At 47.7% G+C, this 286510-nt stretch overlaps 4 protein-coding genes, 1 long non-coding RNA gene and 1 other non-coding gene across 77 annotated transcripts in view; 3 read left to right on the forward strand and 3 right to left on the reverse strand.

The window, feature by feature from the left end:
• Positions 1-13029: 13029 nt before the first annotated feature.
• GXYLT1 (glucoside xylosyltransferase 1) lies at positions 13030-52517 on the reverse strand. Of its 3 annotated transcripts, XM_051850958.3 has the most exons (8): positions 52223-52512; positions 41375-41467; positions 34516-34687; positions 30506-30631; positions 27495-27746; positions 20309-20432; positions 18786-18958; positions 13076-13484 (listed from the first exon to the last, which is right to left on the reverse strand). In XM_051850958.3, exons 1-8 carry the CDS (start codon positions 52432-52434, stop codon positions 13323-13325), a joined length of 1314 nt encoding a protein of 437 aa, XP_051706918.1. In that variant the 5' UTR covers positions 52435-52512; the 3' UTR covers positions 13076-13322. The 3 variants fall into 3 exon arrangements, 2 of the variants coding, with proteins under 2 accessions (XP_051706919.1, XP_051706918.1); XM_051850959.3 differs by lacking the exon at positions 41375-41467 and having other exon boundaries at positions 13030-13484; positions 52223-52511; XR_016213173.1 differs by lacking the exons at positions 13076-13484; positions 18786-18958 and having other exon boundaries at positions 27495-27619; positions 52223-52517.
• Positions 52518-60013: 7496 nt separating this feature from the next.
• Positions 60014-140604, reverse strand: YAF2 (YY1 associated factor 2). 9 transcript variants are annotated; one of them, XM_089304045.1, is made up of 7 exons: positions 140049-140604; positions 139679-139804; positions 108892-108963; positions 108709-108803; positions 67015-67057; positions 62402-62554; positions 60014-61787 (listed from the first exon to the last, which is right to left on the reverse strand). In XM_089304045.1, exons 1-7 carry the CDS (start codon positions 140072-140074, stop codon positions 61553-61555), a joined length of 750 nt encoding a protein of 249 aa, XP_089160171.1. In that variant the 5' UTR covers positions 140075-140604; the 3' UTR covers positions 60014-61552. The 9 variants fall into 9 exon arrangements, 8 of the variants coding, with proteins under 8 accessions (XP_089160171.1, XP_017198758.2, XP_008257616.4 ...); XR_016213174.1 differs by lacking the exon at positions 67015-67057 and having other exon boundaries at positions 140049-140230; XM_089304047.1 differs by lacking the exons at positions 60014-61787; positions 67015-67057 and adding an exon at positions 94463-94525 and having other exon boundaries at positions 62423-62554; positions 140049-140209.
• Positions 140605-140758: 154 nt separating this feature from the next.
• LOC103348945 (uncharacterized) lies at positions 140759-160207 on the forward strand. Of its 4 annotated transcripts, none has more exons than XR_001793678.4 (3): positions 140759-140900; positions 141204-141295; positions 160051-160207. It is a non-coding gene; the product is annotated as an uncharacterized LOC103348945 (long non-coding RNA). The 4 variants fall into 4 exon arrangements; XR_016213176.1 differs by having other exon boundaries at positions 160054-160192; XR_016213175.1 differs by lacking the exon at positions 160051-160207 and adding an exon at positions 143122-143335.
• Positions 159262-159338, forward strand: LOC138843922 (small nucleolar RNA SNORD81). The gene has a single exon (XR_011379134.2). It is a non-coding gene; the product is annotated as a small nucleolar RNA SNORD81 (small nucleolar RNA).
• A 9738-nt stretch (positions 160208-169945) lies between the features above and the next one.
• ZCRB1 (zinc finger CCHC-type and RNA binding motif containing 1) lies at positions 169946-190548 on the reverse strand. 10 transcript variants are annotated; one of them, XM_051850968.3, is made up of 8 exons: positions 190407-190548; positions 189340-189425; positions 185159-185187; positions 178219-178330; positions 177814-177921; positions 173391-173503; positions 173224-173299; positions 169946-172732 (listed from the first exon to the last, which is right to left on the reverse strand). In XM_051850968.3, the coding sequence occupies exons 2-8, from the start codon at positions 189421-189423 to the stop codon at positions 172601-172603; spliced, it is 654 nt and encodes a 217-aa protein (XP_051706928.1). In that variant the 5' UTR covers positions 189424-189425; positions 190407-190548; the 3' UTR covers positions 169946-172600. The 10 variants fall into 10 exon arrangements, with proteins under 10 accessions (XP_051706928.1, XP_069905791.1, XP_089160176.1 ...); XM_070049690.2 differs by having other exon boundaries at positions 178219-178876; XM_089304050.1 differs by having other exon boundaries at positions 185159-185300; positions 190407-190469.
• The window catches only part of PPHLN1 (periphilin 1), a 105022-nt gene continuing 9022 nt past the window's right edge, over positions 190511-286510 (forward strand). Inside the window, exons 1-12 of one of the 50 annotated variants that reach the window (XM_051850942.3) lie at positions 190520-190650; positions 192964-193135; positions 200578-200669; positions 210665-210829; positions 213343-213404; positions 221361-221435; positions 238931-239005; positions 246821-247032; positions 257724-257780; positions 260003-260082; positions 264374-264493; positions 271882-272022. In XM_051850942.3, the coding sequence (XP_051706902.1) occupies positions 193018-193135; positions 200578-200669; positions 210665-210829; positions 213343-213404; positions 221361-221435; positions 238931-239005; positions 246821-247032; positions 257724-257780; positions 260003-260082; positions 264374-264493; positions 271882-272022 (1197 nt within the window). In that variant the 5' untranslated portion in view covers positions 190520-190650; positions 192964-193017. Of the gene's footprint in view, positions 190833-192963; positions 193136-200577; positions 200670-207531; positions 207647-210664; positions 210830-213342; positions 213405-221360; positions 221436-238930; positions 239006-246820; positions 247033-257723; positions 257781-260002; positions 260083-264373; positions 264494-271881; positions 272023-286510 lie in introns of those variants that run through there. The other 49 variants (XM_070049670.2, XM_089304037.1, XM_089304038.1 and 46 more) reach the window with 49 other exon arrangements.

A 286510-nucleotide genomic window follows, 5' to 3' on the forward strand; every position in this document is an offset into this window, starting at 1 on the left:
CGAGCCCCCGGCACAGGCTCCCGTCACCGCCTCCTTACTCAGACAGGAAACGCCTTCATCCCCCGGTGCTGGGCAAGGAAAACTTTCACAGCTTCTGCCGGAACAGCGGCCCCAGAAAATCTCAGAAAATCTGTGCCCCGACATCAGGGTCTATCAGGACGTTCGACTTCGTGAAAACTGTGGGTGCTCGTCACGCTCCTCTGCACTTCAACAATCGCTTCTTTATCAGGCTGGGGATAGTGGCCAGACCACAGGCCACTAAGGCCCATGAGAATCACGGACTGGCCCTGCCGTGGTCACTGCAGGTGAGACTCGAAATTCAGTAAATCTGAGGCCGGGCTGTGGTGCCCCCTGCAGCACCACCATCCCATATGGGACCGGGTCAAGTCCCTGCTGTGAGAATGGGTCTGCCAAGGGGACAGGGACGAGGAGGAGGGGTGGCAGTGTGGTGGGAGGACGGGGATGGTGGGCAGAGTCACTATATTCCTAAAGCTGTACTTAGGAAATCTGTAATCTTTAGGAAATAAATTAAAAAAAAAAAAAGTCCCTGCTGCTCCACCTCCGATTCAGCTCCCTGCTGAGCAGTCCACCCACTGGGCTCAGTCAGGGAGCAGGGCCTGGGGACCTTAGGGTCAGCACTGACGACAGGAGGCCCTCCTCTGGGGGGGAGCTGGAGCACCCAAGCACTCAGTGGGCTCCCAGGACACCCAGAGCCCTGCGTCTCCCATCGTGGCGCCGTCTCACAACACCCACCCCAAGAACCCTGTCTCCTAACTCCATTCTCCCGTGAGCTTTTGAAGTCCTCTCGATGTGTGCACACATGTCTGCATGCATGCATGTATGTATGTGTAAATATGTATTGTGTGAGAATATAGTGTAAACATCTGTATTGTGTGTGCATACATGTATGAATGCATGAGCAGCTATGTGTGCATATGCAGGTGTATATATGGGTACATGTATATATTGCACACATATGTGTGAATAATGTGTATTCAGTGTACAGATGTGCATGTGTATATATTGTATATGTTAACACATGTGTGTGGATGTGTGCTGTGTGCATGTGTGCACATATATGTGTAAGCATGGCTATGTATATATAGATGTATATATGTGCATGTATATGCGTATGTTGTATATACATATATATGTATTGCGGATATGTAGGTATGTGCATATATGTGCATGTATGTGTGTGTACACATACATGTGACTGTAGGTGCATACATGTGCATACATGTGCATATGTATGCATGTGGATGTGTAGATGTGTGTATATGTACATGTAGATGTTTTGCATGTGTACGTGTGTGCATGAGTGTGCATGTGTTCATGCATGTTTTGCATGTGTAAATGTATGCATGTATGTGTATATATATGTGCGCATGTGTGTATGCATGTATGCTTACATATGTGTGTAGTTGTGTGTACATGTGTATATGTTACATTCATACACACATGTGCATATGTATATGCGGGTGCACATATGTGTGTGTATATATGCATACATATGTGTGACACAGCACAGGGAAGAGGCGGGGGTCCTGGGCTGGTAAACTGTGGGAAGACAGCAGTGGGTGATGAGGGACCCTCCTGGCCCGTCCTCTCAGGCCATCAGGACCCCTGGTGACTAACAGCTGTTTTTTGTTTCCTTGTAGGGGACAAAATCCCTCACAAGTGACAATTTCCGTCCTGCTTGTAGCCAGACGAGGGGGGCAGACGCGTTTTCCTGCATCAGCTGCTTTTCGGCTGCCTTCAGCTCGGAACGCCTACACTACAGGAGCAGGCTCTGGCCCCTTCACAGTATATGCAGGGTGTGTGCAGGGATGTCCCGAAGACGCGTGCAGACCTGAGCCCTGGTCGTCTTGGAGCTCAGGCTCATCTCTTCCTTTGTATCTGCATGCATTTCCTAATTTTTGGTGTCTTGACCACAGGTCAGCTAGGTGTAAGCGATGAGAGGGAGGAAAACCTATTTCTGTGACAGCTGAGTCAGGAGTCGTGTGACATGAGTCAGATGTCTGAGGAAGATGACCCTCAGGTCAGCACGGAGCTCAAAGGCAGCCCGAAGTGCCAAGTCCACCCCCTGGGCCAATCGAAGCGCCCTGAGACCCTGCGGGTTGCTCCTGGGAAAGCAAAGATTAGCTGTGTGCAGACTTTTCATCACCTTCTCGCTCTTCCATGGATCCCACTCCCCCATGGGCAAGGCAGATACAAACCTGAATTCTGCAGGACAGACTGACACGCAGGGAAAAGGAGTGTCAGTCACAGAGCTCATCATGAAACGACGCTGTTGCACGGTTCTCCAAAACCATTCTCCAAAAGACTGAGATGTCTGTGAACACGGTGTGCAGCTGGGGCCCAGGGAGCCAGGAAAGAAGAGAGATGTCATCATGTCCTTGGCACACATCTGGCCCCACAGGACCTCCGCTGGTGGCACTGAACAGATGAGGTGGTACCTCCCTGGGAGCCTTGGAGACCTCACTGGGCCTCTCCTCAGTGGCTTTTTCTCACGTCTCATAATCCAGCAATGCACCCATGGCCGTCGACAGGCTACAGGAAAACTAGTGCCAGCCTCCGCCCTGCCCACTGCCTCGGGAGTAGGAAAGGTGTCCAGCCCCTAGGCTTTGGCTGGCATCTGGGTGCCAACAGGACAGAGCCTGGTAAGAGGAAGGAGTTCAGCAACTAGACCACCACCTCCTGGCCCTGGACACCCCTGGCACCATGCTGTGTCCCTGGGATGGCCATTGCGTGCTGGATCCCAGAGGGCTGGGAGTGGGAGTGGCAGGCAACTGTGCGCCATGCATCACGTTCAAGTGCTCAACTGCAGTGGACACCACCAGGTCCAGCTGGGCTGCCACAACCTGCTGGATGACAGACATGGCTCGGGGCATCCACATTAGCCACGGCTCCTCTGCCCAGGGCTGGGCCCAGCCTTGACCTTTGATGGAGCCTGCCCAGATCACAGACTCTGAGACGGGCCTGGGCCTGCCGACCCTTCAGCCCCAGCTGAGGAGTATCTGCCATTCCTCGGGCCAGGGCAAAGTGCACTATGGGGACAGGAACACAGCTGATCCCTGTGTTGGACTGCAGTCCAGTGATATGTGGGCCAGAGACCAGCCTGTGACTGCAGGCTTTCTGCTGGGTTCTGGGCACCGGGAGAGCGATGAAGGCTCCCGCCTGGGGTCCCGGGGCTGCTCGTCTGTGATGGCATGCTTCATGGTGTCACATCACCAGCCCCAGGGCCCCGGGGCATCCCCCAAAGCCCCTTGCTCTTCAGCAAGCGCATGTCCCCAAGAACACAGAATATTCTTGCAAAAAGGTGTTCATGTACATACACAAATTCTATGTGTGCTTGGTCCATTCTGGGCAAGGAGACTGTTTTCAGAAGGTTTATTATTATTGTTTTTATTATTTGAAAGTCAGAGTTACACAGAGAGAGGAGAGGCAGGGAGGGAGGGAGGGAGGGAGAGAGAGAGAGAGAGAGAGCCGCAACGGCTGGAGCTGTGCTGATCTGAAGCCAGGAGCCAGGAGCTTCTTCCAGGTCTGCCACGTGGGTGCAGGGGCCCAAGGACTTGGGCCATCCTCCACTGTTTCCCAGGCCATAGCAGAGAGCTGGATCAGAAGTGGAGCAGCCGGGTCTTGAACCGGCATCCACATGGGATGCCAGCGCTTCAGGCCAGGGCATTAACCTGCTGCGCCACAGCGCTGGCCCCTTCAGAAGTTTTTAACGTGCTATTATTACTGAAAGTCCGGTCCTTGTCAACGGTGCCAAATCCGAATAACAAGGATAAGTTTTGAGGTAAAGGGAAAGCGTAAGCTCATGACAGCTTAGGAAGCAGCAGACTGACTCTCAAGAACTGCTGTCGTGGAGGGAAGATGGGTCAGGGCGGTTACGTTCAGAAGGAGAGCTGTGCTTGGGAGGACTCGGGAGTCAGAGGCAGCGGCCACAACCGAAACTGGGCGGTAGGCCCTACAAGAGCAGGCTTCTCTGTTTTGTTTTAACGCACCTCAAGCATCCGTGCACTTTCTAGAGAAACTTGAAGAGAACGGGTGGCTTGATCTTAACTTGGGTGGGTCACGACAGCTCGTCCTGCAAGGGAGTGTAGCTGCGGAGCATGATTCGGCTGGACTCGGAGGCACAGACTGCGGGAGGAGATTCTAGCACTTCCTGGAGCACAATGAGGCGTACTCGCCCTGAAATTTGTGACTGGCCAGGCTTACTGTGCCTTAGGTCACCTGTACCCCTTTACACCCTGTTACATACAGGCTGGGTGGGTTTTTCTGTAGGCAAACTGGGCGCATATTTGTTGGGGATAAGGATGCCCGGCACCTGGGGAACAGTGCTCCTGGCTGTGCCAGGAGGGGCTTCCAGGAAGAGACGAGTGCCCGCATCACCAGCCTGGGACGGTGACTCCTGACCCGCTGAGGACCCAAAGGCAGAGGAAGCCGTCCTGGGCACTTGCGGAGTGCACCAGCAGAGAGCGCTCTCCCTGCCTCCCACATCGCTCACGTCACACACAGCTGACTGCCCAACTAAGATGAGGACAAGCAACTAGAGGGTGGCATCAGTCACTGGTGACCTTGATATGAGAATCGCGTACAAAAAATATAGACAGCTCTTGCAAAAAATTCTGCTAGGAAAGATCCAATGAAATGAAGAAAAACTTGGGAAGAGAAACAGGGAAGGGGTGATGTGGCAGTGCTCCCGAGCACACAGAGGCGCCTGGTCTGCAGCAAAACACATGGGCTGTGGACAGCAGTGCAGCAGCAACGTGTGGCCCCCAGGCCTGGTCCCCGTCACCAGTGCTGAGTCAGCACAAGGCAGGTCTGACAACAGTGGGAGCCACTGGCAGCCGACGGGGCAGCCGAGTGGCACCTCGAGGAAACGCCGTCCGTCCGAGTGAAGACGGGTCAGGGTTTGGAGTTCAGAAGGGGGAGCTCGGGAGGACCAGCCTGAGGACACGTCAGGACTCGGGAGCAGGGCTCAGGAGCCAAGGGCCACGCACACAAAGCAGCGGTGGCTCCGACAACTGGAGGTTTGTCAGCAACCGCAGACGTCAGTGCAGCCGCTTGAGAAACGGCCAGGCCGGCGCCGCGGCTCACTAGGCTAATCCTCCACCTTCGGTGCCGGCACCCCGGGTTCTAGTCCCGGTCAGGGCGCCGGATTCTGTCCCGGTTGCCCCTCTTCCAGGCCAGCTCTCTGCTGTGGCCCGGGAGGGCAGTGGAGGATAGCCCAAGTGCTTGGGCCCTGCACCCCATGGGAGACCAGGAGAAGCACCTGGCTCCTGCCATCGGATCAGCGCGGTGCGCCGGCTGCAGTGGCCATTGGAGGATGAACCAACGGCAAAGGAAGACCTTTCTCGCTATCTCTCTCTCTCACTGTCCACTCTGCCTGTCAAAAAAAAAAAAAAAGAAAAGAAAAAGAAAAAGAGACGGGCCACAGGAGAGCTGATGGCTTCCTTCCTCAGCAAGGCATGTGACTTCTGCACAATGGCGCATGCGCACATACCTGGTGCCAGGCACGGCACCGACAGTGGGATCTTAACATGGGTGGGACACAACAGCTCGTTTTGGCTGGAAATTAGAGATTGCCGCGTTTCGTGAACAACGCGATTAGTAAAGTTTACGGTCTCTTCGGCTGCCTGCATGCACTGCACCGTTACATGTGGGGACGACACAACCTGCAGGAGGGGCTGTGGAACACTGACACTGGTACTGACAGACCTCACCCAACTGGCGAGGGAAAAGTCCCCTTCTCCTGGCGACAGGCTGAGTGTGTGGAGGGAGGAAGAGGCCCTGCAGCGCTGGACACACGTGCAGCAAGGGGCAAGGGGACACACCCAGTGACACCCAGTATTCCTCAGCTGTGGGCTCAAAGGAAGGCCTTTTCACTTCATATTCGTTTCATCCTTTTGTATTTTGAAGGCTGTTTCAATGAGGACATTTTGTAATTTACAAAGTTCTGGGAAGCCAATGTCACCTCGACAATCTTTTAAAGCCCTTTATGCTGTGGCTGACATCACTAACCCCATCTACTGCACAATAGAAAAATAAGTATGCCAGGGCTAGCGCTGTGGCATGCGGGCTAACACCCTGGCTTGAAGCGCCGGCATCCCATATGGGTGCTGGTTCTAGTCCCGGCTGCTCCACTTCCAATGCAGCTCTCTGCTATGGCCTGGGAAAGTAGTGGAGGATGGCCCAAGTCCTTGGGCCCCTGCACCCATGTGGGAGACCTGGAAGAAGCTCCTGGCTTTGGAACAGCGCAACTCCAGCCGTTGTGGCCATCTGGGAAGTGAACCAACAGATGGAAGACCTCTCTCTGTCTCTACCTCTCTATGTAACTCTTTCAAATAAATAAATCTTAAAAAAAAAATGCCAAACTGAGAAACTGTTGCAACCCAACACTTCAGAGCCTGTTTTTTAAAAAAAGATTTATTTATTTGAAATGCAGTTATAGAGGCAGAGGCAGAGACGGAGAGAGAGAGAGGTCTTCCATCCACTAGTTCACTCCCCAAATGGCCATGAGAGCTGGAGCTGGGCCAGTCAGAAGCCAGAGCCTGGAGCTTCCCCCAGGTCTCCCATGTGAGTGCAGGGGCCCAGGGACTTTGGGCCATCCTCAACTGCCTTCCCAGGCCACTGCAGAGAGCTGGACTGGAAGTGGAGCAGCCAGGACACCAACCAGCCAATGGGATGCTAGCACTGCAGGCAGGGCTTTACCCACCACACCACAGCCCCAACCCATTTCAGAGTTTTTACTTATTTTTTTGACAGGCAGAGTTAGAGCGAGAGACAAAGAGAAAGGTCTTCCTTTTCTATTGGTTCACCCCTCAAGTGGCTGCTATGGCCAGTGCGCTGCACTGATCCGAAGTCAGGAGCCAGGTGCTTCTCCTGGCCTCCCATGTGGGTGCAGGTCCCAAGCACTTGGGCCATCCTCCACTGCACTCCCAGGCCACAGCAGAGAGCTGGACTGGAAGAGGGGCAACCGGGACAGAATCTGGCACCCCTCAGAGTCTTTTTAAATCAAAGTTCATCCCTGGCCTGTAAAGTGTACTCTTTGCCACAACCAGAGTTTGGGCTCCCTGGGGCGGTGCCAGTAAAGACGTGGGTGTGGCCAGCCTAGCTGTGTTCTCCCCAGCCCCTGTGCGGAGCCCACAGCTCCCTGATGGAGCTGAGCAGCCAGTTCCTGCTTTGGGAGGGATTTTCCCAGCATGAAGCCACCGCGAGGGCTCTGCTCCCTTCACTGAAGAACAGTCAGGGGTGGGCACTGCTGCAGGCAGGGCCAGAGTCTTCCTCTTAGGACAGAGACGTCTTTCAGCCTCTGTGCACCTGCTGTCACCCTGGGCCATGAGGGGCCACACTCGCGGGCTGAGGGTGGCAACGGGCAGAATGCTGGCTCCCGAGGACCGCGCTCGGCTGCTGGCCAGCTGGCTAGGCAGCCCCCTCCATCTGAACTGCTGGTCAACAAGCATCCAAGTCTGGACTCTAAACCGCCAAAATAATTCAGACATACCACGTAAGGAAACTAAACATTTATTGAGTACATGTTTACTTAGTAATAACACAATTTCTCAAAAAAATACAAAAAAATAAAAAGGAACGGAACTCTTCCAAACACAAAGAAGCAGTTTGCATTGTTCTCGGATTAGACTTGAATCTGACAGCTCACTCTCCCCCGTGGTAACTGCTGCCACTGGAGGAGGCTGTTCACATTCTGAAACGGAACAGTGAGAAGCAGTCTAAGCGCAGGGGTGGCTACACACAGCACACTCCCTGCTTTGCCTGAGCTTGGAACGCGGCCGCTCCCAACAGCAGCCAGACTTCAGCACAGGCACAGACAACCACCTCCTTCCCAGATGTGCTGTGTGGCACGGGTCAAATGCCCAGGTGCGGCTTCCACACACATGTGACAGATGGCACATATGCTCTCTTGCACCTCTGAATGGAAGCATGTTCTACTGCAATACCACAAGCCCTGGGTTTTCTCTCACAACAACAACAAAAAGCATATTCCAGTATTTCCTGAAAAATTTTATAGCAAGGTTGAAAAGAGCCCTTGTCCACCACTGCCAGAACCGACTTGTCCAGGTGGAGTGCACATGGTGGCGTCTGTCTTCACAAGGAGCTGCTGAGGGAGCTGTGAGTGTCCACACCACAGTGTCATCTCGGCGGTTCCCGGGGGTGACTTCAAACCGCCCCGTCACAGCCCTTCTCGGCGGTACTGTTTTACTAATGACAGATACTTTCGTTTCTGTTTTTTCCATCTTTTCAAAGGCTCCCTTTTGTTTGAAAACTGAATTTACAGAAAATGCTAAGGAAGCCATCTCATTAGACACCAGGTAGGGAGGCAGTGAGGACAATCACTTTCCATTTAACAGCAAGACTGAGGCTGACTTACAGGCAATGCCAAACCGCTCAGTGTAAGGCGTTATTCTGTTCTTCTCACGGATTGCTAGAAATCGGAGTAATATCGTAATTCACTTTTTAAAATTCTTAAACTACTTTTTAGACTTCTGTCTTAACTTTACATCACTTAGCTTTTAAAATCTAATTTCATTTTCAATGAACTAAGGAACAACAAACATTTCAGAAAAGTTTAGCCAGACTTTAACAGGGAAAAAAGTTGCTTTGGTGATATGTAAAAGGATGACTGTTAGGGTATAAATCAATTAAACTACTTTTTATTAAATATCAAAATGCAATAAGGCAATTATTAAGTCAACTGAAAAAATTGCATTTAATAACTGTATAACTGGCCCGACATCTGAGATATTATACTCCTACTTTTCTTCTCTACTTAAAAGAATCAAAACATTAAAAAAAAAAAAAACTGGTCAGGGAGGGTGCTTTTCCTGCGGCGGTTAACTGCCCACATTCCGCATCAGAGCGCCTCCGTGATTCTCGGCTCCAGCTCCCGACTCCAGCTTCTTACTAATGCAGACCCTGGGAGGCAGCAGTGATGGCTCAAGTCACTGGGCTCCGGCCACCCACCTGGGAGACCCTGTTCCCGGCTGCTGGCTCTGCCTACGCCGGGCTGTTCCAGGTGTACCGGGAGCCAACCAGCAAACGGGAGCTCTCCTTCTCTTTCTGTGCCTCTCAAAACTTTTTCTTGAATCCTTAAAAAACACAGATCAAGGGACTAAGAAGATCTCAAAGAGGTTTAACCAATACTGGGGTACTAGTTAATGTGTATCTGCCATCTCCTGTTCTCTTGAATCTTCTCAAACTGCAACCGGAAGTGCCCCTAGAGGGAGTGAACAGATGTGACTTCCAGCTTAAGCTCCAGTCAAGGCTGGGCAGTGACCACCCCACCCCAACCTGGCTTCGAATCAGTACTCCCTGGGAAAACCACAACAGAGGCTTTAGCCTTCTGCCCCAGCTAGGCGGTGCGCCATCACCCAGCACCTGGCATGGCCACAGGGCAAGGTGAAGGAGGATACCTGTGTTGCCACAAACTGGGATCCAGCACAAAGACAGAACGCCGAATCCTTAGCACTAAGTGATCGGTGAGTAAGGTGACCAGGAAACAACTCTGGTTTATAAAGATAGAAAGCTAAAGCCGGGCCTATTTCTCTCTCTCAGGGCAGCCAGCACCTCTGCCCTCCTGCAGGGCCCAGGCGAGCGGCCAGTGACTCGGTCCCGGCTGCAGCTCCCAGGTGAGCAGCCCACCCGCCTCCTCCCCTGCTTCTCGGTCTCCGCCCTCGGTCCATTCTTCCTCTTCCCTCGCCTCTCACCAGACTCTCACTCAATTCCTTTCCTTTCCTTCCTCTCCCCGTTTCTCACTTCCTCTGCTTTCTTCTCTGACTACTCACGTGCATCACCCTTTTTCCTAACTTTCTCCTTCCTTACATAATACAAGCAAAATTCCCCTACCAGAGACCGTTCAGCCCCAGGACATGGGACCACCTGCACAGGGCGGGCCCGCAGGGGGATGCTGCTGCAGCCTCACCAGGGGGTATTCTGGAGCCCACAAAAGGTATGGGACGTCAGAGCCAAGCACACACTCTAACAAGGCTTCATCGCATGAAACTCCTGGTCCCATTTACCTACAAACTGCTTTGTGAGAAAAAGCCGGGCAGAACACTTTCCACCGCACCCCGAGCCTCTGCCTCTGATGACACCTGTAGGGCGTTCTGCCTGCGTAAAGGTCCAAGGCGCAGACAGTCCCAGGCACAGGGTCCAGATCTCCTTCCCACCTGGTTTTCCCTTCCTCGCACCAGGGACACAGGCTTGAGCGGGAGCAGAGAGCCAGTACCAGCATGCAATCACTCTGGAGCCAAAGGAACTCGGTGACCTTACGCATTTGCACTACTCTTTATAAAAAAAAAAAAAATGCATTTTCTTCAAACGTGAACCAAAGTATTTTCTAAAGGTTTTCCAAGTTCTTCTGGAGTGGTCACTTGCTACAAATGAAGGCTGACCACCCAGGAGACTCCTTCAGCTTTGGTAACACTGGGCCAGACACCTGTGAGGTCAGCGTTGTTGATACACACAGACTCCAAGCACAGAGCACACAACTCACACAGACTGCATAGATAACACAGCGCTTTAGGGAAGACTACACACATTCTCCAACTTGTCCATCTATCATTTAACCTCACTGAGAACAGCATTTCCTGAGAACACTCAAGGGAAAAGTTACCTTGTCCAGAGATAAACTCCGAGAATTCATTTCAACCTTGTCACAGGAGTTCCAGGACACCCACGAGTCAGGTAAGAAGAGTCCTGGTGGATGTGTGTCACCCCAACTCCGTTCATGACGAAAGCTCAGGCAGGCTGGGGCCTAAAGAGCAGGTGGCCCACAGCACCAGCACAGTCTGCAGTCCCACCCCGAGGGATGAAGCTGAGACCACACCCTACATAACCCCATCCAGTCAGGCCCTCTGCTCGCTGAGAAAGTGAACTCTTGAGGAATTTACTAAAGAAAATTGGTATCTTGCTAAAAGCCCCAAGTGTTTCCTCTAATACAGTATCTCAAAACCACATTACCAACCACCAGCCGTGCCATGAGTTGGGACACAAATTCCAACCTTCAAGCTGGCAAGGTCATCTCCAGTCGTCTCTAACTAGGGAACGTCAGGATCACCTGAGACGTCTGCTGACAAAGAACCTTCATGTGACTTAGTTTTGTACCCCAACAAACCCAAACCAAAAGACGGCAAATTTAAGACAATGGGGAAAATGTGCTTAAGGAACAGATCTCAGGTGTTGTTGTTGGCCACGATGTCGCTGCTCAGTGGGGACCAACAGAACGTCTGGGACTTTCTTTAATATGCTTCAGCAACAAAGGGGGGGTGGGGTGAAAGAAACAGGAAGGTGCTGCTAAGCTCTGAGCTGGGCTGTGGAGTACCACTGCACACGCTCCCACTTGCTCATCATTTTCAAAATCTCATCGTTAACATTTACTTGTGGATTCCACCCAGGACCCAGCACCCCAGGACCACCGCTGGGTGCTGCTCATGAACCTGAATGAACCCCCTCACCCCCACCCCAGAGGCCTCCCAGCCAGGCAGGCCGTGGTACCCCTGGGGCCCCAGGATACACCCTCCCAATCGCTCAACTCCGGGTTCTCCTGTTCTACTCAGCGAGCTCATGTCAACCTGTCTCACGGGTTCTGTTACCACAGCATTCTACAGCTCAGGCACACAAAGTCCACCTGTTCAAGGTGTCCGCCTGCCCTAGGGTGTTGGACTACGGGGGAACGACTCCCACTGTGCCCTCCTCCCTCCACCTGTCCCTCACGGGCTGTGGGACGCCACCGCTCTGCAGCCCATGGCTCTGCAGCCCATGTCGCCACAGAGGGCTGCGGGTGCAGGATTTCCATGCGGCACTGCCTTCACGGGCTTCCCTCTACCTGAGAGCCAGGTGGCACCTGGTGAGATGAGATGCGCGCCCTCAGAGGCGCTGGTCCCCGAGAGCGCCAAGCGATGTGGCGTTCTTACGTTCAAGGCTTTAAAACATCAGCTGGTACAAAGTCAAGGCCTGTGAGCCACCCTGCTCTTTGTACGGTCAGATGTAACAGTCTTCTTACTCCGGATCCCCTCACAACCTCCCCAGAGGAAGGCTCCATCCGCCAGCTTCTCCAGAAACACCTTGAAAAGCCATTTTGAGGTAGAAGCAAAGTGTAACTAGACCGCTCCTTCCTACTTCACGGTCTCTCAAATTTCTCCTCACAGGAAGTGCGCGGCTTACGCATTTTGGTCCGCTGAAGTTTCCACCATCTTAATATCCTACTAAGGTTTTCTCTTTACTGTCAGCATAATATATTTTGCTTCCAGAATGCCCAGTAAAGCTGAAAGTTTTCATTCAAAGTGACTAAAAAAAAAAATACTTCCCTAATATCTACTTAACAATCTTCGATCTGAGTTTTGGCAAGACAGTTGAACAGGGACAGGACGCAAACACCCCACTTCTCTCTCTCTCTCTCTGTCACACACACACACACACACACACAACCCCAAAGTGCTCACGGTTCCTCCCTTCGGATACAGCTCGGGGTTTAACGTGCAGGTACGGAGACTGAACAAACACGATTGTCACCACATCTGAGGGCAGAGATGAAATGCGTAAAGGCACACGGAGATTGTCGACGGGGGACGCCGTTCACATCACATTTCTCGAGGAGAGCAGGGCCTTCCTGCTCCTGTAAACAGGCCCCGTGGGGGACGGCTGCGGGAGCCCGGGAGGCCGGCCGTGGTGTGCAGCTGCGGGAGCCCGGGAGGCCGGCCGTGGTGTGCAGCTGCGGGAGCCCGGGAGGCCGGCCGTGGTGTGCAGCTGCGGGAGCCCGGGAGGCCGGCCGTGGTGCGCGGCTGCGGGAGCCCGGGAGGCCGGCCGTGGTGCGCGGCTGCGGGAGCCCGGGGTGCGCGGCTGCGGGAGCCCGGGAGGCCGGCCGTGGTGTGCAGCTGCGGGAGCCCGGGGTGTGCAGCTGCGGGAGCCCGGGAGGCCGGCCGTGGTGCGCGGCTGCGGGAGCCCGGGAGGCCGGCCGTGGTGCGCGGCTGCGGGAGCCCGCGGAGGGCGGCCGTGGTGCGCGGCTGCGGGAGCCCGGGAGGCCGGCCGTGGTGCGCGGCTGCGGGAGCCCGGGAGGCCGGCCGTGGTGCGCGGCTGCAGGAGCCCGCGGAGGGCGGCCGGCAGTGGTGCGCAGGCTCCCAGGGCAGGAGCGCCTCCTCAGCGCCGAGACGACGGACGGACGGACAGACGGACAGACGGACGGACGGAGGACGGCGGTGACCTCACAGCGAGCCCGAGGGCGCGGCTCAGCCCGTTTCACAGTTGCGGGAGTGGGCGCGGGCTCCGGCCCAGGCACGTGGCGCACGGCGGCCGAGTCACGTGGCTCGCGGCGCCCTGGCCACGCGCTCGCGGACGCTGCGGGCCAGCTGCTTGATGAAGAGGCCGTAGCTGCGGCCGCAGTAGGTGTGCGCCGTCCCGCGCAGCGCCAGCTCCAGCGGCGGCAGCAGCGCGCGCACGCTGTCGTCCTCGAAGGAGCACTGCGGAGAGAAGCAGAGGCTGAGGGGGTGTCGCGAGTGACCCCTCGGCCCCGCAGGCCAAGGGACCCGGACACGCGGCTGCGCTCCGGGCAGGGGCTCCGCCTCGCGTGGCGGGAACGCGACCCGGCCACCCCGGCACAGAGGCCACTCTGCCCCGCGCTGCGGGCCACCGGCTCCAGAGTGCATTTCGGGTCCGCGTCCTTTATCCACGCTAACACGCGAACACCCTGAGGAAGAGCGGCCCCCCACGCGGAGTGACAGCTCAGGCTCCCACGCTGACTTCCCGAGCAGAGCTCGCCCCGTGCGCCCGGCCCGCCCCAGACCTCGCTGCGCCCCTGGCCGCCCCCTCCTCCCGAGCACCCAGCCCCGCAGGGCCGCGCGGAGCTTCGGGCTGCCAGGCGAGGGCAGGGAGCAGAGCGGAGGCTCTCCGGGCCGCAGGCACGCGGCGTGGGGCACCTCCCAAGCACAGAACCTGGGAGAGGGGCAGTGCGCCCCAGCACACCCTGGGTTCTGGCCGCATCCGCCGGGGCCTGCCCGCAGAGCCAGGGGTGGGTCCACCCGGGCTAGCAGGGACACCAAGCGGCACGGGGACTCGGACGCACAGCAAGCACTGCACAGACCCCAGAACGTTCTCCCCTGTGAGCCCGCAGTGTTCACACTTAGCATTTCTGTTCACGCAAAAGCTAACGTTTAACAAACGCGTGGCCTGTAACGGCCGAAGATCCGGCCCACGCAGCCGGGTCCAGATCCCGCCCGGCCCTGACCCTGACCCTGACCCTGACCCGTCACAATGTCCGCCGAGGTCTCGGCTCCGTGAGAGCCGCTCGCTGCAGCTCGCACAGGCAACCCCCGGCGGGATGCGCTTCTTGAAAACACTGCGCTTCTCACTGAATTATAGATAAGGAAAGAGAGAAACACAACGCAAGAGCACCATAAGAGACTGATTAACTTCATTACGTTGAAAAATGGGCAGAAAGAAGCTGTAGTTAACACAGGCCCAAAACAATCATTAATTCAGTATTTGAAGTCATTTTAAAAATAACATTTCAAAAAGAAATCAAAGGTAATCAACTTAAAACTATTACCTGAGTTTTTAAAGGTATATTTTTATAAACCAAAGAAAAGATCATATAAAATTAGCGAGGCTTAATTCTCTAATATATTTTTTAGATGTTCAAGGGAAACAAAGGAATTACATTTTTATAGGAATGCATTTCTTTCCTATCCTGCAAAATCCTGGGACCCCAAAAGCACTTTTCTTCATTTTTATCACCTTCTGACAACACACAGTAAAGCATTAATAAAATACGGTATTAATTTCTGAAGGCATACAAGGCCTGCTACATTAAAACCAACATCAACACTAAATTTTGTAATTCTTCAGTGAGTACAGTCATATCATGATAAACTGATTATTTAGGAACCGTATCTGTCAAGTTTATTGGATGAGAAACTTAGCAAGTAGTACACAGAAACAGAAGCCCACATGTGGCTGTCAACACCTCGCCTAAGCCAGGACAACGGGCACCTGCCACAGGATCCCCTTGCCACAGGGCGGCCGCGTACCCACCACATTCCCGCTGCTGCCAGCCTTCTGCCATCCCTCCTGCAGACCGTCTTGCACCACGCCAGCCCCTCCACGACCCCGCCTGGGCCTCTTCCTCAGTGGCCCCAGCTGGGACTGCCCGCCCCCAGCCCCCTGTGGATTTCGGCTCTTCCGGGAGGTCCACCCCAGCCCTGCAAAGCAAGGCTGCAGCACCGTCTCAGCTCTCACCTGTGCCTCAGTGGTCACAGCTCAGTGCCTTTATTCTCACTGGGGTCAACCTGGCAGAGACCAGAGGTCTCAGGAACCAGCACCAGCAAATGAGAAGCTGGCAAACGGGGCTCATGACCACAGGAGAGCGCTGAGCCCTCTGCCTTCTCCCCAGGGAGAAGGCTGCAGCTCATTAAGTCCCAGCAGGAATCCCAACCTCCTCTGGATCTGTTCCAGCCCTGGTCCCTGACAGTCCACCGTAATTACCGGAAAGGGGACTCAGAACGAGACAGCAGACATCTGGGCAAGGAGCAAACTCATTTTCTCCCAAGCTCATAAAAAAGCAAACGCTTGATAAAGAAAACCCCACTTACAAAAGCAGTAAGAAAATAAAACACGGAGGCATACACGTTCAGGCCCGCTGGGAAACTACGTAGGGAGGGAACCGTAAAGCATTCCTGGAAGACAAGCGGGAAGACAGCCCCTGTGCTCGGGCAGGGGCCTCAGCTACCATGAAACACCCGAATTCATGAAGGCCAGAGGTTTGCCGAGCTCACAGCTCTGGAAGGCCAAGGGCCTGGCACCCCACCCATAGCTCCTGGAGGGAAGTAGAAAGAACGAGCAGCCATGTGCTCAGGACAGGCACCAGGCCTGCTCAGTGACAGCCACCCTGGAATAAGGGAGCCACTCTCCCGGAAACCACGTTAATCCCTCCTTTGGGGGCTGCTTACAAGTCCCACACGACCTAAGACTACCACATCAGCCAAGAAATCTCAACTTGAGTTTTGGTGGAGACAAACCATGTCTGAGCTCTCACCACCAAAAAAAAAGCCAGCAGTCACTGGGTCACCCCACTCCCTGACAGACTCAAGCAAGACACTCCTGGGGACACAAAGGCCCAGTGGCCAGGCAGTAGGAACCGCATGCACGGTGCACAGATAGACAGGAATGTCCAGAGATGCCAAGTGGACTCCCAGAGCACGGCCAAGTCAGAGCTCAGGCCTTTCAGTTCAAGGCTGATTCTGAAACGAACAGTGTGGAGACAAGAGGCCAACCATCTGGAGGAGAGCAAATGACACCACGCCTCCTTCAACACAGGAGACTGCAAATTCCCAAGGAACTGACACGGATCTGGTTTTAGAAAGTGAAAGGGGTATGGCTAAATCCCCTTGTAACTGGTTCTACAGCCTGAGCACAGAAGGACTCCCAACTGCGACTTTAAAATAAAGGCTGCTAACTTTAAACATAAAAAAGTTTCAACAAAATCTGCGCAGTATAAAATGCCACAAAGTTAAATTGGGAGAAAAAATTACAATATGTATCACAGATAAAAAATGAAAACATCCTCAATATATAAAGAACTTTTAATAGATAAAGGGGGGTGGGCAGAAGACCCTCCAGTATCTGCTATACAGTACCATAAACATCTAAAGCCAGACAGTGATGTACCCGAAACAGGCACACTCCATGGTACGTAAATTACGTCTCAACAGAATTTTTGTAGGACCTAACGAACAGATGACAGACTTAAAAGAAAATTCAAGGGTTGGCACTGTGGTGCAGCAGGTTAATACCGCTGCCTGCGGCACCTGAATCCCACATGGATGCCAGTTCAAGTCCCCACTGCTCCACTTCCAATACAGCTCCCTAATAATGTACCTGGAAAGGCCACAGAAAATGGTCCAAGTTCTTGGGCCTTGCATTCACATGGGAGATGTGGATGAAGCTCCTGGCTTTGGCCTGGCCAAGCCCTGGCCACTGTGGCCATATGGGGAGTAAACCAGCAAATCGAAGATATCTCTCTCTCTCCCCCTTACAAGTAAATAAATAGATATTTTTAAAAAAAAAATGAAGAAGAAGAAGAAGAAGAAAACTGCAACACACAGCCATACACTGCGGCTGGTCTTCCAGACAGACAGCAAGCACAGAACAGAGAATGAGACAGTTGGCACCATGGTGGGCAGGAGGCAAGGGACAGGAAGGGGCCACAGATTCTGGGTAACCTTTATCTGGTTTGGACTTCTCCATGGTTATTAATACTGCACCAAAAATAATTATATCAACAAGGATGATGGAAAAAAAAAACTAAAAAGAAAGAAAACTGAAGCAAATGGACCTGACTGTATGTCAACTGAATAAAATAGCCACCCACAAGGGGTGGGGGAATGGAGCCATGGAACTACTGAACAAAGCACTGGGTGGTCCCTAACCTGGGGGCACGGGGCAGGAGCGGGACTAGGAAGAAGGCCTGAACGCCTCTGAGCCGGGTGTTCTGGGGAGGACGGGAGTGAAGCTGGTGGTGTAAAGCTGGTGGTGTGAACACGGCGTTTCTGGAATTATTTTAAATGCACTGCAGGACAAAGCCGCTGAGGCAATAAACGTTTTTGTTGGGATTCAGGGTGTTGAACTGCAGAAGAAAGGTAAAATACTGCAGAGAAAGAGGCAAGGCAGAGCTCAGAGGGTGAGCCCGTGAGTGTGTGCGTACGTGCACGTGTGTGTGTTCCAGTTCCCAAGCTTTGCTGCCAACAGGGTTAGAAGCAAATCACTCTGTAAAGTACCTGCCCACGCCTGACATCCAGAGTCCACTGAGGGAACAAGGACCCAAGACTGATGGCTAGTCTCCGAGCAAGGGCAAGGACAGTGTAAGACAAACAGAATACTCTGTTGGGACAAAAAGGGGTACTAAAAAAAAAAAAAAAAAAAAGGAAAGAGGGGGACCTGGCCAGAGGGGCTCCCAGAGGTCCTATCTGGAGCAAGCTCCCCATGAGTGCAAGTAGGAGGGGATATGCACTGGAAATCACTGGGGGAATGAGCACCAGAGAGCTCCCCCGATCATATCCTCAACACACAGGCGAAAACTGAAGGCTGCTCCTTAGAGAACGAGGGCCGTGTCCTCTGTGGTCCGGCAACCATCAGTGTGTGATGACCACGGTGGAGACTGGTTTGGGCAAGAATCAAACAAGGGTGCCAAATACTGCCAGGCAATTCTGACGAGAAACGAGTAATCGCATGACTCTGAAGACTGTACCCACAGAAGGTTACAAGAGGAAAAATGAACACCACTTTGGTCAAAGTAAGAGGCAGAGGCAAAGGTGACCAAGATGCCCATAGGGCATCACGTGACGTATGACAGGGTGGGGGTAGGGGTGCACCCCGGTGTGACCCCAAGGAGACACCAGCCACGCCAAAACCAACCGCAGTCTGGTCCAGGAAGGCACAGGGTCTCTGTTCTCCAAAACCAAGAAAAAGACAGAGACAGATCAGGTCCAAAAGAGAAGAAGCACACGGACGACAGCCGAGTGCCACGGGATTCTGCTGTGCATCCATGCTGCGGATTAACCAGAGAACGTCCGCTCTGGGTAAGACGTAGGGCAGTTCAGAGCTTGAGGGACGCGGCTCACGGGCAAAGGGCCTGCAAAACCGGCGACAGAGTGACCAGCACAACGCTCGTGGGGCACACGCCTGAGGAAGGGGCCCAGGGGCCCAGCGACACACCGCGCACTGCTCTCACAACCCCACCGTGCTTGCGAGGAACCAGCCCCGCTTACGTTTCTCAGGGCTTCGTACACCGCTCTGAACGCCGGCTGCTTGTCGTCATGGTAAACGCCCCTGTTCCCGTGAAGCACGGAGATGCCTTCCTCCTCAGCCTCCCGGCAGTTGCTTCCATAGATGCAGTGATCTGGGCGGTAATTCCACTGGCACGGGAAAACAAAGAGGCTTTCTACAAAAGACAAGACCAGACAGTGACGCAAAGGCCCCAGATTCCAGAGAATTAACACCCTGCACCGTTCTTACTCTAAAAATACAGCTCTTGCCCCAGCCGCTGAGGCCGTCGGGAGACTGAATCAGCAGGTAAAAAGTCTCTCTCACGCTCTATGAAACTGCCTTTCAAATAAGTAAAATCCATCTGTGGAGCAGTGGTTAAGCCACAGCTGTGGCACCAGCACCCATATCAGAGTGCCTATTCAAATCCTGGCTGCAACTCATGCAATCCAGAGTACCACTAGGATAGGGAGCAGAGAGACCCAACTGCTCGGGTGCCTGCCATTCACGTGGCATATCCAGATGGAGTTTCCGGCTCCTGGTTTCCACTGTACCAGCCCTGCCTGCTGTAGCCATTTGGAGAGTGAACTAGTGGATGAGAGTCTCTGTCTTTTCCCCTCTCTCTCTCTCTTTGACCCTGCCTTTCAAATACATAGACAAATCTTATTTATTTATTTTATTTATTTATTTCAAAGTCAGAGTTACACAGAGAGGAGAGACAGAGAGAAAGAGAGAGGGGTCTTCCATCTGATGGTTCTCTCCCTAGTTGGCCGCAATGGCTGGAGCTGTGCCGATCTGAAGCCAGCGGCCAGGAGCTTCTTCTGCGTCTCCCACACGAGTGCAGGGGCCCAAGGACTTGGGGCATCTTCTACTGCTTTCCCGGGCCATAGCAGAGAGCTGCATAGGAAGTGGAGCAGCTGGGACTCAAACTGGTACCCATATGGGATGCCAGCACTTCAGGCCAGGGCGTTAACCTGCTATGCCACAGTGCCGGCTCCTATTTATTTATTTATTTGAAAGGCAGAGTTACAGTGAGGGAGAAGCTAGGATAGGGACCGGAGAGACTATCTTCTATCCAAACGGTTGCTGCAAAGGAGCCAGGTGTTTCTTCCAGGTGGGTAAAGGGGCCCAAGCACTTGGGTCATCTTCCACTGCTTTCCCAAGTGCATTAGCATGGAGCTGGATAAGAAGTGGAGCAGCCAGGCCTCCAACTGGCACTCATATGGGATGCTGGCACTGCAGGTAGAGGTTTTACCTGCTACGCCACAGCACCGGCCCCAATAAAAAAATCTTTAATAAAATAAAGGTCTTCCAGGAGAAGACCTAAATTGGTGAACAGTATGTTTGATATTTGATTCTTTTAACTAAACTAGTATTTCAGAAAAGTTTTATCCTGCCTTAAACTTAAATACTGCCAACTATTAATACTCACATTAGCCAAAATCAAATAAACTAATTTCTCCCTTTTTTAAAGTAATTTTTGTGATTTTTTTTAACAAATACAAAAAATAAAAATGCAAATGCTTACCTGGATTATGAAAAAACATGATATTCAACAGGTCCTGATCGCCCCATGTGATGTTCAGTTTGTATTTTTTAAGCAATGGCACAAGGATATCTCCCCATCGAAGTCGTGCAGTTGTCATATCATTCTGCCGATAAAAACACCAAAAAGATTCTCGAGCTTTCAGGTTGAAGACGCTTGCAGGACCACCCTTGCCCGTCCTTCCCTGAGCAGCCACTACAAAGCCCACAGAGAAATGCAGACTCCCTCTGTAACAGGGCTCGAGCCGGTGCCCATACGGGATGCTGACACTGCCGGCCAGGGCTTTAACCCACTGTACCGCAGTGCTGGCCCCTACTCTAATTTTTACACCTGCTATTTCTTTCACTTGTCTAACACGGGGGCTTGTTATTCCTCCATGCTGAAAGCTACTAACACAATATCATTCAGCAGTTATGGCAACAGTTACCTCCGTCCTGATTTTAAATGAAAAGCTTCCACTGTTCTCCCTCATTAAACACAGAACTGCTGTCTGAACTGAGACAAATGCACTAAATTATCAGCCATCAATTTATATTTTGTCTTTTCCACAATCAGAAACACCGAACCTCAGCCAGTGCCTTTTGGCCTGGAGGTGGTCACACAGGCTGAGCGTCTCCTTCCCCAAAGGTCTGGGACCAGACACATTGCAAGTAAGGGTTTCCTCGATTTGGGGGTCTTTGCATGGATCACCCAACTGAGCGTCCCTAATTCAGAATCCAGAATTCAATCTGAAACTCTGAGTGCCATTCAAAACTGGATTTAAAAGCCAGCTCATCCTGCAGCTCGCTGTTTAAAAACACAAAGCCGAAAGCCCTGGAAGCAAGCAATAGGGCTGAGAGGGGCTTCGCGGCACTGGAGCTGGGTGGGACCCGAGTCTCCTGCAGCACCCAGAGCACTGCACGTGCTCCCCGGGGAGTGGCTCCGGGCGCTTCAGCGGGTCAATTTCACGTGTCCGCACTGGGACAGAGGGCGGAAGTTAAGAGACTGGGACACTTCTACAGCTGTTCACAAATCACTTTATGCCTGGTCGTCTATTCATATTCTACTTTACGCAAGCATGGGCTCAGGACATACAGGAAATTTAAAGACACTCACTGTTCCTCATACAGTTGGACAAGCATTCTTGTAAGCTCTCCTGCAGTGTTTATAATGAGCACAACAAGGGACAAGTCAAGTGTCCCATGAGTGGGTACAAAATTCACAGTGTTCCTTGACACCAGAAGCCGGGGACCCAGCAGCTCCCACGGGTGAGTTACCCACTCTAAAGCCCTACCCTTCCAGTACCACATTCATGGCTTTCTCCCTCATCTCACAAAGGTCCTTCTCACCCACATCTTCCCTCATCCAAGGGATCGCTCTGAAGTGCTTCCAACAGTTCACTTGTGGCCCAGCTCCTAAAGCGCTCACGAGACTGTCCTTGGCTGCCCATTATCTGCTGAAGGGCTACTTCATGGCAGACATCGTGAGCATGCTCTCAGCACAGTACTGCACAGAATACACACGTGCCCTCCGCAGACAGGCGCGGGAACAGGCAGAAACACTGACACAGTGACAGCCTGCAGGACATGAGACGGGCAGAGGAACAGGCAGAAACGCTGACACAGTGACAGCGGCAGGACATGAGACAGGCGCAGGAACAGGCAGAAACGCTGACACAGTGACAGCCTGCAGGACATGAGACGGGCAGAGGAACAGGCAGAAATGCTGACACAGTGACAGCCTGCAGGACACGAGATGGGCGCAGGAACAGGCAGAAACGCTGACACAGTGACAGTGGCAGGACACGAGACGGGCAGAGGAACAGGCAGAAACGCTGACACAGTGACAGCGGCAGGACACGAGACGGGCAGAGGAACAGGCAGAAACGCTGACACAGTGACAGCCTGCAGGATATGAGATGGGCAGAACAACAGGCAGAAATGCTGACACAGTGACAGCCTGCAGGACATGAGACGGGTACAAAACAGGTAGAACGCTTACACATTGACAGCCGGCAGGACACAAGACAAGCACAGGAAGCCATCATAGACACCCACACAGTGACAGTCACAAACATTCACAAAGTGACAGCCGGCAGCACATGAGATGGGAACAGGAAATCAGCACAAATGCTCACACAGCGACAGTCGCAGCACAGGCGACGGGCACAAATGCTCGCACAGTGACAGCAGGGCACGAGATGGGCACAGAAAACCTACAAGGAAGAATTTCCATGACTGCCTAATACACATTCTTTGAAAAAGATTAAGAAATACTTTAGTGATTTTTAAATTTTTATGTATTTGAAAGGCAGTGAGACAGGTGACCACAATAAACATAGAAAAATCTTCCATCTGCAAGTTCATATCCCAAAGCCAAGAGCTAGGAACTCAATCTGGGTCTCCCACGTGGGTGGCAGAAACCCTGACACTTGAGCCACTACCTCTCGTTTCCCAGGTGTGCAGTAGCTGGAAGCCAGACCAGAAGCAGAGCCAGGAGCAAGAGCCGGAGCCCAAGCACTCCACTAGGGGGTGCAGGTGTCCCAACAGGCATCTTAACCACCAAATGTCAACCCTATGTTAACCTGTTAATAAATGTAACCACAGTACAGCAGGTTGGAACTGAACAGCCATGAACAGTGCGAAACAAGCAGCACACACAGTAAAGCAAATTCAGAACACGGTGGCCTTTCTCCTACATGGGAAATCTTGGGGGCTTCTCTGGTGGTAAAAACCAGTGGGCAAAAAAGAACCACCGGGCAGCAAAGAGGGATCCACTGGAAGCAGCTGGGAGAGTGATTACAAGTAACTCGGCTTCACAGCTAAAGATCTAAAGTTCTGATCTTCCCCCAGAAGCTGCTGAATTGGCAGAAAAACCAAGGCAATGACTGCTATGGATACGGACAGGAAAACAGTCAAAACAAAGATTCACGAGAAAATAAACTAAAAACCAGGATGTGTTTCAACATCATCCCAGCAATCGTTAACGATGGTATCTGAGAATGGGGAGAACAGGACGCTGCTGGTCCCCGGGGACCAGAACAGGGCTGGGGGTGCGGAGCCAGCGTGCGGCCAGCCCGCGCAGCACTCTTTCCCTCGAGTCATGCATGCATGCCAAGGAAGGTGGCTGGAAAATTCAGACTTGCCAACTGGCTTAGGACACGCCACAGACAGAACAGGGGAGGGGAGGGATGCCTGAAATATCCAAGAGCGGTATTACTTGAGCAGGACGGAAGTAAAAAAGGAATAATGGATTTGAACTACATGACTACACTGTAAATTTCAAAAAACAGAAAACACCAAAGGGTGTTGTACCGAATGACGCCTACAGTTCTGTGCAGCACGAAACAGCTGATTCTCAGATGATAATCCTACAGCACCACCTCCTGGTGTAAGATCACTGTGCAGAGTTCAACGGCCAGAAGTAATCATCAAATGTTGATCAGCCAGTAAAACTCAAGGCCTCACAAACTCAAAATACAGGCCCAGCAATGTAGCGTGATGGGTAAAGCCGCTGCCTGCAACACTGGCATCCCACGTGGGCGCCACTTCGTGTCCCGGCTGCTCCACTTCCAATCCAGCTCTCTGCTAGCAGCCTTGGAAAAGGAGTGGAAGACGGCTGGTGTGCCTGTGGCCCTGACACCCACAGGGAAGACCCAGATGCAGCTCCCGGCTCCTGGCTTCACCCTGGCTCAGTCCTGGCTGCTGGGGCTGCTTGGGGAGCGAACCAGCAGTTGGAAGATCTCTCTCTCTCTGTGTGTCTCTTCCTCTAACACTGCCTTTCAAATAAATGAATGAATCCTTAAAAAAAATATTCAAAATAGAATACTAGAGCCACCATGGTACCACAGCAGGTCAGGCAGTTGCTTATGATGCTGGCATTCCTTATCAGGCACCAGTTCAAGTCCTGGCTGCTCTGCTTCCTATGCGGCCCCAAAAGGCAGCAGAAGATGGCCCAAGTGCCTGGCCCCTGCCAACCACTTGGGAGTTACGGCTCCTGGCATCAGCCTGGCCAAGCCCAAGTCGTTGCAGCCACTTAGGGAGTGAACCAGTGGACAGAAGATCTCTTTCTCTCTCTGCCTTCCAAATAAATAAAATAAAAACCAATATTATTGAATATTACTGAAGAATAAAATAAAATACCAAAGTGGGTCAGTGTTAAGAGATTCTCTGTTAAGCAAGAGCAGAGACACAGCACAGTCTCACTCATGCATCCAATTGTGGAGACAACACTGACATGCTATCACGATTCTGGAAGGGTTCAGCGAACATCAGGCACACATCACAAGTTTACCAGGGGGTACCAACAGTCAGACCCACACAGGTGAAACGCTGGCATGCCATGGCAACAGCCGCAGCAGGAGGCTGCCCGTTCCCAAGGAAGAGGACACAGCTCCAGGTGACCACAGTTAACCCGTGCACGTGGAAGCAGATCAGTAACGAGACACTGTCCACCAGAAGCCCAAAGGAAAACACGTGACAAACACAGACACACACACACACACACACACACACACACTCAGGTCATACAGACCCAACAGCCCCTCACACATACACATGTCCTAACCAGTCAGAGATGAGAACGGACAGTCCACACCCCTGGGGGCAAAGCCCCCGTGCCCACTGCTCAGCCACTGTGTTCTCCTCATTCAGCTGCTTCTGCGTGCCAGCACCTGGGCTAAGCAGCTTACCTTTTTTTCTAAGATTTACTTTATTTTATTTATTTGGAAGGTAAAATCGCTCAGAGACAGAGAGAGATCTCCCATCTATGGGGTCATTCCCCAAATGCCAGGAACAGCAGGGGCTGGGACAACACAGAGCCAGGAGCCAGCGACTCCATCCTGGTCTCCCCTGTCCCAGGCACTTGAGCCCTCCCCTGCCGCTTCCCAGGTACACATCAGCAGGAAGCTGCGTGTGAAACACAGGAGCAGGGGCTCACCCCAGGCACCCTGTACCCCAGCACCTGCTCCCACGCTAAACTCTTTAAAAGGATTTCTTTGAAAACAACCGAGCTAAGTCTGCTGACCGTTGCTGTATTTCAGGGGAACAACCTGGTACCAGCAAACCAACTTGCAGTAGCCAAGTGGCATGCAGGTGGCAAAGCTGCACAACTTAGCAAGTGACCACAGGATTCAGACTGCACCATCGGAGGACCTCAACAGTCCTGACTCTTCCACTGACCCCAGAGTGCCAGGTGAGAAACACGCAGGGATCCGGGCTCTACGCCAACTTCCAACAGCGCCAGGACTGCCAGCATTTAGCACGTGTGAGCAGCTGCTCCCAATCACGGAACCCTGACACCCTGCCGTCATCCCTGCCACTCCACAGTGAAGACCGAAGCCCAGAGACGTCTCAGCAGTGGTCCCTGAGCAGGCGCGGTGTGGGGTCCCCCCAGCCCAACAGGCTGCAGAGCCTGCCATGGGCCCCGGGACTGTGTGGCCCTGGGCTGGACCGCACCACTCTGCTGCCACAGATTCCAGGTCAGCACCCGGGGGGACCGGCCCCATTCACAGCCAGGGGGACTGGTACTCCACCCACTCGGTGCCGCCCGGCCTGACCCAGTGGGATGCTCCTCAACCGGAACACTGGACTCCACTTCCCCACGGGCTTCTAGACAAAAAGAACTCCGAGAGCTCAGTACAGTTTTCAAATAAAAGAAAACTGAACTGGAAAACAAACCACTTAGAGGGGCAGGAAAAATGGCCAACACACACCTGCATCAGTCCCCACATCCGACACACACCTGCTCACCTCCCACACTCACCTGCGTCACTGCTCACCTCCCACACACACCTGGGTCAGTGCTCACCTCCCACACACACCTGTGTCAGCACTCACCTCCCACACACACCTGTGTCAGTGCCACCTCCCACACACACCTGTGTCAGCACTCACCTCCCTCACACACCTGTGTCAGTGCTCATATCCCACACACCTGTGTCAGTGCCACCTCCCACACATACCTGTGTCAGCGCTCACCTCCCACACACACACCTGTGTCAGTGCCACCTCCCCCACACCTCTGTGTCAGCGCTCACCTCCCACAACCCTGTGTCAGTGCCACCTCCCTCACACACCTGCACAGTGCTCACCTCCCACACACACCTGTGTTAGCACTCACCTCCCACACACACCTGTGTCAGTGCCACCTCCCACACACACACCTCAGTGCCACCTCCCTCACACACACCTGTGTCAGTGCCACCTCCCTCACACACACCTGTGTCAGTGCCACCTCCCTCACACACACCTGTGTCAACACTCACCTCCCACACATACCTTTATCAGCGCTCACCTCACACACCTGTGTCACTGCTCACCTCCCACACACACCTGTGTCAGTGCCACCTCCCACACACCTGTGTCAGTGCTCACCTCCCACACATACCTGTGTCAGCACCCACCTCCCTCACACAGCTGTGTCAGCACCCACCTCCCTCACACACCTGTGTCAGTGCCACCTCCCACACACACCTGTGTCAGCACTCACCTCCCACACATACCTGTGTCAGCGCTCACCTCCCACACACACCTGTGTCAGTGCCACCTCCCTCACACACCTGTGTCAGTGCTCATATCCCACACACCTGTGTCAGCACTCACCTCCCACACATACCTGTGTCAGCGCTCACCTCCCACACACACCTGTGTCAGTGCCACCTCCCACACATACCTGTGTCAGTGCCACCTCCCACACACACCTGTGTCAGCACTCACCTCCCACACACACACCTGTGTCAGTGCCACCTCCCACACACACCTGTGTCAGTGCCACCTCCCACAACCCTGTGTCAGTGCCACCTCCCACACTCACCTGTGTCAGTGCCACCTCCTCACACACGTCAGTGCCACCTCCCACACACACCTGTGTCAGTTCTCACCTCCCACACACACCTGTGTCAGCGCTCACCTCCCACACACCTGGGTCAGTGCCACCTCCCACACACCTGTGTCAACACTCACCTCCCTCACACACGTGTGTCACACACTCACCTCCCACACACCTGTGTCAGTGCCACCTCCCACACACACCTGTGTCAGTGCCACCTCCCACACACACCTGCACAGTGCTCACCTCCCACACACACCTGTGTCAGTGCTCATATCCCACACACACCTGTGTCACTGCCACCTCCCACACACCTCTGTGTCACTGCCCACCTCCCACACATGCCTGCATCAGCGCTCACCTTGAAGTATTTGCGGCGCATCCGGGTCATGTTCATCAGCATCACCCCGGAGTTCACCCCGGTCTCCCCGTAGTACGGGTGTCTGGCGAAGCGGTTGTACCATCCGATTCGAGGTTCCTCGTGTTCTGGGGCCATCGCAGCAATTTGTGTGGAATTAAATTTCTTTAGTAAAGACCAGATATCATCAACAGGCCGTAAAAAAAGGATATCAGTGTCGACATACAATAGTGAGTCAACTTCCTTCAGGATTAACTATGAGGAAAGACATTGGAATGATTAACAATAATAAGCCTAGGAATTTAACAAAAGACAACAAAAGAGGTTTTACTTGTAAAAGAATTACCTAAGACATTAAGCTAACTTAAATAAACTTCCAAAAAATACACTGTCCTACACCTGTCACTTTGACAGCATACACGAGGAAACGGTGCTGATGTGCACACAGGCTGAGCACCCCCTGACCTGCAAACCAAGACCGTCTGAGCCCCGACAGGAACGCCCAGGGAGCTGTGGACTTGGGGCACTGCAGACTTGCGGATCAAGGCCACCCAACCTGAGTTTCAAAATCCAGAACACTCCAAAATCTAAAGGGAAGCGAGGGAAACAAACCGGAATGAAAACCTGCAACCACAACGGGGACGCAGAAAGTGACAAGCGAGGAAATGTTCCAGTAACAGAAAACGTCGACCTGGGGGGAGCTGCGTCCCAGACCCGGGCTCCGCAGACAGACGTAGGAACCAGCGCACGCTGCCGGGGGCTCCTGTGCTAGCATGGGTACCGCTGACCCCCGGCCCCTCCCTCCGTGCACACAGTCCCCTACGAATCACAGCGTCTCAGGGAGGTGGCAGGGCTGCGCTTCCCCGGAGCGGCTCAGTCTCCAGCGCGTGCCTTCCAGGGGGCCTCACAGGGCTCTCTGCCCTCTGCCTCACCCACGTCCCTCAGGTCTAGCACCCTGCCACCCTGCGCGCACGGTGTGTCCTAGTCTGTTAGTGACATTCGGTGGAGAGGCCAGCCTGAAGCTTCCCAGTTAGGAACACGACGAGAACAGGGGCCTGACCCTCACTGTGATGCAACGGAAGTGTAGCCAGCACGTCCCCGGCGGCCACGAGGCCGACGTCACCGTGGCTCTGGAGTTCACGGCGGGCTGACGCAATGGCTGAGGAAAAGATGGGATCTCGCAGGGCTTCAGAGTTAGGATGCTCAACCCCCGAGCTGCGGGGCCTCCCTCTGCTCCTGTCTCTCTCTCGGCCTTCCAGATACATACAAAAACTGTACGGGCTTGGAGAAGTGTGTGGCTGGCTGTTCCTGCCACGGACACCCTGCTCCTGCGCTGGACACACGCTGACCCAGCCAGTGTGTCGGCGGGAAGTGCCACGCTCAGGATCGGAGCTGCAGGGCTGAGGAGCTACCTGCTCTGGGGACGAGGGACTGGCACGGTTTGCGTCCCTTCTCTTCGCCCATCTCCAAGGAAGGGACACTCAGCCAACAAGCTCATCACCAGGAAAAGCAGAGCACCGGTTTGTGCGACTATGACCGAAAAGCAGCAGAAGCGACAGCAGAGGGTGAGGACAGTCCCACAGGTTTCAAGTATTCTATCGCAGAACTTAGAATCCCACATAGGAATTTAACTGGACGAGCCCCGGCGCTTTCCTTCGGTCACTCGTGGTTTTCGGGTCCCAACTCTGGTGATTTCTGGTCCGAGCCCTGACTGCAGGTTGGACACGGGCAGCCTGCCTGTCCTGCTCAGTGCTGCCCAGCCAGCAAGCCGGCACAGAAGGTGGGCACGACACAAGCCGGCGTCACCAGTCATGCAGATGTGACACTGCAGCAAGTGAACACGCAATTCAATATGAAAACACAGAAACCTACTTCAGAGAGTGTCTGAAATTTCTTATGCTTGTTAACTGATCTTCACCCCTTATTTGCAAGCTTTTCATGGTGGATGGGGAGACGGGAAGACCCTGCCCCCACCTGTTTTTAGGTGCAGCAGCAGACACTGGCTAGGCTGACACGGGTATCAGAGTTCTAACTTGAGGGGCCGGCGTCGGTGACATAGCAGACAGAGCTACTACCTGTAACACCGGCATCTCACATGGGAGCAGGTTCGAATCCTGGCTGCTCCACTTCCAACCCAGCTCCCTGTTAATGGCCTGGGAAAAGCAGCAGAGGGTGGCCCAAGTGCTTGGGCCCTGCCACACCCATAGAAGACCCAGATAAAGCTCCTGGCTCGTGGCTTTGGCCTAATTCCTGGTCATTATGGCCATCTATGGGATGAACCAGCAAGTCAAAGACCTCTCTAACTCTTCCTTTCAAAATAAAAAAGATCAATCTCTTAGGAAAAAAACCTAGCTTGAATTTAAAGCTCACTGACACCCAGGTTTCTTAATCCCTAAGGATTACTTTAATCTATTTAGCAATAGCAAGCAACTCAAAATTCTCCCCCATAACTCATACTTTCCAGAAATGTGTATACTTCTTAACTCAGTTTTTCCATCATCATAAATATTTTTAATCCTTTTAAACACAAAAAAATTTAAAATTAGTCTGAACAACGTCTGTAAATTCTAGAACTGTGCATGAAATCAACTCAAAAAGGAACAGATAATCTTGTTTCAAAATATTCTTAGTTTAAAAACAAAAAGCCCTCAGGGCTTCTCAGGGGAGACCACCCCCAAAGAACAGCCCTGCTGAACGCATGGCTCCCACTTTCCCTCTGAGCTCACAGAGGTGAACCGGAGCTGACAGAATCGGGCAGCACGAGGTCATGGCCCTCGCTTCCCGAGCCAGGCGGGGACCCTGCACGGGGGCCAGTGACACCCCGGACACCCTGCAGACGAAGTGTCCACAGCCACTGGGCATCCCCACAGAAGCTCCCCGAAGCGCCTGCGTGCGCTCGGGGCGGGGTTTCCTCTCCAGCCCTGCCCGGGCCTGCGGGGACTGAACGAGACTGTGCCCGTGCGCACTGCGCGGACAGCCGCGTGCAAGGGGTGCACGAGGGAAGGCGGACTCACAGGCAGGAAGAGTCTCTGCGAGGCGCAGGGCTTGAAGAGCTTCTTCCACTCGGCCGCGTTCTCCCGCGGGAAGGTGATGGGGTACAGCGTGTAGTTGAAGGTCTGCAGGAACAACCAGCTGTCAAGCTGAAACGGAAACGGAAAGCCGAGGCCTCAACTCCAACGTCCCGCTGGGCACGCCACAAGGCTCTCACCGTGAGACCCGAGGCGCCGGGGAAGCTACCAGGATGTGAGTCAGAAACTCAGGGCCTGGAGGAGCCCTGCAGGTGCACACCCTCCTTGGGGATGAACCCTCTGAATCCCTCGACAAACCGCCATCAGCAGGACTGCGACCAGCTGTACTGCCCCAGAGCTATGGTGGGCGACGTCCACTTTCAGGGTCAGACCAACAGAAAACTGCTTCAAAACTATTTGTCCACCCACGCAGTTTCTGGTTTTTTTTTCGTTTTTTTAATTGTGAAAGGCAGGCAGGCAGGCAGGCAGAGCTCCCACCTGCTCACACAGGCCCAGAACAAAGCCAGGAACAAGAGAACTCAGGCCAGGTCTCCCACATGAGCCGCACGGGAGCAACTACCGAGCCGTGACCTGCTGCCTCCCACAGGTCTGCCTGAGCAGGAAGCGGAGACCGGCAGCTGGAACCGGGAGGTGAACCCAGGCCCAGACACTCGGAGTGGGACGCAAGCAGCGCATCAGCACTTTGGCCACTAGGCCCGACACCACCCGGCCATGCAGCGTTCCCATGCATTCGTATCTCTAACGAAATATTATGAGATAAACCCAATGCCAGCTTAAAAAAAAAACACACCCCAAGAAGCAAAGCACGTCTGAAGGCACACTACCTCGGCAGCATCCTGAGTCACGTCCCGACAACGAACCATCTCAGGTCCACCTCAAGCCCCCGGAGCAGACACGGAGAGGGAAGAGGCCGCGACCACCTCTTCTTAGGCTGCGCCAGTGCGCTCCAGGGTAGTTTCAGGCAAGGTTTTTACTTCCAACACTGGTGCTTGAATTCACTTAAAGTTCTTCGTGTTTTTTTTTTTTTAATATATATTTTATTTATTTGAAAGGCACAGTTACAGAGAAGGAAGAGGGAAGGGGCGGGGGGGAGACAAAGAGACAGACAGAGACAGAGATCCTCCATCCGCTGGCTCACTCCCCAAATGGCTGCGACAAGCCAGGGCTGGGCCAGGCTAAAGCCAGGAGCCAGGAAGTTCTTCCGGGTCTCCCAAGTGGGCACAGGAGTCTGAGCACTTGAGCCACCTTCCACTGCTTTCCCAGGCACATCAGCAGGCGGCTGGATCGGAAGTGGAGTGGATGGGACTCCAACCCATGGCAAAATGGAATGCCAGCATTTCAGGCAGCGGCGTAACCCTCTATGCCACAATGCCAGGCACCTTGAAGACCTTTTTATACCATCTTCAAAATAAAAAATCTTAATCATTTTTCATTTAACGTTATACACAATACCTAATCACCTTCTGTTTCTGTACCACAGGCACCGTCCACTCTAAATGTCTGCTATCCTTTCAGCAAAAAAAAAGAGCAAATATTCTCAGTGCTGGTGACTCCAGTGACAGAAAAACTAAGAAACACAAGTCACATGGCAGAGGCTCTGCCGACAGGGCAGGCTTGGACCCCTGCACTCGGAGCTGGGCAAGGATAGGGCAGGGCTGGGACTCATGGCATTGAGGGGAGAGGGTGGGGCTGGGACTCACTGCACTGCGGGGGGTGGGGCTGGGACTCACTGCACTGCGGGGGTGGGGCAGGGACTCACTGCACTGGGAGAGGGTGAGGCTGGGACTCACTGCACTGCAGGGGGTGAGGCTGGGACTCACTGCACTGCAGGGGGTGGGGCTGGGACTCACTGCACTGCAGGGGGTGGGGCTGGGACTCACTGCACTGGGAGGGGGTGGGGCTGGGACTCACTGCACTGCAGGGGGTGGGGCTGGGACTCACTGCACTGGGGAGGGGTGGGGCTGGGACTCACTGCACTGGGAGGGGGTGGGGCTGGACTCACTGCACTGGAAGGGGGTGGGGCTGGGACTCACTGCACTGGGGAGGGGTGGGGCTGGACTCACTGCACTGCAGGGGGTGGGGCTGGGACTCACTGCACTGCAGGGGGTGGAGCTGGGACTCACTGCACTGGGGAGGAGGTGGACCTGGGACACACCACACTGCATGGTCTGGGGCTGGGCTAGGCCACACTGCACTAAGGGAGGGACCAGGCAGGATGGGGCAGGGCTCAGTGCACTGCACTGTCTTGCTATGTTTGCTGGGGTTTCCAGGTGGCAATGGTCTCTCACCACTCTTTTAACTGCTGGAGAAGATTAATTCCTCAGTATTTTAGGAAACAATCCAGATGAAGAGACCGAGACAATGAAGATTAAATATATAAAAAATACAGAAAGAGTTTTAAACTGTACACAAACCTTCATACCTCTTGGAATCAAAGACTTAACTGCAACACCAAACACCTGAGATCACTCAATACCCAAAAATCAATTAATTTAACATGGAAAAAAAATTTTTTTAAGTTAACAGATGGGGCCAGTGCTGTGGCGCAGCAGGTTAACACCCTGGCCTGAAGCGCCGGCATCCCATATGAGTACCGGTTCTAGCCCCGGCTGCTCCATTCCAATCCAGCTCTCTGCTATGGCCTGGGAAAGCGGTGGAATATGAACCAAGTCCTTGGGCCCCTGCACCCACGTGGGAGACTCGGAAGAAGCTCCTGGCTCCTGGCTTCGAATCGGCACAGCTCTGGCTGTTGCAGCCATTTGGGGAGTGAACCATCGGATGGAAGAGCTCTCTCTCTCTCTGCTTCTCCTCTTTCTGTGTAACTCTTTCAGATAAATAAATAAATCTTTAAAAAAATGAACAGAATTAACCAAGCATGACAGTTCTAATCAGTCTGAAACTGAATCAGTGGAGGGGCAGGGACGAGAGCGGCTCCGCTCCTTGTTCTCGTCCACCCACTGGCATCTCGCAGCGTCCTTGTCCCTCTCCCTGTGGCTGCTCCTCTCCTGTACAGCCATAGCTCCTGGGCAGCAGGACTTTTATTCTGTAATAGTTGGGATCCATTTGGCTGTGGTCACACCCACCCATGCAGTCCTTCTTCACCCCTTCCTCTCCTCAGCTTGCAGAGAGCACAAGTCCAATGGCTGGAGCCCGAGTGACCATCTTGGACCAGAGGATGCAAGTCCCATGCTGAAAACGGCTCAGCCACAGTCTGAAGTGCCCAGATCCCTGACCGGGGAGAGATGCCACAGGACCCACACTGTCTACACTGCCATGGTCAAGCCACTGTTACCTTAGGTGTTCTGCCAACACAGCCAAACTGATCACAACTATTACAAAATAAAAGCATCTCACTCGTCAGAGCAGGGACCCACTTCCCTCCACATAGTGGATCAGGAACTCCTTCCACTCAAAACAGAAGTAAAGTCTTTATTTGGGGGTGGCACTGCGACACAGCAGGTAAAGCTGCTGCCTACAGCTCCAGCGTCCCACACAGGCACTGTTTGGTGTCCCGGCTGCTCCACTTCCCATCCAGATCCCTGGTGTGGCCTGGGAAAGCAGCAGAAGGTAGTTCAAGTGCTTGGGCCCCTGCACCCACATAGGAGACCCAGAAGAAGCTCCTGGCTTCTGACTGGCCCAGCTCTGGTTGTTGTGGCCACTGGGGGAGTGAACCAGGAGATGAAGGTTCTCTCTCTCTTTCTCTAACTCTGCCTTTCAAATAAAATAAATCCTTAAAATAAATTTAAACAAACAGAAAACCACATACTGCACCTACAATCAGCACAAGGACACCTGGACATATAGGACAAGGACATAAAGTGGCCAGTCCTGAGTCAAACAGAGCCTCCTCCTGGCCCTAGGACTGCAGCCTGGGGGGCGGGGAGTGGGCCGGGGCAGCCCCCACTCCAGGAGGGCACAGGCACAGCCTTGGCATCTCTGTTCAGTGCGCCACCACCCATTCACCTCCACCACCTGCACCGCGCCTCTGTACGTACTCTGCTTTTGAAGCTGGCGTGCAGCTGATCTTCAGCAAAAATGTGAAACTGCAGGGGTTTGATACTGAAGATGATGGCCGACTTCAGCATGGTCAGGGTCTCCTCCAGTCTCTCGCCACAGGCCACCACGGCCAGGTGCATTCTCTCCACAGGCTGGGTCTTCAGAACAAATCTGGTGGGAAAGAGAGCACCGCCCAGAGTTTCAGACACGCTCACCACGTTTCCAAACCCGGGCTCAAACACTCTGGTTGGAAAGCAGAGAAAGAAGAAATAACAAAACATCACGAGGTCGAACCAATCTCTGGGTCTGTGGTCTCAACAGGCCTTCCTCAACCACGGCCCCTCTAGGAACTACGGGGCACAGATAAGGGCGCTTTCTCCAGTCTCCAGGGAGCCCATCACGAGCATGACTCCGGGTGCGCAGGAGAGAAGAGATTCACGCACCAGGGCTGGATTCTCAAGGAACCCGTGAGGGCAGGGGTTCGATGCCTCGACGTGAAGGACTTGTATCCAGTTTTCAAAATCTTACAGAAACACAGACCCCTGAGCTCACTCTTACTCACCTACAAGGCCCGCCCCGGTTCCCTCTGCCACACGGGTTAGCGTGACGTGAACCCAGCCATAATCTCACCCACAAATGTGTCAGCATTATCATATCCAATCTTAAACCATGCTGATCACAAGAAAAAATTCCTTTCACATAACTTTTTTCAGTGATACACAGTCAGGCTCATTTACTCCAAATTCCAGGAAGAGATAAAATTATTTCTACAATGGTCCAAAAATACTGGTCAAACTCTAGTCAAGTCCTTTAGGTTTGAGGAAAGACTTCTTGAATTCAAGTTATCAGCCTAGGCTGTGTTAGAATCCACTCCTGGCACCAAGCACGAGAGCCCAACACCAGGTTTGCATAACTTTTAAAATCTCTGGCAGGGGCTGGCACTATGGTGTAGCAGGTAAAGCCGCCACCTGCAGTGCTGGCATCCCATATGGGTGCTGGTTCGAGTCCCAGCTACTTTACTTCCGATCCAGCTCTCTGCTGTGGCCTGAGAAAGCAGTGGAAGATGGCCTAAGTCCTTGGGCCCCTGCACCTGTGTGGGAGACCTGGAAGAAAATCCTAGCTCCTGGCTTTGGATTAGCCCAGCTCCAGCCATTGCGGCCGTTTGCGGAGTCAACCAGCAGATGGAGGACTTCTCTCTCTCTCTGCCTCTGCCACTCACTCTGCCTTTCAAATAAATAAATAAATAAATAAATCTTTTTTTTTTTTTTAAAAGCCTCTGGTTACTGCCATGCCACCTTCACCACACAACTAGTTACAGTATGAGCTTGGGTCTTTTTCTTTTAATTATTCATTTGTTTGGAAGGCAGAGAGACAAACCCATGGAGACACACACACAGCACTGCCGGATCCACTGGGGTTCCCTCCCCAGATGCCTACGATGGCAGGGGCTCAGCAAGCCAAACCAGGAACCTGGAAGCTCACGTTGGTCTCTCACGTGAGTGGCAGGGACTCAGGTGCTTGGGCCATCATCTGCAGCCTCCCAGGAACTTGAGCACGGAGCTGGATCAGAGCAGAGTACTGGACACTCCGACAGGGGATCCAGCCATTCTTGCGGGCAGCTGCCCTGCCGTGCCCTGACGGCGGTCCCACGCGCGCGTTGTTAATGCAGGCGCTCTACACAGTAGACCGCACACCACGCGCACCTTGTTAATACAGGCACTCTACACAGTAGACCACACACCTGCACCAACAAAGGAACTGCCCACCCGTTGCCCAGCCCTGGACCCCGACCACAGGAAAGGCAACGACAAAGGCAGAAACCCAAGGCGGCTCTGCGTGGACAGAACCGATGGATGAACTCAGAGCGGGCACGGGGAGGGAGCCGCTCAGGATCCTGGCTCCTGACGAACGGCGGACCTCGGCACTCTGTGTGGATCACAGTACGGAAAAGCCCTGCGGAGGGGAAGACATGCCATCCCAAAGGACACGTCTGACCCCTGCCTGCGCCTCTGTGGCAGCAGCAACAGAAGAAACGCCGCACAGCACTCAACGGTAGCAGCACAGCGCCCCCTGGCGGCACACGGCCCGGCCTGAGCAGAAGTGTGACAGCAACGAGTGACAGCGGGGCAGCAGACGGCCAAGGCTCAACTGTGCAGGCTGAGAAAGGCAAACTCCAAAACTGCCGCAGAGTCTGTCTCTCTCCCTTCGCTGCCTTACCCAAGACTTCCAGCAGGAGACAAAAAAGGGCTAACTGGGGACACTGCGGGGGGAAATGTACCACGTGACACCCTTTCACACAGAAGCTGCACATGGTAGCGGCCAGGGGACCCCCACAGCCGCACCAAGGCCTCGCACACCCGGGGCCTCGAGTCTCAGCTGCGGGCTGAGCTTGGATGCCCGGCCGGCTCCTTCACCTTAACAGGCGCACTTGGCTTCCCTCCACGGGACCTCTGCTGTTACACCTACCATCTGCCTGAGCTTCACTCACCTGCCGTCTGGCCCTCACCTTCCTACCCTCTGCTCCCACAGAGTAACAGGTCAGATTCCAAAACGAAGCCAGGAGTCAAAAACGAGATTGAATAAAATGGTAAAGGGTGAGCACTCTCCTTTACTTTTTTAAACTTAATTATTTGGAAGACGTAAGCAGAGGGAGAAACAGAGCGAGTGAAACTTTCTCTCTACTGGTTCCATCGCCGCACGCCTACGACGACGAGGGCGAGAATCCAAGTACGTGGGCCATCGTCTCCTACATCCCAGGCGCACCAGCAGGAAGCTGGACGGGAAGCGGGGGCTGGTGCCAGGCTCTGATACGCGACGCTGGCATCCCAAGAGACACTTTAACCCACTGCACCACAGTGCAGCCCAACCCTGCTTTTACACAATGAACACCAGGGGCCGGCACTGCGGTGTCGCGGGCAAAACCACCACCTGCAATGCTGGGGTCCCACGTGGGGGCCGGCTCATGTCTCAGCTGTTCCACTTCAGATCCAGCTCTGCTGTGTGCTGGGAAACCGGTGAAACATGGCCCAGGCGCCCGGCACCCTGAACTCATGTGGGAGACCTGGAGGAAGCTCCTGGCTGCTGGCCTCAGCCTGGCCCAGGCCCAGCCACTGTGGCCATCTGGGGAGTGAACCATAGGACAGAAAATATCTTTTTCTGTCTTTCCCTCCATTTCTTTAACTCTTTCATGTAAACAAAATCAATATTAAAAAGAAAAAAAAAGGATGAACAGCCAGTAAATGCAGAAGGCAGGCAGAATCACAATCAGCCATGTAACAGGTTTCAGGACAAAAACAATCCACGAGGGGCCAGTGCTGCAGTGCCGTGGGATAAGCCTCCGTCTGCAGTGTCTGCATCCCACGTGGGCACCAGTTCAAGCCCTCACTGTTCCACTTCTGCTCCAGCTCCCTGCTAACAGCCTAGGAAAGCAGCAGAGGATGGACCAAGTGCTTGGGAGACCTGGGAGAAGCTCCTGGCTTCCCATCAGTTTAGCTCCAGCTATTGTGGCCATGTGAGGAGTGAACCAGGGGATGGAAGATCTGTGTGTGTGTGTGTGTGTGTGTGTGTGTAACTAACTCTGCTTCTGAAATAAAATAAACCTTAAAAAAAAAAAAAAGAACCCTTAACCCTTGCAGGGCGAGCACGGAGGCGCAGCAGGTTGTGCCGCCGCCTGGGACTCCCACACCCCATGTCACCGTGTGGCCTACTGGCTCCCAACCCAGACCCCTGCTAAGGTCCTCTGAGGCAGCACACGGTGCCCAAGTGCTGGGGAGCACCACCCACGCGGGAGAGCGGGACTGCGTTCTGGCTGCTGCTGCAGGCACCTGGAGAGCAAAGGGGCAGATGGGAGATTGTGTGTGTGTGTGTGTGTGTGTTTATATATCTGTATCTCTTTGCTCCTTTGCCTTTCAAACAAAGAAATCTTTAGGAAGCCAAGGAGGGTGCAGAGGAGGCCTCCAAAGATTCTCCAGGAGCCAGGTAAGCTCCTGGGAGGGTGAGGACCGGGGCTGTGTGTGTTTGAACAGGCGGTGAAATGTGAGGTGAGGATCGGCTGTACATCTCTGAGCTGTCACCTAAGGGACGATGCGTCTACCTAACCACGTCGTGATGCGTGCAGCGAGACCCGGACACATCTAGCAGGGAGTCCAGCTTTCAGAATCTCGAGCTGGGGAAAGCTACAGGCACGGGGCAGGCAGCACTGCAAAGCCATCCTCACACACCAGAATCCTCTCCCTGCAGAAGCGGAAACGACGGAGGGGAAGCAGGGCGGCGGCCCCAGGTCAGCTCCCTGGCAGCTCCTCGGCCAAGGAGCGGGGGAGGTGATTACCGCTCTTGCACAAGGTCAAGACGCACAGATTTTGAGTTGAGAAGCTGCAGGCCACAGGTGAAGCCCTGCTTGCCAAAAATCTACTCACTCGCATGCAAATTCCCTAAGAAACAAGATCTGGGCTCTAATTCTTTAAACAAACCACAGGGCAGGACTGCCTTTAAAAGCCAGCGTTCGCAAGGCGGAGGAAGCTGACCTGGACTGGCCCATATTAAAATTCCAAGCACCCAATCGCCTCGTAGCAATGAGAGGTAAGGAGAATAATCTGATTTCAGATTATTACTGCAGAACTGCCAGCAGTTCCTGGGACGTCTAAGATACTGGGGATGCGAGAACCTAACGACACATGCGACTAACAGATATCAGGAACACAGTCCCCATGCAGGGTTCCTCGTGGCGGGGGGCTCAGGGGAGGTGGGGGAGATGCTGGCCAGAGGGAGCAAAGACGCAGGGGGATGGGAGGAGTGTTTCGTCCAGTTCCACTGGGCGGCCACACTTCACCTCACTGTGCATTCAAAACCCACAAGAGAAAAGATTCTAAACGTTCGCACTACAAGTACATCTACATATATGTTGTATGTCTGTATGTGTGTATATACATGTATACACACACACGTGTGATGGATCTGTTAGTCAGCTTAATATGTAAGAATTCCAGGATGTATGCATACATCAAAACCTCACACTGTACCCAATAAATGCACATGATTATTAGTCCACTGAAAATAAAAGCTGAAATAAATGGATGTTTAAATGCAGGTCTCCCTGCTCAACCTCCTGTCCCGGAGCCTGGCTGACGGATGGTCTCATTAGCTGCTCCCTCCGGGAAGCCTTCCGTGATGCACCAGGAAGACTCCCACGGCAGCCTCAGGCTAACAGGTGGGAAAGCAAGTTCCGGAGGAGGGAGCCACAGTAACCTCACAGTCAGGTTCCCGGCACCAGCTCGGCACCGGGCACCGCAGGGAGCAGAACAAGTGCCAGTGGATCGCAGGGACACAGGACAGGCACAGCGAGGGCATCACAAGCCACGGCCCCCGCTCCCCACCCCCAGGACCTGTTCCTCCCAGTGAGGAGGAGACGGAGAGGGGTTCCACACCTTCGCCATCTAGGGACGGGGGCACAGCCGAGCTACCCAGCCCCTCGCACGGCCACACAATCGGCTGCTTCGTCAGGAGCAGGCCATCAGCCTCCGGGTCCCCGGGGCCCAGGCTCCGCCCAGAACCAGTGGAATCGCTCCTTCCCGTCCCCAGCCACCCACAGTTTTTTTTTTTTTTTGGAACCAACTTCAAATGTCATACACACACACATATACACGCACGTGCACACATATATATACACACACATACATACATATATACAGACATGCACATACATGCATATACATGTGTATATATGCGCGCACACATCCACGCACCTATGCATACACATGCACACGCATATACAGACATGCACACACATGAATATACACACACACATATATGGGCACACATATACATGCACACATATAAACATATACATATACACACACATGTATATGCACACATACACGTATATATGCACACACATATACACATGCACACATATACAAACACATGCACATATATACATACACATATATACACATATACATGCACATGCACATAATATAGACATGCACACACATGAATATACACATACACGTATATGTGCACACATCTATACACATGCACACATATACAAACACACGCACATATATACATACACACATATACACATATACATGCACATATGCACATACACATGCGCACACACATGCACACGTGCACATATACATACACATGCACATATATACACATATGCATACACATGCACACAATATACAGACATGCACACACATGAATATACACATACACGTATATATGCACACATACACACATACATGCACACGTGTATGCACACATATAACATGTGCATATACACAGACGCACACATGTATACACACACATACATGTATATATGCACACATCTATACACATGCTCACATATATACACATATACACGCACATATGCACATGCACATGCGCACACACATATATACACATATAAAAACACATGCACATATATACATACATACATACACATATACATGCACATGTGCACACACATACACATATATAAACACATACACACATCTTACGATGCATGTTTACAACATTTATGTATTATGATTTATAAATATATACGTAAACACATGGACACCCACATCCGTGAATGTCGGCCACAGCCGCTCTTCACCACTTTTTCTCAACAGTATCCCTGCTACTTCAAGTCAGGTCAGAAAGAGCCCTCAAAACAACGGCTGACCTCATGCACACCTACAACAAGCTTCCAGGACATTCCCATGGACTAGAAACGGGACGGCAACCACGCCGCGGGGAAGAGAACGCCTGATCAGGAAAGGAGTTATCCCCTCGTGTGACGGTCTGCAAAGACAAGAATCGCGCTGGCAGGCCGGGACGGGCTACCTCGTCTTACCTACGGCTGGTGCCTACCTAAAAGACGCTTCCCAAAAGCAGTTCATTCCACAAACACCAGAGGGCAGCATCCAATAGGGATTCCAGTAACACACAGGGACGTCGGCACACCTGACGGAGCAAGACAGAGAGGAGAGTCCCGCGTGAGAACTGTGGTTTGGAACTCCGCGACCAATAACCCTCCTGGTCTACCTCACAGCCACCGAAACTGCAAACCGAGGTTGCTATGGCAACCTGAGGTTTTTGTTGAAAACGGGTTTCTCCCTTTCACACAGCACCAGTGTACTTTAAAACTCAGGTGCAACAGATGACAGTCCGGAAGCGAGTTTTCCCTTGGGGAAGGCTCCTGATCGGTTCACATCCCCTCCTCCCACAGCAGACAAGCTCTGTCTCCTATGTCGCTCTTCAAAGACTGCATATTCCCTGCAAACAAAATCCACCCTGGCCCGAGAAAACACCTGCTCTTCCTGAAATGAAATGAAAGGGGCGCCGGAGCCGGCAGAAGGGAGCCATGCTCAAAAGGCGTTCAGGTTGATCCTAAGTCTGAGCTGCTGCCGCGGGGCTGCACAGGAGAGACGGGACAGAGATGACGCGGGACCACAGGGGGACCAGGCCTGCAGCTCCTGCCGTGGGGCTGCACGGGAGAGATGGGTCAGGGATGACGCGGGGACCACAGGGGGACAGACCCTGCCACTCCCGCCGTGGGGCTGCACGGGAGAGACGGGACAGAGATGACGCGGGGACCACAGGGGGACCAGGCCTGCAGCTCCTGCCGTGGGGCTGCACGGGAGAGACGGGGACAGGGATGACGCGGGGACCACAGGGGGACAGACCCTGCCACTCCTGCTGTGGGGCTGCACGGGAGAGACGGGACAGAGATGACGCGGGGACCACAGGGGGACCAGGCCTGCAGCTCCTGCCGTGGGGCTGCACGGGAGAGATGGGTCAGGGATGACACGGGGACCACAGGGGGACCAGGTCTGCAGCTCCTGCTGTGGGGCTGCACAGGAGAGACGGGGACAGGGATGACGCGGGGACCACAGGGGGACCAGGCCTGCAGCTCCTGCCGTGGGGCTGCACGGGAGAGACGGGACAGAGATGACGCGGGGACCACAGGGGGACAGACCCTGCCACTCCTGCCGTGGGGCTGCACAGGAGAGATGGGGACAGGGATGACACGGGGACCACAGGGGGACCAGGCCTGCAGCTCCTGCTGTGGGGCTGCACGGGAGAGACGGGGACAGGGATGACGCGGGGACCACAGGGGGACCAGGCCTGCAACTCCCGCCGTGGGGCTGCACAGGAGAGATGGGTCAGGGATGACACGGGGACCACAGGGGGACCAGGCCTGCAGCTCCTGCTGTGGGGCTGCACGGGAGAGACGGGGACAGGGATGACGCGGGGACCACAGGGGGACCAGGCCTGCAACTCCCGCCGTGGGGCTGCACAGGAGAGACGGGGACAGGGATGACGCGGGGACCACAGGGGGACCAGGCCTGCCACTCCCGCCGTGGGGCTGCACAGGAGAGACGGGGACAGGGATGACGCGGGGACCACAGGGGGACCAGGCCTGCAGCTCCTGCCGTGGGGCTGCACGGGAGAGACGGGACAGAGATGACGCGGGGACCACAGGGGGACCAACCCTGCCACTCCCGCCGTGGGGCTGCACGGGAGAGACGGGACAGAGATGACGCGGGGACCACAGGGGGACCGTCCCTGCCACTCCTGCCGTGGGGCTGCACAGGAGAGATGGGTCAGGGATGACACGGGGACCACAGGGGGACCAGGCCTGCAGCTCCTGCCGTGGGGCTGCACGGGAGAGACGGGGACAGGGATGACGCGGGGACCACAGGGGGACCAGGCCTGCAGCTCCTGCCGTGGGGCTGCACGGGAGAGACGGGACAGAGATGACGCGGGGACCACAGGGGGACCAACCCTGCCACTCCCGCCGTGGGGCTGCACAGGAGAGATGGGTCAGGGATGACACGGGGACCACAGGGGGACCGACCCTGCCGCTCCTGCCGTGGGGCTGCACAGGAGAGACGGGACAGGGACCAGCGACAGCGAGAGGCCAGTCTGGGTTCCTCGGGTTGTACCAGCTAAAGGGGAGGATCAAGTGTGGCCTCTTCTCAGACTGTAGGTCGGTGCTGACACCTCATGTTGCAACAACTATTTCTCTCTTGAAGGTTCCTTTTCAAAACAAGAGTCTAAGGTTCCCTGTGCCAGCACAGGCCTGGCTGAGACAGAGGAAGCGGAACGCCCAGCCAGGCCACCCCGGCCCTCATTCTCTCCATGAGGCCTAACTCACTGCTCTTTCATCAAAAGGTTAAAACCAACAGGAGGCCGGTGCTACGGCTTACTTGGCTAATCCTCCGCCTGTGGCGCCGGCACTCCGGGTTCTAGTCCCGGTTGGGGCACCAGTTCTGTCCCAGTTGCCCCTCTTCCAGGCCAGCTCTCTGCTGTGGCCTGGGAGTGCAGTGGAGGATGGCCCAAGTGCTTGGGCCCTGCACCCCATGGGAGACCAGGAGGAAGCACCTGGTTCCTGACTTCGGATCGGCGCAGCGCGCTGGCCGTAGCGGCCATTTGCGGGGTGAACCAACGGAAGGAAGACCTTTCTCTCTCTCACTAACTCTGCCTGTCAAAAAAAAAAAAAAAAAAAACCAGGAAAAAAGTTCCATGGCGTTGACTGGACAGCATGTTCAAGCACAGGACTGGAAAACCCGCGAAGTCACTGAACCCACAACTGCTTGAGAGAGCTCATGCCTGCACCCTGCTGGCCAACGTGGCACAGGCCTCAGGTCCTAACCCCACACCAGGGAGGGGACTGGGGCCCGCAGCAGCCAACATCGTCCTGCTCACTCACAGGCACGTGCCTCCGCTCCATGACAGCCAGCACAGAGCACTGTGCTAGGAGGAGAACCCCCGCCACTCCTCTGGTCACAAATGTCAGATCTCAAAGAAAACTCCCCAGAACGGCTGCTTCAAGTTACATGCCTGTAAGGACACCACTTCCTGCCTCGATCTGCACTTTGCTCGGCTCACCTGTTGACAATGCGGACGCAGGACCCTAGCCAAGCCCCAGCCCAGGCTCCTCCGAGGCCCTCCACCTGACCAGAGCCCCAGCAAGGCTGCACATCTGACCTGATAACAGAGCTGTGGGGCAGCGAGGGGAGATTCGGAATTTGCTTAACTCAAGGCATTGCTGCTTCTCTTAAACACAATCCTATTTACTTATTACAAAACATGTGTGGGATGTAGCAGGTAAAATCACCACCTGTGACACCAGCATCCCATAATGGCGCTGGTTCAAGTCCCAGCTGCTCCACTTCCGATCCAGCTCTCTGCTGTGGCCTGGGAGAGCAGTGGAAGATGGCCCAAGTGCTTGGGTCCCGGCACCCACGTGGGAGAACTGGAAGAAGCTCCTGGCTCCTGGCTTTGGCCTGACCCAGCCCCGGTCATTATGGCCACTTGGGGAGTGAACCAGCGAATGGAACACCTCTTTCTATCCCTCTCTCAACTCCTAACTTTCAAATAAATATATCTTTAAAAAGTTTCAGGGTTAAACTCTGTAGTTTTTACAAATACCCCACTTGATACATGTTTATCAGAACATTTTCAACAGCCTAGGAAACAAATCATGCACCACCTGCAACATCGTGACACATACTGAAACCAAGGGACCTCAGCCGGAGCTGAGAGGCAGGCCGGGAACTGCACCCAGGAAGCAGTGCAGTAGGCACTCCTGCCTGCGCGTGCGGAGCAGATACAGAACTGCACCGCTCCTGCAGATACAGAACTGCACCGCTCCTGCGGCCCACAGTGCAGTCACGCGTCTGAATCTGGAGCAACCCTGAACACACCGAAAGCCCTGCAGTCCTGCTAGGCTCAAACGGGGGAGGGGGGAGGAGTAGAGGAGATTCCCTCCCACTTGCCCAGCCAGGAACAGGCATGGAGCCCCTCACCCAGAAGCTAGGAGGGCAGGTGGCCCTGCACAGCGCATTTCCAGGCCCTGACTTGGAGGTACAGCAGCTTCTACCTCCCTGATGCTCAGAACCCTTGAGCCCAGCGTCCACGCTGTAAGACGCCCACAGTGTATGAAGAAGCCAGCTGGGGGGCAGCAGGCCAACAGCCCCAGCCCAGAGCCAGCACCACCCCCCACCACGTGCACTGCCCAGCTCTGTGCTAACCCACGGGCTCCTCCACCCATCCCCACCGCGAGTCCCCCTCTGCTATCAACTCCCAGGCCCCTCTATGCCTTCAGTCATTCATACGCTGGATGACCACCTACACAGCCAAACACTGGAAACACAACAACTGGCAAAATGGACACGGGGAGCTGACAGCTGCCATCCAATCCTGCAATACAGGAGCCCTGCCAGCAGCAGCCAGGTTCCCTGATCTCCAGTTCCAGTGACTTCCACCTGCCTCTCTCGAGCTCTGGCTAAGTGTCCTGACCACAATTCCCTGTCGGAAAACACAGCAATTGCAGAAGGGATATTTTTTTATTCCTTTACACTCCAGTGAAAACACAAGCTACTACTTACAAAAATCCTAAAACCCAACAGCAGCCAGTGCGGGGTGGCATTCAGTATTGCATAAATAGGAAAATCTGTTTAGGGGCCAGCGCAGTGGCGCAGTAGGTTAATCCTCCACCTGCGGCACCAGCATTCCATATGGGCACCGGTTTTAGTCCCGGCTGCCCCTCTTCCGATCCAGCTCTCTGCTGTGGCCTGGGAAAGCAGTAGAGGATGGCCGACGTCCTTGGGCCCCTGCACCCACGTGGGAGACCAGAAGAGCTCCTGGCTGCTGGCTTCAGATCGGCACAGCTCGGGCCGTTGTGGTCATTTGGGGAGTGAACCAGCGGATGAAAGACCTTTCTCTCTGCCTCTCCCTCCCACTGTCTATAACTCTATCTCTCAGATAAATAAATAAAATCTTTTTTTAAAAAAGGAAATCTGTTTAAAGTTTTTTAACTTATAAATATCCATTGTTCTACTCTCTTTTTGAATTTACTTATTTGAGAGAAAGAGAGACTGAGAGGAGGGAGGGAGGGAGGGAGGGAAGGAGGGAGGGAGGGAGGGAGGGAGGGAGGGAGGGAGGGAGGGAGGGAGGGAGGGAGCGTGGTGGGAGAAGAGACGTAGAGAGAGACTGCCCTACCCCACGTGCTGACTCACTTCCCCAGCATCGGCTGGAGCAGGGCTGGGGCTGCAGACAGGAACCAGGAGCCGATTCCCATCTCTCACTGGCGGCAGGGCCCCGGGACTGCTGCTTTCCAGGGTCTGCATGCGCAGGTGCCAGGGGCCGAAATCAAACCCAGGCACTCTGGGGAGACAGAGTCTCAGCTGCCGGGCCAGCCTGCTCTGCCCATCTCCCACTTCATAGAAAACTGGTTCTGCAGACCAAGAAAGAGCAGAAACTGACCCGGAGAACTCATTACCCACCAGGAAGTGTGCAAGCAAGCAACAAAAGTCAGCAAAAACAACTGATCGGAAGACAGACACCCTCCAGCTTTCCCAGCCAAAGTCAACTTTCAAAGCAGTGAACACAGCCAGGTGGCTCTCCAGGTCCTGGTCATCGGTCACTTAAACTGCTTCCAGTGGCTCCCACCTGTCCGACACCCACATAGGAGGCTTCTCTCAACAACTGTACCAGGAAGGGGAGGGGTCAGGGAGCTGAGTGGGGACCCAGAAGCAGAACTCTGGGAACACGAAGTGCCCCACTGCGGACCAGAGTCGGCAGAGCTGGTCCATGGCTCTTCCCCCAGCATGAGGGGCTCACCCTGGGGGCTGAGACTCGAGGGCCAGGCGGGGAAGCACGGTGCCCACAGCCACAGGCTCCCACACAGCCCATCCCACAACACCGCCAAGCACCAGCACCAAGGACCCCCAGGCCAACAACGAGCAATCGAGTGCCCCGGAAGACTTGTTCTAACATCTCACTCCTAAGTCAGACCTTCACTCCTTTTTCCTAAATGTTCAATATCATGAATACTCAGCGGAAAAAGCAGCGTTTACAGAGAACAGCACTGAAGCACCTACCGCAGCATGAAAGAGCAGGTTTACAGCCACAGCAGGCACATCCCACACACCAGAAAAACCTGGATTACAGATTTAAATGTCAGAGAAGTCTCTGGTGCAAAGTCTGTCTAAACCTCATAAAGGCAAAGGTAACAAAGGAAAAACACACTGGAGGCTTCCTGCAGTGCACACATCACGAACCAAATTTAAGATGACGTGTACGCGGTGGCGGCAGGCGGGACTTCCAGCGAGTGAGCACTGTCTCAACGCGTTAAAACAGGGCTTCTAAATCAAAACTGCCCAAGACTCTTGCACTAGCCCATCTGTGACCCCTCCAAAAGCACAGAAGACTATTATTCTAATTACGTTAATTACAAGCCTTTATTAAATGCTGCTGGTCAGGTTTGCGCCACGCACTTGCTGGCCAGAAGTCTCTCCTCGAAACCCAACCCCTGGTGACGGGGTCGGGAGGTGAGCACTTGGCGTCCTTATCAAGGAGGTCCCCACAGACCCCAGATCTGCTGGGACTTTCACCCTGGACTTCCTAAGACCCCCACACCAGAGAAAAAAGGTTTGTGCTGTGGTGGACCACCCAGAGCAAGACACTCCACTCCAAAAGCCAGCCCCAGCTCCATCTCTGGTATTGTGACAGCACGGAGCACACCTCTAAGACACAGTGTCCTGGACCCCACTGCCAGGCGAGCTGGCTGAGCGAGGTCAGAAGCCGGGATAAGTCCCCCACGATCTACAGCATCAAAAGGAGCCCGTGCTAGCTGCAATGTCAGAGTCCCAGGCACCACCCTGACATCCAGATGGAGGCCTTCACTTCATTCCTGTCTGCTCTCGCCGGGGCCCCGGCAGCCCAGCTGGCAAGAGGCAGGGCTGACCTAGGGCCCACAGCCCCAGCCCGCATTCTTCCAATCCGCACTCCCAGGACCTGGTGAAGATGCTGACTCCGAACCCTCCACAGACCCGAAAGGACAGCGAGGTGCCCTCCCGTGTGGCCACCAGGCACAGTGAGGGCCCAAGTCCAGGAAAGCTGTCACCGAAATGCCTGGTGGACTCCTGGTTTCACCACTACCAACACCACCGTGTGAAACCCTCACCACCAACATTGTCAACACCGCCTGGCTAAGTGCGGGCTGGAATCACCCCAAGGGGCTGAAATGCTCGAAGTCTCAGTAGCATTAACTCCTCTGGCCCAAGTTCCACAACCGCCCCGAGTCTGCCCACATGGAGGAGCCTCCCCAGGTGAGCAGCCACCGCTCCCCAGCACGATACGGAGCCTGCCACAGGGGTGCAGATGGGGCACAGAGCCGGCAAAGGCCACCCTGGTCCCCGGATGCGCAAGGCCGACCAGAGCCTTCCCCGCGGGCTATGAGACAGAAGAAAAAGCGTCAGAACAGGAAGCCTCTGAGAACACAGCCTGCTTGCAGCAGGACCGGACCCAACAGTCCCCAGCACTGCTGCTCTCTGGAGCGGTCCAGGCACCGTGCCCCTCTGGCAGCCCCGAGAGGCTTAGAAGTACCCACTGTGCTGAGGATGGCAGGGCTGGATTCCAATCAACAGCAGGTCAGAATGCTGCTACCAGCTGACTGAGGTCATCTACGTGCAGGACAGTGGCTGGAGATACTGTGTTGCACACTAGAAATCTACAAGAGAAGCTGTGTGCTTGCCATACACACGCACAGTGCACACTAAGAAACCAAGCGAGGTGACAGACACGTCAACCAGTTTGACTGCGGAGGTCTCTCACAACACATGCTTGCATCAGAACCTAAGGCTGTAAACTTCAAGTTCATAAAGTTTCTACTTGTCAGCTATAGCCCAACACAGCTGACAAAAATCAGGTAAGAGATCTATGATCTCCTCTCCAGGTGAGGAAATTAACGCACAGAGTTGGCACCAATTTGGCCACGGCTGCACAGGAGAACACAAGTCTGTCTGGAACCTCCTCATTTTCTGACTACTTAAACAGTAATCAGATACAACACAACGAGCAGTGAGACTTCTCCCTGAAGAGTTCCCATTGTGTTAAAGTGCATACTTTAAGGATCCTTCCAAGTACTCTGTGGCCATGGAATTCTGTGCAAGGAATAATTTAAGAGGTGACCAGCGAAGGCTATTCAGGACACACTGAGAACGAGTACTGAATTTTAAATGAAACAGAGCTACATCAGCTCCAACCTTTCAGGTACGAGGACATCAAAAGAAGTAAGAGGGCAGTGACACCGGAGTTCTCTGCGGGAGGAGGGCGCCGGCTTTCCTCGCAGCCCCGTTCTCCACAGCCTGCACGGAAGAAGCCCTCACCTTGAGAGGTGGACAGTGGACAGCAACCAGGGGGTACTCAGTTCTAATGCTGTTGCCATATACACACACGGTGGCCAAATGATCACACATAGGAAGAGTAGGCCGGCGCCGCGGCTCACTAGGCTAATCCTCCACCTTGCAGCGCCGGCACAACAGGTTCTAGTCCAGGTTGGGGCGCCGGATTCTGTCCCAGTTGCCCCTCTTCCAGGCCAGCTCTCTGCTGTGGCCCGGGAGTGCAGTGGAGGATGGCCCAGGTCCTTGGGCCCTGCACCCCATGGGAGACCAGGAGGAAGCACCTGGCTCCTGCCTTCGGATCGGCACAGCACCGGCTGTAGCAGCCATCTGGGGGGTGAACCAACAGAAAGAAGACCTTTCTCTCTGTCTCTCTCTCTGTCTCTCTAACTCTGCCTGCCAAAAAAAGAAAGAAAGAGAGGCTACCCCCACAGCCCACTGCTGTGATGTGAAGGTTAAGCCGCTGTGGGCATCTCATATGAGAACCAGTTTGAGTCCCAGCTGCTCCACTTCTGATCTGGCTCCCTGCTAAGGGGCCTGGGAAAGCAGCGTTAGGGAAGATGGTGCTTGGGCCTCCCGCTACCCACACAGGAGTCCAGGATGGAGTTCCAAGCTCCTGGCTTCGGCCTGGCACAGCCCTAGCTGTTGTGGCCTTTTGGGGAGTGAACCAGCAGAAGGAAGATCTTTGCCTCTCCCTCCCGTATCTCCAACTTTCAAAGAAATAAAACAAAATCTTAAAAAACAACCAAACCTCCACATCCCACAGCAGCCTAATGAAGTTGTTCTACCTCTGAGTTCTGCACAAAGATGCTAGAAGTCTCTGAAATACAATCATGATGCCCTAGGGACTTGCCTGACCAAATCACACCACAGGTCCAAGGGGACCAGCCAGAGTTTCCGGAGGCCTCTCTGCCCAAACACCGGCTTCTGCGCCAGGGGGACGGAACCTTCTCCAGGGCGGCTTCACACGCTGCCAGCCCCACGCTGGACCTGGACAGAGACCCCATCGAGAGCAGCCTTGCGGCTGACTCAGCTCTGACACATCACACTCCGCGCTCTCCTAAATACCAAGCTACCTCCTAAACACTGCCGGCAAAGTAAATACAAGCTGATAAAAGCCTGCTGCGGGGCCAGGCACGGAACAGGCACGTTCCCGTGGCAGGTGGAATGCTGACCTCACCCTCCACCGCCAGGCTCTCAGGTCTAGGAAGAGGCTGCTCCTTCACAGTCCCATCGAGGCCGAAAATAATGCGCAGCAGCCCCAGAGCACACACAGCTCAGCTTCCACCTGCCCTTTTCTGTGGGCTCCCCGAGGTCAGCCGTCCCTGCCCCTCCCAGGACTGACACCCAGGGTGACAGGCCTGGCCCGGGAGGCAGTCCCGAACTCCTGGAACCTGCCTGACCTGAATCTAATAGCAGGGCTGGCAACAGGATGGACCGGCAACACGATGGGTGGAAGCGACACAGCGCAGTGCCCCGTCTGCACCTGACGGCCGCCCCCGGCCAGCCTGGACCCGCAACAGCAGGGGAGCGGGCCTAAGGAGCTGAGCCCTGTCAGTCACACGGACACCCAGGTGTGCGCTCCCCAGCTCAGCCCTGGCCCTCAGAGGGTGGGGAGGGTAGAGGGGACCTGGGGCTCCCATGCCCACGCTCTCCTCAGCTCTTTAACGCAAACTTTTTAAAAAGCAGGAAAGTGGTGGCTAAAGGCACGGACGTATCCGCCTGTCCTCTTTATCTTGGGAACGCGGGTCTCTGACTCTCAAGACACAGCAAATGACCAGGCAGCTTCTCCTCGCGGCACCTGCACCGGCTTCACCGAGGCGGTGACCAGCAAGGCTCGGAGGCTGCAGGCACGAGCCCGGGGCTCCTCTCGGGCCCCAGAGGTTCCGAGAGGCGCGCACTCAGATGCTCACCTCCAGCCATGGCGAACGCCCAGGCTTCCTTGGCTGTTTTCAGAGTGCGCCGCCGGAGACACCCAGACCTCACACCCACACCAACTCGGGCAGCGACTTCCCCAAGACCACCCAGGCCATCCTGCTGCTTTCTAGCTGTTTCTAGAAAGATCGCTCTACCCCACCCCCGCAGACCAGGGCATGGCTAAGGATCGCCAGTCATTCTTAACTCCCCACCAGCTTCGGCGTACACCGAGTGATCCCAGAAAGAACACGCACAGCGCGGGCGCACGGGCACGTGCAGACTCACGACGCCACCCGCAGCGGTGCCGCCAGCACCAGGGGGACGTCCCCGGGCGCCGGGCAGCTCCGAGTCTCCCAGCGAGAGGCTGGAAACCAACTTCTCCCTGCTCCGAAGAGCGCCACACACACACGGGTCGGAACGGACCCACGGGCGTGGCGCGCCCGGGCGGAGCAGCCGGTTCGCCCGGGCCGGCGGCCGGGACGCGGAGCGGACGCGCGAGCAGCCCCGGCCCGGCAGACCCCGCCCCCCCGCCCCGCGCGCCCCCGCCTCCGCCCGGACCCCGAACCCCGGCGCGCCCCCGGCTCCGCAGTGCCAACGCGGCCGCCCGTACCTGTCCGCCCGGCCGGGACGCGCCGCGGGGCCCGCGCTGCCCGCCCCGCTCACGACGCCGCGCCCGCCGCCCGCGAGCCAGGAGGCCGCCGCGGCCCGCGGCTCCCCGCCCGCGCCGCGCTCGGGGCCCGCGGCGAGCTGGCTGAAGGCGTAGAGCAGCGAGCAGAAGCCGCAGGCCAGGCCCAGCGCCACGACGCGCAGGTAGCGCCGCATCGCGGCCCGCGCCCCGCGCCCGCCGCCGGCCCCGGCGACCCGCCGCGCAGGGAGCGGCTCCGCGCAGCCGCGGGCGCAGCGCGTCCCCGCCCGCGCCGCCCCTTCCCCGCCCACTGCCCGGCGGCCGGCCCGCCCCGCCCGGAAGCCGGACGCACAGCGCGCCCAGGGCCGGCCGCGAGGTCAGGCGTGCGGCGGGGCGGGGCGCGGGGCGCGGGCGGCGACGCCCCCGGGGGCCGCGAGGACGGAGGTGGGGAGAAGCCGAGCGGCCGCGGCGCCCGGCGCCCTGCACTGGAAGGCTAGCTCTCCACGTGCTGGGCACGGGCGGCTCGGCCTGCGGGTCCGCACGGGGCGTGGTCTTGGAGGTGCCCGTGGGGGTCGCCCCCAGACACCCCGATTCGACCCCGGCCGGCCGGTGCCCCTGCAGGCCGCAGAAGGGGCCTGCCTCCCACGTCTTCCGGACCCTGCCCAGCCCAGCGTCCGCGATCCGGAGCGGAATGGGCCCTCTCCCCGCTTCCGCTCTGTCTTCCCCGGGCCTGCTTCCAGTGCGCTCACCGGGGCCGTGCGCGGCGAGGGCGCTCAGAGCCACGGCGGCAGAGCTGCCGAGGGGGTGCGCGGGCCGCCGAGGCAGGGCAGGGGCCGGATCCCGGCGCGCCTGGCTTGGCACGCGAGGGAGGGGTTTGGGCGCAGCCCGCCGGACCCTGGACAGCCACGGGGCGGGCGGTGGGGGTGGTTCGTGTCATGAAGTGACAGGACCGCGTCCGCATTTTAGGACCGATCTCTGTTGGAGGCAGAATTCTGGCAGCCCCGGTGCAGGAAACTGGAGAGTACCCTCAAACCCTCAAAACCTCGCGCCGTGCCCTGGGCAGGTGCACGTGCGGCGGTGCGGAGCCTGCCTTGGAAGCCCCCGGACTCCAGGACCATGGAACGTCTCAAGTTCGCGTCCCACCCCAGCAAGGACTGGATTTCTTGCCTTAACCGGCCAAGAACATGGAAAGCAGTGTGCCGTGAAGATGTGCAGGGTGGAAACGTGGTGATTTGAGTGGCGAACGCTTACTGAATGCGCGCGGCAGGCAGGCTGGGGAAGCAGCTCAGCTACGGAGCATCCCCAAGTAAGAGCGCCGCCGGCAGGAGGACTCGCCATCCCCCCTGCTACCCTGCAGCTCCCAGGGAGCGGAGATGAATCCAGCCAGGGACCCCGAGCTACAAACGCAGAGCGTGAGCGCGGAATCTGAGGATATGCTACCAAGAAACTGCTAAGAGCCAGGACTCGATAAAGAACGGCTAGGGTCGCATAGGCTAGCTGCAGTTACTGTTTCCGTCAAGAAACGAAATGCAGTGAGAATGAAGAGAGATTGCTTGTGCCGCGCAGGCGGTTAAAACACCGGAGTGGCACCAAGAGAGGCCATGTGGCCCCCACACCTGCAGCAGGTTTTTTTGGAAGCAGCATGTCTGGAAGAATAACGGGGTTCGTTTACTTGACATCAGGGTCCCGGGCCAGATCATCCCTTGACAAGCGCTTCAGAGACCTTTCAGGATATGCCTTAGCAGGAAGCTGGATCTGTATGGAACAGCGCAGCCAGGACTCAGAACGGGGCGTGGGCCTGCCAAACACCCACTCCCACTGTACTCATTTTACGTGTTCATTCAGACTAAGAAATGTGGGGACAGAAAAGAAGACAGTCATTCTCTGCATTCTGAGAAAACCGCAGCTATTGGCCACACGGCCAGAAAAAGAGCAGTGGAAACCCAGTGAACGGGAGGCAGTAGGCACCCCGGGTGCCAGAATGCAGCTGGTGTTTCCATCTGCAAGGGACGAGCGTCGAGGGCTGAGCAGGAGGGGACCAAAGGGCACCCTGTGGATGAGCCGTGGTTTCCCCTGCTCAGGGCTCAGGAACCCTCCACTGCCATTAACACAAGAGTGTAATAGATTTTTTAAGATTGATTTATTTGTTTGAAAGACAGAGTCACAGAGAGAGGTAGAGACAGAGAGAGAGGTCTTCCATCTGATGGTTCACTCCCCAATTGCCTGTAACTGCTGGAGCTGTGCCGATCCAAAGCCAGGAGCTAGGAGCCTCTTCTGGGTCTCCCACTCGGGTCCAGAGGCCCAAGGACTTGGGCCATCTTCTACTGCTTTCCCAGGCCATAGCAGAGAACTGGATCAGAAGAGGTGCAGCCGGGTCTTGAACCAGCGCCCATATGGGATGCCAGCGCTTCAGGCCAGGGTGTTAACCTGCTGCGCTAGAGCGCCAGCGCTCGATTATTTTTTAAATTTGTCACTAAAATGAAAGCCAGGTTTGCATGGCCATGGGGAAAATTTAGCCATGGTGGAAGTTTTATACAAAGCAAGCATATATCCTCCAAAATCTGTCAACACCCTAGGATCCTGCCTGCAGTGCTAAGAATTCAAGTTCCTAAAAATCCAGGATTCTGATGCCACCAGGCACCAGAATTCGAGGGCTTAGCTGGAACTGCACCAGGAATCTTTGTAAGCCCATATGCCTGTACATCCCCTGGCAGTCCTGCTATGCGTGACCTGTGGCTGTATTTTTTTAAAAAAACATTTGTTTATTTGAAAGGGAGAGATCTTCCATCCAGTTGTTCATTCCCTAATGCCTGAAACGGCCAAGCATGGACCAGGCTCAAACTGGGAGCCAAGAATTCCATCCACATCTCCCAGGTGGGTGGCAGGGACCCAAGCACGTGGGCCATCAACCACTCCTTCCCAGGCCCATTGGCAGGTGCCTGGACGGAACCCAGTCACAAGCAGTGGCTCAATCCCCTGTTCCACAACACTGGCCCTTCTGTATTTTTAACAAAGTAAAAATTTTTAAAAGATTTATGTATTTATTGGAAAGACAGAGTTAAAAAGAGAGGGAGAGACAGAGAAGTCTTCCATCTGCTGGTTCCCTCCCCAAATGACGGCAGTGGCTGGAGAGTTGCGTTGTGACAGGTTAAGCCTCTTGCCCGTGATGCTGGCATCCCGTATGGGTACCAGCTGGAGTCCTGGCTGCTCCACTTCCCATCCAGCTCTCTGCTATGGCCTGGGAAAGCAACAGCAGATGTCCCAAGTCCTTGGACCCCTGCACCTATGCGGGAGACCTGGATGAAGCTCCTGGCTTCTGGCTCTGCGGCCATTTGGGGAGTGAAACAGTGGATGGCAGCACTCTCTCTCTTCTCCTCCTCCTCTCTCTCTAACTCTCCCTTTCAAATAAATTTTTTTAAAAAAATAAATTTTTAAAAAAGACCAAGAACTACCTCTTCAGCCTGTGGACATTCTGCTGCTTTCTTTGGGGAACCGAGCCCACTGGGCTTTTGTAAGGTGCGCTGCCCACCATTTTGTCCTTTGTAGAGGAGTGATGGCCTGCACTAGTGGTCCAGTCTGTCCCATCCTTGTCGGCTCCGAAAAGTGAACACAGCACCGTTTCACTGCTGATCTTAATTATGATGAATTGAAAGGGTAAGGAACATAACGCACAGGAAGCGAGCCCAGCGTCATCTCGGGCCCAGCTGGACACACATCTGCACACCTCTGGAGCTGCCACTGGGAAGGCCTCTTTCTCTGCACATTTCCCTTGGGATTCTCCCCACACCGTCAAACAAAGCAGTTTCTAAAAAATTGCTATTTCTCCTCATTAACACGAGAGATTTGAGACAGTTCATAAGAATAAGAGAAACAGATATAAATCAGAATGTAGTGGAGAAAACCATCAAGAATCAGAACTTAGAATACGCTTGGCGGTAAAGACACCCAAGTGAGGCATGCAGGTGCCTGGCTTTGAGTCCTGACTCCGGCTCCCGACTCCAGGCTCCTGCTGATGCGTCCCCGGGGAGACAGCGGTGATGGCTCAACTAGTTGGGTCCCTGCCACCCGTGTTGGAGAAGTGAGTTCCCAGCTCTGAGCACAGCGGGCCCAGCCCTGGCTGTTACAGGCAAGTGACCTGGCAAGTAAGAGCCCTGTCTGTCTCTCAGGTAAATGAACCGTTTTTGTTAAAAGCAAAAGTTAGACTACAGGCAGGCAGGCCATCAGGTCGACATCATTAGACTTCTCACTATGGCTAATCTGAGCACCATCGATGACCGGTTTGTCCACAATAAAGGAAAAGGAAGTTGATTACTCAGCTGAAAAAACGTCCGGAAAGACACAAATAAATTTCTCCAGCATTTTCACCAAGAACTACCATGTGGGGTTTTTTAAAGTTTGGGTTTGAGAGTGATAAATGCTCACATGTGACACGGCTCAGTGCGAAACCTCTGCGAACTCCGGCTGCCGTGGGGCGCGGCATCACCAGCCGCAGACTTCTGTGGGAGGCCCCAACTTTTCAGTGTGGTCTTGGTGTGCATATTTACCCTAAATGAATCTTCTAGAAACAAAAGGCTGGCAAGCACTGTCTCTGCTGCTTCGACGACGTGTATTGATGGTTGTGGCAATGACACTGATTATTTACAGATCTCTAAGAGGCGAGCTCACATCCTCTGTGGCCAACCATAGTACACTGCCTGCCACCCAAACCACAGTGGATACACGACAATGACACATGAGGCCTTTGTAAGCAAGCCTCGATCCGGGAACCACTGCGAGGACAACAGCTGCAGCTCGCACAGTCACACACCCACCGGCAGCAGGCAGGGTGTCTCCAGGGCTCGGCTGGACTTCTCCATGGAGATGTCTGATCAGGCCGGGGCATTCCCCAAGCTCCCAGGCAGGAATGTCCGCACCAGCTGGGCACTAGAGGCCTGACAGCGAAACGTGTGGGCTGCCGCGGACGTGGCTTCAGGACAGCAAAGTGCCTATGTGACTCCAGGTGAGACTACCGAGCACCCCAGCACCCGTCCTGCTGCCCTGGCCAACAGCCCACTACACCCACGCTACGCTTTAGGGAACGACCGGGTCACGTGAGTCGTCACAGCGCATCTGGGACGTGTCCTCGGACACTGCAAGCTCTCTGTTCTCTCCCTGGTGACCACTCTGCGGCCAGCTGGCTCCCCCGGGGGCCGTGTCACTGCTGCCGCTCCGTGTGCCGTCTTCCCGTCTCCAACTACTAGCCTTCCTCATCTCGGATTTTTCTGGGGCCACAGAAAGCATTCTTTTCCTTCTGCTTTTGAAAGACGGGTCGCATCCTGTGACCCCCTCCCCGGTCTGTCTACACCCTGCTTGGCCCTTTGTGCCAGTGCTGACTTTTCTGAACCTTTTTCTACATTCCCGGTTGCAGACACCTGAAGGTGCCCGCCGTGAGTGGAGGAGCGAGTGTCTCCCGAGACGGCTGTTCGTACTGGAACCCCCCCCTTGCACACAAAGCCCACAGCAGCAGTGTCTCTCACTACTCATTTCCTCTGTCAGCCCGTCAAGATTCCAGGAGAGGTATAAACTACAGACCCAGACAGTAAAGTGAGCAACTACGTGGACGTGGAAGCTGCTGCTTCTGCAACATTTATCACTAATCTGTGTTATGTGCTGAAACATTTTAGGCAGTAAGGACTTTCATTTCCAAGTTACTATGTTATCAACTTAGAAAAGCTGAGGTTTTTCTTTTTAAATATCTTCACCCTGCGTATTATCACTATTTTAGGAAAGCATTTAATAAAAAACCCAATCTTCATTCTGACAGCGTTGTACTGTTTGATATAAACAGCTTAAGAATATGTATTCTCGGGGGCTGGCGCCTACCAGGACCAGCATCCCGTTTGGGCGCCAGTTCTAGTCCCGGCTGCTCCACTTCCGATCCAGCCCTCTGCTATGGCCTGGGAAAGCAGTAGAAGGTGGCCCAAATCCTTGGGCCCCTGCACCCGCGTGGTAGACCCAGAAGAAGCTCCTGGCTTCCGATCAGCACAGCCCTGGCTGTTGCAGCTGACGGGAGTGAACCAGCCGATGGAAGCCCTCTCTCTCTCTCTGCCTGTGTAACTTTTTCAAATGAATAAATTCTTAAAAAAAGAAAACAATATGTATTGTTGTGTGCCTCAGGGTGTATCTCCACTGTGACTCATGATAAATTCTGAGAAACTCCACATGCTTTCTGAAAGGAATGCGGTCAAAAAGAGCCCAATGCTCAAACTATACTATACATTCACACAGCAGAGCTAAACCTGCGCCCTCGGCCAGGCCCTGAACCTCCATGGGTGCTTTAACATCGGTGGAAGGATCTCCAGAATTGGGGTCCTCCTAGTGTGGAATACTTGGGGGAGGATGACACGGAAGCAAGTGACGGTACCATAAGAGAAGGGAAAAGTCCTCTCAGACACTGCTCCAGCCCCACACTGCAGTAAAATCAGGTTTTTGGTTTCTTTATGGGGCTGGTAGCGTGGCATGGCAGCCTAAACCGCAATATGGGCACCACTTCAAGCCCCTGCTGCTCCACTTCCAGTCCAGCTCCCAGCTGATGCACCTGGGAAAGCAGTGGAAGACGGCCCAAGTGCTGGGGCTCCTGCACCCACATGGGAGACCTGGAAGAAGCTCCTGGCTCCTGGCTTAGGTCTGGCCCAGCCCCAGCCTTTGTGGCCATCTGGAGTGAACCAGTGGATGATCTCTCTTCTCTCTCTCTCCCTTGGCTCTGCCTTTCAAATAAATGAATCTTTAAAGATCAAATTTCCATCCTCTGGTTCTCTCCCCAAATGGTCATAACAGCCAGGGCTGGGCCAGGCTGAGGGCAGGAGCCAGGAGCATCTTCCAGGTCTTCCACGTGGGCACAGGGGCCAAGCACTTGGGCTGCTTTAGCTACTTTCCCAGTTGCATCAGCAGGGAGCTGGCTCAGAAGTGGAGTGAGCAGCGGGAACACGAAGCATCCCATATGGGGTGCCAGTGTCACAGGGGGTGGCTTTACCCTCTGTGCCATAGCAACAGCCCCAAGCTTCTTTACCTGTGAAAGGAGGTCTTTGTGGGAGCAGACACCTGAGGCTGAGTTACGGAAACTGTTCCTATGCCACACTCCTCCTATAGAGCAGTATTTCCTCAGGTCACCCAAGAGGTCATGGAAATAATTTTTGTTACAAAAAAAAAAATCTTTGCAAAGCGGTCCCATCTATAATGAGGGTTCATGTTTACTAACAACTGCTGTGTGTCAGGTCATGAGGAATTTTATGTGAATTAACATTCACTCCCAACACCCTATGAGTGACATCCGATTATCACCCTTGTTTTGCAGATGGGAAATGAGCTTGAATAGTTTCTTGGAGCTCGAATGAGTTTCTACAATGGGGCACCCAGCACGGGACCAGTCAGCACTGTGACCCTCCACGTACTGTGTTCCCGCAGGGACAGGAGAGCGCCTCACCCAGGTCAAAGCCCGCCTTCAGTCAGGAGCTCTCTCGGGCCAGTTGAGACACATCCTGAAAGCCACTGATTACCACCAGATGCAATGCTTTGCAAACAAAGTTTTGATTTAACAATTAGAATATTTTCCCTATTATGATTATTTTTAATTTTTACTATCTCCAGAAATGAATATTTGAAACATATGAAAAACAGAATAAGACAAAAAAATTCATGTTTCAAAAGAACATAACTTAACCAGCTGGTTGGTATTTCACTGAGGAGTGTCTTATAATAAACACAAATTTTAATTTTTCATTTAACAACACTAAAGAATGAGGTATATAAATGTTTTAATCACAGACTTTTACTGTATGCAATTAACTGTATTTCACAACTAGCATCTTACAAAAAAAGACAGTGCCACTGTGCCTGGAAAAAGTACTGTAAGTAACAGAATTACATCGCCACGCGGAACCACTACAGATCACAACTGTCAGGGTGCACAGCCTTTTTTCTTTAAATGTTATCATGATGTATTTTATGTGATATTTCTGTACCAAGTTATATTTTTAATTCGTTCACATTTCAGAAGTCTCCTGTGGGCCAGCACAAATTAAACAAATGGTAAAAAAGAGAGCAGGAGACCCGAGGAAAATTTAAGGAGTACTGTGTGGTTTCTAAGTTGGATTTTCAAATAAAACATAAAACCCTCTATTTGTTGTAAACAAAAAAGCAAAATCTGTAGTCATAAAAATATTTTATTGGTAATTTTACATAATAGTGAGTGGGGCTGTAAATACTGTTTTATTTCAGGATACTGATAAATGCAGAAATTGGCAGCTGTATCTGAAAATCGGGTACTATGGTCTTCCTAAGAACTGTAGTATGTACTGTAAGAGGCCAGTCCGGCTGATTTAACATTAGCTATTTCCAGTTCTGAGCAACAGTCCCCATTCTGTGTTAGATATATACTTCTATGACCCTGGAGAAGCCTGGGACAAGGAAACAGTGATAGAACTATCATCAAGTTAAAGCTTTTCCAAAACTGCAGCTTTTAAAACATGGCAAGATTATTTTATCTTCTGTTTTGCCAAATGCTTATAATTATTTCAATTTTAATGTTTTATATAATACAGAAAATACCAGTGTTCAATGACAACAGCACTAAACCTGAATCACAAAGCTAAACAATCAATGCTTTATTGTTTACTAGTCTGCTAGTAAACATTACAATAAATGAATGTTTTGAAAAATAAGCAAACAAACAAAAAAAAAACATAAAACCAGAAACATAATTCAGGAACAATAATTTAGTAAAACGTGTCAAAAACATTGGCAAAGGTTCATACAAATTCTTTATTTAATAACAATCTTCCTATTTAACCACACCAAGTACCAGCAGGTGTATTTAAGAGGATAACCATTAAGAAAATCCTGTTGCAGCAATAGTTGATTAAGTTGATCTCTGACTTGTATACATATAACTATTTGTTTCACAATTCTCAAATAATACATATTTAGGCAGCTTGCACTATGTTATAAAAAATTTAAATTCATTACATGCCAATAGTAGAGAATTCAAGAATTATGTGTTACAATTCACTAAACTAAAAGTGAGAATAGACTTACCAATAACACTGCATAATGAGTAATTCAACCACATTTTCATGGCACTTAACTGCAGAGACCAAAATGTTAAGTCTCGGAAATGTCTGGTAGGCAAAGACTGCATTAAAATCTGACAAATTCTAACAAGTTTCCATTTTGTGTCAAACTCAAATTATGGACTTGCATGAACGTCTGTGTCATGAAAATGTGGCACTTCTTGGCATACTCTGTGTGTGCATGGCAGGACAGACGTGAAAATGAAGCCTAGTGAGGCTCTCCATTCAGCGAGGAGGCTTCCCCTCGGGGTGAAGACGGCCTGGACACCCCTCTCTCTGTGTTGTCAGAGCTCGAGCTCTGGCTGTGCTGGTCCGCGGAGGCAGCGCTGGACGCGGCCGGCGACTTGGTTTTCTCCTTAAAGTCTGTAATGATGACCGTCAGGTCTCCCACGGTCACTTCCAAATGCTGAGCACTACTCCGATCCACGTTTTTCAATCTTGGCCTAAACACAAAAATGGTCACATTTTAAACCAGCTTTTCTATCTGCCAAATTTCTGGTGAAAGTAAGAAAATGAATACCTCAGTTTAAAGCGATTCACATGGAACCAGCCACAAAAATATTCAATGTTTCAAATCATTAACATTAACCAACCAACCACTCATGAGCCTCAGCATGTTAAAACAAGCAAAACGCAACCCGGGTTGGCCCGGGAGCAGTCTCCTTGCGGCCGCGCCCTGCTGTTGCAGCAGAGGCACGTGGTGAAAGCTCAGACTGAGCCACGCTCAGGGTGGAGCCCCCCGGGGCCCCAGGCTCCAGAGGGGCCGGCTTCCTGCACGGTGGCCTGAGAGCCCCTGCAGATAGCTGTCCGGGGTTCAGAGCACTTCTGCCGCTCAAAGAGCTCTTTCGGTGTGTGAAGAAAAAGAAAAGCAGCATCCTCTCATTTAAGCTCATATTCACGTCCTCTGTGTTTAATTTCCAATACACCTTTCACCATACTTGACAACAACAGAGGAGAGATGCTTAACTCCTATTCTGTGTACAGGAATACAAGTGATGGCAACAGGAGTAAGAAAGCTTCATTTCAATAAATCAAAGACAAGACACTGCAGATTTACCTGGTTTTCTTATGACTGTTCTTTTTGCTAGTTGCTTCCTTTTCACTTTTTTCTTTTTCTACTTTATCTTTTTTCTCTTTCTTTGACTGTGCAGGGGGCACAAACTGCTGTGTGACCTGTTGTGCAACCAGCTGGGAGACGGGCCGGGGCTTCCTGCATGCATGTCAAGAAGAGAGGTTTTACTGCAATGCAGAGTTTATATCCTTCCTGTTAGCAGGACAGATACATGCTAAGATGATTTTCAAGGACAAAATTCCTCAAATATAAGGTAATCCAGACGCGTGATTTAAAAGATATATATTAGTGTCTTTCCTGTCCAACAAAAGTAGAACTACAGTAACAGTTAAAAGTTATAGTCCAAGGTATATGGTAAGAACATTAGAATTTAACAACATAAACCAACATAATAACCTGTTAAAAATATGTATCAAATGCTCATAGGAAGGCACATATAAACAGATTATTAAAAACTAAACTTGAGTTTACACTAATATAGTATTTTGTCTCAGTTTCCTCCTTCCAAGGAAATAACTAATATCTGTGACATGGCTGTTTGATCTTTCCATTAAAAACTTTAATTTAGTCATTTAACAAATACTTACTGAGTGTCAACATCCTTCACTCCTTACCGCCTGAATACTTCAAGTTCCTCCTCGCCACAATCTCATTATGCTTTCTTAACCCTGAAGATCGGCCCAGTCCTTTGGACTTGCCTCCTTACTCACTCCCTCACACAAGACTTGTATTTAGTGGGAATCTACTATAGGAACTGCACACAGATACCAGAAATACTGCCTGGCTTCTCCTTTGGGCCTCTGCCAGTACAACCTATCACCCTACTGGCACCCAAGGTCAAGGGCCCCTCCAGCTTTAGAACACAACTTGGGAAGCTGAGGTCATGATTCCAAACCTATAGTCTCTAGATCTTAAGGAACACAGAGGGAAACAGAGAGAAAGGGAGACAAAGAAAAATATTTAACAGATGATCTACAAACACTGCTAACTTTATTGCCTGGGAAATATTTTGGTTAGTAGAGTTTTTAAAAAAAATCTTGCAAATGAGTGTGTGTTTGTGTGTGTCTTTACAGCAAATCAAAACAGTAAATGAGAAAATACTGCACAACTGAAGATTCAAAGCTTCAAGGCTGCCAATAGGAAATAGTATGCAAAACAGATCTCAGGCTACAGACAGCAAACTTTGCCTAGAGTCTACCTCATCTGATCTACTGGAAGGATATACAGGATAGATGTCCACACAGTTCGAAAGAACAGGACTGAGAGGGAAATCAGAGTTAAAGTCACACAGATAAAAGTGATACTGAGGGCCAGTGCAGTGGCTCACGTGGTTAATCCTCTGCCTGCAGCACCGGCATCCCATATGGGTGCCGGGTTCTAGTCCCGGTTGCTCCTCTTCCACTGCTGTGGCCCGGGAAGGCAGTGGAGGATGGCCCAAGTGCTTGGGCCCTGCACCTGCATGGGAGACCAGGAGGAAGCATCTGGCTCCTGCTTCAGATCAGTGCAGCGCCGGCCACAGAGGTGATTTGGGGAGTGACCCAACAGAAAGAAGACCTTTCTCTCTGTCTCTCACTATCTATGACTCTGTCAAATTAAAAAAAAAAAAAAAAGGGATAGTGAACGTTAAGACTACTGGGGCAAGCATCCGGCGCTGATCAGAGTGCCTTTAAATCCTGGCTGCCCTCCCAGTCCACGTCCCCTGATGTGGACCTGAGAGGCAGCAGGTCACAGCAAAGCAGCTGGGTCTCTGTCATCTCTGTTGTCCACGACAGACCCGGATGGGGTTCCTGGCTCCTGGCTTTGACCTGGCTGTTGCAAGCATGGCTAAAGGAGATCTCTGTCTCTGCCTTTCAAACCAATCAAATAAATTGTGTGTGTGTGTGTGTGTGTGTGTGTGTGAGATTAAAGGCTGAGTTTGTCAACAAAGTCAGTTTTAGAAACAGACTCAGATGGCGCTGTGCAGTCACCGGGAAGGTGTGGTCAGCTTGCTTACCCTGGCCAAGCATCAGATCCAGTAGGCCGTGGCTGCAGCCCATGAATACACACTGATTTCTCTGCTCCAGGACCACCCTTTGAAAAGCAGCTTGAGGACATCTGGGGTCTCAGTACGACTGCAGCATAAATTTAAGATGGAGAGAGTGGAAAAAAGGGAGGCTGGACAGACAGAAAGGAACCCAGCAGTGAAAGCTAAGGAGTCTGATTTACCCAGAAATGAGGGGAGTCGCCAAGGAAATCATGCTGGGACCTCACGAGGACCTGCGGCATCTAAGCAGAAGGTGCAGGGGCAGGGAAGCGTCCACAGCAGCACCGCTGAGGAACAGAATCAAGGCCTCCCTCACTCTCAACCAGCAACTGCTTGAGCAGAACACACAGACATCCTTGCCCTTCTGCAGCGAACACTCTGTGGGGGATGCCTTAGTCTGACTACCTGTGCCTCCCAGAAGTCCTACATGATAGTTAGAGGTGCGCCCTCATGAATTGGATCCGGGTTACAAAAGTGCCACCAGGGAGCCGGTGCTGTGGCATAGCGGGTAAAGCCACTGCCTGCAGTGCCGGCATCCCAAATGGGCACTGGTTCGAGCTCTGGCTGCTCCACTTCCAATCCAGCTCCCTGCTGTGGCCTGGGAAAGCAGCAGAAGATGGCCCAAGTCCTTAGTCCCCTGCACCCATGTGGGAGACCTGGAGGAAGCTCCTAGCTTCAGATTGGCACAGCTCTGGCCATTGCGGCCATATAGGGAGTGAACCAGCAGACTGAGGACCTCTCTCTCTGCCTCCTTTTTTTCTGTGTAACTCTTGCTACAGGGAATAGGGAACACAGGGAGTGCGAGAGTGGGAGCTGCTGTTTCTGCTTCCCTCTCTCGACAGTGTGTGCCACGACACCTAGCACAGTGCTGAACAACCGCAGACACTCAAGGAGCTTTGCTGTAGAACAAATGGCTGAGCACACCCAGGGCCAAGAGGAAGAAAGATGCCTGTTAACCAAAGAGCAGGGTGGCCTCTACGCTCAGGTCACCCTGGGAGGGACACTGATGGGGAGGGGGGGATGACAAAGAGCTGCAGAATTTAGCTTCTCTGCTCACTATGTTGGAGGAAGAGGGAGGAATCAACCTGCAAGCTGTGGCAAGGTTGAGGAAAAGTTTGTGGGGAAAAAAAAAATGGGGCCAGCGCTGTGGTGCAGCGGATTAAAACCCTGGCCTGAAGCGCTGGCATCCCATATGGACACCAGTTCGAGTCCCGGCTGCTCTACTTCTGATCCAGCTCTTTGCTATGGCCTGGGATAGCAGTGGAAGATGGCCCAAGTCCTTGGGCCCTGGCACCCACGTGGGAGACCTAGAAGAAGCTCCTGGCTCCTGGCTTTGGATCGGTGTAGCTCTGGCCATTGTAGCTATCTGGGGAGTGAACTAGCAGATGGAAGACCTCGCTCTCTCTCTATCTCTGTAACTCTGTCTTTCAAATAAATAAAATAAATCTAAAAAAAAAAGAAAGGTTTGTGTAGGCTTGTGGCTGGTGAACAGTGAGTCACTTAACACAAAAAGCCGCTACAAGGCATCGTCATTTTCTCTCATGAGGAATTAGGAGTCTGGGTCTGCCTTCCACAAGCCTGTGACTCTGCCAGCATCACTTATTCCCCTTGGTTCTGTCACTCCTTCTAGCTCAAAATGTAAGGAAACATCAATTTATAAATATTAACTTAAATTACAATAAAATGACATTTAAATGTGTATTATTTTGAACTAGAGTAGAAATCCCTAAGTTTCTTGCAATTGACACATTCAGTTATTTAGTGCCTGTGATTATTGAAGATGTATAAAATGTACTGGTATTTGCTTTCATAAGTACAAAGCAGAACTCCTTTAAAAACAAAATCAAACGTTCTTCCAGGATTTTCTAGATTCACTGAAGACCCCACATGTTCTGGAATGCGATGCTGCTGCTCACACTGGATGTTTTCATCACGTGATTACGCACGCCCCACCCTTCAGCAAGGGCCTCCAAGCTGGGAGCCAGCTATGTGCTGCTTGGCTCAACACCTCAGCCCTACCTTGATGTTTGAAGGCATGATCCCAAGGGCCCACTCCCAACTCCTACAACACAACTGCTACCAAGTCGTTTTCCCATTTCACAGATTCCCTCTCTCCAACATCTTGCTAGCATTCATCACCTCCTCCTCATGGTCCATAAATCTGAAAATGGAAATAGGTGAGCAGTTTGATTTGCTTTACAAAACCATGAGGGGCCAAGTTCAATGAATACTTTATTTTTCAAATGAGTTAGGAATCAGGAATTCTTCTAAGTGGCTTACTCTCCGTGGTGAGAAGAAAGTACTCTGTAAATGTGTGCACAAAGAGAATGGACTGGATCGGTCCAAGGGACTGAACAGGACACCAGCTGCAAGACCGCTCCTCAGACGCAGCAAGCAGGATGCAGCCAGTGTGTGGTCAGCGGAGGAGAGTGAGTATGCAGGAGCTTCTGGTGAAGAACACATGTAACCTGCGGTGGCCTGGGCCAGAGCAGGGCCAAGACGGCACCAAGAGAGGAGCAAGCAGAGAAATGGGGTATCTGGAAGGTGAGTGGTAGGAAGCCAGGAGAGGACTGACCTAAGCAGCAGAGCCAGATGAAGCTGGCACAGACACACTGGATCTGCAGATTTAAAAAAAAAAAAATTTACTTGAGAGGTAGAATTACAGTGAGAGGGAGAGACAGAGACAAAGGTCTTCCATCCACTGGTTCACTCCCCAAATGGCCCCAAGGCCAGAAATGAGCCGATCTGAAGCCAGGAGCTAGGAGCTTCTTTCAGGTCTACCACGCGGTGCAGGGACACAAGGACTTGGGCCATCTTCTACTGCTTTCCCAGGCCATAGCAAAGAGCTGGTTTGGAAGAGGAGCAGCCGGGACTAGAACTAGCACCCATATGAGATGCCAGTGCCACAGGTGAAGGATTAACCTACTGTGCCACAGCGTGGGACCCCAGGTCAGGGAAGCCTTAGCCAGCAAATGGAGACATTGGAACAGCGGTTGGTCTGACGGCAGTCACGTTATCTGCACCTCTTGCTAGTGGCTGCTGGTTTTGTCACCTTTTATTTACCTGTTATCTTGGGTTCCACTCAATGTGTGCTATACAACTATTCCATCCTATTTTTTTTAAAAGATTTATTTTATTTATTTGAAAGACAGAGTTACAGAGAGAGGTAGAGACCGAGAGAGGGAGGTCTTCCATCCACTGGTTCACTCCCCAGATGGCCACCGCGGCCAGAGCTGCACCGATCCGAAGCCAGGAGCCAGGAGTTCATTATTTTGGTCTCTTTTTTATAAGGTTGGGTATAAAAGATTAGTAAAGACGAAGTAATTCCTAGAATAATAAAATAACAAAATATTTCAAGATATAGGAAAACCATTAATTATATATGCTAGATTTATAAAAGTGCCCAAGAGATACATATGGTAATTGTAAAAACTATGGAAATTTTCTGCTTTTCCTTTGAAGACCTCAAGAAAGAACCAACATGAAATACCAATGTTTCTAAGTGGAACTGCTCAAAAAAGGAACTCAAATACTAAAACTGGGACCAATTTTAAAATAATAAATCATTTGTGTGTGTGTAAATTAGAATATACATAACCTATAACTAATTCTTTAACTGCTACTACATTAGAATAATCATCTTTGGTTCTTTACTCAATGTTGATGAATATTTATAAATGGCACAAACCAGAAGTTCTAATTTCCCTTCCTTTCTTTGTATTATTACCTTGTAACTCAGACTGCTCAGTGAGAAAGGTGACAAGTTTCCAGAGCCGCCAAGGGCAGAACCTCGGGTAAGGAGCCATTCCTTTTTCTTAATCTACATCAACAGATTTTAGTTTTCTGTAGCTACAAAACAGTTTTCCTTCTCATTGTAACTCTGAATTTCAACTTTTAAGGCCTCCTCTTTTTTAAGTAAAATTAACCCTCTTTTATACACCTCCTAGTGTGAATTTTCATGAGACAGAACAAGATAGCCAAGTCTCCACAGCTTGAGCTCTGACTGCCTTACGGGATGCACTAGGGTAAACCAGACAAAACGATGAATGTTGAAAACAATTACCACCAGGGGCCGGTGCTATGACAGAGCAGGTAAAGCCAGTGCCTGTAGTGCCGACATCCTATATGGGCAACAGTTTGAGTCCCGGCTGCTCCACCTTTGATCCAGTTCCCTGATAATGTGCCTGGGAAAGCAGCAGAAGATGGTCCAAGTCCTTGGGCCCCTTCACAGATGTGGGAGACCCAGACGAAGCTCCTGGCTGCTGGCTCTGGACTGGCCCAGCTCTGGCAGTTGAGTCCATTCAGGGAGTGAACCAGTGGATGGAAGATCCCTATCTCTCAGTCTCTCCCTCTCTCTGTTACTCTACCTTTCAACTAAGTCAATAAATCTTTAAAAAGAAAAAAGATTACCACCAACTATAAACTACCTCAATTACAGGGTATTTATGCATGATCAGTAATCCAGGTTGATGGCACGATCCTATCTCAGATCTGAGATTCTGTTGGTCTATTTACGCATGATCAGTAATCTAGGTTGACGGCACGATCCTATCTCAGATCTGAGATTCTGTTAGTTTTATCTCACATAAATCCCACAACATTGCTGATACTCATTCCCATGACAGCTGCCTCGGGAAGAGAGGGGCAGAAACCTCACGGAACAGAACACAAGGCGGTGATTTGGTCTGCAGAGGCCTGGCTTCTTCCTAACTCCAGTAGTAATGCAGATTAATACACAATTTCCAAGAAAGATTTTATTTACTTGAAAAGCAGAGTGACAGAGAAAGGAGAAAAGATGGGGGCGGGGGAGAGATGTGAAAGGGTCTGGCTCTGTCCCCAAATGGTCAACAGCCAAGTCTTGGCTAGGCTGAAGCCAGGAGTCAGGAGCTCCATCTGGGTCTCTCACATGTGTGATAGTGGCCCAAGCTCCTCGGTCATCCTCCACTGCCTTCCCAGGTGCATTAGTAGGAAGCTAGATTTGAAGTAGAGCAGCCAGAACTTCAACCAAAACTGACACGTGATGCAAATGTTGCAAACAGCAGCTTGACCCACTGTGCTACAACATGAGCCCTTAGATGCCATGTAATTTTCTGTGAGCCAACATGAGACCTGAATTTTTTAAGCATGGGGCGGGCATTTAGCACAGTGGTTAAGATGCCGCTTAGGATGACTACATCCCATAATGAAGAGCCTGGGTCATGTCCTGCCTTCTCCATGTCTACTCCAGCTTCCTGCTCATGTATATCCTGGGAGTCCGCAGATATGAGCTTAAGTACCTGGGTCCCTGCCACCCAAACTGGAGACCTGGACTGAGTTCACTGAAGCTCCTGGCTTCAGCCCAGCTGAACCCCTATATGTAACAGATATTTGGGGAGTGAGCCAGCAGATGGAAGGTCTCTCCCTGTCTTTCAAATAAAATGAAAACAAATTTTTTTTAAACTACCACAGAGCTACAATCCTCCTAATGGATGACACAGTTAAAAGCGGCTGAAAGGCTGGCGCTGCGGCTCAATAGGCTAATCCTCTGCCTGCAGTGCTGGCACCCCAGGCTCTAGTCCCGGTCAGGGTGCCGGATTCTGTCCCAGTTGCTCCTCTTCCAGGCCATCTCTCTGCTGTGGCCTGGGAGTGCAGTGAAGGATGACCCCATGGGAGACCAGGAGAAGCACCTGGCTCCGGGCTTCGGACCGGCGCAGCGCGCTGGCCGTAGCAGCCACTTGGGGGGTGAACCAATGGAAAAAGGAAGACCTTTCTCTCTGTCTCTCTCTCTCACTGTCTAAATCTGCCTGTCAAAAAAAAAGGAATGAATTACTGACAGGTATTACAACCTGGATGAGCCCTGACAACATCACACAGTCACAACAGACTCCTGCACAAACGTCCTGCACAGGCACACTCACAGAGACAGGCTGGGCACCGAGGAATGGAATGGTGAGCAGCCACTGATGGACTGTGAGGCTGACAGTGCCTACACAGCTCTTAGTAGACTGAAAATCATGAACTGTACATTTCAAATGGCTGAATTCCATGGTATCTGGATTACATCTCGAAAAGCTGCTTTTAAAGATGCATTTGAAGCCACTGCACTAGAAAGACTGGGAGCTTTAACACCACACAGCCTGCAAAGGGTTAACAGTGTGACGCGCTGTCCAGTCCTCTGCATGGATTTCCTAGTTTCCCCTCCTGGGCATCCTGGGGAAGTTCCAACCGGACCTGCAGGTCTCAATCTGACAGACTCAATTCTAGGACTTCGTGATAATCCAAGAGTTATAAACAGCTGCTAAAACGTTTTGTTGTTGGGGATGAAGAACACAACTTGGGAACTAAGAGGGAAAACGCTGGCAGCAGAGCAGGCATCAGCCTGGCGGAGAGGCGCCCGCATCCCATTCTGGAGCACCCAAGGTGGATTCCTGACTCCTGACCCGAGGGGAAAGTGATGGCTCACTGCTTGACCCACAGCCACTTAGATGAGAGACCAGACCATGTTCCTGGCTACTGGCTCTGGCCCCTGCCCAGCCAAGCCACTGCAGGCATTTAGGGAATAACTAGCTCACTCTAGCTTGCTCCGGCTGTTGCGGCCATTAAGTGAACCAGCAGATGGAAGACCTTTTTCTTTGTCTCTCCCTCTCTCTGTCTGTAACTCTACTTCTCAAATAAAGATGCAAAAAAACAAAACAAAACAAAACAAAACAAAACAAAACAAAACAAAACAGCTTTTTTTTTTGGCCAGGACTGTGTCTTCTTTCAGTGTTCCTGAAAAATGCAAAGGATGTGTTACCTTTTTTACAAGATTTATTTACTTGAAAGGCAGAGTGACAGAGAGAGAGGGAGAGACAGAGAGATGTGGTTCATCTGCTGTTCTCCAAATGGCAGCAACAGCTGCAGCTGGGCTGACCTGGAGCCAGGAGCCAGGAGCCAGGAGCTTCTTCTAGGTCTCCCATGTGGGTGCAGGGGCCCAAGCACTTGGACTGTTTTCCAGTGCTTTCCCAGCCATGTGAGCAAGCAGCTGGATCAGACTACAACCTGCAGCCATAGGGGATGCTGGCACTGCAGGTAGTAGCTTACCCAGGTACACCACAGTGATGCCCACTAGCCGCTCCTGCTAGTGTTCCTGCTGCAACAACCTTGCCTAGAGGGTGACTCCCGGCAGCATAAAAGCTCATCATTGTGGTAATTCTTACCTTAAAGAAAAAGAATCTCTTTCCTGTGCCGCTGCCCCATGTCTGCTTGCCTCAGTTGTCTGTACCCCGGGTCTCCGAACCCCATCCTCCCATTCTGTGGGCTCACAGCACCAGCACCCAGCTTCTGCACCACTTCTCCCAAAGCCTTTCTGCCAAGGTCACCAGGAATCCGCTGGCCAGATCCCAGAGCCAGCTGTGGGGCTTGACTCCTCAGCCTTTTCCGATAGCAGTAGCTAAGTTCATCACCCTTCCCTTCCTGGCAAAGTTCCCCACTCAGCTCCAAACACACCCCTCACCTCTCATTTCTCCTGCCTCACCACCAGGTCCAAGCTCAGTTTTCACTCAGCAACTTCTACCACAGGACGCAGCCTTCCGGCAGACCGTGCTACGGCAAGAGTGGGCCTCCATCCCGAGCAGCAGCCCACAGCTGCCACACCCTGGCCAGCTCCCAGGCCAGGCCTCGCCCGTGACGTGGGGCTTGGCAAGCACTGCTCTAAGACCTCACATGGTGCTCGACTTTGTCTTCTCACAACGGTTCTCAACCCTGGCCACATCTGTGATTCACCTGTGATGCTTTAGAAAAATATCCATGGCCAGAAGACAAAAGTTAAAGTTTGCTAAGTTCTCCAGAGTAAGATTTGTAACAACAAAAGCATTCAAGAAAAAAACTTCTGCACTCAAAGTAACAACCAGCATTAATTCTAATAAGAACAGTAGTTTCTGCATCTTTGCCGTGCATAAAGTCATTCCTCAAGGACACGTGACCCCCACCTCCCACTCCCAGGTTTGAAACGTGGATCCACGGGCCTCAGCCACGCACTCAGAGACACACCTGAGAAAAGGGGATATAGTCACAGGACCACCTCAAACTTACACACAAATGTCCACAGCAGCTTGACTGGTCATGACCAAAAACTGCAAACAGGGGACCTCCAAGGTGAGCAGATGAAGGACCTGGGGCCCACCCCTACAGTGGGGTCCACTCAGCAGCACAGAGGGAAAGAACGGGGCTGGGTACAGAAGCTGCACAGAGTCCACACAATGTGATTCTATCTCTGTCTCTTCTAGAACCTGCAAACTACAGCGACACAAAGCAGACAGGTGGGTGCTGAGCAAGCAGACAGGTGGGCAGGGCAGGGGAGGAACTGAAAAGGGGCACAGAGAGCTCTGGAGATGATGGACAGTGATGGATTCACGTGTATTAACACGTCAAAACTAAGCAAATTCCACACTTCAATTGAGCAGCTTATTGTATGTCAATTACACCTCAATAAAATTTGTCTAAAAAAATGTTTAACCTAACCACTAATCAAGTGAAACAGGAACCCTGAGCTCACTTAATGAGAGCCGTACGGCTGGGGCCAGGCTCAGATTCTTGGAGAGTTTCCAAGCAGTTTCAACCATCCATCCATGGATGAGAACAAGTGATCCACATGCTGCTATCACTACCCGAAGGCTTTCCTAAAGCCCAGCCCTGCATAACTGCCTCCCTGACAGGTGCACCGGAAATCAAGCAGCACCTCAGAATGTTCTCAGGTACGCACCCCATCCGCACCCCCACTCTTCCCAACTCGCTGAGGAGCCCTCCACTCTCTCTGCTCAGAGCAAGTGGAAGGAAGCTGGTTCACTGTCCTCTCTCACTCACCCACCCACATCTAACTGCCCCCTGCAGCTCCTTTCCACGCCGCCTTCAATCTCACACCAGTGACACCCCCTGCCCACCTCCACAACGCCCGTGCCCGGCAGGTCCTCCTCCCGGCCTGTGCCTTGTTACAACTGTGCTTGGCAACAGGAGTACAACGGGGCTGAAAATGAGACCTGGAACTCGTGCTCAGCCCACAACTCCCACACGACGTCGCCTGTCTTCCCACCTGGTCTTCCACGCTCCCCTCCGGAACCCACTGTTTTGGTGCTGCCATCCTCCAAGCTGCCCCCAGCAGCAGCAATTTATCTTCTCACAGCTGTGGGGCTGTGAAGTCCAAGACCCGGGTGTGGCAGGCTCAGCTTCTGCAAAGACTGCTCTTCCCGGCATGCAGACGCCACCTTCTCAGTGCGTCCTCACAGAGCTTTCCAGTGCACACACGGACACATCCCTCTCTCCCTCTTCTTTCCCACGGCACACAGAGACCACCCCCGCCCCGTTCTTCCCCACTGCACACTTGGAACCTTCTCTCTCTCCCCCTCTCCCTTCTTTCCCACAGCACACACAGAGACCACCCACTCCATTCTTTCCCACTGCACACATAGAAACCTCTCTCTCCCTCTCTCTTCTTTCCCACTGTACAGACATCCCCCCCCATTCCTTCCCACTGCACACATGGAAACTCCCCCCTCTTCTTTCCCACTACACACACAGAGATGTCTCTCTCTCCCTGTTCTTTCCCACTGCATAGACATCTCTCCCTCCCGCCCGTGTGCGTTCTCTCTCTCTCTCTCTCTCTCTCTCTCTCTCCCCCTGTTCCTTCCAACTACACACATGGAGACATCCCTCTTCCTCTTCTTTCCCACTGCTCACTTGGAGAAATCTCTCCCTGCCCCCTTCTTTCCCACTGCACACACAGAGATGTCTTTCTGTCTCTTTCTCCCTGTTCCTTCCAACTACACACATGGAGACATCCCTTGTTCTGTCTCTTCTTCCCCACTGCTCACACAGAGACCTTTTCTCTCTTCTCATAAGGCCACAATCTATGGGATGAGGACCCCAACCTTATGACTTCATTTAGTCTTAATGACCTCTGAAAAGCCCAATCTCCAGGAATTTTGGAGACACCACTGGGCCCAGAGCTGGCAGCCTTCCTGGCTATAAGTAAATAACATAAATAAATAAATAAACCTCCCAAAATCCTTGTCCCTTGTCTGCCCTCCCCCCACCCCCGGTCTGGACTCTGCATGACCTGGCTGGTTGTGAAGTCTCCCAGCTGATGCTAACGCAACGTCAGAGTGGAGAACCGAAGATCTGAACACATCGACGCTGCATGCTCCGACTTCTCTGAAGACAGGGCCTGGCAGCAGTAACAGACGCTGTTTGGAAAACACTGCTGCATTCCAGTACTGCCGCCATGGTAGGGATGACCAGATGGTACTCACTGGTAAGACCTGCCTGATTTCAACCAGGACAAGTCTTGTCCAGAGAATGATCTTCTCTTTCGCAGTTCAGTTTCCATTGTACCACTTGTTTATGGAGGGCTCACTAGTGCAGCACCTGTGACCGGTCTCTCTCCTCTGTGTCTGTCTTCTGAACAGCCTGCCCAAGGCCTGACTCCTGCTCTGCGCCCTGGGCCAATCCCCTCCCTGGTGGTGGGCTGGGCCTAGGAAGGTGCGTCTAACAAACAGAACACAGCAACACTCACACTGCCATCTCTGCCGCCTTTGGACATCCTATGGAGACCCACAGGCTAAGGAATGAGGGCAGCCTCCTGCAGACAGCAGACACAGGGTCTGTGCCCTGCTTCCAGAGGAAGAGCCTCGAAGGAACCCCTCCTGGACCTTGGCTGCAGCGTGCCAGAGGTCCTGAATCAGCTCCACTGTAGCTGGCTTTTCTTTTTAAAGATTAGTTTGAGGCCGGCGCCACGGCTCACTAGGCTAATCCTCTGCCTAGCGGCGCCGGCACACCGGGTTCTAGTCCCAGTTGGGGCGCCGGATTCTGTCCCGGTTGCCCCTCTTCCAGGCCAGCTCTCTGCTGTGGCCAGGGAGTGCAGTGGAGGATGGCCCAGGTGCTTGGGCCCTGCACCCCATGGGAGACCAGGAGAAGCACCTGGCTCCTGGCTCCTGGCTCCTGCCATTGGATCAGCGCAGTGCACCGGCCGCAGCGCGCCGGCCATTGGAGGGTGAACCAACGGCAAAGGAAGACCTTTCTCTCTGTCTCTCTCTCTCACTGTCCACTCTGCCTGTCAAAAAAAAAAAAAAAAAAGATTTGTTTGAGAGGCAAAGTTACAGACAGAGAGAGGGAGAGGGAGAAAGAGAAGTCTTCCATTCACTGCTTCACTTCCCAAGTGGCTGCAACGGCCGAGCTGAGCCAATCTAAAGCCAGGAGCCAGGAGCTTCTTCTAGGTCTTCCACATGGGTGCAGGGACCCAAGGACTTGAGCCATTTTCCGCTGCTTTCCCAGACCACAGATAGAAAGCCGGATCACAGGTGCAATAGCTGGGACACAAACTGGCGCCCATATGGGATGCCAGCACCTGCAGGCTGATGCTTAACCTTGCAGACCCCTGTACTGGCTTCTTCTTTTTTTTTTTTTTTTTTTTTTTTTTGGACAGGCAGAGTGGACAGTGAGAGAGAGAGACAGACAGAAAGGTTTTCCTTTGCCGTCGGTTCACCCTCCAATGGCCGCCGCGGCCGGTGCGCTGTGGCCGGCGCACCGTGCTGATCCGAAGGCAGGAGCCAGGTGCTTCTCCTGGTCTCCCATGGGGTGCAGGGCCCAAGCACTTGGGCCATCCTCCACTGCACTCCCTGGCCACAGCAGAGAGCTGGCCTGGAAGAGGGGCAACCGGGACAGAATCCGGCGCCCCGACCAGGACTAGAACCCGGTGTGCCGATGCCACAAGGTGGAGGATTAGCCTAGTGAGCCGCGGCGCCGGCTTGTACTGGCTTCTTAACCCACAAACTGTGCGATAGCAAACACCTGTTGCTCAAGCAGCGCCGTTCTAGGGGTAATCTGTATGGCCTCTTTGTGCACCTGGCTCCGGTCGTCTGAATTGTGAAATATCACACAGAAGTTACAGCACTCACTGAACTCACACCACACCTGCACAATTCATCCGTCAGACCACAGCCCCGTCAGCGTGTGACAAGCTGCCCGCTGCCTGGGGTGACTGAAGTTGATCACCACTTGATCTGCCCCTCACTCATTCCAGCAGTGCCAGGTGCTGTCCCCTCCTTTGTGACAGCCCTCTGAGCTCTGCTTCCTCCTAGGCAGAGTTTCTCTGCTCGTGTCCCCACTCCTGCTGCTCTCCCTACTTGTCAGCCTCAGCCAGGGAAGATGCTGGCTGCCAAAGCCCTCAGCAGGTGTGCAGAGCTGCTCCTTCCACGTACCTCTCTGTGGCGTTCATCAGCCAGGCCTGCAGGCGTAACGAGCAGATCTACAGCTCTTTTAACAACTAGTCCCAGGACAGGGTCACGCTGACACTCTCGAAGCAGGATCTCAGTGCCACTAATGGGCTCCACTAGGCTACCAGGTACTCCACAGGCAGCCTGGTGAAATCAAATATGATTCTGACTTTTCAGAGAAATCTTGCTCTTACTGTGTAATGTATAATCAAATTCATAAAAATTGATTTACCTCATAAAAGTAGAGATTAAAATAATGCTTCAAATGCCAAAATTCAAAATACTCATGTGAAAGTAAGCAGGGCCTCAACAAAACACACAAAGTAGACCAGCAGGAACCACAGAGAGCAAAGGTCCAAGTGTGGCATCTGTGTCCAAGAACTGGAAGGAGAGATGCAGGCAGCATGGGCACTGACAAGGATCTGAAAACCACTTAATACCTTTTTGCCTCTACTGACCAGCATTATCCAGAATAACCTTTTGTCAAACAAAGGCAAGCATCAAAACTGCAGAAAAACTTTTTTTTCTCTTTCTTTTCTTTTTTTTTTTTTGACAGGCAGAGTGGACAGTGAGAGAGAGAGACAGAAAGGTCTTCCTTTTCCGTTGGTTCATCCCTCAATGGCCGCTGCGGCCAGCGCACCGTGCTGATCGGAAGCCAGGAGCCAGGTGCTTCTCCTGGTCTCCCATGGGGTGCAGGGCCCAAGCACTTGGGCCATCCTCCACTGCCCTCCCTGGCCACAGCAGAGAGCTGGACTTGAAGAGGGGCAACCAGGACAGAATCCGGTGCCCCGACCGGGACTATAAGCCCGGGGGCCGGCGCCGCAAGGCGGAGGATTAGCCTATTGAGCCGTGGCGCCAGCCTAACTGCAGAAAAACTTTCAAACAAAGTATCCGTCTGGCAAACCAAGTGAAGTTTCACAAAACAAGAGCAATATATGCTTTTCTGCATCCCACTGATGAATTCTGTCATCAAAAACTGAGAAGTCTAAGGTATCTCAGAGCTATACTTTATACTTAGCAGAAGTGTTACTGGGCTGGCACTGTGGCATAGTAGGCCAAGCCTCTGCCTGCAGTGCAGACATCCAATACGGCTGCCAGTTCGAGTCCTGGCTGTTCCACTTCCGATCCAGCTCTCTGCTGTGGCCTGGGAAAGCAGTAGAAGATGACCCAAGTCCTTGGGCCCCTGCAACTGCAGGGGAGACCCAGAAGAAGCTCCTGGCTCCTCGCTTCGGATCAGTACAGCTGTTGCAGCTGACTGGGGAGTGAACCAGCAGATGGAAGGCCCCTCTCTCTCTCTGCCTCTCCTTCTCTCTGTGTAACTCTGACTTTCAAACAAATAAATAAATCTTTTTAAAAAAAGTATTAAGAGAAGCTTTCTGAGACTTTTTAATGTTTATGCTACAAATAAATCTTGAATATATGAAGTGATGGATTGCTAACTATCCTAATGTGATCATTAAAATGTATGCATGTACCAAAATATTACATTGTACCTCATAAATATGTAAATTATTTTGTCTATAAATACCAATAATCTAAAAAAAAAAAAGAAGTGATGCATAAGCCATCAAAAAAATAGAGGGAGAAGCTTTTTTAAAAAAGTTCACAAAGCTGGGACTAGCAGTGCGGCGCAGCAGGTTAAGTCACTGCTTGCGACACTAACACCTCATGTGACAGTGCTGGCTCAAGTCCTGGCTGCTCCACTTCTGATCCAGCTGCCTGGAGATCTGGATGGAGTTCCTGGATCCTGACTTTCAGCCTGGCCCAATTCTGCCTCCTGCAGTCATTTGGGGGATGAAACAGCAGATGCAAGGCCACTCTGTCACACTGCCTTTCAGATAAAGAAATACTATTTAAAAATTCACCAAGTCGGCTGGTGTTGTGGTGCAGCGGGTTGAGCTACCACCTTCCATGCTGGATCCTGTACTGGAGCACTGCTTTGAGCTTCAGCTGCTCTGCTTCCCATTCAGCTCCCTGCTAACATACCTGGGAAGACAGCAGAAGATGAACCAAATGTGCGGGCCCCTGCACCCCCATGGCAGATGCAGGTGGAGTTCCAGGCTCTGGCTTCAGTCTGGCCCAGACTCGGCCATCGTGGTGCTTGGGGAATGACCCAGCAAACAGATCTCCCTCCTCTCTCTCTCCTTCTCTACAAAGCAGACTGACTCCCACTAAGAGTAACCAGGAAGCTGACTGGCATTACATCCGCACTGCTTCAGTTCAATCCCAATATCCAGAATTACCTGGGCAAGCCACCGCTTCCCACAAATCCGTCCGTTAACAGAGGAGCAGGAGGAGTTCAACGAGGGCCCCGCTCACAGTCCAAGCTCATGAGCAGATCCTGGGGAACACCACCCCTTTCACAGATGTGGAGCTCGTGAATGATAACCACTTCGTGTTTTCATTACGCTTGATGTGGCATGATTGTTTTGATTATCAGAATGAATGGAATACTTTATATATCCCCTGTGTTCCAAGGATACAAACAATCGAAGGTATGATGGCACAATGTTTAAGAGCCTGACTCCAAAGTAACGTTGCCTAGAGCTGAACCTCACTCTGATACTTATCTACTCAACAGGTGGGGGCAATCTCTTCTGCAAGGGCTGTTATATATCTGCAACATCATTTGCAGGCCACACAAAGTTATCAACTGAAGAATCAGCCTGCTACAGAATTACTGAATTTCAAGTCCTGTACGCACATGTCTGGGAAGCGCCTACCCAGATGATGTCACAGGCCCTACAGGCCCACAAGCCAGATGCTCCCCCACTCCTCCTTTCTAAAAGGAATTTAAAAATACATATAACATGAAAGCACCTTAACACACTAACTTACAGTAAGTATCCACAGATATGAAGACATAACATTTATTTATTTATATCCCTTGCGGCATTACTAAAAACCAGTATCTTTGTGAGAGTTCAGTAAGTTTCCTATGTTGCATCTTCTAACAAAATAGCAGTGCTACAGGATCAAGTCGGGCTAAGTTGGGAAGACACAGCTGTTTGGCTTCTCCATCCGGCCTGCATGTCAGTGCTCCGCAGCTCCCACTCTCCTGCTCCTGGCAGTGACGCCTTTGTGTGGTCCTCCCACCCTGGACCTCCCTGATGCATCCGCAGAGCAGCACTGCAGAGATGACAGAGCAGGGCTTCTGAGCCCAGGTCCTCAGGACGCTGTGACTCCAGCTTGTTCCTTCCTGAGTCACTCAATCGCGGGGAAGCCAGCTGTGGCGTCATGAGGACGCCCAAACAGCACTTTGGAGAAGGACACACGGTGAGAAGTGAGGCCTCCTCTTGACCACAGCCAATGGACGGGCTGGCAGGACTATGACTGCACCTTGGCTGCCATCCACACTGTGACTTCAGGAAACATCCAGAGCCACGACCACTCAGCTTGCCCACTCCCAAGTGGGTGAAATCTGTTACACCGAAACAGGTGACGAAACGCTTGATTAGAAATCTCTGGGGAGGGGCCAGTACTGTGGCATAGCAGGGTAAACCGCTGCCTGCAGTGTCAGCATCCCATATGGTGCTGTTTCAAGTCCCAGCTGTTCCTCTTCGGAAACAAGCTCTCTGCTATGGCCTGGGAAAGCAGTAGAAGATGGCTCAAGTCCTTGGGCCCCTGCACCCGCATGGGAGACCCGGAAGAAGCTCCTAGTTCCTGGATTTGGATTGGCGCAGCTCCGGCCCTTGCAGCCAGTTGGGGAGTAAACCAGAAGATGGAAGACCCTTCTGTCTCTCTCTGCCTGACCTTCTCTTTCGTGCAACTCTTTCAAATAATAAATCTTTAAACAAACAAACAAAAAAAGAAATCTCTGGGTAGACAGTGGTTTCTCATGTGGGACATGGGAACGCAGAACACAGGAAGAAAGGATGGGGACAGAGCCAAATAAACTGAACAGAGAAATTCAGCATAAACTGTTCAAACATATTTTAGCCTGGGGCAAGCAATGTGGGGCAGGGAGTTAAGACACCACTTAGAAGCCTGCATCTCCTGTCAAAGTGCGGGACTCAGTCCCAGCTACTCTGTACTTCCCATCCGGCTATCTGCTAATATACGTGGCAGGCAGCAGATGATGGCCCATATACTTCAGCTCCTGCTACCCACGTGGCAGGCCCAGAGTTCCTGACTCCTGGGTTTGGCCTGGTCCAACCAAGAGGTGGCCATCCTCCACTGCTTTCCCAGGCTCATTCGCAGGGAGCTGGATCAGAAACGAAGTAGCAGCACTCAAACTGGAGCCCATATGGAATGCCGGCACTGCACACAGCAGCCTAACCCGTAAGACCACAGCGTCACCCCAGCATGTTTCCTAACATCATGGAGCCTTGACAGAACAGAAGACACAGACATGGGGAATCTAGGGCTCACCACACAATGTACTCTTCAGTATTTGTTGAATAAATATGGCAGGTACAAAAGGCCAACAAAGCACACCTACCTGGGAGAGTCCGGGGAAAGCACTGTAGAGACAACCTCCTCAAGAGCTGATTCTTACAGTGAGTTTTGAGTACTCTGTAGAACCTCAACAGATGCAGCTACAAAGCTGGGGCAGGCATTTGGACTGGTGCCTGCCTCCTGACTCCAGCCAGCTTCCTGCTAATGCAGACCCTGGAAAAGCAGCGGTGATGGCCGGCTAGCTGGGTCTCTCCCACTGTGGGAAGCCTGGACTATGTTCCTGGCTCCTGGCTTCAGGCTAGCCCAGTCCTGACTCTTACAGGCATCTGGAGAGTGAATCAGTCAATGAGAGCTCTCTTTTTCTCTCTCGGCCAACTGAAATTGAAAAAATTTAAAATAAACTCCTACAAATGGAACATTTTGCAGTAAGATCACTTAGGAAGTAATAATAATTACAATGTACTGGGTGATCAACCTGTGTCAGGCGATATTGTTGGTTGTAACCCTTCACAACACTCTGGGATAAGAGCTGTATTTTTATTTTACAGGAGCAGCTACTCAGGAAAGACAGATATCTACCAGTGGGTACTGCAGGCTTTGAAACCCCATCTGCTCTACACATGAAGCCTGTGCTCTTCTCACCTTGCTCTCCGGTACTCTAACAGTGAGGCCCGGCGTGTGGAAAGGCTTTCAGAGTGAACATTAAGCAGTCACCATTATTAAATTTATCGCTGTAGCTTAATACTGACACACAGGGGCTGGCAGATGTGCGTAACAGGTTAAGACAGCCCTGCAGCCAGTGCCATGGCTCAATAGGCTAATCCTCCGCCTTGCGGCGCCGGCACACCGGGTTCTAGTCCTGGTCAGGGCACCGGATTCTGTCCCGGTTGCCCCTCTTCCAGGCCAGCTCTCTGCTGTGGCCAGGGAGTGCAGTGGAGGATGGCCCAGGTGCTTGGGCCCTGCACCCCATGGGAGACCAGGAGAAGCACCTGGCTCCTGCCATCGGATCAGCGCGGTGCGCCGGCCGCAGCGCGCTGGCCGCGGCGGCCATTGGAGGGTGAACCAACAGCAAAGGAAAACCTTTCTCTCTGTCTCTCTCACTGTCCACTCTGCCTGTCCAAAAAAAATAAGAAATAAAAAAAAATTTATTTCTTTTTAAGAAATAAAAAAAAATTAAAAAAAAAAAAGACACCCCTGCAGCCGGCGCCACGGCTCACTAGGCTAATCCTCCGCCTTGCGGTGCCAGCACACTGGGTTCTGGTCCTGGTTGGGGCGCCGGATTCTGTCCCGGTTGCCCCTCTTCCAGGCCAGCTCTCTGCTGTGGCCAGGGAGTGCAGTGGAGGATGGCCCAAGTGCTTGGGTCCTGCACCCCATGGGAGACCAGGAGAAGCACCTGGCTCCTGCCTTTGGATCAGCGCGGTGTGCCGGCCACAGTGCACCGGCGGCGGTGGCCATTGGAGGGTGAACCAACGGCAAAGGAAGACCTTTCTCTCTGTCTCTCTCTCTCACTGTCCACTCTGCCTGTAAAAAAGAAAGAAAGAAAGAAAGGAAGGAAGGAAGGAAGGAAGGAAGGAAGGAAGGAAGGAAGGAAGGAAGGAAGGAAGGAAGGAAGGAAGGAAGGAAGGGAAAAGAAAAGAAAAGAAAAGAAAAGAAAAGAAAAAGAAAAAGAAAAAGAAAAAGAAAAAGAAAAAGAAAAAGAAAAAGAAAAAGAAAAAGAAAAAGAGAAAAAAAGAAAGACACCCCTGCAATGCTGGCATCCCATATAGGTGGCTGGCTGCTCCACTCTGATTCAGCTCCCTCCCTCCCAGGTAAAGTCACCTGGGAAAGCAGTGGAAGATGACTCAAGTGCTTGGGTCCTGGTACCCACATAGGAGACCGAGATTCAGCTCCTGGCTCCTGGCTCTGGTCCAGCCCAGCCCAGCCCAGCCCTAGCTATTGTGCCCATTTGGGGACTGAGCCAGCAGATGGAAGGTCTCTCTCTGTCTCTCCCTCTATTTCCATAACTCTGCCTTTCAAATAAAATAAATAAATCTTAAAAAATAAAACAAAACACTGCCAAAGGGGCAGCAAAGGAGAAGCCCAACAGGAGGTCAGCGCAGCTGTTGGCGAAGCCGGCCCAATGACAGTGGAGGTGAAGCCCAAGAAGGCCGCCCGGGAGGATAAGTCATCAGACAAAAGAGTGCAAGCAAAGGGGGAGCGTGGAGCACAGGGAAAGCAGCCGAGGGGCTCCCCAGAGGCTGAAGCAGACCCGCCTGCAGAAAGCGGAGAAGCTAAACGTGAGGAGCGTCCAGCCCGTGGTGCAGCCACGTCTGATTCACATCACATACCACATGTTTCCAGTGGTCCCTGTCTCCCTTCTGGTACAGTCCAGAGGAACTCTTTCATCAACTGTTTTGTAAATGCAAGCTTTATAGTAGCTCTAGAAACATTTTTAAGGAGGAGGGAAGCCCACCTCATCCCATTTTTTAAGTGTAAATGATTTTTTTAAGAGGTGAAGTCATTTGCTGGTTGTTTATTTTTTGGTACAACCAGAAAATAGTGGCATATTGAATTATGGGAGGCTTTGACAGTCTTGGGCGTCAGCTTAACATTCCACAGGTGAGGCGGTTTTTAAATCCTACAATACAATGCATACTATATGGCAATTGGGAATCTCGATTGTGCATTTAATCTGTCTCAAATGTTTTCAGTTATTTCTCCTATGTTGTTTAGTAGAATTGTTTCCTACAGAAAACCATTCCTTGTTCTGTCAGAACCATGTGCACTCTGTAACACCTTTGGTTATGGTAGTCCAGTTTTCCTAATGATTTAGTTAATGTGCTGTGAAAGACTGAGTGTCCTGTATATTATGTTAAATTGTGAATGGGTGGGATTTATGTAACAGCAACATTTGAAGATACTTGTACCTGATAGCCTCTTAAGGAAGAGGCTGGAAAGTCATTGGAATAACTTAAAAAAAAAAAAAAAGAATGACAATTCATGGCTTTTTAGATTTTTGGTACATATGTTAAGAATTGTGTACAAGGGGCTGGCGCTGTGGCGCAGCAGGTAAAGCTGCCGCCTGCAGTGCCAGCATCCCATATGGGCGCCGGTTCAAGTCCCAGCTGTTCCACTTCTGATCCGGCTCTCTGCTATGGCCTGGGAAAGCTGTGGAAGATGGCCCAAGTGCTTGGGCCCCTGCACCCATGTGGGAGACCTGGAAGAAGCTCCTGGATCCCAGCTTCGGATAGGGGCAGCTCCAGCCGTTGCGGCCAAATGGGGAGTGAACCAGTGGATGGAAGACCTGTCTCTCTCTCTCTGCCTCTCCTTCTCTGTGTGTAACTCTTTCAAATAAATAAATAAATCTTAAAAAAAAAAAAAGAATTGTGTACAAATTAAAATGTGTGTGCTGATTCTCAATACCAATAAAATCTCAATTATGGCCAAATTCTTTGGAAAAAAAAAAAAAAACACTGGGCTGGCTCTGTGGCATAATGAGTTAAGCCTCCACCTGCAATGCCAGGATCAGATATGGGTGCCAAATCGAGTCTTGGCTGCTCCACTTCTGACCCAGCTCCCTGCTAACAGGCCTGAGAAAGCATTAGATGTTCAAAGTACTTGGATTTCTTTTCTTTTTTTTTTAAGATTTTATTTATTTATTTGACAGGTAGAGTTACAGGCAGTGAGAGGGAGAGACAGAGAGAAATGTCTTCCAGCCGTTGGTTCACTGCCCAAATGGCCGCAACGGCCGGAGCTGCGCTGACCCGAAGCCAGGAACCAGGAGTTTCTCCGAGTCTCCCACACAGGTGCAGGGGCCCAAGTACTTGAGCCATCTTCTACTGCTTTCCCAGGCCACAGCAGAGAGCTGGACTGGAAGACGAGCAGCCGGGAGTAGAACTGGCGCTCACATGGGATGCTGGCGCTACAGGTGGAGAATCAACCCACCACGCCACAGCACTGGGCCCAGACTTACTTTCAGACACAGAATTTAAAAGGCGTGGCAGATGCTGCCAGATGCATATCCAATATGTCCTTTCCTCTGTTTCATCAATGGAACCATGATCTGTGGTTGGAGGCAGCAGAAGTTGTGTACAACTAAAAAAAAAAATCCACCTCTTGGAAATATTTATGGGACATCTGAAGAAACTAAATAATAATTACATTTTTCTTTAGCTGTGATAAAGACATTGTAGCTAAATTTCACGTTTTCATCTTATAGTACTATATACTGAAATATTTATGGGTGAAATAATATGGTGTTTGAGATTTGCTTCAAGATAATACAGAATTTAAAAGTGGGGAGAAGTTGGGGCCGGTGCTGTGGCATCTCATATGGACATGGGTTTGAGACCTGGCTGCTCCACTTCCGATCCAGCTCTCTGCTATGGCCTGGGAAAGCAGCAGCAGATGGCTGAAGTCCTTGAGCCCCTGCACCTGTGTGGGAGACCCCGGAGACAGCTCCTGGCTCCTGGCATCAGATCAACACAGCTCTGGCTATTGCGGCCAATTGGGGAGTGAACCATCAGATGGAAGACCCCTCTCTCTCTCTCTCTCTCTGCCTCTCCTCTCTCTGCATAACTCTTTCAAATAAAAATATAAAAATCTTTAAAAAAAAGTGGGGAGAAGTCAAGACAAAACGGAACTGCCTGTGAGCTGATAACTGAGGTCAGGTCATAGATACAGCACAGTTAATTACTCTGCCCTTGTATATGTTTGAAAACATAAAAAAGGAAAAGACTGAACATGAATCATGTCTATAAATACTTTTAAATTATTGGGGGGAAAAAAAGTCAACAAAACTCATCTCCCTAAACTCCCCTTGAACCTAGAAGCAGCCACGACACAGTTCTGGCTGAGACAGCACACATAAAAACAACTGGGTATGTCAAGGAGTTTTCCTTTTCTGACAGAGGTGCCTCTACTCCCTGCTTCCCCTCCTGGAGATGAAATCCAGGCAGTAGATTAGCTAGCCTGAGACCATGAAGAGGCCACTTAGAGGATGAAATAGGCAGAGGGAGGTGCCTGGGACATCAAGAACTAGGGGAAATTGGTGCCTCCCCATTGGACTGCCTGAACAGAGCAGACACTTTCTAACACAACTGTTGGGCATAACAACAGCAACACACAGAGAAATGCATCAAAAATGAGACGATGTAAAGGCAAAGGGAGGTGGACAGAACAGGCACGGGTGTTGATGGCCGCAGCCCTAAATTCAGGAAGAACAAACAAGTGCCCTTGCATCTCAGCACTTCTCAAACACAAGGGCACTGCAGCTTCTTCCCCCAAAGACAGAAAGGAACGACCTCCGAGGAGCCTCTGTCCTCTGCCGGCTTCTCATCACCCTCCAGGTCAGCTGAGGAACAGACCAGGCGTGCTTTCAGTGAACTTCCCATCCCCCCTCACAGTTCCCCCTCAGCACCATGCCAGCCAAAAATGACTCTACCACGCAGGGCTACAACACAAATGCATGCTGGAACTGAACCCTTTTAAATACAGCAAGTTTAAGTCACCCAGGTGGTGGAAGGGAGCTTACTAGTCTAGGGGAAACAGGCTAGTGTCTACTCTGGGGGAAGACAGCTTTAAAAAAAATGCAGACAGAGTACAATCTCAGGGAAGAGTTAGGGATTAAACGGCAGAAGAAATTCCACATAAATTAGAGGGACACAGTGGACCTAGGTGGAGGGTGTGGACACACACAACTCGGGACCCCAGCCGCCGAGAGCCTCAGCACCGGCTTTGGAGAGTGAGGTGAGACCAGACTGCAGCAGCCCAAGCCGCTGTGATAAAGCTGCAGGAAGAGCCTGGCATGAGTCCGGCGTGGAGCCCTGTGGGGGACAGTGTGCCTGCCAACCTAGAGGAGAAAGTGGGGCACGTTTCTCTCACACACCACCCTGTACTGGTGTCCTGTAATCAGCCAAGAGCGGGCAGGCACAATTTTGGACATACATAACAGCTGTGCTAGCTCGTGTCCACGCGCCCACCAACCAGTCGAGAGGAAACGTGTTAGTCTGGCTGGGAGAACAGACAGCAGGATGCACGCTCATGACAGAGGGAGCCTTGTCTGCTGGGCTGTGAAAACACACAATAGCACTGGGGGACTTCAATAGTCGACTTCAGCAGTGGACAGATCAACCAGACAGAAAGTCAGCAAGCAAACAGCAGTCAGTCGACCCTACAGACCATGTGGACCTAACAGTTATCTACAGAACTTTTCACCCTACAGCTGCAGACACATATGCTTTTCACCAGTTCAAGGAACTTTCTCCAGGACAGACCACAGCCCAGGCCATAAAGCAAGTCTCAAGAAATTTTAAAAAAATCAAAATCATATCATGCATCTTCTCTGACCACAGTGGGATGAAGCTGGAAATCTACAGCTCAGGAACTTCTAGAACAAATGCAAACACATGGAGACTGAACAACATGCTCCTGAATGAACAGTGGGTCACAGAAGAAATCAAAACAGAAATCCAAAAACTGTTGAAGAACAGTTTTATTTTTTCCATACAACTTGTTGAACTCTTTACTTAGTATAGAGTTAATCCTCTGTGTATAAAGTTAATTGAAAATAGATCTTAGCAAAAAAATAAGAATGGGAATAGGAGAGGGAGGAGGGTGGGTACAGTGAAAGAATCACTATCACTATGTTCCCAAAGTTGTATTTATGAAATGCATGAAGTTTGTATACCTTAAATAAAAGGTTTCTGGGTAAAACAAACAAACAAAAAACCTAGCATAAGCAAAATTGTCAACTTTAAATGAAAAAAAGTCAAAAATGAGGGAAATAAATAAATACAGCAAATTTGAATGACTCCTTCAGATCTGGATTTTATCAAGCACTGTGAAACTAGAGGACACTACCACAGCATTCAAAGTAAATACAGCCAGACTGAACACATGAGACTCAGATACTCTACTGCATATTGATTACAGCTCTGTTAGAAACTAAATGTAGCAGGACTTCATTATAGGTAATGGAGAATGGAGTATTTAGATAAAACTGATTTGCCAGCTGATTAAAACACAAATTTCAAAACATCAAATCTTAAATTTTGGTTCCCAAAATGTACTACATGTTTCATTGCCTTAGTAAAAAGAATACAATGACAGCTAATTTTTCAATTGTTTGTTTATTTTAGAGGTAGAGACAGACAGAAACAGAGAGCTCCAATCTGCTGACTCACTCCCCAGATGCCTGCAACCAGCTCCAGCCAAAGCCAGGAGCCAGGAACCCAAGCAACAACTCGAGCTGCCGCCTGCCAGCAGCTACATTAGCAGGAAGGTGGAACCCAAGTCCTCCAATATGCGGCCCAGCTGTCCCAACTGAGGACTAAACCGCGAGGCCTCACCTAGTCCCCAATTAATTTAATTTCAAATTCCTCTGTACAGGATGAGGAAACCAAGGTCAGTTAGCAGGAAGATGGACTAGAAGCACAGCAGCTGGACTCCAGCTGCCACTGATATGGGATGCTGGCACTGCAAGAGGCAGCTTAACCCACTGTGCCATTATGCTAGTCCCCATTACACACGCCTATGAAATGTATATCGGGCACAAACAACATTTTATTCTAATTAGTTTCCTGAACCACCAGTTTGTCATATCTTTAGACCCTGACTTAGTATTTTGGGGACAGAGTATTTATTTATTTATTTAAAGAATTATTTCTTTGAAAGACAGAGTTACAGAGAGAGGTAGAACCAGAGCTAGAGAGAGGTCTTCCATCTGCTGGTTCACTCCCCAAATGACTGCAATGCCCAGATCTGAGCTGATGCGAAGCCAGGAGCCAGGAGCTTCTTCCCGGTCTCCCACGTGGGTACAGGGACCTAAAGACTTGGGCCATCTTGTACTGCTTTCCCAGGCCATAGCAGAGAGCTGGGTCAGAAGAGGAACAGCGGGGACTCGAACTGGTGCCCATGTGGGATGCCAGCCAGCAGGCTGAGGCTTTAACCCACTGTGCCACAGTGCCGGCCCCTATATTTTTTTATTCTAGTGAGTGTAATTATTGTTCTACCTCTGGGAAGGTTTTGTAGTTTGGTTTCTGGCTTCTGCTTTTATTAGAGTTTCATTCAAGAGCATGTGTTTCATTCATTCATTTCATTTTATTCAAGAGCTGACAATACTGCTACTTTTAAATTTTTTTTTTCAGTGTTCTTTCCAGAACAATCTGCAAGTTATTTCTTAAAAATGTTCACGGGGAACTGAAAAGATGTTTTTCTGAGGGGTAGGGGAGCCTCTGGCTCAGCAGTTAAGAGCAGCTTGGGACACCCAAATCCCATACTGGAGTGCCTAAGATCAAGTTCTCTGCTTCCACTTCCAGCTTCCTGCTGAAGTGTGAACACTGGGAGGCATGGTGATGGTTTAAGTACTGTTTCCCTGCTACCAATATGAGAGACCCAGAAGGAATTCCAGGATCCTGGCTTCAGCCCAGCTCAGCCCAATGACTGCAGCCATTTGGGATGTGAACCAGTAGATGGAAGATAACTCTTTCAAATAAATGAAAATAAATAAAAAACTAAAAAATGTAAGATGTTTTTCTGTCAAGTGAGAGTATACTATACTTTAACAACCTTAATGATTACATTCATGCATTGCTTAGCAATGGGGATCTGTTCAGAGAAATGCATCATTAGGCGATTTCATTGTTTTGTGAACATCACAGAGTATAAACACAACCCTAGACACAAACTGGCAACATGCAACACACTATTTCACTGTAAACATGCTTCAGTAGAATGAACACACTCTAAATAATGACTAGCATAGCAAATACATCAATCAGTAGCCCAGCTGTTCACTACCAAGTGCTATGAACTGCACATACTTGTGTACTCTATCTGTGTGCCATCACTAGTGTAGCAGATGGACCCACATCAGCATCACACAAACAGGAGTCGGGTGTCACACTAGGCTGCCACGTTCACTCCCACCAGGTGATGGGAACTTTCCAGCCCCAACATCTATGCAGTCTGCCGTTGACCAAAACGTTGTTCTAAGTACACGGCTGTGTATGTGCCAGATTCTTCATACGTCACTTTTTATTTCTTTGATGTAGCAAGGACTGGAAGCTACTTCAATGTCCCCACTAGCATTCATACTGAAAGGACTCACGCTGGGCGGCTGTTTCAAATGGGTTCAATCCCTGGCTCTGGGTCTAGACTCCAGCTCCCGCTAATGCGGACTCTGGAAGGCAGGGCTGATGGCTCAAGTGGTTCCTGCCACTCGCATGGAGACAGCTAGGCTTCCAGGTCCTGTGGCCATGGAAGGCACTTGGGGAGTGAACCACTGGACGGAGTGCTCTATTTGCTTCTCTCCCTGTATGCTTCTCAAAGAAAAAAAAATGATAAAAATCTTTTTAAATAAATTAAGTACTCTCATACTGTTTCTCTGTTCCTCCCTAGGTTTTCATTTTGCATATTTTACTGCTTCATCTTTCATAGAAATTTGTGATTCCATTTAAATAAGGAACTATATCATTGATTATCATAAAGTACCTTTCTGTTTTTCCTCATGCTATGGGTATCACCTTTTTTCTTATTTGAGAACTAAAGAGACAGACAGATAGTGAGAGAGCTCCTGGTTTACTGTGATTTACTCTCCAAATGCCCATGATATCCAAGCCACAGCCAGAAACAGGTGCCAGGAACACAATGCAAGTCTCCCAAAGAGTGGCAGAGATTGAAATGCACTGCCTCCAGGATACGTACTGGCGGGAAGCTGCAGTCGGAAGCCTGGCCTGGACCTGAATCCAGGCATTGTGATGCAGCATGCATGCACCTTAATCACTTATATAAGTATCTGGTCCATGTGTGCTGCTTTTAATTCAGCTTTTTCAAACAATACTACAAAACCATTGATAACTCTTCTGTTTATACAGCTGCTTTCCTAGTGTCTTATTTGGGTATCCATTTACTCCCAACAACCTTAGCAATTCTGTTCTACTGTGCAAACTGCAAGTACATATCTGGGTTTTGTATTTCAGGTAATCCGAGTCTTCCTTAGGAGCTGGGCTCATGTCATGAGCACTGAGTATCGTAACAAGCACATCTGGTCTTGCTTTTTGTTTTCTCTTTCTCCCTTCCAGGCTCACTCTTTTGTTACCCAAATTTGCTACACAGTTATTTCACACATTAAATACAAACCATAATGTTCATTTTTCTCTACCCTAGCCCAACACCATGAGAGATTCTAACTGGAATGGGGGTGGATAACAGCCAAAGAACAGTTTTCATAAAATACAACACACTGACATGTAAATTATACAAAGAGGTCTCCTAAGTGAGACAGGCAGAAAGCAGGTACCACATAAACAAAGGAGGCACAGAATTAGGTGCATCCCAGAAACTGAAGGGAAGTCCATGACGTAGCAGCACCATGAATGTGGGCATCCATCGCAGGACAAGAAACCTGCGAGGCTGGCAGGCCAGGCTAGCCGGGGGTTTAGGATTTTATTCCAAGTGCCACAGGCAGCCTTCTCACGTACTCCTGAGAAGGGAACTAACTGCCAACATTTAAAATGCCTTTAAAATGCCATGCATAGAACAAACTGAAACATGCCACTCATGGAACTATGGGGACAAGGTACACTGCTGCAGCAGCCAGACCAGAGATGACGCTGGCCTGCGGCAGCTGGCAAACAATAAACAGAAGTGCACCCAGAGATTTTTTTTTAACAAGGTTGTACTAACCGTCTTCCAGTTTATTTCCAGTTCAATGCAAAGTTACTGCTATATAAGGTCATCTTTATCCACAGACATGTCTATTCTTTCATATTTTTTTTTCATTTGGTGAAATATCAGTAACATATCCATGATTCCCAGGTACCATCTGGACATGAGAACACAGCAAAGAAAATTTCATAGCCTCACAGAGCTACAGGCCATGAAATAAAACTCAGTCCTCCTGAAACACCTGGTTACACCCTAAAAAATACACCAAGTCACAACACCAGACACTCACTCAGAAAACATTTACTAAGTTCCATATGTGCCCCGGGCCCTATGCTAGTGTCAATTCCATACCCTCCCTTCAAGCTGTCTGCTGTGGCTGAAACTATTAGCTTTTCAGGGAAAAAACAGTCCAATGTAACGCTAATTGTCCTGGGTGAAGTCTGCCAACAGTGGGCATGCCTGAATTGCAGGGCTGAGAAGAAACAAATGGTTTCTTGAGATCCTGGTAGAATGGGAGGAAGTCAGACAGGGAGGTCAGATGAGAAAGAGCAGAAATTCAGAACAGGTATGGAAAGTAAATACTAATTACGACAAGAAAACAGGGATCCCAGGAAACCTCAGAACCTGAACACAAACATCTGGAGTCCATTCAATCTCATTTTAATAGAGCAAAGTCTGGCACTGTTTGAAATTAACTACACACGCAGGATTCTTCTGCTGGTGTTGGGACTTATGGATAATCAGCATTAGAGGAGATAAATTCATTTACTATCAATAATTTTCTTCAATGTCCATCATCTTAGAAAAGGTGAAACCAAGATGCTATCCAAATGTTAAGTCACGTGTGCTGTACTTTAGACATTGGCTTTATTTTTGCAATATGCTTACTCTCAAAAAGCATCCACTTCGAAAGAAAGTAGAGAAAAATGAATTCATTTGAAAGCCTCTAAGAAATGAGTATCTAGGCAAAGAGTATCCATCCCCTTAATGGGATGCTGGCTGCCACTTTAAGAAGTCATCCTATTCAGGATCCTTTTGGTTCATAGGAACTCACTTAACCTAAGAATCAGAGATGTGTTCGCTTGGCAGAGGAAGAAGATCCTGCACAGACCTACTTCTCCAGCCCTCACAGGTCTGCATCAGATATTCCGATGGAAAACAGGATTTGGTATTCTGATTAAAAACTTACAAAGGGAAATGTATATAAAGAAACTAGGCAGTCCTAGGTCCCAAGAAACACCACACAAAGACCTCAATGCTCTGCTAAATTCAGGAATGGTCAGCAAACTTCCAGATAACCCATGATGAACAGTAAGGGTGAACCAGAAGCAGTAACTGAAACAAGATACTCAGGGCAGCTCTCCTGGAACTAACAGAAGCAGAGTAAGATTAAGTCAAAAGCTTTTTCAGGGCGCAGTCTGAGCTGTACAATACAGAAACCACCCCTGACCCTGAGCACCTCACAGGTGACCCGTCCACACAGGATGTGCTGCAGGCCTGAAAGAAACGAAAAGAAAGCATCTCCCTATTAACACAAAAGCTATATTAGACAGAGCGTACTTCAAAAAGCTTGTAGGAAAATGGAATTAAAAGATCAGTTTGGTCTGTTGAAATCTTTACTTAATGTATACTAAGCTGATCTTCTGTATATTAAGATAATCGAAAATGAATCTTGATGTGAATGGAAGGGGAGAGGGAGTGGGAAAGGGGAGGGTTGCGGGTGGGAGGGATGGTATGGGGGGAAAGCCATTATAATCCATAAGTCGTACTTTGGAAATTTATATTCAGTAACTAAAAGTTAAAAAAAAAAAAAGATCAGTTTGGTTTAAAATGCTTCTGAAATCTATGCATAATTTACTCATAATACATATTTTCCATGAACTGCTTGGAGACTCATTGCATATTGAGTTAAATACAACATAGTATTAAAAGTAATTTTACTTGTTACATTGTAATTCTGGGGGGCCATGAAAAATTTAAAACTATTCTTATGGCCCCATTTTGTGGCTTACATTATACTGTTATTTCTATTGAGCAGTGCTATTCCAAATGAGTCATGTTTTATCAAAAGCCTTTAATTCATGTGACCATTTTAACATTTTCACTTAATTTAATATCGTTTGTTCCTTTAGTATCAAGCTCCTCTTTTATAAATCTTAGATAAGACTGTTTTAAGGTGAAAAACAGTGAGAGCTTCCCACACTGTCCAATAAAAGAGAATGACCCGAGTCTCTGCCAGAAGGTAGAGCCTTCAGAGTTCCCATATGGTACCCAGACTCTCCATGTCATCTCTGGCAAGAGGGTTACACAGTAAGAGAGCAGCATGGACACACAGAATAGGGTTAGGTCAAAAGTTGAACTAAATCTGTCCAGCATAAAACAACGCTTTATTTTAGGACTTTCTCAATTACAGCCTAAGTGTTATGTATAACGTGAGATACAGGTTGTTCATTTTTATCGGTTCAAGCAAACCAATTCTCAGCAATTCTCGGATATTGACATAACCCCTTTGAGCAGAATCTCACAATGACTCCAGCTTACACAGAGAAAACACATCGCTCTCCCAGCACTCCTTTTCATGAGATGCCATGCCACTGTAAAAATGTTTATTTATTTTCAGCTATTTGAAAGGCAGAGAGAAAGAGACAGACAGACATATCCTTCACTACTGTTCACTCCCCAGATGCCCATAAATAGCTGAAACTGGCCAGGCCACAAACCAAAGCCTGGACCACCACCCACATCACTTACATGAGCCGTCACCTGCTGCTTCCAAAGTTGCATTAGCTGGAAGCTGAATTGGAAACACAGCACCTGGGATTCAGACCAGAACACCAACATAGGACATGAGCATCCCAAGCAGTGGCTTGACTACAGTGCCACAGGCCTGCCCCAACAAATTTTAAAGACACTAGAATTCTCAATTATAAACATTAGAAACAGTCCATGGTTCACCTGGAAACTTGAAGAAACGTGGTTTTAGGCAAATCAGAATTTCACAGATAAAACAGAACATAAACAGTTTTACAAGACAGCACTGACTTAAAAGACAGAATACAGTAACACTAACAGAAAAAAACCAATGGACAATCCCAACATTGTAACACTACTACTTTGGCCGGCGCCGCGGCTCACTAGGCTAATCCTCCGCCTTGCGGCGCCGGCACACAGGGTTCTAGTCCTGGTCGGGGCACCGGATTCTGTCCTGGTTGCCCCTCTTCCAGGCCAGCTCTCTGCTATGGCCCGGGAGTGCAGTGGAGGATGGCCCAAGTGCTTGGGCCCTGCACCCCATGGGACACCAGGAGAAGCACCTGGCTCCTGCCAACGGATCAGGGCGGTGTGCCGACCGCAGCACGCCAGCCGCAGTGGCCATTGGAGGGTGAACCAACGGCAAAAAGAGGACCTTTCTCTCTGTCTCTGTCTCTCACTGTCCACTCTGTCAAAAAAACAACAACGAAAAACACTACTACTTTAAAAAAAAGGTATTAAATTTTTTTATACAAGACTCAGTAATACAGAAATAAAATGGATTTTTTTTTAGGCCAAAATTTCCTACAGAATAAAATATTACTACGTGGGGCCAGGGCAGTGGTGCAGCAGATTAAGCTTCTATATCTGAGTGCTGGTTCAAGTCCTGGCTGCTCTGCTTCCCATTCAGCTCCCTGCTGATGCACCTGAGAAGGCAATGGAAGGTGGCCCAAGTGCTTGGGTCCTCACTGTTAATGCAGGAGACTCTGATGGAGTTCCAGGCTCAGAGCTTTGAGCTGCTACAACCATTTGAAGATCAATGATCTCTCTCTCTCACTCCCTCCCTCTGACAGCTCCTATGTTTTTAAACCCTCCCTATCAGTCTGCTTTTCAAATAAAATAAACCTTTAAAAAAAATAAGCATTACTCAAGGGCTGGGTCATGGTACCATTTAGGATGTCTGAATTCCATATTGGGGGAGGGTTTGTTCTTAGCTGCTCCACTTCTGATGCAGCTTCCTGCTAATACCCCTGGGAGGCAGCAGATGAGCGCTGAAGTTCTTGAGTCCCTGCCACCCAAGACGTGGGAAACCCAGATGGAGTTCCTGGCTCCTGGTGTGAACTGATGGCTGGAATAACTCATCAACACATCATTCTTCCAGTCATACTTATGAGGCTTCTCCACATTCACAGTCAAAGGCAGCAGTGGGTTCTGCAGTCAAGCAGCTGAGCTTTTAAACCCAGCTCTGAAGCTCAGCTCTGCCACTTACCAGAGGTCAGAGTTGGCAGGTTATCAGGCCTCCATGCTGAGAACTGCCATCCGTAAAATGGAGATAATGATAGCCCCTATTTCTGAGTTCTCATGAGGATTAAAATAAAATACAGTACTTAGAATAATACCCAAAACCCAGAAGAATATATAATCAGACACTTAATTCAAACCTTCGTCTTTAATTGAAACAAATAATCACTAAGGATAATAATCTAAGCTCAGGTCATGGCAGTTCTCCACTGCATAACTGCATATCTTACTTATCTATGCCCTCCTGCAGCGGGACATTGAGATTTTTTTTTTTTTTCCAAATGAATATCCATGAGCAATTCTCCTTGGGCAAAGAGGTGCATGTTTTTCTAGATTAAACCACTGGATAGTGGCCGGCGCCATGGCTCACTAGGCTAATCCTCTGCCTCCGGCACCGGCACTCCAGGTTCTAGTCCCAGTTGGGGCGCCAGATTCTGTCCCGGTTGCTCCTCTTCCAGTCCAGCTCACTGCTGTGGCCCAGGAGGGCAGTGGAGGATGGCCCAAGTCCTTGGGCCCTGCACCCACATGGGAGACAGGAGGGGGCACCTGGGTCCTGGCTTTGGATTGGCGCAGTGCACCAGCCATGGCGGCCATTTGGGGAGCGAACCAACAGAAGGAAGATCTTTCTGTCTCTCTCTCTCTGGAAAAAATAAAAAATAAAACACTGACTAGTAGTGAATGCGGGACGCCAGGGTGTGCCCATTTTCCACCATGGAAGGAGCACACCCCAGTCCTGAGCTCGCAGTCTAAGTCTGACAGCTCTCGTGGTTCTAAACCACATTTCCCTGCAGTGAGACTGAGCATCTCCAATTCCCAGCTTCTTCTGCTGCAAGCTGCCTGCATATCCATCCACCACTCGTTTTATTTGTGTCCTCCATCTGTGTTTTTCTTTTTTAACATAGTCTGGTTCTAAATCCACTGGACACTAAAGACAGCACATCTCTCTCCCAGTCATGCCACTTGTCTTTCAGTTGAGTTTACAACCTCTTTCATTAAACCTAAGTTTTTCTTTTTGATGTATTAAATCATTTCTCCTTGATGGCTGGTTCTTCTTTTCTTGATTTGTTAAAGATCTTCCACATCCTAAAGTCACATACTCTATGATTTCCTCTTTTTTAAAACAATATTCTGATGTTTATTGTCTATTTTCAACAGGAATTTACTTTGCTTTTTGTGCGAAGGAGAGCTTTAATTTTTCCCTCAGACAGAAAGCCAATTCAACAGGCCACTTTCTCTTTCCCTATAGATAGGAAAAGCTATCTCCAGCACTGACCAACTTTCCAAGTACGTGTGGATCCACGCTTCAACTCTATTCTACTAGTACTGTCTCTCTTGCACTACTATTATGCCACTTCAAATACCATGCTATCCTGTTACTTTACTGACATATAACTTAAAACACACAGTGAGCCAATGTGATTGAACACTCAACCCCACCCCCAGCGATCCAACCCACACCAAGATACCAACCTCCTCACCCTCTACGAGGCTCCCACACAACCCTTTCCAGTCAGCACCAGGCTTCCAAGATCTCTCTCACCATCCATCAGCACTACTACCACCTTAACTTACTACAAAAGAAGTCTGCAGGTTCCATCTCAGTCGGTGTGCAGCACTTTATTCTTTCTCACTGTCCTGTAGTATTCTACTTTACATATTATAATTTTTATTTTTTAAAAAGGTTCATTTATTTATTTGAAAGGAAGAGTTATAAAGAGGCAGACAGAAGCAGAAAGAGAGGTCTTCCATCCACTGGCTCACCCCCCAAATGGCTCCAACAGCTAGAACTGTGGTGATCTGAAGCCAGGAGCCAGGAGCTTCCTCCAGGTCTTCAACGCTCGAGCAGGGGCCCCAGCACTTGGGCCATCTTGTACTGTGTTCCCAGGCCATGGCAGAGAGCGGGATTGGAAGTGGAGCAGTGGGACTTGAACTGGCACCCATATAGGATGCTGGCACTGCACGCAGTGGCTTTACCTGCTACACCACACTGCCAGCTCCCATATTATAATTTTTAAATTAGTTTCCATATCCATCAGGGCAAGTGCTGCCTTTTTTTTTTTCAAGAACTGTCTTGGCTATTCTTATGCCTCTACTTTTACATATGAAGCTAATTTTCTACAGAGAAAAAAAAAAGCCACTACATTTTTGTCAGAAATTACATAATTTACAAAACAATAACTTTTTGGTATTATTACTAAATATATTTTATTTTTTATTTATACATTTAATTTGGAAATGTTTATAACAGAACTGTGAAACTGAAGTTTAGATACAACAGGTGTCATTATCTTAGACAGACATGAAAATTATTTACATGATAGAAGACTCCAGAACTTCAGTGGGATGCAGTCTCACGTACGCCATTTCAACAGAGATTTCAATCTATGTATCTTCTAAGAATGTCACCATCTCTAGACAGAAAATAATCCTTGCCATCTAGGACTACTTTGTGCCTCCATATTCTGGAAAAACTTTATCTCCAACTCTCACACTCACTCAGTTAATCTCTCCACCTGTTCTTTTAGCCTGGTCCCACAGCTACTGCTGGTGCTTATAATATTTTTCCTTGAGACTTTTCTGGAAGCATGGTAGCTTTTTGGTTACCATTTCTGTGGCACTCCTCTCAACTACTACCCAGTTAAAGAGCATAAGACACTTCCTAAATGCTGGACCTGCAGTGGCCCCAGCACAGCAGCTCCCACTCTGTTCACACACCGCCATGAACAGAGTCCCACAGTCTGACCCTCGGGACTTGTGAAAAGCATTAAATAAACTTTAAATAACCTTTCCACACATAGATACAGTATACCTGCCTTTTACTCCCTCTAACTATATATTCTGAAGTAACATTTGGGGTACATGACAGGACTTCCTATAAAGAAGTTTTTATTTTCTGATAAGCTACAGTCAGTTTGAAAGCTGACCTTATATCCAGTAATGCTGAATTCTTTTATTAATACAAACAACAGGGCCAGCGCCATGGCTCACTTGGTTAATCCTCCACCTGCAGCACCGGCATCCCATATGGGCGCCGGGTTCTAGTCCCAGTTGCTCCTCTTCCTGTTCAGCTCTCTGCTGTGGCCTGGGAGGGTAGTGGAGGATGACCCAAGTGTTTGGGCTCCTGTACCTGCATGGGAGACCAGGAAGAAGCACCTGGCTCCTGGCTTCGGATCAGCGCAGCGCGCCGGCCGAGGTGGCCATTGGAGGGTGAACCAACGGTAAAGGAAGACCTTTCTCTCTGTCTCTCTCACTGTCTATCACTCTGTCAAATAAAAAAAAAAAAAAACAAACAATATGTTCATTTCACTTTAATTTTCTAGAAAGACATCTTGTCTGTCTTCCTTTAGGATTTTAATTTGGTTTTGCCTATATTACTGATAGATACACATCTGTCTTTCTCTTGACTTTAATTCTCTAAGGTTTTACCATAAAGCAGAGGTGGAGAACTTTTTGCTGCCAAGGGCCATTTGGATATTTATAATATTATCTGTGGGCTGTATGAAATTATCAATTGAAAAATTAGCCTGCTCTAGATTTGCTGAATTTCAAGTCCTACCAGCAGTTGCCTTGGCAAGACCAGACCAGTGATTTTGCGGCCTTCCACGGTCCATGGCCAGACACGTCCCACCCCTGCATAAAGCATGACACTCTGTTGTCTATAAGAGTTTGAAAGGCAGCCTTTACTGGAAAAGTTCATTTCACTTTAAGATTTAAGACTTTTGTTGTTTACATTAATAATGAGTTTTATCACATACTTTTGGTAAATCTAATAAACTATGTAGATAAATTTTCAAATATTAAACTATCCTTATATCTCTAGCCCAATTAAAATTTCTGTGTTAAAATAAGCACTTAACCCTTGGATTATATTGCCACCTGGGCCTCCCACATTCCATGTAGGAGTGCCTGTTTAAAGACATGGCCACTCTGCTTCAGCTTTCAATCCAACTTCCTGACTTAATGCACACCCTGGCAAGCAGACAATGGATCAAGTTCTTGGGTCCCTGTTGCCCATGGGAGAAACCCAGGCTGAGTGCCAGGCTCCTGCCTTCAGATTAGCCCAGCCCTGGCTGTTGCAGGCACCTGGGGAGTGAACTCACACACAGGAGATCTCTCTATCTCTCTCTCTCTCTCTCTCTCTCTCTCTCTCTCTCGGCATCTCTAATAAACACATTTTTAAAAATTTTTTTAAATGCATATGTTCGGGGCCGGCGCCATGGCTCACTTGGTTAATCCTCTGCCTGTGGCGCCAGCATCCCATATAGTCACTGGGTTCTGGTCCTGGTGGCTCCTCTTCTGGTCCAGCTCTCTGCTGTGGCCTGGGAAGGCAGTAGAGGATGGCACGGGTGCTTGGGCCCCTGCACCCGCATGGGAGACCAGGAGGAGGCATCTGGCTCCTGGCTTCGGATCTACGCAGTGCGCCAGCCGTGGCAGCCATTTGGAGAGTGAACCAACGGAGGGAAGACCTTTCTCTCTATCTCTCTCACTGTCTAACTCTACCTGTCAAATAAAAAAAATGCATACGTTCATAAATACAATGGAATGTAAAATATCTCCCTTGAATATTTTTAGTCTAGGTTTCAAGACCAAATTTGCCTGTTCTCAGTCTGGTAACTTTCCTTCTTTTTCTATCCTCTCAGCCAATTTATATAACATTGGAATTATCCTACAGTGTAACTGAAATTATGAATGCAAATATCACAGTTAAAACTATTCCTTCAGGGCCAGCCTTCTAGTACAGCAGGCAGAGCCATGGCCTGCAACATCAGCATCCCCTATGGGTTCCATTTCATGGCTGTGGCCTGGCTGCTCAACTTCTAATCCAGCTCCCTGCTACGGGCCTGGGAAAAGCAGCTGAAAATGGCCCAAATACTTGGGCCCCTGACATCCACACGGGAGCCTCAGATGAAACTCCTGGTCCTGGCTTCAGCCTGGCCCAGCCCTGGCTGTTGTAGCCATATGGGAAGTAAACCAGCAAATGGAAGATTTCCCTCTTTCTCTCCTTCCCTCTCTCTGTAACTCTTTCAAATAAAGAAATATTTTAAAAATATAAAACTATTCCTTCTGACACCACTTCTCACAAACAAGGATGGCAATCATCAAAAAGCCAAGAACGAGAAAGTGTTGGTGAGGGCATGGAAGGAAAGGAAATGGTACAGCCACTGAGGGACGTGTCAGGTGGGGCCTCAAAAATAAGCAGCAGCAATAGGGCTCCCAGGATACACTCAAAGAAATGAGAACACACCCACACAGTAACTCACACAAGGCTCCTAGAAGGGAGATTTATAATCGGCATGATGCAAGAAATCGTCCAAATATCCACCAACTGGAGAACAGACAAATAAAGCATGACATATACACATACAACGGTCTACCACTGGCCACAATAAGGCAGAGTGGGGGCTGGTGTTGTGGTGCAGCAGGTTACAGCCCCAGACTGCAGTGCCGGCAGCCCATATGGGAGCCAGTTGGAGTTCCGGCTGCTCCTCTTCCAATCCAGCTCTCTGCTCTGGCCGTTGCAGTCATTTGGGGAGTGAACCAACAGAATGTAAGACACCTCTCCCTCCCTCCCTCCCTCTCTCTCTGTAACTCTGTCTTTCAAATAAATAAAATAATTATTAATAAAAAAAGGCAGAGTGAACAAATATATGCCACAACACGGTTAGACCTTAAGAAGACTATGCGAAGTGAAACAATCACAAAGCCCACCTGCTGTATGGCTCCATCATACAAACTGAGCTGAACAGGCACACAGAAACAAAGCAGATTAATAGATGCTGAAGCCGGAAGCGTTTAGGGAGAGGAAAACATCCTAAAATTGACTGTGGCAATCACTGCACTACTCTGCAAAAAAAGTAAAACCCAATGAGTTTTACATTTCAACAGTAAATGGCATGGCATATGAATTATATCTCAATTAAAGTTTTTAAGTTTTAAAGATTTATTATTTATTAGAGTAACAGAGAGAGAGGAACAGAGATGGAGGGAGGGAAGGAGGGAGGGGGGGAGCGGGAAGGGGGGAGGGATGGAGGGAAGGAGAGAAGGAGGGAGGGGGAGAGAAGGAGGGAGGGAGATATGGATGGATCTTCTATTCACCAGTTCACTCCCCAAACGAGCAAGGGCTACTGTTTAGTCAGGCAGAAGCCAGGAGCCCAGGGCCTTCTTCCAGGTCTCCCATATGGATGCAGGGGCCCAAGCACCTGCGCCATGTTCTGCTGCTTTCCAGAAGGGAACTGTACTGTTCAGAGGAGCAGCTGGGACTGGAGCTGGTGCCCACATGGGATGCCAGCAGCGAGGCACTGGCTTAATTATTATTAATTATTTTAAAAGACCTACCCTTCTTGGGGAAATGTATTACCACTTCAATTTCTTTAATGATTTTAGGCTTCTTCAGATTTTTCTTTTCGTTGTACTATCAATTTCAGGAAGTATTGTTCCTACAAAATGGACCTTTTGGGGTGGACAATTAGCACAGCAGGTGAGACACTGCTCGGATGGTGGCATTCCACATCAGACAGAGGGCTTGAGTCTGAGCCCCAGCTCTGTGTCCAATTCCAGATTCCTGCTAATGCATACCCTGAGAAGCCACAGATGATGGCCAAAGTAACTAGGTCCCTGTCATTCATGGGAAACCCGAATTTCAGCCTTGCCCATCACTGTCTGATACAGGAATTTGGGAAGGACACCAGCAGGTGGAAGGTAACACGTTCACACTCTCTCTCTTTTCCTTTTGGACTTTTCCATAACATTTTTTAAAATTTTATTTATTTAGTTGGAAGGCAGAGAGGCAGAGAGAGAGAGAGAGAGAGAGAGAGAGAGAGAGAATCAATCTTCCATCCACTGGTTCACTCTCCAAATGACTGCAATGGCTAGAGCTGGGCAGATCCAAAGCCAGGAGCCAGGAGCTTCCTCTGGGTCTCCCACATGGGTACAGGGGCCCAAGGACTTGGGCCATCTTCTACTGCTATCCCAAACCATAGCAGAGAGTGAAATTGGAAGTGGGGCAGCCGAGACTTGAACCAGCGCCCAAATGGGATGCTGGCACTGCAGGTGGTGGCTTTACTTGCTACACCACAGTGCCAGCCCCCATCATCTCATTTTTAAAACTTAAAGTTTAGAGGTTCTGTATCACTATTATATTTGTAGTCATGCCCCCTTCTTAAATTTTACTATATGTGTCATGTTTTTCTTGATGAGTATCTCTAAAAATAAATGAAAAGAACTAGCTTTGATTTATCATAATCCTGTTTTTATTGATTATTTTCTAGTCTGCTAAATTATGTTTTCAACATTTCTTCTTTCTTGCTTCTGTCTTCAGTTTTACTGCCTTTAAGTTTTTTGAGTTGAATAACTACTTTCAATTTTTCAAGTTAATACATGCATTTAAGGTTAAAATTTATACCCAAACACCATTTTTCTTGCACCTCTCAAGTTCTGATACAATGTTTTTGTTCTGATTCACTTCTAATTAATTTATAATTTCCACTATGACTTTATACATTCATTTATTTGAAAAGTAGAGAGAGAAAGAGAGACCAGCACATGTGCAGTATCTTCCATCTACTGGTTTACTTCCTAAAGCCAGGAGGCAAGAACTCCATCTAGGGCTCCCACTTGGCTGGCAAGAACTCAAGCACTCGCCCATCACTGCCTTCCAGGGTAAACTCATTAGCAGGAAACTGGAATCAGAAACAGCGCTGGGAATTCAACCTGGGCACTCTGACATGGGATAGACGATCTCAGCGGTCGCTTAACACAGTGTGCCACAACACCTGCCCTCCACTATGGTTCTCACGACTAAAGATCCTTCCTCATTTTTCCTCAGTCTCGGCTCCACCATCCTCGGTATGCTCTTCTGAAACTCCAGCTACACACCATGCCGCAGCCCCTCGGGCCACCTCTGGGGCACCTCAGTTTTTCTCTCCTCTTCTCCCCATCTCCTTGAGCCATTCAGGGAAAGTTCCCTTTTCTATCTTCAAATTAAAAACTTCTCTGTTCAACTATGTCTTATGTATTTTACCACCTTACTGAGAAATTAGTTGGATTTTTCATTTTCTGGATTTCAATTGGTTACCTCTCTGTATACGCTCTTTATTTTAAAAGGGAATAGATATACTTCAAGCTATAACACTTTTAGATGACACGTTCTCTGTGAAGCCTTCCATTGTAAAGCACGTATTTAATGACAAAGTCACTTCCTAAAGAGCTCAGGTGCCTGCTGTTCTGCCAGGTGTTGTCCTGCTGTGCCTGCCTGTGCCAAGGTAGGCCAAGATCAAGTGCTATTATCCCCATTTTGCAATTAGAGAAACTGAAGCACAGTAAAGTGCTTTTTAAAACAGCTTCTCCACAGCTTTTTTTTTTTTTTTTTAATTTCAAAGCCACAGAAATGTTGCAAGCACAATGGATACCCAGGTATTGCTCACCCAGATTCCAGACTGCTGACATCCACCACATTTCCCTGAGGGCTCTGCTCACTCCCGGGCTCTCTCTCTCCCCCCTCCCCCTCTCTCTCTCTCCCCCTCCCTCCCTCCCTCTCTCCCCCTCCCTCCCCCTCCCACCCCCTCCCTCCCCCTCTCTCCCCCTCCCTCTCCCTCTCTCCCCCTCCTTCCCCCTCCCTCCCTCTCTCTCCCCCTCCCTCCCTCCCTCTCTCTCTCTCTCTCTCTCTATATATATATACATGCATACATACATACATACCAGAACCAAACACTCAAACCCTGTTCTTCTGAACCCCTTTCTGAATCCATCATGACCCTTAACTTTTTCTTTTTTAAGATTTATTTATTTATTTGAAAGGCAGAGATACAGAGAGGCAGAGTCATAGAGAGAGGTCTTCCATCCGTTGGTTCGCTCTTCAAATGGCTGCAATGGCCAGAGCTGCGTGAATTCGAAGCCAGCTTCTTCTGGGTCCCCCATTCAGGTGAAGGGGCCCAAGGACTTGGGCCACTCTCCACTGCTTTCCCAGTCATCAGCAGGAAGCTGGATCGGAAGTGGAGCAGCCAGGACTTGAGCTGGCAACCATATGGGATGCTGGCACCACAGGCAGTAGCTTTAACCTGCTATGCCACAGTGCCATCCCTCCTTCACTTATAAATATTTCAGCATGTATCACCAAAGAACAAGGGCATAGTGAAGATCATTGTACCATTCTGACGCCAAAGAAACCATCAGACTTGAACAGATTCACACTGATATGCAATAGCAGATTCAAAAGTATTACTGCAGTCAGAACAGAAGACTTCTCACTCTCTGCCTCTGCTTCTCAGTAATTCTACCTTCCAAATAAATGACCAGATGTTCTCTATCTTGGCTTCTCCAATGACAGAACCTGAACTGGCTCATTCCTTAAAGGTGACATTCAATTCATCAAAGCGCATTTCCTTCCTTTAGAGACCTTAGAGTTCATTTACTGCTTCATTGAACAACTGTTCTTAAAGACAAGCATTTCTGAAAATTAAACGATAAGCTTCTAGGATAATCAAATCTCAAAACTCAAGTATAAAGGCTGGCACTGTGGTGTAGCAGGTAAAGCCACCACCTGCAGTGCCAGCATCCCATATTGGCACCAGTTCAAGTCCTGGATGCTCCACTTCCGATCCAGCTCTCTGTTATGGCCTGGGAAAGCAGTAGAAGATGGCCCAAGTACTTGGACCCCTGTATCCACGTGGGAGTCCTCAAAGAAACTCCTGGCTCCTGGCTTTGGATCAGCCCAGCTCTGGTCCTTGTGGCCTTTTGGGGAGTGAGCTAGCAGATGGAGGACCTCTCTCTCTCTCTTTGCCTTAGCCTCCCTGTCACTCTGCCTTTCAATTAAATAAAAAATATGAAAAAAAATCCTCAATTATGTTGACTTTCCAATTTGCTTTCTAACACTAGAGAACAATCTTAAAAGTGAAACCATTCTAATTAACTCTCAAAATTACACTCTGTGTCACAGAACTTAATATAATACAAAATAACTAGAATTTCACTGTATCCCTTTTAAAAAAATTATTTTATTTTTATGTCATTGCAAGACAGAGTAACAGGGAAAACAGAGAACAAGATTTTCCAACCACAAGTTCACTCCCCGAATCTCAAAAACAGCCAGGACTGGGCAAGGTCAGGGTCTCCCACGTGGGTAGCAGGTGCTCACACACCTGAGCTATATCACCTGCTGCCTTCTAGAACAACATCAGCAGGAGCTGGGATAGGAAGAGCATTAGCAGGGACTCAAACCACACACTCCCATATGGGACACAGGGGACCCAAGCACCACTCAACCAGCTGTACCAGAATATCCAAATTCTACAAGGTTTAAAGGGAAAATGGTGTCTTTACAAAAATAATATAGTAAAACAGGACTGATGAGCCAAATAGACCTGCTTTAAACATGAAAAAACCAGTAAGTATATTCATGAATTTATGTGAAAAATTAAGAGTTTCTGTGAATATAATTTCAGTCACTGATGTTAGGAACAGAGTAAGATTTTTTAAAAGTATAAAATTCTAGGTCTGCTGCTGTGGTATAGTGGGCTAAGCCTCCACCTATGGCACCAAAAATCCCATGTGGGCGCTGGTTTGAGTCTGTTTCACTTCTGATCCAGCTCTCTGCTAGGGCCTGGAAAAGCAGCAGAAGATGGCCCAAGTCCTTGGCCCCTGCACCCAAGTGGGAGACCTGGAAGAAGCTCCTGGCTCCTGGCTTCAGATTGGCTCAGCTCTGGCTGTTGCATCCACTTGCGGGGTGAACCAGCAGACAAAAGACTTCTCACTCTCTGCCTCCGCTTCTCAGTAATTCTACCTTCCAAATAAATGAATAAATCTTTTTTAAAAAATACTATAAAATTCCATCCTTGCTCTCAAAGAACCTACAACCCAACTTGAGAGTTTTATCTATTTATTTATTTATTTATTTGACAGGCAGAGTGGACAGTGAGAGAAAGAGAGAAAGGTCTTCCTTTTTCCGTTAGTTCACCCTCCAAGTGGCCGCTATGGCTGGCATGTTGCGGCCAGCACACTGCGCTGATCCAAAGCCAGGAGCCAGGTGCTTCCTCCTGGTCTCCCATGCGGGTGCAGGGGCCCAAGCACTTGGGCCATCCTCCACTGCACTCCCGAGCCACAGCAGAGAGCTGGACTGGAAGAGGAGCAACCGGGACAGAGTCCGGCGCCCCAACAGGCACTAGAACCCGGGGTGCCGGTGCCGCAGGCAGAGGATTAGCCTAGTGAGCCGCAGCGTCGGCCAAGAGTTTTACATGCATCTTAAAAATAGCAAAACAACCTGGAGGTAATACCTGAGGCTAAACTGTCACACAGATAACTACAGTCAAACACTAGGTAACATGAGCGTCTACACAAAGCACGTTTCAGGAAGTAATGCAATTTCACAGAAACCCCACTCCTCCACTGAGGAAGCTGGGCTGACAAAGATGCTGGCATACATGGAACAAAGAGAGCTGGATGAACAGAGGGTCATATGAAGAAAATGGGAAAAGCAGAAACCAAAGGACAAACAGGACAACTGTTTGTTTGAAACAAACAGTTTTGTTTGAAACAAAAGTTTCAAAGAAGGAAATCAAGGCTGGGTAAATGAGATGGAACTGGACTATGAGAGGCATTGAATACTCGGCAAATAGGCGAGAATTTTTGAAAACAGCTGTAAAAGGGTGCCACTGCAGGCTCCATCGATGAAAATGCCCTTTTAAAAGTAGTAATGGTAGGCACTAGTGCTGTAGCGTAGCAGGTGAAGCCACCACCTGCAGTGCTGGCATCCCATATGGGCACCTGTTTGAATCCCGGCTACTCCACTTCTGATCCAGCTCTCTGCTATGGTCTGGGAAAGCAGTAGAAGATGGTCCAAATCCCTGGGCCCCTGCACCCATGTGGGAGACCTGAAAGAAGCTCCTGGCTCCTGGCTTCGGATCAGCGCAGGTCCAGCCACTGTGGCCATCTGGGGAGTGAACCAACGGATGGAAGACCTTTCTCTCTCTTTCTCTGTCTCTCTGCCTCTGCCTCTCTGCCTTTCAATTAAATAAATAAATCTCTTTAAAAAAAGTAGCAATGGTAATGCTTTAAAAGTAGTAGGGTTGGAGAGAAAAACAAGAAACATTGCAGTTGTAACATTTATAAGGCAACTCAATACATTCATTATCTGAAGTCTGCAGGATCAGAGAGCTCAAACTGAACCAATTCTGCCACACTTCACCACCAATAAGCCCTTGCATTTACAAACAAGGAAGTGCAAATGTAATTGTACCACACCCTAAACTCTCTTTTCAGTATATCTGCAGTCAAGTTAAAAGGTACACTGGAAACCGTATCATTAAAAAGTACTTTAAAACTGTTTTTTCTGTTCAGCACAAGTGTGCCAATAGAATCTCACTAAATTTGGAATGTGTACAAATTCTAAAGCGCTAGGATTCACCTGAATAAAAGCAACACCATAAAAACATTTATGAAAGAATTCAACTACAGCTTCCCCCTACTTTGCTTTATAACTATCATACTGTCTACCTAAAGCTAGTAAACATACATTTTTTTTAGAAAATGTTACTATATAAATAACACACTTTAAAACCACTGCTTTTTACTCACACATCTATTATCATCCATATAATAATTTCCATAATCCTCATCAAACATACAAAAAGAAGCCATGCCAAACAACTTTCATTTTTTACAATTAAACAAACACCTTCTGAAGAGAAGAAACGTGAGAAAACACACCTCAAGTCTGTGAGAACTGGACCACTTACCAGGACCTGGAGTTCTCCTATTGGGTCTTTGCCTCACAGATCCACTCTCGCGCCCTCGGTGCAGCCTGAGACTCTTCTGACGGCGGCCACCGGAACTGAGGGGCATGCAGTACAGACGCACATGTCAGAGAGTTGGGGAGAGACTGGGAGATGCTAGAGACATGCTTCAGCGCACTTGCTTACCTTCCTGAAATTGGAAATTGCAACGGTCCCTCGGTCCTCGAGGCATTCACAATAACTTCAAAGAATGTGGATCTGTGGAGATTACCCAATAGGAGAACTCCAGTTACTGGTAAGTGATCCAGCTTTTGCTTGTCTATCAGAATAAGAAGATTATTTAATTGCATTTGAGATTACTATTACTTGGAGAACTACCGGGGAAAGGGTTGCATATTTACCAGATAACTCTATATATGCATGCACCAAAGGAAATTCGGAACTAATCTGCTAACTATAATGTCATCACAACTTCTGGTACCATCAGAAACAAAAGAAGAAATAACTTGACTTCTCTTTTAAATGTTCACTATAATGGCAACTGCATTCTTACCTACAAAAATACCAGTTTCCAAATTATCCCACTGGATTGAAACATCATGCTTTTTAACACTACTCTGAATAATTTGCTGATCAAAATCTGCCATTTCCCAGCAAGTCATCGTCAACCTTCAGTACAGAAGTCACCATGGTAGGCTAACACTCTGTTAGACTTCAGATTAAAAGCATCAATACAATCGCCATCTATGAACTATGTTTGTTGGGGTGAGCATGCAGTCTAGTGGCTTCAACACAGGATAGGATGTTGGCAACCACAGCAGGCCTTGGTATGGCCACATCCCACATCAGAGTGCCTGGTTCAAGTTCCAGCTACTCCACTTTCAATTCAGTTTCCTGTTAATGTACATAGAAGTAAGCAGATAATGGCTCCTAAGTACTTGGGTCCCTGCCACCTACACAGGAAATCTGGATTGAGATCTAGACTCTTGGCTTTGATCTGGCCCAGCTGTGGCTGCTTTAGGCATGTGGGGAATGAACTCTCTCCATCTGTCTCTTCTTCTTTGCCTTTCAACAACAAAAACAAGTAACTTTTATTTTAAAAGCTGCCTATGTCCCACACTGAAATGCTTGGGTGTGATTTTTGGCTGTGACTTATGGCTCCAGTTTCCTATCAACACAGAACCTGTGAGGCAGCCATGATGGCTCTCCTGCCACCCCTACTAGAGACCTGGATTCAGTTCCTGGCTCCTGACTTCAGTCCTCACCACTGCAGGCATTTAGGGAGTGAACCAGTGGATGGGGATTCTGTCCTTCAAGTAAATTTTTAAAATTAAATAACCATTGGTCACCTATTCACAAACCAACAACATACACAGTATGTTATACATACAATGTATGTCAGCAACTAGTGAGTTACGTAGCATCCCTTATCAGAGTGTGAGTCCTGGCTACTTGTGTACCAGCTTCCTGCTAATGCATCCTGGGAGGCAGCAGATGGAGACTCAAGTACTTTGTCCCCTGACAACCAACTAGCACACCCAAATGGAGTTCCTGGCTCCAAGCTTCAGCCTGGTACAACTCTGGCCACTGTGGGCATTTGGGGCGTGAACCAACAGAAGGAAGATGTCTGTCTCTTCCTCTGTCACTTTACCTTTCAAAAAAACCAAGTAAACCTGTCTTGAAACAAAAGTTCAGAGGGGTCAGTCCTGTAGTATGGCAGGTAAAGTTATCACCTACAATGCCAGCATCCCACATGGGCACCAGATCAAGTCCCAGCTGCTCCAGTTCCGATCCAGCTCCCTGCTAATGCGCCTGGGAAAGCAGAAGAGAACAGTCCAAGTGCTTGGACCCATAAACTGATATGGGAGACCCAGATGAAGTTCCTGGTTTTGGCCTGGCACAACCCAGTGCATTGTGGCCATTTGGAGAGTGAACCAGCGGATGGAAGATTCTCTCTCTCTCTCTGAAACTCTTTTTTCAAAAAAACTCACAGAAAATGTATTTTTAAATATTGATTTCTCTTTGCCTTTATCTTTGTTTATCTTTATATGAATGAGATGTAAATTTTTGATAAAGGTTTTAAATTGCCTAAAAACAGACGTCATTTTTTTTTAATGCTGTCTAGTCAAAAAATAAAACAAAAAAAAATCCTATTCAACAGAATGTCATCTAGAAGTTCACATGAAGATATCTTATTACCTTTAACTCAAGAGACACATCAATACAATCTACTAACCAGGTTCATTTTCACGTGCCACAGCAGTAATAACTTCAAACAGCAGCACCTACACTGCTATCTACAGATATTAGGGCACTTCAAACAATTTCCAGAAAAATGGAATTAAAAGGTAAGTTTATTTTGATGCAAAAAGACAAAGGCTTAAGCTACTATTCCACAGTACTGGCCCTCAGGAGATTCTGACCCCAAAAAAGTTCATGAAAAATTTATGTTATGAAATAATAGGCATTTTTCTCCTGCATCAAAATGAACTTATCTTTTAATTCCATTTTCTACAAACTCTTTTAAGTACCTAGGTATGTTTCAGTATCCTTTATGCTGCTAAATACTCATATCCTACTCTTTAAGAAATGAAGAGTTTTATGACTCTTCATTCCACAGACACAAATTAACAAAAGTTATATAGCTGTTCCTTTAGCAGTATATAGGATACAATGGCTTATAAAATCATTATTCTGTGGCCAGCACTGTGGCATAGTAGGCTAGGCCTCCACCTGCAGTGCCAGCATCCCATGTGGGTGCTGGTTCATGTCCCAGCCATCTCATTTCCAATCCAGCTCTGTGCTGATGGCCTGGGAAAGCAGAGGAGGATGGCCCAAGTCCTTGGGCACCTGCACCCATGTGGGAGACCCAGAAGAAGCTCCTGGCTCCTGGCTTTGGGTTAGCCCAGCTCCAGCTGTTGTAGCCATTAGGTGAATGAACCAGCGGATGGAAAATCTTTCCCTCTGTCTGGCTGTAACTCTGCCTCTCAAATACATAAATAAAATCTTTTAAAAAATCACTATTCCACTAAAACAAACTCAAAAAATAATGTGAAAGAAAATCTTACTTTCAATCTTGTTATGAGGTCTTTTTAGTAAGGGTTGATAGTACATCTAACAAGATTTTTGCTAGTTCTACTTAATTTTAAGATACAAGCTGCCTTGCACATATTATATCCATTTTCCCCATAAATCTGAGTCTTAAACAGCAATAAATTTATTAGTTTTTGTCCACTCTACAGTCCTCCACTCTACCAACTGAGCTATCGAATGGTGCACAAAATTTATTAGTTTTTAAATGAATATTAATTCAAACATAATATACAAACCTCTATTTTCAACTGTAATAAGGAGAAAAAAATCAAAATAGGATCATCTAGTTAACTTTTCTAATTCCTAATTAACTTTTTTTTTTTTTGACAGGCAGAGTGGACAGTGAGAGAGAGAGAGAGAGAGAGAAAGGTCTTCCTTTGCTGTTGGTTCACCCTCCAATGGCCGCTGCGGCCAGTGCACTGCACTGATCTGAAGCCAGGAGCCAGGTGCCTCTCCTGGTCTCCCATGGGGTACAGGGCCCAAGCACTTGGGCCATCCTCCACTGCACTCCCTGGCCACAGCAGAGAGCTGGCCTGGAAGAGGGGCAACCGGGACAGAATCCGGTGCCCCGACCACGACTAGAACCCAGTGTGCCAGCGCCGCAAGGCGGAGGATTAGCCTATTGAGCCGTGGCGCAGGCCCCTAATTAACTTTTAACTAGTGGAGTATAAGTACATGGCAAAAAGATTTTACATACTTAATACTGATAAAATAGACACAGGAGCAAGAATCCAATTATTTTATCTTAATGTCATAAGCTAGTATAAAAAAAAGATATTAAGAAGTAAATGAAGGGCCGGCATTGTGGCATAGTGGGTAAAGTCACTGCCTGCAGTGCAGGCATCCCAAATGGCACTGGTTTGAGTCCCAGCTGTTCCACTTCTGATCTGGCTCTCTGCTGTGGCCTGGGAAAGCAGTAAAAGATGGCCCAAGCACTTGGGTCCCTGCACTCACATGGGAGACCTGGAGGAAGCTCCTAGCTCCTGGCTTCGGATTGGCACAGCTCTGGCAGTTGCGGCCAACTGGGGAGTGAACTAGTGGGTGGAGAACCTCCCTCTCTCTTTCTGCCTCTCCTTCTCTCTCTGTGCAACTTTGCCTTTCAAATAAATAAATAAATCTTTAAAAATTAAGCAAGTTGAACAAATTATTTAAAAAAAAAAAAAAAAGGAGAAGTAAATGAGGGGCCGGCACTGTGGCATAGTAGGTAAAGCCACCGCCTACAGGGCCAGCATCCCATATGGGCACTGGTTCAAGTCCTGGCTGCTCCACTTCTGATCCAGCTCTCTGCTATGGCCTGAAAAAGCAACAGAAGATGGCCCAAGTGCTTGGGCCCCTGCATTCACATGGGAAACCCAGAAGAAGCTCCCGGATCATGGCTTCAGATCGGCACAGCTCCAGCTGTTGCAACTATCTGGGGAGTGAACCAGTAGATAGAAGACTTCTCTCTCCCTCTAACTCTGATTTTCAAATAAATAAATAAATCTCTAAAAAAATCTTGCTAAAAAAAGAAGTAAATGATAATTTTCGGTTTTTATTTACACCAAATGCAGTGTTCACTTAGATTTCAGTTTTTTGAACTTAAAATAGAGTCAAACTCATTTTTCAGATTATTTAAACAAATTAAGGTATCTCTGAGATACTTTAAGGCAACTATAAAAAGTCATAGATCAGCACTAAAAGCTACATTTTACTGTTATAAAATCATAACTCAACTAGGATATAATAAATGTTAACACTATACCTAATCACAGATATTCAGGTGAAATGATTGGGCCACATATAAACACGGCTTGTGTATCTTTATATATTCATACACACACAGGCAGACAGATACACAATTGAGCTGAACCTTGATTAACCAAAATAAGGTCCAAGTGAGATACAAACTCACCTATTTAGTCAAGTTATTTATAGAAACTGTCTTCTTCCAGACTCCTTAAACAGTTCAGCAGGTAGTCTAGGTAAAGTGCAGAGCCCCACATCACCTGATTCTTCATACCAGACCCTTCTCCTCACTATCCTCCAAGGGGGAAAACCCTACAGTGCACAGTAGTCACAAACAGAAATCATGAAATACACTCTGCCCTGCTTTTATGACAAAAATTAAAGAAGCTTCTGGTGCCTTTCCCCCTTATCAGTAAAACACACACTGATTCTCTCCTAAGGGTCCCCAAATTAGATGTACTAGTTCCTTTCCCTCAGTTTTATCTACCCCTACCCTACAACATCCTAAGAAGAATCAAACAAAAGCAGTACTATTTTCTTGCAAGTTAGTCTAAAATCAAGAAACCAAAATCATATTCATCTATAAGACAGAGTAACAAGAGAACTTACTTCCCACGTCAGTTGTAAGTATTAAACAAATTAATGTATATGGAGCATTTAGAAATAGTACCCACAATCTGGCCATCTACCAAGCTGTTCACATAACCCCTAGAAGTGGGATTATTCTCAAATGACTCTGTACATCTTCAGTGATGCATAGCTCAAAGACTGAAGAACCACCAGAGGTCTTCAAAAACTTCACAGAAACGTGTATTATGAAAACACCATGCATGGTTTTCAAAATCTGGGGCACGAAAATAAACTCATTTTGTAATTCTATTTTTCCACAAACTCTCTGAAGTCCCCTCATATAAAGAAATTCTAAAGTTCATTCAGATATACTGTGTATATTAATATTAGTAACATCTTCAAACTATATTCATATTGCAGGATGAAGAAAACAAGTAATTTATGTGAATGACAGTAGGAACTAGTTTTCAGAAGAAAAGAACTATAAGAACACAGTGCTAAAACTGGATTGCAGTACTACTCTTCATGTGTAATATTTTAAAAATACACATGATTCAAAAATAGTTAATGAGGGGCCGACGCTGTGGCGCAGTAGGTTAATCCTCAGCCTGTGGCCCCGGCATCCCATATGGGCGCTGGTTCTAATCCCGGTTGCTTGTCTTCCAGTCCAGCTCTCTGCTGTGGTCTGGGAAAGCAGCAGAAGATGGCCCATGTGCTTGGGCCCCTGCACCCACATGGGAGACCAGGAAGAAGCACCTGGCTCCTGGCTTCAGATCAGCGCAGCTCTGGCTGTTGCAGCCATCTGGGGAGTGAACCAATGGGAGGAAGACCTTTCTTTCTTTCTCTCTCTCTCTCTCTCTCTCTCTCTCTCTCTCTGCCTGTCACTCTGTCAAATAAATAGATCTTAAAAAAAATAAAAACATATTTTAAAAAATAGTTAATGAAACATTCTAGACAGTAGTTACTAAGTAAACCACTACCATTATCATACCAATATATAAATTATACCTGCTATACCTGCTAATTCTATAAAAATAGCCATTATACTAACTTTAGGAAGCCAAGTTTCTCAGACTGTGAAAGATGACAGAAATACTGACACATATCATTTTAATGCTCCAAAGCCTGACTTTTACAGCTCAACCTAAGAACAGCAACTGTTGGCAGATTCTAAAATGACAGCATGAGATCACCAGTGCAGGGGAGAGCCAGAAGAGCTCCCATCTACCTCTTGTACATTGCGGGTTCTCTTTCAAGAAGGAGAGGAGAGTGTGGTGGGCGGCTCCTGGCCGGTGCACAGCACGACCTGCCTCCTGCGGAAGCTGCTCCTCTGAGCTCGAACAGGTCACAGCGACTCACTTCACAGGACAGAGTCTGGCAGAGGAAGTGGAATGAGACTTCCAAAAGGGGGTGATGAGAGGCCTGGAGCTTCCCTTCTGAGTGCTTTCTCTCCATGTGTCTCAGACGCCTGGCTTGGAGACAAGCCCCGTGAAGGAAACTGGGGTCTCTGACCTACCACCCCAGCAGAACATGCAAGCAGGTGTCGAAAGGCCACCGACCACCATGTGAGTGACAGTGGAAGGGACTCTCCCTCAGTGGAGCACAAACAGGGTGGCAGCTCTAGCAGCACTCTGACCACAACTTTGGAGGAGGAGAGAGGAAAGAACACATTTTTTAAAAAAGATTTTATTTATTTATTTGAGAGGCAGAGCTACAGACAGAGAGAGGAAGAGACAGAGAGAAAGGCCTTCCATCCACTGGTTCACTCCCCAAAGAGCCACAACGTCCAGAGCCAGGCCAATCCAAAGCCAGCAGGAACTTCTTGAATATCCCACGTGGGTGCAGGGGCCCAAGCACCTGGGTCATCTTCCACTGCTTTCCTGGGCCACAGGCAAAGATCTGAATCAAAGAGGAGCAGTCAAGGCTTTTAGAACTGAACTGGCGCCCATATGGGATGCCGGCACCACAGGCAGAGGCTCAGCCCACTATGCCACAGCACTGCCCCAAAAAGAACATAATTATAACATAAAACAACCTGACTAGATTCTGAAGTCCTACATTAGTCTTCAAATCAATTCTTACTAGCATCCCTAAGTGTATTTTTCCTGTGAAAACTTATTTATAAAACAGTGGCAAATTTTTCTAACAATAAATTTCAATGTAGCCTCAAGTCAGCAACAGTTACTGTAACAACTGAAGAGTGGCACTGAATGTCTCTTTCTCCTTTCTTTGAAAGGAAGGTTATTTATTTAAATTTTCAATGAATAGATAGATTCTAGAATTATCTATCTATTTATTTATTTGAGAAACAGAGTGTTCCCATCCCTCAGCCTACTCCTCAAATGCCTGCAACAGCTGGGGGTGAGCTGGGGTCAAAGTCAGGAGCCAGGAACTCAATCCAGGTATCCTACTTGGATGGCAGAGACCCAACCATTTGAACTGTCATTGCTGCCTCCAAGTCTCTGCATTGAGTTAGAAGCCAGAACTGGGTACTGAACCTAGATTCTCCCATATGGGACAGAGGCATCTTAATCAGCATGTTAACCTCTAAGCCAAACGCCTGCCCTGAAATAAACAACTTTTAAACAGCAATTCTCTATTACATTTCACTATGTTCATGTTAATCATTCTACTTTAAAATAACTAATTCCACTCTCAGTTTAAAAGTGCTCATAAAACCATGAGGACTGAAATGCCACACTGTTAAAAATCTTCACTGCATGTCCATGAACAACCTTTTCTCATGGAAACACACTTTAAGGCATTAGTAACAGTAATACACAAACTCATTACTTATGAATTAACCTCAAAATATTAAAGCCCTCCTAGAGTTGATGAAACCAAACCAAGAACCTTACTAGCCATTCCAGCGTCACACCTGCCTCCTGTCAACCCATTTCATTCTCTGTACAGCTGCCACACAGTACTTCCAAACTCAAACCCACTTGGTGGTGCCTGGTTACTGCTCTGGGGAAATCTCAGTGTGCTGCCATTCGCACTCAGTTGTGACCTGGTGGTTGTTTCCTCTCCAGCTGTGCCTGTCACTACGCACCCCTGCCGCAGCACGTGCTGGTCTCCACTCTCTCCTGTCCAAAGAGCCTGAAATCTGCTGTTAACCACAACTCTCCTGTGGACACCTCCTCTCATCCTCACATTTTCTGCTTGAAAAACTACCCTCTTCCCAGAAGCCGCCTTGGTCCACCTACTTCAAATAACTCAACTCGTTTTCACAATCTGCAATTATTTTAACTTTATTCAGTTTGCAACCTTAATTCCCAGGGTAAGGATGTATCCTGTTGTCCTCTGACCTGGCACAGCCTCTGCTCCTAGCAGTATTCAAATGTTTCATGACTAACTGAAGAACTTTCAGAATTTGCAAGTTACACACAAATTTTCAGTTGTAGTCTTAGCCACCTTTTTCTTAGACGGCCTGTGTTCTAACTTGTTTGGCACTCATAAAACATGCATCTGTCAGCATGATCAATCACAATAAACCAAATGCAGGTGAGAGGCCACTATCACCTTCCAGAACAGCAAAGCTTTTAAAGGGCTGTGACTTGCTTAGGTGGCTCACCATCGACGAGCCTATGAATCACTCCTCCCCGAAACTGAAGACGGAAGAGCTGCTTCAAGCCACACGGGCACCCTCAGAGTTCACCAGGCAAGGCTCTGAGGGCTTGCAAACTTACCACTTTAAACATCCTTGAAACCAAGGCAGACCTAATTGGGGAGGTTTTTAAAATTAATCATATTAAATTCTGTAGCTACAATCAAGTTACTTTTAGAATAGGCTTTAAGGTAAGTATTACCAAATAATTATAGCACTCTTCCTTGGGAGACAAAGTAAGTTATCAACAAAATGTCACTCATCTCCCCGTGTACAATGGCAGCCTCCTATGTTTACCCTATAGGTATTGTTCAGAACTATCTTAGCTATCATGAAAAGCTAAGGCAAATACTATGCAGCATTATTACTTCACTTCAATTTAAAACATAAATCAAAGTGTCACATTTGTAAAAAAAAAATTATTCAACAGAACTTGAGGGGAAAAACAAGACTGATTCCGTCTGAGAAAGTGAAGGCTGTTTGAGGGGCCACGCACAACTCTTCTTTTGAAAATACCCCCTTTGCTCTGTCTCTGTGGAGTTAACTCTCTTGGGTTTTCTACTCCCTAGTCATTCTTCTCTCCTCTTTTTCTTTCTTCTCTTCCACACTGCTGAGAAGAAACCAGCAACGTGCTCAGGTCTGTCCTGCCCTTGGCTCAGGCTGTGAGGGCTGTCTGCCACAGACCAGTCAGCACACACACATTCTCAGCCCTCTTTTCCTATGTAAGTTCATCCCACATGTCCACCTGCCTCACAGACCTGCTCAATATCCCCCAGGCATCTAAATTTCAACAGTTTCAAAGGTGAACTATTACTACCTCCTCCCAAACCAGCCTTCCATCCTGTGCTCTCACAGAGAAATACAACCACTCACCTAACTGCTTAATTAAGTAAGAATCCTGGAATTTCTGACTGAGTCCTCCCTCTCTACTTCCCATATCACAACCTTATCCAACCAATAACGAAGTCCTGTAAATTTTCTTATTCACATCTAAAACCCACACACTGCTTTCCTGCCACTGGTACCACTCTGGTTCAGGCCACCAATGGCTTCCACTAACTAAATGGTCTCTCTGCCTCTAGTTAGGACTCTGTACACCTGACCTAAATAGAACAAAATGCTACTGGCTGTGGTTTCAATCATGCACTGCACTGATGGTAAAGAAATACATTTTAAAAACTGTTGAAAATTTTGAATATGCAAGTAATTTAGTGGACACAAATTCTTTAAACTAACAACATGGGCAAAATAAAAACATATTCTACTTAACTCTCATGACTGTTTAATGAAAAGTTTCTTTACAATAAAAAAAAAGACATTTATTTGATGTGAAAGGAAGAGTGACAAAGAAAGATGAAGAGACAGAGATCTTCTATCAATGGCTAGAGGGCTAGAGCTGGGCCAGTCAAAATCAGGAGCCCAGAAATCTATCTGGGCCTCCCAAGTAGGAGGCAGGGGGCCAAGTACTTAGCCATCATCCACTGCTTCCCACGTGTATCAGAAGCAGAACAATGGGTTACAAGGACTAGCTTAGTTTGCTGTGCTACAACACAGGTCCCTATAAATGTTTCTTAAAAAAGCAAGAAGTTGGCTGGTGCCACGGTATCCTTGGGCCCTGCACCCCATGGGAGACCAGGAGAAGTACCTGGCTCCTGCCATCGGATCAGTGTGGTGCACCAGCCACAGCGCGGCGGCCATTGGAGGGTGAACCAACGGCAAAGGAAGACCTTTCTCTCTGTCTCTCTCTCTCACTGTCCACTCTGCCTGTCAAAATAAATAAATAAATGAATAAATAAATTAAATAAATAAATAAAACATAAGAAGTTGGGTAGAGGGCATTCGGTCTACAGCTGAAGACCACACCCCATCACAGACTGCCTGGGTTTGACGCTCAGCACTACTCCTGACCCGGCTCCCTGCCAGTGCAGACGCTGGAGGCAGAAGGGATGGCTCTAGGTGGGTCCCTGCCGCCCATGTGGGAGACCTAGACCGCGTTCCCAGTTCCCAGCTTCAGCCCAACCTCGCCTTGGTCTCTGCAGGCATCTGAGGGGCACACCAGCAGATGGGAGCTCTCCCTCTTTCAAGTAAGTATTGTTTTTTTATTTAAAAAACACGAAGTATAAAACAGTTTAAAGCAGCAATAAAATCAGATAAATGACAACGGGCCTCAGTGGTCCAGATAAGCATCGTCAGTACCTACTACACAGGCTACTTTGACAGACACTGTGCATTTTCATGGATAGCACTGTAATCATTGTTATTAACCAGGAACTACACGAAGTACCATGTTTCACAGTCACCAACAAAAGCCATATAGGTATAAATGACAAGGTGATTGAGAAATGCTATTCATCAAACAAAGCCACTGCCCTCAGGAAGCAAACAGCCCAGCGAGGGAGAAGCAAAATCAAAATATGCCCTCCAAACACTGTATGTATAGCCAATCACTTTTAGCAAAGAATGCTTCAAGACTGACTGAACTGCACTGACTCTGGCCAAGGAAAGGCATTGCTTTTCTTTCTTTTTTTTTCTTTAAGGTTTATTTCTTTTACTTCAAAGAGTTACACAGAGAGTGAAAGACAGAAAGAAAAAGATCTTCTATTGACTGGTTCACTCCTCAAATGGCCAAAAAGGCCAGGGCATAGCCAGTCCAAATCCAGGAGCCAGCTTTTTCCGGGTCTCCCACATCGAGCAGGGGCCCAGTTACTTGGGTCATCCTCTGCTGCTTTTCCAAGTGCATTAGCAGGAAGCTGGATGGGAACTGGAGCACCTGGGACTTGAACTGGCACCCACATAGGATGCCAGCATTGAAAGATCACAGCTTAACCTGCTACACCACAATGTCGGCCCCAAGTGGGTTGAGGCAGGAGCAACTATAAAGAACCAAAAATGGAAAAGGCAGGCAGTAATAGGCAGACAACACAGAAAAACACATGGGGAAGAGCAGCCTGAAGATGACCCTGGAGGTGCACCAACGCCCAGCCTTGGAAACATATGGACACTCGGTGGCTGTCAAAAATGCTTAAGTTCACTGGCACTGCGGTACTACCACAGCGCCTCCCCTGGGACAGGCCAAACGCTGACAGTCCACACGTGCATGGAGAGGAAAGACGGGGAGAGAGAACACGGGTGCCAGATGAAAGCAACCCTGAAGGAAGTTGCAGGAAGTGGTGTTTGTTTTGTTTTGAGTATAAACCACTTACTGTTACATTCTCAATTTGTCAGTTACCCCACTAGAACCCACACACAACAGGCACTGTGTGTATCTATTACTGTGTCACCACTCCTGCCTTGAACTGCTTTAGCTGACAGGTTCTGAGAACTTCCACTCCAGGCACAGTGCCAACTATTTAACAAGAATGATCTCATTTACCCTCACAGCAACCCTGAAGGAAGTCATATCATCAACTCCATTTTACAAAGAGAAGAACCCATGCTCAACAAGAGCTGAATGACTTACCCAAGGCTATGCAGCCAGTAAGAGCAGAAACCAGTAACTGACCCCAGACAGTAGAGGCCCACAGTCCAGCCTCTGACCCGCTACAATTCACAACCACAGGGAGCCCGAATATAGACGTTCTTTGCTTTTTTGCTTTACATTATCATACTGGGTATGCATAAAAATTAAAAACAAATATATAGTTGTAAAAATAACCCTAGGTGTTATTTTTTCTTGCACCAAATATAAACGTATAATGAAATCCTATAGCAGTAGAAGACCAAAAGATTACAATTAAAATGCAAATTACCAAGTAGTGTTACAGACTGAAGAGAAATTGGCTTCCCAAAACTCATGCAGATGTTTGAACTCTGCAGTCTTATACCAAGGGTTGATGAGTTAAGCATAGCGACTGGATTGAATTCCAGCCTCTGAGAGGTCCCTGAGGTCTGGATTGGTTATTTCAGTCCCATTCCTCCTGGTTTCTCTCTCTGCTTCCTGGGGCAACATGTGACTGACTGCTCCTCTATACCAGCTCCACCACGGCCAGATAGCCCAAACACCAGACTCAGGGAGCTGCCCCACTTAACTATAACATGCAATAAACCTTGTCCTTCCTAGGAAGCTCCCCTTGGGGATTCTAAACTAACTCAAAGCTGACCAATACGGAATGGTGCAGAAAACGCTAGGGAAGCTCATGGACAGCTGGCAACAAGAGAATACTGACCAGATTCGACAAGCACATTCATAGAGCCAGAGGAATACTCGTATTAAATTTTATCAAAGCACACATCGCATGGCATTGCGATTTAGTCTTTTATCTGTAAATTGTACTGCTCATTACTCATCCTGTAAGTGATTATGGAGCTCTGAGTCATCCCAGCCAAGGTCTTTGAAGATTTATTTATTTATTTGAAAGGTAGAGTTACAGACAGAGGGAGGGAGGGAAGGAGGAGGGAGGGGGAGAGGGGAGAGGGAGAGGGGGAGGGAGAGAGAGAGAGAGAGAGAGAGAGAGGTCTTCCATCCACTGGCTCACTACCCAAAGGGCCGCAACTGGCAGAGCTAGACCAATCTGAACCTGGGCGCCAGGAGCTTCTTCTGGGACTCCCACACAAGGTCAGAGGCCCAGGCACTTGGGCCATCTTCCACTTTCCCAGGCCATAGCAGAGAGCTTGATCAAAAGAGGAGCAGCCGGGACACAAAGCAATGCCTAGATTAGCCTACTACACCACAGTGCCAGCCCCTCTAGCTCAGGTCTTTAAAAAGAACAAAGATGTATGGGAAGCTGAAAGGCACAGGGAAGGAGGGAGAAGAAAAGGCTTTTCTAGAAAGAAAGCATCAAGTCTCTCCCACCAACAAACAGTATCGGCTCCCTTTCCCTGGAAACGTGAAGTTAGGAAGTGAGGTCACAATGGTCACAATTAAACCCAGCCTGAGTGGCAGAAACAGACAATGATTTTCAAAACAGGTTTGCAAAAACAGCTTTAACAATAAAACGGAGATAAATCCTAACATACAGAAGAGCGTGGCTGATTTGGCTGTAGTGGAGTGTGAGAGCACGCAGTGTCGCTTGCTCTAACCAGCAGCTACTAAGAAAACCCCACGAAAGGTTAGGGTCCCAACAACACAGGCAATCCTGCCTGAGAGAAGGCCAGGTCTTTTCCACCCCAACGAACTTGCTACCCAATTCTAAATAGCCACTCAGCTCCACTTTCTTGCAACCTGCTGTCTCACCAGAGGGTTCCCGAAGGTGGCCTTGCACAAGCTGTATGGGGAGGAATGCAGGGCAGGGTAAGAGGGGAAAGGTGTGATGGAGAAAGCACTTCTGGATGTGGGCATTCGTTAGGCTCACAGAGCAGAGTCTGTGGAATGGAGAAAGGCACCAGAGGCAGACGCCCACGCCTCTACGTGCCCGTCAAGGGCACCAGAGGCAGACGCCCACGCCTCTACGTGCCCGTCACGGGCACCAGAGGCAGACGCCCACGCCTCTACGTGCCCGTCACGGGCACCAGAGGCAGATGCCCACGCCTCTACGTGCCCGTCAAGGGCACCAGAGGCAGGGACGCCCACGCCTCTACGTGCCCGTCACGGGCACCAGAGGCAGATGCCCACGCCTCTACGTGCCCGTCAAGGGCACCAGAGGCAGGGACGGCCACGCCTCTACGTGCCCGTCAAGCATGCCCACAACCCTGGTTACACATGCACATCCAAAAAAGGGGGAGGGGAACCCTGCAGAAGAAGCCTTGTGCAAGTGGAATAAACACCTCGGAAGCCTAGCCGCCTGTTATCTCATCCTGAATAGAGTCGAGCAGCGTTTCTCAAACGTTAATGTGCGTACAAGCAACACAAGGATCTGCCAGAATGCAGGATCACTTCAGGAAGCCCCTGGGCCCAGGTGTCGGCATGTCTAACCAGTACGCAGGTGGTGCCAGCACCATCGTGCACAGATCACACTTCAATGGAAGGGCGACGGAACAGCGTCCCTGTGTGTCCTGTTTCACACAGGAAAGAATGCTGGCCGAGGAAGACTGAGAACCGCTCTACTAAAGAAGCCAAAACAGACTGCTTTACTGGAGGCCTTCCTGTAACTTTTCATGTATTACCCTCTGAAAGGACATGATGTGCACTGTTGCCCACATGTTCAGTGTCAGTGATTGAGGGAGGATGACAGTAGCCATGTGAAGGCAGAGAACCCCCTGCCCAAAAAGGCTCCTTCTTCTTCCTCCCATCTTCAAGGAGAGCTATTCCAAGTTACACAACAAGTAGTTCCTACTGGGACAGGCATTTCACACAACACAACACTTGGGACAACCCAGCTGTGCTTCCCATCCTAGCTTTCTACCAACCCACATCCTGGGAGGCAGCACAGAATGGCTCAAAACAGAGGTTACTATACAGCCACAAGTTATCAAGATGGTTAACTAACATCTATCCTTCAAAAACAGTTAACGTAGAAAAAAGGGGCATCTTGCCCTTCATTCACATACTGCTAGCTCAGATTGGGACATCTTCATTCTTACATCATTTACAACCAGTAGGTTTGATGCTCCACTTTATCAAGATACACATACAGCACTAGATCTGGTAGAAGGAAAATGATAGGAGGGAACCCATCAGTAGTTACTCACTAGCAAATTTAAACGTCACCATCACAAGACAATTAGGACAGACTGTACATCCAGAGTAGTCAATCTAACTCTGACCAGCCACGGATTTTGAACAAGTCATAATCTTTCCAGCCTGTCTCCTTAACTAACAACAACAACAAAAAACCAGAACATTGTAGTCATCCATTCCAAATTATAAAAAAGATGGCTAAACATTACTTGTAAATTCTCTAAACAGCACCAGAATCTTCCAACCTCAGCCAAAAATTTCAACAAGAAAATCCTACAAACAGTAAATACTGAGTTTTACCCCAGCATCTCTGTCCCAACAACCTCAAAAGCTTCCCTCTGAAGACTCTTCCATCATCAGCGTTCTAACTCAACACTCTCCAAACTTCTGACAGTTCCTTCTAAGTCTAGAATTCTCAGTCATCTCTAACTGTATATAACAAACAAGATTTTGGATATAGAATGGATATCCAGTTTTTTAAAATAGATTATTACCAAAATCAGTTCACACAATGGAAGGTGTTCTCAGTAACACCTTTTTTAATATAAAAATCAATAAAACACTGTAGGTGTTCAACAAACGTGGATAAATTAACAGTACAGCTTTAAAGTCACTTGTAATGTCACAGAAACTACAACTACAGATAAAATCATTTAAGGAAAATGTTTACTTCAAAAATTTCATTAACTCCTCGGTGAAAACCTAATTTCCCACAGAAAGGTAACTTTCCTCGGAGTACACCGCCCTCCATGGAGCCCTAAAGGAAACAGGTACTTCATCCAACGAGGGCAGTTTCACGAACTTCTCCATCTGAGAAGAAAGGGTGCAAGTGTCAGCAGTAAGTATACAACATGGGTCTCACCCCAGGCTCTGATCCTCATCCTGTGAGTAGGTGACATCTTCCTCACTGCCACATGGGTGGTTTAAGGAGCACGGAGAAGGGTGCACACAGCTAAGAAAGCATCTGGACACAGTAAAGCACAGCGTGAGTGGCGGAGGTGTGGCTTACCGGACTCCTACCCTCAAAAACCACCAACAGTCACGAAAAGTTTGTTCGCGACAAACTACAAGAATAACTTCAAATGTGCTTCTGACCAGTAACACCTGCCATTTATAGGGCACTCACTGACTACATGTCAGCCACTTGGGGAGGACATTTCAGGATGAAAATCATTTAACCTTTTCAACAACAATTTTTAAAAAGAAAAAAGACAAAAAAATCTGAACAGCATACTATAAGCACTGCCAAAAGAACCTATAAGACAACTTAAGAAACAGACACTAAACTTAATAATAAGATCCCATTATAAAATTATTTTTGTTTGCAAAACAGATGGTTTCTAGGACGCTTTTTAAATGTTATCTATAAACGGAACAATCCACATGGAAGCTACACGCTTGTGCTGCACTTCACTGTGTTCCAAGTGCCTCCCACACATCTTCCCCGGCTCATCAGTCCACCCCATGCTGATGAGGACAGAGCCTGGAGAGACTGTCTGACTACTGGTTCATCTTTGCACCTTTTCTTCTTTGCTAAGGGGGTTTATAGAACTGTCCTCGTACGGCAAAAAAAGAAGTCTAAAAATCTCAAACTCTTGAACTTTTACTTCAATTGCATAACAACTGCCACCTTACAAATAGAAGTCTCTTTTAAACATACACACATATATGCATACCCAAAGGGAGCGACAGGCTTTGGTGGCAATGAAGTGGCTGGGAATTCTTAGAGAGAGAAATCTATCACCTGGAAACTGGCCAGCGGTGATAGGCACACTGTCACCAAAACTGCTTTACTGACAATGGCCACAACAATAATGGAACTCAAATTTAATATGAACGTAGATCTTCTCCAAAAACTAGGATTACATTCAAAAAATTCATTTTCAGTTCCTTTTTGTGTTTACTCATCAGCAAATACTAATCTATCTTCTACGTTACAATTCAAACTCTGCAAAAGGACTAGAACTGGATCACATCCACAATCCTGTTGTCCTAGCATAATTCACAGCATGTGATTTTTACCAAAGAAGCATGTGCAGAATTACAGAATTTTGTTTGCCACGATTTCCAACACTCATCTATAAAGAAAGGTTCTTTTCCAAATAATGACAATATATCCTGTATTGAAATTCCTACTTTTCCAATTTGTTAATCTTTATAAAAATCAAGGGGCAACCATTTGGCCTGGTAGTTAAGACACTGGTTAAAACGTCCACAACCCACATCAGAATGCCAGGGTTCAATGACCAGTTCTGGCTCCTGACTCCAGCTCCCTGCTAATGTAGACTCCAGGAGGCAGTAATGACAGCCTAAGTAACTAGGTTCCTAACATTCACATGGGAGACCTGAATTCACTTCCCAGCTCTGACACAACCAAGTCCCAGACTTTGCAGGCATGCAGGGAGTCAATCACTAGATGAGAGCATGTGCTTAGCACCGGCACTGTGGCATAGTGGGTAAAGCTACAGCCTGCAGTGTTGGCATCCCATATGGGCCCCAGTTCAAGTCCCCGCTGCTCCACTTCTGATCCAGCTCTCTGCTATGGCCTGAGAAAGCAGTACACGATGGCCCAAGTGCTTGGGGCCCCTGCACCCACGTGGGAGACCTGGAAGAGGCTCCTGGCTCCTGGCTTCAGATCAGAGCATCTCCCGCCGTTGCGGCCAACTGGGGAGTGAAGCAGATAGAAGACCTCTCTCTCTCTGCCTCTCCTTCTCTTTCTAACTCTTTCAAATAAATAAATATTTTTTAAAAAGAGCATGTACTCTCTCAAATAAATAAATACATAAGAGTTAAGTATTCTTAAAAAAAAAAAGAAAAGAAAAACCCAGTAACTTGGGGCAGGCATTACCACACAATGGCTATGCTGCTGTTTGGGACACCCACATCCCATATTGGAGGGCCTGAGTTCAACTCTCACCTTCACTCCCAATACACTTTCCCTCTTAATGTGAACTCTGGCAGGCAGTAGGGGATGGCTTATGTACTTGGGTTCCTGCTACCCACACAGGAGACCCCTGGCCCAACCCTGGAGACTGAGGGTATCTGGAGAGTGAACCATAGTTGGAAGTCCTCTCTCACTCTATCCTTCAAGGAAATAAATAAATAAAACTTTAAAAAGCCAAATAACTTGCTTTTAAAAAAAAAAGATTTACTTATTTATTTGAAAGGCAGAGTTAGAGAGAGGCAGAAGCAGAGTGAGGGAGGGTCTTCCATCCTCTGGATCACTCCCCATGTGGCCGCAACAGCCAGAGCTGTGCTGATCCAAAGCCAGGAGCCAGGGGCAGCTTCCTGGTCTCCCACATGGGTGCAGGGATCCAAGGACTTGGGCCATCTTCTAAGTGCTTTCCAAGGCCACAGCACAGAGCTGGATCAAAAGTGGAGCAGCCAGGACACAAACCAGCGTCCACAAGGGATGCCGGCACTGCAGGCAGAGGCTTCACCCACTATGCTACAGTGCTGGCCCCTTGCCTTTTCTAAGACAACACCAACATAACTGTTTCAAAAAACCTTTACTAAACCCTATGACTTCCCAGGAAGCACTTGCAAAAAAGACAATGGAAAACTACTAGTTCTTTCAGAAACTCACAATACAGCAAAGAAGAGATTCCCATGTCTCTGAACTACAATCAACTAGATGCTGTAACAAAGGTGAGCATCGACAATGACTCGAGAGTCCAGGAAGACAACAGGAGCACTCTCATCCCATCACGTGGGAGGCAGCCTCTCTCCCTGGTCCTGTCTTCTTAGAGAGAACACTGCACTTCCTGAGAGGGACACTAGTCACCCCCGCATTTTCGAGGAAACGCTGAGACGACACAGACATCACCTCTGCAGTGCCCAACACACACACACAGGCAAGCCCACTGGAGGTAGGCCTAGGAAACGCACAGGGAACACATACGTTAGCTGTGTCTGGAAAAACAAGCAGGAATTCACCAAGTGGGCAAAACCAAAGGCTTTTAGAAAGTTACCAGTGACGAACGATATTAGCCTCATACTGGACAGTGAGAACAGCACCAAAGCAAAGAGGAGGGAAAATCCCACTGTTTTCTTTGAGTCTCCCTAATTTCAAGGGAGCTATCGATAATCTGCATAACTGATTTTTCTTGAAGAGTAACAAAAAAATACTATTTCAACCACAAGAAAAATTCAGTCCTATTTAATTATGTTTAATTAGTCCAATTTCATTTTAAATACTGTACAGTTCAAAACAATGTAAAATCTGAATATTATTTTTCAACTAAACAATCTCACAGATCAGACATCTACGTAATAGCATTTTTTTAAAAAGAAACTTTTTTAAAGATTGATTTTCTTTATTTGGAAGAGTTACAGAGAGATAGAGACAGAGACAGAGAGAGGTCTTCCATCCACTGGTTCACTCCTCAAATGGCTACAACGGCCGGAGCTGAGCTGATCTGAAGCCAGGAGCCAGGAGCTTCTTCCAGTTCTCTCATCGAGGTGTAGGGAACCAAGGACTTGCACCATCCCCTGCTGCCTCCCCAGGCACATTAGCAGGGGGCTACATCAGAAGTGGAGCAGCCAGGACTCCAACCGGCATCCATATAGGATGCTGATGTTGCAAGCAGGGACTTTAACTCGTTGTGCCACAGTACTGGCCCCGGGAATAGCATCTTGAAGTTTCCAGACCTCAATGATAACTATCTTAACTTTAAAAATCACTGAACAGCACCACAGAGCCACAGCACAATGGCTCACTTGGTTGGTCCTCTGCTTGAGGCACCAGCATCCCATTATGGGCGCCGGGTTCTGGTCCTGGTTGCTCCTCTTCCAGTCCAGCTCTCTACTGTGGCCCTGGGCGATGGGGGGGGGGGGGGGGGGGATGGGAGGGGAAGTGGAGGATGGCCCAAGCGCTTGGGCTCCTGCACCCACATGGGATACCAGGAAGAAACACCTGGCTCCTGGCTTTAGATTGGCGTAGCTCTGGCCGTAGCGGCCAATTGGGGGATGAACCAACAGGAGGAAGACCTTTCTCTCTGTCTCTCTCACTGTCTAACTCTATCTGCCAAATAAAAAAAAAACAAAAACACTGAACAGAGAACTCGTAACTTAGCTGAGGACACAACAGATTTCGCAATATACCATACTCTTTTATGACTATTAGTTTAGTCAAAAAATATTTTTAGCTATAGCACATTAAATTTCAATAATCTGAGAAAAATCTAAATAAGTGGTTGCAAATGAGGTCATAAAAATAATAAACACAAAACTTCCTAAACTATATAACAAAAATGCTAAGGTAATCACATACAATATCATTCTTGAAATAACACTGACACAAGTAATATATATACTTACAACTTATGGACAAAATAGCCTGATTACATTGTCACAAATACAGTCTCAAAAAAATGATTGGAACAGCAATGTTACCTGCAAAAAGCAAGTAAAATGTAAAGGAACAGTAAATAAAACAGTTTTTTTTTTTTTTTTTTGACAGGCAGAATAGACAGTGAGAGAGAGAGACAGAGAGAAAGGTCTTCCTTTGCCGTTGGTTCACCCTCCAATGGCCGCCGCGCCTGGCGAGCTGCGGCCGGCGCACCGCGCTGATCCAATGGCAGGAGCCAGGTGCTTCTCCTGGTCTCCCATGGGGTGCAGGGCCCAAGCACTTGGGCCATCCTCCACTGCACTCCCTGGCCACAGCAGAGAGCTGGCCTGGAAGAGGGGCAACCAGGACAGAATCCGGCGCCCTGACTGGGACTAGAACCTGGTGTGCCGGCGCCGCAAGGCGGAGGATTAGCCTAGTGAGCTGAGGCACTGGCCAATAAAACAGTTTTAAGACTGTTTTAACATTTCAAGTCCCTGACTAGCTTCTGAGGACACTAAAGTGAGTACAGCAGTCTCTGCCTTCCAGGATAAACACGTATCTTACAATGTGGTGATTTTTTAGGAATAATTACATCTATACACTGACATACACCACTCAGTATGACAGCATACCAGGCAGTTTCCTTTAGAAGACCACCTGATACAATGCTGACACAGCAGAGGCGTGACAGGGACAAAGTTAGAAATATGGCCCACAGAGATGGTTCAGGGAGAGATGATCACTATCTCAAACAGTGTGCTCAGGGGACTGTCCTGCATGCAGTAGCCACAGGAAGGGACTCACTCTCTCTTCTTGTTAACATACAGGGACCTATCAAACAGGTTTCACAGAAGATAATGAAGATGATGGGGCCAGCACTGTGGCAAAGAGGGTTAAAGCCCTGGCCTGAAGCGCTGGCATCCCATATGGGCGCCTGGCTGCTCCTCTTCCGATTCAGCTCTCTGCTGTGGCCTGGAAAGCAGTAGAAGATGGCCCAAGGCCTTAGGCCCCTGCACCCACGTGGGAGACCCAGAGAAGCTCCTGGCTCCTGGCTTCAGATCAGTGCAGCTCCAGGTGTTGCAGCCATCTGGGGAGTGAACCAGTGGGTGGAAGACCTCTCTGTCTTTACCTCTCTCAGTAACTCTTTCAAATAAATAAAATAAATCTTAAAAAAAAAAAAAAATGAAGATGATGTTAGCAGCATTCTGGAAGCCAGGCTAATTTTTCCAGCATATCCTAAAAGAAACAACATGGATTTCCAAACTACAGCTACAAAAAAAAGGGGGGGGGGGGATCCAGATCTGAGAGTTCAGAGGAAGACTGTACATGAGGATAACAATGAGACAGAATCAAAGCTGAAGCAAGGAACGTTTCCGGCGTAGGTCCCAAACAACAACAAAGAGCTTATGGCACAACAAGGATTACAGAGGCATTGGGTTTGGATGGGCAGCAACTGATTACAGAAACACATACAGAAAACTAAGGAAAGGGAGTGTCAGAAATAAGGAAGAAGAATTTGGGGGCTGCTGTTATGGAGCAGGAGGTAGAGCCGGTGCCTTCAATGTCAGTATCCCATGTGGGAACTGCTTTGAGTCCTTGCTGCTCTACTTCCAATCCGGCTCCCTGCTAATGGCCTAGGAAAAGCAGCAGAAGATGGTCCAAGTGTTTGGGCCCCTACCACCCATGTGGGAGACACAGATGAAGCTCCTGATTCTGGCCTACTCTAGCCCGGGCCACTAGGGACATCTGAGGAGTGAACAAGAAGATGGAAGATCTCTTTCTTTCTCTGTAATCCTGACTTTTAAATAAGTAAACAAAATCGTTAAAAAAATTTTTAAGTGACAAAAAAAAAAGGAAAGAGGACTGCTATTAAAACCAGGGCCACCAACATCAAATACTACACCAAGAAAAGTCTAATATTAGGCCACTGAGCTTAACACTTGGGTCACAACTCAGAGAGACCTTGCACAATAAAGAAAACAGAAGAGAATGCCTACTGAAGTCAACTGTGTATGGAGAAACTCAGTTACAAATGAAACTCAACAAGCACTAGTCTCAGGATCCCTTCACACCCTCAAAAGTTGAAACATCTTTTGTAGGTCTTATCAATTGCTGTTTACTATATTAGAAATACAAACAGAAAAATATTTAAACATATGTTAATTTGTCCATTAAAAATGAACATATTACATTAATCAAATAACATATTTTATGGAAGAATATTTCCCAGGGCCGGCACTGTAGGGTAGTGGGTAAAGCCGCTGCCTACAATGCTGGCATCCCACATGGACACTGGTCCTAATCCTGGCTGCTCCTCTTCCAATCCAGCTCTCTGCTGTGGCCTGGGAAAGCAGTAGAAGATGGCCCAAGTCCTTGGGCCCCTGCACCTGCGTGAGAGACCCGGAGAAGCTCCTGGCTCCTGGCTTCAGATTGGCCCAGCTCTGCCATTTGAGGGCATTTGGGGAGTGAGCCAGCAGATGCAAGATCTGTCTCTCTGCCTCTGCCTCTCTGTAACTCTACCTTTCAAATAAATACATCTTTAAAGAAAAAAAAAAGAATTATATTTCCCAAACAAAGGTAATTCTGTTTGAACAGAGCAACTGCAAAACTGTAGCATCTTGCTTAACAGAAGACATCTGGATGGTCCTCTCCACATCCAATTCACTGTGATACATTGTTTTAGTCCAAGAATATGAAGAAAATCTGGACTTCCCCAAATATATGGTTGGAAAAGATAAATATTTTAATAATCTTTTAAAATAACTGTGGATATTCTTTGTTGACACTATATGAAAACCCAAACAGTTGTTTCTCAACTCTCAGTTCCATGTGAAATCTGAAACTACTACATCAACCAAGTTTTCATGATGTTCCCTTAAAATCCACAGATATTTTATACTTTGAATGGCCTATCCAGGCATGATTTCCTAATATCATACATTAGCTACTGGGAAATACTGAATCATTGAATTACACAAATATTCCAAATGTGACACAGTCCGTGATAAAGTATCAGAAAGTACATTCGCTGATGTAACTACCAATCTTACCAGACTCTTTAAAATACCTGAAAGCCCCAGAGCTCGCTGTTGTCAAGTTTCCAAAAGTTCTACTTTTCATTTGAGTGGTTTTATCATTAATAAATATCATCAGTTGTTTTCCTTGAAGTGACTGACTTATTTTACTGGTTTTCAAGAAAATACCTGTTCAGTGTCCAGGTCTGAATAACCACAGCTGCTTTTTTTTTTTTAGATTTATTTATTTATTTTAAAGGTGGAGTTACAGAAATAGAGAGAGATCCTCCATCCACTGGTTCACTCTCCATAAGGCCACAACAGCCAGAGCTAAGATAGTCCAAAGCCAGGAGCTTATTCTGGGTCTCCCACATGGGTGCAGACACCCCAGCCCGTGGTCCATCCTCAGCTGCCTTCCCAAGCATATGAGCTGGAGCCGGATTGGAAGTGGAGCAGCCAGAATTTGAACTAGTGCCCTTCTGGGTAGCTGGCACAGCAGACGGTGGCTTTACCAGCTATGCCAGAGCCAACCCCAATGAGTTTCTTAGTCCAACTTTGAGCAGAAAGGATATCCTATGGAAGAGCAAGTCACAAAGCTACCCAACAGTGTCCCCTTGAATCAGCCTCTATATTTGGGAATGCAAATATCCTTATTTTGGAGAATATTTAAAACTACATGAGATTTAATAAAAGCAGTAACTTCTACTTCAAACCAGGATACGCTTAAATGAAACTGGCATAATTTTGACTGCCTGTGCATGGTGGTGAAAATTACAGTGAATTTGGTAACTTGGTGCCACTAATTAAGTTCAGGCTAAAATGCTAGCACAGCCCTTGTACAATTGCTGCTGCACTGTCACACAAAGTGAAAATGGCAAATGGCAAATATTACCATGAAAATAGCTCGGACCTCAAAGATGAAATGAATGTTTACTCAGAACACACTTTTAAAAAAAAAGATTTATTTATTTATTTGAAAGTCAGAGTTACACAGAGAGAAGAGAGGCAGAGATAGAGAGAGATCTTCCATCTGATGTTGACTGCAACAGTGGGAGACAGGAGCCAGGAGCTTTTGCTGGGTCTCCCACGCAGGTGCAGGGGTCCAAGGCCTTGGGCCATCTTCTACTGCTTTCCCAGGCCATAGCAGAGAGCTGGATGGGAAGTGGAGCAGCAGGGTCTCAAACCAGCACCCATATGGGATGCCAGCACTTCAGGCCAGGGTGTTAACCCACCGCGCCACAGCGCCAGCCCCTCAGAACACACTTTGAAAACTGTTACCCTGGCTCTTTAAACACCGTTCACTTTCACATGAACCTATGTGACTACTCTAACCCAAGACAGAGGGAGGAGAGAAAACAAGCAAGCCAGAAACCTCCCAGAGGGCCCACCGTGCTGGTACAATGGGGTAAGAGCGGGTTTGAGTCCACACTGGCTCTGTAGCTGTTCTGCTTTGAATCCGGCTCCCTGCCAATGTGCCTGGGAAAGCAACAGAAGAAGGCTCAAGTGCCTGGGCCCCTGCCACCCATGTGAGAGGCCTGCATGGAGTTTGTGGCTCCTGTCTCTGGCCTGGCCCAGCCCCCGTCGTTGCTGCCACTTGGAGAGTGAACCAACAGATGAAGATTTCTCTCTCCCTCTTTCTCTCTTAGTTTGTGTGCATGTTAGATCTTGCTTTTAAATAAATCTGAAAGAAAAAAAAGGGAAGGGAGGAAGGAGAAACAAAATGAAACGTCCTAGGAGTCTGAGCAGCAGCTAAGTGGTTGCTGGAAAGTTCCTTAAGGAGGGAGGGAGGATAGGGGACCACGCCCTCCTGAAAAGCAGACTTACTTAGATGGGGACTCAATTTTCCCTCCCATTGCCACATGACGAGTCTGGGAGAATCAGTATCAAACTCCAAATTATATAAATTATATATATATATGTATATATATATAAAGTAAGCATGACGACAATAATGATACTAAAGATTTCAACAGGTAACAGCTGGTTTCTTTGGACTTTGTTCAATAATTTATTCCCATTTCATAGAAGCTGAAATGATTCATTCTTTATATCAACAGTCAGATTCTAATCATAATACTGTATTCCATTATAAGCAATTCTTTTTCAGGGACAAGTTCGAGAAAAATGGACGAATACCACCTCACATACAGAACTTGATGTAGTTCAAAGGGTTTCTGATTGGACAACAAAATGAGAACTTTTGCAGAAGAAACAGAAACCCAGCTATGTTGCTCAGCACTGTCTGCAGCATCCAGCTCAGCCTATGTGTAACAGAAGATGCTCAGCAGACATGCAGAATGGTGAGGTGCCGAAATCAGATACAAGCCCAGGCTGCCCCGACTACCACGTAAATTCCTTTCCACAGCTCTCTCAAATACCACCGGAGCAAAACCCAGCACAGCTGCACAATAAACTCTGAGAAAACACAACGTGACCTATCACACTTGAAAGTCTGCTGTGGCCAGTACTGCAGCTCACTAGGCTAATCCTCCGCCTGCGCCGTCAGCACACCGGGTTCCAGTCCCGGTTGTTCCTCTTCCAGTCCAGCTCTCTGCTGTGGGCCAGGAAGGCAGTGGAGAATTGGCCCAAGTGCTTGGGCCCTGCACCTGCATGGGAGACCAAAAGGAAGCACCTGGCTCCTGGCTGCGGATCGGTGCAGCGCCAGCCGTAGCGGCCATTTAAGGGGTTAACCAATGGAAGGAAGACCTTTCTCTCTGTCTCTCTAACTCTGCCTGGCCAAAAAAAAAAAAAAAAAAAAAAAAGAGTCTACTGTGGACTGGGTATTACTTTACAGACTCTCATGCAGACCATGCATACCACAGTTCAAAATGAAAACAAGGGGCCAGCGCTGTGGCGCAGCAGGTTAAGCCGCCGTCTGCAGTGCCAGTATCCCATATGGGCACCAGTTCAAGTCTCAGTTCCAGTCCAGCTCCCTACTAATATGCCTGAGAAAGCAGTGGAACACGGTCCAGCTTGGGCCCCTGCACTCACGTAGGAGACCTGGAAGAAGTTCCTGGCTCCTAGCTTCGGCTTGGCCCATAAATGGCTGTTGTGGCCATTTGGGGAGTAAACCAGATGGTAGAAATTTTCTCTTTCTCTCTCTCTCTCTCTGTCCCTCCCTCCTTACCTCTTGTAATTCTGATTTCCAATAAAATAATCTTTTAAAACCACAAGAAACAAATAGCTCTATCATTTTTACTTCTAAATATCTGCTATCTGAATTCAGCAATAATTTTCTGTTCCTAGAAGATGTAACAGTTAGATATCAGTCTCAATCATCACACATCTAATTAGTACCCTCACAGAGACTAGAGAAATATTTCACTTTCTCTGTTGATGGCCAGTGGGTCTTCATTTCTTAAGGTTTCTTACATTTACACTGGGGACACTTATTGCTGGAACAAGAACTTCAAGATATAAAGGAGGAGACTGCCCAGCACCTCTGACAGTTAAATTTTCACTGTAACATTTTATTCTTTAAAAGGCAGAATTAGAGAGAGAGAAAGAAAGAGAGAGATATATTGAGATTGAGATTCCATCCACTGGTTCACTCCCCAGATGGCCACAATGGCTAAACCGGGCCATTCGAAAGCCAGGAACTAGGAGCTTCTTCCAGGTCTCCCATGAGGGTGCAGAGACCGAAGTACTTGGACCATCCTCCACTACTATCCAAGGCAGATTAGCAAGGAGCTAGATCAGAAATGGAGCAGCTGTGACTCAAACCAGCACCCACAGTACCGGCCCCAGCATTTTATTCTTTTTAACATTTTCCATGCAAGTTCGACATTTATCATTACTTCTCACAAAAGTACAATGTAGAAACTTTCACATACTAAATAACCTTACTGTTATTTAGATCCTATAATTTAAAAAAATTAATCAGATTTTATCTAAGGCCAGTGAGTACAAAACTGGAATTTAATCACAGACATGGCATAACTTAAAGACTATAATTTGTTACTTGAGTAAATGAAGCTACATCTATTCCCATTTTCTTCTGACATTCAAGCAATGAATGCAACTTTATTCTGCAGGGAGACATGACCTACCAAAATCTAGCCAAAGGCAACTCTTCTGTTAGGATGAAAAGCATTTTTGGGGCCAGAGCTATAGTGTAGAAAAGCTTCTGCTTGCAGTGCTGTATCCCATATGGACACCAGTTTGAGTCCCGGCTGCTCTACTTCCCAATAAACTCTCTGCTATGGCCTGGGAAAGCAGAAGATGGCCCAAGTACTTGGGCCCCTGCACCTGCATGGGAGACCAGGAAGAAGCTCCTGGTTCTTGTCTTCGGCCTGGCCTAGCCCCTGCCATTGCAGCCATTTGGGGAATAAACCAGAGGATAGAAGACCTCTTTCTCCCTCTTTCCCTCTCCTCTCTGTATATTTCTGCCTTTCAAATAAATAATCTTTTTAAAAAACAAAAACATTTTAACTAGACATTCTTTACAGAAAAAAACGGTATTTTCAGTAAAGACTTCAGGAAGCACATGGAGACAATCTTCTCTAGAGGTTTAAAAAGGAAAAAGCTTCAAACATTTAGGATATCTGAGGCTTGTCCTGGTATTCAGCACCTGAAACACTATCAGTTCAAGGATCGGTATGACCCAAGGGATTCCATTCTGGTCTGTGGGTCACACAAACAAGTCAGCAGCAAGCGGCATGCTGCCCTTGGGCCAAGTCCCTCCTTTGATACCGGTCAAACATGTCCTTGAAATTACTCTACCTGCTACTTAACAGGTCAGCTATGCAGAATTACTTCTTCCAACCGCTGACATGCGTGTTTCTCCAAAGTGTTCCACAGTCTTTCAATCCTGTTTTTCTAGCATTATTAGGAAAACAGCTTGCAGTGCAATGAATATCTGCACTGGACAGTTTTAACACTGTCCTCTCCCATGGTTCTACCCAGCGAGGATTTCAGGAACAGTGGTGGGAAAATAACAGATACCAGAGAAATGAGGGTTCTGAGGGCCAAAACCGAGAGATAGGAGAGGAAGGCAGACACTGAGGGGTCCCTAAAGGGTGGTAGCACTGGACATTTGCTTTCAGGAACACAGTGGCCCTTAAACTGCTGGTGAACTGCCTGCAGCCTATTCAGTTTCAAGCCAAATGACCACACTTCTCTAAGTCCTCCTAAAGTAATGCTTCCACCCCTAAAATCTGGATCTACCAGAGCTAAGGTGTAGTGGCAAAAAACAAACAAACAAAACAACAACAACAACAGAAGTGGCCCTCAGGGCTCTTTTAAAGCAGGCCCACTTATCCGCCCTGGGCCAGCTCCCCCGGGCACTGTGACCCTTCCTCTCCCAGGAGCCAGCTATCCAGCCTGCTGCTTCTCTTCTGAGCCACCACCACCTACACTGTTACCCCAAGACTGGCTGTGGAGTGAACAACAGCCTCCCCACTTCCCTGCTGCCCCTGAAAATAAACACACAGGCTCTGCTTGGTTGTCTACTGGCACAAGAAAAGACTGGGAACCACAGATTGCAACATTACAGCACCAGCAAGTGCAGTAATAATCATCCTCGCCACAGTAAAGTTCCTCCCTCCAAAACACAATTCTCTATATTGTTTCTTGAGCATCTTTACAAGTACAAAGCACTATCATAAATATACAAATATAATCTGAACCAAATCCAACATTACACATGTTCTGCTTTTCAAAATACTAAATCAAGGCCAGCGCCGTGGCTCACTTGGCTAATCCTCCGCCTGCGGCACCGGCACCCCAGGTTCTAGTCCTGGTTGCTCCTCTTCCAGTCCAGCTCTCTGCTGTGGCCCAGGAAGGCAGTGGAGGATAGCCCAAGTGCTTGGGTCGCTGCACCTGCATGGGAGACCAGGAGGAAGCACCCCGCTCCTGGCTTTGGATCGGCAGTGTGCCAGACGTAGCGGCCATTAGGGGAATGAACCAACGGAAGGAAGACCTTTCTGTCTCTCTCTCTCTCACTGTCTCACTAACTCTGCCTGGCAAAAAAAAAAAAAAAAAAAACCTATTAAATCATGGTTCCAAAAATAGGTAATGCAATCATTTTGGAAAAAGCATACTTTTTTTCTTTTACAGACGCTCTCTTATAGTCCCTTAAATTTAGGTGTTTAGAAGTTTTCTCTTAAAGGCTGTATAGTGTTCAGAATATTTTGTCCAATATAAATGAGCGTTACTATGCAGAAGGCATATTGTGACTTAGTAAGGACAGGCATGTCAAAAGCAGCTAGCTCTGCTGAGGAACTAACATCTCACAGGACCGCCCCTACATTATAAACATTTCTGTAAATGCTGTTGAAAACGAGGATCCCTCATGTTTAGAAAGCTAGATTCACAGAACATTCATACATGTCCGTAATACATAGGCCCTCTTTGGTTTTTAAAGCGACAGTCATACACTGGTAGGCTTATTGTGATCGTGTAGTTGCTAACAGACTTTGTAATATCAAAACATGCACGTTACCCAAGTGTTAAGGTACTGCAGGCTTATCACGAATCAACTCCAAGGCTGCCTCCCAGCGCAGGCGAAGGCAGCCCAGGTGCCAGCAGACCAAGCCTGCGCTGACCAGATTTCCTGGGCCGGGCTCTGCAGCCACTCCATTCACCTAAGCGGTTTTTCATAAGACAGAGTCACGGTCCTACGAGCTGACAATAAACTTAGGGCTGAGGCGGGCAGGGATCGCCTCATCTCGCTGGTCTAGCACACTGCCATTTAATCACGGCATTCAGACACTTTCAGGAAAAACGTGTCCCTGAGGCTGGGCTCCCCTCCAACTGTGCCTGAGACAGACAACTGGAACACAAACAACTGAGCAAAACCTTGGGCTGACCCCTCCGGGCGTCCGTACCCAGTAACAAAGAAGTTTAACCTATTGTGCAGTCCACAACCGGGATACTTGGTGGGTTTTTTTTTTTTTTCTTGTCTTTTCTATGCAATGAAACGGAACTGCATCCTCCCTGCTGCCCTGCCCACGCCGCGCACAACAAAGCGGCCGCCGGTGCGCGGCCCGAGCCTGCCGGCCACGCCGCGCGCCCCGCGGGCAGCGGGCAGCGGGCAGCGCGGCCCCGACCCCGGCCCCGGCCCCGGCCCGGGCGCTCACCGCGTGGAGGTGCCCTTGCGCACGTCGCACATCATGCACTTGAAGGCCTCGGCGCCGTTCCGGAAGGTGCAGACGCTGCAGTCCCAGTAGCCCTCGTCCGAGGACGGCTTCGGCTGCCGCTTCGGCCTGCGGGACACAACCCGGACACGACGCGCCGCGGGTCACCGGCAGGCCGCGCCCGCACCGCCCGGGCCGCAGCGTGCGGGGCAGGCGGCCCCGACCCGCCGGGCTCCGGGCGCCGCCGCCGCCGCCGCCATCGCGGCTCCATTGTGGGGCCGCGCCGGCCCTCACGCGGCCACGCTCGTCAGCGGCGCCGCCCCCGCGCCGCCCCGGGCCGCCCGCCGCCCGCCGCCCGGCCGCGCGCCGTTACCTGGTGGGGCTCTTCTTGTCGCCCATGGCTCGGCTCCCGCGCTCGCCGAGACGCCGCCGCGGCCGCGCTGAGTCGCTCGGAGGCTGAGGCGCGGGCGGAAGCGGGCGCGGAGGAGGGCGGGGAGGCCGCGCGGCCGAGTCGCGAGCCGCCGCCGGAGCCCACGCAGCCTCCAGCTGTCGGGGAACTCCTCCGGCCACGTGACCCGCGCGCGCCAACCAGCGGCCGCGCCGGGACTTCAAACGCGGCCGGGCGGCGGGCGCGGGGCGGCTCGCGGGCGGCCGGGGCCGTGCGGGCCCGCTGTCCGCGCGGCCGGGCGGCGGCGGAGGGCGCTGGCCCGGGCCCTGGAGGCCGGCGCGGGAGGCCGGGCCGCGGGCGTGCGCGCGCGGGGCGGGGGCCGGCACCCGTGGCTGCGAGCGCAGGCCGGGTGACTTCCTCAGGGTTACGTAAGGCGAGGGTGACGAGGCCGGCAGTGCGGCCCCGAACGCGCGCGGCCGGCCCCGCGGGGCTCGGCAGTGGCTTCTCCCAAAGGAAACGAATCGTGCGCTCCAGCCCTTAAAAAAATATTTTTAACGCTTTATTTTAAAAAACGGCCTCTGCCGGGCGCGGGCGCTGGCTGCGGACCGAGGCGTGAGCGCCCTGCCCCGGGTCCCGCACGCGGCTGGCCCCGGGCGCACCGCAGCGGCGCCCGCCCGGGATGCGGGGCCGGCGGCCGGAGCCCGGGGCCTGGCGCTGGCCCCCGGGGCACGCTGCAGGTGCCGCGCCGGGCCCCTGGAGGACGCGTCCCGTCCCTGATGGACCTTGGAAATTATGCCTGGTTTCTACAGCGAGACCCGCTGGTTCTGAAAATTGCGTGTGAGTGCAGTGACTGTATGATGAGCGGTAAAATAGCGTTTTTAGCGCTAGGTGCCGGCCGCTCTATCGGTCTCCTGGCCCCTGCTGGCCTCAGGCTGCTATGCAAATGTCCTCCCGCGCTGGCCTATCCCTTCATTTTAAAGACAAGGGACTTAGGGCCCCGGTAAATGGCTTTTCTTTAGTGAGCGGTGGGGGTGTGGGCTCAGGTGTCCTATTCGTCTTTCCCTAAGCTGTGATTTCCCAATAACCAAGTCTCCCCCGGTCGCCGCAGCCCTAACTCACTGTCCTCTCTGCTTTCTGCAGAAGTCGCTTCTGCCCAGCAACATGGAAATGCGATTAAGGAAAACCCACGAGGACATCCGGGGCCTCCTCTTCCATCCTGCCGGGCTGCAATGGTAAACTGAGCCACTTCATTTTTTTTTTTAATCTGTAAAATAAATGAGTTAACGCTGTTACCACTACAAAGGTCTCTTCCAAGTCTAAGGCACCGTAAAGTGTTAAAAAAAAAAAAAAAAACACTTCACTGGAAGGGTCATCCAGGAGACTGATGAATCATTGTGGTTGCAAAAGGCATAGCAACATGTGTTTTTAAAACGAAATAAAGCAAAGCCCATTGTGCTGGAAGCCCCCACCCCCGCCGCGGGGCTGCACATCACCGCCTCTCCAGGGTGTAGCGGCCGGCAGCCCGCGTGCGTCATGAGCTGGTGTGGGCTGGAACTTGCCTTGGCTGTCCTGGTCATCGAGCTCAGTCCCTGCAGCAGTGCGGCCCACTGTGGGCACTCAGGCAACATTCAGAGGGGCTGCTGTTTGGCCTGCGGTTAAGACACCACGTGGGACACCCGCATTCAACCCGGAGTGCCTGGTTCAAGTCCTGGTTCAAGTCCTGGTTCTGCTTCTGATGCACTTTCTTGCTAATGCTCCCTCTGGGAGCTGGCAGTCATGGCTGGGCTACTTGAGTCCCTGTGGGAAACCCAGAGGGAGTTCCTAGTCCCAGCTTTGGCTTGGCCCAGTGTAAGCTGTTGTAGGCTTTTGAGGAGTAAACCAGTGCGTGAGAAATCTCTGCCCGCCCCTCCCCCATCTCTCTCCTACCCTCTCTGTCTCCCTTCCTCACTCCCTCCCCACCTCCCTCTCCTCTATCACAAATAAAAAAATTACAAAATAGTCTGAGAATAAATGCATTCACTGGAGTCAGAATTCTTGAATGAGGTATTTCTGCTATTGGGGTTGCACCTGTTGAGCGTAGTGTATGCAGCAGATGGTCAACAAATGGTGGAATTCACAACAATTCTTCCAACTGGGCTTTGCGGCTCTGGAAGTCCTTACAGAAGAGCCCAGAGCCCAGCTGCTGTGGGGAACAGAGCAGCACATTGTGCTGCCTCAGCTTACTGATGTTGTTCTTAGAAAGGCCCCTGCCTGTACTAGGCTTGCGTGGAGACCGTAATATTCCCACTGCACCACAGGAAGTCACACCTGTTCCTCACGGCGTCCCTGCCGTCTCTGGAGAACAGGAAGAAGAGCCTGGTCACCAGGTGGCCCCGATGCTTACCCGCTTGGGTGTGTTTGCAGCACGTGAACAGAGACCAGAGTGAATAGAAGCGTCAGCCGTAGTTGTGGCGCCTACACAGTGAGGTGCTGGAGCGTTCTGGAGTGCTGATACAACCCTCTCCCTTTGCGTTGTTGTGATGAAGTTCCTGGGGAAGGCGAGACTGGAGAAGCTGCTGACCTGCGCACGTGACTGGTCTGCTGGCCCTGGATGCTAGTGCACAGATTGTGAGCCCCTGACTTGGGGCACAGGCAGACCATGGGGTCCCAGGGACGCTGTTGTCATGAGTCCTGAGTTTAGTAGACAAACACAACACTGTATAGCCATTAGGCAATAAGAGCTGATATCTGAAATTAGAGAGGAATTTGGGGGAAATAAGAAAGAAAGGAGTTGCAAACCTTCCGTAAGAGAAGGAACTCAAGATCAAGTACAAAGTGTGCATTCCTAATCCAAAATCAGAGTTCAGAATGCCCCCAAATCCAAAACTTTTCTGAGTCTGGATGTGATACCGTAAGTAGAAAACCATAAAATTTTGTTCCATGCGCAAAAACATTAGACTCTTTATATAAAAAGTCCTTGGGGCCGGCGCCACAGCACAGTAGGTTAATCCTCTGCCTGCGGCACCGGCATCCCATATGGGCACCGGTTCTAGTCCTGGCTGTTCCTCTTCCAATCCAGCTCTCTGCTGTGGCCTGGGAAAGCAGTAGAACATGGCCCAGGTCCTGGAGCCCCTGCACCCACGTGGGAGACCCAGAAGAAGCTTCTGGCTCCTGGCTTCAGATCAGTGCAGCTCCTGCCTTTGGGGCCATTTGGAGAGTGAACCAACGGACAGAAGACCTTTCTCTCTGTCTCTCCCTCTCACTGTCTCTACTTCTCAAATAAATAAATAAAATCTTTAAAAAAATCTCCAGTATAAACATATATGAAACATAAGTGAATTTTGTGTTTAGACCTAGGTCTCATACCAGAAATACCTTCCTATTTGCATGTATTCCTCGATCTGAAACACTTCTAGTCCCCAAATTTTGGGATAAGGGATATTCACTCAGCCTGTGTAACAACAGTAAGCTACAAATATGGAACCAACCAGATTTTGAAAGGTTGACGTACGGCATTTTTGCTTGGCATCTTGTTTTGGCAAAATAGAAGTGCCTTTATTGATTGTGTTATGAAAGTTATGTAAAACCAGTTACATTTGCCCTTAGGGTGCTTGTAGCACAGTGCTGTGCACTCAATTTGGTTGAGACGGAGGTCTGTTTTTTCACAGTTCTGGAGGCGAGAAGTGTAAGGGCAAGGTGCTAGCAGGGTTGGTTCCTTGGTGGCCTCTCCTGGGCCTGTCCCGATCTCCTCTTAGCAGGACACAGTTATTGGATGAGGGAGTATCCTAATGACCTCATTTTAATTTAATTTACCTCTTTAAAGACCCTCTCTCCATATACAGTCACATTCTGAGGTACGGGGAGTTAGGACCTCAGTGTGAGAACTAGAGTAAGTTAACTGTAGCCTACACATTCTTGGTTTCAAAAGCCTTATGTGAAAACCCTTCACACTGGCTGGGTGTGTGTGGTTAGAAGACATTAAGGCAGTCCAGAACAAATTCTGCATAATTACCTAACGAGTATTTTTTCCTATTGTTTCCTCTTATTTTTTATTTTCTGCAGATACTGCCTTTCCAGTGGATCTGTTACAAGTTCTCATCTCTGTTACTTTTTGTTGGACACATTTTCTTCTCCTTAGGTTTCCTATTCATTCACATCTCCACTTTTAATTTTGTATTTCCTTATTCATTACATTTTATTTCTACTAGTTCTTGTTAGTGCCCTTTTAAGTATTTAACAATGCCCCTTGGATAGATTTTTATATTTATCCTCAAAGAGCTGATAAGATTACAATGAAAAAGATGCCTTGGAAAAAACGTAGTGGATGTGAATATGTACTAGAGTAAGACTGGATTTGTTGTATAGGTCAAAGCTATAAGCTTGATATTCCTAAAAATTAGAGGAGGACTCAAAATGAAAACCTCCAGTTCCCTACAGTGACTGAGTACCCTGCACTGTGCACCTCCATTTCTTGCAGGAGCTCTGGGAGAGCAGCTCTGTGTGCAAACACCCCACAGCAGGGAAGGCAATGCCCTTGTATCCACTGGAAGAACACAGCATCTTTTTTTTCCAAGATTGTATTTATTTATTTACTTGGGTAATAGAGTTACTGAGAGAGGGAGAGACAGAGAGAAAGATCTTCCATCCACTGGTTCACTCCCCAAATGGCCACAATGGCCAGAGCTGAACCCATGAGATGCCAAGAGCCAGGAGCTTCCTTCTGCTCTCCCATGCAGGTGCAAGGGCCCAAGCACTTGAGCCATCTTCCACTGCTTTCCTGGGTCATTAGCAGAGAGCTGGATGGGAAGAGGATCAGCTGGGACACAAACTGCCGCCAGTATGGGATGCCGGCACCATAGGCAGAGGCTTAGCCAGCCCCACAGAACACAGCAGCTTAATAAACTTCATCCTTGATCATATGGTAATTGATTTTATGAGCTTCAAGTAGAAAATGCAAATATTGTAGCTACTGAGAACACGTAGTAAATGCAAACATATTTTAAACATTCTTATATGGATATGTTTGACCCAGAAATGTCTACCATAACATATCTGAAAAATTTATAAGTATCTAACGTCTTTCTGCCAGAAGCACAAACACAGCTCCAGTATGTAATTTCTTTGCAGAAAACATAATATTTTCCTGAGACATAATCTTGAAAAGTGATATTTAAGAAGAAATTTTAATCTCTTGTCATACATGTCTTCTTAAGAAAATGATTGAACTAACATCAGTTTTTGCAGTAACAAAAATAGAACTCCTGGGATTCCAGCAAGGATTTCTTGCAGTAAACATATTGCCATTCAAATAATGTTTCATTAGAATTATACTCTAGAATCAAACACATTTTATCCTGTAAGTACTATAGTTAATTAACATTTTAATGTAAATTTTATAGAGAAACCTAGTCCTATCATTTATTTTTATTTATTTAAGATTTATTTATTTGAAAGAGTTACAGAGAGAGAGGGAAGGAGATATCTTCCATGTATTGGTTCACTCCCCAAATGCCCACAATGCCTGGGACAAAGCCAAGGCCAAAGCCAGGAGCCAGGAACACAATCCAGGTCTCCCATGTGGCTGGCAGGGACCTAATTACTTGTGCCAGGAAACTGGATTCGGGAACTGGAGGCAGGCATCAATCCCAGGCAGAATGATGAGGGATGTAGGTGTCAATCCAGCGTTTTAACAGCTATGTAGATGCCCCTAAAAATTCTAGTATGAATAAATGCTGTGCATTGAATGTGTCTCCCAGGGGTTTGCATGCTTGGCATCTCGGAATCCTTAGTCCCAAGGGTCCGTATGCTGAAATCAAGGGTGTCGAGGTGGTGGAATCTTTGGGAGGTGGGGCTAGTGGGAAGGTAGTCTTGTCGTGGTGGCATCAGCCTTGGAAAAGAGTTTGGTGCTGTGTGGGGAGCAACTCGGATTAGACTAAGTTACTGGAAATAAGACTTATTCTATGCATCTGCTCTCTCACAATATGGCGCTGGGAGAGGAGTAAACAACTTTTACACAGCTGCCTCCAGTTCGACCAATAACCTGCAGGAGCTGATCCTGCTCCTGATTGGAGGAGAGCAGCGTACTCGGCGTGTGGGTAGCAGAGTTGGGATTGGTGGAAGAGGACTATAAAGGAGGAGAGAGACAATATGCACCAGGAACATCTAAGAGGAACATCCGAATAACATCTGAGCAGCCCCCGAGAGAGCCGGCCGGCGGTGTGCCACTCCCCTGCGGAAGTGGGGAAAGTGGCAGGGGGAGCCGCCCTTCCACGGAGGTGGAAGGACCAGCAGCAAACCCGGGAAGGGCCGAGCAGACAAAAGAACAGCGCAGGGTCCTGTGTCGTTCCTCCTCGAAGAGGGGGAGCGACAGTGCTGGCCTTGCAGAATGAATTTGTTCTCCTGAGAGTTAGTTGTTATAAAAACAGCAAGCCTGGCCCCTGAATTTTTGTAATATTTAATTACTCATTTTTTTATTTGAGGTGGAATGACAGAGAGAGAGAATCTTCCAGCTATTGGTTCACTCCCCAAATGCCCACAACAACCAGTCCTGGTCCAGGCCAAAGCCAGGAGGCTGGCACTCGAAATGGGTTTCCCACATGGGTGGCAGGTGCCATTTGCTACTTTTCCCAGGCCATTAGCAGGGAGCTGCATCGCAAGAAGAAACAGTGCCTATGTGGGATGCCAGCGTCACAGTCAATGGCTTTATCCACTATGCCACAGCGCTGTCCCCAGTAAATAAATCCATAAGAATAGATTAACCTGTGGCATAGTGGGTAAAGCCGCTGTCTGCAGCGCTTGCATCCCATGTGGGTGCCAGTTCTAGTCCCGCCTGCTCCACTTCCAATCCAGCTCTCAGCTGTGGCCTGGGAAAGTAGTGAAAGATGGCCCAAGTCCTTGGGCCCCTGCACCCACGTGGGAGACCTGGAAGAGGCTCCTGGTTCCTTGCTTCAGATCGGTGCAGCTCAGGCTGTTGCGGCCAATTGGGGAGTGAACCATCAGATGGAAGATGACTGACTCTCTCTCTCTCTCTCTCTCTCTCTGCCTCTGCCCTTCTGTAACTCCGCCTTTCAAATTAATAAACACATCTTTAAAAAAAAAAAAAGAAATTAACCTGATATTGATTATTGAGTTTCAAGTTCTGCCTGCAGTTGCCTTGGCAGGGCCAGACCAGATGATCTTGCGGGATTTATATGGCCATGGGCTAGACATTTGACACCCTCGTTAAGGGCTACACCATTTAATACATGTAGAAACACAGCCTGGCATCTGTAAGCAATATCTGAGTGACCGCTGTCTTTCTGAAGTAGTATGGCTGGACTCTGCAGCCAGACATTTCCAGCTCCAGCTGTGCCACCTACTCCCTGAATAGCACTGGACAAGTTCAAGTTTCTGTGCCTCAGTTTCCTTGTGCCTGCAGTGGTCATGATAATAGTGCTTGCCTCAGAATGCTTGTGGGTTGGTGTGCACAGAGTACTTGTGACACGTATGTGTACGTTCCTAATGCCTGCACGTGCTCACCTGAGTGCCAGGGGCGACTTGACAGAGGGCGCTGAGTCATGCATCCACAGACAGCTGACGGGATTGTTGAGCAGCCTGTCTCCCCCCAGTCTGTCCACTACTCTCGCAGGTAACCTGGCCAGCTGCCGGGATTCCTTCTACCGGAGTTCCCTGTGCCCCTCCCAGGCCACCGGGAGCTTACAGAGAGAACAGAACAATGATAATTATTCATATTTCAAAGTAAACCAAAGGGAGAGGTACGGATCAGCAGGTCAACAGTGGTTCCAGATGGCTCTGATTCTCCTACTCTACACCTGTCTTTTATCTAAGTAGTTTTTGGATCTAAATATTTTTGAAGGATTTATCACATTCTTGGGAGTCAGAGTTCTCACTTGAACAGTGAAAGGATCGTGTTCAAAAACCTCTTGTGTCTCTTCCAGCCAAGAAATTCTGAAATTTTCATCTCTACCTGCATGAGCAGAATCCTGTTTCTGTTTGAATCAAGGCTGTATTGCAGACACCACTGTAGGTGACAGCTGCCTAGACTGTAGGTCTTAGCAGATCCTATCATTTTGGGTGATTATGGAGGAAAAAGAATACAAATAAATTATAATCCTTATAATGATACATATTTCTATGATTAAATTGCTGTAAAATCCTGAACCAGAGAAAGGAGCTTCTTCTGGATCCCCATGTGGGTGCAGGGGCACAAGAACTCAGGCCATCTTCTGCTTTCCCTGGCCATCAGCAGGGAGCTGAATTGGAAGTGGAGCAGCCGGGGCTCAAACCGGTGCCCATATGGGATGCCAGGACCACAGCCGGCAGTTTTACCCACTCTGCCACAGTGCCTGCCAGCACCTAGATTTTGTGCCTTTTGGAAAGCAAAATGGCATAGCTAATTTGAGGAAAAGTTGGACAGTTTCTTAAAAAGTTAAACATACCATATGAGCCAGCAATATCACTACAAAGTATTTATCCAAGAGAAATGAAGTCTTGGATTCACAAAAACCCCACATGCAAATCTTTACTGCAACTTTTTCCATAATCACCAAAAACTGGAAACAGCCCAGATGCTACACTGGGAAATGGATAAGGAAACAGGGGTGCACATACATACGTATGCACTGGACTAGGACCCAGTGATCAAGGGGCCAGGCGACTGATGCACGCCACAACATGGAGCACTCTTGGATGCATTATCCTATGTGAAGGGCTCTGGGATGCCGCTCATGCAACACTAGGAACAAAGCAACCCTCAGGGTGGAGAACTCACTGGCGGTTGTCAGGGGCCCCGACTGGGGGAAGCATTCACTGAAAATGGGCAGCATTCAGGAAAGTTTGGTTGGTGGAGCTGTTCTGGGTCTTGACTGTGGTGAGCATGCAACTGTGTGCATCACTCTCAATCCACAGAAGAAAGAATTCTGCACTGAACTGACACAAGGGGTCTTCAAAAATTCACAGGGGGGCTGGCATTTGGTCTACTAGCCTCATTTAAATTTTAAAAACTATGCATGAAATTTTAAAAATTTGCATCAAAATAAGCTTATATTTTAATTTAATTTCTATGATCTTTTTTGAAATATGATGTCTTTATTTGAAAGGTAGAGTAATAGGGAAGGAAAGAGAGATTCTTTGTCCACTAGTTCACTCCTCAAACTTCTGCAAGCGCCAGGGCTGGGCCAGCTCAAAGCTAGGAATCAGGAACTCCTAGGTCTTTCCCTTGGGTGAGAGTAACCCAAGTTCTTGGACCACTATCTACGTCTCCCATGTGCATTAGCAGAAAGCTGGGTCAGAGGCACAGAGTAGCCAGGACTCAGACCAGGCACTCCAACAGGGGTTGTGAAAGCCTCGGGAGATGACAACCTGCTGTACCACAATGCCAGGTCCACTACTGTCTCCCTGAAAACAAAAAACAAAAAACAAAAAACATAAAGAAAGAAACATCTCACATCAGACAATACAGAGCACGTGAAGAGGTGCTAAAGTGGTAAATGCTGTGCCAGGCTTGATAATGTGGTTTTGCACCAAAATTTGTCCTTCCAATATGCACTGGTAAATGGATCATTATGCTACTATCAAGGCAGCATTTTAAAGGACGCTGCAGAATTAACCACCACGTGACAGAAAGGAGCCCTAATATCAGATGAGCAAACTTTGCCGACAGATTAGTTGTTCAGCTATCTGATAAAAGTAAAAAGGCAGGAAAAACAAGTCTTGCAATGAAAAACATCACAGACACGTATCCGGGGAAGTGGAAACTCAGTGCCCTGGCAGAGGAGCTGAGAGCCAGCGTGAAAACCATCAGAGTTGAGCTGCTTGTCCTCCTACGGCCTGACTTCATGCACAGGAAATCTGTCTGGACAGCTTGTCAACTGAAAAGGCTTCGATGCTGGCTCCCAGTCGAGGACTTCTCACACACTTGCTTCCCAACCGGAGATTTCCATCTGCACAAATCACTATAAAGCTCTTCTGGGAAAGCCAGACTGATCTGATCAATAATCACATCTTGCAGTTGTAAACATCAGCTGTGTATGACAGTTCCAGTTGTTCCAAATGCTTATCAACATTTGGTATTCTCAGTTTTTATTTTTATTTTTTGAAAATTTTTTATTTGTTTAAGAGGCAGAGTTACAAAGAGAGGGGTTCACTCCCCAGATGGCCACAATGGCCAGGACTGGGCCAGGCGGAAGCCAGGAGCCTGGAACTCTATCCAGGTCTCCCACATGGATGGCAGGGGCCCAAGCACTTGGCCATCTTCTGCTGCTTTCCCAGACACTTTAGCAGGGAACTAGATCAGAAGAAGAAGAGTGAGACGAACTGGTGCCCATATGGGATGCGGATACTGCATCCCATAGCTTTAACCCAATGAGCCACAGTGCCAGCTCCTCATTCTGAACAATTTGTACACTGTTATTCAACATCTTTGCTTCAAAAGACTTATTTGTTTGGATGGCAGAATGACAGAAAGAGAAGGACAGAAAATAGAGATCATCTGTCCCTTGTTTGATGCCTAAATGTCCACAACAGCTAGCGCTGTGCCAAGAGCCAGGAACTCCTTATAGGTCTCCCAGGTGGAAGGCAGGAATCCAATTACTTGCACCATTATCCACTGCCACCTAGGCACATGAGCAGGAAACTGAATCAGAAGTGGAGTTGAAACTCCAATTGGCATTCTAATATAGGATGAGGTCATAGCAAGCAACTTTTTTTTTTTTTGACAGGCAGAGTGGACAGTGAGAGAGAGAGACAGAGAGAAAGGTCTTCCTTTGCCGTTGGTTCACCCTCCAATGGCCGCTGTGGCCGGCGCGCTGCAGCCAGCGCACCGCGCTGATCCGAAGGCAGTAGCCAGGTACTTCTCCTGGTCTCCCATGGGGTGCAGGGCCCAAGGACTTGGGCCATCCTCCACTGTACTCCCTGGCCACAGCAGAGAGCTGGCCTGGAAGAGGGGCAACCGGGACAGAATCCGGCGCCCCGACTGGGACTAGAACCCGGTGTGCTGGCGCCGCAAGGCGGAGGATTAGCCTAGTGAGCCACAGCGCCGGCCCATAGCAAGCAACTTAGCCCACTGTGCCACAGCACCAGCTGCAGTGTTCAACATCTTAACCTTGAAGTTTCCTGATGACTTTCAGCCTTCAGGTTATTCCAAAGGCCACAGGTCATCTCCTCGAGTGAATTGTTTTTGGAAAAAATACCTCTTAGAAATACAGGACATACTTAATTTTATAAAGGTGGTTTTCTTATTCTTATTCTTATTAACCTATTAGAGAGATAGACTGAAAGATACAGAGTGACTCCCATTGGCTGATACACTCCTCAAATGCCCACAATAGCTGTAGCAAGGCAGTGGTGATGCCAGGAGCTGGGAAGTCAGTGCATGTACCCACACGGGTGGCAGAAATCCATCTACTTGACTCATCACTTCTGCCTCCCAGAAGCTGCAGGACAGAAGCAAGCAAATTCAAATCTATGTTTTTTTGTAGCCCAGTCTTGGAAATGGCAGTCTGTTACTTTTGCTGTGTTCTGTTCCATTGAGGGCAATCAGTAGGCCCACCCCATATGCAGTGGGAGCGTGTTGTCCACGGGTGTGAGTACAAGGTGACTAGGATTGCTGGCATGTGTCTTGGAAGCTGCCTGTCATGAAGACCCCTCCTCTCATTCTGCCAATGTCACTCCCTTTTCAACCCTTCAGATTTTGGTTCCCTTCCACCACTTACAGGAGATGCCCTCGTTGTCAGACTCAAGCATCACTTCCCAGTATTCACCTTTCTTTTTAAAGATTCATATATTTATGTGAGAGGTAGAGTTACAGACAGAGTGGGGAGAGACAGTGATCTTCCAATCATTGGTTCGCTCCCCAAATGTCCACAATTGCTGGCGCTGCACCAATCCAAAGCCAGGAGCCAGGAGCTTCCTCTGGGTCTCCCACATGGGTTCAGGGCCCAAGGACCTGGGCCATCTTTTGTTCTCCACATTGGCATGGAGCTGGATTGGAAGTGGAGCAGCTGGACTGGAACTGGCACTGCAGGCTTTACCCACTACGTCACAGCATTGGCCCCACCTGGTCTTTCACTCGGCCTTCACATCACATCCATCTCCTGATTTTATCCCAGTTCCTTGGAACAGATCCTTTCAATGTCCTTCCCTGGGTCCTATAACCCTAAGCATATTATAAATGTAGATATTCTCTCTCTCTCTCTCTCTCTCTCTCTCTCTCTCTCTCTCTCTCTCATAAAGATTTCTTTATTTATTTGAAAGGCAGAATTGCAGAGAGGGAGGGTGAGGCAGTGAAAGAGATCTTCTGTTCATTGGTTTACTCCCCAAATGGCCGCAACAGCTGGGGGTAGGCCAGGCCCAAGTCAGGAGCCTGGAACTCTATCCAGTACTCTCAAGTGAGTAGCAGGAGCAAGCCGCCTGGCCGTCTTCCACTCCTCTCCCAGGCTCATTAGCAGGGAGCTGGAGCAGAGGTGAAGCAGCTGGGACTTGAACCAGGACTCAGGAGGGATGCCGGTGTTGCAGGCGATGACTTCACCCACTGCTCCACAACTCCGTTTTCTTACATTCCTGAACTTCCCCTCCTCCTTCCTCTGTAAATAGCATTCTTGTTTTTGCCTAGAGCTTCCATTATCACTGACACTTGAGAATGCCAGAGGACTCTCTTTGGAACTCCAGAACAGTACTTCTGACTTCTGGCTGTCACATGAACATTTCAAAAGTGAACTTACTCTTTCCAAACTCACATGTATTTTTCCTCTTGCTTTGTTGTTTATTAACAACATCACCACGCACCCAGCTGCCTAGGGGGAAAATCAGGATTCATCGTAGAATCTTGGCTCTGCCATCTTCCACACTCAGGGACACCCTAGTATGCTGCTTTCATCCCTCCTTGAACGTCGTGTGAATTCTGGCCCCACTGGCTGCCTCGATCACCTCTCACTGCAAATTTTTCATGCAAATTCCATGAGGACAGGGAATGTGGCTTGCAGACCTCTAAAGTCCTAGTCCTAGCCCAGGTAGGAGGGTTCTTGCCACTTGAAACTAAAACTTAGTGTTGTCCTGATGCTTAACAGGCACAAGGGACTTCTAATTACTCACCTAAACCCCTTGGTCTTGTGGGAAGTACATCGGTATTCAGGTATATAGATTGACCGTATACTAGATGAGCTTGGATACTAAGGTTTTTATTCACTTATTTGTAAAGATGTATTTATTTATTTTTATTTGTTTTTAAAGATTTAATGATTTATTTGAAGGGCAGAGAGAAAGGGGGGGGGGAGAAAGACAGAGAGAGAGGGAGAGAGAGAATATCTTCTATTCGCTCGTTCACTCCCCAAATGGCCACAACAGCCAGAGCAGAGCCAGGCCAAAGCCAGGAGCCAAGGACCATCTTCCACTGTCTTCGCAGGTGCATTAGCAGGGAGCTGGATTGGTAATGGAGCAACCGAGACTAGAACTGGCACCCGTGTGGGATGCCGGTGCTACCGGCCACAGCTTAACCCCTTGTACCACAGCACCAGCCCCCAACGCTGACATTTTTGAGGCCTTGAGTCTGCTTTTTTCATTTTTCTTGTCACTTCATTGTCCAACACCCCTCTACTCCCTCCATGCTGTCACTCTTGCTGCTCCTGTCTGATCTTCCTTGCTGAGCTATGGTTTCAATCCTGCCATCAGCAGGAAAAGCAGACTAAATAAAAATCCAAAGGGCTGGCTCGTGGACAAAGTGCATTAATAGATGAATAGTACAGCTTCTCATTTGGTTTATCACAGCTTTTCCTCTTGATTTCCTACTGCTTATTTCTATTACAGAGAGGAGAGGTGGTTGGGTGAATATGCTTTAGCAAGGGAGGTGTAATTATATAAAGCAATGAAAAAAGAACATGTGTCTGCTCTGAGTATCATTTCTATATAGGGCAACAAGCCTATTTGCAAATTAATAATCTATGACATAAATCTAAACAAATTGTAAATGGCTTTCTCATTCGCTCCACTTTTTCCACATTTAACTCCAGCCTTTACTTTTTATAGATTTGTTTGCTTGTTTTTTTGAACAGCAGAGCAAAAGAGAGAGAGAGATCTTTTGTCTGCTGGTTCACTCAGTCAACAGCCAGGTGAGGGCCAGGCTGAAGCCACGCGTCAGGAACTCCATCCTGGGCTCTCATGTGGGTGGCAGGGACCCAAGCACTTGGGCCGTCTTCTGTGCCTTCTGAAGTACATTAGCAGGGAGCCAGAATGGAAGCAGAATGATGGGGATTCCAGTAGGTGTTCTGTACAGGCCTGGCAAGCAGCTGCCTCACCTGCTGCAGCACAATGCCAGTGCCAGGTCCCCAGCCATTTTTTACCCTCAGAATCTTAATGATGTGTGGGGAGCAACTTGGACTAGACTAAGTTACTGGAATTAAGACTTATTCTATGCATCTGCTCTCCCACAATATGGCGCTGGGAGAGGAGTAAACAGCTTTTACACAGCTGCCTCCAGTTCGACCAATAACCTGCAGGAGCTGATCCTGCTCCTGATTGGAGGAGAGCAGCATGCTTGGCCTGTGGGTAGCAGAGTTGGGATTGGTGGAAGAGGACTATAAAGGAGGAGAGAGACAACATGCACCAGGAACATCTAAGGGGAACATCAGGATAACATCTGAGCAGCCCCCGAGAGAGCCGGCCGGTGGTGTGCCGCTCCCCGCGGAAGTGGGGAAAGTGGCAGGGGGAGCCGCCCTTCCACGGAGGTGGAAGGATCAGCAGCCAACCCGGGAAGAACGAGCAGCAAACCCGGGGAGGGCCGAGCAGACAAAAGAACAGCGCAGGGTCCTGTGTCGTTCCTCCACGAATGGGGGAGCGACAATGATGGAACGGTAGGGGTGGGACAGGGACAATGAATGTAACCACAGAAGGGGAGTCTAAAAAGTAGATTTACTTTGTGTTTGCTGTATTGTAATTTTTAGGGCAGAGATACCAGCCCTTCCACTGCACCTGAATTGCCTCCTCTACCCCCTACATGAGTTAACCGAGGGGCGAGTATGACTTAGACACCTCACCGATGCGTTTAAAAAGGAGTCTGTCACAAGCTCTTTGACTGCCTAGCAAAAACAAAAACCAAATCCCCTGGACAACCCTGTCTACATTGAGCTTATTACTGCCGGCAAAACAGGGCAAGCTGTGTTTGGAATGCCCTTCAGTAACAATTCTAGGCACTGTCCATCAGCCCAGGTAAGTGTGAAGATTCAGACACGAGAAGAAAGCAAATAAGCCATGAAGAATATCCATTAGAAGTTCCTGACTGGGATTAGCTGAGAGCCTCGTGTGGAAGAATCCAACAGAACCCGTCGCCTCCAGAGCCGAGCTCGTCCTGCTGATCTGATGCCAGAGCCTTGAGTAATCCAAGAGTGAGCCAGTGATCCGAGTTGTCATAAACGTTTTTCTTTTTTTTTTTTTTTTTTTTTTTTTTGACAGGCAGAGTGGACAGAGAGAGAGAGAGACAGAGAGAAAGGTCTTCCTTTGCCGTTGGTTCACCCTCCAATGGCCGCCGCGGCCAGCGCGCTGCAGCCGGCGCAGCGCGCTGATCCGATGGCAGGAGCCAGGAGCCAGGTGCTTTTCCTGGTCTCCCATGGGGTGCAGGGCCCAAGCACCTGGGCCATCCTCCACTGCACTCCCTGGCCACAGCAGAGGGCTGGCCTGGAAGAGGGGCAACCGGGACAGAATCCGGCGCCCCGACCAGGACTAGAACCCGGTGTGCCGGCGCCGCTAGGCGGAGGATTAGCCTAGTGAGCCGCGGCGCCGGCCCATAAACGTTTTTCTTAAAAAGCTGATTAATTTTGAAGGACACAGAGAGATCTTCCATCTGCTAGCTCTCTCCCCAAATGCCCACAGCATCCTGAAGTGGGCCATGCCAGCGCCAGGAGCTGGGAATTCCAGGTCTGTCTCGTGGGTGCTGGCAGGTTCCCAAATACCTGCATCATCGTCTGCTGCCTCCATGGTCCACATTCGCAGGAAGCTGGAATTGGGAGTCCAGACACACACTCCAGTGAGCTGTGTGCTGAGCAGCCCCTTAACCACAATGCAGAATATCCACCCTGGGGATGCGTGTGGTTCTATATTTACATAGAGCCAGGTGACAGAACTGTTGCCAGTGAGCCAATCCCTGCTCTTCCTAACATGATACGAACAGGGTCTTACTCTGAATGCCGGTGGATCATGTGCCCTGAGTTGCTTCTCACTAGCAGATTTACAGCCGTTCTCAAGCTTTCTGGCTCAGTCTTTTGCAGCATGAACACATGTAAGAGACAGAGCATGCCTATGGTTAGGGAGCAGACCCAAGGCACCTGAGCCACGGGAGTGTGATACTAGCCTCTGTCAGAAGCCAGCGCCAGACCCTTGTGCCCCAGCACACGGCTGCCGGGTCCCACAGAGACCTTCTGCTCGTCCCTGATTGGGTTCTTTCAGCTGAAGCTCATCTGAGTTGTAGTCATCTCCGTGGATGCAGCCTTCGCTATTCTCTGCTGGTTTTTATCGACGCGTGGGACAGCCTGGTTTCTGCCCTCGGCCAGTGTCTGACACCGCATTCACTTTGTTCTGCGGGGTCTCGGTGCCCAATGGCGACCTCCTCTGTGTGTGGGTGACCTGCTTTTATCCCAGCTCTTCCCTAACGGTCTCCAGACCATGCTTCATCTTGCAACACAGATACGGAGGAGGGCCACAGGGCAAGGCGCCAGCTGCTTTGATCGGCCCTCGTGACCTCCCCCCTTATAGTGACTGCTTCTGTAGGCTTTGTAGCTGAAGCTGGCTGCCTGCCTCGGATCATGACCTTCAAGTAAGGATCCTGCGGCGGGAATGGGGAGGAAGTGACATTTCTTCCCCTGGTTCCCATCCCCCGTGTCTAGCAGGAATGCTGAATATTGTGAGAGAAAAGGCTTAATGTATTACACTGATCGAAGCTGGGGCACCCTTTTGGAATAGCTTGGAGTTATTATTCCACAAAAGTGAATGTGGAATGATAGCCCCATTAATTAAGATATAGAAATCCAAGAAAGAAAAACACCTCAGTGTTTTCCCCTCAAGTAATTAATGACATGTGAATCTAGGTGACTTCTGTAATTTTGAAATTTTTGTCTGAAAGAGAAAGAGCTAGAATTGTTCAGATCAGCACCAAGAGGCCTGCAAGTTAGCATTGCCTGTATTTCACCTCCTTCGTTATCACCAGCCTTCAGCACGTGGTATTACTTTTTTCTCAACACTTAATGGATTATTCATTTCAGAGACAATGTCCATCATGCTTTGAGGATTGGATCAGTTGAGACAGAGCCTCACACAAAGTGTAGACTTTGTTGCAAGTTGTTAAAACTTGGGAGTGCAGTGGAGGATGGCCCAAGACCTTGGGCCCTGCATCTGCATGGGAGACCAGGAGAAGCACCTGGCTCCTGGCTTCGGATCAGCGCGGTACACTGGCCACAGCACGCCGGCCACAGCGGCCATTGGGGGGTGAACCAACGGAAAAGGAAGACCTTTCTCTCTGTCTCTTTCTCACTATCTACTCTGCCTGTCAAAACAAAAAAACAAAACAAAACAAAACAAAACAAAAAAACCAGTAACAGACTAGAATCAAGATGCTGGCTGGTGTTTACGGAGGACCCTGGGAGTTCAGTCTCAGTCCGGTTCCACCTCTCTCTAACACACTATATGCATAACAGGGGCCAAACAAGACAGATTATTTAGTTGTTGGAGACATCTTTGGCTTCAAACTCTGATGTAGAACTCTGGGGGCTGGCGTCATGGCACAGCAGGTTGAGCTGCCTCCTGCAACACTGGCATCTCATATGGGCAGCAGTTCAAGACCTGCCTGCTCTGCTTCCAGTCCAGCTCCCTGGTAGAGCACCTGGGAAGGAAATGAAAGATGGCCCAAGTGCTTGAGCCCCTGCCACCCATGGGCGAGGCCCGGATGGAGTTCTTTGTTTCTGGCTTTGGCCTGGCCTGGCCCTGGCTGTTGCAGCCATTTGGGGAGTGAACTAGCAGATGGATGATTGATTCTCTCATGCACTCTCTCTCTCTCTCTCTGTCACTCTGCCTTTCAAACAAATAAGTTTTAAGAAAACAAACCATGGGGGCTGGTGCTGTGGCATAGTGGGTAAAGCCACCGCCTGCAGTGCTGGAATCCCATATGGGTGCTGGTTTGAGACCTGGCTGCTCCACTTACAGTTCAGCTCTCTGCTATGGCCTAGGAAAGCAGTGGAAGATGACCCAAGTCTTGGGCCCCTGCACCCACGTGGGAGACCCGGAAGAAGCTCCTGGCTCCTGGCTTTGGATCGGCACAGCTCTGTCTGTTGCAGCCATCTAGGGAGTGACTGCCTCTCCTTCTCTCTCTGTGTAACTCTGAATTTCAAATAAATAAATAAATAAATCTTTAAAACAAAAACAAAACACCAAAAAACCACTCTGGAGAACTAGACCAGAAGAAGGGTAGAATTACACTGACCTCAGGCTCAACTGACCTCAAGCACCAACGCCCAAAGCAAGGCACACACACTTGTGCTCACTCCTTCCTGTCCCCGAGTTCTCACCCCCAGCTAAGGTGTGGACATGTACCCTTCCAGGGGCGTGAAAATGATGCCTGCCAGCACTAGAGAGCAGGGGGTAAGCAGTGAAAGAGGAGAGTGTGCCATGAGCAGGGAGCTGTTTGCCCAAGGGCAGACACTGAGCTCAGCCTGGTCCAGCGCAGAGACAAAGGGAGACCAGAGAGAGAGGAGGAGCTGCAGTCCAGTAGAGAGACAAAGGGAGACCAGAGAGAGAGGAAGATACTGGGCTTCCTCCAAGTTCTAGGCCTTCCTCCTACAACCTCGTGAGTACAGAGTGGACAAGAAGAGAAAGGGTTGATTCCGTTTTGAGGTGTGACCTCCCAGCCTTGTTAGAGCATTTGATAAAGGGCAGGCACCATGCCACTAGCCCTGGCTAAGACGATGTTCCAGAACCCACACCCCAACAAACTGTAGAGACGGCTCCCTGCGGATGGACAAATCCCGAGACAAATGAGCAGCACCGGGAATGCCACCCTCACCTACAGGTGACACCTCTTTTCCAGGATTTTGAAAAGGACTCACAACAAGTTTTTAAATTTTTTTTTTATATATTTTTCTTCTGCTATGAACATGGTGCTTAGTCGGTGCTCAAACTGTAGGTATTTTTCTTCATTTTGCTATTATTCAAGATAGTCTTGTATGCTAGAGACAGAAATACCCACAACTATACATGATGATCTCACCCCAACTTGAACTCTCTCACTGATTACTTGCTGAAAATAACAGATCTGATATTCTGTTTGTTGGTAGTCATTTAATCTGAAATCTTGTAATGTGGCTAAAAGTGCTCTTTGTTGCAGGCAGCTGGTTGGGTGCTCATGGGATAGAAGAGGAAACATCTCTGAAATATCAATAAATTTCTACAAACCAAAAAAAAAAAAAAAAAAAGAAATACCCACAACTGAATGCAAAAAGAAAAACTATTTAGTGCCTGATGTAATAATTGTAGCTCCCAGCACTGTAGCAAAAGTGATAGATTATTAGGGACTTAAAAACACAAAAAGGGGTTTCCTAGTCCATTTTCTCTGTAATTAGAGGCCACAGGTGGTCATATGCAGTATGTGGGTGCAGATTTAAGGGGTTTAAAATGAGTCCCGGGTTTGACAGTTGTGTTCCATTGAGATTTGAGCCACATTGAGGATCTGGCTGGGATGTTTGCCAGCACAGATTTGCTGTGGTGTCATGAGATAAAACGGCAGCATGAATCTTCATCTCCCCATTCAGGCAGGGTTTTTCAAGTGAAGTGGAGGAGAGGTGCACACGCCGTCCACAACTCCGTGTTTGGGTGCATCAGAAGTCGGTGCAGAACTACTCTGTTTCAAAGGCGATCGAGGCTGAGGCTTGACATTTTCCAGGCTAAGCTATCATTTAGACAACACGGAACATAAAAATACAGATAAGTATCTTTCAGAGCAAGGATTAAAAAAACCACTTATCATGTTTCTTGACAGTAGAAGACAAGTGTGGAATGTTGGAAGATCTTGTACCGAGATCATGGCCTAACACCGCAGGTGTGCCATATGAAAGCCTCGCTTTAGAATTCCTGACGTGTTCTACGAAGATGAAAACACGGGTTTTGAAAAACAAGTCCAGGAAGATTGCATCAAGGTAGGGTTTTTAGGTGTTTTTCCATTTATACTGGAATTTTTGTTTCGTAAAGCTTTCCCAGTAAACCCATTTAATCTTTAATACTGAAAGTTATCTTAACCACTGGGCACAAGAATCTGGATTCTAAGGGAGTTAATTTTGAGCCCTTAATGCTTATTTAAAAAAAAAGTATTAGGAAAAGACTGAAAAGGTAAAGCCCAATCTCACTCATACTGTTTAAATGCTATTTAGATGTTTTATTTAGATTGATTCATCATAAACAGAAGCATCATTGGATATTGCAGTATAAAACATGTGGATTTCTCAACTGCTCTGTGAGCTGGTTTCCTCCTCTGTGAAATGGGCATAACTCCTTTGGCTTTGTGAAAATTAGATTAAAAGATACATTTATTTTCGATTATTTATTTGAAAGGCAGAGTTACAGAGATAGAGGTATCTTCTGTCCTGAAGTTCACTTTCCAAATGGCTGCAACTGCTGGGGCCGAGCCAGATGGAAGCCCGGAGCCTCATCCTGGTCTCGCGTGTGGGTGCAGGGGCCCAAGCACTTGGAACATCTGCTGCAGCTTTCCCAGGCATTGCCTTGCCTGCTGTGCCAAAACACTGACCTCAGCAAATACATTCGAAGGGCTTAGAATGATATTTGTCAGACAGCTGGCACTCAGTGTAGGAGCTGTGTTACCAGTAGCAATAGTAAAATAGGGAAACCATGGCCTCCTATATAATTACATGAAAGTAAACAACAGGCATGTTGTTTTAGAAATTCTGCATCTAAAATTGGAAGAACTCATATTATATTCTGTAATCAACAGAAATAAACTTTATGAAAACACTCAGTGCACAATTAGTATTTAGTGAACAACAATATATAATTACTGCCCATTAATGATAAAATACAGTACATTTAGATATTGTACATAATGCATAAAGTAGTGCTTAAGATCATCATACTTTCCTTTTTTAACTCTTGGTCCCAAATCCAGAGACTCCCTAGGAAGTCTTTTGTTGTAGATCGTTAGTGTTCTGAAAGTTGATGATAGGGGCCGGCACTGTGGCATAGTGGGCCAAGCCTGTGCCTGTGGCACTGGTTCTAGTCCCGGCTGCTCCTCTTCCAATCCAGCTCTCTGCTATCGCCTGGGAAAGCAGTGGAAGAAGGGCCAAGTACCTGGGCCTCTGCAGCCGTGTGGAAGGCCCAGAAGAAGCTCCTGGCTCCTGACTTCCTGTTGGCTCAGCTCCGGAATTGAGGCCATCTGAGGAGTGAACCAGCAGATGGAAGACTTTCTCTCTCTGCATCTGCCTCTCTCTCTAACTCTACCTCTCAAATAAATAAATAAATCTTGAAAAAAAGTCAATGATAACATGGCTTATTAGTATATGGATTTGTATGTGTGCCAGACCACTACCTCTGAAAAGTCTATCTTGTCCTAAAACAATATCTTGTTAATTTATTAGTTTCTTTAAACTGTGGGTCAAACAACGTTTCCCTGAAAAGCAAATATTATGCTGTCTGGTGAAAAGAGGCATTGATCTTCCTCCCCAGCATCAGGATCTCCATAGATTTATGTTTGGTAAGGCAGGTAGTCTCCAGCACACCACAGCTGCAGAATTGGCATAACTCTTGTTCCAGATTTGTAGTAAGTTATGAATCATTCATTATTAACTCTAGGGGATAAATCGATAATTTTTCTCCTAAGTGTTAAAGGCAGGAAGCCAATGTTTGGCCTGGTAGTTGAGTGCCTGTGTTCCATGTTCAAGTACCTGGTTTGATTCCCATGCGAGCTCCTGACTTCAGCTTTCTGGCAATGTAGAACTTGCGAGGCAGCAGTGATGGAAGTGATGGATCCAGTAATTGGATCCCTGCCACCCGCTGTGAGAGACCTGGACAAAGTTGCTGGCTCTTGCCTTTCGGCCCTGGCCCACCTCTGGCCATTGCAGGTATTTGGGAAGCAAACCAGAAATGGAAACACACTCTCTCTGCCTCTCAAAAAATAAGTACTTAAAAAAAAAAAATACGATGTTGTGGGGCAGTGGGCTAAGCTTCTGCCTGCGATGCAGGCATTCCATATGAGGGCTGGTTGGAGCCCCAGCTGCTCCACTTCTGATCCAGCTCCCTTCCAATACACCTGGGAAAGCAACAGAAGGTGGCTTAAGAACTTGTGTCCCGGCTACCCCCAGGGGAGACCCTGACCCATCAGGGTTCCAGGCTCCTGGCTTCAGCCTGGCCTATCCACGCCATTGCAGCCATTTCAGGAGTGAACCATTGGAAGAAATCTCTCTCCATCTCTCATCTCTCTTTGTAACTCTGCCTTTCAAATAAATAAATACTTTTTAAAAAGGCATTCTTTTCTTTTGTTTGTATATCCTTTGTAAATTATCTCCTCCCATGAATTCATCCCTGTTCTCCAGCTCCTCTTGTCCAGAAAAGAAAGAATAAGAGTGTCAGCTAAAGGGATAGAAAAATGGAGTTTCCAAAACTCTGGAGGTGAATGAGAAAGAAATGTGATAGGAAAAAAGGTGTCATGAAACAGAGGAGAAAGAGAAGCGCTGAGCACCACCTGGTACTGATCCTGGTCTCCTCACGTCTGGGCCCCTTGCTAAGCTTGCTCCAAGTTCTTGTCTCCATGCAAGAAAGAATCACAGAAGAAGGAAAGCTAGACTTAGTTAAAGCAAAGGTTCACACTCAGGAGTGAGCGCAGGAAGCTTGATAGAGGACGAGCTCCCCTTAACAGGATTCGAAGGTGTCCTTTTCTACCATTGGGAGGTCTAGGAGGTGGTGTCTGGGGCAGGGCGTTATTGACTGTACAAAATGGGTGGAGTTTGGGGTGGGGCTTGCGTACCACCCATTTCTGTGCCCTTCTTTGGAGATCTCTGAAGTATCATGGTGTCAGGTGCATCATGGGTGTGGGAGTGTAGACCATGCTAATTTTATTATAATGACCTTAGGGTCACTGCGCGATCCCAGCCTACAGCCACACTGGGTATTTCCAGCTAGCTCTGGTTCTAAATTGCAACATCATGGAAATTGTGGTTTCTGCTGTGCGGAAGCAAGGAGGGGTTGGTCATGCACAGCAAGGAGTGTGGGCAGTGCACAGAAACGGGGTGTAGATGGTGCAGACTGGCCTGACACCTGGGCTAGCAGTAACTGCAACAGGCCAGGGCTGTGGAATCTCAGCTCTTCTCTGCTAGCTCCCTCCCTGCCTACATCAGGACTACAAACTTTGGACTCACCTGCTGGGCCTACAGTCATCTGAATACTTAAGTGGGTGGATATTAAAAATAATGAACTTGCATGGCATCAGTTGGAGCTGGCTATCTGCTGGGAGCTCAGCCAGGATTTCTGATAAGTGCCTCCACATGTCTTGGCTTTGCAGCAATGATGGCTGTGCTCACAAGGGGGATCCAGGGTGCTGGTGTAGCAGGACAGGCATTCCGGAAAGCCCACTGGAAGCCACAAAACGTCTTTGAATTTGGCCTTGGAAATCCCAGAAAATCATTTCTGGTGCATTCTGTGGGTCAGTTAGTCACTAAAATCAGTCCAGATTCAGAGAGAGAAGACTGAATTCTGTCTGTTAATAATAAGAGTAACAACGAATGTGCAGCTGTCCTTAGCCAATTACAGCTACAGAAAAGCATTCCAGAAGTAAAAAATTATTATGAGCAAAATCAAGTACTCTGGGCATGGGTTTCAGAGAATTTCTGACAGAGTTGAAGGAACTGTTGGTGACCTAGAAGATGAGACTGGAAAATAAGTGCAGAGCATGAATTCCCAAGGGCTAAAAAAGATACTTAAAGGGCCAGTGCTGTTGCATAGTGGGTAAAGCCACTGCCTGCAGTGCCCACATCCCATATGAGTGCCAGTTCGAGTCCTGGTTGCTCCTTTCCAATCCAGCTCTGTGCTATGGCCTGGGAAAGCAGCAGAAGATGCCCCAAGTGCTTGGGCCCCTGCACCCACATGGGAGACCTGGGAGAAGCTTCTGGTGGGTGCTGGGAGTGTGAGGTCAGCCTGTGACCAGGGTTGCAGCCCTCCTGATGCTGTGCCCGCACCTGTGGGGGAGAGCTCTTGTCCCTTTATCTCCATGGAAGGGCACTCAGGGGGCCTACCCTGTGACCTCATCTAGCCCTAATCAGCCAGAAGGTCCTGCCTCCATATACCATCACACTTAGGATTAGGCCCTCAACACGCAACTTTGGGGAGGACACAAATCTTCCTTCCAAGGCTAAAAGGTACTGCTTGGCTCGGGAAGCAAGCTGGGTACTGAGCTGCTGTCTGTCAACCTGAAGCTGCATCAAGATGTGTGCTGGGTCTCTGCCACACTCCCAGGCTGACTGACAGTCTCACCTACTGGAAGCCCTAGTCTAGAAGCCTTTAAATTCTTGGCTATTATTTGAGAAAAAGATAAGAGGTAAGTTTTTAAAAAAGATTTATTTTATTCATTTGAAAGAGTCACAGAGAGAGGTAAAGACAGAGATGTCTTTTTTAATGATTTATTTATTTATTTGAAAGTCAGAATTATACAGAGAAGGTGAAGCAGAGAGAGAGAGAGGGAGAGAGAGAGAGAGGTCTTCCATCTGCTGGTTCACTCCCCAGATGGCCACAACAATCGGAGCTGCGCTGATCTGAAGCCAGGAGCCAGGAGCTTCTTCTGAGTCTCCTACGCAGGTGCAGAGGCCCAACCACTTGGGCCATCCTCCACTGCCTTTCCCAGGCCATAGCAGAGAGCTGGGTCGGAAGGGGAGCAGCTGGGACTAGAACCGGTGCCCATATGGGTTGCCAGCGCTTCAGGTCAGGGCTTTAATCCACCGCGCCACAGCTCTGGCCCTGAGAGGTAAATTTTTAAAAAATGATCCAGATCATTTATTCAATTTATTTATTATTTTTAAAAAAGACATTATTTGGAAACAAGAGTTACAGGTAAAGAAGAAGATATAGAGAAGGAGATCTTCTGTCTCTTTCTGGTTTACTCCCCAATGGCTACCACAGTTGGGGCTGGGCCAGGCTGAATCCCGGAGCCTGGAACTCCACCAGGGCCTCCCACGTGGATAGCACTTTCCTTTGCTTTCTCGGGTGCATTAGGAGGAGCTGGGTCAGAAGTGGAGCAGCCAGGACTCCGATATGGGATGCCTGCTTTGCAGGCGAAAAGAAACGAAACTTCTGAGTTCTTTCCTTTTTGTGAGTTTCCAGAAATTAAGGCAGCATTAATAGGCAACACCTGTGCTGTGGCAGCCTCTGGAAAACACTGCCGTTTGCAGTGGCTTTGGACGAGGCGATAATGACGGGGCTTCCTGTTTGTTCTTTGCATTTGAACAACACCGAAAAGCCTCCCTGATGTCCATCAGCAGTGATATGCCCCTTGGACACTTGCATCCTGTATCACAGCGTCTGGGTTTGAACCACGTCTCTGCCTCCACTGCTTCCTGCTCGCATGCACCCTGGAAGGCAATGGCGATGGCTCAGGTAGTGGGTCACTGCTTCCTGCGTGGAAGACCCTGATGGAATTCCTGGCTGTTGGCCTTAGCCTAGCCCAGCCCCAGCTTTTGCAGGCATTTGGGAATGAACTAGCAGGTGGAATTGCTCTGCCTTTTTTTTTTTTTTTTTTTAAGATTTATTTATTTATTTGGAAGTCAGAGTTACATGGAGAGAGAGAAGGAGAGACAGAGAGAGATCACCCATCCACTCATTCCCCAGGTGGCTGCGACGGCCCCCGGCAGGACCAGGCCAAATCCAGCAGCCAGGAGGTTCTTCCAGGTCTCCCAAGTGGGTTCAGAGGCCCAAACACTTGCTCCCTGCTAATGGCCTGGGGAGGCAGCAGAGGATGGCCCGAGTGCTTGCGCCCCTGCACCCATGTGGGAGACCTGAAAGGAGCTCCTGGCTTCAGCCTTGGGCTGTGTTGGCTGTTGTGGCCGTCTGGGGAGTGAACCAGTGCATGATCTCTGTCTGGCCCCTCTCTCTGGATACCTCTGACTTTCAAATAAATAAATATTAAAAAAACTTTTTTTATAAAAGATCCATTTTGGTAAGCATATCTAGAGCCAAACAATATCAAATTTTAGAAATGTAATATTTTTTATTTAAACAGCCTGTAGAAGGTGTTTATTCTTGAGTGTTCTCCCAGAAAATCGGAAAATTAGTCTTGAGTCTTCTTTTGACGGGAGGGAGGCCAGAGGGCTGGTGGCGAGCACCATCAGTCCGGCCCACCCTGTTCTCTCTGGATCCAGTTCAGCAGCCGAGCGGACTGAGCGGCTTGATCTGGCCCTTCAGCCTGGCAGTTCCTCGTGACACCCTGCGATGGCCAATGGAGAGCAGCCTTCCTCTGCACAGGACATGTGATTGTTGCAACATCTTTCCCCCTTGGATTGCCAGCGGACCTTGTCAAAAACCAACTGACTGCAAGTCGCTTCTTGCTGTATTCGAAGTTTTGTTCTGTTTCTCTTCATATGACCCTTATGTCACACTCTCTTCCTTACTGTGGCTTTAGATTTTCAGATCACGTAGCATAGGTTCTCTAAATTTGACCTTGTTTCTCAAGATTGTTTTTGGCCATCTTGGGTTCTTTGTAATTTCCATTTAATTTTACATTTTAGGATTGGCTTGCCAATTTTGAAAAAATATGCCTGTGGAAAGTTGAATCAGAGTGCTTTGAATTCATGTATCAGTACTGCCATGTTGATCACAGTGAACCTTCCAGACTATGAACGTGCAATGTCTCTCCATGTATTTCAATCTTCTAGCATTTCTCTTAGTAATGTTTATATTTTCCATGTATAAAATTTTATTTTCCAGTGCATAAAATCTTCCACTTTATTTGTGAAACCTATTCCTAAGCATTTTATTAGTTTTATTATATTGAAAATGTAATTATTTTCTTATTTTCATTTTCATATCCTTTTGTGCTAGAGGAAAGCCAGTGATAGTTGGGTATTGATTTCGAATCATGTGATTTTGCTCAATGTATTAGCACTAATAACTTTTGGTGGGTTTCCTAGGATTTTCTACACAGAGAAGAATGCTGCTCCGAAATCAAGACAGTTTTATTTCTTCCTTTTGAATCTGGAGGCTTGTTGTTTTCTTTTTCTTGCTAGGGTCTGCTGGCTAGAATCTAGGAAATTGCCAAAGAGGAGAGAGCAAAGATTTTTGCTTCATTCAGTCTTGGGGGAAAAGCCTTCAGCATTTCTTCATTAAGAAGGATGTTGGCTGTAGGTTTTCCATAGATACTTTTAAAATAATTTATTTTATTTGAAATGTAGAGAGAAAGAGAGAGACAGAGACAGAGAGAGCTCCCATCTCTAGTTCACTCCCCAAATGCCCACAACAGCTAAGGCAGGGCCAGGCCAAAGCCCGGAGCTGGGGGCTCAACCTGCGTCTCCCACGTGCGTGGCAGAAGCTCACCCCTTGAGCCATCACACTGCCTCCAGGTTGTGCATTAGCAGAAAGATGGAACCAAGAGCAGAGCTGGGACTTGAACCCACACACTCCTAGATGGGTTGTAGGTGTTCTGAGTGGCTTGCTAATCACTACCCCAAGCACTCCCCCCAACAAAGATTCTTAGAAGTGAAAGAGGGAGAAGAGACCCGAGTGCTGTGTTGTACAGAGCACCTGACCCCCCACCGATTGCTTTGAAGATGGGGGAAGGAAGGTGTTCCTGAGCCAAGGCAAGCTTCCTCTAGAAGTGGAGAAACCAAGGAGACACACTGCCCCCTGGAGACTTCAAGAGAGAGTGCAGGTATGCCGACACCTCACCTTTCCCCCACTGAGGCTCAGACCCAGCATTAGGCTGTGCTTTATAGAATTGTAGGATAGGCGCTGTGCACTGTGGTGTGGCGTTGTGGCATAGTGGCAGTGGGCAAAGCTGCTTCCTGTGAATCTCCCATCCTCCGGGCGCTGGTTCCAGTCCTGGCTGTTCCACTTCCAATCCAGCTTCCTGCTGCTGTGCCTGGAGGAAGCGGTGGAAGGTGACCCAAGTCCTTGGGCCCTGAACCCACATGGGAGACCTGGGTAAAGCTCCTGGCTTCGGCTGGCCCAGCCCTCCCCACTGCACCTGGGGAGTGAAGAGCAGATGCAAGATTCAAGATTCTCTCTCTCTCTGTACCTTGCCTCTCTTTCTCTGTAACTCTTACTTTCAAAGACACAGACCAATCTTAGAAAACAGAACTGTAGGATAATAAATGTGTTGTTTTAAGGCCATACATTTGAGGGAATGGCAGCAATAGAAGACGAGTATGTGAAATTATCACATTTTCTTTCTCCTTGAGTCACTTTGGCTGTCTTTCGAGTAATTTGTCCATTACACCATGATTGTCTGGTTTGTTGGCATAAAGTTGTTCACAGTGTTCCCTAACAATGCTTTCACTTGCTGTCAATAGTGATGTCCCCTCTGTCTCCCTGTGTGGCTCTCGCTCTCTCGGCCTTGGCCAGCGCATCTAAAGATTTCCCAGTTTTGTTGATCTTTCAAAGAACTACATTGGCTTGACTTTTTTTTTCCCTATTTTTCTATTTCGTTGACTTCTAGTCCACTTATTTATTTCAATCCTGCTTGTTTTAGGTGTAGTCTTTTTTTGTTTGTTTGTTTCTTAAGGTGGTAGCCCTGGTTGTTAATTTGGCCTCTTTGTCCTGTTATAGGTATTTCTTTCTTTTCTTTTTTAAGGTTTATTTATTTATTTGAAAGGCAGCATTACAGAGAGGTGGAGGCAGAGAGAGAGAGGTCTTCCATCTGCTGGTTCACTCCCCAGTTAGCTGCAATGGCTGGAGCTGCACCGATCCGAAGCCAAGAGCCAGGAGCTTCTTCTGGGTCTCCCACGCAGGTGCAGGGGCCCAAGCACTTGGGCCATCTTCTACTGCTTTCCCAGGCCATAGCAGAGAGCAAGATCGGAAGTGAAGCAGTGGGGACACGAACCAGTGCCCATATGGGATGCTAGCACTGTAGGTGGTGGCTTTACCCACTATGCCACAGCACCAGCCCCTGTAGTCCTTTTAATCTCTAAGTTTGCCTCTACCTGCTGCTTTAGCTACATCCCAAAAATCTTCATATGTTGAGTTTTTATTACTATGCAAGTCAACATATTTTATAGTATCCTTGATTTCTTCTTTAAATTTTTTTAAAAATTTATTTGAAAGGCAGAGAGAGAGAGAGAAACTTCCATTTGCTTGTTTACTCCCCAGATGACTGAACCAGTGATAGGCCAGTCAGGAGCCAGGAACTCCCATCTGGGCCTCCCACATGGATGGCAGGAACCTAAGACCTTGGGCCATCATCCATTGCCTCCCCAGGGATATTACAGGAAGCTGCATCAGAAGTGGAGGACCCAGAATTCAAACCAGCACTCTAATATGGGTTGCAAGCCTGCAAGTGGTGTCTTAACCCACTGTGCCACAATGCAGCTTCCTTTTCTTTATGTGGATCTGATATATCATCTGGTGTTACTTAATTCCTACCTGAAGAACTTAATTTTCTTAAATACTGCACTTTTTGGAGGATAACTCTTTAAAATCAATTTTCATATCATAGAATTTTACATAAATGAAGTGGCACTCCAGGGTCTGCTTTTTCTGGATTCTTCCACACAATATAGTTATTTTTGAAAACTAAAAGTTTGCATCTAAGTAATATTATCTCTTACCTCTATTTTGCAAGAAGTTGTTAATTACCTTCATATCTGATTTTTTGAACTAACTGAAATGTTCTTTTTCATAGACTATTTCAGTCTCAGAAAAACCATTAAGAAAGGACAGCTCTAAAATGGTTATTCTTTTTTAAAAAATATTTATTTGAAAGGTGGCATTACAGAAAGAGGGAGCAACAGAGAGACATCTTCTATCTGCTGTTTTACTCCACAAATGGCTGCAGTGGTGGGTGCTGGACCAGCCAGCAGGCTAATACTCGATCCGAGTCTGCAACAAGGGTGGCAGTGGCCCCAGCATTTGGGGGCCATCCTCTGCTGCCTTTGCAGTGCACTGGCCAGGAGCTGAACTGGAACAGGAGCAGCCAGGGCTTGAATTGGTGCTCTGATACAGGACGCTGGCATCCCAAGGGTGGGCTTATTCTGCTGCACCACAACACTGGCTCCTAAATTCAAGAAATTTTTACAGTCATGACTACATTGGTTCAAACTGAAAACAGGTACCACTCTGCTAAGGAATACCCTTTGCCTGTGCAGGCTAAGTGGGACAGACCCTACTTGTCTCATGAATGGGGTTCTGTGACACAGACCTGGCCCACTGGGGCTTTGCTTGGGTTCTGTGAGTTGGGGTTCCCAGCTTTAGAGATAAGACATCCACCACTCCATACACTTTCACAGAAAACTTTTCCCAATTTTTTTCTTTGGTTTCAATTTTCGTGTTGGGTGACTACTTAGTAACAGAAGGTACAGATGCAGTTATTTTGCTGGGTTTCCTTGCAGAGGATGGTTAACAGTTTCATTGCCTCTGTAGTTTTCAAAGTGGAAATATTTTTACTGCTTTTAGGAACTGAAAAATACATCAGTGTTCTTACAAAGTATTCACATAGTACAAAAACACACAAAATATACAGCCATATAACCACCTACAGCAGTATATGTATAGGAAGGCTTCAGACACAAATATAATACATGAAATTAAAACTATTTACAGTTATAAAACCACCAAAAATAGGAATTTAATGAACATTTTTTAAAAAGATAATTTATTTGAAAGGCAGTGTTAAGAGAGAAAAGTCTTCCATGTGGTGGTTCACTTCCCAGATGGCTGTAACAGCTGGGGCCGGGCCGGATTGAAGACAGGAGCTGAGAGATTCTTCTGAGTCTCTCATGTGGGTGCTCTGCTGGTTTCCCAGGCACACTAGCAGGGAGCTGATGAGAAATGGAGCAGCTGACACTTGAACTGGCATCCGAATGGGTTACTGGCATTGTAGGTAGTGGCTTAGCCTGCTATGCCTCAGCGCTGGCCCCAAAGTATCCACATGGTCACAACAGGAGGATTAAGTGAAGTTGCAAGGAGTCCATGAGATTGAAAATTCTCCTCCCCCCTTTACAAATTAAATGACAGAAGTAAGTACTTCACTTAGCAGTATGTCATACGTATCCTAAGACACAGCTAGGGAGTTTGCAAGTAGCTGCTCTCAGACAGTACAGTCTGGTGCTGTACCGGCATGCAGGAGTAACTGCTTTGATGACACGCTTTTCTTTTTGAGGTCAAATACATTACTGAGGAGTCTGACAGGATGGGGAACTTGAAGACGCTTGGAGCTTACTGAAATCCAAATTGCTCAGCTGGATCTTCCTATCATTGTCAGTCCTCAAAACACTGGTGACAAACCTTCTACAGCTACTTTACTACTGTACAGGTATTCACCACCTATCCAGATTGAGATAAAGAAAAAAGAAATAAGATGACAGGGCTGCTGTGTGGTGTAGTGGGTAAAGCTACCACCTGTCATGCCAGTATCCCTAACAGGTGCCAGTTTGAGTCCTGGCTGCTCTACTTCTGCTCCAGTTCCCTGCTAACGGCCTAGGAAAGCAACAGAGGATGGCCCAAGTCCTTGGGTCCCTGCACCCATGTGGGAGACCGGAAAGAAGTGGGTTGCGGCCATTTGGGGAGTGAACCAGCAATGGAAGATCTCTCTCTCTCTATGCCTCTTCCTCTATCTGTGTAACTCTGCCTTTCAAATAAATACATTAAAAAATGATGAAACACCTCTATTTACAGACAAAATTCTTTTGAAAAAGTTTATTAACATTTTATGAAGCATTTGTTTTGAAGACTAAGTTTTGAAAGCCATGTAAACCAATCAAACCGAGTAAAGTTTTGGAATGAACATCTCAAATCATTTTAATACCTTTTTCTCATGGGATGACAACAGCATTATAATACTTTCTTATTTTTTATTAACATTAGCTCTTTTCAGATTAGTAGTAGCAAGTTCTGATTTTTAGTATAGGTTGTGTATCTCTTATTTGAAACACTTGGGGCCAGAAGTATTTTGTTTTCTGGGTTTTTCTGAATTTTCTAGTAGTTGCACAGCATCATGAGCTACCACAGGGATGGGAAGGGCCCAAGCCTGAACAGGAACTTCACTAGGTTTTGTGAAGCTTTATGTACACAGCCTGAAGGCAGCAGGACACAGGGTGTGCAACACTGTCACGCTGTCCTGCCTGAGACACTGTGCTGGCACTGACAAGGCTTCAGACTGTGCAGTGTTCAGGAGTTCAGATTAGGGATGCTCAAACTGTGCTCTGCTAAGGCAAGAGAGAAACATAATACTTTCCATTTATTTTTAAATTTCCTATGAACTACTTTCTAGTGAAAAACTGTTTGGTATTAAGTGTTTTTATCTCAAATTCTAAAGGTAACCATGGCCCTCAGCTGAACTGTACGCTCCCGGGCTTTTCCATCTTAGGGACATTTACACAGTAAATGCCATTTCAGTCACTGAGCTCTTCCTCATCACTGAAATAGGTGCTTTTCTTTATCCTCGGCCGTCTTGAGTCATCGGATGTGGAGGGACCCCCTGGACCGGGTCTCCATTTTCTTTGTTCTTCTTCAATTTTGGCTTGCTGGAAGGCAATTCAGAAAACAAAACAAAATCAGCAAAATGTTAGATGTTACTTATGGTGCATTAATCCAGAACACGGCCACCGCACATCACAAATACCAACACTTCCTGCCCTCCCAGGCCTTGCAGACAGTAAGATATCCCTCTTGCCAAGTTCTGACCCAATCGCAATGTTAACTCAAAATTATTCTGGACAGTTTCTAAACTGTATTTTTGGTGGGCCTAAACTCATTTCAATCAAATAGTTCTGTTCAAATCCTTAATGAAAACAGACTTAGATACTGAAAGAGTTGTGGGCCCTCAACACCTGGGGGAACCCGTGGGAGCTTTCATTCACGCTGCTCTGGACTGCAGAGAAAGACCCTGTCGCCTACAGGTTAGCAGGTGAGGGAAAGACAGAGGTTGCCTGTGCAGACAGTCAGGGAAGCAGGCAAGGAAACAGCAGCACCGCATGGCTGCAGCCCAGGAGCCTGGCAAAGAGCAGCTCAGTACCTGGAAGGCTATGGCCTGGCTGAGGCTGTCCAGGGCAGGGTCTTCACCTTCATCTTCACTTTCTTCTACTTCCTCACTGAGGGATTGAAGCAGTGTCAGAATGCAGTCACCCAATGGGAAAGACAGAACTAACACAAAGTCGGGTTTACTAAAGCAGTTATACATACATTTCTTCTTCTGGTTCAGGAACTTTCTTTTTTTTCTTCTTTTCCTTCTTCTTTGGAGGTTCCCGTTCTCCAAGCATATTTTTAGGACAGGCATAACTTAAGTGTCCACTTTCCTTTTGTTTCATATTAAAAAGGAAAGGAAAAATACATTTGTTGCCATTAACAGAAACCTTCTACCACCTTATGACTAAAAGGTTTTAGAAATAAAAAGTTTACTCCCACATGAAGGATGTTAATGATTAAAAAGCCATTGCTGGGGCTGGCGCCGGTTCAAGTCCCGCCTGCTCCACTTTTGATCCAGCTCTCTGCTATGGCCTGGGAAAGTATAAGACAGCTGAAGTCCTTGGGCCCCTGCACCTGCGTGGGAGACCCAGAAGCTGCTCCTGGCTCCTGCCTTCTGATTGGCGCAGCTCCAGCCATTGCAGCCAATCGGGGAGTGAACCAGTGGATGGAAGACCTCTTTCTCTCTGACTTTCAAATCAATCAGTCAATCAACCTTTTAAAAAATCCATTACTGTAATATTTAGAAGGAAGAGTCTATATGCTATTTTAACTCCCAACAAGCTACTCTAACAACTAGGGAATATTTTGTTAGTTTTACTGAAAAGTATTCTTCACTCAAACATTTTAAATCCTGACTCAAGACGTAAAACAATTCAAATTAAATGGATCATCTACCCTAACTGTACAAACTTTAAGTTACTATTTCATAAAGTGGGGATAAGAGTATTCCTTTAAGTGTAAACAAGATACTGTTTAAAAAACAAATAGGTGGGCAGTGTTCTATATAGGCAGCGGTTACTGTCCCCTACCAGTACAGCTCCCTGCTAATGGCCTGGGAAAGGCAGCAGAAGGTACTGGGCCCTTTTCACCCACGTGGGAAACCTAGAAGCAGCTCCCAGGCTCCAGCCTGGCCCAGCTGTGGCTGTCACAGCTATCTGGGGTGTGAATCAGAGAATGGAAGATCTCTCTCTCAATATATGTAACTCTGACTTTCAAACGAACAAATTTTTTTTAAAAGGAAACTTCTGTCTTCCTCAATTTTTCTATTATTTTATTTTGCTCTATTGTATCTTAAACTACATCTGCACTGTCCAATTAGAGTGGTCACTGGCCACACACAGCAACTGGTTACTTATCTGAATGGAAAGATACATGAATGTAAACTACACATGGAATTTTAAAGATTTATTATGAAAAATGTAAAATACTTGGGCTGGCGCCGCGGCTCACATTGCTAATCCTCCACCTGTGGTGCCAGCACCCTGGGTTCTAGTCCCAGCCGGATTCTGTCCCAGTTGTTCCTCTTCCAGTCTAGCTCTCTGCTGTGACCCGGGAGTGCAGTGGAGGACGGCCCAAGTGCTTGGGCCCTGAGCCCACATAGGAGACCAGGAGGAAGCACCTGGCTCCTGGCTTCGGATTGGCGCAGCGTGCGGCCGTAGCGGCCATTTGGGGGGTGAACCAATGGAGAAAGGACCTTTCTCTCTATATCTCTCTAACTCTGCCTGTCAAAAAAAATGTAAAATACTTAAATAACTTACAATTTTGGTTGTAATATTTTAGATAAACAATGGGTTAAATAAAAGGTATTCTTAAGTTTTACCTGTTTCTTTTTTTTTTTTTTTTTTTGACAGGCAGAGCAGACTGAGAGAGAGAGACAGAGAGAAAGGTCTTCCTTTTGCTGTTGGTTCACCCTCCAATGGCCGCCAAGGCCGGTGCACCGCGCTGATCCGAAGCCAGGAGCCAGGTGCTTCTCCTGGTCTCCCATGCGGGTGCAGGGCCCAGGTACTTGGGCCATCCTCCACTGCCCTCCCGGGCCACAGCAGAGAGCTGGACTGGAAGAGGAACAACCGGGACAGAATCCAGCGCCCCGACTGGGACTAGAACCCGGAGTGCCGGCACCGCAGGTGGAGGATTAGCCTATTGAGCCGTGGTGCCGGTCCACTTTTTTAATGTGACTACTAGAAAATTTTAAAATTACACATGTGGTATCTTCAATGAGTTCACAGAAAATGCCTATTATGAAACAACTATGCATGAAATTAAAACATTTTCACACCAAAATAAACCTATCTTACAATTCAATTGTCCATGAACTCTGAAGTCTCTCCTATGTGGCTTGCACTGCATTCCTGCTTTCCAGTGCTGGGTTAAGACTATCATCTGTGGGGCCAGCATTGTGGCATGGTGGGTAAAGCTGCTACCTACAGCGCCAGCATCCCATATGGGCGCTAGTTCGAGACCCGGCTGTTCCACTTCTGATTTAGTTCTCTGCTATGGCCTGGGAAAGCAGTAGAAGAGGACCCAAGTGCTTGGGCCCCTGAACCTGTGTGGGAGAACAGGAAGAAGCTCCTGGCTCCAGGCTTCAGATCGGTGCAACTCTGACTGTTGCAGCCAACTGGGGAGTGAACCAGCGGATGGAAGATCTCTCTCTCTCTGCCTCTCCTTCTCTCTCTGTGTAACTGACTTTCAAATAAATAATCTTTTTTTAAAAAAGATTATTATTTGTAACAAGCTGCAGTACTGAATTGTGAAACATGAGAGCTCTGAATCCGACTTGCAGGTTAATAGCTCAATACATACATTTAAGAGATATTATGGGGTGTGGAGAGACCAAGCCAATATTAGAACAGAGGACAAAAATAATCATGTAGGGCCGGCGCCACGGCTCAATAGGCTAATCCTCTGTCTTGCGGCGCCGGCACACCGGGTTCTAGTCCCGGTTGGGGTGCCGGATTCTGTCCCGGTTGCCCCTCTTCCAGGCCAGCTCTCTGCTGTGGCCAGGGAGTGCAGTGGAGGATGGCCCAAGTACTTGGGCCCTGCACCCCATGGGAGACCAGGAGAAGCACCTGGCTCCTGGCTTCGGATCAGCGCGGTGCGCCGGCCGTGCTGGCCATTGGAGGGTGAACCAACGGCAAATGAAGACCTTTCTCTCTGTCTCTCTCTCACTTTCCACTCTGCCTGTCCAAAAAAAAAAAAAAAAAAATCATGCTTTTCAAGTTTATTTGATGCAGCACCCAAACCGTGTTCTTGAACAATGGACCACCAAGCACCTTACCACATCCCACGTGAAAAACGGGTTTAATGGTGCAGCTAAACAAGTGTAAGCAGATTCCGGGGAGGGCAAAGTCAAGGAATACGAAGTATACAAGGTGTAAGAAACCTGTGGTGCTCCTAGAAAGGAAAGGGAATGGATGAGCAGGTCCTCCCAGAGCTCACGGTGAACAGGAGGACATATACTAATCTGACTCTAACTTCCTTCTCTCCTCTGTGACTTTGGAACACTTTTCTTAAACATTTATTTAGGAGATTTTAGAGTCGGGGTTGACAGAAAAAGCATACACCAGGGGCAGTGGGCTTCGCTTCTCCTCGCCACCCATTGAGGACAGCAGGAGTGGCAGTGGGCAAAGGACCCCCAGGGATTTCTCGTCTCCCACACCATAAGCAATGCCTCTCAGCATCTGCAGGCTCTGTTTGTGGTGATTTATGGAGTCACTTTAGCAACCAGCTGCTGACGCCCAGTCTGAAACTCTCCTGGCACACCTGTGGGCCTGGTGCAACACTGTTCTATGGCTGTGTGTCACTCCTGACCACCAAACCCAGGTTATAAGGGAATCATGAGGAGAAGCAGGGAAGATAACATGGAGACAGCTCATCAACAAAACAGCAAAACGACAGGCAAGGAAATGAAACATTTCTGAACACAATATCCTGTGGAAGATGGGCCATATGATAGTGTGGGGACTGAACCATGTGCTTGAAGTCTGGCAAAATGCTGGGAAACAGACACCATCTAGTGAACAAGACTGTGTGAGTTGCTAAAATCTTCTTTTTAAGAGTCAGTTATTTATTTGAAAGGCAGAGTTAAAGAGAGGGTGAGACAGAGAGAGACAGAGACAGAGAGACAGAGAGGAGGGATCTTTCACCTGCTGGTTCACTCCTCAAATGGCTGTAGCTACCAGGGCTGGACCAAGCTGAAGCCAGGAGTAAGGAGCTTCTTCTCTGTCTCCCACAGGGGTGCAAGGGCCCAAGCACTTGGGCCATATTCCAGTGCTTTCCCAGGTGCATTAGCAAGGAGCAGGATCAGAAGTGGAGCAACGGAGACTTAACCTGGTACCCTTATGGGATGCTGGTGTTGTAGGTGGTGGCTTAACCTGCTGTACCACGATGCCAGTCTCCTAAAATCTTTCAAGACAATGAGATACACTTAGAAATGGGAGAGCAAACCTCTATACATGGGCTAACTCAGCTCACCTTGAGATTTGTTTCCATCACTTAGATTAGTCTCCAGGTTCTAAGCCAACTGTCACAACCTGGCTTTTTTAACCAGTAAGAAGTATTGACAAGCAAATATAAAAGATGGACATTAAAAATACCTCACAGTAAGCTTTGGAAAATTCCATTAAGATTCTGGTTTACTTACCCCACATTCGTAGCACTTGGATTTATCAAAGTAGTTCCGTCTTCGGATGAATTCGGCTGCTCTTCCATTGTCGATAGCAATGCTTGCTTTTATCACTCTACCGAATAACTGCACCGGAGAAAAGCATCAGTGCACAGGGCGCGCTTCCCTGAGACAGGACACTGGCTGCTTCCTCTCATGTCCCCAAATCTTCAATTCCCTTTTATTTTCTAGGTGTGATACATTCTACCCTGCAGTATTTTTATTTCTCAAATTCTACCAAAGCATTGGGAACCCAGTACAGCCTTGACTGATTTTGTTTTCCATAAATTAAACAGCCCCAGAATCTACTGCACCCCTAGTCTTGAGGCCTGCATGCACACAGAGGCTTCTGGGTCACAAACCCTGACGGGAAGGCATGCTTACCTGTTTGTTGTTTATCGCCCTGGTGCAGTTTTGCGCAGAGTCTTTATCCAAAAACAAAATGAATGCAACCCCTTTACTCTTCCTGGTGTCTTTATCTTTCATTATAGTAACCCTTAAAGCACAAAACAGCAGTTAAAAAGAGGAGGCAGTGATAAAAGAAACAGACAGTCATGCTTGGAAAACTCAAGTTTTTAAGAAAAGTGTTAAAGGGGTGCAGCTTCGATGAGGAGTCAGCCTAGGGAGGCGGGTGAAGGGAACAGAGACACAGCGCTGCCTCCGAGAGTTAGCTACACTTCTCCTCTGCCAAAAACACCACAGGACTGGGGTGTTTTCTCCTACACAAACAGAAACAATTTACTTATTTTTCTAGGCATTAGCATCTAATTGTATTCGTAATATTCTTTTACAGAAGTGAGGTTCCACGGTGCTTAGCCAGAGCACACAGTGTAGCGGTGACAGGTGAGGGCGCAGTCTGCCTTCCGTCACCGGCACCACCACAGTCTGTTCTGTGGGTTCTTGCTCACTGTGGGCCACGAAGCGGAGCCCACAGCAATGTCAGCAGGGCGTTCTGGAGAGACAGCAGATTCCAGAGGTGGAGCAGCACGGGTCCACGATGAGCCAGCTGGGAGGAGACCGCGCTGACCAAATCCAGGACTATCTGAGTACCAAAACAATTAGCTCCAGTAATGAATTACAAAACGCAGAAAAAGCAGGGATTTCTAAGTCTATACCTTAATAGACAGACAAATGTGGGGAAGGGCAGGGAGGGTTTTTCCCTAGGGTGAATGCCAAAGGGTGGTGGTAAAGGAGTAGGGGCACTGCATAAGGAAAAACCCACTATTTTTTAACAGCCATCGTGGGGCCGGCGCTGTGGCGCAGCAGGTTAATGCCCTGGCCTGAAGCTCTGGCATCCCATATGAACACCGGTTCGAGACCCAGCTGCTCCACTTCTGATCCAGCTCTCTGCTGTGGCCTGGGAACGCAGTAGGGGATGGCTCATGTCCTTGGGCCCCTGTACCCATGTGGGAGACCCAGAGGAAGCTCCGGGCTTCGGATCGGCACAGCTCTGACCGTTGCTGCCAATTGGGGAGTGAACCAGTGGATGGAAGATCGATCTCTTTCTGCCTCTCCTCTATGTTACTCTGACTTTCAAATGAATCAATAAATCTTAAAAAAAAAAAAAAAACAAAAAAAAACCCAAAACAGTCATGGTGAAGAACTGATCAGGGAAACCATCAACAAACGTCCAGTCTAAAATTTTGTTGCAAAATAGTAAGACTGCTAATTAATTAAAAAAGGTAAAATATACAGCGGAGACACAGGACGCTACTCTGATCAAAACCAATACCAGTCAAGAGACAGACAGTGTGCCTCTACGAAAGCTATCAGAAGGTATATCAATCTCTTCACGAGGGAAAAGCAGCAGGTGGCAGCCGTGTTCTTCACAGCTTCCACACAAAAGGACGCTAAAAAGAAAGGACAGTTAAAGCAATATCTGATTGTGGCTGGATACCAAAGCAGAAAAATGCTATGCAAGACATTATAAGAGGTCAACTAACAAAACTGCAAAACAACTGGTGGACTCAGTGAGTGCTGTGTTTTTATATTTGTGAAGTTGGTAATTCTATTCTAGTTAAGATGTATCTCTAAGTAACACACTCAAGTACTTAGTAGTTAAGAGCAGTGATTTTTCTAACTCATGCCCAAATGAATCAGAAAAACTGTTCACATATGCACAGATGAAAGAAGAGGGTAAAGAATAAAGCACATGAGGGTGAATGCCAAATGCACTGACTCTGAATAAAGGAAATTTACATATTCTTTATACTACTTTTCAAACTTTTATAAATTTGAAATTATTTATAAATAGCAAAAAAAGGACAAAGGTTAACAATTTTCTAAAACCCACATAACAGGAAAACAGACAAGAAGATGCAATGAGACTTTATTCAAGACTAATTTTCATATATTAAATTATTCCACTCAGGTTTGGGTCTGTATAGACGCTGGATTTAACACTGATAAAAGATGCCACCACATTGAGAAAAGGAATGTCTAATTTTTTTAAAAAGCAACAGACGTGGAAGTAACTTAGGGAAAATGGGCACCAAAGTGGCTGAGCTTCTCAGGGTGCCTGTGTTCACTCAGAGGCCGAGGGTGAAGAAAGCCCAGGCCCTCGGTGAAGCCTGCAGTGTAGGCCTATCACCTCCAAAGGCAGCACTGCGCGGTTTTCAACCAGTTCTGAGAACTATCAAAAGACTAGTTTTGGGCTGGCGCCATGGCTCACTTGGTTAATCCTCCGCCTGCAGCGCCCACATGGAAGACCAGGAGGAAGCACCTGGCTCCTGGCTTCAGATCGGCACAGCGCCGGCCGTAGTGGCATTTGGGGAGTGAACCAATGGAAGGAAGACCTTTCCCTCTGTCTTTCTCACTGTCTATAGCTCTACCTGTCAAATAAAAAAAAGAGAGACTAGTTTTAACTTCTGGCAATTTTTCACATTTGTGAAGGTGAGATGAAGTCATAAACCGTTTCTGTAAAACACTGTTGCAGAAGTGTGGCTTTCCACACCAGGCCGTTAGTGACCTCACTGCTCTGTCTCTCTTTCCCATCCCACTGCTGTGGTCCTGTCCACGATGGTGTTAAAACTCCCAAGAGCGTATCCTCACTGGTTTCCTGGTGGTAACTCGTGTGTAACTAACGAAGTCTTCTACTTCACGGATAAATGAAACCATCATCCTTTGCTCAACAATCCCTGGTTCTTTAAAATGCCTGTCTTTGTTCAGGCATCAGTATCCTCCGACTTGGCTCCCACCTTCTTCACCTTTCACTGCTTCTTCCACTTGCCAAAATAAGCCATCCAGGGTTCACACAGCACAGGCTGCACTTCCCCAGCTGGTGCCTCTGTCCATGTGTCTTCCTGCACCTCTCAATTACTGCCCATTAGAATTCTACTCATTCTTCTGATCAGAATCTGTTCCCTAATCTCTTTTCATCAAAATGAATCCCTCCTTTTCTCTGCTGGCCCCATCTCACCTATTTTCATGCAAACTCCTTCCAGGTATCTGTACCCTCTAAGTGCCTAGCTCAAGGTGCAAACTGGAGAGGCAGATACAAACCGCAGGAGCACCTGGCTTTACTCCTCTGGTCCTTCAGCCTCAGGGCTAGGCAGGAAGCACTAACAGCACCAACAGCACCAGGGCACTTCACAGTTTGTGGGAATGGAATTAAAAGATAAGCTAACTTTGGAGAACTTTGAACTTCATGCAGAGCAAATGAAGTATCTTTCAAAAGTTCATAAAAATGCACCTTTCACAAAACTACAAAAATTATGCATGGATTTCAACAATTTTTACATTAAAATAAGCTTAGCTTTTAATTCCATTTCCCCATTTTAAAGAACTTTTCTGGAGTACTCTCATATAAGGCTGTAGGACAAGGTTTTTATCCCAGTAAAAAGCTGACATTTGGAGTCAGTGTTTGCCACGGTGGTTAAGCAGCTGCTTCGGATAGAGTATCCCACATCAGAGTGCCTGGGTTTGAGTCACAGCTCCATTCTCCACTCCAGCTTCCTGCTAATGCACACCTGGGAAGCAACAGCGATGGCTCAAGTAGTTGGGTTCCTACCGTCCATGGGGGAAACCTGAATTCAGATCCTGGCTTCAGCGTGACTCAGCCCTGGCCATCTGAGGAGTAAACCAGCAGATCGGAGTCTCTCTTTGGCTCACTTTCAAGAAAGTTTTTTTTTTTTTTTTAAAGAAAGCTTTTAGCAGGAGGTATTGTGGCAAAAATTAAGCTGCTGCTTGGGACACCTGTCTCTCACCTTGGCGTGCCAATTCAAGTCCCGGCTAGTCTGCTTCCCACCTGGCTTCTTGCTAATGCATCCTGGGAGGCAGCAGATGATGGCTCAATGCCTGGGCTCCTTCCATCCAAGTGGGAGACCCCAGTGCAGGTCCTGACTTCTGCCAGGTCCAACCCTGCCTGTGTGGTCATGTGGGGAGTGAACCAGCAAATCGAAGAATGATTTCTCTCTCTCCTGCCTTTTAAATAACTTTTTTTTAAAAGCTTACGATCTATTGATGGAGATAGACCTGTAAGCCAACTACAATATGTCACTAGTGACAGCTTCTATGGCAACAGAAAAATTTGACACCGATGAGTTAAGAAGACAACTCTGTGATGACTCTCATGTTTCTAACACAGGAAAAGCGGCAGAGAGCATATAAAGCAGACAATACACTCATTCATATCACATGAAGCAGACACTATCCAGGAAACCTGGGTGTCACCCCTGCCACTCCGTCTCTCATGCAACCCTGCATACATTATAAGCACTTCACAAAGTGCTGTCCATTTCACTTTGCAGACAGCTCTGCACTTAAAGCAGCCTCTACTCTCCCTGCACTGCAGGAGTGCTGGTTCAGACAGGGCACCCTGCCTGTGCTCCTGTTCTCCTCCAACCCAATCTCTACAAGGAATCCACAAGCTTTTAGAAATTCACTTCTACTCCGGACCCACCAGGAGCTCTCTCTTACTAGAAACTCTTTACATACACACAGGTACTTGGGCCCCTGCCACCCACGTGGGAGACCAGATGCAGCTCCCGTTTCCTTGATTCGGTTGGCCATTGCGACTGAACGGGAAGTGAACCAGGGGATGGAGGATCTCTGGTTCCTTCTCTCTCCACTCTTGCTCTGTATGGTTTAAAGGTATGGGTTCTGGAATAAGACTGTTGGTTTCAGATCTTGTCCCCTCAGTAACTAGCGATAGGACCTCAGGTTTACTGTGTGCTTCAGTTTCTTCCTTTTCTCTCTCTCTCTCTCTCTTTTTTTTAAGATTCATTTATTTATTTGAAAGAGTTATTTGAAAGCCAGAGCTGTGCTGAGACAAAGCCAGGAGCTCCTTCTGGGTCTCCCATGCAAGTTCAGGGGCCGAAGGACCTGGGCCATCTTCTACTGCTTTCCCAGGCCATAGCAGAGAGCTGGATGGGAAGTGGAGCAGCAGGGACCCAAACCGGTGCTCACATGGGATGCTGGCACTGCAGGCGGCAGCCCCACCCACCATGCCACAGAGCTGGCCCCAGTGCTAGTTTCTTTTAAGGATAAAATTAGAATAATAACAGCACTTACCTTGAAGGGCAGGTTTGAGAATTAAATGATACTATGCTCAAAAAAATTAGAACAATGTCTAGTATATAGGAGAATATCAAAAGTTTATTTTAGTGTAAAAAAAATTGAAAACCACAGTTGCTTATAATACATGTTTTCAACAAACTTGTTGAATATTCTCATAAGCATGGATTTCAAAATATTCTGCACCAAAATAAACTTTTCTTTCAATTCACTTTTCTTGATCTTTTTGGAATACTCTTATATGTGCTCTTTTTAAAAAGGTTTACTTATTTATTTGAAAGTTAAGACAGGGAGGAATGAAAGGAGGGAGAGGGTGACAGAGAGAGAGAGAGAGAGAGAGAGAGAGGGAGAGGGAGAGAGGGAGAGAGGGAGGGAGAGAGGGAGAGAGGGAGAGAGGGAGGGGGGGAGAGGGGGAGAGGGGGAGAGAGGGAGAGGGAGAGGGAGAGAGAGAGAGAGAGAGATCCTCCTTCCCCAGTTGGCTGCAATGGCTGGGCCAGGAGGCAGGCTGGAGCCAGGAGCTTTACCCAGGTCTCCCATGTGGGCAGCAGGGACCCAAGCACTTGGGCCATTCTCTGCTGCTTTCCCCAGGGATTAGCAGGGAGCTGGATCCGAAGCAGAGATGGTATCTCATGGGGGATGCTGGCATTGCGGGTGGCGGCTTTATCCGCTAAGCTACAAACTAGCCCATGTATGTCCTCTTTTGTTACATACCACCATTACTAGAGTTTTGATTGATGATGACTGTTCAAAAATCTGAAGACCCCAAAATTTACCTAGAAGTATTTTGGATAACAATTTTTAGTAGCAAACTAAGCTTAAAAGAGGTTAATAATTTCATGATGCACACCAACTTCAATAGTTTAACATTCACTAATGGAAAGATACAAGAAAAAGAACTAGTCAAAATAAACATACTCTAAAAACAATCAATCAAAAAACAAAAACAAAACTGAATAAAATAAATGTGCTCCAAATTCTTAGAATTTTAAGTTCTTGCCAAAGTGTGTGTAACTACTATATAGAAGGGTGGTATCTTGCTTTTACTTCTGCACAATACAGTTGCTAGATCAATTTAAAACAGTGAATTAAATACGAGAACCTGAAGTTATTTTTAATCTCTTATCTCCTATCCCTAATTGCTATTATCATCTATTAATAGCAATCTATAATTGCTATTATCATCTATTTTTGTTCCTTTGTAGTCTTTCTGATATAGCCAAGCTTTCCCTTAAGGTAAACAGTGGGCACCCAAGTGTGGCCAGGTAGGGGGATGAGGTCACACAGGGGCGTGGCAAAGGCGTGGTCTTCCAGCTCACAAGCCTAATCCATTTTAACCTATATGCCTGCCTACTTCAAGTCTCATAAACAATTTGGAAGTTACATATATTGACATACTCATTTCAACATTATTCCTTCAATAAGTGGTAAACCATTCATAGTGTACTTGATAACACCGGTTCTAATAACCAAAACATGTTTAATCAGACATCAGGTCTTATACTGGATAGCAGAATTAGTTTTAGACTTTATAAGTAATATGGTAAGAAATTATAAAGATTGTTCAAATCACGATATATAAAGGAATATCAAAGAAAAATTGAATATAGGGATATATCTATAGTATATACATGGATTTATAATATAATGTCAACTTTTAAAAGGAAGCTGATATACAAAAATATTTATAAAAAGGTTAACAGTATTTTTATTTTGTTATAGCAAGTACCCATTTTATTAAAGCAAAAAAAAAAAAGAAGTAAATTCAGACAAATTTTAAAATGAAGCTTCAAAGAGTATTATGAATACTTACTTTACAACTTTGCCATACTTGGAAAATATCTGGAACAAAAGAGCACACATTCAGCATTTCCGTTAGAATCATACATGTTCAGGTTCATACACCAGCTTCTTTCTTACAGTTCATGAACCATGTTAGCTGTCTATAAAGCAGGCTGTAGAGGAAATTTTTTTGGTGACTACAATAATATCCTCATTGTTACTGGAATCATGTGTATCTGTCTAAGTCCAGAATTTCTCAGCGTGGTAAATGCGCAGAGAACAAAGAACACTGCATGGGCGCTGGAACTCAGCCTGAGTTCTCAGTCCTCTACAGCTCCAGCCAGCGCCTGGAGAACATCACCATCTCTAGCTCTCCCACCACAAAAATGAGAGCAATCCCTGTTTTTTTTTTTTTTTTTGACAGGCAGAGTGGAAAGTGAGAGAGAGACAGAGAGAAAGGTCTTCCTTTTGCCGTTGGTTCACCCTCCAATGGCTGCCAAGGCCGGCGCACCGCGCTGATCCAAAGGCAGGAGCCAGGTGCTTCTCCTGGTCTCCCATGGGGTGCAGGGCCCAAGCACCTGGGCCATCCTCCACTGCACTCCCGGGCCACAGCAGAGAGCTAGCCTGGAAGAGGGGCAACCGGGACAGAATCCGGCGCCCCAACTGGGACTAGAACCTGGTGTGCTGGTGCCGCAGGTGGAGGATTAGCCTATTGAGCCGTGGCGCCGGCCTTTTTTTTTTTTTAATATTTATTTACTTATTTGAGAGGTGAGTTATAGACAGAGAGAAGGAGAGACAGAGAGAAAGATGTTCTGTCTGCTGGTTCACTCCCCAGATGGCTGTAAGGGCTGGAGCTGAGCCGATCCGAAGCCAGGAGCCAGGGAACAGGGGCTTCATCTGGGTCTCCCACATGGGTGCAGGGGCCCAAGCACTTGGGCCATCTTTTACTGCTTTCCCAGGCCATAAGCACAGATGGGAATTGGAAGAGGAGCAACTGGGACACGAATTGGCACCCATGAGATGTCTGCACCAGAGGTGGAGGCTTAGCCCACTATGGGGCCCCAGCAATCACTGTTTAATAAGACAGGAACTCACATTGCTTGTCAAGCAGAAACACAAAACAGCTTCTATAAGGAAAAATCTGTTTCCCTCAGCTCCTCCTCCTTCCAGTCATTACTCTATGCTGGTGCCACTTTATAGCTGGTGCATCTGTTGAGTTTATATCTACACCCTCCTGCTAAGCAATCTCAACTATTACTAAGGTTTCAGCCAGTATCTATACTTATAGTCCCCACCTTTCTTAGAAAACAGTCTTTTAGAATATGTTAATACATGAACCAACAGTAACATTCGGGTTCTATGATTAAGTTGTATAATGCTAGAAAGCGGCGTAAGTGAATTGCAGTGTTAGGAACACTGGATTCTGAACACTGGTATGGCTTTTCTATGAGCCCTTTCCAATGGCTCCTGATTTCACTCTGAGTGAACACTGAAGTCCTTCCACACTCACGGTCATACAGGCAGCCCTGAGGTGGGCTTCTCTCTCATGACCCCTGGTTCGCTGAAGTCCTTCCACACTCATGGTCATACAGGCAGCCCTGAGGTGGGCTTCTCTCTCATGACCCCTGGTTCGCTGAAGTCCTTCCACACTCATGGTCATACAGGCAGCCCTGAGGTGGGCTTCTCTCTCATGACCCCTGGTTCGCTGAAGTCCTTCCACACTCACGGTCATACAGGCAGCCCTGAGGTGGGCTTCTCTCTCATGACCCCTTGTAGCTCCTGCAGTGCTTGTCACCGAGACACCTGCGGAACTGCCTCTTGCTTGCTTCAGGTGTTTATTCTAAAGTCACCTTCTTTTTTTCCAATAGCACAATCAGCCAACTCTTCATTTACTGAACACTGTATACAATTCATACTGCTGTCAAGACATTATCCTCAAGCACACACAAAACATTTGACAAAGCACAGCATATTCAAGGCCATAAAACGAGTACAGCACTGGGGCACAGATGGTAAAGCTGCTGCCTGCAGTGCTGGATGGGCCCCGGTTTGAGTCCCCGCTGCTCCAGATCCGATCCAGCTCTCTGCTATGGTCTGGGAAAGCAGTAGAAGATGGCCCAAGTCCTTGGGCCCCTGCACAGTGTGGGAGACCCAGAACAAGCTCTGGGCGCCTGGCTTTGGATCGGCACAGCTCTGACCATTGCGGCCAACTGGAGAGTGAACCAGAGGATGGAAGACCTTCCTCCCTCCTTCCCTCCCTCCCCCCCCCCCCCCGCCTCTCCTCTCTCTGTGTAACTTTGACTTTCAAATACATAATCTTTTTTTTTTTTTTTAAAGGGCACTTCTCCCCACCCTCGAGTTTCACCTCCACCTCCAACCTAACACTGAACAGCCCTTCCTTATTTTTCTCTTTAGCACTGAACATCTTGGTGTCTTCTTAGTATCTACTGCATAATTGGACTTTTAAATAGTTTGCATTATTTCTCCTGCTGTGAGTGTCAAGGGAATTTTTATCTTGTTGTTCACTGATGTGTCTCTAGAACCTGTAAGAGTGCTCAGCACATAATAAGCACTCAATAAATACAGTAAGTCTCTCTTTTGAACAAGTTAACCTCCTCCTGTTCTTTGAAAATCAAGCTATGTTAATTAATCAAGTACTATATACCGCCAATACAGCATCTCTATCTAACGTCTACCCAAAGTAGCAATTCCTCCAGGTCCATTCAACCGCCTGTCTGCAGGGCAGGAGCAACAGGAAATTGTGTTTTCTGTGAGGTCAAAAGGTGAAACAATATGGTAGAGGGACTAGCACTGAGGTGTACTGGGTAAAGCTACCGCCTGTAGTGTCAGGATCCCATACGGACACTGGTCGGAGTCCTGGCTGCTCTACTTCCAATCAGCTGCCTGCTGAGAAAGCAGCTGGGGATGGTCCAAGTGCTCGGGCCCCCTCACCCACTTGGATCTTCTGGAAGCTCCTGGCTCTTGGCTTTGGCCTGGCCCAGCCTGTACCATTGCAGCCATTTGGGTAATGGGAGAATGCATGAAAGACCCGTATCTCTCTCTCTGCCTCGGCCTCTCTGTAACTCTTTCAAATAAATAAATATTAAGAAAAAAAAAAAGAATATGGTGGAAGGGATTGCCCCCTCACCTCAATCACCCTTATTCTGAGTTGAAAACAAATTTATCAAACTGTTAAGCTTCTGCCACACCTGCCCAAACCTGAGTGTGAGACAAAGGAAACAAATCTGTTTGACCCATCAGTTTCTTTCTCCACCCACCAGCACTTCCAAAGCCAAGAAAGTAAGGAGAAAAACCAGCCCATTACAAGTTGCTTCCACTTCACTAAGTCACAGGTTCCTTCTGTGTTATGAAGAACTTGTTACTTTGTAGAGGTATACGAATATTCTAAGTTCTCTTTGGAAATGAAAGTTTCTACTTCTTTCATTTACTTGTATCTGCAATCGGTGCCCCACTGCGACCCTACAGTGCCATGGACACTGATGCTAGATACCATCCGGCCCTGGCCACCTAGCCTCCCTTGCTTAGCTTAAAGGTTCCTTGCCTCCTACTAAAATCAGCTGCCTGAACTGTGGTAGTGGTGCAGCTGGCCCTACAGGATTCCTCAACACAAGATGCACAGGCCATCCTTCGCCCCTGCAGAGAAGATAACATCTTGTTGTCTGGTCTGGTCTTGAGGAGTTTCTTTTCCTGGCAGCAGCCCCTAGACTGCCTGCAGCCCACACTGACTGCATCAGAATTTCCGAGACCGCGGTCACAGATCACAGGAGGGCACTGGCACTGCAGCTGCACCAGATGCTGGACGTGAGCCGAACTCGCACACTTCTCAACCCCAACTTCCACCTCGAAGAAGCGTGCCCACAGCCTGTCAGGGAGCCAGGCATTAGGCAACAGCTGCTGGCTCCCTTGCTCTGTTCTTTGCAAAAATACCTACTTTAAATTAATATGCTGCTGGGTGCAAGTTGGGCAAGCAGACCCAGGTAGGGGCAGGGTTTCTGTGACCACTCCTCCAGCCCGTTCCGGGGTGTTCTGTAACAGATGTATTTTTCACTAACAGTCCAAGTACACTATGGAGCACTTCATGAAGATTTTGCCAGAAAGAACTGCTTGGGTGAGCTACATCCGTGTCTGCAACAGACCACTCAGGACAAAAAAACAAAAACAAAAAAAAAAACATGCCGACATGAAACTTACCCTGTATAGGTCGTTGTTCGTCAGGGAGAAGGGCAGGTTGGAGACATACACTGTGCTTTTACTGGGGGCCAATCCACCACTCATTTCTAAGAAAGAAAACATGCAAAGTCATAAGCATTCGACACCGGGACTTGTTCATTGCACTTAAAGCCGCACTACATCTTGGGCAGTCAGGAACCTGGACACCAGCTCGGGGAACCAGTTTCCTCCCCATTAGCATTCCGGACCTTTCCGCTACTCTTAAGCTCTCCTCAGGCTAAGAGCAGAAAATGCACTCAAAGGTCTAAGTCCAGTATCCTGCCCACCCACCAGAAGCAGCCTGGGGGCTAAGAACTTCAGTCGGGAATTTCTGCCGACATCCTGGGTAGGTACTTTTCTTTGTCATTTCAATCCTTCTCTGGAGTGGTGTTAAGAAATTCTGGCCTCATATTTTGATAATGTAAAACCCTTTAGAATCACTCAAGTTATCACCACCAAATTACGAACTGACACATTTTATCTTATGAGCTGGTTCAGTGTTTTGAAGGGATGCCGACCCTTGGAACCAGAATTAAAAAATAAGCTGCTTTCGGGTGCAAAAACTTTGCCATCCATGCGCGGGAGGGATCGCCACAAAGTTTATGGAGAATGCGTATTATGAAAGAACTGCACGGCTTTCAATTTTTTGCATCCGAGTAAACTTTCAATTCCATTCTTTTTTTTTTTTCCCTGACATTCAGAAACACCTGACGCTCACAAACATCCGTAGTGTTAATTTTCACGCCCAAATTACCCGTGTAAACAAGCGCCTGAACGCTACCGATTTCGGATCTCAAGAGCCGGTGCAGCGGGCCTGAACCCCCGGCAACCGACCGCCACGAAAGGCGCGGGGAAGCTGGGCGCGGCTCGGCGCTGCGGGGACTACCGGGAACACCTGGGCCGCCGGCTCGCCTCGGCTTCCCGGCCCGGCGCAGGGAACGCTGCCCCTGCGGGGACGGCGAGCGCAGGCCGGGCCAAGCTCCGGAAGAAGGGCGCAGAGGGCTAGCCGCTGTGGCCGCCGGGAAAGGCCGCGGCTCAGGGGCGTTTACCTTCAGACGGGGTGGCGGCGCGCGAGCCCCCGGCCCGGCCCGCTCACCCCCGACTCCTGCTGCAGCTTTGCCGAGCCCCGTGCATCGCGGGGGCCGGCCAGGAGCAGGCGCCGAGAAACAGACCCGAGCGGCCGCGGGCCTCGGCGGCGGCGCGCCTGCTGACGTCACGGCGCGCGCCGGAAGTGCCTGGCAGACGGCGGCGGCGGGCGGACGGGTGCGTTCCTGGTTTCCCGCGGCCGAGTCGGTGAGCGCTTTTCCCTTGGCGGGAGTTGTTGGGGCGGGTGTGCGGGACGTTGGCCCAGGGCGGGCCGTTCCCTGCGGACCCTGGCGACTCGGGCTGGCGCCGTGCCACAGTCCTACGCTTTGAAGTGGAGGGTGGAGAGAGACGCAGTGGAGGTCGGGCACAGCGTGCTGGGTCTGAGCCAGGTTCGCTTCTCTTCCAAGGGGTCCTGCGCGGGCCGCGTCGGGACCCGAGGGCAGGCGGGCAGGCAGGCAGGCGGGCGTGTGCTCGGCGTCAGGCACTTGGCGCGGTGCGGGCAGAGGGGCGCGGCGGGCTCGTCTTCAGCGGAGTGCCACGCAGCAGCTGGGACGAGCCGGGTTCCGAGTCGGCTCGGCTCCCGCGTCGTTGGGAATTTTCTGGCGCCTGTGCCCTCCTTTGAACCCATCTCGGGCTCGCCCTGCTGCTTCTCCGAGATCAGGAAAAAAATGCGTTTTGTCTCTGGTGCTTAACTTAACTCCGCCAGCAGCCGGGAGCCCGCGCCGCCCATCCGGGCCGAAGCCGGGCCTTGTGCAGACGGAGGCGCCTGAGTGCGCCCGCGTGCACCGGCTGCGGCCGGGGCTCGCTCTCCGGCGCCTGTGGTCCTCACTGGCCTCGAACTCTCTGGTTCCCCTGCGGTTTGGGGCTCCCTCTCCCTGGATTCGGACCCTGGCTGCGTCTGCACCCCCCTCTGACCCGCTGAACGCCCGGACTGTGCTCTCTTCTCAGCTAAACAAACTCTTGAGCGTATTCAGCCCCTTGAGGATGCGTTCAGCTGTCGGTCTTAGCTCTAGCGGGGCTTCTCCTACCAGCCTTTCCATTGGGCGCTTCCTGTGACACCTGCATCCAGGGTTGGGCTTGGATTCGGCCATAGCGAACCAGAGATCCTCCGCACTCTGCTCTTTGCTACAAGGCGCCTTTTTCTCTCGGGAGCACTGGATCTCCCTGTCCCTGCCTGCGTCTTTGTGGATAACTCTCAGGCATGCCGAAGATCTGAGGTTAGCTGTGGCTTTGTTAGAGGCCATTCCCGAGCTTGGCGTAGTAGATGCATTTGGGGGGCCTTGCCATGTGCTCGGAGCGCGCCGGCTTTCCAGTCCGGCGCAGTAGAATAGCTGGTCTCCTCGCCTTCCCTCCCCAGTCCGCGAGGGGAGGGCGGCTTTGCCTTGTTCAACATTGTAACTGTTGTATCCATTTGCTGTCAAGAGACAGGTGGTCCCAGAATAGTTGCAGTGTTGAAGATTTGCTCTCAGAGAGCAGGTAGTTAACAGTAATGAATGTGTGAGACCCTGGGGTAGAAGTCCGTGCTACTCCACCACAGCCCATTCTGGATTCCTGAGAGCATGATACCAGTTTTCATGTCGGAACAACTTTTTTTTTTAAAGCTGAACATAGAATCTTTAAGTGATACCTAACAGTTTTAAAATGTCAAATATAAAATGTTTGGAAATTTTGAGCACAGTTATTTATTTGAAAGGCGGAGTTGCAGAGAGAGAGAGGTCTTCCATCCGCTGGTTTACTCCCCAAATGGCTGCAATGGGCGGAGCTGCGCCGATCGGGAACCAGGAGCTAGGAGCTTCTTTGCGATCTCTCACGTGGTGGCAGGGACCCCGAGGACTTGCTTTCCCACGCCATAGCAGAGAGCTGGATCGAAGAGGAACAGCCGGGACTCAAACCGGCACCCCTGTGGGATGCTGGCAGTGCAGGCAGCGGCTTTACCCACTACACCACAGCACCAGCCCCTTGAGCACACTTTTAAAAAAGTAACCAAACACAAGTAACCTGTGCCCCTCAGGCCGTGTTCAGATATTGGACTTTGTGGAGAACCATAGGTTTTGGGAGGAGGCAGAATCCTTGAGGGGAAGCTGAGGTTGAATAAGATAGGAAGAGGTATTCCTGTTGGGAAGGGAACCGCTCCAGGGCGGGGTGTGGTCCTTTGGGCCACTGTGAGAGATTTGCATGAACAGGATTAGGTGATATGATAGGCTTGTGGAGGATTGGGAATTTGGGTATTATTAGGATTAGTAAATTATTAGGACTCTTGATCAGGAAAAGTTCTCATTATGAATAGGTATTGACAATTATTTGAGTGATTTTTGGGGGAATGGAATGGGGGGAAAGCATTTGGGGGAAGCTGGCCAGTTAAGAGCAGATACGAAATAAGATCAGTTTGTAAATATTATACGTAAGCAAACATTGGGCATTTTTGTCTACTTATGTAATTTCAGTTGATCATTGACAGTGGATAGTCAATAATCTAATAAATACTATTTTAAATGTTTTTATTTTCATTTTATTTGAAAGGCAGAGAGACGGAGAGACAGAGACAGATCTTCCACCTGCTGGTTCACTTCCCAAATGTCTGCAACAGCCGAGGCTGGGCCAGGCCGAAGCCAGGAGCCACAAACGCAGTCTGGGTCTCCTGCTTGGGTGGCAGGGTCCCAAGTACTTGAGCCGTTATCTGCTGCTTCCCCTGGTGCGCATTAGCAGGAAGCTGGAAAACCAGTCTCCTTACAGCATTGACAAGTCTTGCAGAGCGTTCAGGTCTCCTTTAAAAATGCCGAGTTACGTGGGACACCGTGGAAGCCCTCACTGCCCCTCCAGTCCCTTCTCGAATCCATCTTGGGTACCGCCAGGTTTATATGAAATGGCGCTTTTCTGCCTCATCTTATTTCAAAAACCTACAAGGAGCTCATCTAGCATTGTGTGTGTGTGTGTGTCACTTAATGCCCTTGATCAGTGTTCTTGCCCCTTTTGATAATGGTGGGGTTGGGTCTTCAAAGTTGTGCAGGCATCAGTCTGCTCCCTGCTTCATTAGACTCTGGAATGTAAGCTTTCAGAGGCACTGTTTTAGTCTGCAAAGTGAGAGATGCTGTCGCCTCCTTCTTTGCTGTTCTGTGGGTAAAGCGATTCAGTGTTTTGGAAGTCTGTTGCCGAGTTCTTGCTCACTGGAGAGGCACTGAGTGCTCAAGCCCCTGTGTAAATATTCCAGGCCCATCTGCTTTGTCACACACTTCATGTCCTCCTCCTTGCCTTTAGCTCTTCTTGGATCTTGGTGTTCACTACCATCCATCCACACTTGAAGATTCTGTTAACGTTTTCTTAGCTTTCTTAACACCACTGCCTATGTTTTTCTCTCACTGAGCTCAGAACAGTGCTGAATTCTAACAGGTGTTAGCTGTGTTTTGACCTTTTAAGTTGATATCCATGCTAATGTTTTTTCCCAAAGATGCAAACTGTACTCTAAAATAAATTTTTGATTTAATTGGCTGGAATTTTAAACATTTTCCACTAAATAAAGTGCCCCATAGTTCTTACATTCAAATTATCCCTTAAAATTGTAAATGTTTCATTTCAGGATGTCAGGAATATTCTTAGCATGCTTTTATTTACATATTTTTTAAAGATTTACTTACTTGAAAAAAAAAATAGTTACCTAAGAGAGAGAGAGAGAGAGAGAGAGGGAGGGATCTTCTTGCTGGTTCACTCTCAGATAGCCACAACAGCCAGGGCTGGAATTGCATGTAGGTCTCCCTCGTGGGTGCTAGGGACCCAGGCATTTTGGCCATCTTACTCTGCTTTATCGGGCACATTAGCAGGGAGCTGGACCTGCAGAGGAGCAGCCAGGACTCAAACCAGGCTCGTAGCTCATATGACATGCCAGTGTTGCACTCTGCAACTTAACAGTGCTGGCTCCCAGCCTACTTTGTAGATCAATTGATCTTGCTTGCTTGAGATGAGGTTAAGATTTTTAAAAGGTGTCAGGATCCCACCCTGTGCCGATTGTTGAGGAATGTCAGTGGGCAGGGCCTCGGTGGTGTTATTTTATAAAGCTCCTTACATGGTTCTCATGTGCAGCCAGGAATAGAAATTGCTATTAGGGGTGCAGAACGTTTGGCTTGTGGGCCATATATTTGGCAAGTGAGACGCCAAATTCAGCAAAACTGTAGCAGGCCAATTTTTTAAGTTGACTATTTTATGTGACCCGTGAATGTTAAGAATGTCCAGAGGCCCTTGGTAGAAGAATATTTTCCCACTCCTGCATGCTGGAGCTAAGAGATTGTCCAGGTACCGTTTGCGTAAAAGTGACGTGCTTCCAGTGTCGGGAGAAGTTTTATGAATGATAGGTACAAACTCCTACAGGAAAGTGGTCAGGTGAACAATCTGTATTTATTTATTTATTTGAAAATCAGAATTGGAGGGAGAGACAGATCTTCCATCCAGTAGTTCATTCCCCAGCTGGTTGCAATAGCCAGGTCTGGGCCAGGCCGAAGCCAGGAACCTCATCCAAGTCTGCCACATAGGTACAGGGGCCCAAGGACTTGGGCCATCTGCCACTGCTTTCCCAGGTGCGTTAGTAGGAAGCTGGATCGGAAGTGGGGCAGCCAGGGCTTGGACTGGCACTCACATGGGCTGGGAGTGCTGCAGACAGCAGTTTTACCTGCTGTGCCACAGTGACACTCCCCACCCCACCCGGTTGTATATATGTGGCTAGTATTTAGTGACTACTTTTACTCTGCTAAGCCCAAGCAGCTTAGTTTTCTTCGTGGTGGAATTCAAATTAGGAGGCTGGGAAAGGGAAGAGTAAACAGAATCTGGTATTATATAGTCGGCCATAATAGAGTGTCTTGAGGGGTTCCAGAGAGAGGAACTTGTGGAGAATGTAAGAGCTGCCATGTGGTCTTGAAGAGTGTAGAGGAGAAGACAGGTGTTCCAGGGAGAGGGAGGTTTGTGCTAACACTGGGTGTTGAGAAACAGTCGCTCACTTTGGGGGAGATGAGTGGTTTGATAGGATTGGAGGGCCTGGTGACTGTTGGAGAAGGGGTTAGGGTTGAAGTTCAAAGCCACAGCCAAGTGGGGCTGTGGGGAGTGTGTGAGTTCTTCAGCAGTGTTTTAGTGGAATGGATGCGGGCTGTTGTCTGCCCTGGGGACAGGGTGGGTAAAGTGACACCAGAAGGCAGGGAGCTGTCTTGCCATTGCAAGTGCAGGGGATAAACTACAGTGTGAACAAAGAAGTGTGTTACGGAAGTGGTAGAAATAACTGGATTTAGTAAACAAAGGTGGAAAGTGGGATTTTTTAATGACAAAGATTTCCAAGTTGGGCCTTTGAGTACCTGTTATCACTCACCAAAACAGAGAGGAAAGGGGACAGAGTGACCTGAGATCCTGAAGAGCTGCTGAGTTGGGGGTGTCTGAGCATTGCTTCTGGAAGGAGATGGAAATGGAGATGAGAGTCATTTATGTAGAGGGAACATCTTTTCAATATTGATGTGTTTTTATTTATTTATTTGAAGATCTGTTTATTTATTTGAATTGCAGAGAGAGATCTTCCATCCCCTGGTTTACTCCCTAGATGGCCCCAACAGCCAGGGTTGGCCCTCACCAAAATCGGGAGCCAGGAGCTTATTCCAGACCTCCCACATGGGTAATGGGCCCAAACACTTAGGCAGTTAGCAGGGAGCTGGATGGGAAGTGGAGCAGCCAGGACATAGACCTGCTCCCATATAGGATGCAGGCGGCAGCTTAACCCACTAGGCCCTGACACCAGCCCCTTCCCGCTGAATGTTCAGCATACACTCTGTGCCAGTTCTGTGGGCTGCATAGCAATGAGCACCCTAGAGGTACTCCTTTTCATACAGCACGTTTCTCAGGAGGGTCAGTAACATGCATTAATTGTAAATTATCTAATATTTTATTTTTAGAGACTCATTTGAGCAACAGAGTGGTAGAGGGAGAGACAGAGATCATCCATCTGTTCCTTCACTTGGCAAATGGCCCTTGAGCTGGGCCAGGCCAAAGCCAGGAGCTCATAAGTCCATCCAAGTCTCCCCCATGGATGGCAGGGGACCAAGAACTTAAATGTGGCTTTTTTTTTTTTTTTGCCACTAGCTGTGGCTGGCTATCAGAGTTGATGGGTGAGTTTAGAAAGTGAAAGGAATGGTTGGGGAGGAGAGAAAGCTCTTTATCCTGAGTGTATTTAATGGAAGCTGAACAAACCAAATGCAGAGTACCCTTACAGCTGTATAAAATGGGAGAAGAAACAGCCCTGTCCAAAGGACTTTGGATTCCAAATGTGAATGGTGTGATGGACAGCTTTGTTTTGTAGATCTCCTGACCTCTTTGCTGAACCAAGAAAGACCTCCCTGCTCTCCCAGTTGACGTTAACATGACAATGGCTAGGCCACTCAGTGGAATGCTATGCGGAAGGCTCCTTTATGGAATTAACTGCCTCACCTTGGGGTAGTTGGTTTTTCTGAGTTGGAACCTGTTACAGCATGCTTCCAGATGGAGCTTGCCTTCTCCACCTTGGCTTCCAGTTCTGTCCTTTGCGTAATTATGTGGAGGGTCCTCCTGTTGTATTCTTCAGAGTGGATATCGTGGGGATCGAGAATTTAACTGGGGTGCTCACGAGACTCTGCTAACTTGAGGGGACTTACTTGAGCGCTGGCATGCCAAATAGCGTGGTTCGACACTGGGAGTCAGTATCTGTGTCAGTCAAGCTAGTTGGTTGTGGGATGGATTAGTTTCCTAAGTCTGGGCGATGTTGTAAATGTGCTGCTGTTCAGAAGGCTGCTGTTTTAAAGTTCGTGAAAATTACAAGGTGCTATTTTTTAAATTTAATTGTCTAAGTTTCATGTATTTCATGTATACAGATTTAGGAACATAGTGATACCTTTCCCCTACCGCCATTTCACCCATGTTCCCACCCTTCTTCCTCCTTTTGCCCATAATCCCACTCTAAATTTTTATGAAGATCTATTTTCAGTTTACTTAATGATCTTATAGTTAACTCTATACTAAGTAAAAGAGTAACAAGGGCTATACAAACAATCATCAGATCTCAGAATGTCCATTTCACTCTAATACATTGCATTTTAGGTACTCTTAGTTACCTCAGATCAGGGAAATCATTTGATATCTGTCTTTCTGGAACTGGCTTATTCCACTAAGTAATAATGGTTTCCAGTGTGTCCATCACAAGGTGCTAGTTGAATTTAAAGTTTTGTTAGTTTCTTCTCTACACTAATAATTCTATAGTACTTGATTGTAATCACCCATTCCCTATACTGCTATCTTTTTCTATTTGAAAATTTTTATTTATTTATTTGAGAGGCAGAGTAACAGAGAGAGAGGGAAGAGACAGAGAGGTCTTCCATCTACTGGTTCACTCCCCAAATGGCTGTAACAGCCAGAGCTGAGCAGATCTGAAAACAGGAGCCAGGAGCTTCTTCCAGGTTTCCCACATGGATGCAGGGGCCCAAGCACTTGGGCCATCTTCCACTGCTTTCCCAGGCCATAAGCAGAGAGCTGGATCGAAAGAGGAGCAGCTGAATAGGAAGTGGCACCACAGGCACAGGCTTAGCCCACTATGCCACAGTGCTGGCCCCGCTCTTACCTTAGTTCAGGCTGTAGTTGGCAGGTCCATCTTATCAACAGCCTAGTATTCTTTGTTTCATACGTTAAAGTTTCAGATATACAACATGCATTCTGTATTGTTTCAGTAACAGTACAAGGTTGCATATGACCTTTTATATATATTATCTGTTATAGATTTTTTTAAAAAAGATTTATTTATGTATTTGAAAGACAGAGTTAGAGAAGGAGGGACAGAGAGAGAGGTCTTTAATCTGCTGGTTAACTCCCCTCAAATGTGTGCAGTGGCCTGGACTGGGCTAGGTGGAAGCCAGGACCCAGGAGCTTTTTCTGGGTCTCCCTTGTGGTTGCAGGGGCCCAAGGCCTTGGGCCATTCTCCCCTGCTTTTTCAGGTACACTAGAAGAGAGCTGGATCAGAAGTGGAACAGACTGGGCCGGCGTCGCGGCTCAATAGGCTAACCCTCTGCCTGTGGCACTGGCACCCCGGGTTCTAGTCCTAGTTGGGGTGTCGGATTTCTATCCCGGTTGCTCCTCTTCCAGTCCAGCTCTCTGCTGTGGCCTGGGAGTGCAGTGGAGGATGGCCCAAGTGCTTGGGTGCTACACCCACATGGGAGACCAAGAGGAAGCGCCTGGCTCCTGGCTTGGGATGGGTGCAGTGTGCTGGCCACAGCGGCCATTTGGGGGGTGAACCAACGGAAGGAAGACCTTTCTGTCTGTCTCTCTCACTGTCTAAATCTGCATGTCGAAAAATAAAAAATAAGTTAAAATAATAAATAAAAATAAAGAAGTGGAATAGCCTGGACTGGAACATGAAGTTAGAGCCGTGTTACCCAGTTACACCCCAAACTAGTTAGAAGTGTTGATGTAGCACTCTTAAACCCTGGGTTGCTTGCCCACATGCAGAAACCAGTCCTGCCATCAGGTGATGGTAGAAAGTAGGTGTTTATTACAGGGCACAGAGCAAGGAGCAAGGCAGGGGCAGCTTGTGACCATTCTTTGATTGCTCCAAGATGCCCTGCTCTTTAGGGAATTTATGATGGCCAGGTGGGCTTCAGTGGGTCTGGGATTACCTGGAAGTGGTGGTTACCTTCTGCCCCAGACCTGGAATTCCCCTCAGCTCCCCTCTCCCAATAATACTGGCCAGTAGGGTGCATTGGCAGGGAGCTGGATTGAAACTGGAGCAGCCAGGACTTGAACCAGCACCCATACGGGATGCTAGCACTGCAGGTGACGGCTTTACCCATTATGCCACAGCACTGGCCCCGCCAGCACTCTTAATATTGTAGATAAAGTGACCTTAACCATGTCATGCTGTCATCCCAATGATAAGGGTCAGAGATGCTGGGGAACTCGACTGGCCGGGCTCACCATGTTGAGTCCTTTACTGACTTGTGGCCTGGGTTCCTGTGCCTGACCCCAGTCTCTGGTTGCTCATTGCCTTCTCTTGTGCTCATTTCTGTTTGTTCTGTCTTTGCATGCGGAACTCTGCACTCACTGTGTCTGCATTCTACCCACGGTGCATCAGCTCTCGGAGTAGGAAGCCTTCCTCACTTCCATGGAAGGCAAATACTTTCCTCTGGCTCTGCAAGCCATATCTGAAAAGTGCTGACACATTTTCATTTCAGAGTTTATGAGGGTGTCTTTGCATTAAGGTAAATTGAAAGCATGTAAACCAAGATCAAGAGTGGCTTGTGTTGGGGATGGCTGTCATTTCATGGTTTGTTGAGTCTCTTTCTGTATGGTTGTCCATTGAACACATTTTTCAGTTGAAGCTATTTCATTGAACATACGGAGAGGAGACGTAGCATTAAAGATGTACAAAAGCAAAACACTGAAGTCAAGCAGACCATTCACGAGGAAATAGGAGTTTTAGTTTTGTTGGTCAGCCTTTTAGATAGTCTGTTAAAATGGATCTTTTGTTTTCAGTGCATGAGCATGAAGAAGTACATATTTGTGATAATTCCATAATTTGTAAAACAATTTTTTAAGCTTTAAAACAATAACCTTGAAAAATGCAAAGTGGAACTCTGCATTATTATTATTATTTTTGACAGGCAGAGTTAGAGAAACAGAGAGAAAGGTCTTCATTCTGTTGATTCACTCCTCAAATGGCCGCTACAGCGGGCGCTATGCCCATCCAAAGCCAGGAGCCAGGTGCTTCCTCCTGGTCTCTCATGTGGGTGCAGGGCCCAAGCACTTGGGCCATCCTCCACTGCCCTCGCGGGCCACAGCAGAGAGCTGGACTGGAAGACGAGCAACCAGGACAGAACCGACATCCCAACCGGGACTTGAACCCTGAGTGCTGGTGCCGCAGGCGGAGGATTAGCCTAGTGAGCCGCTGTGCCGGCTGGTTATTTTTTTATTAAAGAGAATCCCAGCATTGTGTGGAAGAAGCAGTGCCTGAAAATCTGGCTTCCTTTTGGTCACTTGGGTTTTTCCCCCTCAAGGGTTCTGGAAAATATTTGTTGGAAGGCAATCATCTTCTTGTCTTCTCCGTTCCTCGTCATGTCAAACCCGTAATTCTTGGCTTCCTTCTTTCTGCAGTGGGTTACAGAAGAGATGAGATGTGGTCTGAAGGACGCTATGACTATGAGAGACTCCCAAGAGAACGGGTACCTCCTCGCAGTCACCCTGGCGTAAGTTACTCCCACACGTAGATTGTCTAAGTGACAGCCAAGCTAGGTGTGCTAACAATTCTTCAAGTTCCAGGAGTTTACTACTCGAGGTTAAAAATAGATCGAGCTTATTCCCTAAAATAAACCCAAAAGTTTGAAAATAAATGGCAGCATTTTATTTAAGTGGAGAATTTGTTTTGTATTTCTTGTTCAAAGTTTTGAAGTGAAGAGTTTGTGTTGAATGTAATTTGTGAAGAAAGTTTTAGGTTTTATTAGGATCGGCTCATCAGTTAAGTATTCGAGCAACCTCTTCCACCATCATCTGCCACCTGTTTACTGTAAAAATAGGCTATGTAAAAAGTTTTTTTTTATTCTAAAGAGAGGGAAAGATCATTCCTGTCTGCTGATTCAGTTCCCACGTGGGCCACAGTAGTCCTTCTCTAGGGACTCCTATGTTGGTGGCTAGGACCCAGTCACATGAGCTGTCACCTGGTGCCTCCAAGGGTTCACATTAGCAGGAGTCTGGAATTGGAGTAGAGCTGTGATTTGAACCCATAAGATGTCCCAGTTGGCGTCTTAATTGCTGCATCAAACATTGGCCCTGATTGGCTTTACTTGTCGAAAAGATGTCTGTCTCTTTACCTAGAGCATGGTCATGTTAGCATCGCCGGTTAGGGTGTGACAGGTGTGTTTTTGAGTGATCAGCGGTCTGGCCACTATGTGAGGGGCCTGGGGGCTGGAGCTCAGCTGGCTTCTGGGGTGCTGTCCTGCTGCTTGGCTCTGTGGCTCTGTGACTGAGGACTGGGAGTGTTGGGCCAGGCCTTTTTTCTAAGAAACTCGATGCTCTGCTTAAGTGTTCCCAGCACTGCTAGTGCCAAGCGTGTAGTTGGAGCTTGATTTATATGAGAAGACTTGGAAGAGTCTGTGTGTTTTGGTGCACGTGTTTTTGAAATGCATGCGTAGATTTTCTTCTGATACATTTTTTTCTGTGAACTTTCTCTATTTCCTTTTGTTTTGTTTTGTTTTTATTTTAAAGATTTATTTTACTAGAAAGTCACAGTTGCACAGAGAGGAGGGGGGGGGGGGGCTTTGATCCAGTAGTTAACAGTTGGCTGCAGCGGCCGGAGCTGCACCAATCCGGAGCCAGGAGCTTCTTCCAGGTCTCCCATGTGGGTGCAGGGGCCCAAAGTCCTGGGCCATCTTCTACTGCTTTCCCAGGCCATAGCAGAGAGCTGGACAGGAAGTGGAGTGCCCACATGGGATGCTGGCGCTTCAGGCCAGGGTGTTAACCCGCTGTGCCATAGCACCGGCCCCAACTTTTTCTGTTTCCCCTAGAGTCCTTGATGGGCCTAAGAGAGTTTGGAGAATGTTGACTTCTGTGTGTACCCATTGTGAGCAGCAAGGACCTGGGTTGTGGTATTGTATACACATTGCACAGATACTTGTTTCTTTGTCAGGGTTTTTTTTTTTTAACTTTTATATATATATATATATATATATAATTTAATTCTTTTTCTGAAAAGATTTATTTGAAAGATTTACACAGGGAGAGAATGTCATCTATCCTCTGGTTCGCTCCCCAGTTGGCCACAATGGCTGGTGCTGCACCATCAATGCCGGGAGCCAGGAGCTTCTTCGAGGTCTCCCACATGGGTGCAGGGGCCCGAGGTTTTGGGCCATCTTCTACTGCTTTCTCAGGCCATAGCAGAGAGCTGGAGAGGAAGAGGAGCCTCTGGGACATGAACCAGAGTCCATATGGGATGCTGCCACTGCAGGCAGTGGCTTTACCTGCTTTGCCACAGAACTAGCCCCTATCATTTAATCTTAAAACTACTTAGAGTTCAAAGTTGGTCTGGGCTGTACAACTCAGGTTAGAGTTGATCTCAAGTGGTTTAAGATGAAAATCTGTAGAGGTCCATCATATTTCAGAGTGGGCAGACTTAATTATTACTGTCCTGCATGTCATTTCTTTCCAGTTAACTAACAGACTATATTTCTAATCATAAATTTGATTAAAACTTTCTTAAAGCTTTTTTAATATTTATTTTTTATTTACTTTAAAGGAAGAGTTACAGAAGAGGCAGAGACAGAGAGACAGAAAGATCTTTCATTCATTGAGTCACTCCCCAAATGGCGACAGTGTGGGCCAAGCCAAAGCCAGGATCCAGGAGGCTTTTCTAGGTCTCCAATGTGGATACAGGTGCCCTGGCACTTGGCCATCCTCCATCATTTTTCCATGCACCTTAGGGAGCTAGATCAGAAGTGGAGCAGCCAGGACTTGAACTAGTGCCCATATAGGATCCTAGCATTGCAGGTGGCAGCTTTACTCACCATGCCACAACAGCCCTTAAATTAATATTCTGGGGCCGGCACTGTGGTGTAGTGGGTAAAGCCACCCCCTGAAGTGCCAGCATCCCATATAGGTGCTGGTTTGAGTCCTGGCTTCTCCACTTTTAATCTAGCTCTCGGCTATGGCCTGAGAAAGCAGTAGAAGATAGCCCAAGTCCTTGGGCCCCCTGCACCACATGGGAGAGCAGGAGGAAGTGCATGGCTCCTGGCTTCGGATAGGCACAGTTCCAGCCATTGTGGCCATCTGGAGAGTGAACCAGCGGATAGAGGACCTTTCTGCCTCTGCCTCTGCCTCTCTGTAACTCTGCCTTTCAAATAAATAAATAAATCTTTAAACAGAAATTAATATTCTAGGATATCTCCTCCATTTCCCCAGTACCACCCCCATCCTCACCTAGGACAGTACCCCATTAGGAATTTTGAATATTGCATTTCACAGATACTTAAAACAATTTTCTGGGACCAGAGCTAAGGTGTAGTGGGTAAGCCACCATCTGTGCTGCTGGAATCCCATAAGGGCACCTGTTCAAGTCCTGACGGCTATACTTTTGACCCAGCTCTCTGTTATGGCCCTTGGGCCTCTGCACCTGCATAGGAGACCCGGAAGAAGCTCCTGGCTTTGGATTAGCGCAGCTCTAGCCGTTGTGGCCAGCTGAGGAGTCAGGTTCACTCCCCAAATAGCTACAACAGCCAGGACTGGACCATGTGAAAGGTCAGAGCCAGGAAGTTCATCCTGGTCTTCCACATGTGTAGCTGTGTCTCAAGTACTTGGGCCATCATCTGCTGCCTTCACAAGTGCATTGACAGGGAGTTGGATTGGAAGCAAAGCAGCCAGGACTCAAGCTTGGCACTTCATTGGGATGACAGCATCCTAAGAAGTGACTTAACCCACTGCACCACAGTGCCAGCCTATTTAGATGGAGGTTGAAATTGCTGATGATGGCAGTTGAGGTAACCATGACGGATGGTGGCAGGTGATGGAAAGTCAATGAATGAGCCTGTTGTAAAAACTGATCAGTTCCATTTCTTTTCATTGCCACTTGTGTGTCTGTGGTGATGTGCAATGGGTTTTTTCTGTTGTGCCCTCAGCTCTCAGAACCTGCGTTGCTTTCCCCTATTATGGACTCAGAACTTGTGCATACTTTGTGCTGCTTCATGTCTCTTGATTCCATTAGATTTTTCTTCATTCATCCTAGCCAGTCCTTGGCAGTTTTTTAATCTCTTGTCTCCCAGTGTCCCTCATTCCTGAGAAACACTCATTTTTTTTCTTATGAGCTTGACCTGGTCTTATTGGTGAATGATTGAAAACCTCCTTTTTCCCTCCCATGGCTCTTGGCAGTGACCCCTCTGTCTCTTGTACCCACATTTCTTTCAGTGGTATTTAAAGACGACCTCTTAGATTTGAATATGATTATGGAGGCTTTCCAAACCAGGTTGTGATACAGTTGGGTGTACTATTTTAGTATTGCGTTAAATATCAAGAACACATGGTGGAGATTTCATTGCTAGAAAAAGGCATGGCAAGTGTGGACAGATAGAGAGTTTGAGGTATCTGCAGCAGCTGTGACATAAATATCTGCTTTTTGTTGGTGACAAAGTCAAACATCCTGCTATTAATGTTGTGTATTGTTGCCTACCTTTATGTGAAACAAGTAACTGTCTATTCATATCTGAGTCAGATGAATCTACTGAATCCTTGAAACTGATACTAGATCAGGAAATGTAAATAAAGTTAAAGTTTCTGGCACTGATCTGCTAAAAACAGCTTATTAAAAGTTTTAAAATCTGTACTTGCACAGCTGAGATCATCTCTTATTAGTTAATAACCCATTTTGGCACCTCATGCTAACATGCCTCCCAGTGAGCTTCCAGCTAGTGTCCATCTGATGCCCAATGGTTTCGAGAGGAATGCATAGTGAGACAAGGTGGACTCCTGCCAGCTCCCACAGCATGGCTGAGCTCACTAACACAATGATGAAAGAAAGAAGCTGGACACAAAAGGTTTTTTCTGTATATTATCTTTTATATAAAGTTCCAAAATAGACCATACTAGCTAGGAAAGTGTCAGTTGGAGGAGGAAGCAGGGACTGGGAGAGAGATCTCGGGGATAGGACCCAAGTCTAAACAAAAACACTCAATTGTGTTTCCTATAAACTTTATATATATGGCCTTAAGGCATTTTCTAGTACATTTGTATTGTTTCTGCTCTTTGACTACAATATGCCACATGAGATCAAGTGTAGAATTCTCCTTTTGTGATATCAAGTCAGTACTCAGAGAACTGGGTGCCCAGAAGCCGTGGGGACTTGAAACAGAAATGCCGGTATTTTATTGAAGAGTAAGTGAGTGATTTAACTTAGTAAGAGCTGCCACAGACATGCCTGTCATCTAGGAGGGATGAGAGTGAGGAAGTTAACAAAGCATAGGAAAGCAAGTCTGCCAGCTGTGTCGTGGAGTTGGTTAGTTCACAGTGCCTTGTGCAAAGCTTGTGACGCCAAGTGTCTTCTGTGAACAGCACAGTTGCATGCCTGTTGTGTGGTTGCTTACTGTGCGGCAGCGGGACATGGAGTCAGGGTGTGGGTCCACCAGGGTTCGGTAAGCTCACGGCTGTGTTGTGTTGTGAAGGGAAGTAACCATTAACTGCATGTGTGGCAGGCAGGTGAGTGTGTTTCAGCTGTCTGATTTTGCATACGGGAGCAGACTAAGTGTATGAAATGGAGCACAGTAATCAACTCCCAGGTGAGACAGCAGCCTTGCAGCTCTTAGCAACTCCAGGCCGCTCCTCCCTTCCCTGGACTGTCGTGAGGTAATCCCTTGATGCCATATTGCAGGCTTAGTAAATAGTTCAGTTAATCTCCGAAAGGTAAGGATGTGTCATAGGGAAGCTTAAGAATTAACATTTTTACTTTAAATAAAATGGTTCTGTGTTAAAATGGGTGGCGGATTTATTTTTAAAGAAACAGTAATCCACATGATTTATACCTAGTTAATTATAAAATTTAACATTCACGTGGGAAGTATATTAAATCAAAGTAAAACCAATTTGGTGCTTTTAGTTACTGAAATGAAAGCATTTTTCATAACAGGCTGGTACAGCAAATTAATAAATAACTGCTTATTTCGTGATACAACACAGTCCTTTTTCAGATTTCTAAATTGCGAAACTCCTTTGGTGTATGTTTGTTCTGATCAGATTTTCATTGGCATAGCAGCCTGCACACGGCTGATTCCATCACCTTCCAGAGTCTTGCAGTGATTGCGCCTAAGATAACGACAGATCGGAAAGTGTAATTTCAGGGAAGCGTGACTTTTCGAAAAAGTACTTATGTGCGTGTTTCTGCTTTGTACATCCTAGCAGAGTAGATAAATGGTTAAATGAAGCAGATCCTTTTTTTAAAAATTAGCTACATTTACTTTTTATTTTTGGTCTGACAGATTACCAACTTCTGAAGAGTAAATCCATTTTTTTTTCTTTTATTTTCTTATTTATGTATTTTTTTTTATTTTTGACAGAGTGGACAGAGAGAGAGAGAGAGAGAAAGGTCTTCCTTTTCCATTGGTTCACCCCACAATGGCCACTTCGGCTGGCGTGCTGCGGCCAGTGCACTGTGCTGATCCAAAGCCAGGAGCCAGGTGCTTCTCCTGGTCTCCCATGCGGGTGCAGGGCCCAAGGGATTGGAGCATCCTCCACTGCACTCCCGGGCCACAGCAGAGAGCTGGACTGGAAGAGGGACAACCGGGACAGAATCCGGCACCCCGACCGGGACTAGAACCTGGAGTGCCGGCACCACAGGCGGTGGATTAGCCTATTGAGCCGCGGCGCCAGCCCAAATCCATTTATTTATGAACATATTTCTTGGAAATTTAGTCACATCCACAGAAAATTCTGATCTTTTCATAGGGATATTTAATCACTGATGTATATACACATTATGCATATTAATTTATAGGTAGATGTTTTCCATAATGAGTAGAGGAAATGATCATTTATTTCATTGAAATAAATTGGATTTTATGTTCAAACTAAAGATACCTGCTTTTGGAATATCAGAAATGCTTCAATTTAATTGAGTTTATATTTTAAATAATTGAAAGTGACCATGTTAACCTTAGCTTTTTAAGATATTCTTATAAGCCATTAAGTTTTACTTCTCATTTATATGTAATGGTGCAATTATTTCCCAAAATATTTCTAAAATGGAGGCTCATAACATAGCAGTTCTTTAAGACTTGTGCTAGCATTTAGAAAGGAAAATTAAGCTTTTGCAGTTCAATATAAATTTTGTATATGAATTTCAAACAGTGATGGCATTTTTTTTTTTTCAGGACTGGCAATACAGGTAATACACTGTGTGTGGATGTTTTAATGTGGAAAGAGGAATCCTAAAAATCCTTGCAACTTGTAGATTTTATTGGAAAGAAAAATAAATCCCTAAGTGTTATGTTGGCTGTGATATGAAGCCGTGAAAATACAGTCCTGCCTTGTAGAGACCCCCAGAGTCATCTTCATTTCCTTTGATCTCGTTGTTCGCAGAGCCAGGTAGCTGCCTTTCCAATTAGGTTTCTGAAGAGCCGAGATGCTATCATGCACTTGGTGTATGTGGACACTTAGAACACACAGGGAGTGCCAGTTTGATCTGCACTGCCAGGTACAGGAACTGCCATTTGAGAATTTTTATTATGCCATCTGAATAAAAGATCATTTTTTTAAAGATTGATTTTATTTATTTGAATAAAGAGTTACAGAGGGAGGTAAAGACAAAGAGAGAGGTAGGAGCCGAGCTTCTTCTGGGTCTCCCACGTGGGTACAGGAGCCCAAGAACTTGGGCCATCCTCTGCTGCTTTCCTGGGCACATTAGCTGGATTGGAAGTGGAGCAGCCAGGGCTTGCACTGGTGCCCATGTGGGATGCCTGGGTTACAGGCTCGGGTTTTAAGCCACTGCGCCACAGCACCGGCCTCCAAATGAACATTTTTTAATTAATGGTTGGAAAAAAAGCAGTTGTTGCGGGCGCCGCGGCTCACTAGGCTAATCCTCCGCCTAGCGGCGCCGGCACACTGGGTTCTAGTCCCGGTTGGGGCGCCGGATTCTGTCCTGGTTGCCCCTCTTCCAGGCCAGCTCTCTGCTGTGGCCAGGGAGTGCAGTGGAGGATGGCCCAGGTGCTTGGGCCCTGCACCCCATGGGAGACCAGGAAAAGCACCTGGCTCCTGGCTCCTGCCATCAGATCAGCGCGGTGCGCCGGCCGCGGCGGCCATTGGAGGGTGAACCAACGGCAAAGGAAGACCTTTCTCTCTGTCTCTCTCTCACTGTCCACTCTGCCTGTCAAAAAAAAAAAAAAAAAAAAAAAAAAAAGCAGTTGTTAAAATGCATGACTAAATGTGAGTTGAATTTCCTTCTTTGAACTTTTTTCATTTATGTATTGTACTCCAAAAACCACTTTTGCTTGAAGATGGGAATAGACCACCTGGGATGAGACAAGCTGGCACCCTTGAGAGCATCCCTGCAAATGAACATGTGCAATAAGGTTGTCATGGAAGGAGTTTTTAGTGTTTCTGAAATTGGAGAATTCATTTACTCTTATGTTATGAACAGACATTTTGAATTGCAAATGCTGCAAATTGTAATTTTGTTTTAGTATCATATTTTGAAGCTCAGTGTTTGTTTACATATGATTGGAATCTCTGTAGGATAGTTTTTAGAAGAAAATGCCATTCTAGTCATTTGTGTACAGATCTGTGAAGTTAGGGTATTTCATACATTTTAGTATCTAAAGTGCTAAAGAATAAAGCCACTTTTTAATTCCTTAGGAAAAGAATGTTAGCCATTATACCATTTATGCAGTATAAAAATAAAGCCAAAATAAAGTAGATTGTCTTTATACATAGTAGTATATTTATAATAAAAATGTAAACACTGGTATGGTGGTAATGAACACCAGCTTCAAGGTGTGAGGGGAGAAGCATCAGGCAGGGAGGCAGCGAGCTGCCACCTACTGTTCACATTCCTATTCCACTGCCTTGAGGATCTGCGGCAAGGAGCTGTCTGTGCATGGCTGACAGTCATGGTACCTCAGAGGGTGTGATGTGGGGAGCCGTTGGTGAGTGCTTGGGTGTTGTTTGTGGGACAATTAATGTTCTGTTCCTACTAGAAAAAAATTAGGTCATTTTTACTTTCTAGCAAACTGTAGATTTTATTTTTTTCCTGTCACTGAAAAAATCCTACCCTTAGGCAAATGTACATGATATTAATGTCTAGGGAAACACTTTTAGAATTTAATGTTTTCGGTAGACTTGTACAGATGGTAGTCACAGAACAAAGAGCACGTAGGCACTTGGTGTGTGCTGGCTACTGTGCCAAGCACTTTTTACTTTGTTTTATTGAGTCCTCAGAGCAACTCAAGGAGGAATGTGTTAGTATTAGTTCCGTATTACAGTTGGTAACACTGAGACTTAGGATGGCAACCAGCACTGAATATTGAGCTTTCTGATTTTGTAAGTTTTTTGCCGTATCAGTAAACTCGTATTCATTACATCTAACACTGAGCTTTCACTTTTTTTTTTTTTTTTGGACAGGCAGAGTGGACAGTGAGAGAGAGAGACAGAGAGAAAGGTCTTCCTTTGCCGTTGGTTCACCCTCCAATGGCCGCCGCGGCCGGCGCACCGCGCTGATCCGATGGCAGGAGCCAGGAGCCAGGTGCTTTTTCCTGGTCTCCCATGGGGTGCAGGGCCCAAGCACCTGGGCCATCCTCCACTGCACTCGCTGGCCACAGCAGAGGGCTGGCCTGGAAGAGGGGCAACTGGGACAGAATCCGGCGCCCCAACCGGGACTAGAACCCGGTGTGCCGGCGCCGCTAGGCGGAGGATTAGCCTAGTGAGCTGCGGCGCTGGCCTGAGCTTTCACATTTTTAAACATCTCATTTCTTATTGCTAGATAGATGCACAATGCATGCCCAAGAACAGATGACAGGTGCGTCTTTGGCAGCTCTTTCTCGGCTGGGTATCATTTTTGTTAGTTATGACAGCAGCTACTTGCCCGGTTTCTTGCTGTAATTCCCAAAGCTCCACAAAACGTCACTGCTAAAATGTTGAAATGTTAGCTCAGTCCTTGGAAGATTGGTCCAGATTTTGTGTCAGCTTCTTTTTTGCTTCCATGCCGGTAGAGGCACAAGCACTCTTCTCGTGCTGCTTGAGAAGCACTGACTGTTTCCTTTTTGACTTTTCTACCTCAAGATTTTCTCCCTGTTTATTGTTGCTTGTGTCCAAATCTTGTATTTATATTTCCTCCACACAGTGTAGTTTAAACATAGACAAAATGTGTGTGCGATCTTACGTTGTTTTATTTCCTAGATTCTTAGGCAAGTAGGCATAGAACTGTTGTAACATTTTACTGTCTCAAGTTTATTTTTATTAAAATGATAATTTTCCTTTTACTTATGATTGGTTTATGCATTGCTACATGTTATTTTGTACACCTGAGTGTTTAATTTCCTTTAATCCGTGTGAAGACTTTAATGTTAGTTACATGCATGTTATTTCATTAATGTATTTTTGTTTGTTTATACATTTATCCTGTTTGATTAAGGATGAGAACTCCTTTGCTTGTTAAAAACAGTTCCAAAGCCAAACAGAGAAATTAGTGATTTTATATATTTCTTTTTGTCTGTTTTAGGATGGCTACCGTAGAGTAGTTAATATTGTGCCAAAGAAACCACCACTGCTAGACAGACCTGGTGAAGGAAGCTACAATAGATATTACAGTCATGTTGATTACCGAGAATATGACGAGGGCCGCAGTTTTTCTCATGATCGAAGAAGTGGTCCGCCTCACAGAGGAGTATGTAAATTTCCCCCGTGTACTAACTGTTCGTTCTTATAGTTTAAAATTTGCGTGTGTTGAAGATTAATATGATGGCTATGAAAGCAACTGAATCAGTACTCCCTGTCATGCTCTACTGAATTGCCTCTTTGGGCTGTCAGATGGGCACTAGTGTCACACATCTTGGGGTGTTTGAAAAAGTGAGCCAGCACCCTGGTTAGTTCTACCTTAATGAAGTTAAGTCCCCTGGGCTGCTTTTCTACCCACTAAATTGGCAGAGATTTGCAGAGCTGTATAAAAATGATGGGATGCCATAGTCCTTAACAAGTGATGAGCAGGTGGTACCACCTGTCTCTTACTGGATGTGCCTACTTAACAGTGGTCTTCATCCTGATAAAATACCATGGGTGAAGCTGGGTTAATACTCAGTTTTTGTTAGAATTATTAAATCTGTTTACTAACTCAGTTTGTCATGTATTATGGGCTTCCACAATGTTAGCAGCACTTATTGTTAATCTGATAATTTGCATATTTAATGTTGCAGTGATATGTTATTAATCTGGATTGCAACTATTCTTTGATGTAGTTCCTCTGCCCTGGCTTGCATGTTTAAACATTTCTTCTGCCAGACTTATTCCTTGCTTTTCTCTTTTCCCCTTTGCCTACTTTGTTATAAGGCCATTAATAGTTCCTGTTCAAACACAGTGCCTAGTAAGATTTGACCTCACAAGGGCTGTGGCATTAGTGTTCCTCCTCTTGCTTGAAGAGATGGAGGTAAGGTGATTTACTCGGGTTGGATGTATCTGGGAGTCCAGTGCTCCTGGTACATGCACTAGTGACCTGTAACAGTTCTAAATTGGTAATGAGAAACTCGCTGTTTGCTTGTGCTTCTCTTTGAGGTTTGGGGTGTTATAGCTTTCTTTTCACAGAATCTATTTTTATCTTCAGTTTTTAAATGTCATGCAGTTCCTTTCGGAAGAGAGGTTGGGTGTTTAAAAAAATCAGCACTGCAATATCTTAGAGTTTTTGTCATCAGAGCCATTCTTTGAGTAGTCTTGGAGAAATGATTTGGCCTTTGCATAAACATTAGCTTTTTTTGGGAAAAATCCTTTGTGGCCATTCAGTATAGACAGAGTTTTGTATTGGTTGAATTTGTATTTGAAACCTCATGAGCATGACTTTTTTTGCCCCTAAAATCTTCTAATAGTATTTTATCTACAGTTGTTCTCTGTTGTTGCAGATTCTGTTTGTCTTCCTGCTTTATACATTTTCTGTTTAAATGTCCTTGAAATGAACAAGCACATTTTGATTCCTAAGACTCTGGAGACACTGATTCTTATCTTGAATTCAGTTGTATAACGCAAACTACTTACTTGATCCTCTATTCGATTATAGCTGTTGAGTTTTTTGTTTTGTCTTGTTTATATTTTAGTGTTGAGAAAGAAAATGATGGATTCATTTTCTTACTTACATAAGAACAGTGTATGTGAGACCAAAGAGAGATGAAAATAATATTTAACTGAATCATTTTACTGATTTAAGAAATTTACAGGTTGTACAAGTATTATATGTCTAATTTTTTAAAAGATTTATTTATTTATGAAAGGCAGAGTTATAGAGAGGCAGAGAGAGAGACGTTTTCGATCCGATGGTTCAATTTCCAAATGGCTGCAACTGCTGGAGCTGCGCTGATCTGAAGCTAGAAGCCAGGAGCTTCTTCCTGGTCTCCCACGCGGGTGCAGGGGCCCAAGGACTTGGGCCATCCTTTACTGGTTTCCTAGGCCACAGCAGAGAGCCAGATAGAAGTGGAGCTGCTGGGACTCGAACCAGCGCCCATATGGACTGCTGGTGCTGCAGGCGGTGGCTTTACCCACCATGCCACAGCGCTGGCCCCTGTATAATTTGAAAATGATTGAGTATGGATTACTGTGTGGTTTCTTTTCATGCACATTTGCAAGTAACGTTTGTCTTGGAGGACAAAATGTGCTTCATTTCTTACCTTTAAAATTAGTGCCACGTGTTGCTCTAATGTAGCTTGTCATTAGTGACAGTTTCTTTCTATTTTGAGTACAGTTTGGGTTTTTAATGGGAGATAAGGTGAGAAAAGAAAACTTGAGCAAGGAAAGTGGGAAAATAGCCAGTTCTTCATTGGACTTGAACCTGAAATTGCTTAGCAATTGACAGTAGGAAAGTAACATGAAGGTTTGAGAAATGTTTTCTTGATTTTTGCCTTTGTCCTCAAACAGCTCTTAACTGTTGTAGTGTTGGCATACGTGCCTTTGGCTGTTTGGCTCTATCATGATTTAAGCTTTTTAGTACAGTGGCATCGCAGTTCTGTTTTATTTGTTGAGTAGATGACTTGCTGTGATTTCTTTTTTTCTTTTGTGTCTGTGAAGCTTGGGAAAATACAGGGATTTGTTTTTTGCCCTGATGCTCTATTGCTCGTAGTATTTTGCGGTAGTACTGATGATACAGCTTCTTGTCCATATAATGTAATGTACATAAACATCTGAGTAATTTTCATGTTACAGGATGACTCTGGTTATCGGTGGACGAGAGATGACCATTCTGCAAGCAGACAGACTGAATACAGGTAGGAAGAGGAAAACAGCACCTGAGTACTTTGATAGGTGACTCACTGAAATGCTGTTGAAATCTAACCTCAAAGCACATAAGATGAAATTACTTAATTAGTGTTGAACATTTTGAAAGTAACAAGCATTACATTTCTTTTGTGACTGTGTTTGTAAGGTGGAAATTACGAGATATATTTCAATACTTGAATGACATTGTTACAGCTTGTTAGGTGATTTTAATTTGTGCATTATGAGGTACAGGCTTGCTTAGTTAGAGTGTAAGGCGCTTTTCTCAGTATCGTTCTGGAAACATTTGCATCCTTAGAAAACAGATCCTCTTACTTGGTGCTCTCTTAGTTGCTTTATTCTGATCAATAAAGTTCTGTTGTGAAAACATGTCATTTCCTTCTGTTATATTATGGAAGGCAATGCACAGATTTAAGGTGGCCAGTTGTTTGTTAAATGATGTCACAGTGGTAGTATTGGAAGTTCTTATGGGAACTCTTTAAAGATCTCTGATGAACTGTCAGGAAAAAAACCCCAACCTCACAGAAAGCTCAGGGAGTCCACTGAAGTAAGCCCAGAGTTGCCCCAAGTAGACAGCAGAATGTGGTAGTCTGTTGTCCACAGCACAGGGGCAGCAGAGCAGTGTGGCCGTGGCCTCCCCCAGCAGTGTGCCTGTGCACGCAGTGGGATGCAGTGCCGCTGAGGGATCCAGGGTCCGGAGCGCACTACCTTCAGTAGCAAGTACAAAGCAAGGCGGTCCTGTGCATGGCTGCAAGCAGCTGGGTGTGGTCACACTGTGGGCACTTGGACCAATGTGGTTATCTCTGTAAGCAGCCACAGAAATGGTTCAGTGTCTGGATAGTGAGAACGTGCGATTTGGCATACACAGCAAGTATATGCAGCGCCACTCAGAACCCATGCAGACTTTCTCCCAAAAGGAGCACTAGAGAGAACAGATGCTGAAAAAATGCTGTGACATAATCCAGCACTCAGTGGTTACTGAAAAGTTATCAGCAACTGGGACCGAAAGAGAATTTCCATGAACTGATAAATGAAGTGTTTACTGCCTTGTATGGTGATTACAACCATTTGCTTATAATTGGAATGGAAGCAATGACATCTGCTGTCACACCTTTCATGCAGCATTATTTTGGAAGCTCTTAGCCCCCACAGTAAGACAAGAAAAAGAATGAAAGGTGTAGTTAAGGGTGAGATGAAAAAAAATAAAAGAACTATTTAATGATAACTGTGCAGAAGTTTCAAGAAAGCCTATAAACTGTTAGAACTATTCCCAAAATACCAATGTTCAATACAATAAAATCAACTGTTAGTAAAAGTAGAAAGTAAAATTTTTAACATTATACCATGAAAATATAATGAATGCTAGTAATTAATCCTCAAATTGTGGAAGACCTATGCAGCTGAAATTGCACGTAATTTCTAAAGGACATGAAAGAAGACTGGAACAAAAGGGGCAGCACCTGAAAGCTGTGGTGGGAAAAGTCATTATTGTGAAGAAGTCAGTGTGGTTCCAGTCAGAATCCTTGGTTTTCTTTCCTGGGAGCTGATAAGCTAATTTTTTTTAATAGAATGCTTTTATTTAATAAATATAACTTTCATAAGTACAACTTTTGGATTATAGTGGTTCTTCCTTCCCCACCTGCCCTTCCACCCCCAAACCATCCCACCTCCTACTCCCTTTCCCATCCCATTCTTCATTAAGATTCATTTTTTATTATCTTCTTATATAGAAGATCAACTCTATACTAAGTAAAGATTTCAATGGTTTGCACCGACACAGACACACAAAGTATCTGTTTGAAGACTAGTTTTACGGTTAATTCTCATAGCACAACTCATTAAGGACAGAGGTCCTACTTGGGGAGCAAGTACGCAATGACTCCTGTTGTTGATTTAACAATTGACACTCTGATTTATGACATCAGTAATTACCCAAGGCTCTTGTCATGAGCTGCCAAGGCTGTGGAAGCCTCTTGAGTCCACAAACTACGACTTTATTTAGACAAAGCCATAATCAAAATGGAAATTCTCTCCTCCCTTCAGAGAAAGATATCTCCTTCTTTGATGGCTCCTTTTCTCTGTAGGAATCTCCATCACAGAGATCTTTCATGTAGGTCATTTTTTGCCACAGTGTCTTGACTTTCCATGCCTGCAATGCTCTCATGGGCTTTTTAGCCAGAGCCGAATGCCTTAAGGGCTGATTCTGAGGCCAGAATGCTGTTCAGGGCATTTGTCATTCTATGTGTCTGCTGTATGTCCTGCTTCCCATGTTGGATTGTTCTCTCCTTTTTAATTCTATCAATTATTAATAACAGACACTGGTCTTGTTTATGTGATCCCTTTAACACTTAATCCTATCCGTATAATCAGTTATGAACTTAACTGATCACTTTAACCAATAAGATGGCATTGGTACCTCCCGACTTAATGGGATTTGGAGTCTCATGGCAAGTTTCTAGCGTCATCCACAGGGGTAAAGTTGAGAGAATGTGTGCTGAACTGTACATCTCTTCCCTCTCCTATTCTCACTCTTATTTTTAACAAGGATCAATTGTCAAGTGGATTTAAACACAGAAGAACAATTCTGTGTTAAATAAAGAGTTCAACCAATGGTATTGAGTGGAAAAATACTAAAAAGAGTAAAATAGTAAGCTGTTCCTTGACAGGATAAGGGCTGATCAAGTCATTGCTTCTCACAGTGTCAGTTTCACTTCTACAGGTTTCATTTTAGGTGTTCAGTTAGTTGTCACAGATCAGAGAGAACAGACAGGGTCATAAGCAAAGTGGAAGTTCTCTCCTCCTTTCAAAGAAAGGAACAATATAGTAAGCTGTTCCTCAACAGTTAGCACAAGGGTGATGAAGTCATTGCTTCTTTTTTTTTTTTTTTTTTTGACAGGCAGAGTGGACAGTGAGAGAGACAGAGGTCTTCCTTTGTCCGTGGTGGTTCATTCCCCAACAGCCGCTGCGGCCGGCTCACCGTGCTGATCCAAAGCCAGGAGCCAGGGGCTTCTCCTGGTCTCCTGTGCGGGTGCAGGGCCCAAGCACTTGGGCCATCCTCCACTGCCTTCCCAGGCCACAGCGGAGAGATGGACCGGAAGAGGAGCAACCGGGACAGAATCCGGCGTCCCAACTGGGACTAGAACCCGGGATGCCAGCGCCGCAAGTGGAGGATTAGCCTAGTGAGCTGTGGCACCGGCCAAAGATTTACTTTAGTTTATTTGGAAGACAAAGTTACAAAGAGAGGTAGAAACAGAGAGGTCTTCCATCCAGTGGTTCACTCCCCAGATGGCTGCAAAGGCCGTAGCTGCGCCAATCTGAAGTCAGGAGCCAGATCTAGGTCTCCCACACCGGTACAGGGGTCTAAAGACTTGGGCCATCTCTTACTGCTATCCCAGGCCATAGCTGAGAGCTGGATCGGATGAGGAGGAACTGGGACTAGAACCGGCGCCCATATGGGATGCCTGCGGTTCAGGCCAGGACTTTAAACCACTAAGCTACCGCGCTGGCCCCTAGTCTCTCTTTAAATCCTTTAACATTTCTTTTAAAAGGCCAGGTGCCAGCCGGCGCCGTGGCTCAATAAATAGGCTAATCCTCTGCCTAGCGGCGCCGGCACCCCAGGTTCTAGTCCCGGTTGGGGTGCCGGATTCTGTCCCAGTTGCCCCTCTTCCAGGCCAGCTCTCTGCTGTGGCCTGGGAGTGCAGTGAAGGATGACCCAAGTGCTTGGGCCCTGCACCCCGTGGGAGACCAGGAGAAGCACCTGGCTCCTGCCTTCGGATCAGCGTGGTGCGCCAGCCGCAGTGCGCTGGCCATGGCAGCCATTGGAGGGTGAACCAACGGCAAAGGAAGACCTTTGTCTCTCTCTCTCTGTCCACTCTGCCTGTAAAAAAAAAAAAAGGCCAGGTGTCTTGTAATTAAGTACATATACGTTTATAATAGTTACATCTTCCTGTTTAATTGATCACTTAACATTTGTTCTGTTAAATTCTAGTTTGTCTGATATTAAGGTGGCTGTGCCAGCTCTTTGGTTTACTGTTCTCATGGAATATCTTTTTCCAACATTTGACTTTCAGCCTGCCTGTGCCTTTCCTGGAAAAATGTGTTTCTTTTTTTTTTTTTTTTTATTTTTTTTTTTATTTTTTTTTTTTTTATTTTTGACAGGCAGAGTGGACAGTGAGAGAGAGAGACAGAGAGAGAAAGGTCTTCCTTTGCCGTTGGATCACCCTCCAATGGCCGCCGCTGCAGCCGGCGCACCGCTCTGATCCGATGGCAGGAGCCAGGATCCAGGTGCTTTTCCTGGTCTCCCATGGGGTGCAGGGCCCAAGCACCTGGGCCATCCTCCACTGCACTCCCTGGCCATAGCAGAGAGCTGGCCTGGAAGAGGGGCAACCGGGACAGAATCCGGTGCCCCAACCGGGACTAGAACCCGGTGTGCCGGCGCCGCAAGGTGGAGGATTAGCCTAGTGAGCCACGGCGCCGGCTCGAAAAATGTGTTTCTTGAAAGCAGCAAATAGATGAGTTTTGCTTTTTAATCTTTTGAACTAGTCTGTGCCTTTTGACTGAGAGTTGAGGCCATTGATATTCAAGGTGATTATTGATAAGTAATGATTTTGCCCTGCCAATTTTTCCAAGATATTCCTAATTTATGCTTTGAACTTCCTTTGTTCTTTCAATGAGAGATTTTCTTTCTTTACCTTCTTTTGTATTGATGCCAATGTTTTTGTGTATAACACATCTTTAAGCATCTTTTGCAGGGCTGCGCGAATGGTCACAAATTCTATCAATTTCTGTTTGTTATGAAAAGTCTTTATTTCACCTTCATTCACAAATGAGAGCTTTGCAGGATATAATATTATGGGATGACAGTTTTTTTGACTTAGGACTTGGGCCATATCTCGCCATTCCCTCCTAGCCTGCAGGGTTTCTGATGACAAGTCTGCTGTGAGTCTAACTGGAGATCCTCTGAAAGTAATTTGGTGTTCCTCTCTTGCACATTTTAGAATCTTAATTCTTCTAGGATAAAAAGCATCTACATTCCTGGAGTCATTTCAACGGATGGAATTGAGAGCCTTAGTACTGTCCACCCCTTCCTCTGCAACCCCCTGGTGTCTGGATATCTTCATGCTTTAAGCTTTCTCCCAAAATTTGGCCTGTGAGAATCTTTTCACAGTAGCATCTGTGTCATTATCTTAACTATTTTTTCACTGAGGTAGATTATGTATTGTAGAATGGGCCATTTTAAGCATTTCATTGGTTAATTACATTCTTGGTATCAGGCATTCATCACTGCTGTGTCTAAAACCTTTTCACATCCCCCTACCCATTGATTGATGAACCTATATCTTTCCCTACCATCAGCCGTTGGCAACAAGCATTGTGTTTTTGGCTTCTCTGAATTTGTCTATTCCGGATATTCCATATTCATGGATTAGGCAGTTTTCAGGGATTATGCATGTTGCAGCCTGCGGCAAAACCTCATTCCTTGAAACAGTGAATAATACCCCCTGGTTGTGTGCCCCACATTATGTTGAACCATTTACTTGTGGTCGACGTTGGAATTGTCTGGTTCTTCTCTTCTCTTAATGTGCATTGAGCATTGATGGACAAACAACTGGTTTGAGTGCCTATACGCACTTCTCATGTACACATGTGGAAGCACAATTTCCGGGTCATAATGATAAATTTTTTGAGATTGATTTATTTAAGAGGCAGAGGTATAGACAAAGAGGGAGAGGGGGAGGAACAGGAGAGAAAGAGACAGACAGACTAGGTGAGGAAGAGGAGAAAGACATCAGAAGAGTGTGATGTTAGCATGCAGCCCTGAGTGGTACTCTGTGCGTGGACCCTGGGAGGTTATCTATCCGTCATGGGCAAGTGGGGTCTTCCCTCTTTGGCTGCTAACCTCTAGCAACATCTCACCATCCTAAAGACTGTACACTTCATGATGCTTAAGTTCCTTCACTCGGATTCACTCCTGGGTGGGTGGAGGCATTTCTTGTTACAACTCCTGTATCTTCACTGTTGAGTGAGATGATATAATGTTGGTCTGTTGTTTGTTGTTTATCTTAACCCGTAATGGCTTTGACAGCATTCATTAAGTCACAAAATGTAAATAATTAGATGTTGCAATTTCCTCTGAAAAATTGCTTTAAAACTGACTTTGCCTTAGAGGCTCTTTAAAGAATTTTTAGGTGGATTTTATTTGAAAGTTGAGAGAGAGAGAGAGATGCATTTAAGGCTGGATGAGTGGATCAATGAAGTCATCTCCAGGTTGCCCTCCACATGTCTGCAGTAGGTGAGCTGGGTCTGGCCGAGGTGGGAGCCAGGAACTCAGTCCAAGTCTCCCACGTGGACGGAGCAAAGACCCAACTACTTGAGCCATGAGCTGCTGCCTCTGGGAGTGTGTGTTAGCAAAAAGCTAGAATGAGGATCAGAGCTGGTGTTTGCACAAGGCACTCAGATCTGAGGCGGCAAGCATCTCAAGTGCATCTTGACTACTGTTTAGTGCTCCCTTTCCCACATGTTTTAAGCAGTTGGTACAGTTTCAAGTTATTTATCTGAAAGAAAGAAGAAGAGCTCCCATTTACTGGTGCTTTCTCAATGCCCAGCTGACACGTGGGCAGGGTCACTGCCAGGAGCTGGGAACGCCATCCAGTTCTGCGAGGTGGATTATCCTAACCCAACTGTTTGAATCCTCACCATTGCCTTCCAGGATCTAAACTAGCAAGGAGCTGGAGTTAGAAGCTGTTGCTGGTTATGGAATCCAGGTACTTCGACATGGGACTACTGAGCTAATCGCCTGTCCTTGTATTTGGTTATTTGTTATAAAATGGGTCCTTCCTCTCGCTGTTGAGTGTTTGCTTGTTTGCTTTGCTTGTTTTGTTTTTGTTTTTGTTTTAGATTGTGTGTTTTCCTCTGCAGCAATTTCCACAACATGCAGTGTTTGAATCAACTTAGGTTTATCATGGTGTGTGTTTTAGGAAAGAAATGTGTTGCCTTCCTCACCAGATTATCTCCGTTATATAAAGTGTTTTAAAATTTGAGTCCTCTATAGGAGAAAGGTTGAAAAGGAGATAGCGTGATGAAAAGACCAAGAACTGAAACTGCATATGGCAAACTTGCTGGGTCCGAGTTGATGAGGCAAGGCAGGCTTAGAGGAAGCTGTTTGACTGAGGTCAAAGACGGCAGGTGCCCAGATGAATTACTTGTTGAATCTGACTCTGCCTGCGGGGCTTGCTCTGAGTCTGCCAGTGGTAATCACCGTGTTCAGTTCTGTAAAAAAGAGATGGCTGCCGAGGTTACTCGCTCAAAACTCCCTTTTGGATTTCTTTTTAAGGATATTCTTTTTATGTATTTGAAAGGCCGAGTTAGAGAGAGAGAGAGAGAGAGAGAGATTGACCCTCCCTCTGTTGTTTTACTCTGAAAATGGCTGCATTGGCTGGGGCTGGGCCAGACTGAAGCCAGGAACCAGGGGCTTCTTCTGAGTCTCCCCATGTGGACGCAGGGCCCCAAGGACTTGGCCATCCTAGCTGCTGTCCCAGGCGCATTAGCAGGGCGTTAGACCCGAAGTGGAGCAGCCGGTGCTCAGACTGGCCCCCACAGGGGATGCTGACAGTGCGGGTAGCGACTTAACTCGCCACGCCACAGTGCCAGTCTGTCCTTTTTGGAAGTGATTCAAGTGGACAAACCGAGGGTTTAAACCCCGAAGCAGCCGGTGAGGCTGCTCCACGAGCCTGGGTTTGATGGCAGCCGTGATACTCAGAAGGTGAGACTGTGTACCGCATCAGGTTGCAGCATGGCAGGTTGATGTGTGGTTATCAGTGACTCTGAAGAGTAGTACCTCATGGAAAATCGAGTGACCCTGGTGAACAGTCACAGACTGGATTGTCTGATGAAGAAGGCATTTCACTCCCACACTCATTTCCCCACTTGATGTGATCTGTGTGCAGGGGGAGGCAAACAACGGAGCCCTTACTCCCTCTTCCTCCAGAGGCCCTGCGACGGAAAGCTCCCTCCTTCACAAGGTACAGTCGATGCTTCCTGCCCGCGGGACGTCGGTGTCACAGCACGGGCCGCATCCTGCTGGTGCTGGCCCCTGCAGTCACCGTTGCAATCTCCAGTCCACACTGATCACTTTGATATTAGTGCTCTGTGTAACATGTTGGGAAAGATGTTTCAAGATCCTGTAGAAATCAAAACAAAAGCCAGCCTAACGTTTCTATCATTGAATTTTGCTTTCCAGTCTACAGTGACACTTGTAAAGCAGCCAAGTCTGTCAGATATTGTCAAGAGACAGGGTGGAAGAAACTGCATCGTTTCCTGGTATCCTGTGAACAATGCAAGCTGTAGGCAACGTGGTTATTCCTTATTTGTGCTTGTGAACTCATCAAGGCCCGTGGTTTATTTCAGGATTTGCGTCTGTGTGTGTAATGGTCCTGGATCATCGCAGTGTGGGGGTGTGTTGGAGCCGAATAGGCACAACCCCTGAATTACTTGGCTCCTTGTAGGAAAATGCCCTTTGACCCCTTGTTTTCCCAGGGTCTTTCTGCCTACCCTTCAGTCTGTATTTCCTTCATCTGCATAAGGATTTGGTGTAGCTGGAACTCTTGACCTTGACTTAACTGCAGTCTGTCTTCTGTGAAGCAGATTCGAGGAGGCTGGTGCTGCTGCTTGTCCCAGAGTTCTTTTCAGGAACAGAGCAGGACCGGCAGAGTGCACAACGCCTGTGCCACAGGTGCCTTCGGGTGCTGCTCCGCAGAGGACTTGCCCTGTGCCGCGCCCTTGCCTTCCTCTGCGAGCTGGCGCTCCTTAACCTTGTACTGCAGACTCTTCACGTTGGAAGCGTCAGAAAAAAAAAATCATTTTTTGCTTTATTTTCATTTCATATGCAATTGACAGAGGCGGAAACGGCGACCTTGTGTGCTCTCGTACCAGAGATCCCGGTGCTGATGTCAGAAGGCTGAAGCTCGGGTTGCGTCTCCCCTGTGGGTTTTGTGGACCCGAGTACTTAAGTTGTTAGCTGTTACCTTCCCAGGGTGTGCACTGGCAGAAAGCTGGAGTGGACACGGGAGCCCAGGCGTGCTGATGTCCCAGATGGTGTCCTTCCTGCTGTGCCTGGCGCCTGCCCTGCCTTTGAAACGCTGACACTGTCTAATTATGTGAGGTCTGAGAAAGCCCTCTGCCTTGTCGTGATGCCCTTGCTCTTGAAACACGGTGACGGTGTAAACGTAAACCAGATCTCTTCACCACCCTTGAAGCTCGCCGGCAGCTTTCCCAGCCTCGTGCCGCTGGACGGAACCCCTGCCCGTCTGTGATTGATCTCCGTCCTCTTAATGTGTAGCCTGCTGGCCTTTATTTTTCCTGGTTGATTTTTGTCCCACCTTGGGTCGCATGTCACCTTTTCAGAGAGGTCTTCCTTGAGTGTCCCGTCTGGAGCAGCCCTCATGGCCACCTTTCTGAGCAGTCCCTGGCACTCTGCCCTGTTTCAGTGTGGCTGTCTGAGGGCCAGGTCTCATTCTCTCTGTGTCACTTGAACTCTTAATCACGGTATTGAGAAGAGAGTGTGTGTTTTCTGTTATTTCCTCCCTCTCTTTGTAGCTGGAGCCTAATTTCCCAGTGTTGAGATTGCTTTTCTGTCAATTCTTCTTTTTTTTTTCTTTTTCTATATTCATTTACTCCTTTGCGAGGCAGTGTTAGAGATACCGTCTGTCCTCTGGTTCACTCTCCCGATGGCCTCGATGGGCCGGGCTGTGCCAGGAGCTGGAACTCCACCCAGGTCTCCCATGTGGGTGGCAGAGACCAAGCACTTGGCCCACCACCTTCCCCTCCTCTGCCAGGGACAGGAGCAGGAAGCTGGATTGGAAGTAGAGCAGCTGGGGCTCAGACCACTGCTCTGAGATGAGACGCTGGCTTTGCAGGCAGTGCCTCCACCATTGTTCTGTGATGCTGTCCAAGCGTCTCGATTCTTGGTTAGGTTCTGGGCATATTTCTTGCCCCTTTGTAGCGCTGCATCCGTTCTTGTGCCCTCTTCCCTTCCCTGTTTTGCACTGGTGCTCAGTCCTGTGCTCTCATTAGCTTACAGACGGTCTCGTACGTTGTTGCTGGGGCAGGTCTTGGGCCATCTTCCACTGCGTTAGTCCGTGTCAGGGAGTTGGTTCAGAAGTGGAGCAGGTTGTATTGAACCGGCTCCCACATGGGATGCTAGCGCCACAGGTGGATGCTTAGGCTGCTACAACATAGCACCACCCCCCATAATGATATTTTTCTACTGACCCTTTTGAGAAAACTCAAACGGTTTTCCTTAGTGGCTGAACCATGTGGTAGTCCACCAATTGTGGTTCTAGTTTTTTCGAATCCTTGTCAACATGTATTTTCTTCTTTGTAAGCACCTGGGGAAGTGTGAGATGACATCTCATTGTTTCAACATTTATTTTGTTATTTGAAAGCAGAGTTGCTCAGAGAAGTACAAAGAGAGAGAGGTCTTCCGTTAGCTGGTTTACTCTCCAGGTGGCTGCAACGGCTGAAACTGAGCCAATTTGAATCTGGAGACAAGAGCTTCTTTGGTGTCTCCCACATGAGTGTAGGGCCCCAAGGACTTGGGCCATTTTCTAATGCTTCCCAGTCGCGTTAGCAGGGAGCTGGATCGCACGTGGAGCAGCTGGAACTGGTGCCCATATGGGATGCTACTGCTGCAGGCAGGACCTCAGCTGGTTGCGCCACAGTGGCGGGCCAGCTCCTGGCGGATTTGATTTGTGTTCTAGTGAGTCATGAGAATGACTGCCATGTCTTGTGCTTAGTGGCTGTTTGTATATATTTGAAGAAATGTCTCCTTGGATTTTTTGCTCATTTTTCAATTGGGTTGTTTGTCTTGTCACTGAGTTTTTGGTACTTTATTAATATATTTTGAGTATTAAGCCCTTATCACATATGTGATTTGCAAATGCTTTCTTGCATTTTGTTTTGCTGATAATGTTCTTTTGTGTACAAAATTTATCGTTTCATTGAAGTGTGTTTTGGTGTTTTAGCGAAAGATTTTTACCTTTTTTTTTTTTTTTTTTTTTATAATTTATTGTTGTGAAAGGCAGAGATACAGAGAAAGAAAGAGGGGAGGAGAGAGACTGTGATGTTGCATCTGCTTGTGCACTCCACAGATGGATGCAGCAGCCAGGGCTGGGCCATGACGAAGCCAGGAGCTTCTTGCAAGGTTCTCACACGCGATAGGGGGCCAAGCACTTGGCCCATCTTCCATTGATTTTTCCAGATGCATTAGCAGGGAGCTGTATTGAAAGTGTAGTATCCGGGACTTGAACCCATTCCCATATGGGATGATGGCAGTGGAGGTGTAAGCTTAGCCTACATCACAGTGCTGGCCCCAACATCTGTTTGTTTATTTTATTAGTGATCACATCTGCTGGTTCACAGATGTCTATAGTGTATAGAATTGTGCTGCTTTGAAACTGGGAGCCCGAAACTCAGTACACGTTTCCCAGATTCCTGGCATCACTGTTGCCTCCCAGAGTTCACAGTACCAGGAAGCCAGGGTCAGGGCTGGAGCCAGGGATTCGACTAGCTGACTCCAGTGCTTTCTGACTGCATCTTAGCCATTAGTCCAGATGCCTGCCCCATGTGATCACATGTGGCGATGTGGCATGAGGTCGTGGTGAGAGCTGTCCTTTTTCCCTTTTCTGTCAGTGAGAGTGATGGCTGCAGTTGTTGGGAGAGACAGTCCGCACTGTGTGGGTTGTGTTCCTCTACATCCTGCCCAGTTATGCAAGGCCCTGGCAGGTTTATCTGTTTGGTTCTGAGTTAGGATTGTAGGGAGCCACCCTGAAGTGTGTGTTCATGTCTTCCTACTGCTCTGAGGAGACTTGCTGATTGCTCGGTGTGGGAGTGGTTGTGACACAGCCTCTGCTGTGGTACGTCTCGATTTCCACTGTGTTGTTACGTGAGACTTGGAGCAGGGGGGCTGACACCAGCATACAGATGCCTGTGTTGTTTGCTGCGCTGTGGGTGATAAAGTCCCTTGTCTCTGACACAGGAGTCTTGTGTCTTCTACTAACATCTGTGAAACAGTCACAGTCTAATTTATAAGCTTCTGAGTCAGGTGAAGTCAAACCCCAGAGCTGATACCAGTGTATTGCTGTATTTGTTCACACCCACGTGTCCTTTAGTCTGCTTTGCGGCTCTCTGGCGTCTTGCAGTTTGCTGTTGCCGGCTGCTCCAGGGCCATCTTGTGGGCAGTGGGACTTTATATTCATGATTCAGCTAATCTTTTTCATTTTCTCAGTACACATACCGTTGCAATTCATATTCAGATGTTCTACTGATGGGAATGTGGAATGATTTTAGAAAGTGGATGAAGCAACAACTAAAAGGAAAAAACAGAATATTTGTGATGTCCTGTCAGCCTCCCACCCCTGCTTTCATGTATATTTTGTTTTGTTTTGTTTTTGTTGTTGTTTGACAGGCAGAGAGGACAGTGAGAGAGAGAGAGAGACAGAGAGAAAGGTCTTCCTTCTCCATTGGTTCACTCTCCAATGGCCTCCGCAGCCGGCACACTGCAGCCAGCGCACTGCGCTGATCCGAAGGCAGGAGCCAGGTGCTTCTCCTGGTCTCCCATGCGGGTGCAGGGCCCAAGCACTTGGGCCATCCTCCACTGCACTCCCGGGCCACAGCAGAGAGCTGGCCTGGAAGAGGGGCAACCGGGACAGAATCCGGTGCTCTGACCGGGACTAGAACCTGGTGTGCCGGCACCGCAGGCGGAGGATTAGCCTGTTGAGCCACGGTGCCAGCCTCATGTATATTTTAAGATGTGTTTTTATTTATTTGAAAGGCAGAGTTAGAAGTGGGGAGCAGTGAGGGGCGTAGAGGAAAATGACAGAAAGAGAAATCCTATGATGCCTGATTGATTTCCCAGATGGCCTTAGTGGCTGGGACTGGTCCAAAAAGTCAGGAGCCGCTCTGTCTGGGTCTCTCGTGTGGGTCTCATGATGGTCCATGGGCCATCTTCTGCTGTGTTCCCAGGCACTGGAGCTTGTGCTATATATGGGATGTTGTTGGTGTTGCAGGGGGCAGCCTAACCCACTGCACCTCAATGTGGCTCCTTGCTTTCAATAGAGCTACAGGCTTGACCAAGTTTTTCTTTTAAAGATTTATTTATTTATTTATATATTTGAAAGTCAGAGTTAGAGAGGAGAGCCAGAGAGAGAGAGAGAGAGAGAGGTCTTCCATCCGCTGGTTCACTCCCCAGTTGGCTGCACCGATCCGAAGCCGGAAACCAGGATCTTCTTGTCTCCCATGTGGGTGCAGGGGTGCAAGGACTTGGGCCATTTTCTACTGCTTTCCCAGGCCATAGCAGAGAGCTGGATGGGAAATAGAGCAGCCGGCTCTCTAACCGGCGCCCATATGGCATGGCGCTTCAGGCCAGGACGTTAACCTGCTGTGTATTACAAGTCTGTCATTATTTTGTACCTCTTGGTTCTGTTTTCATACAATGATTGTAATATGTTTGTTCAAAATCCTCGTCTTTTGAAAATCAGAATGTAGTTTATTTCCTTTTGTAATAAAGGAACATATCATACTTTAGTAACTTTTATCAGAACCTTTTTTTCCCATTTGTAGTTAGATCTTCCTGACAAACCTTAAAGTGTAAAAAGTATTATATATTTATGGGGCTGGCGCTGTGGTGTAGCAGGTAAAGCCACCGCCTGCAGTGCCGGCATCCCATATGGGTGCTGGTTCAGGTCCTGGCTGCTTCACTTCCAATCCAGCTCTCTGCTATGGCCTGGGAAAGCAGTAGAAGATGGCCCAAGTCTTCAGGTCCCTGCACCCACGTGGGAGACCTGAAAGAAGCTCCTGGCTCCTGGCTTTGGATCAGCGCATCTCTGTCTGTTGCAGCCATTTGGGGAGTGAACCAGCAGATGAACCTACCTCTCTCTCTGCCTCTCCTCTCTGTCTCTGACCTTCAAATAAATAAATAAATCTTTAACAAGAAAGTATTATATGTTTAAAAGGATGGAATAACAATGTCATCAAATGGCCAGTGTTATTTTTACTAGTCACTTTATTATTTGTAATCATATACAGAAATTGTTGGCTAAGTTTCAGTATTTCAGTACTTACTACTATTTTTGGAAACAGACGGATTTGTGATTATATTTTACAGCAGTGTTTATTTTAAGTGGTAGACTAACAGCTAGGAAAGCATCTGGTTCAGTTCAGTGGTACAGGTGTGTGTTGAGTGTGTATTGTGTGTGGTGTTCTGAGGCTATGTTGTTAGTCTTCTGAGTGAAATAAATGCCTAAGTAGATAATAACATAGCTATTAAGTGTTGTAGTTATATCAAGAAGCACTCACTCTGTTAGGCAGCTGCGGGAAAAGTTTACTATAGGAACTGACACTGAGCAGAACTTGCAGTGAGTTAACCAGGAGAGGAGTAATAGGAAGTATCATGCCTCAAAGGAAGACCCAGAGCTCAGCGATGGGTTGTGCAGAGACGTTAACAGTGATGACGAGTGTGAGCACGTGGCACAGGGGTTCGGTCGATGCTCAGAAACCCACAGACCCTGGAGTACCTGGGTTCAAGTTCCATCCTGTGTGGCTAGTGTGCACCCTGGGAAGCAGCAGTCACGGCTCAGCTAGCTGAGTCCAGTGGGTTTTCCTTGTGGCAAACCCAGGTGGAGTTCAGGGTTCCTGACCCAGCCCTGGCTGCTGAACAGACGTTGGAGGAGTGAACCGAGGGACGCAAGATCTCTAAGTGAAGCTAAATTTTATAAAAAACAAAAATTACTGGGGATTGTGTGTTAAAGTCAAGAAATCTGAATTTGTTCTGTTGACTGTCCAAGACACTTGAGAAATGTGAGGGACTTTAAAAAGTTCATGGAAAATGGAATGAAAAAATAAGTATTTTGGTGCAAAAAAATTGAAATCTATGCACGATCTTTTTCATAACGTATCATGAGGTACTGTCATAGGCCTGGTAGAGTGAGGAGGGCAAAGAAAATCCAGTAAGAGTTTAGTTTTGCGTTTCTTTTTCTTTGTTTTTCGGTGTGGGGGATGACATTTAAGATCATCCCGTGTCCCCCCTCCCCCTTCACAGATTGGGCATTGTGATGCGTGGTACAGACCCCATTCTCTGTGCTTCCAGTCCAGCTTCCTGCTAACCCACCTGGGAGGTAGCAGATGATGACCCAAGTACTCGGATTCCTGCCTTCCATGTGGGTGAACCCGATGGAGTTCCTGGCTCTTTGTATGGCTTGGCCTGGTTGTTGAGGGAACTGGGGGATTGGGCCAGACGGTAGATGAGCTCTTGCTCTCTGTGTCTCCCTGTCTCACTCTGCCTCTCAGATGATAATTAAATATAATTTGGAGATAGAACAAAAAATCGTGAGTATCTGAATTGAGGAAAGGGAGTGGGGATGGAAAAAAAGGATTAAATTTGATAAATACTTATAGTGTAAGTCAGCAGGACTTGGTTGTCAGGTTTCACAAAGGAGAAGACATTTTTCTTTTTTTTTTATTTTTAAACTCTGTGCATAGCAGTACCATTATCTGAGACTGGCAATTCAGGAAGAATAGTTTCAGTGGAGGAGCACTGTTCAAACTTCAGGCTGTCCAAAGGGAAGATGTGATTAGACCAGAGCAGTGGTAAGGGCCCTTGGCAACACCTTTATGGAAGTGATGGAAAGTGATGGAAACCTTTAGAACACTGTTAGGGGTCACCAGCATAGTGCCGCTGAGTATTCCATAGTGGAAACCCAACCTTTGGGTTTTGCTTTTAAGTATGAGTGAAATGTGAGGGGGATAGATGCAACACGGGTAAGGACTTGGTGAAAAATCCAAATCTTGGGAAAGAGGGAGTTGCTGTTAGCTGGAGGAGACACTGGCTAAAGGGTAAAGATTTTGTTTTCTCTTTCTTGAGCACATTCCGGGTTGGAGGGAAAGAGAAGGTCAAGTATAAAGCCGTACTGGGATAACCGATGCTGCAGGCTAAGTGAAGAACTGGGATGAAGACGGATACAAGCGTTAGCTTTTGGCTAGAGAGTTTACCCCCCAGGAGAGGAGAAGGGGAGCTGAGGATAGGGCCAGGGCCGTAAACTGGAGGAGGTCTGGGCGGTAGGGGAGACGTTTCTTCACACCTGATGGAGGGGTCCTTCTTACTGTTTTTATATTCAGTGCTAGGTTTTCAATTGAAGAAATTGGAGGGATTGTTTTCTGAAGAGGGGGAGGGTATGAAAGTTTTGAAGTTTTTACATGACCAGCTTAAATACTTAAGAGCACATATACTATTACTCGATGCACAGTACTTGTAATATTTACAGGTAAGCAGTGCACATGTTTTTGTGTACCTGAGGTGATAATCAGCTCCTTTCTGTTAGTGAAAGTAACCTTCAGTGGCCAGCAGGGAGTGTAGGCGGAGTAGGGCCTGGAAGCCCAGCCGTTTGAGCTGTAACATCACTTGCTGTTTCCAGTGTTCAGTGCTAACTGAGAGGATTTGCGATCACTGGGCTAGGTAGTAACGTGGGACTGTGGAGTGAAGAGCCTTACCGTGGTGTGGATGTAGTTTTCCCTCAGAGAGTCGTGTTGGAAGCCTGTTCCCCCTGTGGTGGTTTTGGGTGGTGGTGGAATCTTGAAGAGGTGGGTCTCAGAGGGTGTTCCTTAGATAGCTGAGAGCAGGCTCTTTTTAGAGAGTGAGCCAGACGCCTGGCCCCTCCCTGATGGCCTGTTTCGGCACTTGCTCTCTTGCTGTTGCACACACTACTTCCAAGAAGCCTTCGTCATGAGCCTCTCACCAGAGCTCAGCAGCGGCCTCTGTCTGAAGTGTGTGTCATAGGGAAGCTTACGGACCTTATCTCCGGAGATGCTGGCTAGGTGGAATCTTAGGGTCTGTTTTTAACGGGTGGTTAGAAATCTTGTTTAGCAAGTCTTGAGTGGATGACTGTGCTGTAGAGGATGTGGAGACGAGTTTGAGAAGTACTGGCCTGCACTTTCTCTTGTGACAAGTTTGTAGCTTAGGTTTTGGTTCTGTTCTGAACTCTAGGTCTCTGCATCTAGATGTCCATCAGCATCTTCACCTGGGGGTTCCACATTTTTTGTGTGGAATGAAATACGTTAGTCTTGGATAGAAATGTTACTTTTTTTTTAAGATTTATTTTTTTTTCATTTGAAAGGCAAAGTAACAGAGAGGCAGAGGCAAAGAGAGTGAGCTAGAGAGAGAGAGATCTTCCGCTGGTTTACTCCCTAAATGGCCGCAACTGCCGGAGCTGAGCCAATCTGAAGCCAGGAGCCAAGAGCTTCCTCTGGGTCTCCCACATGGGTACAGGGGCCCAAGGACTTGGGCCATCTTCTGCTGCTTTCCCAGGTCATAGCAGAGAGCTGGATGGGAAGTGGAACAGCCAGGACTCAAACTGGTGCCCATATGGGATGCTGGTACTGCAGGTGGTGCTTTACCTGCTGTGCCACAGGGCCAGCCCCAGGTTTTAAAAGGTACACAAACTATTTCTTTACAGACTGGTGGATTCACGTGACTGGTGTCTCTGTAGGATGACTGGTGTCTCTGTAGGATGCAAGATTTGCATGCACATGTATCCATCTTCAGTGATTGCTTCTTGTGTTCCTCGATTAGACCTTGGAAACTGCCGATTGAGCAGAGCAGTGGTCTCCTGGCTCCTTGGACGGTTGTGTAGAGCAGAGTTTCATGTTTGTGGAACACCTGCCCTAGATTCTCATGGTGTTTCCATCAACTTCTTTTGTGTTTACGGTGTTTGATATTTTATTACAGCCATGTGAGCCTATGTCTGTTGATAAGGCAGACACTGTTTAGAGTTAGAGACCAAGTATGAACCATGCAGATTTTATCCATTTTCTGGCACAACACCATCTTCTTGGGAGATCTCTTAGACCCTGTCTCAAGCCTAGTGTATTTTTTACCTGAAAGATTTGTGGAAAAAGTTCTGGACCTAGTCACCAAATTCCTAACCTTGGTTTTACCTGCAAAGCAATTGTTTTTTTTTGAGTTGGATAGGATAACTAATAGTGGAAAACTTCCTAGTTTAAGTTATGATGCCCCTGGTTTTTTATTTCCACAATTTAAAAAATATATCTCAGGCCTGTACTTACTGATTCTTTTTTTTTTTTCTTTTAAAGATTAATTTATTTCTTTGCAAGACAGAGTGACAGAGAGATCTTCAGTTGCTGATTCACTCCCATGTGGGATTCGTGTGTGGGTGGCAAGAGCCTAAGTACTTGAGCCGACAAGTGCTGCTTTCTGGTGCGGCAGCAGGGAGCTGGATCTGATTGTGACTTGTTCATGCACTCTGTTACAGATGCCAGCATCACACACAGTAGCTTACACTACTGCCCCACAGTGCAGTAGTCTTACTGGTTTACAAAGTTTGTCTTACTGGTTACAAAGCTACTTCTCAAGAGTTATTTTTGAAGTAGAAATTGCTGTTTGAAGGTCCACTTGGCTAGGAAGGAAATCAGTAGTATTCTGTGTATGATGTTTTTGACAGATAGAGTCATAGAGAGAGACAGAGAGAAAGGTCTTCCTTCCGTTGCTTTACTCCCCAAATGGCCGCTGCGGCCGGCACTGTGCTGATCCGAAGCCAGGAGCCAGATGCCTCCTCCTTGTCTCCCATGCGGATGCAGGGCCCAAGCACTTGGGCCATCCTCCACTGCCCTCCCAGGCCACAGCAGAGAGCTGGCCTGGAAGAGGAGCAGCCAGGACTAGAACCTGGTGCCCATATGGGATGCTGGCACCGCAGTCAGAGGATTAACCAAGTGAGCCATGGCGCTGGCCCCTGTTTGTGCAGTTGAATTTGAGAAGGAAGGAAAAATGAGGTCTTGACCAAGAAATAAAACGTTTTCTCCCCTGCTTCCTCCTCTCTCCCTCCTCCTCTCCCCTAGTATCCCTTCCTCCTCCTCTCCCCTAGTATCCCTTCCTCTTTATGGAGTTTTAAACAAGAAACATGTGTATATCCACTGACCCTGAGTGCCGAGTCACACCTACCTGATTGGACTGATACAAGGAACAGAAATTACTTGGCCATGCATATTAATGGAAGAATCTGAGCTTCAGAAATCTGCTTTTTAAAATTTTTTATTGTTTTAAAGATTTTATTTATTTATTTGAGAGGTAGAGTTACAGACGGTGAGAGGGAGAGAGAAAGGTCTTCTTTCTGTTGGTTCACTCCCCAGTTGGCTGCAATGGCCGGAGCTGTGCTGATCTGAAGCCAGGAGCCAGGTGCTTCCTCCTGGTCTCTCATGCGAATGCGGGGGTCCAAGGACTTGAGCCATCTTCTGCCGCACTTCCAGGCCACAGCAGAGAGCTGGATTGGAAGAGGAGCAGCTGGGACTAGAACCGGTGCCCATATGGGATGCTGGCACTGCAGGTGGACGATTAACCCACTGCGCTGTGGTGGCACTGCCCCCAGAAATCTGCTTTTGAAACCACCCAGGACAATGCGCGTGGGTGAAGGAACACATTTTATAGCTGCTTTGTGGGTAGTTCTTCCCCATCCTTCCTTCTCCGGGCGACTCTGGCTCCTGCGTGCTCCCAGCAGTGGGCCGACAAGCTTGCAGTCTAGCAAAAGACACTTCAGGCTGTGTACAAGGTACTTTAACAAGACTTTGGAGGATGAAAATAAAAATAAGTTTATGAGGGGGCAAAAATATTTGGAAATCCATGCATATGGGGTGTTTTCAAAAAGTTTATAAAATGAGTATGAAAAATTCAGTGATCTTTTCATTTGAACTTTGTGTGTTTTGATTAACTCTTTGAAAATGCCTGATTTGCCTGGACTTCAAAATTTTTTCTGGCCAATTAAATTCATTTAATTTCATTTTCCAGAAACTTTTTGAGGTGTCTTTGTGATTTCTGGTAATAAAAGGCCTCAGTACAGTGTATGTTCCTTCATAATCATTCTAGTTGTATTATGATTTACATATTTTCAGAGATCCTTTTTGATTTGCCTTATGCTTCATTGTATTGAATGTGTTACGTATGTTACTAGTTCTTTTTCCCACATTGCTAGAAACTCCTGGGATTTGAAGGCTTTTGAGAGGTCCTTTTTTGTGCATGAGCATGGAGCTTTGTCCTATTTGCAGTGCAAAGTTCTTACCTGGCCTTTTCTGAAATGCTCTCACAGGGAGCAGTGAGGACACTGCTGCCACATCAGAGTCCCTGGGTTTGGTTTCTGGCTCTGGCTCCTGACTCCAGCTTCCTGTGCAGACAGAGGCTAGGAGAGTGCAGTGAAGGCTCGAGGGATTGGATCCTTGCCATTCATGGGGCTTCCTGATTGAGCTCCCAGGTGGATGCTGGCTTCAGCCCAGCCCCAGCGTTTGGGGAATGTTGTGTGTGTCGCTCTGTCTTCCTGAAGTCAATACCACTGAGTGTGCGGTGCTAAGTCTCCAGCGTCCTCCTGCCCTGCTTCGTTTCACAGCGTCAAGATGACACTGTACAACGTAAATCACATTATATGGTATGGAACTTTTAAGAAAAAAATTTGAAGATTAGGAATTTTTCTTAATGCTTATTTATTTTCCATCCATTTTGTAGGCAGGGAGATTGAGCTTCCATCCACTGGTTTTCCTCGAATTTCATCCCCTCCTACATGGATGGCAGAAGGGCCAAGCATTTGTGCCATCATGCAGTGCTTCCTAGGACGCAGTAGCAGGAACCTGGGGAGTTGGACTGGAAGTGGAGTAGCCAGGACTCAGACTGTGGGGGCAGGTGACCGTGGCAGCAGCATAAGTTGCTGTGCTACGGTGCATGCCACTATTAGTTGAATTTTTTATCTCATTGTAAGTGTTAGTGGTTACACATTTTTAAAAATAAAAATATTTTGAGTGAAAGTGATATTTTCTATCAATCAAATTTTTACTTTTAATTTTTTGGGGGAAACTAGTGATAATTTATAGGTATGTCATATTTTACATTCTAAGTACTTTACAGCAATTGTATATGTGGCCTTGTTTTTGTCTTGTACAGTTCAAGGAAAGACTCCTGTATTTTAATATATCTAGCTTAAAATTTATTTTCCTTAAGTTACCAAGTATTGTCATACATCATGTAAAGATGGAAATCTGTTCTGAGAAATGTATGGGGCCGTCTCAGGCAAGCATGGTGGTGCATGCTGAAACTAACATAGCTGTGACTCCAGTGCGTGGTAGGGACCACCGTCTCATGCAGCCTGTCCTGAAGTGTTCCTGACTGAAACGTTAGGTGACACAGGACTGTACATGGATGCACTGTTGAAACTGGGATTTTCTGTCAGATAATTTAAAGTAATCTTTGGTGGCGATCAGCGGAACAGAAAACTGCAAAGAACTGTGTCCTGAGGGTTAGGGTCATGAACAGTCCAAGGTCACCTTTGGGCATCTAATGCTAGGAAGTGTACTTCTGTCTACTAAGCTCTGTGTGACCCTTTGATGCTGAAACACTCCTTGCTGGGCCAGGTCTTCATTCTCTGAGCTGCGCCTCTTGAACTTGGCAGACAGGGAAAGGAAAAAGCAGCCCCCCCAAACAGGCTCTGCTCTGTGGGCTTCCCCCTCCTGCATATTGGTTCCAAACTTCTTTACTGTGTTTTGTGGAATATCTTGAAGAGGGCTGAGTTAAGTCTTAGGTCTCTGATGACTTTGTACAGGTTTCTCAGAACATTTTGTTCAGTTTCTCTGGGTATTTTTCAGCTGGGTTACTCAGTTCCCCACTTCTGGAATTGAACTATTTCTTGAATAAATTAGTAATGCTTGGTTGAAGTAGTGACTATTGAGGTGAGCCCTGAAGTAATCAGCTCTATGACTGCTTATTCTTACTCGGGCTGCGTCTTTGCTGTGGCTCAGATATTGGGTTCTCTTTGGCCTGGCCCAGTCCTGGCTGTTGGAATTATTTGGTGACTGAACCAGACGGTCTGCAGACTTTGAGAGCAAAATCGCCATCACTTAAGATCCAGTTACATGTGAAGGAGACTTGTTAATGGAGTTCTTTATTTACTTAATTTTTGGACAGGCAGAGTTAGAGACAGAGAGAAGGGTCTTCCTTTTTCCATTGGTTCACCCCCCAAATGGCCACTATGGCCAGCGTGCTGCGCTGATCCGAAGCCAAGAGCCAGGTGTTTCTCCTGGTCTCCCATGGGGTGCAGGGTCCAAGCACCCCGGGGTGCCAGTGCCGCAGGCGGAGGTTAGCCTAGTGAGCTGTGGCGCTGGCCAATAGAGTTCTTTTTTAATTCCTGTGTTTGAGTGTTGTTAGTGTTTATAATTTGGAAAAATGGGTTATTTTACACTTAGGATATCATTTCGGGCAGTTAATGATAGATCTCCCTAGTAGTGATACGTACATTAGGCACCAGTTACTAATGGATGCTTTTCCTCTGTGCCATGTGTGATAAAGCTGCCTATCTCTGCAGTGTGATAAGTCTGCCTATCCTGGGAAGAACATAGCCCTTCCAGTTTCTGGTTAGGTTTCAGGGTGGGAGGAGAGTTAGTGACTGGGAGCTATCAGAAAATGTAAGGTAAGCAACTTAAAAATACTGATATGTCAGGAAAAATTTTTAGCTATCTAAAGTAGTCATAATAATAGAAGTGATGACTTCTTTCAGTCAAGTAGGAACTAGAAATGAATTACATAACTTAAATGCTCATTTTTCATTAGAACAAATAAAAGTGAAGTAAACATTTTCCATTATATAAGTAGTACAGTCACATTATAGAAATAACAACGTAAAATTATTCTTCTAATGAACTTAATAATGGAAGCACTATTGATTTCTGGTAAATGAATGTTTTTAAAACTCACTGCACTCCTCATTTTACTTTGCCAAAGAATGAGAATCTAATATAGGAAAATGTTTTCTTTTGGTACAAGGTTAAGGTACAAGATTGCTTATTTTGTCCTGTTGAGATTATCTTAATTAAAAAATAGGCTGAGCCTCTGAATTTTCATTTTACCCTAAATTTATCATCAGATATGTTCCCATTGTGAAGGATAAGGATTGAAGAAAGCTAGGATTCAGTTGTTACTTAACCCTCCCTGTGTGTGTGTAGGCGCCGAGGGCCTCCTGGTATTCCTAGTGCTTGTGCCTACGTCTGTAAGTGAAGGAAGGAGATAGTTACTGCCCATCTGATTGCGTGTTGGTTGAGGAGTTTGATCATCTGTGAATTTTCCCCTCCAGAGATGGGTATTCTTGTGAATGGCCCCTGAAACCTAGTGCAGGCTGCATTCAACAGCTAGGTATTGTGCTTGAAAGATGAGAAGTTAAAAGTGTTCCGCAGGGCTCTGTGAAAGTGAATTATGGTAGAAAAGACAAGATGTGTAGAAGTCCAGGGAGAGAGAAACAGACAGACTTGATGAGGAAGATAAGAAAGACATCAGAAGAGTGTGCTGTTAGCATGCAGCCCTGAGTGGTACTCTGTGCGTGGACCCTGGGAGGTTATCTATCCGTCATGGGCAAGTGGGGTCTTCCCTCTTTGGCTGCTAACCTCTAGCAACATCTCACCATCCTAAAGACTGTATACTTCATGATGCTTAAATTCCTTCACTCAGATTCACTCCTGGGTGGATGGAGGCATTTCTTGTTACAACTCCTGTATCTTCACTGTTGAGTGAGATGATATAACGTTGGTCTGTTGTTTGTTGTTTATCTTAACCCGTAATGGCTTTGACAGCATTCATTAAGTCACAAAATGTAAATAATTAGATGTTGCAATTTCCTCTGAAAAATTGCTTTAAAACTGACTTTGCCTTAGAGGCTCTTTAAAGAATTTTTAGGTGGATTTTATTTGAAAGTTGAGAGAGAGAGAGATGCATTTAAGGCTGGATGAGTGGATCAATGAAGTCATCTCCAGGTTGCCCTCCACATGCCTGCAGTAGGTGAGCTGGGTCTGGCCGAGGTGGGAGCCAGGAACTCAGTCCAAGTCTCCCACGTGGACGGAGCAAAGACCCAACTACTTGAGCCATGAGCTGCTGCCTCTGGGAGTGTGTGTTAGGAAAAAGCTAGAATGAGGATCAGAGCTGGTGTTTGCACAAGGCACTCAGATCTGAGGCGGCAAGCATCTCAAGTGCATCTTGACTACTGTTTAGTGCTCCCTTTCCCACATGTTTTAAGCAGTTGGTACAGTTTCAAGTTATTTATCTGAAAGAAAGAAGAAGAGCTCCCATTTACTGGTGCTTTCTCAATGCCCAGCTGACACGTGGGCAGGGTCACTGCCAGGAGCTGGGAACGCCATCCAGTTCTGCGAGGTGGATTATCCTAACCCAACTGTTTGAATCCTCACCATTGCCTTCCAGGATCTAAACTAGCAAGGAGCTGGAGTTAGAAGCTGTTGCTGGTTATGGAATCCAGGTACTTCGACATGGGACTACTGAGCTAATCGCCTGTCCTTGTATTTGGTTATTTGTTATAAAATGGGTCCTTCCTCTCACTGTTGAGTGTTTGCTTGTTTGCTTTGCTTGTTTTGTTTTGTTTTTGTTTTAGATTGTGTGTTTTCCTCTGCAGCAATTTCCACAACATCCAGTGTTTGAATCAACTTAGGTTTATCATGATGTGTGTTTTAGGAAAGAAATGTGTTGCCTTCCTCACCAGATTATCTCCGTTATATAAAGTGTTTTAAAATTTGAGTCCTCTATAGGAGAAAGGTTGAAAAGGAGATAGCGTGATGAAAAGACCAAGAACTGAAACTGCATATGGCAAACTTGCTGGGTCCAAGTTGATGAGGCAAGGCAGGCTTAGAGGAAGCTGTTTGACTGAGGTCAAAGACGGCAGGCGCCCAGGTGAATTACTTGTTGAATCTGACTCTGCCTGCGGGGCTTGCTCTGAGTCTGCCAGTGGTAATCACCGTGTTCAGTTCTGTAAAAAAGAAATGGCTGCCGAGGTTACTCGCTCAAAACTCCCTTTTGGATTTCTTTTTAAGGATATTCTTTTTATGTATTTGAAAGGCCGAGTTAGAGAGAGAGAGAGAGAGAGAGAGATTGACCCTCCCTCTGTTGTTTTACTCTGAAAATGGCTGCATTGGCTGGGGCTGGGCCAGACTGAAGCCAGGAACCAGGGGCTTCTTCTGAGTCTCCCCATGTGGACGCAGGGCCCCAAGGACTTGGCCATCCTAGCTGCTGTCCCAGGCGCATTAGCAGGGCGTTAGACCCGAAGTGGAGCAGCCGGTGCTCAGACTGGCCCCCACAGGGGATGCTGACAGTGCGGGTAGCGACTTAACTCGCCACGCTACAGTGCCAGTCTGTCCTTTTTGGAAGTGATTCAAGTGGACAAACCGAGGGTTTAAACCCCGAAGCAGCCGGTGAGGCTGCTCCACGAGCCTGGGTTTGATGGCAGCCGTGATACTCAGAAGGTGAGACTGTGTACCGCATCAGGTTGCAGCATGGCAGGTTGATGTGTGGTTATCAGTGACTCTGAAGCGTAGTACCTCATGGAAAATCGAGTGACCCTGGTGAACAGTCACAGACTGGATTGTCTGATGAAGAAGGCATTTCACTCCCACACTCATTTCCCCACTTGATGTGATCTGTGTGCAGGGGGAGGCAAACAACGGAGCCCTTACTCCCTCTTCCTCCAGAGGCCCTGCGACGGAAAGCTCCCTCCTTCACAAGGTACAGTCGATGCTTCCTGCCCGCGGGACGTCGGTGTCACAGCACGGGCCGCATCCTGCTGGTGCTGGCCCCTGCAGTCACCGTTGCAATCTCCAGTCCACACTGATCACTTTGATATTAGTGCTCTGTGTAACATGTTGGGAAAGATGTTTCAAGATCCTGTAGAAATCAAAACAAAAGCCAGCCTAACGTTTCTATCATTGAATTTTGCTTTCCAGTCTACAGTGACACTTGTAAAGCAGCCAAGTCTGTCAGATATTGTCAAGAGACAGGGTGGAAGAAACTGCATCGTTTCCTGGTATCCTGTGAGCAATGCAAGCTGTAGGCAACGTGGTTATTCCTTATTTGTGCTTGTGAACTCATCAAGGCCCGTGGTTTATTTCAGGATTTGCGTCTGTGTGTGTAATGGTCCTGGATCATCGCAGTGTGGGGGTGTGTTGGAGCCGAATAGGCACAACCCCTGAATTACTTGGCTCCTTGTAGGAAAATGCCCTTTGACCCCTTGTTTTCCCAGGGTCTTTCTGCCTACCCTTCAGTCTGTATTTCCTTCATCTGCATAAGGATTTGGTGTAGCTGGAGCTCTTGACCTTGACTTAACTGCAGTCTGTCTTCTGTGAAGCAGATTCGAGGAGGCTGGTGCTGCTGCTTGTCCCAGAGTTCTTTTCAGGAACAGAGCAGGACCGGCAGAGTGCACAACGCCTGTGCCACAGGTGCCTTCGGGTGCTGCTCCGCAGAGGACTTGCCCTGTGCCGCGCCCTTGCCTTCCTCTGCGAGCTGGCGCTCCTTAACCTTGTACTGCAGACTCTTCACGTTGGAAGCGTCAGAAAAAAAATCATTTTTTGCTTTATTTTCATTTCATATGCAATTGACAGAGGTGGAAACGGCGACCTTGTGTGCTCTTGTACCAGAGATCCCGGTGCTGACGTCAGAAGGCTGAAGCTCGGGTTGCGTCTCCCCTGTGGGTTTTGTGTACCCGAGTACTTAAGTTGTTAGCTGTTACCTTCCCAGGGTGTGCACTGGCAGAAAGCTGGAGTGGACACGGGAGCCCAGGCGTGCTGATGTCCCAGATGGTGTCCTTCCTGCTGTGCCTGGCGCCTGCCCTGCCTTTGAAACGCTGACACTGTCTAATTACGTGAGGTCTGAGAAAGCCCTCTGCCTTGTCGTGATGCCCTTGCTCTTGAAACACGGTGACGGTGTAAACGTAAACCAGATCTCTTCACCACCCTTGAAGCTCGCCGGCAGCTTTCTCAGCCTCGTGCCGCTGGACGGAACCCCTGCCCGTCTGTGATTGATCTCCGTCCTCTTAATGTGTAGCCTGCTGGCCTTTATTTTTTCTGGTTGATTTTTGTCCCACCTTGGGTCGCATGTCACCTTTTCAGAGAGGTCTTCCTTGAGTGTCCCGTCTGGAGCAGCCCTCATGGCCACCTTTCTGAGCAGTCCCTGGCACTCTGCCCTGTTTCAGTGTGGCTGTCTGAGGGCCAGGTCTCATTCTGTCTGTGTCACTTGAACTCTTAATCACGGTATTGAGAAGAGAGTGTGTGTTTTCTGTTATTTCCTTCCTCTCTTCTCTGTAGCTGGAGCCTAATTTCCCAGTGTTGAGATTGCTTTTCTGTCAATTCTTCTTTTTTTTTTCTTTTTCTATATTCATTTACTCCTTTGCGAGGCAGTGTTAGAGATACCGTCTGTCCTCTGGTTCACTCTCCCGATGGCCTCGATGGGCCGGGCTGTGCCAGGAGCTGGAACTCCACCCAGGTCTCCCATGTGGGTGGCAGAGACCAAGCACTTGGCCCACCACCTTCCCCTCCTCTGCCAGGGACAGGAGCAGGAAGCTGGATTGGAAGTAGAGCAGCTGGGGCTCAGACCACTGCTCTGAGATGAGACGCTGGCTTTGCAGGCAGTGCCTCCACCATTGTTCTGTGATGCTGTCCAAGCTTCTCGATTCTTCGTTAGGTTCTGGGCATATTTCTTGCCCCTTTGTAGCGCTGCATCTGTTCTCGTGCCCTCTGGCCCTCCCACTTTTAGCACTCTGTGCTCTCATTAGTTTACAGAGGCCCACACTTTCTGGCTCTCCATCACCTCTGTTCCAATGACTTCTTACACTCATACTGATTTCACAGTACTCTTACTTATTTTGTATAAGGTTTTATTTATTTATTTCAGAGGTAGCATGACAGTGAGAAGGTTAGATAGAAATGTCTTCCATTCTGCTCATTCACTTTGCAGTTGGCTGGAGCTGCTGGAGCTGGCCGGATTGTAAGCACTTAGCCAGCTGTTCTTCCCAGTTTCATGTGGGCCTAGACTCCCACTCACTTGGGCCTTCCTCCACTGCACTCCCAGGCCATAGCAGAGAGCTGAATTGGAATAGGATCACTCAGGACATGAACTGGTACCCCTGCAGGATAGGATGCCAGTGCCTCAGGAGGAGGCTTAAGCTGCTATGCACCTGCGCTGAACCCTTGAAAATACTGTTAACAGTACTTTCTTCCATCCATCTTTACAAAGCAAAATATTTATTTATTTGAAAGTGTGGGTTAGAGAAATAGATCTTCCATTTGCTGGTTCACTCTCCCACTGGCCGTGATGGCCAGAGTTTTTCTGATCTAAAGCCAGGAGCCAGGAGCTTCTTACATGTGTCCCATGTGTGTGCAGAGGCCTAAGTGTTTGGACTATCATCTGCTCCTTTCCCACCCGTCAGCAGGGATGTGGATCAGAAGTGGAGCAGCCAGGACTCAAATATCACCGGCATCACAGGCAGTGGCTTAACCACTGCACCACAATGCTGGCCTCTCTCCCTCCCTCCCTGCTTTCCTTTCTCCCTCCGTCTATCCCACCCTCCCTTCTTTTTTCGTCTCCTCACTCTTCCTTCCTTCTCCCCTCCTTCCTTCCTTCCCTTCTCTTTCTTTTTTTAGATTTGTTTATTTGTACGAAACGTAAGGTGACAGAAAGATTGTCTGCTGGTTGTGATTCCTCTGCCTTAGCAGCTGGGGCTGGACCAGGCTGAAATCAGGAGTCCCTAACTCTCTCCAGGTCTCCCTTTTGGGGGCAGGCTCTCAAGTACTTGAACCAGCCGCTGCTGCTTCCCAGGTGTTAGTAGGGACCTAGATCAGAAGTAGTGCGGGCACTGCAGTATGGGATAGTGGGCTCACAAAAGTGGCGGCCTCTCCTGCTGTGCCACAGAGGCCTGCCCTCTTGCATTCCTCAGTTCTGTCCTTGGCTCTCCTCACGTGCTCCTTGGGGGTTTCTTGCCTCTATGATGACTCTGCATTTATAGTCTGGCTCGTTGACAGTTTGCTTATGTTTAGTCTTATATGTTAGTGGGGTTCTGTTTTTTGTTTTTGTTTTTTTTTTAGGACTTAGTTGTTTACTTATTTGAAAGAATTAGGAAAAGAGATATCTCTTATCCACTTGTTTACTCCCCGCTGGAGACGCTTTTGAAAGCCAGAATGCAGAATTCAGAATGCGGAATCCTGGGCCATACCTTTAGAGATGTGGTGGAGTTGGTGAGGGTCGCTGCCCCTGGAGTGACAGGTCTGCAGCTTGCCAGGTAATGCTGACGCATTGCTGTAATGAGTACTTCTTGAAGGGCCAATTCCAGACTTTCCACTCTGCCTCAAGCCTCTTTTCTCATTCATCGTCTTGCGTGTTGACTGCTGTAATTCCTTTACTGAGAGAAAGGCTTCGTGCTGAGAGTACTCTTAGTTTTCCTTTGAGGCCATTTTCTCTGCTTAGTCCCTTGGTCTCATTGTGTCCTGTTGGATGTTGGAGTATGTTTGGGTCCTGGTAATCTGTTGTCCTCTCTCTTCCTCAACCTCCAGATGAGCCTCTTCTCATTTACAGTTGGTTCAGTTCCCTTCTATTCCCTCTCTTGGGAAGAAAAACAGTAGCTTAACCCTTCCAGCACAAGTGTCTTCAGCCTCCACATGGGTTTTGGTTTTCAGAGTTTGCTGGAGTCCTGCTCACAGGTCATGTGGCTCTTAGGCCTCCTCCTGCCTCCACAGTTTCACATCACTTTACTGTTCATTTTAAATACTTCCTGCCTTCAGCATCAACCCCTACAGCCTCTTTGCCAAACCCCAAATTAATAAGCTGCTTGACAGCCAGGGTTGTCGTGTATTGCCATTCCTAATATGGGCACTGAGTATACTTTTGTATATTGTCTGTCTCTCTTTCACCCACATACAGACAGCCTCATATTATCACTTATGAAAGAGGATATTTAGGATAATTGATGCCTGTTTTGGCATGTTTTCTAGAGAGGTGATAGGAAAGGGAGGAAATACTGCTCTGAGCTCTTTCAAATCTGACAAATCCATCCCCCCGAGGCAACCTGCTGCAGTACTCTGTTCCGTTTGTACTGAGATGGGCTTTTACTGCCATCTGCTGTCAGACGTAAGCAACTGTACTTCAGCCTGTGGTCTTCAAGGATCTTATATGTCTGATTTTAGGCAATCTGGGTGTCATCTGTTTGTTTTCATCCCCAGAATCAAGCTACCAATAAAGTCAATCAATTCAGTGCATAAGACCGTCATTGGTGTTTTTTTTTTTAAGATTTATTTGAAAGGGTTACCGAGAGAGGTAGAGCCAGAGAGAGAGAGAGAGGTCTTCCATCCACTGATTCACTCCCCAGATGACTGCAATGGCCAGAGCTGAGCTGATGTGAAGCCAGGAGCTTCTTCCAGGTCTCCAGCTTGGGTGCAGGGACCCAAGGGCTTGGGTCATCTTCCATTGCTTTCCCACGCCATAGCAGAGAGCTGGATCAGAAATGGAGCAGCTGGGACTGGAACCAGCACCCATGTGTGTTGCCGGCGCTGCAGGCTGCAACTTTGACCTGCTGCGCCACAGTGCCAGCCCTGTTCTCTTTCCTGGAACACTGTCCTGAGCCTCCCTTGTAACCTACGCTCTTGGTTTTCTCTGGTTGCTCTCTTACTCTGTGCTGCCCATTTCTCTCTTTATGTTGTAGTTCTCACCCATGTGTTCTGTGATCCCCTCTTCATCCATACACCTGCCTATTTACGGACAAATTCACGTTGATATATTTGAAATGCAGAGGGGAGAGGGGGAGAAAGGGGGAGAGAGAGAGGGAAGGAGGAAGAGACAGAGAGGGAGAGAGAGGCCTTCCATGTGCTGGTTCACTCCCCAAATGGTCGCAGTGGCCAGAGCTGGGGGATCAGGAGTCTGGAGCTTTTTCCACGCCTCCCATGCGGGTACAGGAACCCAACCACCAGGATCATTTTCTGCTGCTTTCCCAGGCACATGAGCAGGAAGCTGAATTGGATGTGGAGCAGCTGGGACTCAAACCTGTGACCAAATGGGATGCCAAGAACAGCAGGCAGCAGCTTTATCTGCTACGCCATAGCACTGCCCCTGCACTGGCTCTTGCCTGTTCCAAGCAGACTCCTGATGAATCTCCCTCTACCTGGTCTTGACTGCATTCACGTATCGCTGGTGCATCTGACTGACATCAGCCTGTTCGTCTAAGAGTTGTGTGGTATCAGAGGCTGGTGCATTTGGCTGACTATTGGGCTTGCAGCACTGGTCAGTTCCTGGGCTGTGTGTTTAATCCATAGCCAGTCTGGAAAAACAGTGTTGCTGGGACCCCTGTAGTTCAGCGAGTACACTGGAATACAGTGAGACTATTTAATGCTTCATTTCAGTTTTAGTGTTCTGTCCTTTACTGATTGTTTTTTTCCTTTTCTCCCCGGGAAATGTAATTGTGCCTATAGGAACAGTGTGTTTGCGGTGTTAAGCAGTTGGTGTTCAAATGGACTTTAGAACAAACACCAGATTTTATACTAGAAACTTCCAACCACTATGTTAAATTATTTTTTAAAATTTTCATTTTACTTGAAAGGTAGACAAATGGAGAGAGATCTGCCATCTACTGGTTTACTCCTTAAATGCTCACAATACTCCTGGCTGGGCCGAGCTGAAGCTAGGAGTCAGGAACTCCATTCAGGTCTTCGCATGGGTGTCTGGGACCCAAATATTTGGGCCTTCGTCTGCTGCCTTTCGGGATGTGTGTGTGCTAGCAGGTCACTATGTGTAAGCAGAGTCACTGGACCTTAACTTGGGCGTTCTGATAAGGGACGTGTGCATCGCAAGCAGCGACTTAACTGCCTCATGCACATGTTCTTGCACGTTTGAAATTGCATGCCGTTATTTTGTCTCGTAGTGTTCTAATTTCTGAAAGTCCATGATTTTAATTGTAATATGGAAGTATATTTATTAAATCATCGTCATAACTTTTTTTTTTTTTTACATTATTCATGCGAGAGAGAGGCAGAGAGACATGGACATGAGAGGGAAAGAGTGCTTCTGTCTGCTGCGTCACTCTCAGAACACACACAGCGGGAGCTCCATCCGGCTCTGCTGTGTGGGGCTGGAATCCAAGTACTTGGAGCATTGCTCCGTGGCAGGACGCTGCAGTCAGGAGCGGAGTCAGGTTCTGAACTTGGGCACCCCAGTGCGGGAGTAGGCGCTTGAACTGCCGGGGCGGATGCCCATCCTGAGTTCTCTCAGTAAAGGTTTCATGTGCTGATTTTGATTTGCTTTGATGCTTTATGAAAGAGTTTGTGACATAGAGTTCTAGTATGGATTACTTGCTGCTTTGAGTTGTTGCTTTGCTCAAAGTAGCAATGATTTATAAAAAGTTGATACTTAGAGATGGACACAAGTATATCCTAAGGATAAACATCTCATAGAGCAGCGATTTGATGAATACATACCTTGGTGGTAGCATTTGGGCTGGATAGTTAGAGTTGTGGGTGGATATGTGCACAGGGCCTGGGTGGTAGAGGATTTTAATAGCATCTTTGGCATTTTCTCTCTCCACATGACGATGGGAGAAATGGAGACATTGTCCAGTTGCCCTTGGGGAGAGAGAAGTTTTCACTGATAGGAAACCAGTAATGTATGCTTCCCTTGGGAAGGTTACAGGCGATGAAAAAGCTCCTGTGGGAACTCTTGGACATTCCTAGGTGTCTGAGAATGGTGGAGCTGGGGGGAGGTTGCTGATTGCCCTGAGAAAGTGGAGACTGTTTTTCACTTTTAGAATTTGTGTTTATTTAGAATAAAGATTTTTTTCTTGTAACCACCGGATTTTATTTTGTTCTGTGATCAAGCAGTGCCTTCTTTTTTTTTTTTTTTTTTTTTTGACAGGTGGAGTTAGACAGTGAGCGAGACATAGAGAAAGGTCTTCCTTCCGTTGGTTCACCAACGAAATGGCTGATACGGCCGGCGCACTGCGCCGATCCGAAGCCAGGAGCCAGGTACCTCCTACTGGTCTCCGATGCGGGTGCAGGACCCAAGCACTTGGGCCATCCTCCACTGCCTTCCTGGCCCACAGCAGAGAGCTAGCTGGACTGGAAGAGGAGCAACCGAGACAGAATCCAGCACCCCAACTGGGACTAGAACCCGGGGTGCCAGTGCCGCAGGCGGAGGATTAGCCTAGTGAGCTGTGGCACTGGCCAATAGAGTTCTTTTTTAATTCCTGTTTGAGTGTTGTTAGTGTTTATAATTTGGAAAAATGGGTTATTTTACACTTAGGATATCATTTCGGGCAGTTAATGATAGATCTCTCTAGTAGTGATATGTACATTAGGCACCAGTTACTAATGGTTGCTTTTCCTCTGTGCCATGTGTGACAAAGCAGTGGCTTCTGATTAATGTTTCAGAGATGTGTTTTCATATTGTTAACTGACTTCAGCAGTTACATGGTGATGCAACCCAGAGGTACCTTACGTACAACCTGGGCATGTGCCATCTGTGTCTATGGGGACCATGGTATGCTAAACTTATGTTGTTTTTTCTTCAAAGGAACATGAGAGATGGCTTTAGAAGAAAAGGTTGCTACTCTTCCCATTACGTGAGAGACCGGTCTCCTCATAAAAGGGATGCTCCTTTTCTCAGAGAATCACCTGTAGGCCGCAAGGACTCTCCTCACAGCAGATCCGGCTCCAGTGTCAGTAGCAGAAGCTACTCTCCGGAAAGAAGCAAAACATACTCTTTCCATCAGTCTCAGCATAGAAGTACGTGTTCTTAAGACTTTCCCTTTTCTTTCCCGGCCTCCACTGATGAGAGTGGACTAGCATGATTGCCTTACAGGTGTTGTAAGAAATAACCTTTTCAAATGTTTGTTTTCAAACAGTTTCCTTGGTATGTAAGAGAGAGAACTTTGTGATTGCATCCTAAGTCCTCCCCTTGATATTTTTTGGTAGTTCCCCTGCCAGTCTAACTTCTTTATTCTGTTTTGCTAGACAGCCCTTGTATGTATCTGTCTGTTTTGTGTGAAAAATGCCAGTGGTTTCCTCCAAGCCTGCTGTCTAGCCTTGGAGAACATGGAGCTCCCTTGGTGTTGGTTTTTAATTTGGAGTGCGCAGATAAATCTGTGTTCCAGATGCTTGTGGCCCCTCAACCTGACCAGGATGCTTGTAGGTATAGTTGCGGGAAGTGCCGATTTTCTAGATAAGCCATTCTTAAGTCTTCTGATTTTTAGCATTGATTTGAGAGGCAGAGTGACACAGAGAGAGGGAAAGATACAGAGAGAAGATATCTTCCATTTACTTTTTCAGTCCCCAGGTGGCCACAACATCCAAGCCAAGGGAGGCCAGGTAAAACCAGGAGTCAGGAACTTCATCTGGATCTCCCACACGGGTGACAGGGACTCAGGTGCTGGGGCCATCATATGCTGCCTCCCAGGAATATTAGCAGGAAACTGAATCAGTACATGGTAGCTGGGACTCATCCCATGGTCCTGTATGGGTTAGGGGTGTTATAAGCATGCACTTAACTTGCTGTGCCACACTGCCCACCCTGGCATTTTTTTTTTTCCTTTATGACTTGCTTATTTCACTGAAATTAAAAGAAAGAGATATCATTCATATCCCGGCTCACTCTCCAGATAACTGCCATAGATGGGGCTGGGCCAGGCCAAAGCCAGGAGCCTGGAATAGCGTGTAGGTCTCCCGAGTGAGCGGCATGGGCCCAAGCACATGGGCCAGCTCCTGCTGCTATCCCAGGCACACAATCAGGAGCTGGACTCGAGGTGGAGGAGCCTGAGCGGGAGCCCCCGCGTGGGGTGCTGGCTAACAGTATTCCTGTGGTGCTCATTTATCCATGTGTAGGGCACCGTGTCACACACTGTGACCCTGTCACTGAGGTGTGCGTATGGATACTCTATCAGTTGATAACACCCTTCTCAGTATAAAGTAAAACTTTGATAACACTGTAAATTAATGAACATTATGAACAGGTCAAGATGAGATTAAAATATTGGGTATTTCATTTCCGTTTCTGTTTAGCTTACTTCCAATCAGCTGTCCTTTTCCAGTAATAAGAGTTTGGTTCAGACAGCTATTGCCTCCCTCAAGCATACCATGTGTGTTCTACAGGCCATCTCCTGTTGCCGCATGGGTTCTGTGGGCTAACGTTTATCTGTTGTCCAGTACTTGCAGAGCTAGGTAGAATGAGGCTTCCACAAGAAACATTTTTAGATATACGTGCTTGAGCCATTTTGCAGGAGGTAAGAATGTCACTTGAAGAATTTAAAACAAGCAGCCACTCAGATATGCCTAATTGCTTAAAATGCACATGGGATAATTTTGGAAGACTGAGCACTTACTTTACTGTTGAGTTCAGAGTTAAAAGGTATTTTCTCTTGGTTTTATGCTGCCCATCCCTACGACCTGTCCCCCATAGAAACACTTCTCAAGAAGGTAAACAACCTTTAGAGACACAGAGGTAGCTAGACACCTAAAACCTTTTTTCCTGAATGTGCATGGCATAAAAAGAGGAAGAAGGCGTCTTTGGAAAGTGATTGTGGAGTCCATTGCAAAATCCGAAAAAGAAAGGGAGCCTTGACAGCTTGCAGAGAAGATTCTAAAAGCAGTTACCGCGAATTTGAGGTATTTTTCCAGTTGTCCAGGCAACGGAGAGCGTCTTCTCTTGCTGGGCAGCCAGAGCCTTTGTGGAGGAACGCGCACTGTCACCGGGCGAGCTGCTGTGGCAGGTGCCCTCTGCTCCGTCCTCTGAAGGCCGGTACCTCCGAGCTGCTGTGGCAGGTCCCTCTGCTCCGTCCTCTGAAGGCCGGTACCTCCGAGCTGCTGTGGCAGGTCCCTCTGCTCCGTCCTCTGAGGGCCGGTACCTCCGAGCTGCTGTGGCAGGTCCCTCTGCTCCGTCCTCTGAAGGCCGGTACCTCCGAGCTGCTGTGGCAGGTGCCCTCTGCTCCGTCCTCTGAAGGCCGGTACCTCCGAGCTGCTGTGGCAGGTCCCTCTGCTCCGTCCTCTGAAGGCCGGTACCTCCGAGCTGCTGTGGCAGGTCCCTCTGCTCCGTCCTCTGAAGGCCGGTACCTCCGAGCTGCTGTGGCAGGTCCCTCTGCTCCGTCCTCTGAGGGCCGGTACCTCCGAGCTGCTGTGGCAGGTCCCTCTGCTCCGTCCTCTGAGGGCCGGTACCTCCGAGCTGCTGTGGCAGGTCCCTCTGCTCCGTCCTCTGAAGGCCGGTACCTCCGTGGCTGCAGTAATGAGAAGGCAGCCAAGTTGGGAGACTGAAGTAGGGGTACAAACTGAGTGAAGCAGAAGGGACCCAGTTGGTGCCTGCGTGTTTATTTTCTTTAGTCATTGAACTTTGAAAATAATGCTTTTTACTTCAGAGAAGTCTTGTTCTGGGAAAGTGTTTACCCCCTATGTGGGTTAACTGCTTCATTACTTGGGCTGTGCTTTAAACGTGTGTTCTATGTTCCTTTCATGTTTTCACTGCAGTTAAGAAAGACCATCTTGTAAAAAAACAATGAAGTCTTGTTTAAAAACAGCAAATGAAAAAGTAATTATTTCACATATTTATGATACTTACTGCTTCATAGCTACATCTCACAAATATTGATGACACTTTGCTTTTCTTCACAGAACTGAGAAGGGGGGTCCTTCGGTTATTAGAGACTTAGCACATTAATTAGTGTGTTAAAATTTAGTTTTATGTTGGAAATTGAACTTTTGGCAGATTTTAAATGTTTTAATAAATATAAATAACAGGTTCAAATAACAGTTTTAATTTTCTAATTCTTTAATTTGTCTTTTTATTTTTTCTTCATAATTTAAATTATAATTTCACTTATTTTAATGTGGTTTAACCTCTGCAACTGTTTAAGAACTATTCTTCATAATTCTTACATGCACTTAATATCTCATCTGGTTATCTGATGTACTAAATTGTAAGCCACAGAATGATTTTACTATTTCTTTATCTCAACTACCAGATTCCCATTTTGTGTTCACACATACACACAGAAACACACACATGAACACACATACAATTAAATTTACTCTGCTTAACCTTTTGGGTCAATCCTGTGGTATTTGGTACCACCTCAAACTCAAAACCTTGAAAGTGTTGTTTGTGTCTTGCCCTTCATTTGTATGAATTTTCTGACTCTCACTTAGTTGGGCTCTTGTAAAAAATAGTCTCTGCTCTTCCTGCTCATATGCTAACAGTGCAGCCTTTCTCCTTGTTTATCCTACTTCTTTACTTAAAATTATTTGGTAATCTATACCTTGTATCCATTTAGTTGAAGTTTACTTTTATTCCCGTTAATATATCTCTGTATTTCTTCATTTGCGAACTCTTTCTCAAGTATTTTCTTTTTTCTTCCCCCTTTTGATAGGAATCGCATTGTTTGCCTATCCTATACTATTTTCACTTTTGTTTAGGATAAGATGATTAGAAGTGACACCAGAATCACTTCAGTTCCTTCTCCTACATTCAGTTGTTAAAATACTTCTTGTGATAAATTTATTATATCCCAATCCAGCTCATTCTTTGTATAGCTCTTTATGAATGCAAATACTTTTTTATACTATATGCTTAACACTAGTTACTGTCTTAAAGTCCTATACATAAAAGACACTCTTTTGATAGAACGTTTGATGCATTGAACGAATATGATCATATTTTTCATGACTTTTCTTAGGTTTGAATACATCGACTGCTTTTGCTATTTTTGTGTTTGATATGTTTTTCAGGTCTTTTGGTTTCTTTTCATTTGTGATGCCAGAAGTGAACTTTATTTTGGCAACACATTTTATTCTTGACCCTTATTTATTTATTTATACTTTGTCATAGATGTATTTAGATAGAAAATATATGGAAAGCAGTGACGAATAGAGGGGCAGATCGACCAGCCGCTGGCTCACTCCCCCAGTGTCTGCAACAACTCTGCGTCTGTCCGAGCCAGGAGAGAGGCTCTCCATCTGGGCACCCCACACAGGAGCTGCCTCCGAGCCACAGTGGGAAGCTGGGTCAGCTGTGGGAGCAGCCAGTGCGTGAACTGTACTCTCTGCACGGGAGACAGGCTCGAAAGCACTGGCCTAAGTTGCTGAGCTACCGCGTGCATCTTGTTGGTCACATGGAGGTCATGACTGAATGAAACTTGAACCTTTCACATGCTGTTAGACAAGTTTTGTGCTGTTAAACATAGTGCCTCTTGAAATACACAAGTTCATGTGCTTGTTTGTCTTTAATGCAGTAAGAAAAGTACATAGGAATGCAAAATTTCACTTAACTAACAGGGTTTATTTTTGTCTCCATGGAGATCTCGTATGTTACTGCCTGCCAAGAACCAGTGCTTTGTCTGCTGATTAAGAGTGAGTGTGTTGTTTTGTATTTTAATAATCATGTGGAGTAGGTGTAGTGGTGCATCGGGTGTGCTGATGCTTAGGCGACCAACATCTTATTTGTTTCACATCCCAGGTACTCCCCCTAAAACTCAACTTGTGCTAATGCACCTGAGGCAGCAGGTCATGGCCTCAGTACTTAGGTTCTTGGGACCCAAGTTGGAGGCCTGGAATGAATTTCTAACTTCTGACTTCAGCCTGGCCCCGCCCTGGATGTTGTGGACATTTGTGGAGTGAACCATGAGGTGGAGGATTTCTGTCCATTTCTGTCTGTTGGCCTTTCTAATAAATAAATTAGTCTTGTAAATATACTTTTTGAGTAGCATAAGGCCCTGTCTATAAATCGTTAAAGCTTTTTCTCTGTGAATCTCAGCCTTTTTCCATGAATGTTTGCTTATACTCAGCCAGGTGTCCTCTCTGTTTTTATTTTCTTATCTTCATTTCCCCTTGAGGGTCTCATGAGAGACTTTGTCAGGAACTTTCTCAAAACTGAAGTTACAAAGCATTTCCACTTCCAAAGCAGGGATGTCACTTCTTCACTATTTGGTTTTTGTAAGTGCACTGTGCCTCTTTGGATTGATTATGTACATACTTAGAATTGCTTTGTTAATTTATTATAAACAGTTGCTTGGGCACTCATTCATTAATGAAGCAATGTAACACTTTAGGTGAATTCTTTAAGTACAATTATTTTGGAAGGTTTGCAGGTTTATTGTTTTTATCAGCCTGTTTCCTGTAACTGTTGAGTCTCCTCCAATTTTCTTGATGCCATCATTCGTGATTGAGAAGAGAATGTCTTAAAGGAAGACTGTTCTTCATCAGCATTTAATACTTTTTCATAATAGATCTTCAAATGTAACTAAAATATGTAATAACTGAAAATAGTATTTTGATACAAATATTTTTAAGTTGAATCCATAATTGAATTTCATTGTAATGGCAAAAGAAGATGCCTTGAAGTGTACGGGCTGTGATTGAGTTTGAGGTGTGGTACAATTTTACTGTGTAGCTTTGCTTTTAGAGAGGAGGGCTTTGTACTGATTTGAGATGGAGTGGGGATCCGGAAATCAGGCTTTCCCACCAGGTCGGGTATACCAGCCGCCCTGTTGAGAGGGAACACTGCTCTTCTCCTAGCAGCCAAATATCGTTGTGTTTCTTGGTTTGAAAGCCACTGTATTTGTGTCCAGATTGTTTGCAAAGCAAGACAGACCTAGTACCTGCCCTCCGAGTTTAAGCCCTGGGTCAGAAGACAAAGGTAGTCGACTCAGTAGGCCATCTGAAGGAGTGGGGAGTGTTGCTGGATGAGGTGTCCATGTGGGGTCCCTGAAGTTTCATCTGGTACACTGGGCAAGATCTTGGTGTGTTAACTCATTTTGGCTATTATGGAGCTGATGAGCAGTTTTGTAATACAAGCTACTTGCTGGGAAATCCATAGTGACTTCCCTAGGAGGACAGCTGTACCTCTTCTGGCATCTGATTGGTCCAGGTTGTAAAATAGTGACTGATTCATGCTGTGTGGGTGGGCATTTTATCTCATCCTTGTTTTGGTATTTCATGTGTCCTCTGAGGTGCAAGCAATTGTGTCCTGTGATACTTTGATATTTAAGTCAGCACTGGGTAGGCGTTTGGCCTACCAGTTTAGATGCTGCTTAGTATGCCCTCTTCATATGGGAGTATCTAGGTCCAGGTCCTGATGCTGCTCCTGATTCCAGCTTCCTGCCAATGGGTGCCCTTGGGGTGAAGAGAGACCTGGATTGAGTCTGTGCTCTGGCCTTCTGACTTCTCTGTTTGCCTCAGCCCAGTCCAACTATTGTAATATGGAGAGTGAACCAGCAGCTGGGAGCTGTCTCTCTCTCTAAGATTAAATAAATAGATAGTGAACAGATGTTTTGGAAAATGTACTGTGGTGAGCTCTGCTCAGAAGAGTACTTCCAAATAGTCTGTAGGATGTTATTTCAGGTTTTGTATTGATGACCTCCTAATGTTGGGTCTCAAGAAAGCAGAGGTAGTGCAGAGCTCTCTCCACCTCTCTGATTTTACTTTCCCTGTCATTTTTTTGGTGTGTTTAACAAAAGAACATTTTTCTTTTATCTCTCCCTTTCGTGCCCCCCCGCCCCCCCCTTCCACTTAGAGTCAGAGAAAGATGTAGAATGATCTTCTGTCTGCTGCCCGTAACAGCCGGGGCTGGGCGTTGCCAGTGCCAGGAGCCCTGATCCAATGTAGACTGCAGGGACTGAAATACTTGAACTGTCTATCACCTGCTGCTCACAAAGTGTACATGAGCAGGGGACTGCCTCATTGTGAAGCAGAAAAGCTGGAACACGTCTGACGTGGGTGTCCCAAGCACCCACACTGTGCCACACGCAAGCGCCCTGTCAGATACTTTGCTGAATAAACGGAGATTGCTGAGATCATGTCCTTCCTAACCAAGAATCCCAGATTCCTTATCTGTGTCCATGATCCAGGAAAGCAAATCGTTTTCTCATTCTTGGTGTAGCCGCATCTTGATTTGTTCCTACCTTAATTTCTCTTTCAGCACTTCAGGCATTAGGAGATATGTATACTTCCAGTGCTGTGGAATTGGTTTCATGATCACACTTCATTCAGACATAGGTGTTTGCTGAGATTTGTACTGAGTCGTCATAGGGCATAGCCCCTAATGTTACCATCTGAGGTGAGGGTGTCCATTTTTTTGTTCTGCACTGCCCTGTGCTTCTACACGCGTTACAGAGAGTGAGTAGCACTCAGTAGTGTAGGATGATCTGCTTGGTTAATCATTGCACTCAGCAGGAAGAAAGTGTGTTTCTGAAACAATACCAGATTTGAATTCAGCTTTTTTTTTCTTTTCTTTTCTTTTTTTTTTTTTTTTAAAGAAAAGCAGAATTATGGATAGAGAGATTTTCCACCCACTGGTTCACTCCCCAAATGTCCAGAATGGCCAGGGCTGGGTCCAGCTGAAGCCAGGAGCTTCTTCTGGGTCTCCCACATGGGTGGCAAGAGCCCAAGGACTTGGGCTATTTTCCCAGTGCTTTCCCAGACCATCAGCAGGGAGCTGGATTAGAACTGGAGCAGCTGAGACTGGTCCCAGCTGGCTCTGCAGGCGGCAGCTTAACTTTCTGTGCCATAGTGCCAGCCCTTGCATTCAGTGTTTTTTTTTTTTTTTTTTGGTGACAGGCAGAGTGGACAGTGAGAGAGAGAGACAGAGAGAAAGGTCTTCCTTTTGTTGTTGGTTCACCCTCCAATGGCTGCCGCGGCTGGCACGCTGCGGCCGGCACATCGCACTGATCCGAAGCCAGGAGCCAGGTGCTTCTCCTGGTCTCCCACGCAGGTGTTGGGCCCAAGGGATTGGGCCATCCTCCACTGCCCTCCCGGGCCACAGCAGAGAGCTGGCCTGGAAGAGGGGCAACCGGGACAGAATCCGGTGCCCCGACCGGGACTAGAACCCGGTGTGCCGGCGCCGCAGGCGGAGGATTAGCCTATTGAGCCGCGAGGCCGGCCTGCATTCAGTTTTTATATTCATTGACCTAAGAAATCCTTTGAAACTTGCATAGCTTTCTTTCTGTTTTTTTTTTTTTTTTTTTTTTGAGCTTTAAGCTGCTTCTCCAAGTTTTCAATTCACCTCAATGAGAGAACTGTTATTTCTTATGTGTGGAAACTGTGTAGATGGTATCCTGCCTGTGGTGGAATTCCATGCTAACAAACTGTGCGTGGAAAATGCAAAACACATTTAGTGCCCCTAGCTTGCTAGGTACCATGGCTTAACAGCACAGTCCTGTGAGGGGTGCCAGTGGCTTTCCCCTGCCATCACAGCGCTGACTGACATCACTGCACCATTAATCCAGGAAAAGGTCAAAATTGAAGATGAAAATGTGGTTTCCGCTGAAAGCATGCCACGTTTGCACCATCCCAAAGTCAGAAAATCGTAAATCAAGCCCTCCTAACTCCAGGACCATTCTTTTTGTTTATAGCTATTCGTTTATTCGGATTGGAATTTCATTTCCAAATGCTCCTTTCTGAATTTTCCTTTTTTTGTTGCTTTCATTCTTCCTTATTTGGAGTTTATTTTTAGATTTATTTACTTGAAAAAGTAACAGAGAAAGAGGGAGAGAGGCTTGTCTGTTGATTTGAGAAAGAATTTTAGGCTGGATAATGCAGTAAACACCTAGTAAAGTAGGCTCAACAAAGCTGAAGAATTTTAGATAAAATAAAGCAAGGACAGGAGAACGGCAGCCTGAGTTGTGCGTGAGAGCATCGTGCATCACCAGGCTCTGGAGTAAAGGCGTGTCTGCGCGGTGCTCAGCCGAGACACTGGTGGGGTGCTTGGCCAGACCCTCAGCTGCATCCCGTGTGCATGGCAGTGTCTGGGAAGGTGTTTCAGAGCAGTTCTGAAAAAGCGGTATTTTCTCAGGAAAGCAGGGAAATTGGGGTCTATAGCAGGAGGATTTGAAAAAAAAATTGAGTTCGCTTCTCAGGAAGATATCTGAGGCCTTGATGAGTGTATTCAGACGACACAGAAAGCTGATTGCACCTGCATCCTTTAGAGGTTGTAGGTAAAGAAGCCAAATGCTTCTAAATAATTAGAAGTTCTGTCAAAACAGTGACTGGATTTTTTTTTTAATGGAGACAATTCAATATGAGACAGTTTGCCTAAGAGGAATCAGCACAATTTAGTATTTGGCTTTCTGTTGAGAGCAAGTCAGACTGATGTTTTGAAAGCTGTCCCAGTGTTCCTGATTTCCGGTTGCGATACATCTTTCATTTTTTTTTCCTATTGAAGTTTATTTATTTGAAATGCATTGAGAGAGTGAGTGAGTGAGAGAGCTTTTCTCTGCTGGGTCAGGTCCCAAATGGCTGGCTGCAGCAGCAGGGGCAGTGCCAAACTGAAGCCAGGAGCCAGGTACTCTGAGTTTTCTATGTGGGATGGCTTGGGCATCTTCTGCTGCCTTACTAGGCACTTCAGCAGTGAGCTAGATAAGTGGAACACCTTGTTTGCGCGCGCGCGCGTGTGTGTGTGTGTGTGTGTGAGTGAGAGAGAGTGAGAGTGAGAGGTGATTGATTATACAAGGAGTTTGTGTATGAGAGAGATCCTTTACAAATGTCAACTTTCTGCATGGCATTAGGTGAAGGTCTTAGATGGGTGCAGCTGTGTGTGAGAGAGGGAGGAAGCGAGATCCTTTATGAATGTCTACTTTCCAGGATGGGGGAGGAGGCGGGGGATCAGGTGAGGTCCTTGTAGTGATGAAGACAGCATGCTGTTCTCACTCACTTTCCAGTGTCTGATTTGCTATGTTCCTTTTCTCCTTTCTACCTGTGTCGTCCTTGACGGAGTCATTGTCACACTTGAGTTAGCTTCTGCTGTTTATAGGGCAGTTTCAGACCACCCTCTAATCCTTGAAGGATCTGTAGTTGAGTCTGAACCGTACATGGTTCAGCAGGATAAGACACAAGTTTGTTCCTGTGTACACATGGGAGTCTCACAAGATACAGGACTCAAGAAAAAGCCACGTGACTGTAGATTATGTAACATTGGCGCTCCCGATGGGGAGGGAGTCATGCGAATTCAAGATTCTCATCTGCTCATGCAGTCTGCCCTGGGAGAAATGGGTGCCTGCCGTGAGAGCCTGCCTGGTTGGGTGGAATCTCTGACTGAGTTTCCTGTCTTTTGAAAATGGTTTTTCCCAGATGGATCTGTAGGCGATCAAAGAGGCCTCAGAGAAAGCCTCTGCGTGCACCTGCTGTTTGCAGTGTGGACTAATGTGAGTTTCTTTTGTGGGACAGTGTTTGAGAGCCTCTGTTGTGTCTGTAGTCTCTGAAAAGCCATCTGAAAATACGCTGCGGAGGCATATTGAGGGTGGCATCCTTAGGACTCTCGTGATGGAAAGAGATTTTCCTCTTGTTCTTACTCCTCTTCAGTTGTGCTGGGTTGGAAAGAATTAGGGTCAACAGCAGATACTCAGAAGTCCCCGTTTCTGTCTCTCCGACCTCTGCTTTCTCTTCTTACTCTTCCTGGGCACAGGGGTGTTGGTGTTAATTCCTCCCTGCCCGCCTTTCCCTAGAGCCCGCGCGTGCTGGTACCTTCTACAAACGGCAGAATGAAGGAAAGCCAGAAAGAGGTGAGTGTGGAGCTAGATTTTGATTTGGGCTTATCAAGGGGCTGGGGGCTCACATCACTGTCACGCCAGAGGTTATGGAAGAGGGAGATGTGAGGGGTTGCTCCCATTTGTCTGTTGTCAGAGGCAGAGTACGGAGTAGGTTTGGGGAATCTGGGGTTGATTGTCGATCTGCTGTGCCCCGCAGGCTGAGACTTGTACAGCAGATAGACCATTGGCAGTCAGGGCCGTAGATTCCTGTTAACTTCTCTGTTCTTGCTTCTGCCATTGGTATCATCTGCTTCTCTCCTGTCCCTCTCACTCTGCAGCAGGCATATGTGAATATGTGTGTACATGTGGTAAGCTTCCTGCCCTACCTTTGATGTCCCTGGGCTTCTGCACAGATCGCTTGATAGCCACTTAAATTAGCCTTGGATCCTCTGAAATCAGGAAAGAGTCTAAGACTGCACTTGGGAACCTTGCTGGCCTTGGTTGTAGCTCTGGCTCCTGTTCATAAAGGAATCACTAAGGAAGACTTTGTTAACAGCTGCCTGGACAGGCATGTATGAGAGTCTAGCCTGCATTTGAGCCTTTAATGAAGCTAGTGTGTTAGGCTGATTGGCCCCCAGTCGCTGCCTATTTCAGAGGGCTGCTGATGTGCGTGTCACAAAAAGGTTATTGGTCCTCGCGGTAGAAAGATCATCTTGGTGCTTGGTTTTTGAGTGCCTGCTCTGTGTATAAGGTCTCCAGCTGAGTAGGCTATGTCTCCTGGGAATTGGCTAAGCCATAATACTTCTTGCCTAGGAGCTCTGCTATTGATTTGCCATGGTTAGTGGCAACACAGTAAAAATTGGTGAAATAAAACATGTTCTTGGCCATTTGGGGATGTAGTGATGGTTTGTGTCATTTTTCTTTGAATTCTTTTTGGTATACAAGAGCTTTGCTGCCACCTTCTAGTGCTGTGTCGTTTTAAGACCTGCTAGTGTTTCAAGCTTAGAATACTCAGGCTGGATCCAGCTTTGTCCACCTCAGTGCTGTTGGCCTTTGCAGCTAGATAATTCTGTTGTAGGTCTCATACCTCTTGAAAGGGGCATGTGGCATCGCTTGCTTTTGTTTCGCTGTGTGCGAGTGGTGGTGTGACCTCTTGTGACCATTAAAGGTAGCTTCACAATGCCAGGTGTCTGTACACAATGGTACAGAAGTGTCCCACTCTGAGCCTCTGGTCTACCAAACACCTTGTGAGTGGCCAGGATACCAGGAAGAGGTCTCGTTCACCGTCTCGGCTGTGGCGCGAGGAGCTGATGAGCACTTTGAAGCTGGGAGCTGCGTCTCTGCTTTGGCTTTTGACTGCTTTCCTCGCCTTAACCTTCAGGCTTGACCAGCTTCTGCGAGACCCGAACTTGGTGTCCTTTTCTCTTCTTCTCCGTGTTACTTGGTTTTAGTTTCCCAGCAACTAAGAGCAGGGGATTGATAATACGTTATACTTAACACAAACAGAAAATTTATGAAATGATTTTCTATGAATAACAGTTTAGTGTTACTGATTTTTAAGATAATTGAGCTATACATAATTTTTGATTGTGAACCTGCTAATATATATTGTTTAAATGTACTTGTAGGTTAAGTATCTATAAAAAATGGTATATATAGAGCACTATGAAGTTTCCTAAGTGACAAAAGGTGATGATGACTGACTATTTTGTACAGATTTGGTTTTAACCAAGTAGCAAATGTTTGGGAACACGTCATTCCAGGCACTGGATCGGTGTTTCAAATAAACCATTTTCTGATTTTCTTTTCCAAAACGTCCTAAGCATTTCGGGGAGGTCTGCCAGATGCGCTGTGTGCATCGTTCCATGAGCCACCCCTGAGTTCGCTGTGCTCTGCTGGCGCCTACACAGGGACTGCCAGAGCCACCCTTTTCTCGTTACGGTGATGCACTGAAAGTGAGCATTGAGGAACACGGCAGAGGAAGCCCTCCTGGCTGTAGAATGCGCTTTGCCTTTCACAAGGCCCTTTCTGTGGCTCCTGTTTGCTGACTGCACTGCACTGCTCTGCCCTGTGGGATGTCCTTGGCTTCTGGGTTACTTCAGAGTTTCAGTGGCGTCAGCATGTGGTCTTCGATAGGAATATATTTAATATGAAGGAAGGTTTCCGTGATAAACTGAAGTCTGTGTGTCCTCCCCCTGGTTGCTTAGCTGAAAGCAAATGAACCAGAAGATTGCATCTCATATTTTCTTATCTAGGTAAAGAGAGAGCCGTCCAGTCTTTGAAAACATCAAGAGACACTTCGCCCTCAAGTTCTTCAACAGTGCCTTCAGCAAAGGTTTGTTCTGCTTCTGCAATCAGTTGAGAAGAATGACAGTGTAAATGAGATGGACTGTGCTACAGATGCGTTTGCTCTGTATGGTCATACCTGTAGGGCAGATTTGCAGTGTGAAATAGCTACCAGAGTAACTGAGCGTTTCACATACAGTTTTTCCATAGGTTTTGCTAAAAATTAATGGTTAGTGCTGTAGTCTCGGTTCATCACGACCATAGCCAAGAGGAGGTGAATTTGCAGGTGGGCAGGTTTGTAGACTGTGCCGGGGTTAGGGTGTGGAGTTGGGGCATAGCCAGAGACCTGACATCTGTGTGTGATCCCGGGTTAGAAGACAGGGCTGTGTTCCTATCTCCATGCTGTAGCACACTGATGGCTCAGAAGGGGCGTGGTTGTTTCAAGGACGCAGTTCCTCTTTGCTGTGTCATTCTCATCTCCGCATACTGTGCTTCTGATCCTCAGAGATGAAAGCTTTGGGGCGAGGCTGAACCACAGGTTCCTTTGTGACACCACACCCTTGCTTCTGGCCATAACTTTTCTTACTGTCACTTCTTTCCCACTTCTGTTTGTTCTTCGGTCTGTGAATTCTTTGTCTTTCCATCAAGAATAATTTGCTTGGTAAGTACCAGGAGTTCAGGGACAGCTTATACTACTGTACTCCTCAAATGCCAGGATTCTAGACCCTGAGCCTCCAACAGTAACTGATTGGATTTCCTGGTTCTGGCACAGCTGCACCCGAGGCCTTACCTACCTGAAAAACTGGCTTTGTTTTTCTTGTCAGACAGTGACAAAGGTACCTACAACTCATAGTACCTGCTCATGAAAATTAAGTCATTTTACATGAAGTTCATGTTCCCTGTAATTTTTGTGCTTTGTTTAATGAGAGAAAGCCGTAGTGAATTTTAGCCGTTTTTGTCTGGTAGTTTCATGTTATTTTTTGTATTTCTGTTGCATAGACCACATGTCTGAAAATGGGGTGCTAGCATCAGAATTTTTGGGGATGGCACTGTAGCACAGTGGGTTAAAATCAGAATTTTAAATTTAACTTTGTTTTCTATATTGAGAAAGTATAGCTCCTTGTTTCCTTTGCCTGATGGTAGCTGTGGATAACTTTTTTTTTTTTTAATTATTAGTTTGGGAGACTGAGAGAGCTCCCACCTGCTGGCTCAGCCTCAGACTCCCATTTCTGTCAGGGCTTGTCCTTGCACATGCCAGGTCAGAGCAGGAGCCAGGCATACAGTGCTGGTCTCCCACACAAGGAGCAGCAACCCAGCCACTTGTGCTGTCACCTCTGCCTCCCACGTTGCACATTGGCAGGAAGCTGGAGTCACCAGCCAGACCGGGGAGTGGGTTGCAGGTGCTTCGATGTGGGCTGGGCTGTCCAACTCTTGCTCCCAAAGGTACTTCAAGGGTCCAGGTGTAGTGAGAGATGATAGAAAGATTAGGTTCATAGTAGATTTCTGCTTCCTCATGTCGATGTCTGTTTTGCTTCTGGTCTACAACTTTGCTTTCAGCAGATACCCCCTTGCCCGTAGTCAGTGTGCCCCAGGCAGAAACTTTATGAAGACCTTCTGTGGTGGTTTCGTTCTGGTCCAAGTGTCTGACCCCTAGTCTGCTGTGTGAAATGTTTCTGGGCTGAGCTGGAGGATCTCAGGGTCTCTGTTGGCTTCCGTTGCTTTCTTTCCTTAGCAGATAGATGAAAAGTTAGTTCTTTTTATACAAGGACAGCTTTTCAGAGCCCTTCCTGCCCATGGATATAGAGGTCTACGTTTTCTCTAAATAAGCATCTCACAGCAGGAGGGCGCGTTGTGAAGCAAAGCTGAGGCATACATCCCGTATCAGGGCACTGTTTGGGTCCCAGCTGCTCTGCTGTGGATCCAGCTTCCTGTTAATGCATGCTGGGAGGCAGCGGATGATGGCTCTGGTAGCTGGGTTCCTGCTGCCTGCACGGGACACCTTAATGGAATTCCAGCTCTGGCTTCCCCCTGGCTCAGCCCTGGCTATTGGCAGGCATTGGGGAGTGAACCAGCCAGAGGAAGCTCCATCTCTATCTTTCTCTCTCCTTCTCTGGCTTTCAAATAAATGAAAATAAATCATAAATCATTCTTATTTGCTTCATCGAACAAATGGAATTAGAATTTATTTACTTCTTACCTCTCAAATTGAAATATTTGCATAGTTTTGTCATAATACATACTTTCCATGCACTTTTTGCAGAATCTTCTCAAATGCAATGGAATTCAAAAACTTTTTTGCTCCAAAAGACTTAGCTTTAAATTCTGTTTTCCGAGGATGTTTTGTAATACCTTCAGTGTGTTTCACGTGAGACAATGTACTGCCCCACAACTCGATGTGGACGTGTTGCTGCTGTTTGACAGCGGCTCCAACACTAGGCCCACTCCCCCGGCGTGCAGTTAGCGGGTCGCCGGTATGCAGTGTTGGAGTCCTCTTGCAGTGCACAGAGAGAGGAGGCGGGTTCACTGGGGTCTGAAGGTGGTGTACCTTAGAGTTCAGAGTTGGGATGAGCAGGATATGGTCAGCTGGCGCGTGGGCCGCTGACTGGTTCACAGTGCTGTGGCCTTCCTGTGCTTGCTCAGTGAGAGGAGCCACTGTGTTTTCTGAGATGGCGCTGGTGTTCTCCGGTCTCTGGGGTACTTTGCCTGTTAACTTTGATCATGTCTCTGCCCCGGCTTGACCTTTGTGTCACTCAGAGGAACTGCTAAGGGGAAGAGAAAGTCTATATCAGAGGCATTAGGAGTGTTTACCAGTTGAAGTAATAAAACTTAATCCACCTCACTTCATTACATTCTACTAAATTTGAATGCTTTTTTGTCTTGGTATGTGAGAATACTTTTTAAATGATAATAGCTATGGGGAGGAATTGTATTTCTGCTGTCAGAGAAGAGATGGCATCTAAGTTTGGAGTGACAAGGCCTATAATATGAAACTGTATTCTCGGCTGGCGCTGAGGCTCACTAGGCTAATCCTCTGCCTGCAGCGCCGGCACCCCGGGTTCTGGTCCCGGTTGGGTGCTGGATTCTGTCCCGGTTGCTCCTTTTCCAGTCCAGCTCTCTGCTGTGGGCCAGGAGGGCAGTGGAGGATGGCCCAAGTGCTTGGGCCCTGCACCCGCAAGGGAAACCAGGAGGAAGCACCTGGCTCCTGACTTTGGATGGGCATAGCGCCCGCTGTAGCAGCCATTTTAGGGGTGAACCAATGGAAGGAAGACCTCTCTCTCTGTCTCTCTCTCTCTCACTGTCTAACTCTGCCTGTCAAAAAAAAAAAAAACAAAAACAAAAAACAAAAAAAACAAAAAACAAAACAAACTGTGTTCTCTGCAGACAGAGTTACCATAGGACGCTACGGAAAGAAATTTTTGTTTTACAGTTTTACCTCTTATTCTGTAGCATAAGCCTTAATATTGTGGAAATTTAAATAGATGATCCAGAAAAGACCTTTTATTTTCTTCATGTTTATATTGATCCCCATGAAGTGATTGATCTTCCTGAAATGTTTTAGTGTAGTAGATTCATATCAACAAATAAGGAAAAGAAAGAAAAACTGAAGTTCCAAGCATTTTTCTAGAACTTTGAGGTCTGTGACCTCTTAGTTTTCACAATTTATGTAAATTGAGCATTATTTACCCTATTTTGTTGCATTGTCTTAGGCCTGCCAAGTGACTAGTCTGAAATAAAACACGGGTCTGGGGTGGGCATTATGGGCCAGCTGCCATGTGGGCTCTGACTGGTGCTGGTGCACCTGGGGGGCAGTGTGTGATGCTGTAAGTACACAGCCCCTACCACACAGGTGGGAGACCCCAGTGGAGTTCCGCTCCTGACTTCAGCTTGGCCCAGCCTCTTGTGCGCATTTGGGGAGTGAACCCATGGGTGGAAGATGTTTCTTCTCCTTTCTCTGAAACTCTGCCTTTCATTTAAACAAACATTTTTTTTAAAACCACAAGTCTGTAATTTTGTGGCTCCTACTTTGTTTACTATTATGTGTGGTTAGAGAAAATAGAGAGCTGTGGGATGAAAATAGACAATGTAAACATCTGGTAGGATTTTAGCATCATTTATTTTACAGAATGTAACTAGCATTATGAAGTAGAAGTCAGTATACCGTCCTTTGTGTTTTATTTGCCATTAGTATATGGATTGTCAGTGTGTTTGTTTCTGCTCCTTGGAACGTGCCTGTGTGTGCTTTTTGGAGGCTTATGACTTTGAGTGCGTGAGGTGTGCTGCTTGTATTTGAAGCTGGCGGCCTTGAGAGCAGTAACTGAGAGGTCTGCTGTCTTTGTTAGACGCTGGACAAGCCCAGCAGGCTCACTGAGAAGGAACTTGCGGAGGCCGCGAGCAAGTGGGCTGCTGAGAAGCTGGAGAAGGCGGATGAAAGTAACTTGCCGGAAATTTCAGAGTATGAGGTAAGGTGAACGCCGAGTGGAGTATGACGTAAGGTGATGTAAGGGGACCTGGAGTCACTTCAGCACACACGTGACCGCATCTGCTCATCATCTTGTGTCTCAATGTCTCTGATCGTTTAGAAGTACAAGAAGAGCAGGAATAAGGGCTGTAGACCACCCCCCCCCCCCAGGTGCCTGGGTGCATCTGCTCACGCACTGTAGGCCAACCGCTGACGCTGGGGTGGAAGGAACAAGCAGGTGTTAATTGCCAGAGCTCAGGACAAGGAGCTAGGGAGCCACGGATCAGTCACTTGGAACCTGGAGCTGAGAGGTGTGAGTTCAGCTCATGTGCAGGTCTCTGATTGGGCCACAGTGCTGGCGATGCTCCTTTGGTGGGTTAGAGATGCCATGTTCTTTGTGGGAACTTTGATGATGGTAAAGCAGGCTCTGGTCTGTGCGCCTGTAGTTATTTCCTGGGACCTCGGGTTCCTGAGAATACCCTTCATATGAGACCCTGGAGATGAATGATTAATGACTATCCCTCCCCTCAGTGTGTTATTTTTTTTAAGATTTATTTATTTATTTGAAAGAATGACACAGAGAGGAGAGAAACAGAGGTCTTCCATCTTCTGGTTCACTCCCAAATAGGCTGCAAGGGCCAGAGCTATGCCAATCCTAAGCTAGGAACCAGAAGCTTCTCCCAGGTCGCCCATGTGGTTGCAGGGGCCCAAGGACTTGGGCCATCCTCCAGTGTTTTCCCAGGCCACAGCAGAGAGCTGCATCAGAAGTGGAGCAGCCTGGACTCAAACTGGCATCCATATGGGATTCTGGCACTTGGTGACTGCAGCTTTACCCACTACACCACAGCACTGGCCCCGAGTTCCTTTCCAATAAGAGGTTGATTTATAGATGTATGGCAGAGTGTTAAAGGAGGGAAGCTGAGAGCTTGTGGGAAAGAAGGTGCTCATTGGATCTGGTTCTGCATTGGTAGTGTTGGGTAAAAGCTTGGTTGTATATGGAGCATGAGAGAAATGCTTCAGTGGGGCACGTGCTGTGGTGCAGCAGGTTAAGACGTCTCATGAGGAGGGTTCTGTCTACTCTGGGTGAGATCCAGATCCCTGTTAGTGCACTGGAAAGCAGTGGGAGATGGCCCAGTGCTTGGGCCCCTGCCATTCAGGTAGGAGACCCAGATGGAGTCCTGGCTCCTGACTTGGGCCTAGCCCAGGCTAGGCTGATGTGGCCAGTTTAGAAGTGATTAGCATGTGGAAGATCTCCTGCTGTCATCACATTTCAAATAAAAGAATGTTTTTCAAAAATGTAAATTTATCTATTTCCTGTAATAGACTTTTGCTTTTTAAAGGTATCTCAGGAAATCATCCTAAACTTCTAATCATAAACTAATGAATTCAAAACTAAAAATAATTTGACGTTGGGTTATGGGCTGTGTTTATACTACATGTTAAACTCTGCAGATCATCTCATTAAGAACTCAAGAAATGAAATTAACCACCTAAGACCTTTCAGTTTTAAATACCAAAAGACAAGGATGTCTTTGGACTCAATTTTACTCATGAAATGAGCTGAAAAAAAATTTTTAATGTCAGTTTTGCTCATATACCTTTTTTTTTTTTTTAAAGATTTTATTTAGTTATTTGAGTTACAGAGTTACAGACAGTGAAAGAGAGAAAGGTCTACTTCTGCTGGCTCACTCCCCAAATGGCCACAGTGGCCGGAGTTGATTGAATCTGAAGCCAGGAGCCAGGACTTTGTTCCAGATCTTCCCCATGTAGGTACAGGGGCCCAAGCACTTGGACTGTCTTCCACTGCTTTCACAGTCCTTAAGCAGAGAACCAAATTGAAAGAGGAGTAGCTGGGACATGAATCAGTGCCCACATGGGATGCCAGTGATAGGCTTACTACTGTAGCTGTGACAGTAGATACACACGTGCTTGTTCCAGTAGCTGTGACAGTAGATGTACATATTGTTTTTTCTGTATCTGTGAAAGTAGATACACACGTGCTTGTTCCCGTAGCTGTGACAGTAGATGTACATATTGTTTTTTCTGTAGCTGTGAAAGTAGATACACACGTGCTTGTTCCTGTAGCTGTGACACTACATGGTTACACCTGTGCTTGTTACTGTAGCTGTGGCAGTAAATACCCATATGCTTGTTGCTGCAGCTGTGAGGGTAGATTCACATATGCTTGCTACAGTAGCTGTCTCAGTAGGTATGCATATGCTTGTTGCCATAGCTATGAGAGTAGATACTTAGACGGAAGCTTGAGTAAATGTATCCAGGATATCAAGCTGTAGGTAGATAATGTGCCAGTTCTATTGAAAAGTGTATACAATCAGGTGTAAAGAAATAGGTCCTTTACTGTGTCATCTTGGTTATTTTCTTTAATAATTTAGAATGATAGCTTTTATTTTATTTATTTTTTTTGACAGGCAGAGAGGACAGTGAGAGAGAGAGAGACAGAGAAAGGCCTTCCTTGAAAGTTGGTTCACCCCCCAGTGGCTGCTGCAGCCTGCGCACCGCGCTGATCCGAAGGCAGGAACCAGGTGCTTCTCCTGGTCTCCCATGCGGGTGCAGGGCCCAAGGACCTGGGCCATCCTCCACTGCACCCCTGGGCCATGGCAGAGAGCTAGACAGGAAGAGGAGTGACTGGGATAGAATCCGGCGCCCCAACCGGGACTAGAACCCGGGTGCCAGCGCCGCAGGTGGAGAATTAGCCTATTGAGCCGCGGTGCCAGCCTTTTATTTTACTTTTTATATAATTTTATTATTTTCATAAATTGCTGTTAGGCATAAGACTAATTTCTTCTGTCCTTTATACATTATCTTTAATTAGCAGGGCTTTATGCAGGCTTCATTTATATAGAGAGGATGAATTGTATTAGTAGTACTTATTCTCCTCTACTTCCTGTCATTTTTTGTGTTTTTTATAAGACATGTCTATTTGTTTGAAAATCCGAGTTAGAGAGAGGGAGGGGCCGGCACTCTGGCGTAGTGGGTTAACCCACAGCCTCAAGTGCCCCTATTCCATATGGGTGTCGGTTCGAGACCCGGCAGCTCCACTTCTGATCCAGCTCTCTGCTGTGGCCTGGGAAAGCAGTAGAAGATGTCCCAGGTCCTTGGGCCTTGTACGCATGTGGGAGACCCGGAAGAAGCTCCTGGCTCCAGATCAGCAAAGCTTCGGCCATTGCGGCCAAATGGGGAATGAACCAATGGATGGAAGGACCCCCCCACCCCGCCTCTCCTTCTCTCTGTGTGTATCTCTGACTTTCAAATAAGTGAATAAATCTCTAACAAAAGAGAGGGAGAAGAGCTCTTCTATCCAATAGTATGTTCCCTAGGTGGTGCAATGGCCAGGACTGCAACAGACCTAAGCCAGGAGCTAGGCGCTTCATGCAGATCTCCCATGTAAGTGGCAGTGGTCCAAACACTTAGGCTGTCTTCTGCTGCTTTCCTGGGCTGTCAACAGGGAGCTCGATCAGAGTGGAGCAGCCAGGACACGAACTGGTGCTCACATGGGATGCCGTCCTCACAAGCAGTAGCCTTCCCTGCCGTGCTGCAGCGATGGCCCGTATGCATTTTGTAGATCTCACTGCTGACCCTTGTCAGACCGTACGTGTTCTCCTTGTGTTGCTTCACTGCTCAAATACTTTTTGGCATTGGATCTAGAAAGGCACTCTTAAAAACTTCTGTTATTCCCAACATTTACCCAGGACTTGCAAGATTTTGACTTAGTGGAGAGTAGATAACCCTGCAGCCTGTCAGCAGTGTCACTAATAAGATAGGCTCCGTGGCTGGCTGTGTGAGCAGAGGGCGTCACTTGTCCTGTGTGTGTGCGTCCAGGCAGACTGATGCTGGTCACTCTGGAAGTGACACAGCTGGCAGATTGCAGTGGTGTTCTTTGTACTTGGTCCTACGTTATTAATATTTTGCTGGGAAAATAATAATATGCTAATAGTTACTTCAGTGGAAGTAGAAATTTGGCCTTGTTCCTATAATGTCCAGTCTGGTTTGATGGAATAACCTGCAAAGCAGAAAGCCCTTTGATGCTAAAATAGCATTTTGTATAATAAGGGGGAGGGGTGTGTATGTGTGTGCATGCATGTGTGTGTGTCTCATAGTTTAAAGAGTGATCTCTCTGCTTCAGGAACACCATGGCAGCACAGATGTTGATTAGCTGAGAGTGAGCAAATGCTGATGTTTCCAACTTGGCTTGCTGCCATCAGTACAGTTGTTAGCCATTTGGAAAACACTGTAGTTTATATGTATAAAGTCCAGTGAAATTGAAAATGCTTAAGGCCGGCGCCGCAGCTCACTAGGCTAATCCTCCGCCTGCGGCACCGGCACACCGGGTTCCAGTCCCGGTCAGGGTGCCGGATTCTGTCCTGGTTGCCCCTCTTCCAGGCCAGCTCTCTGCTGTGGCCCGGGAGTGCAGTGGAGGATGGCCCAGGTCCTTGGGCCCTGCACACCCGCATGGGAGACCAGGAGAATTACCTGGCTCCTGCCTTCGGATTAGCGCCATACGCCGGCTGCAGCACAGCAGCCATTTAGGGGTGAACCAACGGTGAAGGAAGACCTTTCTCTCTGTCTCTCTCTCTCACTGTCCTCTCTGCCTGTCAAAAAATAAAATAAAATAAAATAAAATAAATAAAATAAAATGCTTGAATATCATGCATATTATATATGTCATTCCTCTGTTCAGTTTTAACTTTCTCTTTTTGGCTCTAGTAGAAGATTACTGAAAATACTTGACAGAGATTCTGAGGGGTCTTAATGGTCTAAGGCAGAAAAAAAGATCTTTTGGCTGTTACCTTGGAGAAATGCTACATTTTAACGGGGTGATTTGGGAGCTGGTGTTACAAAATAGCAGGTTATGCTGCTGCCTGTTGCGGCTGGCATCCCACATGAGTACACTTCAAGTCCATGTGATCCACTTCTTACCCTGGCTGATCCTCCTGGTAGCACCATAGAGGATGACCCAAGTACTTGTGCCCCACCACCCACGCAGGAGATCCTGATGGAGTTCAAGGCTCCTGAGTTTGGCCTTTTCCAGTGTCACATGTTACAGCCATTTGGGGAGTGAACCAGAGGATGGAGGGAGGGTGCATAATCAGCCTGCCTCCTTCAATCTGTAAATCTTTCAAATAAGTCAATAAATGTGGTTTAAGAAACAGGTTTCATCTTTATACTTAACACAGAATTATTCATGGGCACTTAAATCCAATTAAAATTAGATCTCAGAAAAAAAGAGAGGGAGGAGATGTACAGTTTGGCACACTTTCCCACAGACTTAACCCTAAGGGTAAAGCTAAAAACTTGCCATGGTACTCCAAATCCCATTAAGCTGGGTGGTACTGATGCCATATTATGTGTTAAAGTGATCATATTAAGTGTGTAATTGATCATATGGATAGGATTAAGTTTGAACAGGATCACATAAATAAGACCAGGTGTCTGGTAATAATAGTAGATAGAATTAAAAAGCAGAGAATGATCCAACATGGGAAGCAGTCCACACAGCAGACTCATAGAATGACAGATGTCCTAGATTGCATTCTGGCCTAAGACTCAGCCCTTAAGAAATTTGGATCTGGCTAAAAAGCCCATGAGAGCATTTCAGGCGTTGAAAGCCGCCAACACACTGGCAAAAAATGATCTACACGAAGGATCTCTGTGAATGAGAAGTACCTGGCTCCTGGCTTCTGATCAGCACAGTGCGCCGGCTGCAGCGCGCCGGCCGCGGTGGCCATTGGAGGGTGAACCAACGGCAAAGGAAGACCTTTCTCTCTGTCTCTCTCTCTCACTGTCCACTCTGCCTGTCAAAAAAAAAAAGAAACAAGGAGTCTTCAAAAATTTATGTCAAATGCACATTATGTTCTTTGTTAATTATTTGAAATGCACAGTGACACACACAGTGACAGTGACATGCAAACTTCCAACTGCTGGCTGTAGCACTGTGGTGGCACAGTGTAATCCATGAAACGGGAGCTGCATCCAGGTTTTCCGTGTGCAAGGACTGAGCCAGCAGCTGTTGCCCCCCACTCACGTTAGGCAGCTACACTTGAAGAGGGGTACCTGGGACCCAAACCCACACTTAGATATGGCTCTCAGATCCGCGATGCAGACATCACAGGTGGCGGCTTACCCTGCTGCACCACAATATCCACCCTACTCATTATCTTGTAATTCCATTTTGTCCATGAAGTTTTTGAGGTACCTTAATTTTTATTCCTGTATGTTTCCTCCTTTTTTATTGACAGAACTGTTAATGTATTGATAGGGAATGATGTATGAAATTTTTATTTACTATTAAAATGTTGCTGTAAATTAAGAAGTGATCATTACTGCTTTGTGAGATTTACTTTTTTTTTTTTAAGATTAATTTTTTATTTGAAAGTCAGAGTTACACAAAGAGAGGAGAGGCAGAGAGAGAGAGAGGTCTTCGATCCACTCGTTCACTCTCCAGATGGCTGCAGTGGCCGGAGCTTTGCTGATCCGAAGGCCATGGCAGAGAGCTGGATCGGAAGAGCAGCTGCCAGGACTTGAACCGCCATCCATATGGGATGCTGGTGTCTCGAGCAGAGGCTTAGCCCACTGTGCCACAGTGCCAGCATGTTATTACTCTCTTTAGGAATGGAGAACATTCAGACAGCTGTGTAAAGGTAACAATGGGCAGATTACATTTGGGGTAAGTGCTTGGTTGACCTTCTTTTAAGATAATTCCTTCAATTTCATTATGCCTAAGGAGCATACAGGAAGAGAATCAAAGAGGAAATACTGCTTTAAGAATTCTTCCAACACTATTTAACATTAGGACAGAACTACTCAGTAAACAATCTTGTCATAGAACCTTAAAACATAAAAGCCAACTGAAAATGAGAGGCACGTGCACAAAAATAACTTATTAGAAGGAATACAAGAAGGGACTCACTTTCAGAATTCAAAACATCTTGTTCCTGTCACCTAGCAATTCATTAAAAATTATTAAAAAAGAAACAGGCTCAGGGCCAGCACTGTGGCGCAGCGGGTTGATGCCCTGGCCTGAAGCGCTGGCATCCCAAATGGGCGCCGGCTCTAGTCCCGGCTGCTCCACTTCTGATTCAGCTCTCTGCTATGCCTTGGGAAAGCAGTGGAAGATGGCCCAAGTCCTTGGGCCCCTGTACTCAGGTGGGAGACCTGGAAGAAGCTCCTGGCTCCTGGCTTCGGATTGACCCAGCTCCAGCCACTTCGGATTGGCACAGCTCTAGCCGTTATGGCCATTTGCGGAGTGAACCGGTGGATCGAAGACCTTTCTCTCCACCTGTGCCTCTCTGTAACTTTACCTTTTAAGTAAATAAATAAATCTTTAAAAAAAAAAAAAAAGTAATGACAGGAGGCTAATTTCTTTTCAAGGCGGAATCTACGGCACCGTTATTCATTGAGCACCCAGAGGAACCTGAATCCAGTACGGCTGCCGGTGTGGAACTGTTTGAAGACAGTCAGCTGACTACTCGCTCTAAAGCAATAGCAAACAAAACCAAAGAGATTGAGCAGGTGAGGATCCAGTCTTCTGAAGTACAGCATCTTTCGTTCTTCTCACTTTGCACATGGAGATAGGTATTCAGTACAGAGATTTCGTTTCTCTTTCCCTTTGTGTCTGTGATGTTACAGTGACTTTTTTTTGTTTATTTTTAGTCATTTTGATCATTATGGTCTCCTATCCTTGTTTATGAGATGCGAGACTTCATTTTCAGAGAAAATGCTAATCTGTACTAACAAAGCAGTTAAGTTCTTCGAGATTGGATAGAAAGCTGTAAAGAATATTAGCATGCGATATTTTTTGTATTAGAATTATTTCTTATTTTTCATATACCTTTAATCATTTTCCAATTATTAGAGAATAAAAGTAGAGAACAGAATTTAAATCCAATTTTTAGTGATGTCTTTCTGAAAAGTGTTATCTTTTTTTAAAAGTGATTTTATTTACCTAGCTAATAGACTTAGAATTTTATAGGGATTAACTAAAATGTGATAGGCTTTACTAAATGTCACATGATGTACAGGTGTACTTTTTATGGTTTTACTCTTCAGAGCTTTTAGTAAATGCCATTTTATTGTTACATAATCTTGTAAAAATTATTCTGAATAATAACAAAATCAAGACTTTCCTCAAGGTGCTAATTTTCACATCGATTAAAATCTGTCTCCCTTGCTTGGATAGGACACAGTTTAAATTAAATCCTGCAAGTTTTTTTTGTGTCACCCCTTGACAAAAGAGCAGGAAATTTTCACGCAGACCGAATAGGAAGTTGTCTTGCAAACCACTGATGTCAGAATGCTTGCTGTGATGAGCCTCGGGATGCTTGTAGGAACGTCCTGTCTTCTTTGGTAATTGGAAGGCTGATTAGATGAGAGTGGAAGTGATCGGCCTCCTCGCCTGGGTGGAGCCGTAGCCAGAAGGCAGCCTTTGGGAAAGTCCTGAAATCTGGGATTGTGCCCTCACTTGCCTGGCACAGCGCTGAGGAGCCAGTGCTGTGGATTCATTGTGGAACGAGTGAATGACTGACTGTTACTGCTCTTTGCCATCTACCTGAAGTTCTTTCAAGGAGAAAAGACACTTGGCTGAAGTATTGGGAGAGTTACTATTTTGGGCTGTTCTTTGTTACTGTTTACACTGTCTGTATCCATTATTGGTTATAGTTGATCAATATGATTATGAGACAGTGAATTACCAATCAGACATAAATCCCCGAAATCCTAGTTTACGAGTACACACTAAAATTAGTGTGAAGTCAGTTTTCACAGTCACTTTCAGAAACGTTTTTATATTTGATGTGCGAGTGTGATTGTGTCTCTATTTTAATCTGCCATTCAAAGCTATGAAAAAAATCCATGAAGACAATTAAAACAGGGACAAATGACTTGAAGGAAGAAAAATAAACCTGAAAGGGAATTACTGTATTCTGATGTTACTAGAGAACTGAAACTGTCATTAGACGTGCTATAAAATAGGACAGCAGACCTGTAGCCTATTGGATTTGACCAGTGGATCACATTTCAGGGTGCCTGGGTTTGATTTGATGCCTGGCTCCAAATGTGGACTCTAGACCTAGCTTTTGTACGAACCTGGGAAGTAAACCAGGAGATTGGAACTATTGCTTGCTTTTTATTCCATTCTGTCTCTCTGCCTTTTAAGCGCTGTAACATAGAATAAAGATTTCCTGGAAATTTTGTACTTTTACTAGGATTCCTTTAGTTTGCATATATTGGCAAAAAGACAAAAACCACCAAAATATCAGAAAACTAGTAAATGACAAATTAGTATTTTATAAACTCACTCCCAAAACTTGATAAAATTTTTGAAAATTAAAAAATAACTACATGTCAAATCAATAAATAAATCTTAGAAAATTTATGTATATTTTATTTTTAGGAATTCTATACCAAATGCCTTGGAAAATCCTAAAGGTTTGAAAAGGCTAATTATTAGTTACTGGTGTTCAATAATCTCCATATTTGTCTAGATATTTAAAATACTTCCTGTGTTGGCCAGCGTGCGGCTCATTAGGCTAATCCTCCGCCTTGCAGCGCCGGCACTCCGGGTTCTAGTCCCGGTCGGGGCGCCGGATTCTGTCCCGGTTGCCCTTCTTCCAGGCCAGCTCTCTGCTGTGGCCAGGGAGTACAGTGGAGGATGGCCCAAGTGCTTGGGCCCTGCACCCCATGGGAGACCAGGATAAGTACCTGGCTCCTGCCATCAGATCAGCGCGGTGCGCCGGCCGCAGCGACCATTGGAGGGTGAACCAACGGCAAAAGGAAGACCTTTCTCTCTGTTTATCTCTCACTTTCCACTCTGCCTGTCAAAACAAACAAACAAACAAACAAACAAATAAACTTCCTGTGTTTAAATATTGAATAAGTTGAAAAGCCATGTATAGTCAACAGCAACAAATTAAGCTGGCAGATACAGACTTGTAGATATTAATATGACACCCAAGCTCCTTTTTGTACTTATTTCATCAACTAGGTATATTTATGGATTTTTTAAAGATAAATTATACAGATTTTTGAGAATTTTTGCAAAATAGTCGCTCAGCTGTTGAGTTCCACGGAAGTCACTAAGTTGTGACATTATTGCAATACAAAATAAATCTCCAGGACAATCTTTGGAGTAATACAAATGCTCATTGATGGTCTTTGATGTTTAAGAGCCTGGTTAGGGAGGTAGGTGGCATCAATCTCACACCTGGGGATGCGATGTGGGTGGATTGTGTCTGTCACCATGTAGTGGTTACCTTTCTTCCCTGGGCATAAAAGTTGAGTCCAGGTCAATATGCAGGTGATATTTGAAAAAAAACCCCACATTGTAATCAGATATGGCAAAGAACACTAATCCGAAATCTTTAAACCAGGGATGCCAAGTTGCAATCTTGAAATAGGATATTGCTAGAGGTGAGTCATTTTGAATCTTGCGCTTTTACTTGAAAGTCCTTTGGTGGATTAGCCTCCTGTACTCACACCAATTCCTAGAGAGAGGTCACCCACAAAATCACATCTGATTCATCCTCTGGCTCACTTGTTGGCATGAATTTGTTGGAAGTGTAGGATATGCTGCAAGTCTTCACTTATTGTTACTGTGTTTTACCTGCAAGTGTATCCACTGCTTGCTGTTTGACCAGTGAGAAATTTTGTTACCAAATTGTCTCTTGGAAGGAGTGACAGGAATTGAATCATTCTGTGCCCCACCCGCCCACTATATGTTCCTCTTCTCTCTGTTGCACCTGCAGGGATAAAACTGACTTTACTTGAACTCTTGGAACTTTCTGGTATTCAGTACTTAACATGAAAAGTCTTCAAAAGGACTGCTTTGCTCTTTAGGTGCAGTGTTTGTATTCTAAGCCTGCTTTTGTCTATGTAGCTTTCAAAAGTAGATTGGATTTCAATCAGCTATTCTGGTGAGTAGTTATTGGAGCATCTCAGAGCTTAATATGCACATAAAGCGCATTGGATCTTTTTAAAATTCAAATCTTGTTCACTGAGTCTGAGCTGGCGCGTGAAGCTTGGCTTCGAGGTAATGCTAACTGTTGCTCTGTCAGGCCTACCTAGGATGACAAGGAATTGAAGATGCGGGGAGCTTTGCTTTGCTTTTTTAGTACTGATTCTGATGTGCCCAAAGGTTGGGAGCTATTTCCACCTTAGTATGCCGTTTAGAGAAGTTTCTTCCTGTTATTTATTAATTAAGATGTAATTAAGTACAATGAAATGCATCATTCTTACATGTTTATTGAATGAGTTTGGCTCTTGTGTTATTATGTAAACATCGAAACAAGTACATCGGAAGTTATTTTAAATACTAACAGTTGATTTCACTGGGCTCTGTGGCAGAGTGGGTAAAACCACTGCCTGCAGTGCCCGCATCCCATGTGGATGCCCGTTTGTGTCCCGGCTGCTCCTCTTCTGGTCCAGCCATTTGCTATGGCCTGGGAAAGCAGTGGGAAGTGGCCCACCCTTGTGGGAGACCTGGAGGAAGTTCCTGGTTACTGTCTTCGGATCAGTGGAGCTCCAGCCATTGAGGCCATCTGGAGAGAGACCTCTTCCTCTCTCTCTCTCTCTCTCTCTCTCTCTCCCTCCCTCCCTCCCTAACTGCCTTTCAAATAAATAAACAAATCTAAAAAATAAGAGATTATACCTAGAGTCCTAGTTGCATCTCAGATGCACGTGTTTTCATTTGATGTTAAATACACTGCAGGCCATGCCATGGAGGCTGCACTTGAAGAGCCATACAAAAGCATAAAACTGAAAAGTCCCAGCGATTATGCATTGAACAGAGCTTCTTCTCATCTGGAAATCTTAGCTGCCTGATTTTCCGCAGTGTATAGATAAGTGGATATGATGCACATACGTGTACACACATGCACGCACACATGTGCATTAGGATCATGGTTATCCAAGGGTGGAGATGAGTGTGTGAATATGTGTGTCAAGTAGTTTTTTCAGAAAAGGTGCATTGTTTTTTCTTTAAAGCATTACATTGAAAATGAGGGGGACGGCGCCGGCACACCGGGTTCTAGTCCCGGTCGGGGCGCTGGATTCTGTCCCGTTTGCCCCTCTTCCAGGCCAGCTCTCTGCTGTGGCCTGGGAGTGCAGTGGAGGATGGCCCATGTGCTTGGGCCCTGCACCCCATGGGAGACCAGGATAAGTACGTGGCTCCTGCCATCGGATCAGCGTAGTGCGCTGGCCGCGGCGGCCATTGGAGGGTGAACCAACGGCAAAGGAAAACCTTTCTCTCTATCTCTCTCTCACTGTCTAATCTGCCTGTCAAAAAAAAATGAGGGAAGTTTCAAGGATTTTGGTTAAATATTGTCGTATCACATGACTGTGGGTTGTGACATGCAGTTTTGAGTTTTAGGCATGGAGCTCACTGAAGAGCCCAAGTTTGTGCAAACAGAGGCGACATTTTCAGACATCTCTCTCTCTCTCTCTTTCTTTTTTTTTTCTTTTTTTTTTTTTTAAGATTTATTTATTTGAGAGGTGGAGTTACAGACAGAGGGAGAGGCAGAGAAAGTGGTCTTCTGTTCGATGGTTCACTCCCCAGATGGCTGCAATGGCCACAGCTGGGCTGATCCGAAGCCATTTAATTTCTGTAAATACAAAATCAAGATATAAAACAATGCCTTTTTTTTTTTTATAAAAGCATTCGTGCAGAACTGAAGTGAGTCCCTCAAGTCTCTCCGTCTCTTTTTTTAAAGATTTTAAAGAGAGGTAGAGACAGAGGGAGATGTCTTCCATTCCCTTGTTCACACCCCAAATAGCTGCAATAGCCAGAGCTTGGACAATCCAAAGTCAGGAGCCAGCAGCTTCTTCCAGGTGCTGCATTTGGGTGCAGGGGCCCAGGGACTTGGGGCATCTCCCACTGCTTTCCCAGGCAGGGAGCTGGATCAGAAATGGAGAAGCCTAGACTCAAACTGGTGCCCATACAGAATGCTGACGCTGCAGGAAGAGCCGGCCCCATAGTGCCATTTTTATATACCAGTAATGATGTCACTGTAAGAGGAATTAAGAAATTCAATTCACAGTAGCTGCCAAAAAAATTATTTAGGAATAAATTTCACCAAAGAAGTTAACTGTTTACAATGCAAATTATGAAGCATTGTTGAAGGAAATCATTAAGATGGCAGAAACACAGAAAATGGAAAGTTATTCCTTGCTAATGAATTGGAAGAATTAATATTCTTAAAATGTTCATACTGCTTAAAACAGATGGGGACTGTCTGGCTCATAGGCTGTATAAGGCCTGTAAAATCATTTGGTCTGTCCCCGACGAGGCAACCACAGGCAAGAGTCTAAATTCAGTAAATCTGTAGCAGGCTGGTTTTTAAGTTGATAATTTTCTATGGCTGGCAGATGATTTTATAAATCTCCACATGTCCTTTGGCAGTGAAAGATACCCCACCCCTAAGTCCTGAAGCAGTCTACGCATTCAGTGCATTCTCTATCAAAATATCACTGGTTTTCCTCACAGAATCAGACAGAACTAGGGGCAGCACTATGAGCAGTACACTGGTTCGAGTCCCATCTGCTGCACTTCCAGTTCAGCTCCCTTTTAATCTCATGGGTATGATCCATGTGCTTGGCCCCTGCTCTTCACGTGGGAAACCTAGAAGAAACTCCTGGCTTCTGGCTTCTGGCTTCGGATACGCCCAGCTCCTGCTGTTGCGGCCATTTGGAGAATGAACCAACATTTGGAAGACTTCTCTCTATCTCTCCCTCTCTCTGTAACTTTGCTTCTCAAATAAATAAATAGATCTCTTAAAAGACCCAGCATAGCTAAAGCAATCTGGAGCAACTAAAATCAAGCTGGTGGCATCACAATCCCTGATTTCAAAGCAGGATACAGAGCTGCATGTATTAAATATTATGGCATAAAGACAGGCACACAGATTTGTGGAGCAGGATAGAGGGGCCAGAAAATAATCCATATACACAGTCAACTGTTCTTGACCAATAACGGTGAAAAACTGGACATGTATATTTAGAAGAATGAAATTAGATCTCTACTGCTCACCACATAGAAAAATTGACTCAAGGTGGATGAAAGACCTAAATGTAGAACCTGACACCATGAAGTGGTTAAAAGAAAACAGAGGAAGGCCGGCGCCGCGGCTCACTAGGCTAATCCTCCGCCTAGCGGCGCCGGCACACCAGGTTCTAGTCCCGGTCGGGGCGCCGGATTCTGTCCCGGTTGTCCCTCTTCCAGGCCAGCTCTCTGCTGTGGCCAGGGAGTGCAGTGGAGGATGGCCCAGGTGCTTGGGCCCTGCACCCCATGGGAGACCAGGAAAAGCACCTGGCTCCTGGCTCCTGCCATCGGATCAGCGCAGTGCGCCGGCCGCAGCGCGCCGGCCGCGGCGGCCATTGGAGGGTGAACCAACGGCAAAGGAAGACCTTTCTCTCTGTCTCTCTTTCTCACTGTCCACTCTGCCTGTCAAAAAAAAAAAAAAAAAAAAGAAAAAGAAAACAGAGGAAACACTTCAAGCATTGGTGGAGGTGATGAGTTTTTGGAAACTACCCCTGTAGTGTAACCAACAAAAGCAAAGCTAGTTAAATGGTATTATCAAACTGAGAGGCTGTGCACAGCAAAGGAAGTAACAGAGTGAAGAGACATATAATGGGAGAAAATTTTGGGAGGGAGCTGCTTATCCATTAAAGGATTAATATCTGGAATGTGCCAGCAACTTAGACATTCAACAATGATAATAGTCGAGTTAAGAAATTTGCAAAGGACCTGAATACACAGTTCCCAAAAGAAGAAATAAAAGTGGCCAACAAATACATGAAAAAATGCTCAAAATCACTAGTCATTAGGAAATGCAAGTCAAAACCACAATGAGATAGTGTCTTACCCCTGTCAACATGTCTGTCATTCAAAAGACAGCAATAAATAGTTGAGAAGGTGTGGAGCATGGGGATCGCTATTGGTGGGAATGTAAATTAGTGCTGCCCCCGTGGAAATCAGTACGGAGAGTGCTTTCTTGAAACACTGAAAGTAGATGGCCAGTGTTGTGGCATAGCTGGTAAAGCTGATGCTTGTGGTGCCGGCATCCCCTGTGGGCACCGGTTCATGTCCTGGCCGCTGCACTTCAGATCCAGCTCCCTGCTGTTGGCCTGGAAAAAGCAGCAGAAGCTGGCTCAAGTACTTGGAGCCCTGCCTGACTTCAGCCTGGAGCATTCCAAGTCCTTGCAGCCATCTTAGAGAGGAGTGAACCAGCCGTGCTGAGCAGGTTCACTTGGTACTGGGCTGTGGCCTCTTTTTTGTGGTGTCAGGTTGCAGCTCTTGTCCGTGGCCTGTGATTCCAACCCAGTGGTTTGCTCTTTCATTATATGCTGAGCTGTTTTTGTTTTACTTTTAAGGTGAAGTAAAGACTAGTCACATGTACACTTTTATGGAAAATGTTGATGGAAGTGTGGACATGGGAAAGAATCTGCTTACAGCCTCTGATGATAAAATGAAATTGTTTTCGGAGTAGTGGCAGCTGCATCGTTGTCTGGAGTGCCTGATCAGTCTTTCTTACCCACCCTATGTAATAGAAACATCCTTTGTTTTGCTTTATCAGAGCAAGGAACAAGTGTTGTTAAAAGTGCGGCTTGTGCCATTATCTTTCCTAGACATCAAGACTGCCTTACAGTACTTAACAGTCCCTGTTCCCAACTACACAGCTGCACATTCAGGCTTTGCATATATAGATGTAGTGTGGAATGGTCGTTACAATTTGCCTCTGTATTCCCAAAGTAAATTGAAACAAATTGTTCATTTTGATGAAGCTGCAAAGCTTTTGAGCATGACAGTGTGCTGATCATACTGGTCACGCTGAGGCCGCAGAAGCTTGTTCTGCATTACGAGTTTCAGGCATTCCATTCAAGGAAGTTCATCTAGAAATGCTCTTTGTCAGACAGTTTGTATCCTGTGTAAATATCCAATCATCTCAGTCTTTAGACTTACAGGTGAGGTATTTTATACTTAATGTAAATCTGTAAGAAGCTTGATGGCCCTGCTGCGGGGTTACCTGTACATAAAATAGAGTATAGTACAGCTGTGGAGCCCCATTAGGACTGTCCCAAAAATGGTGCCCCCTGTGGACAACCCCTGAGGACTAGACCCAGGCAGGGGCTAGCAACAGTGTCCCCAGGGAACAGCCCCCCGTGGACGTCGTTTTCTATACCCTGAGTGCTCAGGGTGTTTGTGAATAGCTCAGTGCGCTGAATGCTGGCTGCCTCCACTCGGTGTCTTGCTCTGAGGGCCTGTTCCTCTGTTAAAGAGACCAGTTCCTTCCCAGTCCTTTCTGGGACTGACAGCCCTTTGGACACAAAAGCCCCTTCTGCCCTGAACATCCCAGGTGGGTCTGTGGTCGGTTTGCAGCCTTGAGTGCCTAGTGCTTTGGAACCACTCGGTGAGTGTTCTGTAACACGTTTGCTGTCTACCTTTAGCTCTGAGGGCTGGCTTTCTCCTCAGTGTTGGACCTTGGGCTATTTGCCTCTTACTTTTTAATATTTATTTTTGTTTTTCCACTTGCTTGCTTCATTATTATTAATGTTATCAAAACACTTAATGTTTAATGTGAGACTTTTTACTTGTTTTGTGTGAGTTTGAGATTTTAACATTTTCCCTTTGGTTTGCTCTTTCAGTGTCTGGTCTGTTTTAGATCGAAGGCTGAGTGTTTTCTCCTTAGGATTCTGTGAAACGTTAGTTGCTCTCATCTTTTCCCCTTCCTCTGTCATCATCTGCTGTCATCTTAACTGTTACAAAATTGTCTGTGTTGGCTGCAAACTGAGTCCATTGTATTCACAATTCATTTAAATAATACTTCTTAAAAACTGTACTAAGAAAATCTTTGTTATCTTCTTAAAGGTAGCTTGATATTAAACATTAGGAATCAGTTGTCGATTATTTAAAGACTGTTTATTGGGAGCCAATTCTGTTGTCATTTGCTTTTTATTCTTGGTGTGTTCCACCTCTGACATTTCTCCCTTTTCCGTTTGTTTCTGTTTTTGTTTTTTTGTTTAGTTTTGTTTTTTTCTTCCCTTGGTAAACATGGAGTGTGGTTGGGGACTTCCATGGAGAACCTGCTACTCTGGTTCCTTGTCACTCTACCTTTCAAATAAATAAGAAAATCTTTTTTTAAAGATTTATTTGTGTATTTGAAAGGGAGGGAGGGAGGGAGGGAGAGAGAGGGAAGAGGAAGGGAGAGGGAGAGAGACAGACAGACAGACGGAGAGCAGAGATCATCCAGTGGTTCATTCCCGGGCTCATGAGCAGGGAGCTGGGGGAGGGGAGCAGGAGGGATGCGTGGGGTTCTCACACGGGACCCTGTGTCACAGGCAGTGGCTTAGCACACTGCCCCACAGTGGTGGTCACTGAGCTATGCATTTGAAAGAACGGTTTCTGAGTTTTTTGAGGCAGGAGAGTTTTCTAGGAAATGTGGTGTGCTGTCCCCTGTCTTCATTTTATGTGTTTGGAAAGCTCAGGTGATTATTTTTTCCAAGTTTATCATAGAAATGGCAGTGCCATGACTGCTTCTCGATAATCACAGCGATGCTCACTTGCCTTGAAGCTGAGGTTGAAAATTTGGTTTTGACCAGGAGAACCAGCTTCACTGTGGAGCAGCGATTGAAGATCCAGCCCTTGAATTTCAGGTTCGATACTCGTCAGTAGAGGCAGGAGGTAAAAGATGGTAGTATAGACGGAATGGCCTGAGCTTAAGTAGGAAAATGGAACTATGGGGAACACCGAGCAATTGCAAGTAGCTTCGTTATAGGTAACCGTGTCTTAAGTGGATATTTTTATTTTTTTCATTCTTTTAATTTAAGCGAGTATTTTTAAATCTCTATAACCCTCACTCCCCTGTCTACTCCCCAGCCATGCCATTTATGGCAGTAACTTCATAGATTAGATAAATTAGTAGGAACCTGAAAAGTTATAGACTAACCTGCTCAGGAACTTTGTCTTGATTTGCATAAAGGCCTTGGAAGGACGTACTCTGTTTTCTGATCGACCGTGTCAGTGCCATTCTGTGCTGGTGCTAACCCCTTCAGTTGGTGCAGGCCCTACACGTTAAAGGGCAAAGTTCCTGTAAGACTGTTCTTGCTTTAGATGCCATCCCAATTTGAGGATTCCTAGGCCGCCTGCCCTCCTGCCAGCTGGCTACACATCTGGGAGATTCCAGTGACCCCTTCAGATTTGAGGGTACAGTATATAATTCCTAAAGCTCAGGTGGTCACTATACTGCTGATTGTAGTCTTATTAAAGAGGGTACAACTCAGGCATGTATGCTTTGTTTCTGTCCCCGTGCTGTTCTGCAGTTCACTTTCAGCACTTAATACTCAGATTTGCTGTGGACCCTCCTAGTTAGTGGGATCGACCCCCAAGTGGTTTGAAGCTAAGGCAGGTGGAAAAGAATGTAATTATTGACTGTGTTTTCCTGATTCTGTAGATAGCAGCCAGGTTAATGACCTGATTTGAGGCGATGGATTGGGGATCCTTTGTTGAAAGTTTTGATTGCAAGGGAGGAAAAAAAACATAAATTCTGTTGATAGGCAGAAGAATCTTTGGATGAATTTTGAGTATTTTTTGGAAGGTTGGTTGATTTGTGGAGAAATGCTTGATTCCTTCTGAGAGGAGGGCTAATGAGAGCCAGAATTAGATTGGTGATGGCAGAAGTGCATCAGGGTGCATGAAAGTGAGGAAGAGTGGACGAGCTCCCCCCCCCCCCCCCGTCGTCTGGGAGGCCTGTGAGGAGGCTTGGGGGTGGGGTGGATATGAGGAAGGCTGTGAACAAACGGGTGGGATAGGTGAGGCAGCCGGTGGTGTCAGGTGGTGTGAGTAGCACCAACCGGGCCTAATCTTGAGAAGGGAGAAACTCTACCCTGGAGTAGTGGGATGGGAGAATAAGGGGACCGCGTTCCTGAGGTGGAGGCGAGATAAGTTTTGGGAAAGAGCAGGTGAAATGAGATACAGGGAAGGGAGGTCCTGTCGGCTCTGGGAATTCCTGAGTTGGGTGGAAAAGGCGCCGGTCTTAGGTTGATATGGAAGTCACGCAGCGAGATTAAGGCGTTCACAGCAGATGAAATGCCTGCCCCTTTGGACCCTTTCCAGGGCAGCATCCGGAGGGGGCGAGGGCGAGGGCAGCTGATGGCTGCTCCGCAGCTGACTGGGTGACACCGGGCACCTTGAGTGTTCCTCAGTGACTCCAGGTGCTCACTGATCGGGTGGCAGAGGCGGTGATTATTGAAAAAAATTTTTTACCGACAAAACCAGTTACTTTTTGTGTGATTATTTTATGCCAGGAAGTTGGGTCCGTTCTGTTGCCCAGGTTCTTCAGCAACTAGAGGTGGTGCAGTTCAGCATTGAAGAGGCCATGAAAAAAGCTAAGCTTTTCTTTGTGACTCAGTATAGAGGTTGATCATAGTGCATAATGCCTTGCTCAGAGGAGAGAAAGAAGAGGGGGAAATACCCTAATTTTTAAATTTTTGACCTTTCCCCCCCAAGCCAAGTCAGGAAATGACAAGCATATTTTAGAATTTTCCACCTCATAGCACTAAACAGTAGTAACTTAGAGCAAAGGGGAGTGCTGTGGAATATTCTGAAATTCAGTTGTCCTAGCCCGGTAGAATGTTGCAGAGTTTTTTCCTGACTTGTAACCCTGTTGAACTTAATGGTTTCTCTGTTGTACCTGCAGTGATGGTCCAGGCTCTCCCCTGTGGCGGCTGGGGCCTGCGGGCTCTGCATGCCGCCTCTCCCTCACCCCCTGTGTGGCTGTGCAGCCGTCCTGGCCTCAGGGACTTGATTCCCTGCCCCGGGCACCTTTTCTGGGCTGACCTCAGTGCAGAGTTCTCTTCTGGCTGCTTGCTCTGAAGCAGACCTGTGCCCCTGGACCGATCCTTGTGGTTCCTACCCCAGTGAAGCGACTGGTGTTGCACTGCTTACCACAGCTGTCAGAGTGCCCTTCCAAAAGTTCATGGGAAATGTGGATTTGGAACGCAGTGAATAGATTTCCAATTTATCTTTTTATTCCATTTTCCAACACACTTTTTGAAGTCCCTGAATATATTTGTGTTTTATTCATTTTGTCATGTAATCATAGCTTGTCAACTACGAAGGCATGTTTTTTCACTGCTTATACACTCTGCACACAGTAGGTTGTCAAAATGTTTGTTGCATGGTGTCTGAGTATCGGGTTGCTTTGTGTGGGTCATGTCACTTAGAAAACACACATAGTCCAGACCTGGGGCTCTATTCCCAAAGATGTCACCCTCTTCTTTACTCTTTCCATTGCATCCCAAGAACAGTTTAGATCCTGTCAGATAATCTTTAAATTATGGCAGAATAAAACTGGAAATTTCAGATGCACAGCTTGCCCTACTAAAGTAATTACATTCTTGGGAATTTAAAAAAAAATATGTAAACACTGGGATTGTTGTCATTCTTGTGGTCTTGAAGATTGCAATGTACTTAAATTGTGCTTATGCTGTGGAGTGTAAATGAAAAATAAAACTTATTTTGCGTTTCACTCTTGAGCTGATTTTACCTATGGTATTTTTCTGTATTTTCTCCTTCCTATTGTGGCATGTCTGTGGATGTGAGCAGCTCATTTCCCAAGGCCTTCATGGTTGACTTTTATGTACAGAGCACTTGAGTTGGAAGCTTGAACACTGTGTGATTTGTCTGTGCAGTGATGGGAAGTCTGGGGAAACAGTTCAGCCCGATTTCCGTCTGGGCGAGGGAATGGTCGCTGCCGCCCCTGTGGGGAAGCATGTGACTTCTGACGTCGTGCTGTAGCTGCTCTGTGAAACTGGAGTAACTGCCATTTAGAAAAACTGAGTTTCTGAGCACAGGAGCCTCCCGGGTGCACTCTGCTGCGCTGTGGCTGAGTTAAGAGCCGGTGCTGGTCACAGAGGAGGTGTGGCGCTCCCCTGTCACCTGCCCGGGGAGTGCTCTGTCACTTCACACATGCTGTGTTCACATCTTCAGATTGCCTCACCTTCATAGTGTGCAGCTCTGCTCTTTTGCTTAGATTTCAGTTTTTTGGCAACGCATTTATCTTTGTGTTTTCCATGAACTTTAAAAAAAAATAATCTCTGCTAGCTGTTTTGAAATATACTGTGGGGAGCAACCCGGACTAGACTAAGTTACTGGAATTAAGACTTATTCTATGCATCTGCTCTCCCACAATATGGCGCTGGGAGAGAAGAAAACAGCTTCTACACAGCTGCCTCCAGTTCAGCCAATAAACTGTAGGACTTGCTCCTGATTGGAGGAGAGCAGCGTACTCGGCGTGTGGGTAGCAGAGTTGGGATTGGCAGAGGAGGACTATAAAGGAGGAGAGAGACGGCATGCACCAGGAACATCTAAGGGGAACACCTGTGCAGCCCCCGAGAGAGCCGGCCGACGGTGTGCTGCTCCCCTGCGGAAGTGGGGAAAGTGGCCAGGGGGAACTGCCCTTCCACAGAGGTGGAAGGGACAGTAGCCAACCCGGGAAGAACCAGCAGCAAACCCGGGGAGGGCCGAGCAGACAAAAGAACAGCGCAGGGTCCTGTGTCGTTCCTCCACGAAGAGGGGGAGCGACATATACAATTATTTTTTATAAACCATGGTTATTCTAGTTTATAGAGCATTAGAAGTCACTATTCCAATTCAACTGCACTCCTGTACTACTTTTTTAACTTATTTATTCATTTGATAGGCAGAGTTACCAGAGGCAGAGAGAGAGAGAGGTCTTTAATCTTCTGGTTCACTCCCCAAATGGCTGCAAAGGCCAGAGCTGGGCTTATCTGAAGCCAGGAGTCAGGAGCGTCTTCCGCATCTCCCAGGTGTGCGCAGGGGCCTGAGGACTTGGCCATCTTCTGCTGCTTTCCCAGGCCATAGCAGAGAGCTGGATCGGAAATAGAGTGGCTGGGACTTGAACCAGCGCCCATGTGGGATGCGGGCACTACTAGTGGCAGCTTTACCTGCTACACCACAGCGCTGACCCCAAAAGCAATTTTTTAAAACAAC

This window comes from Oryctolagus cuniculus, chromosome 9, assembly GCF_051225735.1.
Source record: "Oryctolagus cuniculus isolate XC-2025 breed Fujian yellow rabbit chromosome 9, ASM5122573v1, whole genome shotgun sequence".
In the NCBI taxonomy this organism is placed as follows: Eukaryota; Metazoa; Chordata; class Mammalia; order Lagomorpha; family Leporidae; genus Oryctolagus; species Oryctolagus cuniculus.

What these genes read in the sequence shown, in the direction of transcription:
- GXYLT1 (XM_051850958.3), bottom strand. Translation starts at nt 52,434, where the DNA reads ATGCGGCGCTACCTGCGCGTCGTGGCGCTGGGCCTGGCCTGCGGCTTC. An exon ending in ACGCCAGCTTCAAAAGCAGA is followed by an intron (nt 30,632 to 34,515) that starts GTACGTACAGAG and finishes TTTCCGTTTCAG; the next exon opens with CTTGACAGCTGGTTGTTCCT. An exon ending in CATGTTTTTTCATAATCCAG is followed by an intron (nt 18,959 to 20,308) that starts GTAAGCATTTGC and finishes TGTCTTTTGTAG; the next exon opens with AAAGCCTCTTTGTTTTCCCG.
- YAF2 (XM_089304045.1), bottom strand. Translation starts at nt 140,074, where the DNA reads ATGGGCGACAAGAAGAGCCCCACCAG. An exon ending in GACAAGAAGAGCCCCACCAG is followed by an intron (nt 139,805 to 140,048) that starts GTAACGGCGCGC and finishes TGTGTCCCGCAG; the next exon opens with GCCGAAGCGGCAGCCGAAGC. An exon ending in CATCTGGCTCTGCTGCTTAG is followed by an intron (nt 62,555 to 67,014) that starts GTCAGTCCTCTC and finishes ACATGCATGCAG; the next exon opens with GAAGCCCCGGCCCGTCTCCC.
- ZCRB1 (XM_051850968.3), bottom strand. Translation starts at nt 189,423, where the DNA reads ATGAGTGGTGGATTGGCCCCCAGTAAAAGCACAGTGTATGTCTCCAAC. An exon ending in AAGTATGGCAAAGTTGTAAA is followed by an intron (nt 178,331 to 185,158) that starts GTAAGTATTCAT and finishes TTGTGCTTTAAG; the next exon opens with GGTTACTATAATGAAAGATA. An exon ending in CCAAGTGCTACGAATGTGGG is followed by an intron (nt 173,504 to 177,813) that starts GTAAGTAAACCA and finishes ATGAAACAAAAG; the next exon opens with GAAAGTGGACACTTAAGTTA.